General features: G+C 40.1%; 7 protein-coding genes and 4 non-coding genes across 20 annotated transcripts; 3 read left to right on the top strand and 8 right to left on the bottom strand.

Moving 5' to 3' along the window:
* Positions 1-6,792: 6,792 nt before the first annotated feature.
* LOC132218431 (leucine-rich repeat-containing protein 37A3-like) lies at positions 6,793-19,749 on the bottom strand. The gene is made up of 8 exons (XM_059669653.1): positions 19,633-19,749; positions 18,974-19,048; positions 16,203-16,318; positions 13,502-13,633; positions 13,119-13,246; positions 12,402-12,500; positions 7,798-7,835; positions 6,793-7,155 (listed from the first exon to the last, which is right to left on the bottom strand). The coding sequence occupies exons 1-8, from the start codon at positions 19,680-19,682 to the stop codon at positions 7,053-7,055; spliced, it is 741 nt and encodes a 246-aa protein (XP_059525636.1). The 5' UTR covers positions 19,683-19,749; the 3' UTR covers positions 6,793-7,052.
* A 15,974-nt stretch (positions 19,750-35,723) lies between these two features.
* Positions 35,724-37,837, bottom strand: LOC132218429 (leucine-rich repeat-containing protein 37A2-like). Its single transcript, XM_059669650.1, has one exon. It carries the CDS (start codon positions 37,023-37,025, stop codon positions 36,114-36,116), a length of 912 nt encoding a protein of 303 aa, XP_059525633.1. The 5' UTR covers positions 37,026-37,837; the 3' UTR covers positions 35,724-36,113.
* Positions 37,838-48,851: 11,014 nt separating this feature from the next.
* On the bottom strand, positions 48,852-54,621 carry SMG8 (SMG8 nonsense mediated mRNA decay factor). The gene is made up of 4 exons (XM_059669648.1): positions 52,746-54,621; positions 52,256-52,401; positions 51,129-52,001; positions 48,852-49,276 (listed from the first exon to the last, which is right to left on the bottom strand). Exons 1-4 carry the CDS (start codon positions 54,613-54,615, stop codon positions 49,079-49,081), a joined length of 3,087 nt encoding a protein of 1,028 aa, XP_059525631.1. The 5' UTR covers positions 54,616-54,621; the 3' UTR covers positions 48,852-49,078.
* A 1,928-nt stretch (positions 54,622-56,549) lies between these two features.
* Positions 56,550-56,653, top strand: LOC132219407 (U6 spliceosomal RNA). Its single transcript, XR_009449424.1, has one exon. It is a non-coding gene; the product is annotated as a U6 spliceosomal RNA (small nuclear RNA).
* A 353-nt stretch (positions 56,654-57,006) lies between these two features.
* On the bottom strand, positions 57,007-76,515 carry PRR11 (proline rich 11). Of its 2 annotated transcripts, XM_059669644.1 has the most exons (10): positions 76,260-76,515; positions 70,574-70,706; positions 68,801-68,951; positions 68,465-68,587; positions 64,153-64,410; positions 63,085-63,183; positions 62,614-62,726; positions 61,746-61,805; positions 61,561-61,657; positions 57,007-59,346 (listed from the first exon to the last, which is right to left on the bottom strand). In XM_059669644.1, the coding sequence occupies exons 2-10, from the start codon at positions 70,699-70,701 to the stop codon at positions 59,278-59,280; spliced, it is 1,098 nt and encodes a 365-aa protein (XP_059525627.1). In that variant the 5' UTR covers positions 70,702-70,706; positions 76,260-76,515; the 3' UTR covers positions 57,007-59,277. The 2 variants fall into 2 exon arrangements, with proteins under 2 accessions (XP_059525627.1, XP_059525628.1); XM_059669645.1 differs by lacking the exon at positions 68,465-68,587.
* Positions 76,516-76,702: 187 nt separating this feature from the next.
* On the top strand, positions 76,703-93,713 carry SKA2 (spindle and kinetochore associated complex subunit 2). Of its 2 annotated transcripts, none has more exons than XM_059669647.1 (4): positions 76,703-76,932; positions 86,852-86,938; positions 91,265-91,378; positions 93,045-93,713. In XM_059669647.1, exons 1-4 carry the CDS (start codon positions 76,900-76,902, stop codon positions 93,111-93,113), a joined length of 303 nt encoding a protein of 100 aa, XP_059525630.1. In that variant the 5' UTR covers positions 76,703-76,899; the 3' UTR covers positions 93,114-93,713. The 2 variants fall into 2 exon arrangements, with proteins under 2 accessions (XP_059525630.1, XP_059525629.1); XM_059669646.1 differs by having other exon boundaries at positions 91,202-91,378.
* On the bottom strand, positions 85,749-85,855 carry LOC132219411 (U6 spliceosomal RNA). The gene has a single exon (XR_009449427.1). It is a non-coding gene; the product is annotated as a U6 spliceosomal RNA (small nuclear RNA).
* Positions 93,714-98,042: 4,329 nt separating the features above from the next.
* Positions 98,043-260,694, top strand: TRIM37 (tripartite motif containing 37). Of its 6 annotated transcripts, none has more exons than XM_059669638.1 (25): positions 98,043-98,500; positions 100,572-100,673; positions 107,067-107,107; positions 108,895-109,011; positions 111,365-111,452; positions 113,768-113,890; positions 114,758-114,881; positions 115,734-115,801; positions 118,904-119,028; positions 122,964-123,014; positions 124,041-124,122; positions 125,436-125,512; positions 133,161-133,340; positions 137,033-137,147; positions 138,809-139,024; positions 141,344-141,480; positions 145,526-145,611; positions 149,416-149,610; positions 154,244-154,552; positions 156,588-156,716; positions 157,067-157,256; positions 159,919-160,037; positions 172,793-172,903; positions 174,179-174,257; positions 260,442-260,694. In XM_059669638.1, exons 1-25 carry the CDS (start codon positions 98,480-98,482, stop codon positions 260,488-260,490), a joined length of 2,934 nt encoding a protein of 977 aa, XP_059525621.1. In that variant the 5' UTR covers positions 98,043-98,479; the 3' UTR covers positions 260,491-260,694. The 6 variants fall into 6 exon arrangements, 5 of the variants coding, with proteins under 5 accessions (XP_059525621.1, XP_059525620.1, XP_059525623.1 ...); XM_059669637.1 differs by lacking the exon at positions 260,442-260,694 and adding an exon at positions 206,884-207,310; XM_059669640.1 differs by lacking the exon at positions 260,442-260,694 and adding an exon at positions 186,566-187,157.
* Positions 110,510-110,616, bottom strand: LOC132219416 (U6 spliceosomal RNA). The gene has a single exon (XR_009449431.1). It is a non-coding gene; the product is annotated as a U6 spliceosomal RNA (small nuclear RNA).
* Positions 116,321-116,430, bottom strand: LOC132219426 (U6 spliceosomal RNA). The gene has a single exon (XR_009449439.1). It is a non-coding gene; the product is annotated as a U6 spliceosomal RNA (small nuclear RNA).
* Positions 184,453-282,217, bottom strand: PPM1E (protein phosphatase, Mg2+/Mn2+ dependent 1E). Of its 3 annotated transcripts, none has more exons than XR_009449185.1 (8): positions 281,475-282,217; positions 207,488-207,606; positions 203,262-203,461; positions 199,260-199,448; positions 196,656-196,799; positions 196,343-196,436; positions 188,094-189,581; positions 184,453-187,156 (listed from the first exon to the last, which is right to left on the bottom strand). XR_009449185.1 is itself a non-coding variant. In XM_059669643.1 (7 exons), the coding sequence occupies exons 1-7, from the start codon at positions 281,963-281,965 to the stop codon at positions 188,527-188,529; spliced, it is 2,292 nt and encodes a 763-aa protein (XP_059525626.1). In that variant the 5' UTR covers positions 281,966-282,217; the 3' UTR covers positions 184,453-188,526. The 3 variants fall into 3 exon arrangements, 1 of the variants encoding a protein (XP_059525626.1); XR_009449186.1 differs by having other exon boundaries at positions 188,243-189,581; XM_059669643.1 differs by having other exon boundaries at positions 184,453-189,581.
* Positions 282,218-287,645: the final 5,428 nt, after the last annotated feature.

The following is a 287,645-nucleotide window of genomic DNA, read 5'->3' as shown; positions in this document are numbered from 1 at the left end:
CAAGACAAACACTGAACGACTCCGGAGTCTGCTTACCTCCAAGACCGATCCCAGCGCTTGAAGGGGGTCGCCTAATCCCGGACGAGCCCCCAAATGTAAGGCCCTAAGACCCCCGGAGAGTCCGGCGGAGGAGGCGACGACCCCAAGTCAAACGCAGAGACCGAAACTTGATGCAAAAGCAAGAGGTTCTTTATTACAAGCGCAGCGCAGGGGCTCTCAGGCAGGCAGACAACAACACAAGGGAAGTGCTGGCTGACTGGAGCCCCGAGCAATTGCAGAACATGAGTTTATAAAGGCAAAAACCACACGCAGGTGGCCAGGGAAACAGGGAATGGGGTTAACAGTTAACTCATAACTCATCTCTTACAGGGACAGGCCTTTGTTATTAGTTGACTCATTTCCTAGGGGGTCAGGGTGGTCTGGTATGCGCAGACCGATCCCAGGGAGCGATAAGATAGCTATGCTATGACCAAACCAGGGCACCAGAGCTTTACGGGAAGGGTCAGTTGAGACACAGGAGGGGGGAGGTCTTCTCTTTAATCTTACATTAACCAGAGCTTACTGGAAAAGTTGGTTAAGGGAAAAGGGAGGTTTCAGCGGCCTTACACAGCTAAGTCAGGGTCTGCACGTTTTGCTCCACTACTCCAGACTTGTTGATGTAGTAGCAGCATTCCTCCTGAAGGAATATACAGGTTCCTCCTTTTTCTGCAGTCAGAAGGTCTAAGGCGCACCGGTTCTGTAGGGCTACTTGGGCTACTGATGTTACTTGTTGCTGTAGGGAGGCTAAAGAGGTGGTAGAAGACTCCAGGGCTAATTGGAGCTTGTCATTGAAGTCCTGAGCAGAGACCAGACTGTTCCCAAGGGACCCCACGGCGAGGCCTACGGAGGCGGTGATACTCACCCCTAACATGACAAGGAGGAAGGCAGCCCAACGGGCCCGGGGGAGGGATGAAGGGAGCAGCCAGGCGAGCTCTGACTCTCCATACAAGGTTAGTTGAACTACTATGACCATGAAGCAAGGCCCGGGGTTAGAGGAGTTTATGCAGTTGCTTAAGGTGCTGTTGCACCAAAAGAAGGTACCCGGGCTGGCCTTGGTGAGACTGACTGCAGAGTGGTTTTGGGTACAGTCCCAAGTGACTCGTCCCCCAGTTACCGGATTACTGGTCTGGTAGCATATCCGTGGGGGCAAGGTGGGTTCTGGAGTTTCAGGCTCCTAAAGGGGAATGCCAGTCAAGGGAGGCTGACATTCACCTTGCCCCTGGGTTCCTGGGAGAGTTATGAGTGGGACGGCAGCCAGCAAAGGCCTTTCGAGAGAGAGGTGCATAGAAAGCAGTGCGGGACATTGGGCAGGGTGCGGGTCTCGTTGAGGAATAGTAGAGTGTGTTGAATAAGTTGGAGCCAAGAAGATAGGACTTCTACCCGGGGGAGTCAGGCAGCTTCCCTTTAAGGGACTGTTCGGCCTATAGGATGTTGTTGGAGACCTGGATTTGGGCCTCCTAGGCCAAGACATATTCCCGGGAGATGTAAATGGTCCCTGAAGGGGTCAACTTCCAACCATTCCAATATAGCTTTCCCATAATACCTGTAACCCATCGCTGGTCACAGGGATCCCAGACCCTGATGTTGAAGGTCCCACCCTTCCAGAAAAAGGGGCCAGCCCTGATCTCATTATAGGCATCATGGATGACACAGCCTCTCCAGCACCAACCCCCATAGGTGTTGACATCTTGATTACACCTGTCTGGGTTCCGCTGGTTGTAAGCAAAACAGACATAGGGTCCGCCACCGTTGGACACTGACTGGAGGTCGACAGTCATCAGGATCTCCGTCTGGCATCCAACCAGAGGGCAGTCCTGAGATCCTACCTGCCAAGTGACTTGTTTGCTGTCCTGGTAGTAGGTTTCATGGACCTTGAACCTCCACACATAAGCGGGTGGGGGTGGGTGTAAGTTACTCAGGGCCGGGATGAGAAGGAAAAGGGGGAGGGCAACTAAGGCAGACCTTAGTGGGGCCCAACACCTCACATTTATAGAAGTCATGCTGCTCCGGGGTCCTCTTGAGTCTGGAGAGGTGGTGCCATGACGAATCGCCAAGCAGCTTGGCCGTGGTGGGGTTGTAAGGATTACAGTGTGAGGTCCCATCCACCTAGGCTCCAAGGCTTTGGGATGTAGATTCTTAAGGAGGACCGAGTCACCAGGGTGAAGGGCTGGTCCTCGGGAGCCCTGGTCAGTCGGTTCTGGCTTGGGCAGAAACCTGTCCACATGTTCTCAGAGCAGCTGCCTGAGTAATGACAGATATGGAAGATAAGTACCCAGGGGAGGAGGATCAGTAGGGAGATGGTGGTTGAGCAAGAAGGGTCTCCCATATAGAAGTTTAAAAGGACTTAAGAAGTGGGGCTCCTTGGTGTAGCCCAGATTCTGGTCAGGGCCATGGGCAGAAGATCTGGCCAGGAGCTGCAAATTTCTAGAGAGAGTTTAATTAGATGGTCTTTAAGGAGTCCATTAATTCTCTCGATCTTACCCGATGATTGTGGTCGGTAGGGTATGTGTAGTTTCCAGGAGATGCCAAGAGAGGTGCTAACCTGCTGAACGACCCTTGATATAAAAGCTGGGCCATTGTCTGATTGGATGGAGGTGGGGAGGCTGAACCTTGGGGTTATGTGTATTGTTAGGGTCTCAGCCACCACTTCAGCAGTTTCCTTGTGGGTGGGAAAGGCCTCTACCCACCCTGTCAGGGTGTCTACCATGGTAAGCAGATACCTGGTCTTTTTGTGGGAAGGCATATGGGTGAAGTCTACCTGCCAGTCCTGCCCTGGGAGGTGTCCCCTCATTTGATGGGTGGGAAAGTTGAGGCGCATTCCTCCCTGGGGTGAGACAGTCGCACACGTGGGACAGGAGGAGCAGGCACTCGTGATCACCTCTTGCAGTGTGGGCGAGGTGAAGAGGGGTTAGAGGAACCTCCAAAGTGCCAGTGGTCCAATGTGCAAAGACCGGTGGATCTGTTGGGCAATGGCCCCTGCCTAGACCCAAGGGAGGGCGATTTTGTTATTTATAAAGATCCATCCCTCAGGACCAGGAGGGCCTCCCTGCTGCAGGAGTTTATTTTTCTCATCTTCTGTATATTCAGAGGTAATGGAGGGAAGGGAAAGGAACAGGACTGGGGCTGGGGACCCTCTACCCTGAGTTAAGCCTTTGGCCACCACATCTGCTTGGGCGTTTCCCCGCGTAACCAGCGAGGAGTCAGTGTGTGGCTTCGGCAGTGCATGATGGCTACCTGGGAGGGAAACTGTAAGGCATCAAGTAAACGTGTTATGAGTCTAATGTTGATATTAGGTGAGCCTTTAGTAGAGAGAAAGCCCCTCCCCCTCCAAATTACCGCGTGGCAATGGGCTATCAGAAAGGAATACTTGGAGCCTGTATATATGTTTACCCTCTTCCCTTTGGCCAGATGTAGGGCGCCGGTCAGTGTGGTGAGCTTGGCTTTTTGAGAGGTGGTACCCTCTGGGAGTCGGGCCGCCTCCAGGGTCCGCTGGTGTGTTACTACCGCATAGGAGGCTTTCCTACATCCCTGGGGGTCTGGGAATGAGCTACCATCCACAAACAGAGTAAGGTCAGGATTGGAGAGAGGAGAATCTGAGAGTCCTGCCCGAGGTGAGTGAGGGCCTCAACGACCTCGGGGCAGGAATGCCTTGAGGCAGGTTGGGTGGAGGCAGGGGGAAGGAGAGTGGCTAGGTTTAGGGCTGGGGACTGGGTCAGGGAGATGTCAGGATTCTTGAGGAACAGGAGATGGAGTTCCTGCATGCAAGAGGGGGCAAGGAGAGATAAGGATCGGTGGGACAGGAGATCCTGTAGTCTGTGGGTAGAGAAGACCTGTAAGGGTTGTTGGAAGCAGAATTTTGGGGCCTCCTTGGTGAGAGCGGCAGCTGCAGCCAGAGCCCGGAAGCAAGGCTGCCATCCCTAGACCATGGGGTCAAGCTGTCTAGACAGGTAGGCTACAGGGGTGAAGGCTGGCCCTAGGGGCTGGGTGAGGACCCCAATAGCCATTCCCTGTCTTTCATCAGTAAATAGTTGGAACAGCTTAGAGGTGTCCGGGAGAGAAAGGGGCAGGGGGTGATGCCAGAAGGGTATCCCAGAGCTTAGAGAAAGCCTGACGAACCAGGAGGGTGACGAGAGGGGGCCCGCTGGTGTTTCTTTAGCAGCCTGGTATAGGGGCTTAGTTTGGAGAGCAAAGTTTGGGACCCAATGGCAGAAGAATCCTACCAATCCCAAAAAGGATAAGATCTGGTCTGAAGAAGTGGGAGGCTGTAGGTCTCGTATTGCCTGTGCTCGGTCAACTGTCAGTCCTCAGAAATTGGGTATCAGACAGATCCCCAAGTAAGTGATGGTGGAGGCCGACAGTTGCGCCTTGGCAGGGGACACGTGGTATCCCTTGTCTCCTAGAAAGTTGAGGAGACTAGATGTATGCCTCTGAGACATGTCCAGGGAGGGGCTGCAGAGGAGGAGATCATCCACATACTGGAGAAGAGTGCTGGGTTCTAACAAGCATTGTTGGAGGTCTCTGGCTAGGGCCTGGCCAAACAGGTGAGGACTGTCTCTGAACCCCTGGGGCAGGACTGTCCAGGTGAGATGGTGGGATGCCTGCTCATCTGGGTCCTCCCAAGTAAATGCAAACAAATGGAAAGAGTCTGGGTCCAGAGGGGTGGTAAAGAGGGCATCCTTGAGGTCAAGGACGGAAAAGTGGATGGTACCGGACTGGATGTGTGAAAGGAGAGTGTAAGGATTAGGGACCACTGGGTGGATGGGGACCACCACTTCATTGATCAGCCGGAGGTCCTGAACCAGATGGTAGGTCCCATCTGCCTTCCTAAGTGGGAGGATGGGGGTGTTGCAGGGAGAGTCGATAGGTATGAGGAGACCCTGCCCCAGAAGCTGAGTAATGAGGGGTTTGAGCCCTCGGCAGTGAGTTAGGGAGATAGGAAACTGGGGATGGGAGGGAAACGAGGTGGGGTCCTTAAGCCTGATCTTGACCGAGGCATGGAGTCTAGCAACCACCAGGGTAGAAGTTTCCCACACTTTTGGGTAGAGAAGGGACACAGGCAGTGGGGGATCGGCATCCCCATGAAGGGAGGGGGCCAGGAGCAGAAGAAACAGGGAGGCTGAAGGGCTCCGAGTGAGCTGCAGAGTGGCCCCTAGTTTGGTGAGGATATCTCATCCTAAAAGGGGCATGAAGGCATGACTAAGAACAAGTGGGTTATAGAGCTATCATCGAGGAGACAGGAAAGGGGTCCGGTGGCCAGCGGGCAGGTGGATTTCCCATCACTACTCATGACCGAGATCATGGAAGGAAAAAGGGGCCCTGAAAAGGAGGGCAGGACAGAGAAGGTAGCCCCCGTATCAACCCGGAAGGAGCCCGGCTTACCTGCTACTTTTAGTGTTACCCTGTGCTCAGCGAGGGTGATGGGGGTCGTTGAGTCCAGGCACCTTTAGTCTTCAGCCAGTCCCAGCATGGCCAGTGGCGGGTCATGACCTGGAAGGGCGGCCCCTCAATGCTGAGACACAGAGGGCCCATCACTTTTCCAGGGTCAGTCATGTTTCCAGTGGCCGCTTTGACTGCACGCCAGGCAGGACTTGGTTGGAGCCCGGGGCCGGGGGCTCTGCTTTGCCCAGTGGCCTTCATTTCCGCATTTGAAGTATTCTCCAGGCGGCATTCATCCCCTCATTGCACCCCCACTGCGCATAGCGCCCTTGGGACAATGCGTGGCTGCTGTCGGCCACAGGGCCGCAACCAGGGCTTGGGTTTGCAGGTCTACCTTCTGTTGAAAGCAGGCCTCCAGATCTGACTCTGCCTGCTCCTCACGGGCATTAAAGACCTTAAAGGCCATGTTCACTAGATCTCAGACTGGGGTCTGAGGGCCATCCTCAGCCTTTTTAAACTTTTTCCGAATATCTGGGGCCGACTGCAAGTTGAAGTGGGTGGCTAAAACTGTCCCTCCGGCCAGGGACCCAGGGTCCAGATGAGTATACAAGGTCAGCGCCTCAGTCAGCCAATTAAGGAGGACTGCGGGGTTCTCATCTGGTCCCTGAGTGATTTCTCTGTTTGTCATAATTAACTACCTTGTGGGAGACGGCCTGTAGGCTGGCCATCAGGCATTGGAGCATCTGGTCTCGGCGTAGGCACCCGTTTTGCCCTTCGGGGGTACCTAGTTGATACTCCCAGCCCGGCTCCTGGCGAGGAATGACCTGGGTCCCCACTGGCATATTGGCATCTGTAAGGTGAACCTGATCTGCATGGTTCATTGCTGCCCCCAAGACTCTCTCCCTTTCATCTGACGTTAGGATGGGAGAAAGAATGAATGCATGAATGTCATGCCAGGTGAGGTCATAGCCCGAGAGCGGTATCGGAATTCCTTGATGAACAAGGTGGGGTTGGTGGAAAAGGACCCCAGCCGCTTCTCAATCTGGGAGAGATCCGACAGAGAGAAGGGAACATGGACTCAGTCTACTCCCTCAGATGCCACAACCTTCCGGAGGGGACAGAAGAGAGGAGGGGCCTGCAAATGTGTGTGTTTGCTGACTGGGGAAGCAGGCAGGGGTGGGGGAGGGGGAGTCACCTGGCGACTTGAGCTCCCGGCTCCTGCAATGGCCATGGCAGTGTCCCGGGAGTGGGGCGGAGGAGGGGGAAGGTCAGCAGGTATGGGAGAAGGTGTTGCCAGAGGGAGGTCGGGTAGGGAAGGGGGAGGAGAGAGTGCGGACAGTGAGGCAGAAGGAGCTTTGGGGAAAGGGCCTGGGTAGGGAGGCGGACAAGTCGGAGGGTAGGAAAGATTTTTGGGGGGTTCAGATAAGGAGGAAAGTGGAGGAGTATTGATAAGCAGAGTAGGGAGCAAAGGCACTTTTTTAATACAGCTGTTCAATGAGGGGTGGGGGGCATGAGCTTTGGGAGTATCCACCGCGAGAGGGTCTGTCACGGGTTCCAGGAAGTAGTCTGTGTCGCCATCTGTCTGGTACTCTGTCCTGTTAGAAATTCCAGGACAGGTCCATTATCGGCGTCACCATCTACCTGGTGCTCTGGCCTGTTACGGATTCCAGGAAGGGCCCAGTATCCGAGTCACCATCTGCCTTGCGGTGGCCTGCATCAGCTCCTGGGCTTCCCTCCGACCTAACAACACCAACAGTTAGAGATTCATGCCATTCTCCATGTCTCTCACACATAAAGTTCTGGTCTTATTCGGACTAATTGGGTACCTGGGTCCATATTTCCGAGCAAAATCACCACAGACCTGGGACCTTTAAAAAGATTCCTTGTATGCTGGGCTTCCAATTCTCTATGACTGTTTAAAATGCCCCTGCAATGTCTCTGGGAGACCTATATATGTGGCTTCGAATGGGATATAGGCAGGATTTTCAGTGTTGCTGACTGCATTTTTAAGCACGGGCAGCAGAAATTCAGCACTCTTTTGGGGTCACCAACCCTGCACCCAGCCCCTCTTTTTGGCCTGAGCACGCCTACCAACTCTACCATGGTAATGACAGAATGGCACACATTGCTCCTATAAAGTGACATCCCTCAGATGCTCGGTGGTTTTTGGATATGCATACCCTTGATGACCTGTGTTGTTTTCACAAGTGTCCTTACAGTGAACACAAAAGTTTAAATCTCTTGACTTTCATGATTTCGTGGGGTTTTCTGACTCAGGTGAATAATGAGCCATTTTCCGAGGTCACCTCTGGCCGCTTACAGAAAGAGGAAATTCCTCTCCTGATGAAATTCTACTTTAAAAATCACCAGACCCATATTTACCTTGAGCTTCCTCTTTTATATACCTTCCGCTGACAAATCTATTTTGGAAGAAAACAACATCATGATTATTCATCACAATGACCACTCTCTCTAAAGCTTTATTCCTTCTCTTTTAAGTGAGATGGTAAATTTTTTGAGGACAGAAACTCTGTCTAGTCCTTTGAGTCTTCCATAGTCCTAACTTAGGACCTTGCATGCAGCTGGCAAAGCATTTTATTGACTGTTTCAGATGACATTCAGCAGATAATTCCCGATAAAAACTCTTAGAAGTAGAAAAGAAAAAGTACCTACCAGAAACCTACACAGCAGGTTTGTTTTAGGTCAAGAACAAGAGTAGGATGCCTGTTATTACTGTTAATATTCATCATTGTCAAGGAGGTCCTAATCAATGTAATAAGAAAAATGAAGTACTAGGAAGAAAGAGACAAAATGTATTTGCACATGAGATGATGCACAACCTAAAAAGCCCAAGAGCATAGATTAAAATTTTATTCAGTAAGATGGCTAAATCAAGACATGCAAATCTCAATACCACAAATAACTAATTAAAAAATGAATGAAAGAGTCCATTTACAATATCAATAAAATGTATAAAAAAATAAGCTTGACAAAAAATGTGTAAGACCCATTAAAATTCTTCTGAAGGACTTTAGAAAGAATACACAAAGTGAGATACCATGTTTCTAGATGGTAGTAAAGATGCCAATTCTCGTCATAGCCGGTTTGGCTCAGTGGATAGAGCGTTGGCCTGCGGAATGAAGGGTCCCAGGTTCGATTCCGGTCAAGGGCATGTACTGTGGTTGCGGGCACATTCCCAGTGGGGGGTGTGCAGAAGGCAGCTGATCAATGTTTCTCTCTCATCAATGTTTCTGACTCTCTGTTCCTCTCCCTTCCTCTCTGTAAAAAATCAATAAAATACTTAAAAAAAAAAGATGCCAATTCTCCTTAAATTAATCTACAAATGCAATGTAATCCTATTCAAATTCCAAGATAGTTTTTAAACAAAAACTGTCCAACTGACATTTGGTAGAGAAAATATGCAATGAAATGTATGAAAAAGATCAAAAAGTAGAAGTTTAAATTCCAAAAAGGAATTTAAAATGGAACTGGAATTATATAGTGACACAGGCTCTAGCCAGTTTGGCTCAGTGGATAGAGCATTAGCCTGCAGACTGAAACGTCCTGGGTTCCATTCTGGTCAAGGGCACATACTCGGGTTGCAGGCTCCATCCCTATCAGGCGACATGCAAGAGGCAGCTGATCAATGATTCTCTCATCATTGATGTTTCTATCTTTCTCTCCTGCTCCCCTTTTCTCAGTAATCAATGTGTGTGTGTGTGTGTGTGTGTGTGTGTGTGTATGTATATATAGTGACTAGAGGTCCGCTGCACAAAAATTTGTGCACTCGTGCTGGGTCCCTCAGCCCGGCCTGTGCCCTCTCAAAGTCTGTGACCCTTTGGAGGATGACCACCTGATGGCTTAGGCCCGCTCCCTGGGGGATTGGGCCTAAGCTGGCAATCAGACATCCATCTGACAGCCCGGGAGCCCTCGGGGGATGTCCACTTGCCAGTGGGGAGCAGGCCTAAGCTGCAGTTGGACATCGTTAGCGCTGCTGAGGAGGCGGGAGATGCTCCCACCATCACCGCTGTACTGGCAGCCGTCAGCCTAGCTTGTGGCTGAGCAGAACTCCCCCTGTGCGAGTGCACTGACCACCAGGGGGCAACTCCTGCATTGAGCGTCTGCCCCCTGGTGGTCCGTGTGTGTCATATTGACCAGTCATTCCCAGTCGTTCTGCTGCTATGGTCAGTTTGCATATTACCCTTTTATTATATAGGATAGAGGCCTGGTGCATGGGTGGGGGTGGGGTGGTTTGCCCTGACGGGTGTCCTGGATTAGGGTGGGTGTCCCCATTGGGGTGCCTGGCCAGCCTGGGAGAGGGGATGATGGCTGTTTACAGGCTGGTCAAGTTCCCCCCCCACCACAGTGGGGACTCTCACCCCATGAAGGTTTGGCCAGCCTGGGTGAGGGGCTGATGGCTGTTTGTAGGCTGGCCACACCCCCTTTAGGGCAGGGGGTCCCCACTGGGGTGCCTGGCCAGTATGGATGAGGGGCTGAGGGCCTTTTTCAGGCTGGCCAAGCCCCCCTGGCGACGGAAGCTCCCAGCTCCTCCCTTTTTTTTTATTCTGAGGTTTATTTACCTTCTATAATTGAAACTTTGTAGCCTTGAGGGGAGCTCAGAGCTGGCCAAGGCACGCGGGAGGGAAGCATGGCTTCCTCCATCGCCAGGGGCAACCCTAGCCTCCTGCTCGTTCCAGCTCCGTGGCCACAGCCGGCTGAAAGCAGGTATCTGGGGTTTATTTATCTTCTATAATTGAAACTTTGTTCCTTTGAGTGGAGCTCAGAGAAGGCCGTGGCAGGCGCTAAGCTTGGCTTCCTCCATCACTGGGGCAACCAAGCCTCCTGATCACTCCAGCTCCATGGCTGCTGGCCGCCATCTTGGTTTGGTTAATTTGCATATAGTCACTTTGATTGGCTGGTGGCTTAAGGTGTAGCAAAGGTATGGTCAATTTGCATGTCTATCTTTTATTAGATTAGATACTGCTACTGGTACAAAAAAAGATAACTGGGTCACAGCACAGAGTCCACAAAAAGGAAGATTTCAGATCAGTGAAGAAATAATGCGATATTCAATAAAACATTTTAAGACAATTGGATCTTTATGTAGGGAAGAAGTTCTCAACCTGTGGGTTGCGACCCCTTTGGGTGTTGAATGACTGTTTCACTGGAGTCGCCTGAGACCATCGGAAAACACCTATATAATTAAATGTTGTTTTTGTGATTAATCACTATGCTTTAATTATGTTCAATTTGTAACAATGAAAATATATCCTGCATATCAGATATTTACATTACCATTCATACAGTAGCATAATTACAGTTATGAAGTAGCAATGAAAATAATTTTATGGTTGGGGGTCACCACAACATGAGGAACTGTATTAAAGGGTCGCGGCATGTGGAAGGTTGAGAACCACTGATGTAACGTGTATGTAGGTTCAGCACCCTGAACTTATAGAAGGGTAAATAGTTTTTTTTTTTCAATTTAAAAAAACAAGAAATGTTATAAAAAGGACTAGAAGAAAATATCAGACTACCTTCATACTGTGAGGTGACAAAGGCCTTGCTAACAACATCCACACCCCATAAACCATGAGAAGATCGGCAGATATGGTGACAGACTATCTACACACAGCCTACCCTTCACAGCCCTTGCCCTCTTCCACCCTAGATTGTCCTCTTCCTGTTGATTTATGGAACTCTTTTTATATTAAATAATTTAATCCTAGTGGCTTTCATTGAATTTCAATGTTTCAAATATTCTCCAGTGTTCTTTCTATTGTTGTCAATCCTCACCTAAGGATGTTTTTCTCATTATTTTTCAGAGAGAGTGGAAGGGAGGGGGCAGGAGGGAAGAAAGAGAGAGAGAAAAAGGAATGTAAGAGAGACACATCAACTGGTTGCCTCCTGCATGGCAGGTGCCCTGCAACCCAGGTACCCGCCCTTGTCCTAGAATCAACCTGTTTCCCTTTGGTGCTTGGACTGATGCTCTAACTACTGAGCAACAGTGGCCATGACCTGTGTTTTTGTCTTTAAGGAGACAGAACAGTGGAGTAGGAAGCACAGACTTCGCAGTCAGGCCAAACAGGGTCCTGCTTTTGCCTTTGCCACTGGGAACTTAAGTCGATCTCCATCTATGGGAAGAAGGCGGTACTATCTTCCTCACAGGATTGTGGGGATTGAATCACTCATTATCTTCATCCTGTGCTTGGCATCAAACAGTGTTAATGGTGTCACAGACAAGGTGGTCAAATCTATCAAAGTTTCTGCCTGTGTTATCAAGCTCAAAAAGCTATTTTCCACCACCAGATTATAAATATATTGCTTTTATTTTCTTCTAGTACTTATACAGGATCTATTTTTTTACATTTATGTAAATATGTTTGTTTAAGATGCGAAGTATAGATCTGCTATTATTTCCCCCTCAAACAGTAAGGTAGCTTTTCTATTCCCATTTTTTCATTTTCTTCCACAGATTAGAATATTAAAATGTGACATTTCAAAAGTATTAGGAACAAATAGATCTGAAGTCACTTGGTCTTTACACATCTCTGCTCTGCTCCATGATGTGTTCACCTAGGTATTTCTCTCTTGGGGAAGCACATTTTTAAAAACTGTTTACCATATTTTTAAGTTCTCAAGGGAGGGGAATGCCTTACTATTGCCCTAAAAAAACGGTGACACAGCTCACAAAAGGAATAGGAATAGCATGGCTGGAAGACTCGGGGTAAGCTTCATGAAGAAAGATGAACCTGAGCTGGCTTTTGGGAGTTTACAGGACTTCCCCAGGGAGAGCAAAATAAGGGAAATTTACATGAGCAAAGGCATAATAAAAAAAAGAATAAAGCATATCTCAGTGCTCATGATTAAAGAAGGGTATCAAGTAGGAGTAGCTGGGACAGGGGCTTTGATTTTCAGGTTGTGGGTTCTGAACCTCCTCTAAAGATGGAATATATATTGGAAATCTGAATTAACTATTGTCTTACCGCAATGAGACAGAAAAGTACAATAAAAAATGTTGTTACTGCAATCACAGGTGCTGCCATGATCATTTTGTTTTTATATCCTGGAACTTCTTTTCTGAGCTAGAAGAGGAAGAAGAAGGAGAAGAAGGAGGCGGAGGAGGAGCAGGAGAGGGTAAAGGAAAAGCAGGAGGGGGAGGAGAGGGAAGAGGAGGGGGAGAAAGGGGATGGGGAGAGAAAGAAGTGTGGGGAGGAGTGGGAGGAGGGAGAAGAGGAGGAGGAGGACGAGGAGGAGGAGGAGGAGAAAACAACAACATTAAAAAAAAAGTCGCAGATATGGAAAGCATAAAAATGAACTATTCTCAAGCCTACTCTAATGAATTGCTAACTATTCTTGACTACTACTCTAAAACCCCACCCTTCCACATGGTTCTTAAGGAACATGCCAAATCTTATAGGCTCTTAAAGAACATATCAAATGTAATGTGTTATGTAATCTGAACGTTAGCATTTTCTTGTACAATTTGTTTATATTGGAAGTTAGGTCCTCTTCTCATCTCTCCTAGGAACAGTGGCACAAATCTCTAAATGAGCAAAGTGGAAGTTCACTGTCTAAGCCAAAGTCACATGATGAATACACAATTCAGATGAGGTGCCCCTGGTCTTCCTACCTGGGTACTTTCATGGCATGTCCTAAACTGACTATCAGTCCAGGTCAGGTGTTTCAGGACCTGTCCTTACCTCATTAGTCACCTTCTCTTCCTGCTCCCTGAGGGTTTGCATCCTCTCATCTTCCCATTGTTCCTCATCCCACTCTGCGTTGGATATCTTTACTTCCTCCTGCTCAGTGAGCAGTCTCATCAGAAGGCCTATTCCAGAAAAGAGTTTCCTCGGTTAATTTTTGAAACTTGAAGGGTTAAGTTCAGGTTTAAGAGAAGGATTCCTTCTGTTGTTTTTCAAATGACTCAGGGGCATATCTGCATCGTGTACATTTGAAAGAGGGAGGTTAATGAATGGTAATAAAGTTGATTCTATATCTTCTAGATTTCCCTCCAAGAAATAAGGCAATTGGTAATTTAGTGCACTATTAACATCACTTCTATCATTAGAGTCTAGCTGCTCACTCATAAGGGATGAGGAAGTGTCGCTATTTTTGATAGAGGATGCCCTCTCTGGCTCAATGGTCAGATCAGTGCTGGTGTTCTGCCGGCCCTGAAATGTGTTCATAAGCGGTCCTTCTATTATGAGTTCTTCATCTGTCAAAAAAGAAGACATCACATTTGATATTGAAAGACTCATGGGACTGCTATTTGTCAGTCCAGAGCCTACATCCCAGTGCAATATATAGGGAATCAGCAAATATTTGAGTGCCATTTGGAGAGGAGAAAAATAAACCCCGACTTACATCTATGATTGTTGACACAACAAAAGGAGAAACTGTCTCTTTTTTAAAAGTGATTATTTACTTAGAACATTCCATAGCATGACATATGGTGACTATATTTAGGATTATTCCATTGGTCCCCAAGGGACAACTGCCGGTTACTGGAGGAAAGCCAGGGCTGGAAGACCCACTCAGTTAGACGCTCTGCAGATCTACTGTGACTCCTCACATTCACACACCCCATCCTGTCCTGCTTCAGATGCAGAGGGGACCTAAGCCTTCCTCTCTCCACTCTTCAGGATGCTTGTGTTCTTGCTACCATCACAAATGACCACGATTAACACCCACTGCTAATACGTCCTCATCTGGACACACCCTCCTCCACTAACCCACCGATTCCTCACTTGGGCCCTGCCTCCACATATGCCAGTCCCATGACAGACGGTTCTATACAGAAAAAACAATATGTCTACCCTCACTCTGTGCTTAAGATTCAGGTAGGCACTCGGGATGTACGTTAAGAGACTTGCCAGGTTGTGTACCACTGTGGAATCTTCTCTCTATATATGCAAGCCTAAGCAACCATCACAACCGAACAGACAACCGAACAGGCTGTGTGGGGCAACTAGGCCGGCTGGGGGGTTAGTGAGGGGCGACCAAACGACCGAGCAGCAGGCTGCATGGGGCAACCAGGCCTATGGGGGGCAGTTGTAGGCGACCAGTCCGGCAAGGGGGACAGTAAGTGGCGACCAGGCTGGCAGAGGGGCAGTTAGGGGCGACGAGGCTTGCTGGGGAAGGGCAGTTGGGGTCAACTAGGCCGGCAGGAGGGGCAGTTGGGGGTGACCAGGCTAGTAGGGGGGGCAGTTAGGGGTGATCAGGCAGGCAGGTGAGCAGTTAGGAGCCAGTGATCCCATACTGTGAGTCAGACATCCCCTGAGGGGTCCCGGATTGGAGAGTGTGCAGGCTGGGCTGAAGAGATCCCCCCGATGCAGGAATTTCATGCACTGAGCCTCTAGTGTTCAATAAATCTATGAAATAATATTTGGGGTCCAGAAAGTGAGAAACAACTTTTGTCAGTTGCCGACTTTGCTATCATTTCATGTCATTTCTTATATTTTTAGTTGTACTTGGGGAATCATCCAAAGCTTCTGACTGTGTGAAGGTCAAGTGTGCCATTGTGCAGCTGGTACACAAGAATTTTCAGAAGAATTAAAAGTATTGCTCGTGGTGATAAGGGTCAGAGAAGGAGGTAACGTCCTGGGAAAGAGGAGCATGGGCTTACAGAGAGCCCAAAACTGGGAGCTGGAGACCTGGGCTCTAGGTGACAGCTCTTAGCCCTTTCTGATCTTGTTTTTTTATTTACCTGTAAAAGAAGATTAAAATGCCTATTCTGCCCACTGTTGGGACAGAAGGGAATAATATAATTGGTAGAATCACTGTTTTGAAAAATAAGCTACACTGACTTCATGTAAGTAGCACAGCAGTATTATTTCTGATGTGCCCCAGGTCACGATGGAAACCTGTATTTAAGCTATCTGGGCATGAAAGCACATTTTGGAAGTTATCAAGTAGCTGACAATAAACCTAATGTGTAGAAAAATACTTAAAAGCACACCACTGTTTGGTGGATAGAACACCTTGTGCTTCAGAGCAAGGTCAGAGTTGCACAGTCTAAAAAGAAAGAGCCCTCCCATGCCTTAGAAGGGCTGGGTAGCAGCTTCTGGTGATGGATCCAAAAACTCTCAGGTTCCAAATAAAACTTACAAAAAACAGCACCATTTTGTACTCTTCATAAACTTGCAAAAACAAAAAAAATAAAAATGTATCTATATCTGTCTACACTGCAAAGGGCAATTGAAACCTAATGCATACAAAACAGTTTACAAACTGTGACACACCAGTGAACAAGTTCTCATTTGGAAGTAAAGCACCCAGCAGAGAGCACAACACACACGATGTGGCCATTAATGGTAATACCCTTCCCTTCACCTGACTTTTAGCAAGGAGTAGTTCTTAAAATTTTAGAGTTGAACTCTGATTAAATGAATAAAAATAATATGGTTACTTTATTTGCCTAAAAATGTATTGTCATTGATTACAAATATACTAATAAAAGGGTAATATGCTAATCAGACCGGACATCTTCCAGACAAAGCCACGGTGGGAGGGGCTGAGGTAGAGGCAGTTAGGAGTAATCAGGCCAGCAGGGGAGGGCAGTTAGGGGCGATCAGGAAGGCAGGTAGAATGGGTAGGGGCAATTAGGCAGGCAGGCAGGTGATCAGTTAGGAGCCAGTGGTTCCGGATTGCGAGAGGGGTGTCCCGGATTAGAGAGGGTGCAGACCAAGCTTAGGGACCCCCTGCCTGTGCACAATTTTGTGCAGAGGGCCTCTAGTGAAAACATAAAATTAAAAAAAGTCTATCATTGGGCAATTCAGACTCACCACAAGGTATGCTGGTCACACATTCGGTCTCACAATGCAGTTTGACTGTCTTGGCAACAGCCTCAATATCATTTTTAAATTGGCAGAGGCAGCAGGCCAAATGGTTAGGTAAGATACTATAAATGGAAACATGCAGAATTATATTAGTGACAAAGGAGTTACTTCGAAAATAGTTTTTAAAAACTTGAACATATACCTACTGTATGACCCAGCCATTCTACTTTCAGGTATTTACCAAGAGAAATAGAAATATATTTCCATAAACAGACTTGTACATAAATATTCATAATAGTTTTATTTGTAAGAGTCAAAAATTGAAACAAGTCAAATAGCCATCAATGTTGAAAAATACTGATATATCCATTATTAATGGAATACTATTCAGCAATAAAAAATGAATTATTGATATGCAAAACAACATGGACTAATCCTGTATAATAAAAGGATACTATGCAAATCGACCCAATGACCTAACCACTGGTCACTATGATGCACACTGACCACCAGGGGGTAGATGCTAAACACAGAAGCTGCCCCCTGGTGGTCAGTGCGCTGGCACAAGGGGAGTGCCTCTCAGCCAGAAGCTGGGCTCACAGCTGGTGAGTGCAATGGTGGTAGCTGCAGCCTCTCCTGCATCCATGGCAGTGCTAAGGATGTCTGAGTGCTGGCTTAGGCCCGCTTCCTACAGGGAGCCATCAGTCGGGCTTCCCCCGAGAGCTGGGCTGAGAGACCCCACTCTAGTGCACGAATTTCATGTATGAGGCCTTTAGTCTTAAAATAATCATCTGAGTAAAGGTAGCCAGTAAGAGAGGAGTAGATACTATATGATTTTCTTTATATAAACTTCTAGAAAATGCAAACTAATCTATAGCAACACAAAGCAGATCAATGGTTGCACAGAAATTGGGGAGGGCAAGGAGGAGTGGGAAGAAAAAATTATAAAAGGGACATGATACACCTTTTTCAGGTTATAGACAGTTTGATTTTGATGATGGCTTTGTGGTGTACAGGAGGCAACCAATCAACCAATTGATGTGTCTCTCTCACATTGATGTTTCTCTCTCTCTCTCTTCCTCTCTCTCCCCCTCTCTCTCTCTTCCCTCCACCCCCACTCTCTGGCTCCCTTCCATCATCACTAAAAATCAATGGGAAAAATATCTCCTGGTGAGTATTAAAAAAAACAAAAAACAGCCCAGCCTGCTGGTGTAGCTTAGAGGTTGAGCATCGAACTATGAACCAAGAGGTCACAATTGGATTCCTGGTCAGGTCACAGGCCCGGGTGCAGGCTCAATCCCCAGTAGGAGACGTGCAGGAAGCAGCTGATCAATGATTCTCTCATCATTGAGGTATCTCTCTCTCTCTCTCTCTCTCTCTCTCCCTCTGCCTCTCCCTCTCTGAAATAAAAAATATATTTTTAAAAATTTTCTCATATTCATAGATACATTTAATAGAAGACACAACCTTGAAGAAGATATTTAGTAAACACATATCTTACAGAAAGGACTTTATATAAAACACTCTTAAAATTCAATAATAAGATAAATATCCAATGAAAATGAATTTGAACAGACACTCCATTGAAAAATATATTTTCACATAGACATTCCACACCATCAGCTATTAGAAAAATGCAAATTAAAACCACATTGCAATACAAATGCATTCCTACTAGAAAGGCTAATTAAAAAAAAAAGAAATATAAAGAACAGGTGAAAATGTGGAGCAATTGCAACTCTCATCTACTGCTGGTGGGAAGGCGAGATGGTACAACCACTTTAGAACACAGTTTAGCAGTTTCTTCTTTACTAGTTAGATATGCACTCAGCATATGATGCAGCAATCCCAGCCTTAGGTATTTTACCCCAAAGCAATGAAAACGTATGTTCACACAAAAACCTGCATGTGAGTATTTTTAGCATCTTTATTCATAATAGCCAAAAAACTAGAAACAGCTCAAATATCCATTACCTGATTACTGCAGAAACAAACTGGTAACACACAATTGGAATACTATGCAATAATAAAAAAGAAATGTACAACTGATAGATGCAACAACATAGATGGATCTCAAAAGGATCATGCTACATGAAGGAAGCCAAACATAAAAAGCTACACTCGCCCTAACCGGTTTGGCTCAGTGGATAGAGCGTCGGCCTGCGGACTGAAGGGTCCCAGGTTCAATTCTGGTCAGGGGCATGTGCCTTGGTTGCAGGCACATCCCCAGTGGGGGGTGTGCAGGAGGCAGCTGATCGATGTTTCTCTATCTTCGATGTTTCTAATTCTCTGTCCCTCTCCCTTCCTCTCTGTAAAAAATCAATAAAAAATATATTTTTTTTAAAAAAGCTACACTCTACATCAAGCATGTCAATCTCACAGCCCATGGCCACATGCCTCATTTATTTGGCCCATGTTAGCCTTTTAGTTTGACACACTTGCTCTACATGATTTCATTTATAAGACACTCTGTAAAAGGCGGGACTATAACAATAAAAAATCAGACTGGTGCTTGCCAGGGGCTGGAGATGGGAGGTGTAACTGACTGCAAAGAAATATGAAGGGCCCTGTGGGGATGATAAAAGTGTTCTGGATCTCTAATGTGATGGTGGTACATTTATCAAAACTACACATTTATCAAAACTCACTAAACTGTACGCTTTTAAAGAGAGAATTATATTAAATACAAATTGTACCTCAATAAACCTGACTTAAGAAAATAAAAAAGCAAACCCATAAGAACTAAGTGAAAATAAATATAAGAAAAATCAACTTACAGTTTCTCTAATTCAGGAGCTGTCATGAGAATGTTATCAAGTGTTGTCAAAGTCACTTGTGTTGTTCCTAAGTCTCTGAAGGAGAAAGACCAAACATGCATGATATGAACCCAAAGACAAAAATTCTATTCTTAAAAAGACACTTAACAACATCTGTTTACTTAAATTCTGGCTTTTCTGTCAAGCCAGCTCCATAATTCAAGGTGCTTTAGTTTACTTTCCATACATAATCATTTTAGAGAGCTCTTCTTTGAAGAAATTTAAATGTATTGCATCATCAAATTAATGACTTCGGTGAACAGTACAATGTGTTATTTTGTTTTTGTGTTACCATCATCCTACTTCTCATTCTCTGTTGCAACTACTATGTGATCACTCTTTTAAAAAAGCACAGAATATACAACTTATTCCTGTTTTCTTTCTGAGATCCATGGTATTTCTACATGCATCTACATGTCTGAATGTGTTCTTCAACACTGCTCCCTTCCTCTGCCTTTTATAGTCTTTATCATTTTTCTGTGCCAATAAATCATTTTCAATAACCCAGTTAAAATTTAAATTATGAGTTTGTTTGTCAAAATGCAAAATTGTTCATCTTGAACAAAAGTAAGAAAGAACAGAAATCATCTCATGAGCCATGAAATTATTGCAATACTTACAAATATTTCAACGCTGGCAAATTAAAAAGATATGGATCTTGAACAGTCATCAGAGGATTATGATGGAGAATTCTGAAAAATGCAATAGAATTAAAATTGCCTGCATTTTTAATAACTGCCATTAAAGTTTATATTCATTTTGTTGGTTCACAATGTGAAGGTTGAAAACAATCATTTTCTGTCTATTCCCAGAGATCACCCTTAGAATGTGTAAAGCATTCTCTTTTGTTGTTGTTAATCTCACCCGAAGATATTTTTTCCACTTCTTTTTTTAGAGAAAGTGAGAGAGAGACACCAAAAAACAACAACACATTGATGTGAGAGAGACACATCGGTTGGTTGCCTCCACCACATGACCCAATGAGGGCCAGGAATAGAACCTACAACTCAGCTATGTGCCCTTGACCAGGTATTGAACCCCCCACCCCTTGTTGTATGGGCCAATGCTCCAACCACTGTATAACACGGGCCAGGGCTATAAAGGATTCTTAATTGGGGAACTACCCAAGTCTCTGAATGATACAGTGGAGAAGAGAAAGTAAAAAAAAAAAAAAAAAAAAGAGGAAAGAAGTGGATAGCAAAGAAAAATATACTGAAGAACCTTTCAGATTGAAAACCCTATTAGTGACTATGCTGACAGGAAGCTCCTGCTCTACAGGAAATACCATTTCTAATGTCCTCATAATTCAAGGTGCTTTTCTTTCACCTCCAGAAATTTTTTAAAATCCAGTATAAACCACCCAGTTAAGGAGAAAAATAGACCTAATTTCTTGCTTTTGGAGCCACAAATGGTATAGATGTAAGAGGAACTGGTGAAAGCCATGCTCCTATCACATACTCCCATGTGTATTCTTGCATCACAGTCTTTCTTATAATGATTGGAATCACCTATTTACTTGTCAATTTCTTGGACTATGAGTGCCTGACATTTACTAGGAATTTAATGGATGTTTGTTTAAAAAATAAATAATATTTTGATTACATATCAATCAAATAAATAAATTTCTTAATTGACACAAACTTTTATTCCCAGTGCTGAAATAAATTTTCCTCTCAATTCACTATTACCACCCCTCTGCCCGCCCCCCCTGCCCCAATACTTGAAAACAAAGAAGCCCATGCCAAAGGTCAGTTCTGGGAAAGCAGAGCATGGCATATGTCAGTTAAACAAGTCTCTTGGACTCTTTGTACCTTAGTTTCCTCATTTAAAAAAGAAAAAAAAAAGAATGGCTCTTAAGCCATTCTCCTCGAGTTCAAACTGAGCTTATACCTAGCCAACCAATCACTATATGAAGTTTTTACACATAGCTTTTTACATGTGTTCATCTTCTATTTCACTTACAACTTGTGTAACAGCTGCATTCCATGCCCGGTCTGAAATGTTCCAAAGTTCACTTTTGTAATTAAATTGCAACCAAGATTTCTATTTAAAAAAGACACAAGCAAAAGAAGAGAAAAAAATTCATTCAGGATACTTATCCTTTAGCAGAGATTCTAATTTATCCTATCTAATAAAGAGGGAATATGCTAATTGACCCTCACACTGTCGCAAAGTTGGTGGCACCCACAGCCAATAAGGAGGGAATATGTGAATTGACTGTCCCACCCTCAAAGATGGCGGTGCCCACAGCCAATAAGGAGGGAATATGCTAATTGACTGACCCACCCTCAAATATGGCAGCACCCACAGCCACAAGATGGTGGCACCCAGGCCCCTGAGCCCTGCTGGGGTGGCAGGCATGCAGCAAGGCCGGGCGCGACCCCAGGCAGGCCCAGCTGCTTCGTGTGCCTGCCTCAGGAGACCCCCCAGTCCCCTCAGCTCCCCAGCCACCCAGGGCCGGCCCGAGATATAGGCAAGCCTCAGATGGTGGCTGCCCAGCCACCCAGGGCCACCCGAGGCTTAGGTAACCAGGGCTGGCCAAGACTTGTGCTGCCGGCAGTGGCAGCAGCAGAGGTGTGATGGGGGAATCACCTTCCCCTGATCATCAGGTCCCCTCCCGCCCCTGAGGGCTCCCGGACTGTGAGGGGGGCAGGCCAGGCTGAGGGACCCTCCTCCAGTGCATGAACTTTCCATGCACCAGGCCTCTAGTATATGACAAAACAACCTCAATACTCCCTCTATACACTAAAATTCTTTTTTTTTAATATATTTTATTGATTTTTTACAGAGAGGAAGGGAGAGAGATAGAGAGTTAGAAACATCGATGAGAGAGGAACATCGATCAGCTGCCTCCTGCACATCTCCCACTGGGGATGTGCCCGCAACCCAGGTACATGCCCTTGACCGGAATCGAACCTGGGACCCTTCAGTCCGCAGGCCGACGCTCTATCCACTGAGCCAAACCAGTTTCGGCAATATACACTAAAATTCTTACTATGGGAGATATTTGCTTATGGTTTATGCTTTCATGTTTATACATGTGGTGCATTAGATACAAAAAAATGCTTCTATTAAACTGATCTATATTTCTCTGAAATAAGGTTACACAATCTCAACACTATTAACATTTTGGGCTAGCTAGATAATTCTTTATTATGGGGAACTGTCCTTTGCCTTGAACAATAATTCTGGCCTCTGCCACTAGATGCCAGTAGCAAATCTACAGTGCTGACAACTAAAACTCTCTTTGGCTATTGCCAAGTGTCACCTGGTACAAAATCACCCCGGTTGAGAACCACTGCAATAGAATGCTTCATTCTAAATGTGACAGAATTCTCACACTAATGTATGCTAGAGACAATTAGAATTTGCTATGTAACTTTAGTAACTTTCTACTAATAAAATTTTAATCTTACTTCAAAACAAATAACAAAGAGGTTTACAATTATGTTTTATAAAATTTCTAAACACAACGAAGAAGTTATATTTATAACTTACATATAGTGTAAAAGAGGTAACAATTCAAATGCATTCTTGTCAATAAATTCTATTTTATTGCAGGACAAGTCCCTAGAAAAAGTAAAAGAAAAATAGTGCTTCAATTACTAATTAGGTATCTAATTAGTAGCAATAACTGATAGAGGATAGAATATTGAATACTTCGGTTTAGTCTAAACTCTAAACCTTAGGAATTGTGATTTCAACCATCCAGTCCTTTTACGCTGCCCTCACCTCTCTTAAGAGCATCACCTACAGGATCTTCATAAATACAACACACAATTACAGATCTTGATAGATTTTGAAGGTAATTTTTCCTGAGAGCAGAAGAATTGGTTAGAGGACCATTTGTGGTCTCATAAAATTTAGATTATGAGCTCAAAGTTTATATCTTCGTGTATATTTATAAATTTCTAACATTAAAAGAAATAGTCTCACATCTACACACCTTCCTGGTTTACTGCTGTTTTTCTAGGCAAATTCAACACAGTCACCAGATTAACACTTCAGAAGTGGTTCTCAAATACCAGAAGAAATAAAAGATGCCTTTTCACATAACTTAAAAGGAAGTGACTACTCTAAATAATACAGAACTTTGAACTAATACAGAACTTTGAACTAATGATACTTTCTATTATACTAATAGAAATTCATTTCTTATTTTACATTGTTTAAATACCCATGTATTTAATGGCTTCAGCTGTACAGTGGTCGGACAACAGAACACAACATGGTGCTGGATTATTTGAAAACACCATCCCTTGTCTATAATTGACTGTCTTATTTCCATTGATTCCACTTTAGTCCCTCACTTTTCTCACTTTTCTAACTGTCTTCTGACTGGTGTTTCCATCTATAATCTCCCCCTGGCTAAACCATCCTGCACACAGTCACCAGATTAACACTCCAGAAGTGGTTCTCAAATACCAGCCAGGATCACTTGGGAACTTATTGAAGATGGAAATTTTCAATCTGACTCTGATTGACTGAATTAGTGACTGTGGGTGCAGCTTGAGTTCGAACAAACCCTCCAAGTGACTCTGTTGTAGGCTAAAGTTTCTCTTTGAGCAATGACTTGATAACGTAGTACTTGGCATTCAAAGTACTAGAAGATCTGGCTCTAATCTCCTCCTCCGCCTACGTGTACTCTACAGCTACTCAAGGTATATTTTCCCAGGCTCCTTTTGCAAGCTTAGTCTACTCAAGATGTCTGTCCATTGATCCACAAGAGCCCTTCAAGGTCCTGTTCAAACAGCATTGCTCTACTGACATCTTTGCTGATCCAATATAAACTCTTTTCCCTCTGCTGTCACCAAAACCAAATTTATATATCCATTTCTTACAAAATTTTAATAGAGTTACTTTTGCATCCTATTTCCTCTGAGTATAAACTCCTTAAAGTATGGACTGGATCTTGCTCATCAGCATTGTCTACTGACATGCGAACAGGTGCAAACTGAAATATCAAATAAACAAATAGCTGGGAAGTAGAGACAGAAAAATGACTTTTAAAACAAATGTAGTTTTATTATTTCATGGCTCCCTCTTGTGTGCCACTGCAGCACATAGTCTTCCATTTACTACTTGTGCTCTATGGTTTGAGTTGATATGGTTATTTTCCCTATGAGAGTATGAATTATCAGAAGGGTAGGAACCCTGACGTACCTATCTTGTGCCTATAGTTCTAGGTACAGTGCTTGGCATGTTCTGTTTTAGCTTGCTTATTGATTGGCATTTTTTAACGGATGGGAATACTTTATGCTAGCATGAAATAGATAGCTTACAAAGTATTTCACAGTAGAAGTAATGAATGACCTAACCCAGTGGTCGGCAAACTCATTAGACAACAGAGCCACATATCAACAGTACTTCTTCAAAATAGACTCACCAGGCCGAAAATTGACATCTGTGCATGGGCCACGAAGTTTCAATCGCACTGCACGTGTGTGCCCGCACGTGGTATTTTGTGGCAGAGCCAAACTCAAGGGGCCAAAGGCCCACATGTGGATCACGAGCCGCAGTTTGCCGACCATGGACCTAACCTATTGAGCAGTTATTTCATTTTATTTCCTCCAAACTGTATGGAAGGTTTGGAAGCGAGATAGCAAGAAGACCAATATAAAAGTGGATGTCCCTCTGAAGTTTGAAAGGTTTGATAATACAAATGACTATTTTAGTATCATGTGAGGCGCTTTATACCTACTTGCCTGAAGCCTTCCATATTTGCAGAGAGAATCCATTTGCTAAATAGCATCATTAATTAGCTTAATAAGGATTAATGACATACACAGCTCTGGGTGCCATGGACAAAGAATCAGAGTTGAGTTTTTATAGTAAAGAACATCTCCCTATTTCTAAGTAAATAGGATACTAGGCAAGCATTTCTTCCTTGACAAGGAGGCTGAAGAGATTTTTATTTTGTAATTAGTAAAGTTAGGGGCATTTCTGATATACTTACTTAGTGGAGACATTCCTAACAATACCACTTAGCCATCATTTTAAACATCTCCTTTTTGTATTGGTATAACAATTCCTGCATTGAAATCCTCAACACCAGTCTGCTCTCTTCATAATTTAATAAGTTCTTAATAATATTGTTTACATAATTCATCTGCTTAAATATTTAATGTGTAAATGTTAATCTAATTTAGATTTAATTATCAAAAAATTATGGGTTAATGGCATTCAAGTTAATATAAATGCTTTATAGTTTCTTGTCCTATAGGAGGCAATTTGAGGTTAAGCTAAATTCCTCTCATTTGACTAAATCAACATTTTAAAACCTTTTATGTAAAGGTCGACTTACTTCCTTGTAGTTTAGTGAAACAATAGAGTAACCTCTAAATGGAGGTGGAAAGCCCCCTGGCCTTTTGTATAGAATGGATAGGATTGGGACCAAATAGTATAAATACAGATGTTAGATGACAATAAAAAAAAGAATCTGGCTATGATGATCACCTGAAAAAACAAAAAACAAACAAAAAAAAAACCTTTTATGTAAAGGTCAGACAGTAAACATTTTAGGCTTTGCAGGCCACAAGGCCACACATAGTCTGTCTTGCATATTCTTCTTTGTTTGTTTTCTTTCAAAGCCCTTTAAAAGTGTAAAAATCCTTCTTAACTTATGTGCTGTAAGAAACAAACAATCTGGGGGAGAAGGGAGGCAGCCGGGGAGAGGTAATTGGAGGGAAAAGGATACTTATGTAATACTTTAAAAAATAAAGAATTTAAATTAAAAAACAGAAATGAGCAATCATAGGCCCAATTTGATTCATGGGCCCTAAACAAAATATAAATATAAGCAGAGGGTATATGAACCCTTACATAACAAGGCTCATATGTGTGCGTATCATTACTCAGACCTCATCACCACTTTTACTCCATAACTGAAGAGTTTTTCCTACCTATATTTTGTCTAGAGCAGCGGTTCTCAACCTGTGGGTCGCGAACCCTTTGGGGGTTGAACGACCCTTTCACAGATGTCGCCTAAGACCATCGGAAAACACACATATAATTACATATTGTTTTTGCGATTAATCACTATGCTTTAATTATGTTCAATTTGTAACAATGAAAATATATCCTGCATATCAGATATTTACATTATGATTCATAACAGTAGCAAAATTAAAGTTATGAAGTAGCAACGAAAATAATTTTATGGTTGGGGGTCACCACAACATGAGGAACTGTATTAAAGGGTCACGGCATTAGGAAATTGAGAACCACTGGTCTAGAGGATTGTAAAACTGAAAATGCATAGGAGATATTAAATGCTAGAGATGAGCTACACAGACTTATGGAATTGTAGAATTTTATTGCTGGAAGAAATTGTAGAAATTATTTCATTTGAACCCCTTATTTATTTTATAGATAATATAACTAAAAAAAACTCATAAGTAAATACAATTAACTTACAAATACTGGAGGGAAAGCAGGCCTTCAAATGAATCTTTACGTAATTCTCTCAAATTATTTCCACTGAGATTTCTGAAAAATGAGAAGGTTATTTCTGGATCAAAATGCAAAATAACTACAACTATTTACTGTACAGAAATATATATGGGGAAACCTGGGCAATGGTGCCATTGAAATACCCTAATTTTTATTTAATTGAAGGAAAATAATCTGGGTTTTTTAAATTCAAACCTTTCTTCTCACATCTTCTTTGTGCAAATAATGGACCTTTCTAGAATTGATTCACTTTCCCTTCCTCAGCTTTCTTTCTCTCCAAAGAACTTATCAATACTTGAAATTACAATTATCTAGTTAATACATATATATGTGTGTTTATATATACATATATTCATTTTCATATTATATACTTGTGAACCCATTGGGAACTGCTGTAATTTGTCTATTTTGTTCTTGGGCCTGTAATCCTGGTACATAAAACAGTTCCTGACATGTAGCAGATGTTCCATAAATACTTTTTCCATGATTTCAGAAAACGACAAACATCATTTTCAGTCTACTACTTTTATTTAAAACAAATCATCCATTTACTATCACTCATGAGAGTAAGCACAGCTTTACAGCCAAAGAACTGTCTGTCTTCTCCCCTACATTTCTGACTAATAATCTTTGGAGATAAGAGCCCTGTGAGAATTTCATAAAAGCTATGGACCCTTTCCCTAGAAAACTGCACTTTCTTGAATACATGCAAAAGTGTGCATGTAATTTCCATTTGCTGATTACCCCTTCAGGCCAGAGTCAGTGAATAGCATTGTATGGATTGAATTCAGGGGGCCAAACCTGAATGGGACATAAAATTACATCTCTATTTTCACAAACCTCTACCAAAAATTAGCATTGCCCTGCATTGTGAATGTAGGCAACAAACCATACTAGATTAACAGTATAGTTCTTCATTGGGTCTCCAATAAAATCACAGATGTTTTCATATATTTGTTGCAGATATCTCAAAATAACATTTATTCTCATCACTACATTGAAGTTATAATAGTTATTAGATCAACCACTATAGCTTATGTTACTTATAAGAGGAAAAGACTTGCCATGGCTGGTTTTGCTTAGTGGTTAGAGTGTTGGCCAAGAAACCAAAAGGTCATGGGTTTGATTCCCAGTCCAGGGCACATACCTTGGTGGTAGGTTCAATCCCTCGCCCCAAACCAGCAGGAGGCAGTCAATCGATATCTCTTTCTCATGTCTTTCTTTCTCTCTCTCTCTCTCTCTCTCTCTCTCTCTCTCTCTCTCTCTCTTTCCCTCTTTCCACTCTCTCTGAAAAATATTCATGGAAAAAATATCTTCGGACAAGGATTAAAGAAAAACGTAAAAAAGAGTAGTATCAATAATATTTTTATTGCTTTAATTTAAAAATATTTTTATTGACTTTACAGAGAGAGAGAGAGAGAGAGAGAGAGAGAAAGAGAGAGAGAGAGAGAGAGAGAGAGAGAGAGAGAGAGAGAAACATCAATAATGAGAGAGAATCATTGATTGGTTTCCTCCTGCACAGCCCACACTGGGGATTGAGCCCACAACCGGGCATGTGTCCTCAATGAGAATCCCATCAACACCTCCTGGTTCATAGGATGACACTCAACCACGGAGCCACGGTGGCTGGCCTATCAGTAATCTTTTTTTAAAAATATTTTGGCACTATCTGGTTTGGCTCAGTGGATAGAGCGTCCGCCAATAGACCAAAGGGTTCCAGGTTCAATCTGGTCAAGGTCACATACCTTGATGGCAGGCTCTTCCACAGCCCAAGCCTGGTCGGGACTCGTGCAGGAAGCAACCAATTGATGTGTCTCTCTCACATCGATATTTCTCTCTGTCTTTACCTCCCTCTTACACTCTCTCTAAAAATCAATGGGAAAATATTCTCGGGTGAGGATTAAAAAAGGAGGAAGAATAGGAAAATAAAAAAATATATTTGAAATCTTCATTTTATAATAGATTCCCTTTATTTTCATATATATTTTAACTTATAAATGGTTTTAAAACATAGTACTCAAGAAAATAAGCTTCTGCCCTGGCTGGTTTGGCTCAGTGGATAGACCGTCGCCCTGTGGACTGAAGGGTCCTTGGTCCGATTCTAGCCAAGGGCAGTTGCCCAGGCTGTGGGCTCGATCCTCAGCAGGGGGTGTGCAGGAGGCAGCCGATCAGTGATTCTCTCTCACCATTGATGTTTCTCTCTCGCCCTCTCCCTTCCTCTATGAAATCAATAAAGAAATATATTTTTTTAAAAAGAAAAGAAGCTTCTGCAGATCACCAAAGAGAAATTTGGGAGGAAAAATGGTAAGAAATGGTGCCCTGGGGGGTCCATTGAGGTTAGAAACCTCTTCCTTACAAGGTATAAATCTCAAGCTGACTTAGAAATCTTCAAACCTGCCTGGCCAGCATGGTTCAGTGGTTGAGTGTCAACCTGTGAAGCAGGAGGTCACGGTTTGATTCCCAGCAGAGATACATGCCCAGGTTGCGGGTTCAATCCCCAGTGTGGGGTGTGCAGGAGGCAGCCGATTCTCTCTCAGCATTTTATTTCTCTCTGTCCTTCTTCCTTTCTGAAATCAATAAAAAATATTTTTAAGAAATAAATTTTCAAAAAATATATAAAGGTATCTGAATTCACAAGTAATGAGATAAATTCAAACTTAGGTGGGACCGCCTTTATTCACCCATTAGATCAGCCAAAAAAAATGGAGACTATCTAGTGGTGGAAGGATAGAAGAAAACACATACTGTAGTTGCCCACTGATTGCAGTGTAAGTTGGCATAATTTCTTGGAGGGCAACTAAAATGTTGTATCAATAAAGTTTCACCACAACAGTTCCATTTCTAAATATCTATTCTACACAAATACCTGCCCATGATCCCAAAGATGCATGTGCCCTAGCTGGTTTGCCTCAGTGGGCAGAGCATCAGCCTGTAGACTGAAAGGTCCCAGGTTCGATTCCAATCAAGGGCACATGCCCAGGTTGCTGGCTCAATCCCCAGTAGGGGGTGTGCAGGAGGCAGACAATCAATGATTCTCTCTCATCATTGATGTTTCTATCTCTCTCCTCTCCCTTCCTCTCTGAAATGAATATATAATATGGAAAAATAAATTTAAAAAAAAGAATGTATGTTGCATCAAATACATGTAACAAGAAAACTGGACATAATCTAAACATCAATATGGAGATTATTAAACTATGGAATATTATGAAATAGTTTAAGTGAATTGGGTAACCCTCTATCAAGGAGACAACGTGTAAGATATGAGGTGAAAGAATCAAGTGGTAGGATGTTACCACTTATGTAAAAAAAAAAGATATGAAAATCACATAACATACCTATTTTACTATCTGTAAATATGTGAGTAGGCAAATGCATGGAAAAAGGTCTGTAAAGATATATAGTAAACAAAGTGTAGCAGTTACCTGAGGGTGAGGATGAGGGCACAAGCAGGATTTTCACTATACCTGCTATTTCATTTTTATATATTGAAAAAATTATCATGTATTACTTGTTATAATGGAAAATAAGTTTAAACTGACTCTGATTATAAAGAGGGCCTACCAAATTTAATTTCTCAAATAAACAAAATTGCAATCAGTAGACATTGATTTGGGATACAGAGGGGAAATACCTTTTCTCAGAGCTACTGACCTCAAAATTCTGGACCAAGAAGGATCTCACAATGCAGTTAGTTTTTAAATTCATTTTTGGAGGGAATATACTCACAGTTTCTCAACCAAAGAGTATGACTTCCATGTACATTTTCCAATGTAAGAAATAGCATTTCCTTGCAAGTTTCTATAAAGAAACACAGTTAATATCATTGAATAGGTAAGAAATGAATGAACAGAATAAGTAAAACAATCATGGTAACCTTGATATTCAAATGCAGAAAACACAAGCTTTCTAATTTCCACAACTATCCGCCTCCCAGTTTGCACAATTAATAAAGATATAATGTAAGCTCTAGTCTAGTTGGTTTGGCTCAATGGATAGAGCTTCAGCCTGCAGACTGAAGGGTCACAGGTTCAATTCTAGTCAAAGGCACATGCCTGGGTTGAAGGTCAATCCCCAGTAGGGGGAGTGTAGTAGGCAGCCGATCAGTGATTCTCTCTCATCATTGATGTTTCCATCTCTCGCCCCCTCTCCCTTCTTCCCTGAAATCAATAAAAATACATTTATAAAGGCATAATGTGGTGCCCCTGGCACAAACTGAGGCATCTCCTCAGAACCTGAACTTCTTCTCTTGGATATGTAATGCCAGTTATTTACTTTCAATGCATTTTTTCCAAAATCACTTGTTTCTAAAATGACTCCTAGAAATCAATGAGAAAAGAAGAACAAAAAAGAAAAATGGCAAAAAAAATGTATCATTTTAAGAAAAAAAATATAAAGAAACCTTATGCCATGCCACACGGAATGTTTGGCTCAGTGCCCTCTGTGGAAATCTCTCCAGGTGTTAGAAGGATAAGGGCAGTTAGAAATGAGGGGACTAAAATTAAGGCTGTTATAGACATATTTGACAGAAAAAAATAGCACAAATCACTGAGCAAGAAGTAAAGAATTAGTTCATTAGGGGGGAAATGCAAAAAGAAAAGAGTTTGGAAGGATAGATACACACCAAAATGATAACAGGAGTGGTAGAAAGAATTGGGTGGGATTTTCACATTATATCCTATATAATTCTGTGACACTAAAAAACAAACAAACCACAAACAGTGAAAATGTGTCCATGAATTACAAGTGTTTAAAAGAAGCTGTTAAATTCCTGAGGTTCAGTTTCAAACACTAATTCTGTGATGACTTTGAATCTTTAGCTTTGTCCTCTTCCCTCAGCAACAACTTACCTATTCAGTTTACATATTTTTCAGGAGGGTCAGAAAAAGTCAGATATCTGTCTGCCCCTCTGCCTAGTGGACATCTCCACTCAAGCAGAAGCCTTCTTGTGTATGCTCACCAATGAAAGATGCCCAAACTGAGCTCACCTCCTCAAACTGGCTCTCTTTCCCAACTGCTATATGCCCACCTGTCATATCACCATCATTCTCCTCATCATCCAGGACAGAAATTTTCCAGGGTCATATTTGATCTTTCTCTTTCCTGTACATCCCATCCCTCATTCCAGTCAGTTACTAAACCTTGTCAGTTCTTCCTTTATAGTGTTCCGAGGATTTTCTTTCGACTCCTATCATAACCACTCTGACTCAGCGTCTTCTCACTGGACTCCTAGAGTATTCTACTTGGTCTCTCTGAGTCAAAATTTCTTCTCTAGATTGCTCTACTTATGGAATCTAAAATAATCCTCTTATTTTACTCATATGTCTCTCTCACTTGAAAACTTTCAGTGGGTCTCCTTATCTCAGTGTAACTTCCAAACCTCTAGAGCTGATAGTCAAGGTTTTTCATAACCATATTTTTCACTGCTTCCTAAACCAATTCTTTATAACCAGACTGGTCTATTAAGTCCTGATCATTCCTGTAGCCATGCTTTTGCCCTAGACCAGCCATGGGCAAACTACGGCCTGCGGGCCAGATCCGGCCCGTTTGAAATGAATAAAACTAAAAAAAAAAAAAGACTGTACCCTTTTATGTAATGATGTTTACTTTGAATTTATATTAGTTCACACAAACACTCCATCCATGCTTTTGTTCCGGCCCTCCGGTCCAGTTTAAGAACCCATTGTGGCCCTCGAGTCAAAAAGTTTGCCCACCCCTGCCCTAGACTGTACTCACTATTTTATCAAACCATAGCCACCCTTTAAGTCCCAGCTAAACTTCTGGCTTATCCATGCAGCATTCTGACTTCCATACCCTAATAACTACAGATTCTGCTGAATTATAGCACCTCTGGCCTGTATCTCTTTTAGTACTTAATTATATATCACCTACTTTTCTTAATGCATATTCCCTTTCTTCCCACCTACCACTGTCATGTTCCATAGACAATGTCATACTACTGTGACTCCCATAGTACTTAGACCTGGGCTGGGCACAAAATGGGTGATTTATATAGAAAGCCAGGGGGCAAAGATAAGTTCTAGATATGACTGAGGAATCTACACTAATAAAAGACAAACATGGAGATATGCATTCTAGGGGAAAACCAAGATGGCGGCATAGGTAAACACCGGAGTTAGCTGCCTCGAACAACCACTTCACAAATACAACTAAAAGATGGAACGGACATCACCCAGAACCACAGGAAGACTGGCTGGGGGGAAATTCTTCAACTAGAAGGAAAGAGAACAGCATACGAGACTCAGAGGAGGCGCAGTGCGGAAAATACAAAGGTGCGGAGGTACGCGCGGAGCGGGCTGGTAGCTGAGGGCACGGTTCTCATTTTCAATTGGGAGGGAGTCTCAGATTCTGAGCTCCAGTTCTGTGCGAGTCTCTAGGGACCCAGACTCAAACGGGAGAAGCGGGACTGTCTGGCATTGGTCGGAACGCGAGGGCAGCTTTCTCTCCGAGGTTTGCAGCAGTTGCTGGGACTCTGAGAGGCAGAGCCTCTGTGGATGGGACTGAGAGCAGCCATAACTGCTGCCTACACCGGCCCTGTTGATCCCGTGAGACCCACCCCGCCCAAGCCCGGCACAGAGCCATTTGCCAGATAGCCTCAGGCAAAGGCTAGATTAGCACCTCCCTAGAGGACAAAAGTTCTCCCACTGCAGACACAGCTGATTCTCACAGCCAGTTGGCCTGGAGGTTAAATCACCCCCAGTATTACCTACAACAATCAAGGCTTAACTACAACAAGACTGCGCACAAAGACCACTAGGGGGTGCACCAAGAAAGCATAAAAAATGCGGAGACAAAGAAACAGGACAAAACTGTCAATGGAGGATATTGAGTTCAGAACCACACTTTTAAGGTCTATCAAGAACTGTCTAGAAGCTGCCGATAAAGTTATTGAGATCCTCGAGAAATCTAATGAGACCCTCGATGTTGTGATAAAGAACCAACTAGAAATTGAGCATACACGAACTGAAATAACGAATGTTGTACAGACTCCCAACAGCAGACCAGAGGAGCGCAAAAGTCAAGGCAAAGATTTGAAATGCGAAGAAGCAAAAAACACCCAACCGGAAAAGCAAAATGAAAAACGAATCCAAAAATACGAAGATAGTGTAAGGAGCCTCTGGGACAGCTTCAAGCGTACCAACATCAGAATTATAGGGGTGCCAGAAGATGAGAGAGACCAAGATATTGAAAACCTATTTGAAGAAATAATGACACAAAACTTCCCCTACCTGGTGAAAGAAATAGACTTACAAGTCCAGGAAGCGCAGAGAACCCCAAACAAAAGGAATCCAAAGAGGACCACACCAAGACACATCATCATTAAGATGCCAAGAGCAAAAGACAAAGAGAGAATCTTAAAAGCAGCAAGAGAAAGAAACTCAGTTACCTACAAGGGAATACCCATATGGCTGTCAGCTGATTTCTCAACAGAAACTATGCAGGCCAGAAGGGAGTGGCAAGAAATATTCAAAGTGATGAATGCCAAGAACCTACAACCAAGATTACTTTATCCAGCAAAGCTATCATTCAGAATAGAAGGTCAGATAAAGAGCTTCACAGATAAGGAAAAGCTAAAGGAGTTCATCACCACCAAACCAGTATTATATGAAATGCTGAAAGGTATCCTTTAAGAAGAGGAAGAAGAAGAAAAAGGTAAAGATACAAATTATGAACAACAAATATGCATCTATCAACAAGTGAATCTAAGAATCAAGTGAATAAATAATCTGATGAACAGAATGAACTGGTGATTATAATAGAATCAGGGACATACAAAGGGAATGAACTCACTATTCTTGGTGGGGAAAGGGGTGTGGGAGATGCGGGAAGAGATTGGACAAAAATTGTGCACCTAGGGATGAGGACAGTGGGGGGGGGTAAGGGCAGAGGGTGGGGTGGGAACTGGGTGGAGGGGAGCTATGGGAGGAAAAAAAGAGGAACAAATGTAATAATCTGAACAATAAAGATTTACTAAAAAAAAATAATAAAAAAAAGACAAACATGCAAATTTACTGTACCTTTGCTACACCTTAAGCCACGACCACCAGCCAATCAGAGCAACTATATGCAAATTGACCCAACCAAGATGTCGGCCGGCGGCCATGGAGCTGGAGTGATGTGATGGAGGATGCCCAGCTTCCGCAGCCAGCAGTAGCCTCAGCAAAAGGCAACAAAGTTTCAATTATAGAGGCTAAATAAATCCCAGAATAAAAAAGAAAAAAGAAAAAAAGGAGAGGCTGGGAGCTTCCATTGCCAGGGGGCTTGGCCAGCCTGAAAACGGCCCTCTACCCCTCACCCAGAATGGCGAGGCACCCCAGTGCGGACCCCCCCACCCACCCTAAAGGGGGTGTGGCCAGCCTGCAAACAGCCATCAGCCTCTCACCCAGGCTGGCCAAACCTCCATGGGGTGAGAGTCCCCACTGGGGGGGCGGCAAGACCAGCCTGAAAACAGCCATCAGCCCCTCACCCAGGCTGGCCAGGCACCCCAGCGGGACCCCCACCCTGATCCGGGACACCCTTCAGGGCAAACCAGCCAGCCCCCACCTGTGCACCAGGCCTCTATCCTATATAATAACAGGGTAATATGCAAACTGGCCCTAACAGCAGAATGACTGGGAATGACTGGTCACTAGGACATACACTGACCACCAGGAGGCAGATGCTCAATGCAGGAGCTGCCCCCTGGTAGTCAGTCGTTCCCACAGGGGGAGCGCTATTCAGCCACAAGCCAGGCTGATGGCTGCCACCACACCGGTGGTGGCAGAAGCCTCTTCCACCTCCTCAACAGCACTAAGGATGTCCAACTGCAGCTTAGGTCTCCTCCCTGCTGGTAAGTGGACATCCCCGGAGGGCTGCCAGGCTGCCAGAGGGATGTCTGACTGCCAGCTTGGGCCCAATCCCCCAGGGAGCGAGCCTAAGCCAGCAGGTGATCATCCTCCGAGGGTTCCCAGACTGCTAGAGGGCACAGGCCGGGCTGAGGTAACCCCCACCCCCCGAATGCACAAATATTTGTGCACTGGGCCTCTAGTCAAATAATAATAGCCAACACAGACATATGTTAGGAAATTGTATAAGATATATATATATATATATATATATATATATATATATATATATATATATATATATACACACATACACACACACACATACATACACACACTCTTCTAAAACTCACAACAAATCTATGTAATGGTAACTAATCTTTATTTTACAGGTGAGGAAATTGAGTCTCAACACTAATAAATGGCATACTGGGTTCAAACCCAGTCACTCTGGCTGTAGAATCTCTACTCCTAATCACTTTGTTGTATCACCACCAGTGAGTCTGGGAGAGGGCCATGTTGCTGTAAAAAGAATGGAGCAAAGGTGGGAGGACAGTAGAGGTTAAGGAATGAAGTGCTAGGGCTAAAAATTTGGAAAAATAATATGCGCAATTACAAGCAAAAGACTCATTAAGGGGGAACAATAGTATTAAGGAGAATAAAGATAAGGAATAGTTGTTAAACAAAGATAAAAACCAAGTCATTCAACACGGCTGGGGGAGATGAGGAAGGCCCAGGAAGACCTCAACGAAAAGGCTGCCATGTCAGCCAGGATGCAGAGAGCAAATGAGGAAAGGCAATTCTTACAAGATGGTGAAGGTGCCATTATAGGTGCTGGGCTCTGGTACTGGCACTCTGTTGAGCCTCCGCTTGGAGCCAAAACCAATACATGACAGTGTCCCATTACTGCAGGAACAGAGCTCACATATGTTCACGGTGGCACTCTGTTCAGTCATTAGAGGAACTGTCTCTGATGACGCTGGTGGCTGAGTTATGGTAACTTCCAGGTCAAACGATAGAACTGTGGCTGTGACTTCAGAAAAAGCTGCCTGCTGAACCTGAACAAGTTCTGGATGTTGAAGTGTCACCTCAGGGTGCTTAGCAGGAACTGTGGTAGGCTGCAGGGCTGTAGCACCAGTCTCCACCGTAGACTCTGGAGTGATAGTGAGCTCCAGGTCCACAGGTGGAAAGGTTACCTGAGGAGCCTGAACAGTCTCTGGCGGTGGAAGTGTCACCTCAGGGTGCTTTGCAGGAACTGTAGTCTGTTGCAGGGCTGTAGCACCAGTCTCCACTGTAGACTCTGGAGTGATGGTGAGCTCCAGGTCCAAAGGTGGAAAGGTTGGCTGATGAGCCTGAACAGTCTCTGGATGTGGAAGTGTCATCGCAGGGTGCTTTGGAGGAGCTACAGTCTGCTGCAGGGCTTTAGCACCAGCCTCCCAAGTAGGTTCTGGAATAACAGGGACTTCCAGTTCCAATGGTGGGAAGGTTGGCTGCTGAGCCTGATTAGGCTCTAGAAGTGGAAATGTCACCCCAGGGTTTAGTGGAGGAGCTGCAGTCTGCTGATCCCAAGACCAGGGCTTGGTGGGACCCAGGGGGATGGAGGTCAGCAGGCTAGAGTCCATGGCCAACTCCGGAATCGGAGCTGCCTGGACCTGCAGCCACAACAGCTGCCACAGGAACAGGAACCGTGGGGCCCACATGTGCAGCCCAGACATGACAGGCAGAGGTCCGGGGCACAGTGAGCCACCAAGGCAAATGGGGCAAGGAGGGTGACCCAGAAGACTGGGGCACAACACGCGATCCAAAAGAATGGAGCACAATGAGCGACCCAGACAAGTGGGATGCAAATACCATGCGTTGAGCAGGAGCCCAACAATTGGCAGCCATGTCACAATTAGCAGCCCTGTTCTGCATGTGCCCCTTAGCAACCAAGCACCCCTCCCCCACCTCAAGTTCTAACCTTTATTTAAGCAATCTTTATTATTCTTGGGCTGAAGTGACTATAGAAGAGTGAGCCTTTTCCCAAAAATCACCAGGGACCAAGTGGTTCCTTTCACCTGCAGAAAAGATAACTATCTCCCTCTGGGTCTCCCCTCTCCACTCACAGTGAGGCATGATTTGGACTGCACACTTGGGTGGCCCCAGAGCCAAGGCAGGGTGGGATGTGGGGAGGGGGTGTAAAAGAAGGTGGGGAGTTGGGGAGTATTGAAGAGCTTTCCAAGAAAGCCACAGGGCCTGGCATCTTAGGAAATTCCGAAGAGCTAGTCCAGTCTGGCAGTCTGAGCTCCTCCTCAAAGCTGAAATCTGAGAGTCTTCCTCCCAATGGCCATACTGCTTCCTGGAAAAGTAGCTGACCTACAAAATACACCAGTTAGAGTGGTGTGAAGTGGGACACACTTTACAGTTCAAAGATGTTGCCAGCCCTAACCGGTTTGGCTCAATGGATAGAGCGTCAGCCTGCGGACTGAAAGGTCCCAGGTTCGATTCCGGTCAAGGGCATGTACCTTGGTTGCGGACACATCCCCAGTAGGGGGCATGCAGGAGGCAGCTGATCAATGTTTCTCTCTCATGATGTTTCTAACTCTCTATCCCTCTCCCTTCCTCTCTGTAAAAAAATCAATAAAATATATATATTTTTTAAAATGTTGCCATTTCCTTGAAATTCTCAATATCCATGTTAGATTTTTTAAAAATTCTCACCCAAAGATATGTTTATTGATTTTAAAGAGAGACAAGAGGGTAGGGAGAGGGGGATAAAGAGAGAAAGATCAATATGAGAGAGAAATATATCGGTTGCCTACAGTACACGGCTGATATCTCATGGCATCCTCACATGGAGAGTAGACAGAGAGGAAGCAAGCTCTTCATGACCCTTACAAGGGCACTATTCCCATTCATGAGGGCTTAACTCTCATGATCTCATCTAACCCTAATTACTTGCCAAATGAAATAATACTATTGCATTGGTCCTTGGGTTTCAACATATGAATTTGGGTTGGGGGGGGACATAAATATTGGACCGTAACATTTCAATTTTGGACTTCTATACACCCAAACTGTGAGAGAATAATATTATGTTGTTTAAGCTAAGTTTGTGGTACTTGGCTACAGTAGACCTATGAAACTAATACAGACTCCAACTACCCTTCAGGAATGGTTTTTTTGTTTGATTGTTTTTTAATATATTTTATTGATTTTTTACAGAGAGGAAGGGAAAGGGATAGAGTTAGAAACATCAATGAGAGAGAAACATCGATCAGCTGCCTCCTGCACACCCTGCACTGGGGATGTGCCCACACCAAGGTACATGCCTTTGACTGCGATAGAACCTGGGACGCTTTGGTCCACAGGCCAATGCTCTATCCACTGAACTAAACCAGTCAAAGCCAGGAATGGTTTTGAACTTCAGTGATTAGTGGGTTTAGAAATCTTCTCAGGTCTCTTGATTAATATAAAGCTAACTTGAAAATGACATATACAAATATGGCTCTATTTACTTGTATTTAAAGTGTTTCTTACACGTTCCTAATCATTTCCCGAGACTATCATTGTGCATTTTAAGAGTTTTACCACAATTAGATAGTTTTCTTAGCAGTATATACAGGAATCTTCAGGATGTAAACTCTTTTATTCAAAAAATGCCAAGCAATTAAGCCTCAATTGTAAATATAAACAGTATTCTCGTCATTTAAAGGCTTTATACACAAATTCTGAGCTCTATAAACAGGAATTTTTTAATTAAATCTTTATTGTTCAGATTATTACAGGTGTTCCTCTTTTTTTCCCCCCATAGCTCTCCTCCACCCAGTTCCCACTCCACCCTCTGCCCTTACCCCTCCCCCTGTCCTCATCCATAGGTGTACGATTTTTGTCCAGTCTCTTCCTGCACCCCCATACCCCTTTCCCCCCAAGAATTGTCAGTCCACTCCCTTTCCATGCCCCTGGTTCTATTATATTCATCAGTTTACTCTGTTCATCAGATTTTTTATTCACTTGATTTTTACATTCACTTGTTGATGGATATGTATTTGCTGTTCATAATTTTTATCTTTACCTTTTTCTTCTTCTTAAAGAATACCATTCAGCATTTCGTATAATGCTGGTTTGGTGGTGATGAACTCCTTTAGCTTTTTCTTATCTGTGAAGCTCTTTATCTGACCTTTAACTGTGAATGATAGCTTTGCTGGATAAAGTAATCTTGGTTGTAGGTTCTTGCTATTCATCACTTTGAATATTTTCTTGCCACTCCCTTCTGGCCTGCATAGTTTCTGTTGAGAAATCAGCTGACAGCCGTATGGGTATTCCCTTGTAGGTAACTGAGTTTCTTTCTCTTGCTGCTTTTAAGATTCTCTCTTTGTCTTTTGCTCTTGGCATCTTAATGATGATGTGTCTTGGTGTGGTCCTCTTTGGATTCCTTTTGTTTGGGGTTCTCTGCGCTTCCTGGACTTGTAAGTCTATTTCTTTCACCAGGTAGGGGGAGTTTTCTGTCATTATTTCTTCAAATAGGTTTTCAATATCTTGCTCTCTCTCTTCTTCTGGCACCCCCATAATTCGGATGTTGGTTCGCTTGAAGTTGTCCCAGAGGCTCCTGACACTATCTTCATATTTTTGGATTCTTTTTTCTTTTTCTTTTCCAGTTGGGTATTTTTTGTTTCTTCGTATTTCAAATCTTTGACTTGATTCTTGGGATCCTCTTGTCTGCTGTTGGATCTCTGGATATTATTCTTTATTTCAGTCAGTGTATACTTAATTTCTCGTTGGTCTTTTTTCATATCCTCCAGGGTCTCACTAAATTTATTGGCAGTTTCTAGAAAATTCTTGAAAAACCTTATAACCGTGGTTTTGAACTCTATATCCAGTCATTTGCTTTCCTCCATTTCTGTCATTTGTGACCCGTTTCTTTGTCTCCGCATGTTTTATGCTTCCCTGTGTTGGTAGAGTGGCTTTGTGTGCTAGGTGTCCTATAGGGCCCAGTGGCTCAGCCTCCCCAATTACCTGAGGTGGACACTCTTGGTGCACCCCCTTGTGGGCTTTGTGCACAGTCTTGTTGTAGTTAAGCCTTGATTGTAGTTGGTATCACTGGGAGGAATTGACCTCCAGGCCAATTGGGTGTGAGAATCAGCTGTGTCTGCAGTGGGAGAACTTCTGTGCTAAAGACACCCTTCTGGGGCAAGACTTGCTTCAGTGGGGCTTTGGTGCTCACTGAGTCTGCCCCCTGAGTGTGTTCCTTATGGATCTGAGGAGTTGTAATCTGGATGGTCCCACTCTGACCACTGGGTACACTGGCTCATGGATCTAAGGAGGTGATAATTTAGCCTCTTCCTGAGGCTACCCAGCAGGAGCTACGAAGAGAACTGCAGATTCCCCTTCCTTTTTTGGGGGGTTTGGAGGTGCCCAGATGAGGCCCAGCTGTGAAGCAATCAATGCAAGCTGCTGTGGGGCCTTGGACCTTCTCTTGGAAGTTCTGGGTCTGTCTTGCCCAGCTGCAGTTAGGTAATTTTCAGATTGCAAAGGGCCAGGACATTCATATGCAAAAGCCTCTGCAGCAGCTTGGGTGGGGCAGGGTCTCGGAATCAACAGGGCGGAGCAAGCAGCTATGGCTGATCCTCAGCCCTGCCCTAAAGGGCCCCCCTGCGTCTCAGTGTCCTGGTAATTGCTGCAAGCACCTCTGAGGGAAAGCCGCCCTCAAGATCCGAGTTCTGCGTGCTGCCAGACAGACCAGTTTCTCCCCGTATGAGTTCTGGGTCCCCAGAGACTTCCCGGAACTGGAGTTCAGAGCAGTCGGGAGCTTGTGACTCCCTCCCGATTCAAAAAGACAGCCGCGTCCTCAGGGGCCAGCCCCTTTCTGCGCACGCTCGAGCCTCCGTACCTCTGCACTTTACTTCCGCAGCTCCTCTGAGTCTCAGTGTGCTTTTCTCTTTCCTTCTAGTTGTAGAATTTCCATTCAGCCAGCCTTCCTGTAGTTCTGGAAGATGTCCGTTTTGTCTTTTCGTTGTATTTTTGAAGTTGTTGTCGGAGGCAACAATTTCCAGTTTTTACCTATGCCGCCATCTTGGTTTCTCCTTAACAGGAATTCTTAATGGTTGAAACCACGTTCTTCTGAAAACGCCAACTAATGTAGCTGGAATTGTAAATATTATCAGTATTCTCATCAGTTCACAGCTTTCTACCTTAATCTCGGTGATTGAACACGGCCATAGAGATATTATGGCTATATTTACTTGTATTTCAAGTGTTTCTTACACATTCCTAATCATTTCCTGGGACTATCATTATGTATAACTTTCCTTATTTTTACAGAATGAAAGAATTATTACCTTTTTTTAAGTATATTTTTTTGTTGATTTCAGAAAGGAAGGGAGAGAGAGAAACATCAATGATGAGAGAGAATCATTGACTGACTGCTTCCTGCATGCCCCACACTGGGGATTGAGCCTGCAACCCAGGCATGTGCCCTTGACCAAAATTGAACCCGGGACCCTTCATTCCACAGGCTGACGCTTTATCCACTGAGCCAAACCAGCTAGGGCAGTCCTAGTTTTTAAAAAAATTTTATTACATGTTAATATTAAATTATATTTTTTGCTTTCAAAAATCCCCATAGTTATGTAATATAATCCTATTTGTAATGAACATTAAGTAGATCACATTTCATATATTATGAACTGATCTTAGTCCCCCTTACCCCAATAGTGTAAATACGTAAAACAGAAAGTGTGAGCCATTATATACTCTGATTTATAACTACTTACATTAGACTGAGTGTTTAATGTTCTCTGTATGTCATGTATTCTGAATGCAAATCTTAAAGTTTTTGATGCTTTAGGGCAGCAATTTTCAACCAGTGTGCCACAAGACTTTTTAAAGCATGTAACATCTGACTATTTTAGTCAGGGGCACTGATCTCTTTTCCCTTAGATTGTCAAATTTAAAAAATGACAACTGCCAATACAATAGCCATCTGGTGTTAATGGAATCAAAATTATACCTATTTTTTGTCAGGTGAACAAAAAATATATTTTTGTGTGTACCACAGAATTTTAGTAATTTATATGTGCCGTGAGATGAAAAGGGCTGAGAATCACTAGGTTAGAGTATGGTTCAACTTTCTGTAGGAGAATTTAATAATATGTTTCAAAATGTAAAATGTATGTATCTCTTGACTCATCAATCCCAGCCATACCAGTTTATTCTGTAAAGAAAATTTCACAAGTACCAATAAAAGATGTATGCACCATGGTGTCCCACCATTATTCAAAGAAGCCTTTCTTTGGAAAGAACCTAGATATCAAACAATAAAAGACAGGTTATGTAAATCATGATAAGGAAAAAGATGCAGCCATTAGTAATAGACTAATTTATTTACAGGAAAAATGTCTACTGCATATTGTTAAATTAAAAAAGTAGGTACAGCCGAAACCGGTTTGGCTCAGTGGATAGAGCGTCGGCCTGCGGACTGAAGGGTCCCTGGTTCGATTCCGGTCAAGGGCATGTACCCGGGTTGCGGGCACATCCCCAGTGGGAGATGTGCAGGAGGCAGCTGATCGATGTTTCTCTCTCATCGATGTTTCTAACTCTCTCTCTCAAAAATCAATAAAATATATTTTTTTTAAAAAAAAGATAAAAAAGTAGATACAGAACAGGATGTATTCTATGATTGCAATTATGTAAATTTGAGTACACTTATGTGCATAAAGATGTCTAGAAAGATATTTACTAAATTGTTGCAAATGCTTAGCACAGTACTAGCAGAACAAGGGAATTTCAGGTAACTTACTCTTTTATTTGTTTAAAAAAATTCTTAAGCAATAACAGACATAATGAATATGTGTTAGTTTTACAAAAACAACCAAGTTATGTTAAAAAATAAAATCAATGTTTTAAGTGGGATTATAAACCAGGTAGTCTTGGATTTACAATGAGAAAACACGTAGGATAAAATGTAGGATAAAATTCATCCACGACTCAAGTTACATATAGCATAGTAAGATAAATGAAGTAATGATCAACTAATGTAATAGAATCCTCTAAAAGTGTTTGGAATAAAAAGGAACCAGGGAACTAATTTACATTTTAGAAAATTGTCTGATACCTATTCAAATAGAAAATTTTATTACTATATCTATGGGAAGGATTTGCAGTATAGATGGTTTGAGGAAATATTTAAATTGTATTTAGAAGATGATTGGATCCGAGATGTCAGATACAAACAAGAAATAACAAGAAATAACTATCTCATATAATAAATGCTCAGTGACCGAATGGCGGAACAATGAGAATGACTAGAAAGGCCGGTCGACCAGTCGCTATGACACCACTGACCACTAGTGGGCAGACACTCAACGCAGGAGCTGCTCTCGGTAGTCAGTGCACTACCACAGCGGGAGCGCTGCTTGGCTGACTGGGATGAGTGGCTGTTCCTGCTGCAAACACTGGGTCAAAGGGCAGGAACCAGGGCTGCAATCGTAGCCTCCTCACCCCAGGCTCCTCCTCCTCGCTCCCTGCCACCTCCTCCGGACGCCCTCATGCTCATGCAGCACTGCTGCCCAGCTCACAGAGCTGACCCCGGAAGCTGGGAGGCAGGTTCATGGCCACTACAGGACTGAGGCCTACTATGCTGCCTCTCAGTGCTATTGTCCCTGGGCATGCCCCGACCGAGTACTCTGGAGAGGTGAGTGCTCTAACTCCATGGAAGATGTTGGATTAGGGAGCAGCTGCTCAGAGGGTGGGTCCACAGCCACTCAGGTGACCTGGATGAGCAGTACTCTCACAGTGGGCCACGCCCCCCACCAGTGCATGAATCCCATGCACTGGGCCTCTAGTCCCTTATATTTATAAAACAATTTAGAACTTGTAAAGGACTTCAATTAATACCATCTATAAGTGTTTGAATCATAGTTATCCTTTGAGGTAGATAAAGACATTAATATCCCTATTTTACTGATCAACAAGCCTAAGCTTTACCTTGGATCTAATGTTAGGAGATGCAGTAAACTATTTTCTCAAGACATGAATCCAGTGAGCTGCTGTGGTAACTTAGACCAATAAACGTTATTGCGTAATGAAAAATAAACATAAACAGAGTATTAGCTGGCCTTTGTGAAAAGTAGGCCGTGTTACAAAAACTGAATGCAGTTCTACTTGCCACATCTTAGCACAGGCTTAAAGTTGTGGGATACAGAACAGAAAAGGGGAAATTAAATTGCCAAAGGATTTGACAAGCTGCTTAATTTGAAGCATAAACAAACTAACAAAGGTACACCCAGTTTAAAAAGACCACAGGAAGATACAAGAGGAAAGGTACCAACCAAGTCTACAAAACTGCTATGCCATGGGTGCTTACCACACTAGTGGCATACACTAGGTACTGTTTACCTGATGACAAAACTAAGACTAAAACTAATCAAGACTTAATCACTATATCACAAACTGTTAGAATATGAGTCTCTTTTTAAAATGAATTTAAGATAAATAATTATCATCAAGAATTTATGTGCCCCTCTATTAGGAGCTTTACATATACTTCTTTAATCCTCACAACCACCGCTGTGACACACAGGAATAATTATTAACATTTTAGAAAAACTAACACTCAATAATTAAGTTAATTGTCCAATTTTTTAAATGGTAGGTTTTTTTTGTTTGTTTTTTTGCTTCACTCTATTACAGTACAGTTTTATACAGGAAAAAAATATAAAATAAGAAGGAATATACGAATGTAATGATAGTTTTAAAGATTCAGTCTTAAGAGAAACTAAGATGTTTTGAGGATATCATACCTAATTTTTTCTGACATTCAAAACTCACCCATTCACATGTCTTAAGACCAGAGTTAAAATATTCAGTTGAAGGAACTGACATGCAGTTTCATTCTTATATTTTCTAATAAGGCAGAACATAGAGTACAGCTTTGAAATCAGTCCTCAATTTAAATTCTAACTTTGCTACTCTCTAGCTATGTGATCTTGAGCAAATTACTTACCACTTCAATGTTTAATTTCCTGATCTATAAAATAAGGATAACATTTTGCTCTGTTTGAATTAGAGGCAATGTATAAAAAATACCTAGTAAAGTACCTAACAAATCTACTTAGTAGATTTGCATGAAGTAGTTATTATTATTGTGTGCCATTCAATAAAGAGTAGCTACTGTTATCTTTATAAATCAGGCTTCCCTGATTTTTCTACTTTTCTTTGTTTTCTGTTCCTTGGAAGTCTTTCTTTTTTTTTTTCTTTCCTTTTTTGTTTCCTCCTTCCTTTCTTTCCAAAGATACAGATTCACTGTTTAAGTAATAAAGGGAACCTAACTTTAAATAAAAGAGCCCTGGTGGGTTTGGCTCAGTAGATAGAGTGTTGGCCTGTGGACTGAAAGGTCCCAGGTTCGATTCTGGTCAAAGGCACATGCCCAGGTTGCAGGCTCAATTCCCAGTGGGAGGTGTAGAGGAGGCAGCCGATCAATGAATCTCTTTCATCATTGATGTTTCTATCTCTCTCCCTCTCCCTTCATCTCTGAAATCAATAAAAATATATTAAAAAATATAAAGTAAAATTAAAACACTTCATAGAAAAATAAACCAACAGGAAAAGCCATTTTAAAAGTTAGAATAATGCAATTTACTTTACAAAAAGATTTATCATATTAGTCCTTTAAATAGTAAGCACTCCATGCCATGGCCGGATAGCTCAGTTGGTTAGAGCATTATCCAGATACACCAAGGTTGGAGTCAGGGTGCGTAAGGGAAGCAATTGATCACTTTTCTCTCTCTCTTTATGCCCCTTCCTCTCTCTCTGAAATTAATAAAAACATATCAGGTGAGGATTAAAAAAGAATACAGTGTGTTGGAAGAACCAAGATGGCGGCATAGGTTAACGCCGGAGTTTGCTGCTCTGAACAACTACTTCAAAAGTGAAACTAAAAGACGGAACGGACATCACGCAGAACCACAGGAACGCTGGCTGAGTGGAAGTCCTACAACTAGGAGGAAAGAGAAACGCACACGGACACTCAGAGGAGGCGCAGTGGTGAAGTCAAATTCTGAGGTGCGGAGTGCGCGGAGCGGGCTGGCGGCGGAGGGCGCGGTTGTTGTTTTCAATCGGGAGGGAGTCGCAGACTCTGAGCTCCAGATCCGGGCGAGTCTTTAGGGACCCAGACTCAAACGGGAGAAGTGGGACTGTCTGGCTTCCGTCAGAGCGAGTACAGCTTTCTCTCCCAGCTTTGCAGCGGGTGCTGGGACTCAGAGAGGCAGAGCCCCTGGGGACAGGACTGAGAGCCGCCATAACTGCTCTCTCCTGCCCACCCTGTTGATCCTGTGCGATCTGCCCCGCCCAAGCCCTGCACAGAGGCATTTGCCGGATAGCCTCAGGCAAAGGCTAGATTAGCACCTCCCTAGAGGACAGAAGTTCTCTCACTGCTGACACAGCTGATTCTCATAGCCACTTGGCCTGGAGGTCAAACCCTCCCTGGAATTAGCTACAACAATCAAGATTTAACTATAAGACTGTGAACAAAGACCACTAGGGGGTGCACCAAGGAAGCATAACAAAATGCGGAGACAAAGAAACAGGACAAAATTGTCAATGGAAGATATAGAGTTCAGAACCACACTTTTAAGGTCTCTCAAGAACTGTTTAGAAGCTGTCGATAAACTTAATGAGATCTACACGAAAACTAATAAGACCCTCGATCTTATATTGGGGAACCAACTAGAAATTAAGCATACACGGACTGAAATAACGAATATTATACAGACGCCCGACAGCAGACCAGAGGAGCGCAAGAATCAAGTCAATGATTTGAAATGCGAGGAAGCAAAAAACATCCAACTGGAAAAGCAAAATGAAAAAAGAATCCAAAAATGCGAGGATAGTGTAAGGAGCCTCTGGGACAGCTTCAAGCGTACCAACATCAGAATTATAGGGGTGCCAGAAGATGAGAGAGAGCAAGATATTGAAAACCTATTTGAAGAAATAATGACAGAAAACTTCCCCCACCTGGTGAAAGAAATGGACTTACAAGTCCAAGAAGCGCGGAGAACCCCAAACAAAAGGAATCCAAAGAGGATCACACCAAGACACATCATAATTAAAATGCCAAGAGCAAAAGATAAAGAGAGAATCTTAAAAACAGCAAGAGAAAGAAACTCAGTTACCTACAAGGGAATACCCATACGACTGTCAGCTGATTTCTCAACAGAAACTTTGCAGGCCAGAAGGGAGTGGCAAGAAATATTCAAAGTGATGAATACCAAGAACCTACAACCAAGATTACTTTATCCAGCAAAGCTATCATTCAGAATTGAAGGTCAGATAAAGAGCTTCACAGATAAGGAAAAGCTAAAGGAGTTCATCACCACCAAACCAGGATTATATGAAATGCTGAAAGGTATCCTTTAAGAAGAGGAAGAGGAAGAAAAAGGTAAAGATACAAATTATGAACAACAAATATGCGTCTATCAACAAGTGAATCTAAGAATCAAGTGAATAAATAATGTGATGAACAGAATGAACTGTTGATTATAATAGAATCAGGGACATAGAAAGGGAATGGACTGACTATTCTTGGGGGGGAAAGGGGTGTGGGAGATGTGGGAAGAGACTGGACAAAAATCGTGCACCTATGGATGAGGACAGTGGGTGGGGAGTGAGGGCGGAGGGTGGGGCGGGAACTGGGAGGAGGGGAGTTATGGGGGGGAAAAAAAAGAGGAACAAATGTAATAATCTGAACAATAAAGATTTAATTAAAAAAAAAAAAAAAAGAATACAGTGTGTTAATATTTTGTGGTTTTTTTAAAAAAATTTTATTGTTGAAACTATTACATATGTCCCCTCTTTTCCCCCATTAACCCCCTCCAACCTGCCCTCGCCTTCACTATCTATAGTCTGGGTCCATGGGTTATACACATATGCATACAAGTTGGATCACCTCCCTCTCATCCACCCTCCCCTGTCTTCCCTCCGAGAGTGTGTGAATATTTTGGATTAAAAAGCTTTAGCTCATGCCAAACTGGTTTGGCTCAGTGGATAGAGCGTCGGCCTGCGGACTCAGGGGTCCCAGGTTCGATTCTGGCCAAGGGCATGTACCTTGGTTGCGGGCACATCCCCTCTGGAGGGCGTGCAGGAGGCAGCTGATCGATTTCTCTCATCAATGTTTCTGGATCTCTATCCCTCTCCCTTCTTCTCTGTAAAAAATCAATAACATATATTAAAAAAAAAAAAAAAAAGCTTTAGCTCAGATAGCATTCATTTACAATATGGTACTTCATCAGTCCAAGAATAAAATGGTAAGAAAAAAACAATCATTCTGTAATTATCAAGCAAATTTAACTCAGGTAAAGGAACTGTGAACCAAACAACAGGGCTTGTTTTGAAGATAATTTCAGCAGCAGCATCTTAAGAAAAATCACAGTTAAAACACAATTTTTGCAAAACAAACTTTTGGCTCAACAAGATTATGCAACATTCAGTTTTAATAAAAACATATTTAATTATGGGCAGTGAAACAGAAACAAGAGAAAACAGAAGTATCAACCATGTTTTTAAAATCCTTTTCTAGAATAACCAATGTTTATTAGGAAGTTATAGCCTCACTGACAATAAATATCAACAATATCAGGAAATAGAACAATTATTGTCCAAATACTGATCTTCTGTAACCAAAACACATTTTTGGGTTCAAGAAAACACAATATACACATACCAAAGAAAACACTCCATATACACCCCAAACAAAAACTAGCTGAAGAAAAGAATTGAACTGGTTGGAACACACTTATTGTGTTACTGCTTTAAGAACCCCACGGAGTACCTTGTAACTCATTAATTGCACGTTTTCTTTTGGAGGGAAACAAGGACCTCTCTCTGTCACATATGCATAAGGAAATCTCAAAACCCAGAGGCCATCTGGTGGGAGAGTGATTTCTTGTTTTTCTGGGTAGAATACTGGACACGGTGGTGGGCCTGGTTGAACCTGAAGAACACAGGTAATACAATTATTTTTACATTTTTCAATAAGAAACACCTGAAAATAAATGCCTAAATAAACAATAGGTTTGTAGGTAATAGTACACTCCAATATTTCACTGTTTAAACTCAAATATTATCCTGCTTTTCTACAGATTATAACTTCAAGTTCTGCCTCTGAACCAATCAATGTGACCTGATGGCATGAACAGATGAACACACAATATTAGTATTTAAACATTTTTTAATGTTATTTTATTTTATTTTGTTTTTGTTAATCCTCACTGAGGATATTTTTCCCATTGATTTTTAGAGAGAGTGGAAGGGAGAGGTGGAGATAGAGAGAACCATCGATGTGAGAGACTTATCAATTGTTTGCTTCCTGCACACACCCTGACTGGCACTGGGGATTGAGCCTGAAACTGAGATATGTGCCCTTGACAGAATCGAACCTGAGACCCTTCAGTCTGCAGGCCGATGCTCTATAGTCACTGAGCAAAACTGGCTAGGGCTGTTTTCATTGATTTTAGAGAGAGAGGGAGAGTGAGAGAGAAAAAGAACCATTGGTATGAGAAAAACATTGATTAGCACCCTAACTGGGGATCGAGCCCCAACCTGGGCATGTGCCTGACTGGGAATCAAACAGGAGACCTTTTGGTGCACAGAACGACGCTCAACCAACTGAGCCATGCCTGCCAGGGCAAAAAGTATTTAAATTAAGCCTTGTTTAATGAAATAATTACTTTGACATTATCCTGTACTTTTTAAAAATAATCAAAACAGCCCTGGACGGTTTGGCTCAGTGGATAGACTGTCAGCCTACGGATTGAAGGGTCCCAGGTTCAATTCCAGTCAAGGGCACATGCCCACGTTGTGGGCTTGATCCCCAGTAGGGGGCATGCAGGAGGCAGCCAATCAATGAATGATTCATTCTCTTCATTGATGTTTCTATCTCTCCCTCTCCCTTTCTCTCTGAAATAAATATATATTTTAAAAAAAACAACAATCAAAACAAGCATCAGGCCTTGCTGGGTAGCACAGCTGGTTAGAGCATCATCCTGATATACCAAAGTTGCAGGTTCGATCTCCAGTCAGGACACATACAAGAAGCAACCAATAAATGCATAAATAAGTGGCAAAACAAATCAACATTTCCTTATCTCTCTCTCTCTAAAATCAATCAACAATTTTTTTAAATCTTCACCTGAGGATATATATGTGTGTGTGTGTGTGTGTGTGTGTGTGTGTGTGTGTGTGTGTATATATTTCTTTTTTTACTATATTTTTATTGATTTCAGAGAGAAAGGGAGAGGAAGAGAGAGGTAGAAACATCAATGATGAGAGAGGATCATTGATCGGCTGCCTCCTTCTTGCCCCCTACTGGGGTTCAAGCCTGCAACTCGGGCATGTGCCCTTGAATGCAATTAAATCCGGAACCCTTCAGTCTGCAGGCTGATGCTCTATCCACTGAGCCAAACCAACTAGGGCTGAGGATATGTTTTTATTGATTTCAGAGAGAGGAAGAAAAAAAGAGAAACATCGATGTGAGAGAGAAACATTGATCAGCTGCCTCCTGCACATCTCCCACTGGGGATGTGCCCGCAACCAAGGTGCATGCCCTTGACCGGAATCGAACGCAGGACCCTTCAGTCCGCAGGCCGACGCTCTATCCACTGAGCCAAACCAGTTTCGGCTACAGTATGTGTCTTGAGTGGGAATTGAACCTGCAACCTTTTGATGTACAGAGGATGATGCTCCAACCAACAGAGCCACCCAGCCAGAGCTCAGTAAATAAAGTTAAAAAACAAAAAACAAGCATCAGCATTTTCTGTTTCTGAAGACAGAGTTGTATTTCTTACCTGAGGCATCAGTATTATCTGCAAAGGAGCATCAGGAACCACAACAAAAAGCCTCATAAGTTGAGCATAATGTGGTTTTAGTCCTCTACCCTGAGATGATGACAGAATATACAAGGGCATATCACTATTCAGGGCTTTTAAAGCTGATTCCTTTGGTCCACTTCCCAGTACTTTCATCACTTTGTCAGGTCCTGAGCACATAAACCTCCGACCTCGAGAGTCTTCATATTCAAAGCCCACAAATGCCCGAGCTATGTCATCTCGCCGTCTTCCTCTTCCCATTACAACTGCACTCCTTTTTCCAGGAATAGCTTTATTTGGAGCAGGCCAAGAATTTGTGTCCAAGTCTCCTTCATCTTCAGCTCTGGTCCTGATGACAATGTCCCAAGGCATAAGATAGTTTGTTCCTGGAATGAAGCCCTGTTGATCTAAACCTGTATGAAAGTTGTAAGACTTAGCAGGGCCTAGTTTAACCAAAGACCAACTCGAGAATTTGGGTAGGAGACCTTTAGGGCAATTTGAATGTAGCATGCCTGGGAGATACTCAACTGTGGATGCCTGTCGATCAATCAAGTTTGGTCTCTTCTCCGTTTTAACTTCTCCTTGACCATGGACTTCTGGATTATCTCCTCCTGCTTGTGGATCAGCTGGATAGGTACCTAAACTATCTGTGGACTGACCTAAACTCAAAGCTAAACTCAGGCTTGTGCTCTCTCCTTGGGTTTGAGGTTCTTTTTCTTTAAGTTTATCAGGATCTGTATCTGGAGGGGCAGGAGAAGATTCATTTTTAGCAGGAGCAGGATCTGGAGTACTTGGTTCAAATACTGGAAAATTAATATGATCCAATTTTCCACAACATTTTTCTTCTAGAAGCTATAAAGAAAGAAGGAGGAAAGAAAAAAACAAACAAAAAATCCTGTGAATTTTTCATTTAAAGTAAGTCTTCACTCTAAAAAGCGTAATCAACAATTAATGAGTAAGCAAGTACTTTCCTTTGTCTACATATCTCACTATAGTGACATTTACTTTTCTAGAAATTTTACTTCTGAAAATATGTATTTTTATTCAGTTGGTAGTGAATAAAAAGAAAGCAAGAAAAAGAAACAAGAAAAAAATCCAGAGTCTACCTGATAAAAGTCATAATTAGCTGCCTTGATATCAAAAGGATCATCTCGAGGTGCTTGTTTCCTTCCACAGTTACAGGCCCCAGTGGATCGAGCTCTGCTATTGTGATATAGCACAGGAGGATTTCTATCAGCCTCTGGTTTTTCTCCTGGAAAATATAAGAGTCACTATTAATTTGATACACACAAAAAGCAGAATCAAATTTATTTTGCATTCTATAACATCTAACCCCAAAAATGTTAATATGAAACTTTGTATTCTTTAACAGTTCTCATTTCCTAATACCTTAGAATTCATTTTCTAAACACAAGAAAATAATTAGTAGGCATAGCTGATTCTTTTCTTTTTACAGAAGGAAAGAAAAAATACAATGTGCCTACATTTCTGTGGGGTTCTTTTTAAACATATCAATACATAGTGAACAAACACCCTTAAAACCAGAATAAAAAGACAGCTCAAAGTTTTGATATCAAAATGCTAAGAAAACTTTACCTGATTTAGGTAATGAATGAAATTTATGTACACAATGTTGATCAGTTAAACTCCTCTCTTCACAGAGCTGATGGCCATTGCTCCAAAACTTGTAGCAGTCCTCGTGTAACTGCATGGCATATTTGTGAAAGGCCGGCCCCCTAGCATGTTGACTGTAGACTCGCAGAGCCTGGGCAAGTTGATTCTTATGAACAGTCATTGTGTAATTATGAGGCAAATTTGACTGATAGGCACTATGGGCCATGGGTAAAGCTTTTTGGCACCGGTTTTCTGAGAATTTGGTGTCAATATCCAAAAACCCTTCCAAGACTTTAATACTACTTAAAATCTTAGTTGTTAGCTCCCCAGTGGGAGACCCCAGATCCTCCTCTTTTCCATCTATAGCTACTTCATACAGTTTTGAAGCTGCGGAGATCCACTTCTGGTAAGTGGGAAGTTCAAAATGAGAAGGCTGTGGGTTCCTACCCACACTGTCATCAAAACCTTTCTTGCTCAGGACTAGCTCCACATGCTGCCACAGAAATTCCCGAAGAGTGAAATCCACTAGTTGCCCTGAAGAACTGGAACTGCTGCTATCAACGTGGAAAGAAAGTTGTTGCCGGATGTGTTGCCTCATCACCTGGTATCGCCTGGGACCAGAAAGGGGGGCAGGCACCAGCAAAGATTCAGGATCCTTCACAGTACAATGACTCCTAAGTTGGTCCAGCAACATGCCTACTGGGTCCTCCTCCTGGCTTCCTGGAACTATGTACACAAAAGCTTGGTTGGCAGGCACAGTAAAGAGGCAGTTGATACTCTGATTAGTCAATACACGACTCTTCCGAAAGATTCTATAAATCTGGTCCTCCAGGGCATGTTGCAGCCTCCTCTTGGGAGAATGCTTCTTGGGTTTGTCTGGATGTGCTGGGTCTTGGTTCCGAGGGGGCTCCACTTTGAGGGCTCCATTGAGTTGAAAGAGGAAAAGAAGTCTAGGTGGGCAAGGTCGGCAGTTCAGTTTCCAGTCTTTGCCAACTGGACAATCCTTAATGGCTGTTTTGAGGAGGGGCAGTACTTTCTGTCTTAGTCCATCCAGGGCTCTGAATACTCGATCATAAGTGATGTCAAAGGAACAAGTGGGATGGACCAAAAGCAGGATGTGACAGACGGAGAAAAGGTAGAGGAGACTGAGGCACTGCAGTTTTTCTTGATGTTTCCAGAACTCGTGTGCTTCTGCATGAGGTAAAGGGAGGCCACCTCCAGCTTCCCCACTCTGAAGGGCCTGACAAGCCCGCAGCAGCTGGGCATTGTCACAGATGGACGTGAGAAGAAGGTACAGAACTTTGCTTTCCTGATTGTAATAGGCCTGCAGAAGGCTGTAGTCCTGAGGGCCTGGCCCAGTTTGGTTACCTTCCGCGGCCGCTCCACCCCCCCGAACTGGATCCGCGGCCCCAGCCCCAGGGTCGCCCGCTCCACCGGCCTCCCCGGCGGCGACAGTCTCGGTCCTGGTTCCAGGCCCTGGGTCGCCAGGATCTTGGTGGCGAAAAAGGGGAAAGACCTGTCGGTCGCACACCGTGTTCACAAGTGAGAACTTCTCGGAATTCAGTCGCAGAGCCGTCTTGCCAAAGATTCCCACCACGCAGATCTCATCCTCTCGCCAAGGCGGCTCCGGTCCGCCCGCCGCGCTCCCTCCGCCCTCTGCAGGGGCCCCCTCCGTGCTTTCAGGGCTGTTCCAGGCGGAAGCTCCCACTAGAAGCTCTCGCAAGCTGACGGGACCCGCCATGGTGCTGAGACTCTCTCCAGTCCTTCCGGTCCGCCGGGTAAACCCAACCGACCTTCGTCCTGTCTTGAAATCCCTCCTCCGTTCCTTCAGTTCCTGCTGTCCTCTCATCATAGGTTCCGCCGCTCGCACCTCCCCTCCTAGTTTTTCTCCAAGGTTCCCCCTAGTCCTGCAAAATAGCCATTTAAGATTTTCCTCAACCCGATACTGTAGGATTTGAGATATCATATAAAAAAGACACTCAGAAGCAATTAGTTTGCATTTCAAGATATTTAAAAACACTGCAGAAGGAGTGTGCCAATGCCCCAGCCAGTTTGGCTCAGTGGATAGAGTGTAGGCCCCCAGCAGACTTCGGTCCCCAGTTCCATTCAGGTCAAAGGGCACGTACCTCCCCGGTTGCAGGCTCCATCCCAGCCCCTGTCGGGGTGCGTGCGGGAGGCAACCAATAGAGGTGACTCTCTAACTTCCTTGTTTTTTCTCTCTGTGTCTCTCCCCCTCCCTTCCATTTTCTCTAAAAATCAGTGGGGGGAAAGGATATCCTCACAGGAATGATCTCATTTATATGTGATCTTACAAGTGGAATTTTAAAAAGGAAAAAAGAAAAACACCTAACAGTGAAACAGAGAACAGATTGGGGGGCGGGAGGGCAGGAGGTGGGTGAAGGTGATCAGAAAGTACATACTGAAGCAGTAAGATAAAAAGTTCTGGGGATGTAATTATAGCATAGTGACTATAGATGATAGTACTGTACTACATATTTGAAAGTTGCTAAGGGAGAAAAGAAAAAAAGAAAGTTGCTAAGGGAGTACATCTTAAAAATTCTCATTGCAAGAAAAAAAATTGTAACTATATGAGGTAATGATGTTAACTAGATTTACTGTGGGAATAATTTTGCAATATATACATATATCAAATAATTATGTTGTGTGCCTTAAACTACTAACGTTATATGTTAGTTGTATCTCAATAAAATGGTGGGACCCTAAGTTGTGGTGGGTGGTTTCGGTGTTTTTAATATATTAGGCTATATTTGGCTTCCAGTAATTCTTCTCAACCAACTCGTAAGATTTTAGAAAGGAGTAGTGGTGGGTTTTTAAAATTTATTTTAAATTCTTTTTCTACTTGTTCCTTCCCTTCTACATATCCAGATCCTATTTTTCTTTGAAAAGCCAACTAAAATGAAAACATCCACATGTTCATCCACATAAATTACATTGTGGTCCTCAACATGGAGATTATTTGCTATGTTTAGTAAGTGACTTTGCTGACATATTATTTTAACAATTCTTTGACTTATAAATACAGGAAAAAATAGTGTATATTAACCTCACACATTGTATAGATTTCCCAAGTAAGCAAAATGTTGAAAAACCAAATAGAAAAGACTCTCTTGAAGAAAACAGGAGAAACAACTGTTACACTTTGCTGAAGGGACCACAGGTTGGTACAATCACTTGGAAATCCAGTTTGACAGTATCTACAAAATAGGCACTTTGTAGCCTAGCAGTTTCATAATAGCCAAAAACTAGAAATAACCCTGATGTTCATTAACAATAGAATGGATAACTATATTCACATATCAAAAATAATGATTTATAGCACTGCACAATGACATAATTGAATCCTTTTTTTAAAAAAAATCCACACCTGAGGATATTTTTCCATTGATTTTTGGAGTGGAAGAGAGAGGGAAAGAGAGAAATATTGATGTGATCCATTGGTTGCCTCCTGGAGGAGCCCCGACCAAGGCCCGGGCCAGGTACATGCCCTTGACCAGAATCGAAGCCGGGACTCTTCGGTCCACAGGCTGATGCTCTATCAGCTGGGGCAACACGGTTGAACCTTAAAAAAATAAATGTCGATTGAAAGAAGACAGAAGAGCCCTGGTTAGAGCGAGGGGGTAATGGTTTTGATTCCCGGTCCAGGGCATGTACCTGGGTTACAGATTCAATCCCTGGCACCATGTAGGAGGCAACCAATCTATGTGTTTCTCTAACATCAATGTTTCTCTCTCTTTCCCTCCCTTCCACTCTAAAAAATCAATGGGAGTGCTTGCTTCAGCAGCACATATACTAAAATTAGAATGATACAGAGATTAGCATGACCCCTCCGCAAGGATGACATGCAAATTCGTGAAGCATTCCATATTTTAAATAAATAAAAAATCAATGCGGGAAAAAAATCCTCTGATTGAGGATTAGTGAAAGAAGAATAATGTATGATCTTATTTACATAAGAGTTCAGAAGCAAGCAAAATAAACCACACATTTAGGGAGGCATACTTAAAAGGACTAAACAATAAATATTTATTGTAACAAGCATGTCAGTAATTAGTTTTAGAGGAAAGGGATTATAATATGGGAGGGGGGGTGGGCTTCTAAAGACATTTATAATGTCTCTTTCTTGGTTAGATGAGTGTTTGCTTTATGAATTGTTAATTTATTTACTTACATTTTATGTACCTTTCTCTATGTGCTATGGTTCTGGTGAAAACATTAAAAAAGAGAAAAACTAAAGGCTCTTTTATTGCTCTTTATTTAAAAACATAACCAGATGTACCATGGTAGTAGTTTATATTCTTTGGTTGTCATTTAGTCTCAAAATAAACATTGGGAACATATGATCAGCAACAGTTTAATGAAGCCATAACATTTACAGGATTCTCAAATGGGTACAATATAAAATCTGCCATAAAAATTTTAAATGATGCAACATAGAATACAATTTAATACTGGTATAATGGCAATAGCAGCTTTACAAATATTTATCTATAGAATTTCTATAACATGTTTTTATAAACCTGTATTCTACAAGAATGATTACATAATTTAAAATCGATATAGTACACAGTGGTTTATTAATATTAGAAACATTATGAGTGCCTAATAAAATATTTTGTACAAATGCTCAACTACTTTATTCTCAGTGATCATTCACACATAATACAAATGTAGTTAGCAGGTTTAAAAAAATGTATTGGAAGCACATACGTTTCTTAACTAATATTTGATGAATTTTTATTTATAAATGTGCTGTAAACATAAATGTGGATTTCATAAAAACAAAACAGTATCCCCAGGTCTGCTTTCCAGTCTGGTGACTTTTATAACACTATTTGGCACCTCACAGCAATATTTACCTGTGGAAATACAAGCATTTCTGGAAAATGCTAAAATACCTTTTAAGCCTAAGCTAACCAGGGAATATTTCAAGGATATCATTTATGTAGCTGAAACCCCTGGGTCCCTATCCATGAAGAACTACTAGCCGCCTTTCTGGAGCTGCAGTGGAGGTTACAGCATTAAAGACAGTCCTGCATGTTCAGTCACACTCACACTAATGAGTTTCCCTTCCTCCATGATACTTAGAGCATTAGTAATGGGGATCCTTGACAAATCTATAATAGTGATCACTGTTAAATAGATGTGTCTGACAAACTGGGGCCTCCCAGAAATACCTGGCAAATTTGTAGGAGACTGACTCTTTGGTCACCAAATAAAATAAAGGATGCCCAGTTAAATTTGAATTTCAGGTAAACAATGAATTTTTTTTGTTAGTCCTCACCCAGGATATTTTTAGAGACAGTGGAAGGAAGGGGAGAGAGAGAGAAACATCTATGTAAGAGAGACACATCGATGGGTTGCCTCCTGCATGCATCCTGACTGAGGCCGGGGATCAAACCTGCAACCCAGATACATACCCTAGACCCGTGATCCTTTGGTGCTCAGGCCAATGCTCTAACCACTGAGTACACCAACCAGAGCTGACTTTTTTTTTTTTTTTTAGTATACATATGTCCCATGCAATATTTGGGGCATAATTATACTAAACAAAGTATTCATTGTTTAATGGGACATATTTATATTGAAAAGTTATTTGTTATTTACCTGAAATTCAAATTTGATTGGTGTCATGTATTTATATTTATTAAATCTGGAAAACCTGGATTGGCAGGAAAGAACAAAAATCCAGTTAGGTGTACATTATTATTGATATTGAATCAACAGGGTATCAGGTCTTATAGTGAACCTGCTATGGACCTCAAAGAATCCTTGCTAGGGCACTGTGGACAATACAAGGTTCAGGCTGAAGTCTTCATGAAATTTATATTTAGCTGTATGCATGTAGACAGCAGACATCAAAATAATGAATATCTCAGACTTCAGTGAGCCAGACATGACTCCCTACCTAAGAGGCTAGAAATGATATATTCTAATTTTTAAGATCACATTGTTCCTTTTGCTTTCAAACCTTTTGGAAAATAGGTGGGTTTGGATGTAGGATGCTCTTATCTCTTAACTGTTTATAATGAACATAAATAAAACCGAGAGGGTCTTTCTTATTGATCAAGTTTGTAGCACTTAATGAATGCATGCGCTTTAAAAGCTGAAATACTTTTCAATTACCTGAGAATACCCAAGATGATTGGGAACTAGGTTATTGTCTTAAGGTCATAAATGCACCTAGAGAGTACAAATTAGTTATCTAGCTAAATTTAAAAAACTTCTCCAACCTAAATTGGGTAATTCCAGGATGAACATCACTTTGGAGATTGTATTTTCCATTCTGTTCTCTTATTGATCATGTAAACCAGAAAATATCCAAATACCCACTTTACTAGTATCTACAGTAAATATGGGCTCCATAATACTGTAATTCTTTAAATGGAATTATAAATTAGAATAATTATTTATACATACTACATTTTTAAAGAAGGAGTGGAGTGATTTTATGGATATTTTATGGATGATCACATGGAGTCAGGCAGAGTTGGCATCAGTTTTGTTCATCATAGTTGCTTGTAGAAAGTGGCAGAGTTTGAGTTGGGCTTCTAGGGTGAGCCAGCTATGAAAAAAAGAAAGAAAAGTCTCAATTATAATGTGAATTATGCTCCTGTAGCTAACACAGTTCTCCTTCTTCCTCATTAACAGAACCCAGATTTTGTACAAAGAAGCAATGCATCCAGATTCTAAAAAACAATTTTCCCAACTTCCCTGATATAATCAGAAGTTCCTGTTTAAAGAGATTAGGGATATCTTAGCTAGCACACCCTCTTGTCCTTTGTACTTTTTATCTTGCTTAGAATGTAGACATGAGTCTTCAGGAAGTACAGTCATTCTGCACCTTAATCAAAGCCACACATTAAGGATGGGAAAGCAGTGATGACATGGTGAAGCTGCTGTACCAATTAGACTGCCTGCTTCTCAAGGGGATAATGTAGGTAAGAAAAAAAGCCCTTCGTTGGTTATGACACTGTAGTCAGATTTCTGTTACCTGCAACCAAATGCAAGACCTAACGAATGCAGTTGCTTCAAAGGTAAAGGAAGGAAGCCCAAGGGCTGGGTAGGAGAAGTCACTCTGTGCTCAACAGTTGTTTACTAGACATCCTCCTAGCAAGTGACTTTTGAGGAGCACATTTAGGGCATAGGGACTATCTGTGATTTTTGATGTTGTTGCTAAATATGTGGATATATTATTTATTATATGTCTATTTGTTTCTACATTACCCAGCCCACTGGGACAAAAAGGATCCTAGAATTGAAGAAGGGAAGGAAGGGGCTTAGTCCTACGGCGAGGCCTCCGCCCTCTGCCCCTGTCCTTCACAATCTGTGTTATCACCAAGGAAGGTAATCCAGAGGTAGAGCCCTATTGGAGGAGAGAGGAATCTGGCCACACCTCCAAAGAAGACCATATAGTCCCAGGAGGACCCAGCTGAATTGGCAAGAGAGAAACCAAGCTGTCCTGCAAAAGGGACTGATTCTTAATGAGGACAGTGTTGGGGTGAAGTGTCAGCAGTGAAGTCTACGGTGCGTCTTTGCTGCCAGAGGGTCACAGAAATGTAAGCTTCATAGCCAAAGAGGCCAGCAGCCTTGCGTCCCCGCACGCTAGCAGGGGTGGCAGAAGGATGGCTATTCCGTACAGATCTGATCAGGGAAATGATAGGGACAAACGGGGTTTGGAAAAAAATCACACAAGGCGAACTGATGTGCTGGATTTTGGTGAGTGGGCATACATGTAGATGACAAAGAAAAAAGCTGCCAAGACCTTTTCCTATCAACTCTGCATGATCTGACTCCTAGCGACATCTCCATCCCTGTCTGTCACCACTGATAAACTTGCTCTCTCAGCAGCCATTCTGGCTACTTTTTAGTTCCTCTGAATGGCCATGATTCCTCCCACTGTGAGGCCTTCTCACATGCTGTTCTTTATGTTCGGTACTTTTTCTTCCATGACATCCATGGGAGGCCCACCCCCATACTACATAGGTACCCTTCCCAGCGAATGCCTATTCACCCTTCCAGTCTCACCTCATCACTTCCTAAGAAAATCCTTCCTAAATCATGGGCTCTACAGAACCCTATTCCTTTCCTTCACAGCACTTATTTTCGTGCACAATTATCCATATATGTGATTATTTGATAAACATCTATTTTCCCCACTAGACTGTAAGTTCCAAAACAGTAGATTTGTGTCTGTTTTGCTTATCACTATATCCCTGATACTCCAGCACAGTGCCTGGCATATGAGGTTTAATAAATAGTTAATAAAAGAATTTTAAAAACCAGACAGTCACTGGTAAAGTGAAGATGATAATCTTCACTATCTCATAGAATTTTATGAAGCCTAAATATGTGAGTGCTTTGTAAAGCATAAAGTATCATTTAAAGATGATGATGATGAGGATGATGATGATGATGATTACTAAGAAAGCTGCTTTAGCCTTAGCTGGTTTGGCTTAGTGGATAGAACATTGGCCTGCGGACTGATGGGTCCCGGGTTCAATTCTGGTCAAGGGCACATGCCTAGGTTGCAGGCACAAACCTCAGTAGTGGGTATGTAGGAGGCAGCCAATCAATGATTCTCTCTCATCATTGATGTTTCTATCTCTCTCTCTCTCACCCTTCCTCTCTGAAACCAATAAAAAATATATATTTTACATATATATATATATGTATATATATATATATATGTAAAAAAAAGAAAGCTGCCTTAGATTAAGATTCTAAATAAATGATTTTGAAGAAAAGGAACCCCAAATTTTTTTTTCTAAAGGCTTACTTGAAACTTTCTCCTTAAGGCCCGAGTCATTACTGGGGTCAGTCCAGTTCCTGTTTCCATATTTTCTTTATTAGTAAGAGGGGTCCCACCTGGGCTCCTGCAAAGGTTATAAAACTATTAGAAACTGTATTTTATGCCAATTACCATGTAGATTTAGAAAACATAAAGATAAGAGAGTGTATTACCTCTCTACATCGACTTTTCTAAGTAGTTTCCGCAGGTCTATCTGACTTTTACCAGGATTACTGATAAAATAAAGACATCAAAATTAGAACTTGCTAGATTTTATCATTTTTCCCAAAGCAAAGCAGTCATTTTTATAGGTAACATCCTAGAAATAGTAAAAAATAGCAGTGAGTATTGTTGATAGGAGCATAAGATGATATAATAATTCTTCAGAGCAATACTTCTTGCCTTAGTAATTACATGTATACAAATCCATCTTAGGGAAAACTCAGCTATGCATACAGATGATTGATAAGGATGTTCATTGAAATAAAAAAGCATAAACAACCTAAATGTCTCAAAACAGGATTTTATCTATGAAATTTATATATAATAAACAATATGTACTTAAGAAATCAAAATGATGCTTTAAATTAATTTTTTATAAGATGGGGGAAGCTCATGACACACTGAATAGGAAAAGTCGTAACTGTATCTACAATATGATTATACACAGGTATACGCACATATATTATGTTTCCTTGATTCTAAGACACACTAGTTTTCATATTTTATTATTTCTGAAATCGAACTGCTTTTAAACTTATTTTCTTGAGGTATATAAGTTACTAAAATTCTTGATAGTAATTGTTTTTCCCCCAAAATCTGTTATCTGCCTAGAAAAAGATTAGAATGATAAATAATAGTACGTTAACAGTAGGAATCTTTAATGATATATTTAGTTGGATGATTTTTGTTTTCTTCTTTAAATTTTTTTGTAGATACCATTTTTTTCTACAATGCACATATATAATTTTTAAAGTTAGAAAAAAGCAAAAAACACATTTTTTTAGTAGTGGTAGAGGATAACATGGTGCAATTTCTTACATTAGGACGTTTGTAACTCGAGTTGAGAACACGTTGGAGTTGGGCTTCAGGGTAACACGCTGCAGGTCAGAGACGGTAACTCGTGGGTTCCGTACCTCTGGTGACGGAACAAGCTTTAACTGCAAAGTGAGACATTATTACAAAGCACGTTAAAAATATTCAAAATGTAAACATGCTGAAACAATGAATATTTGAGTGCTGGATATGCATAAGATATAGCCACTACTCTACTTAAGTTTTACTCTAAAACTTCAAAGTATGTCTCTACCTCTTCAGACTAATGGTTGGCACATAAAACTGCCTAATTAAATAATTTTGGAATCTACGTATTTTGTTGCAGAGATCCACAACTACTTAAATAAGATATCAAGTACTTACATTGGGATAGCTTCTATACATAAGACTTATATTTTGTTTCCATAAAGGGGCAATCAGGCTTAAAGACTCTGTGTATGATCAATGATATCTTACCTTTTTCTTTTCATCAAAACTCTGGGTTTTCTTTAATTTCACAGTCATTAGATCTTTAACTGTTATCTGCATGGGTCCATCTTTTTTCAATGGTCCAGCCTTAAAATACATGGAAAGATTAAAATTCAATTCAGAACCATGATATCTAGTCAAATGCAAATCATAATATAGTTTTTAAAGACCTAGAGTTAAAAGTTAACCCTCATTTACCCTAGGAACCTATCAAATTCTTATCACTTAATCAAGAATAATCCTGTTTTCAGTACCCAAAGATACTAAGGCTATTGAAGGTATTCGTCAAACGGTACAACTTTGATAATAAGAGATGAGCTACTCATTCCTGAAATTATGCATCTTCCTCAGTAGTCATTACAAGATACGAGTTGAAATAGTTCCTCAAATCAAATGACGTTTACCTGAACTACGTAAAAAGATAATCCAGTTCCCATACAGCAAAAATGTATAGTCAGAGAGGTATACATTAGGGCAAATATAGTGGTAAGCTCTGGATTTAACTCAGCCATTATAAATCAAATGTATCCATAGTGAAAATTCAGCAGATTTTAAAACAGGATCATGGCTATCTTAGTGATTTACAAATATTTCAGTCCCTGTGACAGATAAGTAAACCTAATGGAGACTGGTTCTCTGGATCCACCAACTCTTTTTATGCAGAGTTCACTCACTAAGCTATCTTCTGTTCTTAATTTGGTTTCTCAGGGAGGTTTTCCTTTTGGTAAAAAGATATGCTGACATTTTTCAAGGGAAACTTACTGGTTTAGTTGGAGAAAAAAAATTAAAGATATGCTGAGAAGCCAACAGAAATCTTCTATTCTACTAAATTATATTTATTTATCCTTAAAGAAAATCACTTGTATTTCTATATCCAGCTTTTGTGAGTTCCCAGGGGACTGATTTTTTTATACACACAATAACTGACATAATTAAGATATGGAATCAAAATATAGCTTTCCTGTTAAAGTCCTTAGCCCAGCCTTAAAATGACACCTGTCTTTACGCCTCCATTACATACTGACCAAAACACACCTTTACTAGATTGTTTTTTACCTGAAGTGCTTTGGTGAGATTGGATTTTCTGAGCAGCAAAGGTGCTGTGGGTGGTGGAGGGGGAGGCAGAGGCGGAGGTGGAGGGGGTGGAGGTGGGGGTGGAGGAGGAAGATGGCCTGCTGGCTTTGGCAGTGTGGCAGGAAGTACAGCTCCGGATTCTCCAGGGGTGGTTACAGCACAGGCAGGCACTATTGTAAGTTTACCATTCATGTAACAGGGATGACCACAGCTCGGACAGGAAGAATTTTCTGAGATAGTCTGAAAGAAGACATTACATTTGGCAAAGAAACAACAGATTAATTTGGTTCTTGTAGCCGAGGATCATTCAAGTCAAAGTTATTATATAGAATACTTTCTCAGTACATCATGTTTCATAATATTTTCCCATTTATCACAAATTCATTCTTTCATTCAGTTATTCAGTTAAATCAATTATGTATCTTAGTATAATAAACAATAGATTATATGCTTAGAAAAAGATTAGAATTATAAATAATAGTATGTTAACAGTGGCAATCTTTAATGATATATTTAAATTTCATCCAGACATTTGTTTTATGTATGCAATATGTCAGGCACTATAGGCCAATGAGAGCCCTGTGTGCCACCTCATGGAGCTGACAGTCTGGTGAGGAACACAGACATTAAACACGTACGATATGCTCAAAACCAAATAAAATAATAATAAGAGTAATGAAGTGTGCTGAGAGCATAAAGAGTGAGAAGCCTGGGGAGCAACATTTAGCTATAATCTTAAGGATGAATTGAGATTTATCATGTGAAGGAAGATAAAGACTGGGGAAAGAGAATTCCTAGCAGAGGGGAAAATACTTAGCAGCCAAGAATACTATATAATAAAACGCTAATATGCAAATCGACCCAACAGCCGAATGACCGGTTGCTATGACATGCTCTGACCACCAGGGGCAGACACTCAATGCAGGAGCTGCCCCTTGGTGGTCATTGCACTCCCACAGGGGGAGTGCCACTCAGCCAGAAGCCGGGCTCACGGCTGGCGAGTGCAGTGGTGGTGGCAGGAGCCTCTCCCGCCTCTGCAGCAGTGCTAAGGACCCCTAGGGGATGTCCGACTACCTGGCCACGGAGCAAGCCTAAGCCGGCAGTTGGACACGCCCTGAAGGGTCCCGGATTGTGAGAGGGCACAGGCAGGCTGCAAGACCCTCCTCTGCCCCCCCCCCCAGTGCACAAATGCCATGCACCAGGCCTCTAGTATAGTATATTTAAGAAATTGATAAAAAGGCCAAGGGGCTGTAACAGACCATATGGACTGACTTGTGTACACTCCCCTCGCCCCCAATCATATGTTGAAGTTTTAATTCCCAGTACTCCAGAATATATTTGGAGATAGGGTCTTTAAAGAGGTGGTTAAAGTAAAATAAGGCTGTCAGGGTGGGCTTTCATCCAATTTGACTGGTGTCCTTATAAAAAAGGAAGTATGAATATATAGGACACACCTGGGATGGGCGTGCACAGTGCAAAGTCCATGTGAGGACACAGTGAGAAGGCGAGCCAAGGTGAGAGGCCTCAGAAAGAACAACAACCCAACCTTGATCTTAGACTTGTAGCCTCCAGAATTGTGAGAAAATAAATTTCTGCTGTATAAGACACTTAGTCTGTGCTACTTTGTTATGGCAGCCCTAGCAATTAATAAAATGATCCTATGAAATAAGATGGTATATTAGTTTCCTGTGGCTACTGTAACAAATTATCACTAACTTGGTGACTTAAAATAATAGAAATTCATTTATTCATTTTCTCACAGTGCTGGAGCCTACAAGTCCAAAATCAAAGTGTCAGCAGGGCTGCACTCATTCCCAAGGCTCTACGAAAGAATCCGTTCCTTGCCTCTTCCCGCTTCTGGTAGATTCCTTGGTTGAAGCTGCATCACTACAATCTCTGTCTCTGTGGTCCCACTGCTCTTCCTCTTCTGTGTATTCTGCTCTGTGTGTCTCTCGTTTTTTTAAATATATTTTATTAATTTTTTACAGAGAGGAAGGGCGAGGGATAGAGAATTAGAAACATCGATGAGAGAGAAACATCAATCAGCTGCTTCCTGCACACTCCCTACTGGGGATGTGCCCGCAACCAAGGTACATGCCCTTGACCGGAATCGCACCTGGGACCCTTCAGTCCGCAGGCCGACACTCTATCCACTGAGCCAAACCGGTTAGGGCTGTGTGTCTCTTTTATAAGGACAATTCACTTGTCGAAATGCAAAACGGTTGTTTTATTTAGACTATGAAGTTCCATTGGATGTAGTCTCTTCCCAGGTAACACAGGATGGCCTCCTTATCTCAAAATCCTTAATTCTATCAGCAAAGACCCCTTTTCCCAAATAAGCTAATATTTATAGGTTCCAGGGATTAGGATTTGGACATATCTTTTGGGGGGCCGTCACTCAGCCCACTAAAGATGGCATCATCCCCACTTAGAGATAATGAAACTGAGGCTGAGAGGTGATTTGTCTTCCCCTATCTGGCTAGTTCAGTGGTCGGCAAACTCATTAGTCAACAGAGCAAAATATCAACAGTACAACGACTGAAATTTCTTTTGAGAGCCAAATTTTTTAAACGTAAACTATACAGGTATGTACACTGTTATTATCTTAATTAGGGTACTCCTAAGGCTTAGGAAGAGCCACACTCAAGGGGCCAAAGAGCCGCATGTGGCTCGCGAGCTGCAGTTTGCCGACCATGGGGCTAGTTCATCGTGAGGTACAAATTCTGGGAGCAGGGATATAACCTCAGAGGTTTCTTTCTAAACCAATGTGTACAATGTTTATTCTTTTGAGTTTTGGACATGGAGAATAGAGGCCTTGCTCCGGAGAGTGAAGGGGGTGGATATTTATAGTTTTGGGTGTTTTTTTTTCTGCCTTTATTAGTCAAGAAAATAAAAACACCCTGAGTATTTCAAAGATGGGGAATGTAATGAAGGCAGTTGGTCCCACTGTTGCTGGAAGAGATGAGAAGCACACAGGGGGCAGTGAGGCAGCCCAGAAATATTCAAGAGCAGAAAGCTATGAACATCCTGCGAATGGAAGGACAAAGGAAAGAGCAGTAGAAGCAGATCTCTGGAGCTAGGCTAACCCAGAGAATCAAGAAATGTGGCAGACTTACCTGAGGGAGCTGGAATTTGAGAAACAGTTACAGCCATTGCTGGGGAAATCGCCCAACACAGAAAATGAAAGGGGAAAAACACCCTATCTCAGTGATGGCGAACCTCTGACACGCGAACTCATTTTTTTGGTTGATTTTTCTTTGTTAAATGGCATTTAAATATATAAAATAAACATCAAAAATATACATCTTTGTTTTACTATGGTTGCAAATATCAAAAAATTTCTGTATGTGACACGGCACCAGAGTTAAGTTAGGGTTTTTCAAAATGCTGACATGCCGAGCTCAAAAGGTTCGCCATCACTGCCCTATCTCCTCCCTCCCTCTAGTCTCTCATCCACATCTACATCTACGTTAGTCCAGCACAACCAGGAACCAGGTGACATGGAGCTTGGGGAATGTAACCTAAAGAGGCTAGCATCCCTGCAATATGGAGCAGAGCCTCAATGTTTTAAGGAACAGATCTGAGGGCAAAAAGGCCTAGGATTAGCACTCAACTGCAGTCATTCCTTTTCTAGTAAAAGCACATTGAGATTCTTATGGGAGACAACCCCTCCCCTCCTTACCAAATCCCAGATTTATTTTTTGTTTTTTTGAATATATTTTTTATTGATTTCAGAGAGGAAGGGAAAGGGAGGAGATAGAAACATCAATGATGGGAGAGAACCACTGATCCGCTGCCTCTTGCACATCCCTTACTAGGCATGAGCCTGCAACCTGGGCATGTGCCCTTGACCAGAATCAAATCTGGGACCCTTCAATCCACAGGCTGACGCTCTATCCACTGAGCCAAACCAGCTAAGGACCCAGATTTGTTTTTTATTTGATAACTGGAGGCCAGGTGCACGAAAATTTGTACACTCGGGTGAGTCCCTCAGCCCGGCCTGCACCCTCTTTCAGTCCGAGAGCCCTCAGGGGATGTCCGACTGACAGCTTAGGCCCGCTCCTCTGCAGGAGGCGACCAGCAGGCCGATCGGAGGATGGTGCCAGCCGGCGAGTGGCCGGCCCTTCTGCTCCTCTGCTGCTGACCCCCGATTGCCATCCACTCCCTCTGCCCGCTGGCACCTGACTTGGCTGGCCTGGAGCCGCCCACTTGCTGGGCGCACCCCCCCGCTGACCAGGTCGTTCCTCCATTCCATCGATTTGCAAATTAGATTTTTATTATATAGGATACTAACCTTCAGTGCTTCCTGGAGCTTGCATAATTCACTTTCCAAAATGCAAAACTGTTGTTTTAGACTTTGAAGTTCTTGGTGGCAGAAACGGGAAGGAAAGATGGTGTTTTTCAATACTTCTAAGCTCTAAAATTAAAAAATACACAAGCCTGATTCTGATGAGCAATAAGATAAAGACAAGAAAAGAGGACAAGAAAGTGGTCTTGTTTCTTATAGAAACAAAGGCAGATATGACCCCATAACTTCATCTTATCTGAGTTTAGCCTGAATGCTGTGCTGACCTGAGTGTACACACACAGCAAGTGTGTAGTGCTGGAAACAGGTATGTCAAATCCATACCTGGGCTATGCAGTTCTGGCACCAGTTGTATATAAACCGTCCTCTATTTGTCCAAAGTTTTACTGCATCTTTGATACTGGGAAATTTGAAATTCCAGGATGATCTTAGCCAGGTTCTGATAAGAGGTGTGTTTGTTGAAGAAATAACCACTCTGTGGGAAAAATAAAACCAAATAAAGCAAAAAAATCCTGAGTTGGAATCATAGCCCCTAATTAAACAACAAGCTAGTTTTATAGTAGAAGTCAGGAACAGAGACTTCCTAAAGTCAAATTCTTCAGTAATTCTAGAATTCTGGGATTCACTTATGCAACAAATATTTGTTGAGTAAATAAATAATAACAAATAAAATAAATGAAATAATAAATAAATAAGAATCAGGGATTTAGTAATGAACAAAATAGATAAAAACCCTACCCTCGTGGAGTTTACAGTTTAATGGAAGAAAGATAAAAATAAGTAAATAAATAACATATGTGGGTTGTTAGTGCATAAATGCTAAGAAGAAAAAGACAGAGAGAGGCCCTAACTGGATTGGCTCAGTGGATAGAGCGTCGGCCAGTGGACTGAATGGTCCCAGGTTCGATTCCAGCCAAGGGCATGTACCTTGGTTGCAGGCACATCTCTGGTAGGGGGTGTGCAGGAGGCAGCTGATCGATGTTTCTCTCTCATGGATGTTTCTAACTCTCCCTCTCCCTCCCTCTCTGTAAAAAAATAAATAAAATATTAAAAAAAAATAAAAAGATAGAGGGGGAATGTGAAATGTTGGGTGGAGATGAAATTTTCAATATGGTAGCCAGGGAAAGTCTCACTGAGAAGGAGACTTTTGAGGGGTGGGGGGTGGAGAACCCTAAAGGAAATAAAGAAGCTAGCAATTCAAATATCTAGAAGAAGAGCATTCCATCAGGGGCGAGTGCAAAGGCCCTGAGGTGGAAGTTCATTGCGGTGTCTGAGGAATAGTAAGGAGGCCAGGATGACTTGGGTGGAGAAATAGAAGGGAGAAGGATTAAGAAATAATGTCACAGTCAGATCATAAAGGCCTTGGGGGTCATACTATGGACTTTAATTTCTACTCAGAGGGGAAGATATTGAAAAGCTTTAAGTAAAGAAGCAATATGACACGATTTTAACAGGCTTACTGCAGAGGGCGAAAAGGCAGAAGCAGAAAGACCAGTTAGGGACTTTCTCAATATTGGGGAGAAATGGAAAAGAGAATGATATCATGGTAACTGCTTTTTGAGGGCCTGTTTGTTTTAAATTTTTTCTGTAAAGAGAGCTAAAACAACAAAATGTATAAATTGTTATTGTGACAAAGTACCCTTGAGTCCCTAGAACTTAGAGTCTCTTTCAATAACACATTTAAGCCTTGAGTCCCAGAGAATACTGACCAAACTTTACCAAAACTGAGATTTAAATTCCAATATTATACCTCGCTTTCATTGCTTGGTTATCATATTTTTGCAATTAAATTGAGTAGGAAAAGAGAAAATAGTTACTGTGCACCTCCAACACAATTCCTTGTGATCATTACTTCATTTGAACTCGTAGACTAAGTTGCCACACAAAATTCAAGGATGCTCAGTTAAAATTCAATTTCTGATAAGTTTTCGTATAAGTATATTAGAAATGTTGCATGGGACAATAGAAAAAAACTCATTGTTTATATGAAATTCAAATTTAACTGGGCATTCTGTATCTTCACTTGCTAAATCTAGTAATTTTATCTTAAACTGATGGGATTTTTAATATTTTTCTCTGTTCCACATTATGCCTTACCTTTCTGTTGAGGATGGTGGAGGGGGAGGTGTAACTAGCTTGGACTGAAAGTGAGAGAATTCTTTTTTTTTAAATAATCTTTTTGCTTTTACTTTTCGCTTCCTTCTTTGTTGCTTGAACTTGAGCATGATTTCTGTAGAGAAAAAATATATTAAAAAAATTTTTTTCTTGAAGCCCTAGTTGGTTTGGCTCAGTGGATAGAGTGTCATCCTGCAGACTGAAAGGTCCCAGGTTCGATTCCAGTCAAGGGCATGTACCTCGGTTGCAGACTGGATCCCTGGCCCTGATCAAGGTGCATGGGGGAGGCAACCAATTGATGTCTCTCTCACATTGATGTTTCTCTCTCTCTGTCTTTCCCCCTCCCTTCCACTGTCTCTAAAAATCAATGGAAAAAATATCCTCAGATGAAGATTAACAAAAAAAAAAATTTTTTTCTTGAAGAATACTATGTACGTATATAAAATGCACAAATCTTAAGTGTATCGTTTAATGAATTAAACTTAAATTAAACTTACTCTGTAACCACCACCTCGGTTAGAAAATAGATCACTACAAGCATCCCAGAAGTCTTCTAATGTAGAGAAAAATTTAAGTCCATATTTAAACTATCTCTAGAGGCTTTGGCTTTGGCATTACATTACTAATTTTGTTTTGCTTGTCTTGATTTTCTTCATTAAATTAAGTGAATTTCCCTTTATTTATAACAGAGAAAATAGCTATAGTTGGATTATGGTATGTGACTCAAAAGAATTAACTTTCTTTGCCAGTAACATTTACTTAGCATCTACTGTAATAGGTGAAGTTGGTAACAGAAGAAAGAAAATTAACTATTTACTTTTGACTGTACTTTTGTAAAGTTGGGGGCAGATTACTACTAAGAGCTAAAAAATATAAGCATATAAAAATGGTGAGGAAAAAAAGTTGTGCCAGAAGAAAAATAATCATAGTAATACTATATGTCCCACTGTTAAATATTTAATAGTGTAAATATTGAATGTTTACTCAACCAAAAATGATGATGTGGGTATATTGGGAAGAAAGCAAAGTAGGATTTAGTAGTTGTCTAAATGTATATAGTGTCTAAAAATTTTTAAAAAAGAGAGAAACAGTATTATAAGTATGTTATTTAGATGGAGGTAAATGTCAGAAAAAATTACAAGAGTGGACAGTGTTGCCTTTGGCAAGTGGGAATCAGGATTATAGGTAATTTAGAGAACTGCCATTTTTTTGTTTGTTCTAACTATAATAAGCCTTGTATTAGTAGTTGACAGTTAACCTTTAGAGTATATTATTAGCTTGAAAAATAGAATACCACCATTCTGAAACTGGGCCATCTCTTTTTAGCTCTTTCCTGGCGGTTGTTCCAGTACCCATGCATTCACATTTCTTAAGAGTCCAACAAAAGCCAATGTATGCCAGTGTGGAGATTATTTTTCAATTAAAAAAGAAATCTAGGAACTAAGAAATATTTTCTCCTCTGGCTCTGTGTGTGTGTGTGTGTGTGTGTGTGTGAGAGAGAGAGAGAGAGAGAGAGAGAGAGAGAGAGAGAGAGGCCTGGGCTCTGGGTCATTCTCACTCTAATAGTCTTCTAATTAAATACAGTAATTAGCACATGCAGACAATTTAGAGACTATGTCAAATCTGTCAATGTAGAAAGGTGCAATCTGAGATAATTCTTAGACTAATATTCCATTCAAAAATAATCACAACTCGCCCTAACAGGTTTGGCTCAGTGAATAGAGCATTGGCCTATGGACTGAAAGGTCCCAGGTTCGATTCTGGTCAAGGGCATGTACCTTGGTTGCAGGCACATCCCCAGTAGGAGGTGTGCAGGAGGCAGCTGATTGATGTTTCTCTCATCGATGCTTCTAACTCTCTATCCCTCTCCCTTCCTCTCTGTAAAAAATCAATAAAATATATCTAAAAATAATAATCACAGCTCTTCCAAAAATTAAAGATAATTAATTTCTACCTCAAACAGGACAAAGGACTCAGCAAGCTAAGGTTTGTTTTATTTTCATTGCTTTATTAAAATTACTAGGGGCCCGGTGCACGAAATTCGTGCACTGGGTGGTGGTGGGGGGGGGAGTGTCCCTCAGCCCAGCCTGCCCCCTCTCACATACTGGGAGCCCTCAGGCGTTGACCCCCATCACCCTCCAATCGCAGGATCGGCCCCTTGCCCAGGCCTGACGCCTCAAACAGAGGCGTCAGGCCTGGGCAGGGGACCCTCATTTCCCCCCATCACTGGTTCTGCCCCCAGCCCAGGATTGATGCCTCTGTCCCAGGCATCAGGCCTGGGTAGGGGACCCCCAGACCCCTCCGATTGTTGGCTCTGCCCCTTGCCCAGGCCTGATGCCTCAGCCAGAGGTGTACACCCCCATCACCCTCTGATCACCTGATCGGCCCCTTGCCCAGGCCTGACGCCTCCGCCAGAGGTGTCAGGCTTGGACAGGGGACCCCCATCTCCCCCCGATCACTGGCTCTGGCCCCCGCCCAGGCCTGAGGCCTCTGGCCCAGGAATCATGCCTGGGCAGGGGACCCCCATCTCCCTCTGATCGCTTGCTCCACCCCCCGCCCAAGCCTGATGCCTCTGACCCAGGCTTCAGGCCTGGGCAAAGGGACCATAATGTCCCCCCAATCCCCGGCTCAGCCCCCCGCCCAGGCCTGATGCCTCGGCCAGAGGAGTTGACCCTCATCACCCTCCGATCACCAATCACCGGATCGGCCCCTTGACCAGGCCTGAGGCCTCCGGCAGAGGTGTCAGGCCTGGGCAGGGGACCCCCAGCTCCCAGCGGTTGCAGGCTCCGCCCCTGCCCAGGCCTAACGCCTCTGGCTGAGGCGTCCGGCCCGGGCAGCGGGGACCGGCAGCTGCAGCGGCCCCGTGATCGTGGGCTCCGCTTTAGGCCCAGGCAAGGGACCCTTAGCTCCCGGGACTGCCAGCTTCGTCCGTGCCCAGTTCCCATCGCTGGCTCCACCCCTACTTCCTGCTATCACTGGCCAGGGCGGCAAAGGCACCTGATTCTCCAATCATAGCTGGGGGGCAGGGCAAAGGCGGCCCCAGGGCCACCTTTGCCCTGCCCCCCAACTCTTAGCTCCCCCCTGGGTTTCCGATCACTGTCAGTGGCAGGGGGCTTCTTCCTGCTTTCCCTTTCGCCTCCCTGCATTGTGCCTACATATGCAAATTAACCGCCATCTTGTTGGCAGTTAACTGCCAATCTTAGTTGGCAGTTAATTTGCATATAGCCCTGATTAGCCAATGAAAACGGTATCGTCGTACGCCAATTACCATTTTTCTCTTTTATTAGTGTTGATTACAGCCTTGGTCTGTGTGGCTCAGTTGGTTAGTTGGTTGGAGTGTTGTCCCATACACCAAAAGGTTTAGGGCTCGATCCCCAGTCAGGCATATATGGGAGGCAACCTATCGATGTTTTTCTCTCACATCGATGTCTCTCTCTCTCTCTCTCTCTCTCTCTCATCAATGAGCATATCCTTTCTACTCTGTAGAGGATAACTATCCTATTGAAAGACTATATAGCAATTTTCCTTGGGATTAAAAACACATATACCGTAACTGTCCCCTTTCCAAAAGAGTAATAAAAACAATTCTTTTTGCTGGGTTAGGTGGGATTCCAATTACTAATACTAGGTAGAATCTCATTCTTCCATGATTACTCAAAGCATTTTTCCTTTTTTTTTTTTAATTGAAAAGTATTCTTCCTTCCTTTTTACGTGCCCTGTTTTGAGAAGATTTTAAGGCCAATTACAAAGAATCTACACCACAACATAAATAAATAAATAAATAAATAAATAAATAAATAAATAAATAAATAAATTAGGTTACTCCATTGCAGAGTAGAATATATAAAGTATCTATATAATAAAAGCCTAAGCAATGGTTAGGGCGAAGGACCAGAACAACTGGTTGCTATGATGTGCACTGACCACCAGGGGGCAGATGCTTAATGCAGGAACTGCCCCCTGGTGGTTGGTGCACTCCCACAGCAGGAGCACCACTCAGCTGACTGACCGGTCCAAGTGGCCCACCAGTCTGGTGCAGCCACTCCCTCCCTCAGTAGTCCTGCAGGTCCAATCTCTAGAAAACGGGCCAGGCACCGATGGACTGGCATTGCTGGCACAATCCCGACAGTGCCTCCAGACTCCTGTAAGTAGGCCTCAGGCACCGGCTGCCTCCCATCCCTAGACGCTCCGCAAAGAAGAAATGATATAAAAGCAGCTGCCAGGTGGCTCCAGACAACCAACAGCCGGAGCGAACATCAGAGGGACGGATCCAGATCCCAGGCCGGCAAGGGCATCCCACCAACCACCCAGCGGGCTGATCATGTCCTGGCCCCCCTCCCATGCCCCTCGGGACAGGCACCAGACGCAGGGCTTACGATCAGGACTGACTGGACTCCAGCCAGCTGCAGGCACAGAGCGGCTGGGATCTGGGATGAGCGGGAGTGGCAGGCAGGAGCGCAGGCAGGGTTGGACTGCCAGTTTCAGCCAATCCCTGCAGGCCACATTGAGGGACTCCACCTGTGCACGAATTTGTACACCAGGCCTCTAGTATTATATATAAGACACACATACATATATTCATATATGAGTCATAAATATTCCTCTGACTAACTTAATTCTGTCCCTTCTCCTTACCATCCCTTCCCCTTCTGTCCTCTAACTTCAGGTGCTTTTACCATCTTTTCCCTGGGCTTTCTTCTGTTTTTGTCTTTTGCTATAACCTATTTTCATCTATTCTTTTTATTTTTAAAATTTTCAAACCTTGAGAAAAATTAAAGAATAGGGTACTAAACACTCATATCATTCACTTAGATTCATCAATTATCTGTTATCTCTTTCTGTATAGGTGTGCGTGCAATATAATGTATTTTATGTCATATATCTTCCTAAACACATTTTTATGGAAGTTTCTTACACTTTCCCATAAACAGCTTTCAGTCCATTAATCAAATTCCATTACCAACCAGTCCAATTGATTCCTCTTGAACATCCTTAGGGCTTTTCTGGTACTTTCATATATTTAATTTTACATTTTATGCTGTACAGCATTGCTTTTTAAGTTCCTGGCTCTTTTTTTTTTTCTTTAGAAATTAAAGCTCTTTAACCCTAGTCCGGCACAGTATTAGGTACATAGTATACAGGGCATACTTCTAAAGTTGACATTCTCACTGACTGTGGGATGATAGTAAGACTACATAAAGGATTATAGTAATACTACCTGTCAAGAAATTAACATTCTCGAACTTTAATGTGCATGAGAATCACTGTGTCTGTGTAAGTGAGGAATCCTGTTAAAACGCATTATTGATTCAGTAAGTTTGGATGCAGTCCAATAATCTGCATTGTGCACAAGCTCCCAAGTGATGTAGATGCCGTAGGTCCATGGACCGTACTTTGAGTAGCAAAGATGTAAAGGACTGTGCAAAGGAAGGCAGATACTTTCCTCCAAAACGTAATCTTCAGAGTGTTAATTAAATAGAAATATGATGAGGGTGGCACCAGGCGGACCCCTTCTTACCCGACTCGACCTCCTCTGCCCTGCTCCATCTCCCCTCCGAGTCCAGCCAAAGTCCCCACCTCCGTAAACCGTTAGGAACACAAGCAGCAACAGGGCCAGCCATGGAAGACGCGAGCCCGGGTGACAAAGAAAAGATATCCCTGCACTTACTAGTCTAAGAGCCGGGGATTTAGATGAAGTCCAGGCAGTGGCCTCGCCCTCGCCATGAAGAAAAATTCAAAATTAAAACCTGACGGAGAAGGGACCAATCGTAGTCTCGGTCTCCCCACGCACAGGTCTCCCAGTGACGTAGGAGCACGGCCTGGCTTGTGATTGGCTGAGACGACAACACGCTTCGGCCAATTAGAGCTGAGGCGCTTCTCGTATGAATAAGGAGAAGGCGGGAGTGAAGGGGAAGAGAGGCAGGAGTGGAAAGAAGGTGTGTCACTTCCCGTTTGCTCTTTGTGGAAGCCTTTGTGTCATTGGTTGGCTCTTCTTCCGATGGCACCAATCGCAGTCTTCTCGGCTGAGCCCTAACTATGAAATTGAAAGTAGAGATGAGGATGCAGCCAATGTAAAAATATAAGTATACAGCAACCAACCCTCCGGCGGCATTTTGTGTCTTTGCCCAACTGGAAAAGGTGTTACATGAGGAGAGGCGTTGCCTAATCGCCAATGGGCGGGCGCCGGTGAAGCGGAGCAGCCAATGAGTGCAAGATGTTGAGTGACAGCTGTCCAATAGGGACGCTCAGTGCTAGTACGGTTTGCGCCTTAAGCACCGCCGGGGCCTGAGGAATGTCAACTATTCAACATGGAGGAGGAGGTCGATAAGCTGGAATTGATGGTGAGCGTAAAGTGTGGGATATCTGCTGGGTAGTTTATTTTTTCCCCTGTGGCCTCCAAAGTGGGAAGCAATTCAGAGTCGCCGGAAACCCTGGGCGGCGGAGGCTGGACTAGACCCGAGTTCCCTCCTCCTGCACCAAAGGGAGTCGCCGCCGTCTGGTTTTTTAACCGCCGCGGGGGGAGGGGGGCGGGGGAGGAAGGGTTACATCCGGGAGACTGGTGAGGGAAATGGCGGGAGTTGCCGAGGGTGTGGGGCCGGTGGGATTGTTTGTTCCTTGCCCTCACCTTTCCGCACCTTACGGACCTGTGGCTGGTGCAGACGCTTGTATTTCTACCAAAAAGATGAGACTGGAATGGTCCCAAAACGTCCCAGAAGGGGAGAGGTCGTTCACACCCAGAAAAGAGGGATGGAGGGTGGGTTTGGGTGGGGATAAACCGAGTGCGGTGGAGGGAAACCCCTTCAGGGCTGAACAGGTTTGCATCCTCCACGGCGGGCTGCAAAGCCTGAGAAGGATGCTAGACTTGCGCGCTCCACTTCCTAGAGGCCAAGAAAGCTTCTAGACGAGTTTTTGTTTGGCCCTAAGGGGGCAGGCAGCCCTTGGATGGGGGAAGGAGCGGTGGGCGCCTGAACCGTGAGCTCCTTGCCCGGTGAGCGGGCAGGATTGGGACCAGGAAGGCACCCTGCTCTCCAGTCTCCGGGTTTCATTCATTTGTGAAAGTTGGGGGCGGGGGCAAGTCATTGGAAAGGACTCCCTCTGCTGCTTGGCCTGCGCGAGGGCGCCTCGCTGGAGAGCTGTCCCAGTTTTCTTCTATGGATCCTCTCTCTTGTCCTCTTTATTCTCTCCCTCCCGTCCCTGGACTGCCAGCTTGATCGCCCGCGCTTTTTCCTTCTCTTTTTAGTTCCGTATCTTCAGCCCTCCTTTCTCACCGGCATTACCAGCTTTTTTGAGCGGACTGGCTTCCTTTAAAACGTGCAGTTTGGAAGACACACCCATCCGTGAGCTCCCGTCGATTTTTCCGTTAAAGAAAAATAAGATTGAGAAGCCAAAATCTTTTCCACCCGCAATCCGCCCCTTCTCGCCTTGCTTTCCCCTGTCATTACTTTTTAGGTATCTTTTTTTTTTTTTTTTTTTTTTTTTGCCTGTGTTGCCCTCTCCAAGCTGAATCTTGGGTCGCTTGACCAACCGCACATGTAATGATCCTGGAAGAACCTGAATACCATCCTCGCCCCTATTCCCACCCCCCAGAACATGTGAGACTTTGATATAACTGATTTTTCTTAGATGTATTAATGAATTGTAGTGCCTCATATAAAAATTCGGTTTGAACTTTCAGTTGTTTCTAGTGTCTTGAGTTTTAAATTTTGGGGGACTGGGGAGGGTGTGTGCTGGAGATAGGAAGAGAAATGGCAGAGAAGAAGGATTTTCTGCAGCTTTCCAAAGCAGTAATAATGAACGTTTAGTTCACAGTTTTGTTATTTTTATCATTAACTCTCTTAAAAAAAAAAAACCAAACCCAACCACAAAAACATGTTAAAGAATTGTTAGTAGTTTGATTCTATTCTAGAGGCATAAATGTTTACATTGTCTTGCTCTTCTCCCCCATTCTGAATTCCCTCCATATCCACACTTCTGCCTAATTGTAAGATGCTAAGTGATATTACTTTTGCTTTTAACAGTTTTTCTCTCCTCAAGTTGGCTGTTTATTTGAGGTACCAATTAAACCTTTTCTGGATTTTGCAATATATTGAGTCAATATTCTCATAGGACTTTTTTTTTAATAAAATGAACATATTTTATTTTTAAGGAAAAAATGATTAAGTGTACATCTTGAAAAGTAGGTTTTAGAGAATTATGTGGTAGCCAGACTCTAACTTTTAGATGTTTGAATGATGGGGTAGTTTTTAAAACAATTTTTTTAAAAGAGGAAGAGAAGAAAGGAGGTCTTTCTTCTTGAATTCCTTACATCTGTGAACCAGTTATGTTTCTAAGATTCTAAAGGTAAATAATTTTTTTCTTTTTTGCTTTTGTTTATTTATTTATTTTTATTGTCTTTTTTATTTCCCTTTTCCCTAATTGACCCCCCTTCCCATTCCCACCCCGGGCAAGCCCCCACCGCCCCAGTGTCTGTGTCCATTGTTTATGCTAATATGCATGCATACCAGTCCTTTGGTTGCTCTCTAACCACCTCCCCCCCCACCCCCCACCACCAACACACACACACTTCCCTGCCATTTGTCTCTGGATCTATTCTTGTTCATCAAATTATGTTGTTCATTATATCCCACATATGAGTGAGATCATGTGATATTTATCTTTCTCCGACTGACTTATTTTGCTTAGCATAATGCTCTCCAGTTCCATCCATGCTATTGCAAATAGTAAAAGTTACTTCTTTTTTATAGCCGCATAGTATTCCATTGTGTAGATGTACCACAGTTTTCTAATCCATTCATCTGCTGATGGGCACTTAGGCTGTTTCCAAATCTTAGCTATTGCAAATTGTGCTGCTATGAACATAGGGGTGCATATATCCTTTTTGATTGGTGTTTCTGGTTTCTTGGTTTATAGTCCTAGAAGTGGGATTACTGGGTCAAATGGGAGTTCCGTTTTTAACTTTTTAAGGAAACTCCATACTGTCTTCCACAGTGGCTGCTCCAGTCTGCATTCCGACCATCAGTGCACGAGGGTTCCTTTTTCTCCACAACCTCACCAGCACTTGTTCTTTGTTGATGATAGCCATTCTGACAGGTGTGAGATGGTATCTCATTGTTGTTTTGATTTGCATCTCTCAGATGATTAGTAACTTTGAGCATGTTTTCGTATGTCTCTGTGCCTTCTGTATGTCCTTTTTGAAAAGTGTCTATTTCGATCCTTTGCCCAGGTAAATAATTTTTGATGCAATCCTTTGATTTTTAGTTGAAATATTCTAATATCTGATTTATGTGGCCCAGAATTTGAGGTTAAGACACGTTCCACCTGTCCTGGATTTTGTTCATTTCTTCGTAGGCTCAATCTAACTAAGTAGTTGAACTGGACCATTTAAGGCAGTGGTTCTCAACCTTCTGGCCCTTTAAGTACAGTTCCTCATGTTGTGACCCAACCATAAAATTATTTTCGTTGCTGCTTCATAACTGTAATGTTGCTACTGTTATGAATCATAATGTAAATATCTGATATGCAGGATGGTCTTAGGCGACCCCTGTGAAAGGGTTGTTCGACTGCCAAAGGGGTTGCAACCCACAGGTTGAGAACCGCTGATTTAAGGGAAGGTTAATGAAAATAATGGAAAGTGTTTTTTCATCAGTCAACATTATTAATTGGGAAATAAGTTTATTGTAGGGTTCTCTAACTTTTTCCTTCACTTAATGAGGGGTATTTGTCTAGTGTCTTTCTTTTGTGGTACCACTGATTGTACACAAAAGGTAGTATAGTGTGATACTATTTCTATTTCTGGGCTTACATCTGACTTTTGAATTGATTTCTTACCAGTTAGGATGTCAATTGGCTTGCATTCAAGGAAACCTGATACTTAAATATTTACATTTTGGACACCCTCCCATTCTCGCCCGCCACCTGTCCATTTTTCCATTATTATTTTCTCTTTGATTTTTATTATTTATTTTTTAATATATTTTATTGATTTTTTACAGAGAGGAAGGGAGAGGAATAGAGAGTTAGAAACATCGATGAGAGAGAAACATCAATTAGCTGCCTCCTGCACACCTCCCACTGGGGATGTGCCCGCAACCAAGGTACATGCCCTTGACCAGAATCGAACCTGGAACCTTTCAGTCCGCAGGCCAACGCTCTATCTACTGAGCCAAACCAGTTAGGGCTCTCTTTGATTTTTAAAAATATATATTTTTATTGATTTCAGAGAAAGTGGGAGATAGAAACATCAATGATGAGAGAGAATCATTGATTGGCTGCCTCCTGCACACACCCTCCTGGGGATCCAGCCCCCAATCCTGGGCATGTGCCATGACCCAGAATGGAACCATACCTACTGGTTCATAGGTTGATGCTCAACCACTGAGCTACGCCAGCTGGGCCTCTTTGATTTTTAAGTTTAAGAAAGATGTTTTGATGTTTTAGGGGTTAACTGAAAATTGAAAATGCCCTTTCATAATATTCAGCTAGGTAGGGCTAATGATGTCATGTTTAGGATACGTTGATTCCCTGGAAGTCTGTAAACTAGATAAAAAGCCCTAAGATGGTAAGCGCTTTTTGTATTATAGATTAAACTAGGGGCTTAGTGCATAAATTCATGCACCTTGAAAGGAACTGGGCCGCGAGGCTGCGGTGGGCACAGGGGTGGGTTCGGCCCATCTTCCATGTCCCCACTGGGCTCTTCTCGCTGTGGCCCCTAGTCCCCTGTCTTCTGACAGTCCCGCACCCGCCACTACTGCTCCCACATGCTGACGGTGCTGATCCCGCTTGCACCTGCTGATGGCACGGAGCCATTGGGGCCGGTGCCAGCAGTGGGTGCGAGGGGGGCCGGCGCTATCAGTGGGTGCGAGCGGCAGCTGCTGCCCCGATCACCCTAAGGAGCAGGAGGAGGTGGAGAAGCCCTCAGGGGTGATTAGGTCCGGCAGCTGCCACTTGCACCCACTGACGGCGCCAAGCAATCAGGACTGGTGCCGGGTGCTGGCAGCGGGTGCGAACGCCGGGTGGGACCGAAGGATGTGGGAGCAAAGAATTTTCAGTAACCACCAGAAACTTGCGCCTATGACAGTAACTGGTGCCCCACCTTGGCCTGGCACCCCCACTCACCTGCTCCACCATCCCACCGCAGCTGATGCCACCATGTTCCACGCTCTGCCGCCTGCTGCAGACACCTGCCATGTTCCTCGCACACCCCCTGTGGTCAGCGCACATCATAGCAACTGGTTGTTCAGTTGTTTCACCATTTGGTCTATTTGCATATTAGGGCATATTCCAGAGATAGATTGGGTATATAGAGATTGGGAAACATTATTTTACTTTTTTTTTTCTTTGATATTATTCAAAAGACTTGTTTTATATGGCAGTTAATCAATTGCTATGGAGGAGCTAACCAATATATCTCAGCAGAACAGAAATATTTTTGAACTTTGTAAAACTTAGGACATATTTACAAAATTACTTTATCTAAATGTATGTTTAAATTTCAATATTAATCATAGGTTAGTCATAAAAAACAACCTCATTTTGATGTTTAAGTGTGATTCTTTTTTTTTTAATTTTTAACATTGATAAAAATGTTCTTAGGTTTTGCATGTCTTCTGTCAAAAATGGCAATTCTTCTTTAAATTCTTTTCTCACTGAAGCTTCAACTCTTGCAAGATGCTTTTGTGTTCCTTTTCTACCTTTACTGCTAACGAATGCTCTGACTTTATTGCACTACTGTACTTGACACTAGCAGTGCAATAGTATTGTCAAAGCATCTGAAAGCAGGATGCACACCAGAATTTTGATTCTTGCCTTGCATCTTCAATATCTGTGAGTAGTTTACCGAAATCTTTGTTCCTGAAAACGTTTTTTGTATTACAAAAAATGTTATTACCAAAAGTGTTTTAAAAAGGTCATAATTTGAAAAAAAGTTTTTAACTAATTAAAAACACTGCATTATGAAATACATTAAGAGAATAATTTTTATAGCTAAAGTTGTTTAGGCTAATCTAAATGAGTAGTACTTTATAATTTGCTACTTTCTGTAACAGATTTTGATTGGCTCTGGCAAATCTTAGGTATTATTTAATTGAATTTTAAAATGAATTAGTAAGTGATTAAAGTAATGCCAGTTATATATTTCCTATGATAACTTTTCCTATATCTTAATCTGTGCATCGTGTAGTAAGTGCTCAAATTTAAAACTTAAGAATTCTTGATTTAAAGTTCTTTCTTTGTAATTGAGATATAATAAAGTATGAATCAGCACTATTTTTTTGTAATCAGTTTTATTAAGATATAGTTTACATATATTAAAACTCACCAATTTTAGGAGTACAATTTGATGAGTTTTAACAAATGTGTATACTCATGTAACCACCGTGCCCTTTTTATGCCTTTTTGCAGTCAACCTCTTCTTCCCAAATTCCCTGACAACCACTTGCCTTTTCTAGAATTTCATGTAAATGTACTTATATGCAACATACAGTCTTTGTGTGTGTGTGTGTGTGTGTCTGTCTGTCTGGTTTCTTACACTTAACATAATGCTTTTGAGATTTGACCATGTTGTATGTATTAATAGTTGGACCGTTTTTTGTCACTGAGTAACATTCCTTTGTATAGAATATCACATTATCAACTTTGGGTTGTTTCCAGCATTTACCCATTTATGAATAAAATTGTTATAAAGATTGTATTACAAGTCTTTGTGTAAACATAATGTTTTTGTTTCTCTTGAGTAGCATGATAAATATATGCTTGATCTTATAAGAAACTGTTGAAATCTCTTCCAAAGCTATGTATTAGGATTTCAGTTTCTCTACATCCTCACCAACACTTTGTATTGTCATGAGAGAGAATCATTGATTGGCTGCCTCCTGCACACTCCCAACTGGAGATCGAGCCCACAACCCAGGCATTTGCCCTTGACTGGAATCGAACTTGGGACTCTTCGGTCCGCAGTCTGATGCTCTATCCGCTGAGCCAAACCAGCTAGCGCATGTTTGATGGACCTCCAGGTATTACAGGAAGTCATAGCTGAAACTACTCTCTTAACAAGAAGACATTGTTAAATGGACTATGGGATTATGCTAATTAAACTTTAAGCAGAACTAAAGTGTTGAGTTAAAAACACACACAGAGGGCCCAACCGTTGTGGCTCAGTGGTTGAGTGTCAAGCTATGGACCATGAGGTCATGGTTCATTCCTGGTCAGGGCATATGCCCAGATTGCAGGCTCCATCCCCGGGTGAGGGGCATGCAGGAGGCTGCCCATCAGTGATTCTCTGTCATCATTTATGTTTCTATCTCCCTCTCCTTTCCCCTCTTAAATAAATACATATGCATATATATTTAAAAAACAAAACAAAAAACACATAGGTCCTGGTCCTGGCCAGGTAGTTCATTTGGTTGAGCATTGTCCTGATATGCCAAGGATGTGGGTTCGATCCCCGGTCAAGGAACATACAAGCATCAATCAGTGAATGCATAAATAAGTGGAATAACAAATCTCTCTAAAGAGTTTCTGATAAAATCAATCAATAAAATAATTTTAAAGGACTCCTCATAGGCCTAAGAGTTTCTGGTTCATAAACAATTCAGGGCTTCCAGATTAGAGATTGTTTTAAAGTTAACCCTAAAGCCACAAATGCCATAATGTTAAGAATTCTGTGGTAATTTGTTTTAAAAACTTTTATTTAAAATTATGCTTTAGAATGTCATGTAAAACCTTGTGTTATATATAAAGCTATGAAATTGTGGTCTATTTCAGTAATTAAACCAATTCAGTACTTGAATGCTTAGAGCCTTTGTTTAATTTGATTTGCCCTCTCCTCTATCCCCCTCCCCATACTCTCCATCCACATGTTATATAGGTTTGTGCACTCTGTTTATATAAAGGAAAAGATAATCCCCTACATATTCTAATATAGGAAATTATGCCAACAGTAATTTCTTTATACATACCTATACATATATAGTAATTATTAGTATGTTTATAAAGTCGTATTATCAATTAATTTACTTTTGGCATCTAATCTAACAAGTACCAGTATATAAGACATGAAAAGCCTCTTTTTGTTTTTTGGATTTTTAAAATATATATATTTTTTTATTGATTTCAGAGAAGAAGGGAGAGGGAGAGAGATAGAAACATCAATGATGAAAGAGAATCATTGATCAGCTGCCTCCTGCATGCCCCACACTGGGGATCCAGGCATGTGCCCTTGTAACCAAACAATCAATGGGTCCCTGCTGCCTGCCACTACTTGAGCCAATTAAGTGCAGAGACAGGGTTGAATCATATAAAAGCATTTATTCCAATACTACCGGCAGTATGGAGAGCAGCAGGTCATCCACAAAAATATGCTCTGCAGCCCCCCATAAGCCAGCTGCTTATATAGGGTAGGACAAAGATTACAAAACACCTCTATTTTTTTGGAAAACACTTGAAAATTTTTTAAATTAACAATGTCTACTTTTTTTGTTTGTTTGTTTTTTAGGCTCATAGCAACTCCTTTGCTGTTAAGAGATTTTTGGAAAAAATTTAAAAGCAAAACTGGCTTTCTCTCTCCTTTTATTTCCACTCCAAAAATTTTTGGTTATAAAGATAGAACTTTGGTAATTGCAAAATTTTCCATTCAAATTTAGGTCAATGATGAGAGCAATTGGTGATGGAAATTTTAGTATATCTCTTTCTGAAATTTTGTTCAATGATTACAGTTCCTGATCTTATAAGCATTTGAACTTCTGAGAGCCATTTTATCTTACTTTATATTCCAAAGTAGAGGCCTTAATCTACCTTTTGTGTAATGAAGTATCTGTAGACTGTTTCTCATTAGACCTGAGAACTACTTTTACAGTGGGTTTTTTTGGCCTTTACTCTTTCCACTAAGGGTTCAAAATTTTAAGAACCAATCTTTAGTTCAGAGCTTAAGTTCATAATAAGGTCCAAACTCTATCCCCAAAGCAGTCTCCTACGCTGTAGGCTAGGCAGTTTCCCTGTGGAAATCATGTTTTGCCTTCCATAGTAAACTCATGGATGTTTCCTTGATAAATTCAAGGCAGTACCTGCTTTAAAATAATATAAAAGATGCGGAATTTTGAAAAGTTAAGAATAATTTATAAATTAAACACATTCAGATATAAACCACTTTTTCTTTTCTTTTTTTAATATGGAATCATTCATGAATTTGTGTGTCATCTTTGAGCTGGGGCCATGCTAATCATCTTTGTATTGTTCCAATCTGTATATATAATAGAGAAATATGCTAATTAGCCGGGACACTGTAATGGGTCTACCAGACAGGAGGAGGTTGCATGTGCAGCGTCAGATGCGGGGTGGCATGGGGAGGGTCTGATCAGCAGCGGCTGCGGCTGCTTCAAGGGCCAGAGAGGGAGGGAGGGCCAGACCGGCAGCGGCTGCTGCTGGGCCCGGGGTGCGAGGCAGGGCTGGACCGGCAACTCCAGGGTGGGCGGTGCTGTGCAATTTCAAATCGTGCTCTGGGCTTCTAGTTTTACTATATGTGCTGCTGAAGCGAGCACTAAACTACTTTTTCTATTAGATATCCTTTCCAGCTTTTCTATATGTACATACACATATTTAGGTCTGTGGTAGCTTTTCCTTTTTTTTTTTTCCCTGAGAGGTGTACTACAGATGATGGTTCTATCCTAGGACCTATGTTCAATAAATTGGGTCTATTCAGACAGCTACTTTTGTGGCCTATAGTATGTAGTTTTCCTTGCATAATTTGTGACTTTAAGCTCTCTAATTTTGGTCTGTATAGCATTAATTTGTAGTTTTTTGGTTAATATGGTTGCAGATCATGGAAACTGTGAGGATCCCTGAAAATAAATTTGTTCTGTGTTTTAACTTGAAACCTCATTTCCTACGAGAGAGGGAAAACCACTGCCTAACTGATGAGGGTGTCAGTGACCCTAGGGAGTTCTTGAAGACATTGTTAGTTACTGTATTAATATATGATGGTGGTGGCTTCTTGGTATTTAAATTTTGGCTCAAAATCTAAGACACCTGCAGAGAGAAATGATTTTCAAAATGTTAACTAGTTTTAAGAAATTTTTAATATAGCCTGGTTATTATAGAGCATTTAGGTTTTTTTTATACTTTTTTATTTCCATATTTTCAAAATGAGTTGTATATCACATTATTAAAATACTAAAAAATATAAAGAGAAAAGGAAGAATAGTTGCAGGATCATGTTTATTAATATGACTTTTGGTTCACAGAATAATGATTTATGCTGATTTTTAGTTCCAGAAAGCTGATTCTGATCTGGATTACATTCAATACAGGCTGGAATATGAAATCAAGACTAATCATCCTGATTCAGCAGGCGAGGTAATCTGCAAAATCAATGTCTTTTCAACAGAATATTTTATCAAAAGACTAGGGGCCCGGTGCATGAAATTCGTGCACTGGGTGTGTGTGTGGGGGAGTGTCCCTCAGCCCAGCCTGCCCCCTCTCACATACTGGGAGCCCTCAGGCGTTGACCCCCATCACCCTCCAATCGCAGGATCGGCCCCTTGCCCAGGCCTGACGCCTCTGGCCTAGGCATCCGGCCCGGGCAGCGGGGACCCGCAGCTGCAGCGGCCCCGCGATCATGAGCTTCGCTTTAGGCCCAGGCAAGGAACCCCTAGCTCCTGGGACTGCCAGCTTCGACCGTGCCCAGCTCCCATCGCTGGCTCCACCCCTACTTCCTGCTATCACTGGCCAGGGCGGAAAAGGCACCTGATTCTCTGATCATGGCTGACAGTGATTGGAAACCCAAGCTCTTAGCTCCCCCCTGGGTTTCCAATCACTGTCAGTGGCAGGGGGCTTCTTCCTGTTTTCCCTTTCACCTCCCTGCATTGTGCCTACATATGCAAATTAACCGCCATCTTGTTGGCAGTTAACTGCCAATCTTAGTTGGCAGTTAATTTGCATATAGCCCTGATTAGCCAATGAAAAGGGTAGCTCGTACGCCAATTACCATTTTTCTCTTTTATTAGTGTTGATTTTCTGATAGTATTTCTAATAGTAGTGATTATAATAATTACAGTATTAAGTACTGACCTCATAGAATCTTTTTATGTTGGAAACTTGGTCACAGCATATTTTTATACCCATGGTCAAGGAAATTTGTGGCTATTTTATTTTTTTAACCCTTATAAAAGAATTATTGAGTCAGGAGATACGAACCATTGTGGAAGCCTTTGAAATTGTGAGAGAATATAGGTACCTCTAGAACAGTCTATCTATCTATATAAAAGCCTAAGTGACTGTTGGCGACCGAACGACTGTATAAAAGTTTAATAAATAGCCCTGACTGGTTTGGCTCGGTGGATGGAGCGTTCGCCTGCGGACTGAGGGGTTCCAGGTTCGATTCTGGTCAAGGGCACGTACCTTGGTTGCGGGCACAACCCCGGTGGGCAGTGTACAGGAGGCAGCTGATCGATGTTTCTCCTTCATCGATGTTTCTAACTCTCCTTCTCCCTTCTTCTCTGTAAAAAATCAATAAAAATATATATTTAAAAGTTTAATAAATAGAAAATATACTACAAAAAAAAGACTGATAAAATAATTCTGCAGAGAATGATCAAGACCTATGGCATGGCCATTACAAGTAGGAAAGGAACAGAAGATAGACACCATGAAAAAAGAATACTTAGTATGTTTGATATGGTCAAAGAAATAATAAATAGCATCAAATATATATTAAGATGCCTTCAGGAGTATCTATTCATTATACACCCCTTCTCACCCTTAGGGTTAGATTTTCTACCATGTTTCTAGATACTGGACATTGTATTGGATAAGAGATCTCCAATAGAAAAACTGGAAAAATACAGTAAAAAATGTATTTTATGGAATAGTGGCTATATTTTAAAAAGAATTTGAAAAACCAATGTAATGTAAGGGTGTCCCAAAATTCACGCAAGAAGTAATTTTGATAGAAAACACAGGTTTATAATCAAAAATTGTAAATTTTTTATTGATTCACAAAGTATACAGTATAGGGTTATGTATGGAATAGCATATCGGGTAAATGGCCTCCACAGCTTTGCTGGCACATACGCACTTTTTTGTTGAAATTTTCCATGACCGTTTTGCATAAATGTGGCTGAATTTCCTTGATACAGTGCTCAATTTCCTCCTTCAAGGTGTGGGTGGTCGTGGGCTTGTTGGCATAAACCTTAGACTTCAAAAAACCCCAAAGAAAAAAGTCCAATGGCGTTAAATCGCATGATCTGGGCGGTCAATTCTGATCACCAAAATGGGAAATTACACGACCAGGAAATGACTCGTGCAGTAATTGAATTGTTTCTCGGGCTGTATGGCATGTGGCACTGTCTTGTTGAAACCACATGTCATCCACATCCATATCTTGCAATTTAGGCACAAAAACTAGATTATCATATCGCAATAGCGAGCACCATTAAATTCAAATTTTGCGTGAATTTTGGGACACCCTTTATAAATACAGTTGCTTGAGCTGACATGAATTTTATATAGTGAAGTCAATGAATTAGTATTTATACATACTTAAGCCTCGTTGCAGAATGTTTAAGAATTTATAAGTGGCTCCAAGTTGTCTTATTCTTTAATGACAAATTAATATAGTTCCTTTAATCATCTTCTGAATAGTATTTAGAATTGTATTTTAGAAATATTATGTAATTAATTGTTGTGAACTATGCATCAAATATGTATCTAAAGTGACCTTATTTGCTGTTTCTTGTTGCTTTTTTTGTGAGCTATTTCTGTACATAGGCTTTATTTTTTTTTTTATTTTTTTTTACTATAGTTGATATTTCAGTATTATTTTATATTAGTTTCAAGTGTATAGCATAGTGATTAGACAATTATATAATTTACGAAGTGATTCCCCCCATTAATTCTAGTACCCACCTGACACCATACGGGTTACACTATTATTACACTACTAGAGGCCCTGTGCACAAAAATTTGTGCACTCGGGGAGGGAGGGGGGGGTCCCTCAGCCCGGCCTGTGCCCTCTCCCAGTCTGGGACCCCTCAGGAGATAACGACCTGCTGGCTTAGACCTGCTGCCGGGTGGCAGAGGGCAGGCCCAATCCCTAGGTGCAGCCCCTGGTTGGGCTCAGAGCAGGGCCATTTGGGGAGTTGGGGCACCGCCCCATGTCATGCACAGAGCAGGGAGGATCAGGAGGTTGCGATGCCACCCTCAGTCACTCTCAGGGTAGGGCCGATTGGGGGGTTGGGGCACCGCCCCCTGTCACACTCAAGGCAGGGTCGATGGGGAGGTTGCGGCGCAACCCCCTGTCACGCACAGAGCAGGGCCAATCAGGGGGTTGGGGCGCTGGCCCCTGTCACTCACAGAGCAGAGCCCATCAGAGGGGTTGGGGCGCCGCCACTCTCACACTCAGGGCAGGGCCGAAGGGGAGGTTATGGCTCTACCCCGTCACACACAGAGCAGGACCCGTTGGGGGGTTGGGGGGGGAGGGGGTTGGGGCACCACACCCTGTCACACACAGAGCAGGGCCGATCAGGGGGTTGGGGCACTGCACCCTGTCACACACAGAGCCGCAGAGCGATCAGGGGGTTGGGGAGCTCCCCCCTATCAGGCACAGAGCAGGTCTGATCAGGGGGTTGGGGCGCCTTCCCCTGTCCCGAACAGAGCAGGGCGGATAGGGAGGTTGTGGCCCCGCCCCCTGTCGCACACAGAGCCGCAGGGCGATCAGGGGGTTCAGGGGGTTTGGGCACTGCCCCCTGTCACACTGATGCCGGTGCCGGGAGGCCTCGCGGCTCCGCTGATCCCCGTGCACTGGGTGTGTGTGTGGGGGGAGTGTCCCTCAGCCCAGCCTGCCCCCTCTCACATACTGGGAGCCCTCAGGCGTTGACCCCCATCACCCTCCAATCGCAGGATCGGCCCCTTGCCCAGGCCTGATGCCTCTGGCCTAGGCGTTCGGCCCGGGCAGCGGGGACCCGCAGCTGCAGCGGCCCCACGATCCTGGACTTCGCTTTAGGCCCAGGCAAGGGACCCCTAGCTCCTGGGATTGCCAGCTTCGACCGTGCCCAGCTCCCATCACTGGCTCCACCCCTACTTCCTGCTATCACTGGCCAGGGCAGAAAAGGCACCTGATTCTCTGATCATGGCTGGGGGGCAGGGCAAAGGCGGGCTGCCTTTGCCCTGCCCCCCAGCTCTTAGCTCCCCCCTGGGTTTCCGATCACTGTCAGTGGCAGGGGGCTTCTTCCTGCTTTCCCTTTGGCCTCCCTGCATTGTGCCTGCATATGCAAATTAACCGCCATCTTGTTGGCAGTTAACTGCCATCTCATATAGCCCTGATTAGCCAATGAAAAGGGTAGCTCGTACGCCAATTACCATTTTTCTCTTTTATTAGTGTTGATTATTGACTATATTCCCTATGCTGTACTTCTGCACCTAGGCTTTAAATTTCTTTAGAATAGAATCTAGGTCTTACTTCTTTCTTCCGCTTTTCCATCCTTGTCACACAGTTGTATAATAAAATACAATGTTCGATTAAATGGACGGTAAAATGTGTTGCATAAATTTTAATTATTAAAAGAAGCTTAATTTTTCACTTCCACAATTTAATATACATTAATTTTTTTCCTGATATAGAAAAATCCAGTTACACTCTTACAGGAATTGTCAGCAGTAAAGTCCCGATATCAAACTTTGCAGGCACGCTTTAAGCCAATTGCTGATGAGCAGAAAGAGATTAAGAGCTGCATTTGTGCTACTTTCAATAAGACTATGACCATGATACAAGAACTACAAAAGCAAACAGACCTGGAGGTAATGCTTTCCATTGACATGTTGGATACTGTTCGTTGGTTGTTTCTCAGCATTTATGTTCTTCCTTCCTGCCTTACAGAGTACTGATTTTCTTGAGATGTGTGCTGTCCCTCACAGCCTCATGCCTGAGGTAAATAAAGCTGGCACTATCCTCAGCTTCAGTGTGTGCCTGATTGGCAACGGGAATGGATTTTCCTTTAAGTAAACTTAATTCAGGAATGGGTTTGTAACCCAGCTGACATGTGAAGAGGGAGCCTGGAAGTGGGAAATGAAGAAGAGTTTCCTCAGTAATGAGAGAGACTTGGCAAGAGAAAACTTTTCTTTCTTTAAAAAAAAATATATATATATATTTTTATTGATTTCAGAGAGGAAGGAAGAGGGTGAGAGAGAAATATCAATGATGAGAGAGAATCACTGATCAGCTGCCTCCTGCACACCCCCTACTGGGGATAGAGCCTGCAACCTGGGCATGTGCCCTTGACTGGAATCGAACCTGGGACCCTTCAGTTCGCAAGCTGATGCTCTATCCACTGAGCCAAACCAGTCAGGGTGAAAACTTTTTTTGTATAAACATTTTGTATAAAGGTGATGCCCAGCATCACCTCTTAAAGATAAAGCTACCATTAAGAATATCAGAGCTGTGAGATGGGAAAAACTGAGTCTTTATCTGATGAACAGACCAGCCCTAAAGTCTGTCCTATTTATTTTGCAATAATAATAACTTGTATTACTTATCCATTTTGAAATGTGTTTCTTTTACTTGCAGCTAAAAGCATCTTAATTATCCTTCAAAATTTAGCCCAAGTTTCTACTTCTGAGAAAACTTCCAGATTATTTTTGTTTACTTTCTTTATCAAAATACTTTTATATATAGCATTCAGACTTGACTTCTTTGGTTCTGTCCAATTATAGTCCTTAAATTGTTTGACATCTTGGTCTTGTTTCTTCAACTTTAAAAAAAAAAATTAAAATATATTTTTATTGATTTCAGAGAGGAAGGGAGAGAGAGAGAGAGAGAGAGACAGACAGAAACATCAATGATGACAGAGAATCATTGATCAGCTGCCTCTTGCATGACCCCTACTGGGGATTGAGCCCCCAACCTGGGCATGTGCCCTTGACTGGACTCGAACCCAGGACCCTTCAGTCGCAGGCTGAAGCTCTACCCACTGAACCAAACCAGGTAGGGCTGTTTCTTCAACTTAATTGCAAGTTTTTTGGAAGCTCAAACATCAAAGCACTTTGTTTGTAGGTAGCCAACTAATGTATTTTTTCTCCTGCTTTCTGAAATTTGTATCATATACATGGTATGAGCTTATGGAAACATTTATTGTTGTGATAAAGAAGTTAACTAGCCTGGTCGGCATGGCTCAGTGGTTGAGCATCGATCTATGAACACGGAGGTTATGGTTCGATTCCCAATCAGGGCACAAGGAGGTTATGGTTCGATTCCCAGTTGTGGGCTCGATTCCCAGTGGGGGATGTGCAAGAGGCAACCAATCAATAATTCTTTCTCATCATTGATGTTTCTCCCTCTCCCTTCCTCTCTGAGATTATATATATATGAAGTTAATTAAATTAACAGTCTTTAAAGGTGTTTTTGTTAAAATTATAGTTGAAGCTTTTAAAGGTTTTGGAAAAAAAGACTTTGTCATTTGTTTTCTAGCTGTCACCAATGACTGAAGAAGAGAAAACTGCAGTACAGCAATTAAAATCTCACATGTCAGATTTATGAAGAAATGGACTTGCAAAAGGGAACTCTGGTGGAGAAGAGATCAATTCCAGAGAGATTTAGGAAGATGTCTTGTTAGCATATGGTAACTAGAGGTGGGGTATGGTGAAAGAGAAAATTTGGCCTGGGTGACTGGATAGTGATGCCTTTCACAAGAGGGAAATATAAGGACAGATATGAATAAATTTCAGTCAAAAGGATGGAATGGGAAAGGATTTAAATATATGCACACTTAGTTTTGCAATTTCAGGCAAGAAAGTCTTAACACTATTTTGCATCTGTTTTTGTATAATCAGGATAACAAAGATGTCCTATCATAAAAGAATGATTATGTACTATCAGTCAAATGTGAATGAATGTGCATTGGAAATTAAAGATGGAAAAATATTTGTATTATATATTATATATGTATAAATTTTCTATTTTTGAAAATTTTAATTGAAGATGTGGTCACATTATTAGTGAGATTGCTAAGTGAACTATAGTGTCCCATAAAACCTAAGCTTTGTAATAAGCTGGTTTCTCTGTGACAGCCTCTTTTATTTTTGTCCTATTCCTTTTGCTTGCTAATGTTGAGCAACATGAGTTCTGCTTTCAAATGCTGTTTTAGGTTGTCTTTATTGTATTTCTTTTTAGAAAAATATTTAAAATCAATATTTTCATCATTTTGTTCTCTACTGAGCTATTTTCTTAAAAAAAAAAATAGAATATATAGCAACTTTATTTCTACTAGAGGCCCGGTGCACAACATCCGTGCACTGGGGGGGGGGGTGTCCCTCATCCCGGCCTGCGCCCTTTTGCAGTCCAGGAGCCTCAGGGGATGTCTGACTGACAGCTTAGGGCAGCTGTGGGCAAACTGCGGCCCGCGGGCCGGATCCGGCCCATTTGAAATGAATAAAACTAAAATAATAAAAAAAAAGACCGTACGCTTCTATGTAATGATGTTTACTTTGAATTTATATTAGTTCACACAAACACTCCATCCATGCTTTTGTTCCAGCCCTCCGGTCCAGTTTAAGAACCCATTGTGGCCCTCGAGTCAAAAAGTTTGCCCACCCCTGGCTTAGGGCCACTCACCAGCAGTCAGCCTGGCTTGTGGCTGAGCGGTGCTCCCCCTGTGAATGCGCACTGACCACCAGAGGGCAGCCCCTGTGTTGAGCGTCTGCCCCCTGGTGGTCAGTGTGCTTCATAGCGACCGGTCATTCCACCATTTGGCCGATTTGCATATTACCCTTTTATTATGTAGGATAATTGACATAATCTCTTCAGAAACTCCTTCTGGATACTTTGGAGTAGGTGGGAAGGGGAGTCAACCTTTTCCATTTTAAAGGCTACCTGCATTCTTCCACAGCATAACATCTGACGATTTCCCTCTTGGCTTTGCTTCTGTTGTCACATCTCCTTCTGTGACTCTCCCCTGTTGTATTTCAGTACGGCCTTTGTTCTCCTCCAGCCTATATTATTGTACTTGTTTATTCTATATGAAAGCTAAGAAATTGAAATCAGAAGAGTACTGCCAACTGCTGCTTGCTAGTTTTGTGTGTTTGTATGTATTTCCCTATTTATTTTTAAATAACTTGACAATAACGTAATTGTCCAAATTACAGGACAGATCTTGGTAAAAATGTTAATCACAGGATTATTTACAATAGTAATACATACACATCTGGCTGATGTATATCATGATGTATCTATGCAATAGGAGGTCAGACTTGCCTATAAATTATTACTGTTAATGTTCAGGGAAATGCTGAATGGGGGAATGGAAGCAGATATTGCTGTTCTGAAGTTAAAATTGGGCTCTGACATCATATCTGAGATGTAAATAGCAGGTTTTAAATTCCAGCTGTTTTACCCTGAGCAAATCACTTAACTTCTCTGTGACTGCATGGTGGAAAGTACAATGAAATGTTGTTTGGTTTTGAAGGATAAATATTGAAGGATACAGGGGGGGCCTTGACTTACAAGTTTAATTTGTTTCGAGACCGAGCTCGTTAAGGAGCTCGTTAACTCAAATTACTCTATCAACTCAATGCAAAAAATCGGCGGAGAGACAGCTGGTATCTCAAAAAACTCATTAGTCGGGACACTCGTAAGTCAAGGCCCCACTGTATTTAGTAATCCTTCAATAAATGATAGTTCCATATATGTAATAAAAATGAGGCATTGAAACGACTAGGAAAAATACATAAAATGTTAGGTCTGCAGGTTATCCTATCTAATAAAAGAGAAACATGGTAATTGGCGTCGACCACTACCCTTCCCATTGGCTAATCAGCGAGATATGCAAATTAACTGCCAACCAAGATGACGGCCGGCAGCCAGGCAGCTTAACGTGAACATGAATGAGGGTTGCTTGCTTCAGTGACAGCGGACTCCAACGTTCCCCGCCTGCCTTGCCGGCCCCTGAGCCTGCAGTTTGAAACATTGTAACAAATATAGAAGCTAAACAAAACCCCAGAAACCTGCTTTCAGCGAGCCGGGATCTCAGAGCTGGAGTTGATACAGAGTTTCGATTATAGAACACAAACAAACCAGATACCTGCTTTCAGCAGCAGAGGCCTCAGAGCTGGAGCCAGAGCTAAAGCTGGCCCAGAATAAAAAACGAAAAAAGGAGCGGTTGGGAGCTTCAGTCACCCAACAGCCTGAAAACAGCCATCATCCCCTCACCCAGACTGGCCAGGCACCCCAGTGGGGACCCCCACCCTGAAGGGTGTGTGACCAGCTGCAAACAGCCATCATCCCCTCACCCAGGCTGGCCAGGCATCCCAGTGGGGACCCCCACCCTGATCCAGGACACCCTTCAGGGCAAACCAGCCAGCCCCCACCCGTGCACCAGGCCTCTATGCTATATAGTAAAAGGGTAATATGCCTCCCAGCACTGGGATCAGCGGAGCCACGAGGCCTCCCGGCACTGGGATCAGCATGACAGGGGGCAGTGCCAAACCCCCTGATCGGCCCTGCTCTGTGTGTGACGGGGTAGAGCCATAACCTCCACGTCGGCCCTGCCCTGAGTGTGAGAGTGGCGGCGCCCCAACCCCCTGATCGGCCCTGCTCTGTGGGTGATAGAGGGCGGTGCCCCAACCGCCCCCCCCCCCATGGGCCCTGCTCTGTGTGTGACGGTGTAGAGCCATAACCTCCCCATCGGCCCTGCCCTGAGTGTGACAGTGGCAGTGCCCCAACCCCCGATCTGCCCTGCTCTGTGTGTGACAGGGGGCAGTGCCCCAACTCCCCTATCGGCCCTACTCTGTGAGTGACAGGGGGGAGCTCCCCAACCCCCTGATGGGTCCTGCTCTGTGCGTGACAGGGAGGAGCTCCCCAACCCCCCTTATGGGCCCTGCTCTGTGCATGACAGGGTACGGAGCCCCAACCCCCCTGATGGGCCCTGCTCTGTGAGTGACAGGGGGCAGCGCCCCAACCCCCTGATTGGCCCTGCTCTGTGAGTGACAGGGTGGCGCTGCAACCTCCCCATCTACCCTGCCTTGAGTGTGACAGGGGACGGTGCCCCAACCCCCCAATCGGCCCTACCCTGAGCGTGACAGGGTGGCATTGCAACCTCCTGATCTGCCCTGCTCTGTGCATGACAGGGGGCAGCGCCCCAACTCCCCAATCGGCCCTGCTCTGAGCCCAACCAGGGGCTGCACCTAGGGATTGGGCCTGCCCTCTGCCACCCAGGAGCAGGCCTAAGCCAGCAGGTCGTTATCTCCCGAGGGGTCCCAGACTGCGAGAGGGCACAGGCCGGGCTGAGGGACCCCCCCATACCCCCCCTAGTACACAAATTTTTGTGCACCGGGCCTCTAGGAGAATTATACTTTAATATAATTTTAAGAATTTGTTATGATCATGTATGTCCATTGGCCAACTTACAATAACTGACAAACAGGGTTAGGAGAGTAGCTCCAGTTAAAATTGTCCTGTCCAGTTTGAATATGTCAAGAACAGAAAACCCTCCTTTAATTTACAGTTACATTTTAGTAACAGATATTCATTTTTTTCAATGCTCAGGCAATTAATATTAATAAAGTTCCTGTACATAAATAATTTTTGGCACATAAAGTTGTTGTCCACTAATTATAATAAAATCCAAATGCTTTAATAGTCAACTTTCTAGGTTATTGTTGATTCTCTACACGTGCATTCTAGGTTGGGCTAAGTGTAATAGTTGTTTGCAACAAACTAGAAAGAAAAAATTAAATTCAAATCAAGAATTTGATGCACACCTCCTGTCTCATACCTTCAACTCCTGCAGTTTTTAAACTACGATACAGAATCGTAGAAAGCGGCCTCCAATCTAGGAAAGCTCAATACAGCTGATACCGCTTTTCACTTTGTAGTCTCATGGCAACCGCGCACCTCACGTGGCAAGAAATGCTGGTGTGGTGTGGGTCTTACGTCTACATAACCTGTGGTCCTGTTCTCCCAGCCCTGAAATGAGAAGCTATGCCGCTCTAGGCTTCACAGTCTGGAGCTTCGCTTCAGGTGGAGCGGAAATCTTAAAAACCTGAGTCTCGGCTTCCTCCCAAAGAAAAAAATCACTAGCCAGGTAACCTCTGCACCACGGTTTTGCAAAGGGGGGGGCATACACCGCCTGCAGCCAACATCACCGAGAGAGGTTGTTGAAAATGCGGATTTAGTGGGGCTCTACCCTAGAATCAGAGTCTAAATACCTAGGGGCGTGGCTTTGCAGTTTACGTTTTTCACATGCACTCCAGGTGGCTCTGCTCGTTCGCGCGCAAGTTTTGAGATCGGTGGGGCAACGCCCCGCCCCTGAAGGGGCGGGGCCCTGCCCATGCCTGCCTTATCCTGGGCTCGAGGGCGAGCTACCTTGCCGCAGGGAGCAGCCAAATCTCGTGTGCGCCTCCGCACCGCGGGAACTAGGTGCCCGCCTCTCGGCTCCGCTCCTCTAACGCTGCGTCCTGCGCGCATGCGCGCCGGCGCCTTTCTGCGCCGCCGCGCCTCCAGCTGCCCTGGTTACCGTAGGTGTTTGTGAATTCCCTGCAGCGCCTGCTTCGCTGGAGACCTGAGGCGCCAGGCTTCAGTAGCGGTTCGACACGCGCGCGCCCGCCCGCCCACCCGCCGGCGTCTCGCGGTCCCCGTTGGGCGGCTGAGCCGGGAGGGAGGATCTGCGGCCACTTCTCGCCCTCCTACTGCTCTCTAGGGCGGGCACGCGGATAAAATGGCGAAGTGGGGGTAGCTGGCGCGGAACCTGAAGCGATGGGGCGCGCTCGCGGGGCGGTCGTTGGAGCCTCCTGAGGTGGGCGCGGGGTGGTTCGCCGCGGCAGTTTGAACTGGCGACCTCGGGCCGGCGCCTAAGAGGTCAGACCACGGACTCCGCGGGTCGCTGTAGGCCCCGCCGCGAGTCGGAGGCAATGGATGAACAGAGTGTAGAGGTGAGGAGGTTTGAGGAGGTTGGTGGTTCGTGTCCCCGTGCTACCCGCTGAGTGTTTTTTTAAGCGGGTCGCCTTTCCCTAGTCCTCTCCGGTAGGGACGCCGCCGCCGCCGTGGAGAGGCGGGCCAGGGGCGAAGGACGGCGGCGGGTGCTGCAGCCCCTGGTGCCTGTGCTCCGGCCGCTCCCGCAGGCAGGCGGTGCGCATCTTGGCGTGTTCAGGTTGTCTCCGCCCGGGCACTCATCCCCACGGGGCTTTTGCAGCCTGCAGCCTGTGCAGAGCAAAACTGCAGATTCATTACGGGGACGTGCCCTGACACTCGCAACCAGTGCTGGTGATTTCTGCGCGGATCCAAATCTCCCTCCGAGTGGGTAACCTTTCTTCCTAGCGGTACATTTTTGTAGACTTCTGCCCTTCCTAGGTTGAATGAGCATATTCTCTGATTATCTTATTTGGCTGTAGTTTGCCAGAACAACCTTATTTTTATTGTACCTGGCCCTTGTAAGCTCTGGTTTAAAATTGTTGGGGTATTTACATAAAGGCTAGGGACAATTTAAAAAAAGAAGATTGGTTATTGAACATAGTTGTGTAATAATTGTCAAATACTGTATCAATTGTCGAAATACTAAAACACTGAATCCTTGCTTCGTTCTTAGTAAGGGCAGCGATGTGACAGGGCTTTTTAAACTAGTTCACCCAATGGTGTTAACGCCCCCCCCCCTCCATCCCCTCCCCGCCAGCGTCTGCACCGCCCAGGTTCTTCGGGCTTGCAGTCATGATTAGACTCGCATGTGAAAGTATTTTAAAGGCTTGGTAACTTGACCTTGGTTTTATGAGAGTTTTAATTCTCCTGCCCTATAAAAATGAACTTAAAATATCTAATAACCTACATTTAATGATATCTCTTTTTCTTGTTAGTTACTTCCTAAATTGATTCCTATGAGGCTTGTTGCCAAGATAATACTATTTCTCCTAATTTACGTGATCCTTTTTTTTTCTTCCCAAAGCATTGGGAGAACTGCCACTAAAATTCTCAATAGGGGCAGACTCTCAGGCTCAAGTAAGTAGCTACTTGGTTGCAGTATCAGGGCAGAAATTCCGGTTTCTGGATTCTGAGTTAGTTTCTTTAAGTAAATTAAAAAAAAAATTGTTTTTAATCCTCACCTGAGAATGTTTTTATTGATTTTTTAAAAATATATGTTTTTATTGATTTGAGAGAGAGGGGGGAAGGAGAGGGGAGGGAGGGAGGGAGAGAGAGAGAGAGAGAGAGAGAGAGAGAGAGAGAGAGAAAGAAAGAAACATCATTTGAGAGAGATACATCCATCAGCTGCTGCTTGCCCTCTGCTGGGGGTCTAGCCTGCAACTGGGCATGTGCCCTGACCATGAATCAAACCCGAGACCCTTTGGTGCATGGGAGGAAGCTCAACCGAGCCACACCGGCCAGGGCTTTAGTGATTGTTCCACTTACTCATACATCCATTGGTTGATTCTTGTAAGTCCCCTGACCAGACTGAACCCACAGTCTTAGCCAATCAGGATGACACTCCAACCAACTGAGCTACCTATCCAGGGCATTGATCAAAGTGCACTGCTTTTAGGATATGTAGCTCTTAAAAACTTATCATAGCAATTCATCCTCCTTGTGAAATTGCAGAGAAAGTAAAAAGTTCATATTGTTCCTTTAATCGTGTAGCTTGCCTTTTTTTTTCTTACTGTTAAACGTAAGCATTTTTTCTGTATCATTAAATAATCGAAGAAATATTTGTAGTGACTAATGTAATCTATGTTAACTGTGGTAATTAATATTTGGACCAGCCAGATTCTTGCCATTATAATTAATGTTCAGTAAAAATATTTGTGCATTTCATATCCTTTCCTTAGAATAGAACCATTGTGAAGCTTAGATGTTCTGAGGTACTCCATCTTGGCTAACAAGTCCTGACATGGAATAAACTTAAAACTGAGATGTTATCAGCCTAAAATAAATGTAAATAAGCAAATTACTTTAATCATGCTTTTTACTCTTGATTCAGTAGCCTAACCTGGTGGACCTTACATCTTTTATTATTTTCAGAGCATTGCTGAGGTTTTTCGATGTTTCATCTGTATGGAGAAATTGCGGGATGCACGCCTGTGTCCTCATTGCTCCAAGCTTTGTTGTTTCAGCTGTATCAGGGTAAGCTGTATTTTTCTTTCCACATGCATTTAGCATATGTAGGATATATTGGTAAATAAAATGGTAAAAATTAATCATTTCCTTTATCTTTTCATTTTAGATTTTGTGTCCTTTTAAAAAAATGTCTTCAATGAATGTTCCTTAATAGGGAGACCATCAGTGTATGTTGCTTAGTACTGTGGAGATGAATAATCATCAAATGATAACTGCCACGAAATGTCTGGAAACCAAAATCCACTAAAATTCTAATATATTAACATTATTTAGTCATTGCACATTTAACAAGTGCTTACAAAGGGCTGGCCTCCATTGTGTTTGAGGTTGAGGGATATGAAGATAAATGACAAAGTGCCTGCTCTGAGGGAACTTAAATTTAATAAAGAGAATGGACTTTGTGTACCGTCATAAAGAGACACTAACAGAATGTTGTGAGACCCAGAGGAAGGAGAGTTTATACTTGTTTGGCTATGTTTTCAGACTAGATCTTCAATTATCTAGCTACACTTAGTTGATTCTCTCTTACTACCTGTTTTTTTGTGTGTGTTTTTTAATTTTTTTTGTTTGTTTTCTGCTCCCTTTTTTTGTCCCTGTAATTCTCTCTCTCTCTTTTTTTTTAATCCCTTTTTGATTTTTAGCATACGTAGCTCTTTATGTTTGCCTACAATTATTGACTTTGTTTTGTCTTAAATTTTGCACACTTTTATAATCGGGTATAATTTACATACAATAAACTACACATTTAAAGTGTACAGTTTGATAAGTTTTGACACATGTATGTACCTCAGAAACCATCACCATGGTCAAGATAGTGAAAATATCTACAACCCCCCAGTTTCTTTGTGTCTCTGGGTAATGTCTCCTGCTTATCTGGTTCCCAGGCAACAATTGATCTGCTTTCTGCCACTATAGATATGTGGGGATTTTCTGGAATATTTTACAAATGGAATCTTATAATATATACTTTTATGTGTCTGTTTTTTTATTCAGCAAAATTATTTTAATGTTTACCTATGTCAAGTGTATAAATAGTGTTCCTTTTTACTGCGCAGTAATAGCATTGCATTGTATGCATATGCCATAATTTGTTTATCCATTCACATGTTTTATTGTTTTAAATGAGGTATAATTGACATTTAAAACATTATATTAATTTCAGATGTGCAACATATTTCTACATTCAACATTTGTATGTATTTGTATATATTGCAAAATGATGACTACACTAACTAGTTAACATCCATCACTATACGTAGTTACAAAATTTTTTTTTCTTATGATGAGGACTCTTAAGATCTATTCTCTTAGCAATTTACAAATATGTAGTACATATTATTAACCATACTATTAACCATAGTTATGGTTATATGTTAATAATACTATTGTTATTAACATACAGTCACCATACTGTACACATTCACTTGTTGATGGATACATGGGTTGCTTCTAGCTTTTGGCATTTACGTAGAGCTATGAGCATTTATATACAAGTGTTTGAATGAACTTCAGTTTTCATTTCTCTTGGGTAAATAATTAGGAATGGAGTATCTAGAATCTAGATCATAAGGTAGATGTTTAACAGTTTAACGTATTGTCAGACTGTCTTCTAACATATTGTCAGACTTTATCATTTTACATTCTTGCTGGTATGTATGAGAGTGCTAATTCCATATTAATGCCAACACTTGGTTTGTTCAGTCTTGAATTTTAGTAAGGGTACCTCAGCTTTCCCCTTAAGATCGGGAAAAAGACAAGGCTGCCTGCTTTCATTACTTCTGTCCATTACCTTCTCTCCCAACCCATAGTAACCACCATTCTTTAAGTTTCTATGAATGTGACTAGTTAAGTACCTCATATAAACCCAATTATACAATATATTTTTTTTAGTACTTATTTCTGGGCTCTCTATTGGTCTCTCTTTCAGTCTTCATGCCAGTACAAACCTGTTTTGATTACTATGGCTTTGTCGTAAATTGAAATCAGGAAATTCAAGATAGTTTTGGTTATTTAGGGTCCCTTGTGATTATTTTTGAATTTTAGATGGGGTTTTTCTACTTCTGAAAAAAAGCACCATTGTGATTTTGATAGGAATTGCATTGATTCTGTAGATTGCTTTTGGTAGTATTGCCATCTTAGCAGTATTAATTTTTTTAATCCATGAATATGGGATGTCTTTCTGGTTATTTAGGGCTTCTTTAATTTCTTTCAGCAATATTTTGTAGTTTTCCACATACAGTTTTTTTCAATTCCTTGGTTAAATTTATTCCTAGATGTTTTACTCTTTATGATGCTATTGTAAATGTATTGTCTCCTTAATTTTCTCCTTGGAGTCTTTGCTAGTGTATAGAAATAAAAGTGTTTTATGTGTGTTGATTTTTGTATACTGCAACTTTGGTGAATTTAGTAGCTTTAACTTAAGTTTCTTGTGAAATCTAGGATTGTCTACATATCTGATCATGTGTCATCATAAACATAATTTTATTTCTTTTCCATTTTGGATGCTTTTTGTTTCTCTTTTCTTCCTTAATTGCTCTGGCTGAAATTTTCAGTATTATGTTGAATAGAAGTGCTGAAAGCAGGCATCCTTGTCTTTTCCCTGGTCTTAACCGAAAAGTTTTCCATCTTTAACCACTGAATATGGTTTGCTGTGGGTTTTTAAAATAAGGATTTTAGCCCTAGCCGGCTTGGCTCAGTGATAGAGCGTCGGCCTGTGGACTGAAGGGTCCCAGGTTCAATTCTGGCCAAGGGCACATGCCAAGTTGCAGGCTCAATCCTCAGTAAGGGTGTGTAGGAGGCAGCTGATCGATGTTTCTCTCATCATCGATGTTTCTAACTCCATCTCTCTCTCTCTTCCTCTCTGTAAAAAATCAATAAAATATATTTAAAAAAATTATTATTAAAAAAATGTCCTCAGGTGAGGATTAACAATCACAATAAAATAAGGACTTTATCAGTTGAGAAAGTTCCCTCCTATTCCTCTTTCTTGAGTGTTTTTATCATGAAAGGATATTGGATTTAGTCAGATGCCTTTTTTCCTTTGTTTTATTAATGTGATATATTACACTAATTGATTTTTTTATGTTGAACTGTCCTGGCATTCCAGGAATAAATCACTTGGTCATGGCGTATAATCAAGAAAACTTGAGCTCAGTCACTTGTCTATTTCATGTGTTTAATAAGTGCTAGAACTAGGAATCAGACTGAGGTCTGAATACTGTCTAAAGCTTGTGTTTCCATTTAATGAGGGAGAGAAATCAGTTCTTCAGTTGATTGTGAAGGAATTACTATAAAGATGTTTCTTTAATATTTCTTGTGCATTAATATTGTTCACTGGTTTTTACCTTGAGTTTTGGTTTAGAAGAAACATTGTTTCCCCCAAAGTATGAAAATTGCCATATTTATTTTGTGATTAAGTTAGATTGTGTGATATGTACAAGGTAAAAATGCTACATATATAGAGAGAAGGGAAAGGTCACTAGCTTGGGATAGGCAGGAAAGTTTTATGGTTATAACCAATGGATACTCTTATGTGAGAGCGCATAGAGAGAGGGACTATATAAGCAAATAGACAGTCCTGATGTCAAGAGTGGTATATATTGCAACAATAGCCCTTTTGGATGGGAGAAGTATATTAAAAAAATATATTGGTCCCAACCTTTATAGAGCTTGTTGTGAAGCAGGGGAGGGGAGACTACAACCACAATGAAGGAAGAAGTATAGGTTGCTGTGGTAGAGCATGGCAGTGGTATCTAAAATAGTCTATAGAGCAAGCATGTCGAACTCTTGGCCCCGGGGCCGCATGTGGCCCACAACGAATATTTTTTGTGGCCCAGCCAATATAATGGTATGTAAGAAACATTCTAATAAAAATTTCATAACTTGATTTTTATAATATCCTGTTATACATAATTATTAATAAGGAACTACAACGTTCACTAATGGCTGATTACTATAATCCTGTTACATTCATTTCCCTTGTATGCCTTATATGCAGGCACATCATTTCTCTCTACAAATACTAGCAGCAAGTATTTTAGCAGCCAATTGCACGTCATTATTCTTGTACTGACTTGTGTGATGTGCGCAACGGGAAATATTTCGCTTTCTGAAAGCAAGAAAAATAGGTTTATTTGCATTACGCTTATTTGTGCAATTATTCAGTGTCTGGTAAATTAATGTTCAAGAAAAATTAATTTTTATTAAAATGTTCTATTTTATGTTAACACATTTATTTTAGCCTTTTGTATTCAGCATGTCTCCATCAAAATAAACCTGTGTTTCTATGAAAATTAAAGCTTTTGTTTTTTTGTGGCCCACGTAAACTTAAACCTTGTTTATTTGGCCCATGCTAGCCTTTGAGTTTGATATGCTTGCTGTAGAGCAGTGGTTCTCAACCTTCCTAATGCCACAACCCTTTAATACAGTTCCTCATGTTGTGGTGACCCCCAATTTCATTGTTACAACTTGAACATAATTAAAGCATAGTGATTAATCACAAAAACAATATGTAATTATGTGTGTTTTCTGATGGTCTTAGGCGACTCCTATGAAAGGGTCATTCGACCCCCAAAGGGGTCGTGACCCATAGGTTGAGAACCACTGCTGTAGAGTCAGAAATCTTTCTGAAGGAAGTTGCTTATAAACTGAAATCTAAAGGATGAGTAGGAATAAACCATTTGAAGAGAGGTATTGACAAATACCCTGGGCAGAGAGATACCAAATATATTTAAAGGTTTAACTTTGCTGGTTCCCCTAGGGCAGCCGTGGGCAAACTACGGCCCGTTTAAAATGAATAAAACTAAAAAAAAAAAAGACCATACCCTTTTATGTAATGATGTTTACTTTGAATTTATATTAATTCACACAAACACTCCATCCATGCTTTTGTTCCGGCCCTCTGGTCCAGTTTAAGAACCGATTGTGGCCCTCGAGTCAAAAAGTTTGCCTACCCCTGCCCTAGGTTGAGGTAGAGGACTAGGCTAGGGAGGTGTGGGCTGAAAACAGCCCTGGGGAGGTGCTATGACTTTAGTAGAGTTTTCAGCAGAAGAAACTTCACCCAAATTTTGTTTTTACCAAGGGACTGAAAAAGTAATTTTCAAGGTTATTAAGAATGGAGGAATCCTCTTCCATGTATTTTCTTCTAGCTTTATTTCTTTACTAGAGGACTGGTGCACAAATTAGTGCATGAGTGGGGTCCAGCTGGCCCACCCCGATCAGGGCCAATGGGGCTGGGCCGGCTGTGGGAAGGGGCCATGGGCGATTGGCCAGCCGGCCCCGCCCTGATGGGGGGCAGGCTGATTGGGAGCAGGGCGGGCCGGCCCCGCCTCTGGTCGAACTCCCGATTGAACTCCTGGTCCAGGGGACAATTTGCATATTAGCCTTTTATTATATAGGATTTTGCTGTGAGGTACATTTTCCCTATTGTCTAATTTTTATTGTCTTTAAGGTTTCCTTGGCAATTTTATTTCTGAGTTAATTAATTGACTTTAGGTAAAAGTTTATGCTCTTTTATAAAAGTACATAGGGATAAACAGAAATATCAGATACTGGAATACATTCATTTACCTCTGAACCAATTTACCAGACTATTAAAACAAAAATATTTAACCATAAATATTGGGTTTTTTTTGGAAAGCATTCAGAAAATCTTAGCATCTCCTTTGTATATGGTGTGATACTGCTTCCTACTCAGTAATAATTACAGTGATTAAATTAATATAATTTGAGGTTTAGTGGAGACATTTTGCTGTTAAAAGGGTTTGTAAAACCTTTTCATAATTATGAGGAAGCAAAGTTATGTAGCTGTTTAAAAGTTATTGAACTGTGGAACTCAAGATACAAAATGGTTTTGCTATATTGCTTATTCATATTTTAGGTCTAATTTATATCTATAGTGTATGTTCTTCAAAATTAATTTGCTTTTCTAAAAAGAAATGTATTAGTACCTTAAATTTCCTTGGGGATTTTATGGTTTGTTTGTTAGTTAAACTTCCTTGCAGATTGTAGGATAGGTTAGTTAGAAGTATGGTGGGTTAGTTAGAAGTAAAACCCTATGGTTTATGTTTGGAGATGGTAGTGACCATATCATTATTTTTGTGAAGATTATCCACATCTTCCCTCTGAGATCCAAATAGCCCTAGAATCACTTTCTTTCCTATGAGAGAATAGTTTCTTAACTATTTTGGGATGAGTTCTGTCCCTTTGAAAGTTTGTCCTGGTCAATATGATAATGAGAGGAAGACAGTAGGTGTCTACTATTTCTATAAGTATCTTTATAATTAATGCAGGCACTAGAAAGTTAAACTTATTAAATTTGGTATATAAGTATTCAATATGTACAAATTAAAATTATGGTGTTTCTACAATCAAAGCTAATTTATTTTTTTGCCTCCTTAGCGCTGGCTGACAGAGCAGAGAGCTCAATGTCCTCATTGCCGGTAAGTGTTTTGCTATGATTATTTGTGTATTTGGAAAATAATAAGGTAATGGAGTTGGAGTGTGCCCTAATATTAATAAGATTCTTTCTGTAATCTGCTTCATTTTGCCTCTTTGGGAATACAGCTGAAAAGAAAATAATCTCTCTAGATACAGCATAAACTAATTTATCTTAGAATTATGTAGAAAGCATTAAATTGTTTACCTTATTTTAGAAAATCATGTTTAACTTATAAAGGTTTCTGGTTTTAAAAAATCTTAATAGTGTAGGTAAATATTTCTTAAAAGTCTTCTGATTCTGTTATTCTTCACCTAGTCTTGTCATGAAATAACACTTTCAGGTGAAGTTATTGGGGTTGTTTCTAATCTTCTAAACATTTTTCTGTGTACTGATATATCTACACTAATAAAAGAGAAACATGCAAATTGGTGTCACTCTGCTATGCCCACCAGCCAATCAGAGTGACTATGCAAATTAACCCAACAAAGATGGTGGTTAATTTGCATGTGCAGGCACGGAGCGAAGACTGAAGAGGCTTGGCTTCTCTGCTGCAGAGAAGCCAAGCCTCGCTGTGACTGGACCAAAGGCCTGGGTCCTGGGTGCCGGAGGAAAACTGGTGCAAGCAGCCAAGGGAAGCAAGGCCTATTGCGTGAATCTTTGTGCAGCGGGCTTCTGGTATATAAATAAAAGGCTAATAGGCAAATTGTCCCTGCAGGAGTTTGACCAGGAGACTGGGAGTTCGATTGCTTACTATGACATGCGCTGACCACCAGGGGGCAGCGTGGAACAAAGGAAGGCCCCAGCTGGCAGCTGGGAGGCCCCAATTGGCCCTGATCGTTGGGCAGGCCTAGGGACCCTACCCGTGCATGAATTTCGTGCACCGGTCCTCTAGTGTGTGTGTGTGTGTGTGTGTGTGTGTGTGTGTGTGTTCTTACAACACAAATGATATAGTACTGTTTTGTTTTTTAAATATAAAATATAGTGTTATCTTTCTTGATGTACACATGTCATTTAAATTTAAAAATGTTTATTTATTATGTGACCATATGTTACTTATTTATGCTTATATTGAGATACATTTAGATTGTTTCCACTTTTGGTAATTTCAAATTATGATGCCAGATTGTGCTGAAGAATAGGTTTTTACCATTTTACATTCCTAAGAAAAGATACAAAAGTGCCTTTTCCTCACATTCCTGCCAATATTGTATATTACCAATCTATCTTTTTTTGTCCTCTTGCTAGATGAAAATTGTATCTCTTGTTTTTTTTAAATATCTTTTTTTTTTAAAAATATATTTTATTGATTTTTTACAGAGAGGAAGGGAGAGAGACAGAGAGTCAGAAACATCGATGAGAGAGAAACATCGATCAGCTGCCTCCTGCACATCTCCCACTGGGGATGTGCCCGCAGCCCAGGTACATGCCCTTGACCGGAATTGAACCCGGGACCCTTCAGTCCGCAGGCCGATGCTCTATCCACTGAGCCAAACCGGCTTCGGCTTAAATAACTTTTTAAAATTGATTTCAGAGAGGAAGTGAGAGGGAGAGAGAGATAGAAACATCAGTGATGAGAATCATTGATTGGCTGCCTCCTACACAGCCCCTGCTGGGTATCGAGCCCACAACCTGGGCTTGTGCCCTGACTGGGAATCAAACCATGATCTCTTGGTTCATAGGTCGACACTCAGTCACTGAGCCACGCCAGTCGGGCTAGAATGTGTTTGTCTTAGAAAATTAACTCAAATTTCTGAATTAAAAATATATATATATATATCTTCTCTCTAGTGCTCCACTCCAGATACGAGAACTAGTAAACTGTCGTTGGGCAGAAGAAGTAACACAGCAGCTTGATACTCTTCAACTCTGTAGTCTCACCAAACATGAAGAAAATGAAAAGGACAAGTATGTCCTCAATTTCTTTAAGTATTTCATATATTTTGGTACATGTTATTTTAATGAAACTATTTAAAGATATTTAATTTTTAGTTTTGTAGGCGAACACAGATAGTTTTCATTTGATGTTGTGTGGGTATCACTATTTGGAGATATCTTTCTAACTCTTGAATGGCTTCTTTTATCAGAGGCTTTCATAAAAGGAGTGGAACTGCCACAGTTGCTGGTGTGCTAATAATTTCTCTTCTTTGCCTCTTGATGCCTACTGGCTCTCCTTGGGTTTGCTGAAGTTGCCTATAGGTCATTGATTAAGAATTGTTCTGATAAATTTCCTATATTTTAAAAGATGTATCCTAAATTTGGTGGTGTGGAAATCATTCTAAATTAGCCTCCAGACAGTATCTAATCTGCTGTTTCTTCATACTTTTATTGATTTTCTATTGGATATTCATATTACTTATAAATGAGAATATAAAATGTAGACCTATTTAGGTATTTTCTCTAAGCTTAATGATGAACAGCACAAATGCAACACTGTCTCTTTTAAAGGCAAGAGGAAACTTTTTTAAAAATATATATATATTTTTTTATTTCAGAGAGGAAGGGAGAGGGAGAGAGAAACATCAATGATGAGAGAGAATCACTGATTGGCTGCCTCCCACATGCCCCCTGCTGGGAATCGAGCCAGCAACCCCAGGCCTGTGTCCTGACCAGGAATCGAACCACGACCTCCTTGTTCATAGATGGATACTCAACCACTGAGCCACGCTTGTCAGGCGGCAAGAGAAAACTTAAAAAAAAATTTATTGTGCTAAAATACACATAACATCATTACTATCTTAACCATTTTTAAGTGTACAGGTCAGTAGTGTTAAGTATGTTCACATTGTCACCCAACTAATCTCCACTAGGGCTGCCATAATAGAATAGCATAGACTGGGTGCCTTAAACAGTATTGGAGGCTGGAAGTTCAGGGTCAGGGTATTGTCATGTTTGCTTTCTGGTGAGACCTCTCTCCTTGACTTGGATATGGCTTTTTCTCTCTGTGTTCTTACATGGCCTTTTCTCTGTTTGCATACACTTTTGGCATCTTTCTTTTCTTGTCAGGACATCAGTCCTATTGGGTTAGGCCTCTGCCCTTATGACCTTATTTAACATCCTTAAAGTCTTTGTTCCAAGTACAGTTACCTTAGGGCTCTCAACATAGGAATTTGGGACGTGGCGAATGCAGTTCAGTTAATAACCATGTACATCTTCATTCCTTTGCATGTAGATCTCCAACTTAAGGGAAAATGTTTTATTTTATTTTATTTTTTAATTTTTTTCTTGATTTCAGAGAGGAAGGGAGAGAGAGAAACATGAGGCAGAATCATTGATTGGCTGCCTCCTGCATGTCCCCCATTGGTGATCAAGCCCACAATGTGCCCTCACTGGGAATTGAACCATGACCTCCTGGTTCATAGGTCAGTGCTCAACCACTGAGCAACACTGGCTGGGCTATTTTATTTAAAATATGGAATGCTTCATGAATTTGTGTGTCATCCTTGTACAAGAGCCACACTAATCTCTTCTGTATTGTTCTAATTTTAGTGTATGTGCTGCCAAAGTAAACATGGGAAAACTTTAAAATTGAGTTAATTTTTCAGAAGAACCTGGTATTACTTTGTGCAGTTAATCACGTGTCTTATTGTTAGCATTGACCACATGTAGGGAAAGTATTTGTGTGTACATACATGCTCATGTAGATACAAACACATAATCTGATTTGTCCAAAAGTGTAGTAGCAGGCTAGAATTTATTATCAATAGCAGTGGTTTTCACTTGGTGTGCCGCAAGAATTTTTTAAATGTGCAGTATCTGACTATTTAGTTAGGGGCACTGACCTCTTTTCCCCTACATTATCAAATTAAAAAATGACAACAGCTAACATAATAGTAACAATAACCGGTCAGTGTGAATAAATCAAAACTATACCTATTTTTTCTGTCAGATCAGCAAAAAAGAAATTTTTTGGTGTGCTGCAGAATTTTAGCAGTTTGTGTGCCATGAGATAGAAAGGGTTGAAAATTTCTGATCTATAGTAATATTGGGAAATGATGTTATATTTGTGCTTTATTCAAAAACTAGTCTACATTTTTCATGTGATTTCAAGTTCTTATAGATTAATGAAAACAGAATTTTAAGAAAATTGTAATTTAGCTTAATTTGCAGAAGAAACTATGGAACACATTTTATATTGTTTCCTGAGATATAATTGTTTAAAATTGACCAACCTGTTTACCCAAACTTAGGAATTTGTTAAGGTAAATATTTTTCAATTTTAGTTTAATTTATAGCTGTATTTTCTTTTCATAATATATAGATGTGAAAATCATCATGAAAAACTTAGTGTATTTTGCTGGACCTGTAAGAAGTGTATCTGCCATCAGTGTGCACTTTGGGGAGGAATGGTGAGCAGAACAAATTATTTTTGCTTAGAGACTAAAAGCACTGAAATACTTGTTTGATTTAGATAAGAAAATAATATTTTACTTTGTTTATAGAATGAAAAGTAAATTATTTTGCTTTATAGCAGAAGGTATCATTCTTTCTGTTATGTCAGAAAAACAGCCTTTGTGGGAGATTTTGATGTGGGATGTGTACCCCCTACATAAATATTTTCTTTTAATTATAAAATGTATATATTCATCTGCAAATCTTTAGTTGTAGGATCAAGGTCTTTTTAAATTATTTTATTTTATTTCATTAAAGTTCAATTGATCTCATGTCCTGGCCACAGTTTTTCAATTTTGGTTTATTTAAAATGGAACAACACTTTGTGAAAAATATGAATGTAAACTTCTAGATCTTAGGATTTGTTTTTTAGGTAATTAAATTTTTTTTATTTTTTAAATTTTTATTTTTTCCAATCTAATTCAAAATAGTTTTTTAAAGTTATCTATCTTTATCAAGTCTAAAACATTGAAGTTAGTTTTCCTATAAGTAGCTTTTTATTTTATATTTGTGTCCTGTTGTTTAATTAAAATTAAATTATATACTTACAATAATAAGTACAATAAGCATAAATAGGTTTGAGAATAAACAGTAGATTCTTGGTGGGGAAAGTTAGTCATAGTGGGAGCAGACATCTAGAGGTGTCTGTTAGCAATGAGAATTAATCATTCTTAGGTCATCAGTTTGCACATTTTTGGGAGAGAATGCCAGGCAAGTTGGTTGAGTAGAACTCAATTCAGAGTTTTCTGTAGATATTTGCTTTTTAATATATTTTTATTGATTTCAGAGAGAGAGAGAGAGATAGAAACATCAATGATGAGAGAGAATCATTGATTGGCTGCCTCCTGCACCCACCCCTACTGGGGATCAAGCCCACAACCTGAGCATGTGCCCTTGACTGGAATTGAACCTGGGGCCCTTCAGTCCACAGGTAGACGCTCTATCTGCTGAGCCAAACCAGCTAGAGAGCTTTTCTGTTGGTATTTGAATACTCTTGTGCTGACTAGAAAAAATTTATGTCCCACAACTTAGTACTTTAAATAAATGTTTCTTTGTAAGAAGCAATGGAAACAGTATTTTTCATATTTTAAGTGGACATGCAAAAATCCATGTCATTTTTTTCTTAGAGACCATGGCTGGGTGTTTTGGTTGAATAAGACAGTTCTTTTTTCTTTTTTTTTTAATGTTTTGATTTTAAAGAGAGAGGAAGGGGGAGAGAGATAGAAACATCAATAAGAGAGAAACATAGATCAGCTGCCTCCTGCATGCCCTCTCCTTTGGATCGAGCCATCCACCTGGGCATGTACCCTGACTAGGAATCGATCCAGTGGCCTTTTGATGCATGGCCCGAGGCTCAACCAATTGAGCCATACTGGCTGGGCAAATAAGACAATTCTAATAAGTACTTTTCTGTTACAGGAAATTCCTTGTAATAGAAATTTAAGTTCTATTTACCAGTCCAGAGATTGTGATGAAATACAGTACATAAATTGGATAGGAAATTGATTTTAGGCTGTTAGCTTTAAAAAGTTGTTCTTTGAATACAACTGGATTTGTAAGGCTAAATTGTATGGGCCTTCTGTCTCTGCAGTAACTTTGTGGCATGAAGAATGGGTTTATTGCTTTTGCTAATAGTGTACCATGGCTCTTTTCCTCAAATGTCTTTCTAATTTATTCATTTGTGTTAGAGACTAGGTATTCAGTGATAAACAAGATAGATATCAAATAACTAGCTATGTACTTAATTGTTGTAATAGATATTAGGAATAAGTATACAGTCTGATAAGAATGGATAACTATGAGACCTGACCCTCTAATCCTGAGCTAAGTTCCAAAGGATGAGTAGGAGTTACGAGGTGGAGAGTTTGGGAGGGAAGATGGAGAATTATTTTTGAATAAGTACGAGCTACTTTTGCAAAGGCCTGATGGGGGGACAGAAGGCTAGTGCTGATCAAGAGAAGAGTGACAAATGAGGTTGTGTCAGCTGCTTTGAGCCATGATTAAGTATCTTGGTTCTCTCTAATGAGTGAAGATTTCTAGATCAGTGTAAACATTTTGCTTAAGATCTTTATCCACAATTGAAGGATTTTTTACATGGGCCAAGTGACTTTAAGCAAGCTGTGACTTATTTTAACAAAGGCAGCCAAAAAAATAAAATTCATTTGGAAATATTTGCCAGTATATTAGTGTTCATAGAGTGTTAATAGAGGAATGTAAATGCAGATGAGATATATGAAGATGTTTTTTTTAACTGTTTTATTAATTTAAATAGCACGGTGGACATACCTTTAAACCTTTGGCGGAAATTTACGAGCAGCATGTTACTAAAGTGAATGAAGAGGTAGCTAAACTTCGTCGGCGTCTCATGGAACTAATCAGCTTAGTTCAAGAAGTGGTAAGACTACTACTAAAAGATGATTATCCTTTTGATAGTCTATACCAGCCGTGGGCAAACTACGGCCCGCGGGCCGGATCCGGCCTGTTTGAAATGAATAAAACTAAAAAAAAAAAAAAAAAAAAGACCATACCCTTTAATGTAATGATGTTTACTTTGAATTTATATTAGTTCACACAAACACTCCATCCATGCTTTTGTTCCGGCCCTCCGGTCCAGTTTAAGAACCCATTGTGGCCCTCGAGTCAAAAAGTTTGCCCACCCCTGGTCTAAACTATGTATACTATAGTCTATACTATATATTTTTCTAATATAAATCAATCAGATGTTGAAATTAAGATTTAAAATAATTTTAGGCATATATATATTTTTAAATATATTTTTTGTTGATTTCAGAGAGGAAGGGAGAGGGAAAGAGAGATAGAAACATCAAGTATGAGATTTATCAATTGGCTGCCTCCAATATGTCCCCTACTTGGTTCATAGGTTGACGCTCAACCACTGAGCCACACCAGCCCAGCTTTATTGTTTAATTTTAAGAAATATATTTCCTGATTCTTTTCAGTGTACAATGTTTTTAAGGCCATGATTTTTCTATGATATATGAATAATTAAAAAGGATTATTAGCTTATGCTTTTTTTTTCTTTATTATTTTTTTTGTTGTAATCCTCACCTGAGGATATGTTTATTGATTTTACAGAGAGGAGTGGGGGGTTGGGGGGGGGGGCAGAGAAAGAGAGAAACATCGATGTGAGAGAGAAAAAACGATTGGTTGCCTGTCATATGTGCCCCAACTGGGTAATGAACCCCAAACCTAGGTGTGTGCCCTGACTGGGATTTGAACCTGCTACCTGTTTATTTTTTAGGAAAGAAATGTAGAAGCTGTAAGAAATGCAAAAGATGAGCGTGTTCGGGAAATTAGGAATGCAGTGGAGATGATGATTGCACGGCTAGACACGCAGCTGAAGAATAAGCTTATAACACTGATGGGTGAGTGTTTTTCTATGCTGCTGGAGTAACTGGGGCTCAGGTTCAATCTGTGAAGAGAAAAGGTTGGTGAGTTCTTTATGCTAGGAAAAGATTGGTTTAAAAATAAAAATTCCTCCTATTAAGTGTTCCCCTTATCAAAAACATTACTCCAAATTAATATAACTTCTATTAGCCTCACTGGATATGCTTCCAGCTCTTCAGACTTTGTGATTTAAAAAGACAATGGTCTGATTAGGCAAGTATGCCTATCTTGTTAACTTTCTTTTTAACCTATGAAGCAGTTTCTTTCTTCCTTTTTGATAGTAATTTCTGTAATAATGATTCCTTTATTCCTGTGTTTTTCCAGTTTCTTGAGAACTTTGGGGCATTCTTTTTTTACAGGTTCTTCTTATATTCAAAGAACATAACCTTTTGCTGACAGTAAACATAAATATATGGCCCACTTACTTTTTTTTTTTATGCCACACTAAGTTTTGGGGAGGAATTATTTCAGAATTGTTGACTGAGTAAAAAGTTTACTATTCTAAATCATTATAGCCCTTTTGGAAGAAGCAATAACATTAATTTCTTTACAAAGTATATTGTCATTGTATATTTCTTAGATGAATTTAATAAAAAATCTAAATTACATTTTGTTTAAAACTGTAGTTAGGGTTGGTTCTGAAATCCTCTTGTCAGAGCTATTAGAATTTAGAATCAACCTCTTAAAGCTCTGAGAAAAATTTTTAGGATAGCTGTAATGAAGTTTTGCTTTCCTAAAATTAATTTCTTGTAATTGAATGTATTTCAGAAAGTTAATTTTATTAAAATAATAATGAGCATGAGTATTGATGTTTTGTTATTTTTAAATAGGTCAGAAGACTTCTCTAACACAAGAAACAGAGCTTTTGGAATCCTTACTTCAGGAGGTAGAGCACCAGGTAATGAAATATTAAATGTAATGAAGTCTTTACCCTTTTTTGTCCACATACTTTAAAATTCTTTTTGATAACGATTATATAAGATCAAAAGATCTTGTGATCTATGTGCTATACTAGGGATTTTTATGAAATAGGATTTAGCTGATTCTATGTTTTCTCCATCAGGTTTGGGAACTAAATAAAATTAAGATTTATTCTGTTTTGTAAGAATGGTGTATAGCATCTAAGTCTATAAAAGATTAAAGTCTCTGACTTTGTGACTTAAGTGGTGCCTTTGAGACAGAATATTATTGCCAATTACCTATATATACTATGTGATTTTTATTATAAACTTAGTGTTTTTATTTATTAAGTACATTTTAGTTAAGTATCAAAGAGCAGGCATTGTTTTAGATATTTGGAACATAGCAATGGACAAAATAGTAAAAAAATCTGTCCCCATAGAGTTTATATTTTAGTTTGCTGGTAGGTGAGTGTTAAGTATATAGTGAATGAATAAATAATTGTGTAGTGTTACATAAGTATTTGGTATAGTCTTTTTTTTTTTTTTTAACATGTCTTGTGCAGGGACTATACTAATCTTTTCTGTATTGTTCATATTTTAGTATATGTGCTGCTAAAGAGGGGACAATATTCATATGCCTTTCCTTTTTTTTGTTAATCCTTACCCGGGGGTATTTTTTCCCATTGTTTTTTAGAAAGAATAGAAGGGGAGGGGTACAGATAGAGAGAAACATCGATGTGAGACACATTGATTGGTTGCCTCCTGCATGCACCCCAACCAGGCCCGGGATTGAGCTTGCAACCAAGGTATGTGCCCTTGACGAGAATTGAATCCTTGACCCTTTAGTCTGTGGGCCGACACTCTAACCATTGAACCAGACCAGCTAGGGCTGCTTTTCCTTCTTAATTGCTGAGTAGTATTTTATTGTATGTTATATACCATGATTTGTGTTTTCATTCAGCTGTTTATGGCTGTTTGGGTTGCGCTTTTTCTTTTTCTTTATTTTTTTCTTTTGGCTTTTACAAATACAGCTACAATTGATATATGAGCAAATTGCAAAATAATTTTGCTCAAAAAAGGAGGCAGACATAAAATGAGTACGTAATGTGTATGATTACAATTACATAAAACTCCAGTAATTGGGAACTTATCTATAATGAAAGAAAGCAGATAGCAGGTTGCCTGGAGGGGGAAAGAATCAGGAGAGCTTACAAACAAGCACAAACAAATTTTGGGAGATAATGGTAAGGTTCACTATCTTGACTATGGTGATGGCTTCACAGGTATATACATTTGTCAAAACTTAATTAAATTACACACTTTAAATACATGCAGTTTATCTTACATCATTTATGTCAGTTATTCCTCAAAAAAGTGTTGTTTTTTTAAAGCACATACCTGGGTTGCTGGTTTGATCCTTTCGGGGCATGTACAGAAGGCAACCAATCGATGTTTCTCTATCACATCAATATTTCTTTCTCTTTCTCACTCCCTCTCCCCTCCCCCCTTCTATCCCCCTTACTCTTTACTCTTTCTCTAAAGCAGCAGTTCTCAACCTGTGGGTCGCGACCCCTTTGGCAGTCAAACGACCCTTTCACAGAGGTCACCTCAGACCATCCTGCATATCAGATATTTACATTACGATTCATAACAGTAGCAACATTATAGTTATGAAGTAGCAACGAAAATAATTTTATGGTTGGGTCACAACATGAGGAACTGTATTTAAAGGGCCAGAAGGTTGAGAACCACTGCAAAGTCAATAAAAACATCCTCGGGGGAGGCTTAAACAATAAAAATTTATTTTCATTGTTCTAGAGCAGCCATGGGCAAACTACGGCCCGCCGGATCCAGCCTGGAGCCGGCCTGTTCGGCTGTTCGGAGCCGAAAGAGCAGAGGGTTCTCTTGCTCTCCCGTCTGCTCCTTCACCAGCAGCAGTGTTAACATGTATTAGTTCACACAAACACTCCATCCATGCTTTTGTTCCGGCCCTCCGGTCCAGTTTAAGAACCCATTGTGGCCCTCGAGTCAAAAAGTTTGCCCACCCCTGCTCTAGAGGCTGGTTTACATCAAGATATTGGCAGGTTTGGTTTCCCCTGAGGTCCTTCAGTTTGGTTTGTGAATGGCTGCCTTCTCTCTGTTTTCTAAAGACCTTATCTCCAAACTAGAGGCCCGGTGCATGATATTCATGCAGGGTAGCATCCCTACGGTTGGCCTGCGATCAGGGCCAATCAGGGCCTCCCTTCCCAGGCTGCCAGCTGGGGCCTTCCTTTGTTCTGCACTGCCCCCTGATAGTCAGCACATGTCATAGCGAGAGATTGAACTCCCAGTCGAATCCCTGAGGGGACAATTTGCATATTAGGCTTTTATATATAGATAGATAGATATGATTACATTCTGAGGAATTTGGACTGCAACATAAGAGTTTTGGGGAGACACAGTTTAGCTCTTAATAGTTTACAAAGCTTTTTCACATTCAGCTTCATGATTGTTAAACCCAGCAAAACAATCATAGATATTATTTCAGTTTTGCAAATGAACTGACAGCATCATATAATTAGTTTGTAGCAGAATTAGAACTTCGAACTAGTTGTTTTGAATACAAAATGGGTAGTCTTAACTACCATGCTTATTTTACTAAAGTTGGATTTATCACTTTTTTACCTTTGGTTGTTTCCCAAATCGATATAGCTTAAAACTTTTTGTGTGTGCATTACATCTTAATGTTTCTCTGGTCCCTGGAATACATTTTGAGAAAACCTATTTGAAGGCTATAAACCTATAGGAGTTTGTTCATTAATATACCTAATGGCTTCACTGTAGTGCAAAGTATATTTGTAGTTTTTTAAAATTGGATTTACCCTAAGATATGAGGAGAGAAAAATGCTTTAAAATCAAATACACTTACTCCCTGACTATATTGTTTAGAATAGAAATAAATAACCTAGATTTTTTTGTGGATTTTTCATTCTAAAACCCACTTTAAGTCATTCTATTTTTTTAACCTAATTTTTTTCAGTATATAACCAAAACAATTTTTATTTGCCACTGAACAGTAATTTTGTTTATTTAGTCAGGTACTTTGTTTCCTCACACAGTTACGATCTTGTAGTAAGAGTGAGTTGATATCTAAGAGCTCAGAGATCCTCATGATGTTTCAGCAAGTTCATCGCAAGCCCATGGCATCCTTTGTTACCACTCCTGTTCCACCAGATTTTACCAGGTATGACACAGTTTTTAAATTTCATTTTCATATTAAGTTTATGTGCAAATGCACATAATCGTTTTTAAAAAACGCTGTTTTTCTTTGCTTCATTTTTTAAGGTTCTGTTTATAATGATGTGGTCTAGCGAACTTTAGTTTATGCATATAAATCTGGTTTAAAAAAATTCTTGTGGACTTATACATTTTTTAGTGAAAAGTGAGGGTGGTAGTGAATTAGGAATTGGTTTCTTCCTGGATCTTCATCTTCCATACTGTAGAGAAGAAGTAATTGATCACAGTTTATTTCATGTCTGTCCGTTCATTCCTTTTCTTACGTGAAGATATACTTGAAATAACATCCTGTTTCAGGATGATATAATGATATAATATTTTATATACTGAGAAATTATCACAATTAGTCTAGATTATAGTTTACATCCATCACCATACATAGAAAACATTTTTTTCTTAAGACCTCTCTTAGTAGGTTTCAGATATGCAATACAGTGTTATTACTATAATCACCATGCTGTAAAATATAGTTCTATAAACTTGTTTGTTTTGTAACTAGAAGTTGGTACCTTTTGACTTCTCTTTTAAAGATTCCTCATATCCATGAGATCATATAGCACTTTTCTTTCTGTCTGACTTGTTTTAGTTAGCATAATGTTCTCAAGGTCCAGCCGTGTTTTCTCATATCCATCCTTTTATTTACCTTTGAGTTTACTTATATCTTATTACACAGTGACTATAACTCATTTACATGTATGTTCTCAAAAGGAAAACACATAAAGCATGAAATGCCAAAAGATTTTAATGGTGATAAGATGTTCTCTCCAGATCCTAAAAAATCTGGAAATAATAGTTGGTTGCTTTCTATGTATCTTTTTAGTTTTTACCCTGGGCATTCTTAGAATTCTTCTGAACAGCATATTTTTTTAAGCATGTTTAAATTACCCTGTGCTGTTAAGAGCAGTGATTCTTAACACTGGTTGTATGTTAGATTCACTTGGGATTCTTTTGGAAATTTACCACTGTTGGCCCATACCCCCAGGACATTTGAAATAAAATCTCTGTGAGCGTATTAATTTGCTTGGATTGCCATAACGAAATACCACAAATGGATGGCTTATCCAGCAGAATTCTATTTGCTCAGTTCCGGGGTGAAGAAGTCTAATATCAAAGTGCTAGAAAATGTGATTTCTGGTGAGGCTCTCCTCTTGGCTGGTAGACAGCTGGCTCCTTGCTCTGTTCTCAACATGACCTTTTATCTGCATGCATAGAAAAGGTGTCTTTCTCTGGTGTCTTTTCCTCTTCTAAAGAAACGAGGCATATTGTTTGTTAATTAACAAACCCTGGTTAGGGTTAGGGTCCTGCTCTTACTATATCATTCAACCTTAAATATCTCCCTAAAGGTCTCCAAATATAGTCATGCTGGAAGTTAGGGCTTCAACATATGAATTTGGGGGGACATAATTCAGTCCATAACATTGGCTACAGGTAGGAGTTTGTAGTCTTTTTTTCTTTTTTTAACTCAGCTTATTCCTAAGATGAGAGGTTAAACCACTGCTTCAGAGAAATATATTGGTATGACAGACTTTAGTTCATCTTAAACTTTCGAGATGGCTTATGAAATACTATCAAGTATTTCTAGCATTTTGAGAACTGTGGTACATTTAAGAAACAGCCTTATGACTTGTATGCATGCATATAGGCCTAACCAATGGACACAGACACCAGGCGGGTGAGGGTTTCGGCAGAAGGCACATCAATAAAGAAGAAGCCACCAAAAAAATTTTTTTTTTTTTTTACAAATCTGATAATTAGGGAGCTTGCCATGGGTGAAGGTCCCTGTAGTACTCCCTCTCACCAGGAATGCTTATTCTTACTGGAAATTTTGTCTTATAACTGAACCATAATTTTTATTATAAACTTAGTTTATGAGTGGCAATCAGTACACAGGAAACAGGTGTGTTCATATGTTAGTGCATTGATCAGCAAAGAAAGAGGGCCAAATAAGAAAGGCCACATTTATTGACATTAAGTTACAGACCAAAGTTTAGATGTGCAAAGCAGTGGTGAATGTTCTAAGCTTTAAGATCATGGGTCTGGGTGAAATTCCATCAATTGATGATTGGTGATGGAGCCACAATGGAGAATAAAAGGTCATTAAGCAAATGCAATGTTATTTATTCAAGACTATGTGCTCAGTGCTGTTGTGGGTGCTGCAAAGGAGACATGGAAGAGGAACTAATTTACTGAGTATATATTTCAAATTAAATAGTAGAGAATTGTAACTTAAATTCCAGTATGTGTTACTCAGTTATATACTCTTCTGTCAGAAATTCTGAAAAGACTAGTGTGGTCAAAACTTTATAATCTAGAAAGAAATTATAGAAGATCTTAAAACATTTAGGATGTGATAGGAGCTGCTATATTTGGAGGATAGCAAGGAAATAATTTCAACCAGAATTTGTAGGACTATTGGTGGGGTGTTGTAGGAAATAAGACTGTATAGTTGTCCTCAGGTAGAACATAAAAGATAAGAATTTTTTGTTTAAAGTAATAAATTCAGTCATCTTAAAGACCAGAGTAGAGGAGGTAAAGAAATAAAGAAAACTGAGAAGATAAAGCTATACCTTACTTGCAAGCCGAGTGGTTAACATTGGCACAATTTCAGATAACCTCTGAAGGAGATGAAAAAAAGATGTGAGCTATTATCATAAAAAAAACAATAATGAATTTTTTTAATCTATATTTTTACTGGCAAACCACTAATTTTTTCTTAATGTATTTTTATTGATTTCAGAGAGGAAGGGAGAGGGAGGGAAAGATAGAAACATCAATGATGAGGGTCATTGATCAGCAGCCTCCTGCATGCCCTCTACTCAGCATCGAGCCTGAAACCCAGACATGTGCCCTTGACCGGAATCGAACCTGGCACTCTTCAGTCCGCAGGTTGACACTCTATCTACTGAGCCAAACCGGCTAGGGCACAAACCACAAATTTTTTTAGGCACTATAATAGTGTGAAAATGGTATGGATGGATCTTATATCTTATTTTGGTAATCACCAATTTTCATGAATTGAACTTCAATAAGTAGATCAGAAGATGTGAATGGCTTACAGTTTTATCTTATTGGTAAATTTATAGTTTTATATATTAAATGTATAACACTGTGTTACAGTACTATGTATGGCAGTGTCTGTATCATAAAAGTTTTAGTGACTGTGACTCTATGGTATTCTAATGAAAATGCTACAGACTATTCTCATGATATAAGGATATTTAGCAGCCAGGTGGTCTATTATTGTGCCTACCTTATGTGATCATAGTTCATTTCTCTTTGGAGAAGCCCTTATGACACTAAAGTTGCCTGAGGTAATCTTGCTTTGCCAAGAACTGTTAATGTGCTAGTCCATCCTAAGGCTTGCCCCTTTTGTGATTATGTATTCTTATCCTATAATATTGCATAGGTTTATTTCCTAGTAAAAATTCTCTTTAGGGTCTCTCAGTATTCCTCATAATTTGTTCTGAAGACGGAAGTTTGGGAATTTATTGTGATGTCTTTTGTTTTTGTTGTTTCTTTTGGTTTTTAAATCTGTTTATATTGGTTCTGTATTTTAGGTTTCTAGCCTAAGCATCAGTTTCTTCCTTTTCCTATTTTATGAGTACTGTTTTGTCTCTTATTTTAATACTTAATTCTATATTGCCTTGTAAAAAAAGATATTTTATAAAGTATTTGTTTAGTCCTCTATTTCATTGCAAACATTTGATGTAATTAATCTTCTGATGGTTTTATGAATTTATTTGATTTTATGTTATTTTTAATAAGGATTAAAAATTTTCTTAGGGACTTATTTTAATTTAATAAAGGGACCCTGGTTTTTAACTAAATGAAACGTTAAACTTACAGAAGCCAAATAATAATTTGCCTTTCCCTTTTTTTTAGTGAATTAGTACCATCTTATGATTCAGCTACTTTTGTTTTAGAGAATTTCAGGTAAGAGTTTTTGACAACTCTGGATTTTAGTATGTGCCAGGAAGGTGTTATTCCAGGGTAGGATAGAGACTAATGAACTGTGACACTCAGTGTTGTCTTAGCAGAAACAAATTTCCTATTAGAAGCATAATGGTCAATTGTTTGGATTGTATTATTTCTTCAGGACCAATTGCTTCTCTAGTCAGGGGAAGGGAGTCATGTCTTATACAATAGGGTCCACTTGGCCTTTGTTAAGATGGGGTGAATGGGATGATAGGGGTCAATGAGCCCATTACCCATCTTTAGAAATAAAAGTGATAATAACAAGTCCATTTGGGTCCATTTTCTCTGAATTCAAAGTGAGGACAAGAAGTCATTATTTTAAGCTTTGTAATTTACATGTTAATTTTTTTTTAGCCATTATTGTTTTTCTCTAAGATTATGAATGAAGACCATAAAAAAAAAGGTCCTAGAAATTTGTCTTCAAGGGCTGCAAACCAAGAATATAAGGTCTTGCCTGGGGAGGAAAATTCCAGGAGGTGATAACAATCAAAATAAGGCAAACTGAGAATTTATACCACTTCATATATAATTTGTTTTTCTTATGGGATAATTTTGTGGCTAAAATATAAACTTTCCAAGACTTTCCCCACATACATTAAGATTTAGCACATGCTCTTTTTGTTTTTCCATTTTAAAAAAAAAGGATAATTATACTACCAGGGATATGAGGAAGAGAGACTTTTTTTTTCTTCTTTATTGGTGAAAGATTACTTGTTGAAATGGTAATTAAATTCAGTATACTTAGTTATTTTCCCTTTTCTCTTAAATATCACAGTTTTGAGGTGACCTAAAACTGAAGATACTGCTGAATATTTCAGTATTATTAAATTTTATTTTATTTCTAAATGCAACTATATATAAATTTATCCAGTGTAATCTTGACTTGATTAGTCACCTTTTACTTTGTCCATGGCTTGAAGTAAGTAACATAAGTAAAGTGGTTGGTTTTGATCCTTTGATTTGATTGGTTTTCTTTTACTTTAGCACTTTGCGCCAGAGAGCAGATCCTGTTTACAGTCCACCTCTTCAAGTTTCAGGACTTTGTTGGAGATTAAAAGTTTACCCAGTAAGTTTTTCATATTTTTAATAATTCTTTTAAACCCAAGATCTTTCTTTCAGGGTTCTATAGTACACTGGTTCACTTTTTTGGTGGAGTAAGAAATTAAAGACAATTTTAATGTTTCTTTATAAGTTCTATTACTAATTCTACAGAAAAGTGAATTAAATATGAACAGTATGAATCCAGACATTGTTGACTCTTATTTCTTATTTGTATGAAGATTCTTGTCTTCAGAAGACATGTTTAAAATTCTTAAAAGCATTTTTAAAAATAAAATACAGAAAGCCATCAGAGCATACACGTATGCTAATTGCATACTCATTGTAAATTTCAGTATGTTCCCTTGATCTATGTATTTTCTGTAAATTGGCAGCTGGATTCAGTGGCATGATGAGATACATAGTTCATTCCTATGGCAAGAATATAAGTAGTGCTGGTTTTTTAAATCAATGATGTCTAGTCGTATCTCTTTGTGGTATTGGCAGCTATTGATGCTCATTGCCTATATCACTCAAAACAGTGATATTCTCTGCCCTGACCAGTTTGGCTCAGTGGATAGAGCATCGGCTTGCGGACTCAAGGGTCCCAGGTTCGATTTCAGTCAAGAGCGTGTACCTTGATTGCGGGCCCATCCCCAGTGGGGGGTATGCAGGAGGCAGCTGATTGATGTTTCTCATCGATGTTTCTAACTCTCTATCCCTTTCCCTTCCTTTCTGTAAAAAATCAATAAAATATATTTCAAAACAAAACAAAAACTGTGATATTCTCATTTTATGGGGGGTTTTTTGTTTTTACTTATTAGTTGTCATACTTTTATAAAGAGATACTTTCCTTTATTATTTGATTAATCAATAACAGTTCATTTAGAAGAGGCAGGATTCTTTCCTGTAATTTACCAGTTTTCCATATTCTCTGAAAGTGATTAATTAGGTTTTAAAAAATATGAACTCATGGATTTACACGTATTTAATCCCTTCAAGTTGGCTTCTGTGCCACTTTGTTGTCAATCTGAACAGGAGGGAACATTTATTATTAACAATAACATATACAGCAAACCAGCCAACAAGACACAAGAGTGCATGTTATGCCTCTATAGCTCAGAAAGTGGCTGGAAAGGCAGCCATCAGGTATTTTTCTTAATGTAAAAAAGTTTTGAATTGTTACAAAATCAAATCTTTTGGTCTTTCAGTTATTTTTCTTATTGCTTCTAGGTTTAGAAGTACTTCCCAATCCAAATATCATATATATATATATATTTTAATTGTGGCTGGAATTTGTATTTCTATAACTTCTTTCTTTTTTTCTTTTTTCTTTTTTAGGATGGAAATGGAGTTGTTCGTGGTTACTACTTATCTGTGTTTCTGGAACTCTCAGCTGGCTTGCCTGAAACTTCCAAGTAAGACATGTGATTAAATAACAAACTTTAGTGTGTGTTTACATACTGGTACATTCGTCTTTATAATTTTTTTATTAACTTTTTTGTTAATTACTGTATTATATTTATGAAAGTGTACATCCCAGGAATAGGATGATGACATAGACTGGCAGTTCTCAAATTGTGTGGCCTCAGGACTCTTTATACTCTTAAAATTTATTGGGAACCCTAATGAGTATTTTTTTTTATGGGTGTTATATCTAGTGATACTTTCTGAATTAGAAGTTAAAATAGAGGAAAAAAATACAAAAATTGTATTAATTTAAAAATAATAACCTATTGTATATTAACATAAATATTTTTTTCCTGATAAAAATATATGTATTTTGCACTTTTGGAAATCTCTTGATATATACTTAAAAAGAAGATGGCTGGATTCCCATATCTGCTTCTATATTTAATTTGGGTGCAATAAGTTCTGTTGGTTGAAATCTATATATAAAATCTAGCCTCACAGATTTTGAATATCATGCAGTTGAGAAAAGTTTTTTTTAATGAGATATGATTTAACTCCCATAAAATTTATCTTATAAATAAGTGTACAATTCAGTAGATTTTTTGTGTGTGTTATTCCCCAAGTTCTACAACACATCCCTAATATCTGATTTTATAACATTTTTATCATCCCACAAAGAAATTCTATACCCATTACCAGTCACTTCCTATTCCTCTTTCCCTGTCCTGGGCAACCACTAATCTCCTTTTTTGTTAAGGATAAACATATTTATTTTAATATTGAGGTCTAATTAACACATAACATTATATTAGTCTCAAGTGTGCAGTATAATAATTCAGTATTTTTATGCACTGAGAAATGATCAATAACAATAAGTCTTTGTTACCAAAGTTATAAAAAAATTTTTTTCTTGTGGTTAAAAAGGGAGGAACATTTGAAAAAGCAGTTTTAGATAATTGTGACTCTTCTTTGACATTACACCAAATTGAATGAGTGCTTGGTTGGTAAATGTAATTTGTAATGTGGAATCTAAAACCATATTAGTAAATTTGACTTTATTACATTAAAATCTATTGATTTGATATGAAATGTCTGCTTTCATTTATAATGGAGTAATAGAAGAGTAACCCTTTCTCTTGCGATAACCAAAAAGAAAAGAGAAAAATAAACATTTTCTAGGCATTGGACATGAGGCAACCAATGGAAGCAATTCCCAATAGATAAGAAATGGACAGATGAGTTCTATGATTACCCCAGTTTACAGCCATGAGAGAATTTTCAGGAGGGTGAACTGAGATAGTGTGGCAGACTCCCTGCATGGAGTAGACAGTGCTGAGTGTCCAGGAAGACCGATGTAGCTTGAGTGTGTTGGACAGAATACCAGAGAGGAGAGAGCTGCATAGGCAGAGAGCTCCAGAGATCTGTAAGGTGTTCCCTTCAAGTACTCAGAAGAGTACCGTTTAGGGCTCATTTGTGAGGAAGCTGAGTTTGGGGAAAAAATAATCTGAAAGGATTACAGGAAGTGGTGTCTGGTGTTCATACAGGGCCAGGATCTGTCTGTTCCCATTATGACAGTGGAGAAATTTATAATTCATGAGGCATTTGCCTCAGTAGAGGGGAACAGCTAGGTTCTAGACTGAGCACTGCTCTAGACCTACCTAAAAAATAAAAGCACGATCTCGAAGGATCATATTTTCAAATAATTGTACCCCAGAGCAAAGCTCATGAAAATTTGTAAGATCACAAAATGTCCAGCACCCCACAAAGTAAAATATTCAATATGTGCTGTTCAATCAAAGTTTAATTGGCATTCAAAGAGATGGGAAGACATAACCAATAATGAGAATACTCAATCAAAATTAAGCAAGAACTTTTTCTTTATGTGGATTATATCTATTGATATTATCTGAATTAGAAATTAAAACAAGATTTTAAAAATTTTATTAATTCACTTAAAAATTATAATTATGTGTTAACATAAAGACCATTTTCATGAATATAACTTTTTTGAAGTGAAATAATATTTGATGAGAAGCTTGTGTTTTAGATTTTTTGAAATCTTTGAATGTCTGGCTTTAAAAAAGACAACTTGGTTTTCATGTGAGAAGTAGGAAACAGGGACATTTAAGACAGTTCTAACTATTCCACTTGTTCAAAAGTTAAGTAGAGATATATAAAAGACTCAAATTGAACTTGAAAATGAACTATATTGGAAATGAAAAGTACACTGGATGGCATGAATGACAGATTAGATATTGCAAAAGAAAAGATTACTCACACTTGAAGGCATAGCAATAGAAACTGTCCAAGATGAAACATAGAAAAACAAATTCCAAAACAGAACAACCTGAAACAACTTAATGTATAGATAACTGGATTCCTTAAAGGAGGGAATCAGAAGAACAAATAAAGAAAAAATGGGGAGAACTTTCTAAACTTGATAAAAATTAAAACACACAGATTGAGGAAACTCAATGAACTACAAGCAGATGAAACATGAAGGGAACATCAAAGCACATTATAATCAAATTGCTCAAAACTATTGATAAACAGAAAATCTTAAACTAGCAGTGGAGCCCTAACCAGTTTGGCTCAGTGGACTGAAAGATCCCAGGTTTGATTCCGGTCAAGGGCATATACCTTGGTTGTGGAAACGTCCCAGTAGGAGGTGTGCCGGAGGCAGCTGATCGATGTTTCTAACTCTCTATCCCTTTCCCTTCCTCTCTGCAAAAAATCAATAAAAATATATTTAAAAAAACAAACAAAAAACTAGCAGTGGAAAAAAACCGCATTTATAGAGGCACAAAGGTAAGGTTGAAATCAAGAGTTTTCACTGGAAACAATACCAGTGGAATTATAAAGGGACGTCTTAGAAAGGCTGATGGAAAAAAAAAATTTAGGATTTTGTACCCCGCAAAAATATCTTTTAAAATATAAAGGTAAGGTAAAGACATTTTCAGGCATATTTTCAAACATGGACTATAAGAAATGTTAAAGCACCTGCTGTACATACAAGGAAAATAATACTAGTTGGACATCTGAATCTAAACAAATTAAGAACAGCAGAAATGGAAATTGCTTGGTTAAGTTAAAAATTTTTTACTATTAAGATAACTTTAAATGATAATTTACTATTTAAACAACAAATATTAACATTGTATTTTACGGTTTATAAATGTAGAAGTAAAATACATGACAACTAAAGCATAACGGACAGGATGGTAGAACATGGTTCTGATACTGTATATGCAGTGGTATAATAACAAAGCTAGACGGTGATAAGTTCTGAAAAGATACCTTATTATCTGTTAATTCTCTTAATGCTTCAGTAATCCTAGAGAAGAGTTTTGAATACTTTTTCATCAAATACTGAAATGTCATTTAATTATGCAATTAAGAGTTTAACAGTTGAGGTAGTTTAACTGTCAAAATAGGGAATAAAAATTATTGTATCATTGTCTAGTAGATTTTAATATCACCTGGGACCCTGCAGAAGTACTTTTCCATAATTTTATTATGCTTAAGTTTCTCAATACAATAGGTATGTGTTAGCATTCACATGTGTGTGGGCTTTCAGAGGAAATCTGCACTTGAGTGACATCCTGGAATTGACTCTTAACAGTATATGCTGAGTGACTTGTTTTAGAAACAGGAATTTGAGTGGTTGAAGGAAAGAGTAGAATTTTTCTGGGGGAGTAATTTTAGTCAGACTAAAATTTTAACTTAACAGTTGTTAAATTTATTCAGACTGTCAGTTTGATAGAAGGAAAGAATTTAAGTTGGAATGTTCCAATTTAAGTTTTTTGTTTTATCTAAGATTGAAGTTGAGGTGCTGTGTAATTTAACTTGGATTAATTGCCATATTTATTAGAAAAATAGGTCTATATTAGTCATGATTTTAAAGAACTAATGCAGTGAAAAAATGACTTTTTTTCAAGCATTATATGATTTTTCATACAAAGGAACTGATTTTTCAAAAACTTCTATATTGACTTTAACCTTCTACCTATCCTTTTCCTGGATGTATTTGACCATCTGCATTAATATCTTCCCGAATTTTTCAGTATTCTTGATTGTTTCTGTGTGAGTTTTGATTTTTTCACTACGCACTTTTAAAATAGTAAAAAAAACTTATTTTTTAGGTGAAATTTACATGAAATATAATTAACCATATAAAAATATGCAGTTCAGTGAAATGCAGTGCATTTACAGTGTTGTACACCTACCACCTCTCTCTAATTTCAGCATGTTTTTCTCGCCCCAGAATACCCTATACCCATTAAGTAAACACTGCCCATTCTTTCCTTCCCCCATTCCTAGACAAATACTACTTTGCTTTCTCTCTGTATTTGCCTATTCTGGATATTTCATATAAAAGTTCATATAATATTGTAACTTTTGTGTTTGGCTTAGCATAGTGTTTGCAAGGTTCACTCATGTTGTAGCATGTATCAACTTTATTCCTTTACTAGAGGCCCGGTGCATGAAATTCATGCAATCGGGGCAGGGACGGGGTGGGGGGGCTGGTCCCTCAACCTGACCTGCGTCTTACTGCAGTCCAGGCCTAAGCTGGCAGTTGGACATCCTTAGCACTACAATGGCGGCAGGAGAGCCTCCCACCACCGCCGCTGTGCTCACCATCCATGAGCCTGGCTCAGGGCTTCTAGCTGAGTGGCACTTTCCCTGTGGGAGCGCACTGACCACCAGGGGGCAGCTCCTGCATTGAGCATCTGCCCCCTGGTGGTCAGTGTGCATCATAGTGACCCATCTTTCTGCTATCCGGTTGATTTGCATATTGGCCTTTTATTATATAGGAGAATATGTTTGAATAATAACCAATGTACATATATACCTCAATTTGTTTAATCATTGGTTTGTTGATGGACATTTGGGTTGTTTTCACTTTTTGGCTATTATTCATAATTCTATAAATATTCATGTACAGGTTTCTATAGGGACATATGCATTCTTTATTTAATGTATACCTAATTGTGGAATAGTTGGTTTATATGGTAATTCTGTGTTTAACATTTTGAGGAACTGCCAGACTGTTCTCCACAATGGCTGTACCATTCCACATTCCTACTGGCAATTTACATGAATTTGTATTTCTCCACATCCTCAACAACACTTATTTTCCATTTTTAAATATATTTTATATCTATCCTAGTATGAAGTGGTATCTAATTGTGGTTTTGATTTGCATTTCCTTAATGACCAGTGAAACTGAACATCTTTTTATGTGCTTAGTGGCCTTTGTATATAACTTTTTTTGGACAAACGTCTTTTCAAGTTCATTGCTCATTTTTAAATTGGGTTGCTTGTCTTTTTGTTATTAAATTGTTATAAGTATTCTTTATCTCATATGCTAAATTTTTATCAGGTATATAATTTGACAATAGTTTCTCCCATTTTGTAGGTTATCTTTTCATTTTCTTGATAATGTCCTTTGGGGCACAAAAAGTTTTCATTTTAATGAAGTCTAAGTTATCTATGATTTCTTTTGTTGCTTATTCTTTTGGAGTCAAATCTACAAATCCATTGCCAAATTTGAATTCATAAAGATGTATCCCCATGTTTTCTTCTGAAAGTAAGTTTTACCCCTTACGTTTAGGTTGTTGATCCATTTTGAGTTAATTTTTTGTTGAAGAGACTTTTCTTTTTCTATTGAAAGATTTTGGCACCCTTGTCAAAAATCAATTGTGCATCAATATTTGAGTTTATTTCTGGACATATAGTGGTACCCTTTGTACTATGGAGCTGGCTTCATGACTTCTATAAAATGTAGACAGTCAAAAAAATATCACAGCTTTTGTACTGGTTAGTTCTTTGTGTCATCAATCTAGATAACACATTATGAGAGACACTAATATAAAAATAATTTGACAGTGCTTAAAGAAATACTAACACATAGTATTTGTAGGTAAGGAGCTGTAATTTTTTTTCTTATGTCTACTTTGCCAGCAGAAATAGCAGGTTGAGCTATTGTTTTTCTTTAAAAAATTTACCTCCAGCCTGGCTGGTGTGGGTCAGTGGTTGAGTATTGACCCATGAACCAGGAGGTCATGGTTTGATTCCTGACCAGGGCTCATGCCCAGGTTTTGGATTAGATCCCAAGTAGGGGATGTGCAGGAGGCAGCCAATCAATGATTCTCATCATTGATGTTTCTATCTCTCTCTCTCCCTCTCCCTTCCTGTCTCTGAAATCAATAAAAACACATTTAAAAATTTTTTTACCTCCACCTTGCTGTACACCTGAAACTAATACAAAGTAAATTGAATGTAAACTGTAATTGAAAAATTAAATTAAAAGCACACACACACAGGTACAAAATTTACCTCCGCCAAAAAGGAGAAGCATTTTGGTTACTACTGATGTAAGAATGTGCAAACTTGTAGAGAATTTTTATAAAAATGTATTTGAGCCAGACTGATGACATATGCTGGTGAACAGGATTTCAAATGCTCCCAAGAATAGCAGGCTTGCAGCAGCTTTTATGCATTTGAAATTAGGAGGGGAGAAAGATTGGAGAAAGCAAGGTGGGGAATGGATTAAAGGATAGTTAAGATTGTATTCAGGGGGTATTATTTCTAAGTGTATTAACCTAGATGCACAAGAACAATGGACAGGGCTGGCTTAAAACCTTGCTAAAGACATTATAGGCCTGCTACATGACTACCCACCATGACCTGGGCACTTAGGAATTTATGATCATATTACCCTGTGATGTTATTTTCCATAGAACCTCTTTTTTGTCCACATTAGTGTTGAGTCTTCCTTCTGATTATCTTTATTTCTTCACTTTTCTTTCTTTTTGTAATAATGCTTTCTTAGTAAAAATGAGTTTGGAGACTTGAAAGTTTTATACTTTATAAGATAGGGAAATCTGAATATATTGGCTTTCCCAATTTATACTTCTTTTCTTTTCTTTTTTTAAAAATATATTTTATTGATTTTTTACAGAGAAGAAGGGAGAGGGATAGAGAGTTAGAAACATCAATGAGAGAGATCGATCAGCTGCCTCCTGCACGCCCCCCACTGGGGATGTGCCCGCAACCAGGGTACATGCCCTTGACCGGAATCGAACCTGGGACCCTTGAGTCCGCAAGCCGACGCTTTATCCACTGAGCCAAACCGGTTCGGTTATACTTATTTTCTGTTAGAAGAGTTTATAGGCTTGAATTTCTGAATGCACAGTTAATTTATTGTAACTTGAATTGGAAAAATAGAGTATTTAAAATTTACTGTTTAGTTTAAAATTGCATGGTGATAAATCTCAAAGAAAATGGCAGAATTTTTACATGTGAAGAAATATAGGTAATGAATATATGAAAAAGCATATAGCTTTGCTAAAACAAACAAAAGTAACTTTGAAAGTTATATTTTATACAAATTTGTTTATTTACTGAGGTGATGTTTTATACCTGCTATATTGATAAACAATATGGGAGGAAAGAGAGACCTACTGCCAGTCATGTTGGGATAGGCCATTCATAACACTGCTGTCTTTATAAATAATACAATCCTTCTGAAAGAAATGTAATTGTATATAAAGTTTCTTCTCAGGTAATTACTTAATGACCATAATGTTTTGATGAGTCTTTTTATTCTGGTTTACCAACTATATTAATACTCAGTTTTTTTAATTTTAGATATGAATATCGTGTAGAAATGGTTCATCAGTCCTGCAATGATCCTACGAAAAACATCATTCGAGAGTTTGCATCTGACTTTGAAGTTGGAGAATGCTGGGGTTATAATAGATTTTTCCGTTTGGACTTACTTGCAAATGAAGGATACTTGAATCGACAAAATGATACAGTAATTTTAAGGTAATAGGAAACATTTGATATTGTGGTTTTTATCATGAGGGAATAATGTCACCAGAACTTTATTTTAAAAGCCTATTTAACAAAGGTGAATATTGAAATTCATACCAACTATAATCTTACTATGTTCTTAACCATTTCTTTCAGGAGTCTTGTGTAGTCAGTGAATAATTTAAGTTAGAAATGTTGACATTTAGTTAGTAATTCCATAAAAATGAAACTACTACTTCTAATAAATATAGTAAGGTTCTATTTATCCATTGAACTTATTGCAACCTCACTATCTGCAAATCAAAAACACGGTCACTTGCTTTTTTTCTTCACTTGACATTAAGGTGACAGGTTTTATAAGCTGAATTTCACAAAAATATTTTCAGTTCCTTCTAGATAACAGCAAATGAAAAGTAAGGGAATAGAGATGAATCAAACTAAGTGATACTAGTTAGTGTGTTATTTGCAAGAAAGGACAGAACATAAACACTATCATACCACAACAGCCCCATTTAATGTTGGGGTAACCCTCACAAGTCAGAAATTTTGAGCATCATTACAAGATGTTTTAATTTGATGTTACAAATGGGGACTTGCATACTTAAAAAATAGACTCTGTACTGGTTGGAGCGTCTAACCCCTGGTGGTTAGTGCACATCATAGTGACTGGTCAAACGGTTGGAGGAACAATTAGCATATAGATATGTATTTACTTTTTATTTTAACGAAAGAAAAAAAGTGTAGCTCAGCCAGTGTGGCTCATGAATCAGGAGGTCACAGCTTGATTCCCAATCAGGGAATATGCCCAAGTTTTAGCTTGATCTCCAGTAGGGGGCATGCAAGAGGCAGCTGATCAATGATTCTCATCATTGATATTTCTATCTCCCTCTCCCTTCCTCTCTGAAATCAATAACAATTTATTTTATATAAAAAAAAGAAAGTTAAGGAATTTTATCTTCTGCTTGCTTTCGTTTTGTTGTTCTTGTTGTTAATCCTCACCTGAGGATATTTTTTCCATTGCTTTTTCAGAGAGAGTGGAAGGGGTGGGGGACAAAGAGAAAGAGGAAAATGTATGTGAGAGAGTTAAATTGACTAGTTGCCTCTCGCATATGCCTCGACTGGGAGTGAACCCACAACCTAGGTACGTGCCCTTGACCAGGAATTAAATCCTTGACCCTTGGGCATGCGGGCTGATGCTCCAACCATTGAGAGACACTGGTCAGGGTTGCTTGCTTTTGTTTTGGCACTAAAAATGTTGAGGGTTGACCATGCTTTTATTAGTCATTCAAAGATCTTATTCGTGTACTAGAGGCCAGGTGCACAAATTCATGCATGGGTGAGGTCCCTCGGGGTAGCCTGTGGGGATTGGGCTCTAGCTCACACTCCTAGCCTTGTAGCCTCACCTGGCACTCCACTGTGGCTTGGCTGCTCCACCATCCCGTTGGTGGGATGATCTATTGTGGCCGGGCTGCCCACCCAGTTCCCTCAGTGCCTGGGAGCCAGGTGGTGGCCCCACCTCCTGCCACCATCGCTGTCTTTTGGGTAATCGGGCCCCTGTTCACACCCACCTTGGCCTGGTACCACCCACTCACCTCCACTATCCCGCTGCAGTCCCATTCTTGTCGGGGCCCATCGGGGCCGGTAGCTACTCCAGTGCCCGCCTGCTGCCAGCACTTCATCGCCCACGCCCACCATGTTCTGCGCCGCCCCCTGGCGGTCAGTGCATGTCATAGCGAGTGGTCGAACTCCCGGTCAAACAATTTGCATACTAGGCTTTTATTATATAGGACACTGACTAAGCATTATCCACTCAGAATGGTGGTCCAGTAAACTTTTTCCACTCTCTGCTACATGAATATCCTTACGGAAAATAGACACCTGCTGCAGACAACTATTAGATGGTCAGTAGCTTCGTACACTAGCTGTAAAATTGTAGGAAAAGAATGGGATGGTAGTTAACATAAGATTGGCAAGACTAGAAAGAGGATTTGCAAGCTTCCAAATCAGCCTTGCTTCTTGTTACTCTTTAGAAACATCTTTATATGTTACTGTAATTTTTTTCCACTGTAATTGGAGTCATATTAGGCTATATAACAAAGGTGGAAGGCTTCTTTTGCTTTAATGTAGGGGTCCTTAAACTACGGCCCGCGGGCCACATGCAAATACAAATATTGTATTTGTTCCCATTTTGTTTTTTTACTTCAAAATAAGATATGTGCAGTGTGCATAGGAATTTGTTCATAGTTTTTTTTTTAAACTATAGTCCAGCCCTCCAACGGTCTGAGGGACAGTGAACTGGCCCCCTGTTTAAAAAGTTTGAGGACCCCTGCTTTAATGCATATTAGCTTTTTAAATACAGAGATAGCTCTGAATAGATTAAGACCCTGTCATTTATTCACCATAGGCATTAATACAGATATTTGTTTTTTTTCTTAACTCTAGCTAAAATATACTATATTGTGATATATGCAGAGTTTTGATTTTGTGTTGCTCTCTGGAGGGGTTGGGAATATAATTTAGAACATGAATATAGGTTATTTATAACATGAGACTGGGGAACTGTAAAGCAGTTCTGGGCAGTTGACCTTTTAAGTCATTTTTTACTGAGGAACAGGAAATAGGGAAATTGAGATGGAAGAAGGAAGGAAAAAGGGCAGTGCCTAAAAACTACCTATTTTGCTAGGGCCTGACCTAGTCAAGAAATGTTAGCTTCCTCCTTCCTGCATAGTATGGTCCTGTTCTTGAGTCATGATCAACCTTGTATTTTAGCTAGATTATTATAATAAACTAGGGGCCCGGTGCACGAAATTCGTGCACTGGGTGTGTGTGTGGGGGGGGTGTCCCTCAGCCCAGCCTGCCCCCTCTCACATACTGGGAGCCCTCAGGCGTTGACCCCCATCACCCTCCAATCGCAGGATCGGCCCCTTGCCCAGGCCTGATGCCTCTGGCCTAGGCGTTCGGCCCGGGCAGCGGGGACCCACAGCTGCAGCGGCCCCACGATCGTGGGCTTCGCTTTAGGCCCAGGCAAGGGACCCCTAGCTCCTGGGACTGCCAGCTTCGACCGTGCCCAGCTCCCATCGCTGGCTCCACCCCTACTTCCTGCTATCACTGGCCAGGGCGGCAAAGGCGCCTGATTCTCCGATCATGGCTGCGGGGCAGGGCCCCAGGGCCGCCTTTGCCCTGTCCCCCAGCTCTTAGCTCCCCCCTGGGTTTCCGATCACTGTCAGTGGCAGGGGGCTTCTTCCTGCTTTCCCTTTTGCCTCCCTGCATTGTGCCTACGTATGCAAATTAACCGCCATCTTGTTGGCAGTTAACTGCCAATCATAGTTGGCAGTTAATTTGCATATAGCCCTGATTAGCCAATGAAAAGGGTATCGTCGTACGCCAATTACCATTTTTCTTTTTTATTAGATAGGATAATGCTTTAGTAGGTTAACCATGATATGTAATGGTATTTCTTTAGAACTCTACAGTTTAAGTTTAGACAACTGATTTATAGATGACTTTACAGAACCTTATTTTACTAGAATTTGTAAAGTACATGTATAAATGGGAAATATGAGGCGCTCTGAGTACATTTTGAATTTTGGCCTCACATGATAATGAAACTTAAAATTTTAGAATTTATAGTTATAGATTCAAGGCTTGTTTGATGATATTTTATTATTTGGATTATTTTTCATGTGCAGCTATTTTTTTTTAAGGTTTCAGGTTCGTTCACCAACTTTCTTTCAAAAATGCCGGGACCAGCATTGGTATATTACTCAATTGGAGGCTGCACAGACTAGCTATATCCAACAAATAAATAACCTTAAAGAGGTAAGGACAAAAATACATATTTTGGGTTTAGTGTTTTATCTTATTGGCCTGTTAACATTTATAATTAGATTTGGGGTACTTCTTGCTGTTTGTAATTTTGTAGAAAAGTCCAATTATTTTGTTGTCCATTCTTTTTTTATATATATATATATATATATTTTATTGATTTTTTACAGAGAGGAAGGGAGAGAGATAGAGAGTTAGAAACATCGATGAGAGAGAAACATCGATCAGCTGCCTCCTGCACATCTCCTACTGGGGATGTGCCCGCAACCCAGGTACATGCCCTTGACCGGAATCGAACCTGGGACCTTTCAGTCCGCAGGCTGACACTCTATCCACTGAGCCAAACCGGTTTCGGCTGTTGTCCATTCTTACCACCTTTGAACCTCTAAGTCTTTACTGCTCAGTAGCCACTAGCAATATATAAATATGTAAACTTAAAAAAAAATGCAGTTCCTTAGTTGCACTGGCCACATTTTCTTTTTATTATTTTTTTAATTTTTAAAAAAATGTTTTTATTGGTTTCAGAGAGGAAGGGAGAGGGAGAGAGAGATAGAAACATCAATGATGAGAGAGGATCATTGATTGGCTGCCTCCTGCACGCCCCCTACTGAGGATCGAGCCTACAACCCAGGCATGTGCCCTTGACCGGAATCTAACCTGGGACCCTTCAGTCCTCAGGCTGACACTCTATCCACTGAGCCAAACCAGCTAGGGCATGGCCACATTTTAAATGCTTATATTGGGCATTGCATACAGAAACATTTGCATCATTGCATAAAATTGTATTACAGTGCTGCTCTAGTTTGAGGTTATCTCTCTGTGTTTTTATCAGTGACTTCTGTATTTCTCTTCCCCATGCTGTCTTGAATTTAGAGGATTGAAAGCTATAGAACAACTGAAAATGGCCCCATCTTGAATTCTCACTATTGTTGAATTGAGCACTGGGGACAATCAGTTAATTAATTGTTATTTTACCATGGTAAACTAAATATGTAAGGAATGTTTCTTTCTGCCAATTGAAAATGAGATGGGGTGGAATCTTTTGAAGTGCCAAAATTGGCTAATAGATCAGGGAGTAATATATGAATAAATACATACTTTCAGAGATTTTCATGTTCTATGTACTATTTAAAACTGCCTATATTTACTTTAGAGTTTGCTCACTGTACGTGTAGCTTGGGCTGCATAGGAGAAGGATGAGAATAAATTAGGCAATTTTTCTTTCTTTTTTCCAGAGAGAATGGAGGGAAGGGAAAGGAAGGAGAGAAGCGAGAGACTTTGATGTGACAGTTTAGAATATAGGTTATTTAGAACATGACACTCTTTGGGGAACTGTAAAGCAGTCCTAGGTAGTTGACCCAGACTTTGACGGGGGCTGGGGTCTAACCTGCAACACAGGTATGTGCCCTTGACCAGGAATTGAGCTCGAGATCCTTCAGTCCTCAGGCTGACGCTATAATCACTGAGCCACACTGGCCAGGGTGGGCTTTTTTTCTTTGTCACAGATTTTTCCATAAGCAAAAGGCAGCAGGTGGTGAGAGAGATGGTGCAAGAAATGGTTTTAAGAACATATTATATATTTTTAAAATATTTTTTGCTTTTCCATAGAAACACTGCTTATAACTTGTTTATTCGTGCTGTTTTTGTCTTAAAAGAGACTTACTATTGAGTTATCTCGAACTCAGAAATCAAGAGATTTGTCACCACCAGCTAATCATCTTAGCCCCCAAAATGATGACAGTCCTGAGACACGATCTAAGAAGTCTGGGCCCTGTGCTGACATGCTTCTCCAGGATGGTCCTATTTCAGCTTCTGTAAGAGAGGCCAAAGAAGATGAAGATGAGGAGAAGATTCAGAATGAGGATTATCATGTAATACACCAGTTTTTTAGACTTATTTTGTGTTTGATAAGAGAAATTAATAAGATCATAGTTTTTATCATGTGATGTAGAGGAGTCAGTGTACTAAAAATCTTATCTGTTAGTCAAGTCAGAAGTTGCTGAATCAAAGTGTTTAAAGTTTTAAAATTAATTTATTGTAGAAAACTACATTCTACACAACAAACTGATGTACATTCTAGAAACTATAGATTGTGAATTTTTAAAATGTGTTGTATTTTTATTCACTGAAACTAGTAAATGCCTTGTCATTGCATATGTAGATAGATTCATTTAGGACTTGGGAGATAGCCAGGTTTTGTCTCAGCTAAATAATGAACAGAATGAGAATTCAAGGAGTGGTTGTTTTTATTTGAGGTAAGATAGGGATACAGAGAAAAGCTTTTTGAGAGGATGTGGAGAAAAGGGAACCCTAGTACACTGCTGACGGGAATGCAGACTGGTGTAGCCATTATGGAAAAAAGTATGGCGTTTCCTCAAAAAATTAAATGTGGAACTGCCATTTGACCCAGTGATCCCACTTTTAGGAATATCTATATCCAAAGAAACCGAAAACACCAATCAGAAAGAATGTATGCACCCCTACAGAGCAGCACAATGTACGGTAGCTAAAGTCTGGAAACAGCCTAAGTGCCCATCAGTAGATGAGTAGATAAAAAAGCTGTGGTACATTTACACCATGGAATACTGTGCAGCAATAAAAAAAAAGTATCTCTTACCCCTTGAGACAGCATGGAGGGACCTGGCAAGTGTCATGCTAAGTGAAATAAGTGAATCAGAGAAAGACAAGTATCACATGATCTCACTCATATGTGGAATCTCCGTAACAAAGTAAACTGATGAACGGAGTAGATCCAGAGACATGGAAGCCTGGGAACAGAGGGCAGAATCTTGGAGGGAAGGTCGGGGAGGGTAGGTAGGTGGGAAGTAATCAACCAAGAACCTTGTATACATATATGCATAACCCATGGCCACTGACAATGGGGAGGTGAGGGTGGGCTCAAGGGGGTCAATGAGGGAAAAAGGGGGGCCTATGTAATACATGCAACAATAAGGAATTATTTTTTTTTTTAAAAAGAAAGAATCGTTGCCCTAAGGCAAGCATGTCAAACTCACGGGGAATATTTTTTGTGGCCCAGGCAATATAACGGTATGTAAGAAACATTTTAACAAAAATTTCGTAACTTAATTTTTACAGCATTCTGTTATACATAATTATTAATGATGAACTACAACGTTCGCTAATGACTGATTACTATAATCGTGTTGCATTCATTTCCCTTACATGCCTTACACACAGGCGCGCCATTTCTCTCCACTAATGCTAGCAGCGAATATTTTAGCAGTCGATTGCCCCATCATTAGTCTTGTACTGACTTGTTTGGTGTGTGCAATGGGAAATATTTTGCTTTCTGAGAACAAGAAAAATAGGTTTATTTTGCGTTAGGCTTATTAATTTGTGCAGTTATTCAGTGTCTGGTAAGTTAATGTTCAAGAAAAAATATTTTTATTTAAATGTTTTATTATTTTATGTTAATGATTACTCATTTATTTCAGCCCTTTGTATTCAGCATGGCTCTATCGAAATAAACCTCCATTTCTATGAAAATTGAAGCTTTTGTTTTTTTGTGGCCCACATAAACTTAAACCTTGTTTATTTGGCCCTTGTTAGCCATTGAATTTGACATGCTTTCTCTAAGGTAATGGAGACATGGTTTCTGAAGGAATAATAAAGACTGATGCCAGAATTTTAAAAAAAAAAAATGAAGGAGCCATTAGGGAGACTAAAGATAAGTTTAAGGTATTGACAAATCCCAAGTATTTAAGGAAACTAATAGGGTCTGGAACTGAGCACTTGCGTTAATCTTTTGATGGGGTGAGGTAAAGATGGAGTTTACATGTAGGGCAGCTGAAAGTTGGAGTAATTTGTGTTTAATAGCCAGTGTGCTTTTCTATGCAGGTAGGTGCAGGTTTTACAATGACCTTGTGTATCATAGAGGTTAGGTAGGACTTGTGGAATGATAATTTGAAATGTTACTCTGTATGGAGCCTTACTGGAAGCTAACATGGAATACCGGAAGCATTTCCAATTACATTAAGGGCCCCGCTGAAATTGGCAGCAATAAATCAGTAGTACCAGGTAATGTGGTTGTGTGATTTTTTTTTTTTCTACGGGGCTTAGGTGATTGGGCACACGAGCAGAGAATTCTGATGATTGCATTGTTATTTGGTGCTTGCTCCATACTCAATTGTTCTTTGAGATAAAAGTCTTTATTTCTTTCCTTGTTCTAGCATGAGCTTTCAGATGGGGATCTGGATCTGGATCTTGTTGGTGAAGATGAAGTAAACCACCTCGATGGTAGCAGTTCCTCTGCCAGTTCCACAGCAACAAGTAACACGGAGGAAAATGACATTGATGAAGAAACTATGTGAGTGTTGAGCATTAACTACCATATAAAACACCTACATGATAATTGGATATTAACTAGATCTAAAAGTGGGGATATTTAGCATTTTTTCTTGATAATCTTTATAAATAAAGGATTTTAAAGGAGATAACTTGAATTAGTTTCCACTCTCTCATCTCTGGGTTCCAAACTGAGTTTTAATTTTTCTTTCTTTTTTTTTTTTTTTTTATTGCTTAAAGTAATACAAAGGGTATTACATATGTGTCCATTTCCCACCCCCCCCCCCCCGCCCTAGACAGTCCCCTAGCCTCCCCTATCCCCCAGTGTCTTATGTCCATTGGTTATGCTTATATGCATGCATACAAGTCCTTTGGTTGATCTCTTACCCCCCTACCTCCTGTCCCGCAACCCTCCCCGGCCTTCCCGCTGCAGTTTGACAATCTGTTTGAGGAATTTTTTTTATCTCACCCAAGGATATATATTTTATTGATTTGTGCGTGCATGCCAGAGAGAGAGAGAGAGAGAGAGAGAGAGAGAGAGAGAGAGAGAGAGAGAGAGAGAGAAAGAAACATCTCTCGGTTGCCTCCTGTCCCAGGGATGAAACCTGCAACCTAGGTATGTGCCTTGACCGTAAATTGAACCTGCCACCTTTTGGTGTGAGACATACTCCAGCCAACTGAGCCACCTGGCCAGAGCCTGAGTTTTAATTTTTGTTTTAACTTTTAATTTTGCCGTTATTTCATATTTAAGAAAAGTCGCAAAAAATACTGAGAATTCCCCTATTTAAAAAAACTGCCTGTATTCTTTCCTCACATGTTAATATTTTGCTTTATATTTCTCTGTCACCATATAATTTTTTGTGAGACATTTGAGATTAGGTGGGTATACTTCCCATTATGTACTTCCGGAAAACAAGTATATTTCTTATGTAACTACAGTGCAGTTATCAAAATCAAGAGACTAACATTGCTGTAATATTATAATCTGACCTTTTAAAATTTTTGCATTCAGTGATGTCCTTTGGTTTAGGATCCAGTGCAGGATCAAATGTTGCTGTGAGTTAAGTCTCTTTAGTTTGCCCCAATTTGGGTCACTTAGTCTTTTATTTCATTTTTTTTTTTTACTTTGTTTTATATGCCTTTGACACTTTTAAGAAATACATAGCAGTTATTTTGTAGAAAATCTTCAGTTTGCAATTGTCTGATGTTTCCTCACCATTAGACTGAGGTTATGCACCTGTGGGAAGAACACTACAGAGTGGTGAGGTAATGTTTTCAGTATATTGTATGAGGGGGAAGTGGAGGCGTGTCTTTAATCTGTCCCATTAGGGTTGATTAATTTAGATACTTGGTTAAGAGGGTGTCTTCCTGATTTCCCTTCTCTACAATTATGACTTTTTCTTTTTGTGAATAATAAATATCTCATGGGAACATAATTTGAGACTGTAAATAACTTTTTCTCATTGTACTTTTGTCCATTAATTTTATCTTTTTTTATTATTTTTTTTAATTAAATCTTTATTGTTCAGATTATTACATTTGTTCCTTTTTCCCCCATAACTCCCCTCCTCCCAGTTCCCGCCCCATCCTCCGCCCTCACTCCCCACCCACTGTCCTCATCCATTGGTGCACGATTTTTGTCCAGTCTCTTCCCACATCTCCCACACCCCTTTCCCCCCCAAGAATAGTCAGTCCATTCCCTTTCTATGTCCCTGATTCTATTATAATCACCAGTTCATTCTGTTCATCAGATTATTTATTCACTTGATTTTAGATTCACTTGTTGATAGATGCATATTTGTTGTTCATAATTTGTATCTTTACCTTTTTCTTCCTCTTCCTCTTCTTAAAGGATACCTTTCAGCATTTCATATAATCCTGGTTTGGTGGTGATGAACTCCTTTAGCTTTTCCTTATCTGTGAAGCTCTTTATCTGACCTTCAATTCTGAATGATAGCTTTGCTGGATAAAGTAATCTTGGTTGTAGGTTCTTGGTATTCATCAGTTTGAATATGTCTTGCCACTCCCTTCTGGCCTGCAAAGTTTCTGTTGAGAAATCAGCTGACAGTCGTATGGGTATTCCCTTGTAGGTAACTGAGTTTCTTTCTCTTGCTGTTTTTAAGATTCTCTCTTTATATTTTGCTCTTGGCATTTTAATTATGATGTGTCTTGGTGTGGTCCTCTTTGGATTCCTTTTGTTTGGGGTTCTCCGCGCTTCTTGGACCTGTAAGTCCATTTCTTTCACCAGGTGGGGGAAGTTTTCTGTCATTATTTCTTCAAATAGGTTTTCAATATCTTGCTCTCTCTCATCTTCTGGCACCCCTATAATTCTGATGTTGGTACGCTTGAAACTGTCCCAGAGGCTCCTTACACTATCCTCGCATTTTTGGATTCTTTTTTCATTTTGCTTTTCCGGTTGGATGTTTTTTGCTTCCTCGCATTTCAAATCATTGACTTGATTCTTGCGCTCCTCTGGTCTGCTGTCGGGCGTCTGTATAATATTCGTTATTTCAGTCCGTGTGTGCTTAATTTCTAGTTGGTTCCCCAATATAAGATCGAGGGTCTTATTAGTTTTCATGTAGATCTCATTAAGTTTATCGGCAGCTTCTAAACAGTTCTTGAGAGACCTTAAAAGTGTGGTTCTGAACTCTATTTCTTCCATTGACAATTTTGTCCTGTTTCTTTGTCTCCGCATTTTGTTATGCTTCCTTGGTGTCTTGTCCATTAATTTTAGCATCCATTGATGATACTAGCTTGGAAAAGATTACTGTGTTGATTGCCAGATGATGGTACCATTATTCATTCTGCACTTAGTTGGAATTTTACTTTAAGGAGGAACTTTCCCTATTAATTAATTGATTAATTTCATTAGTATGGACTCACAGATTCTTATATTAAATAATTTAACCCATTTATTATAATTTATTCCTCAGATCATCTAAGATTTAGCCAATGGGAGCCTGTTAAAGAGATAACTCCTGTGTCCTTTGAGATGTCCTCATAATTTTTAAAGCACTTTCTTATTTTCTGGCACTAAAAGACATTCCAGGTTCACCTTGTACTTTCTCTGTTCCAGCCCTGGCATCAGCCCATTTTTCAAAGGAAATACCAACAAAATAGCAAAAAGATTTGAAAAGCCCTAGCTGGTTTCGCTCAGTGGATAGAGTGTCAGCCTGCGGACTAAAGAGTCCTGGCTTATGCCTGGATTGCAGGCTCGATTTGTAGTGGGGTGCGTCCAGGAGGCAGCCGGCCAATGATTTTCTCTCATCATTGATGTTTCTATCCCTTACTCCCTCTTTCTCTCTGAAATCAATAAAAATTTATATATAAAAAAATAAAATAAGGTAATAGTGTTTTTTGGTATGATATACTTTGAGGACTTTGATAAGAGGATATTACCAGTTATTCTGAAATAATACTTTAGGAAAATATTTAATATATGCAGTAATTTGAGCATCTTTCTTTTTTAACCTTAAAATGTAGTGGTGCTTTGTTTGTTTTGTTATTCCTCACCTAAAGATATTTTTCCATTGATTTTTAGAGAGAGTGGGGGCGGGGGGGAGACAGAAAAAGAGAAACATCCATGTGAGACAGACACATGGATTAGTTGCCTCCTACACGTGGCCCTGGACCGGGATCGAGCCTGCAGCCGAGGTACATGTCCTTGACCATAGTTGAACTTGAAACCCTCAAGTCTGCAGGCCAACGCTCTATCCACTGAGCCAGACAAGCTAAGGCTAAAACGTAGTATTTTAAGCCTAAGTTACTATCATTAAGGTACATATTATTTAAAGCTATAATCTTTTGCTCTACAATGGTTCTCAGATTTTCTCTTTTAAAAATTAAATGTTTCCAAGCTATTTTGGTATTTTTTAAAGGTAGTTTGACTATTACAACTAACTATACATGCGATAATGACCAAAGTCTTTTTCTTCATTTTTGTATTTAGTAATATCTGTCTTCACAAGAGAAAGCTGTGCATTATTGTTATAAAATTCATTGAGGTGTGATAAATAATGTTAATTTTACTTAACTTTGTGGGAATAATGAATTTTGTGTATTCTTAGGTCTGGAGAAAATGATGTGGAATACAACAACATGGAATTGGAAGAGGGAGAGCTGATGGAAGATTCAGCTGCTGCAGGACCTCCAGGTACAAGGGTCAAGCCCATAAGCCATTCTGTCTTCCCTTTGTTCTTTTTTGACCATATCATATTTTAATATGTGGCAGCCCTCTAGCTCTTAAAATAATAATAATGATAACTATTTGATATGTACTCATGTACCAGGCAAATGCACTTTGTGTACCTTATCTCAGCTATATAATAAAGCCTAAGTGACCTTTACAGTGGAATGACCAGAACGGCTGGTCGCTGTGTTGCACACTGACCACCAAGGTGGCAGACACTCGGCGCAGGAGCTGACTCGTGGTAGTCAGTGTGCTCCCACGGGGTGAGTGCCGCTCAGCCAGAAGCCAGGCTCACGGCTGGCAAGTGCAGCAGCGGTGGCGGGAGCCTCTCCTGCCTCCGTGGCAGCGCTAAGGAGCAGTGAGCCAAGCAGTAAGGAGCAGTGAGCAGGCAGGTGGTAAGGACCGAGGGATCCCGGACTGTGAGAAGGATGTCCACCTGTTGGCTTAGGCCTGGTCCCCAGGGGGTGATTGGGCCTAAGCCAGCAGGCGGACATCATCCGAGGGGTCCTGGACTGTGAGAGGGCGCAGGCCGGGCTGAGGGGGACACTCCCCCAACCCCCTCCAGTGTATTAATTTCGTGCACCCGGCCCCTAGTTTACTTTAAAAAGTTTGTGAGATTGTAGGCTACTGTCTTTCAAAATAGCCTCTCATCTGGGGTCCTTGTATCAATTATTGCTTCCCTTCATTCTGTTTCCCACAGCATGAGTTCAGAATGGGTGTGATTTTTCCTTCAAATTGATATTTGATCATGTAACTTCTCTACTTAAAACCCTTTATTGGATTCCAGTTACATATGGATAAAATCCAAACTCATTAATATGGTGTAGAAGGTCCATTATGTGCTGGCTTCTGCTCATTTCTTTAGCCTGCTTACACTCCTCTGCATCATTTTTTCAGCCCATTAAATGTGCCATGGTATTTCTCACATCTTTGCTTCCAAACATGTTGTTCCTTCTACCTTCTCCTTATTTTTGCTTTTATTTCATTTCTTACTGGAAGCCCTCCTAGACTGCTTGCCCTGGGTGTCTTTTCTGCTTTCTCAAATTAACCAATTAGAATCTGTAGAACCTATTTAACCTATGTTAAACATTATTCTTATTGCTTATATAGCTATTTTGCTTTTCACCTCTGAACTCCATGAAGCAATATAATGTGTGTCAGAATTTTGTATTCCTAGCACTTTAAACAGTATAACAGGGATCATTTAATATTTTTCACATAAATATTGAGTAAATACACTTTATTACTAAGTTTTCAATGTAATTTTTAAGGTTCTAAATAGTGCATAAAAATTCAGAGGCCATCTTGGTATAAAATGGAAGATGAGTGTACTACATCAAGGTTACTGAATATTTTCAGCCTTTTCTTTTTTTAATATATTTCTTTATTGATTTTGGAGAGGAAGGAAGAGGTAGAGAAAGATAGAAACATCAATGATGAGAGAGGATCATTGATTGGCTGCCTCCTGCACACCCTAATGGGGATCGAGCCTGCAACCCAGCATGTGCCCTTGGCCAGAATCGAACCTGGACCCTTCAGTCTGCAGGCCAATGCTCTATCCACTGAACCAAAGTGGCTAGGGCTTTCAGCCTTTTTAAAATTTTTTTATTTATTTCAGAGAGGAAGGGAGAGGGATAGATAGAAACATCAATGATGAGAGAGAATCATTGATTGGCTGCTTCCTGCAAACCCCACACTGGGGATTGAGCCCACAACCCAGGCATGTGCCCTTGGCCGGAATTGAACCTGTCGGAACCCTTCATTCCACAGGCCGATGCTCTATCCACTGAGCCAAACTGGCTAGGGCAGACTTTTCTTTTTTTTTTTTAGATTAAATCTGATTTCCTTTCTTAAACTGTATTGTAGGGAAGTTCTTCTATATAACATTTTTAGACACTGAGTAAGCAGAGGTTATATTTTTTCAATTATTCATTCACCAAATATTTACTGAGCACTTAACTGAAACTGAATACTGTTTTACTTTCAGGAACTACAGTATTGAAAAAAAGATGTCCCTGTTCTCATGGACCTCATGTTCTATAATTCTGAAATTATAATTTATTAGTTCAATATATATATATTATTGAGCACCTATTATAGTTCAGACATTGAATTCTAGATGCTGAGGTTACAATAGTAAATCAAACAGCTAATTTGTATTTTGTGCTTTGGGGAATTTTATATATTTGGTAGGCATTTATTGAAATTCTTTCCTATTTCCAGATTTCTGGAAAATACAATGAAAAAGAGTTACTCTTAAGTAATTTATAATCTGAAGGTGAATAGGTATATAACTAATATATATAAGACCATGCACATACAAAAGAATTCCAAGTAATTTTTTTACATATTGCCTCTGCAAGGAGGTGAAGTGTAACTCTCCACCCTTAAATGTAAGCTATGCTTAGTGACTTGCTTCCAGGTATTACAGTGTAAAATATATTTAAATAGCTTTATTAACGGTTGATTTTTAACCAATATTTTCATAATCCAATATTGCTAGGCATTGTACTAGGCACTAGAGAAAAGTCAGGTGGTTTTCTTGGCTTAAAGCTTAGTTCAACATAGGTGATACAAATAGGACATTTGCTGGAACTCCCATTTGACCCTGTGATCCCACTTCTAGGAATATATCCCAAGAAACCAGAAACACCAATCAGAAAGGATATATGCACCCCTATGTTCATAGCAGCACAATTCACCATAGCTAAGATCTGGAAACAGCCTAAGTGCCCATCAGTAGATGAATGGATTAGAAAACTGTGGTACATCTACACGATGGAATACTATGCTGCTATAAAAAGGAAGGAACTCTTACCATTTGCAACGTCATGGATGGAACTGGAGAGCATTATGCTAAGTGAAATAAGCCAGTCAATAAAGGAAAAATACCACATGATCTCACTCATTCATGGACAATAGAGACCATTATAAACTTTTGAACAATAATAGATACAGAGGCAGAGCTGCCTCAAACAGATTGTCAAACTGCAGCGGGAAGGCCGGGGAGGGTTGGGGGGCAGGAGGTAGTGGGGTAAGAGATCAACTAAAGGACTTGTATGCATGCATATAAGCATAACCAATGGACATAAGACACTGGGTGATAGGGGAGGCTAGGGGACTGTCTAGGGCGGGGGGATAAAATGGATACATATGTAATACCCTTTGTAATACTTTAAGCAATAAAAAAAAAAAAAAAAAAAAAAAAAAAAAAAAAACAAATAGGACATTTGCTCACAGTCTGTACTATGCCATCAGTCAGTAACAAGTTCGGTCTAAAAACTTCAACTTGTGTTCCAGTACTTAAGCTAGAAAAAAAGTCTACCAAACATGTCATAGATCTGTACAGTTTGCTATCCAGAGACCTGGAGAAGATTCCTATTTTGGTGTCTAGTTCTTGGAATCTGTTATACTATGGAGATTTGTCTTTCATCCAAGACCACTGGGTTATGAGATATGTTAGCTTTTCCTAATTCTCATTCCATTAATTGTATATACTGTATACATTGTCACTTTTTTATTTCTAGGGCTCAGGATGAGTTTGAGGGTTGCTCCCGAATTCTGGATAGTAATGAGGCCAGTGCTCAGCCACTGTGCTTGTGTACACCTCTACGGCAATCTGGTTTCTTCATTGTGCTTCTTCTTATGAAAATAAAATCCTAAGAGACAAGTATCCAAACATCAAGCAGTTTACTTTTTTCTTTTACGTATACTTAAATTTGTACACATATATAGCATGCACTTTCTGTATTTTTTTTTCTTTTGCAGGTGGTAACCATGGCTATGTTGGTGCCAGTAGTAGAATGTCAAGAAGAACACACTTATGTTCTGCTACTACAAGTAATTTATTAGACATTGATCCTTTCATTTTAATGCATTTGTTGGACCTTAAGGGCCGGAACAGTATGGAAAATTTGTGGGGCTTACAACCTCGCCCACCTGCGTCACTGTTGCAGCCCACAGGTACAATATTAACAGTGATTTTCCTTTTTCGTGGTTCCCCAAAAGAACTGTTATTCCAAATACAGTATATTTCTGTAGCAAATTGATTTTTTCATGGTAAATCATAAAATGACATTTATATTAATCAAATTAATATTTTGTTACTGTTCAAAGGTATTTTGTGTGAAAATAATGTCAAAATGCCTGTAAGGAGGATTGGTTTTTTAATGGTTTGCCCTTTAAATTGTATGTAATTGACAGTTTGATCCATATGAAATACAGTTTTCCTCTTTGTGAGTGGACTTAGAGTTTTGCACAACTCACGAATACCATAACTTCCAAGTGGAACTCTGTCTAAGTTGAATATAGAAAAAGATGGTTTATCCACACTTTGATGTTCGGTAGCCTAAAAACCTAAACCAGCTAGCAGCAGTGTTTAGGTACAAAGGTTATTTGTTGAAGAGAAATTACATTTGTGTTACTGTAATACAGTGTATACACATACATATTAAAGTTTGACTTTTCCAAATGCTATGGCATGGTCATTTTGAATAGCTAAGGATTTACCTTTAAATGACACATTTTAAAAACTATTTTTGTTGGAAAGCTTTTAAAAAATATACCAAACATTTTCCCACCTTCTTAAACAACAGCACTATACAAATTAAATCCGTGGCTTAAAACAATGATTTTGATTCTTTAAAGCAGTGGAACTCATTTTTAAACAAAGTCTAAGGTAGAGCCTCCATGTAGAAATCAGAGAATTAGAGCTGTTCTACCTAGAGGGGAATGGACTCTCAGAGGTTGGATTAAGTTAGGCCCTTTCCTTTCTAAGGTATACTTCTGTAGGCTTACAACCAAGTTATAAAACAATTGTTTTTATCTATGATCCCCAAGTACATTTTGTATTATATTTGTACTTTTGTAGCACTTACCACATTGTATATGATTTTATATATTTTTCTGAGGCGTTTTTATTGTAGAAAACTGTGGGCAATATTTGCAAAGACGTAGTGAAACAGACAAGTTCTGGTTCTGGAAGTAGGAGTGTATATTGGTTTAACCTTTTTGAAGGAAAATTTCATAGTAGGTTCAGAATATTTCTTTTTTTAATATATTTTTATTGATTTCAGAAAGAGAGGGAGAGAGAGATAAATCATCAATGAGAGAGAATCATTGGTTGCCTCCTGCAAGTCTCACACTGGGGATTGAGCCTACAACCTAGGCATGTGCCCTGACCGGGAATCAAACCTGTGACCTTCTGGTTCATAGGTTGACACTCAACCATTGAACCACTGCGGCTGGGCTCAAAAATATTTCTATCTTTGAATCATGTAACTTTACTTTTAGGAGTATATTCCAAAGAAAAATCAGAGTTTGAAACTATCCAACAAATACAGGATGGGGCAGAACTAGGTTTACAGTTGTTTGTATGGAAAATAATACAATAATTCTTTTACTTATTAGCTGTGTTACCTTGAGTATTATGTTGAGTAACCTTTATGTGTCTTTCCTCATTTATAAAATGGAGGTAATAGTACTTCCCTCAGAGGATTGATATGAGAGGATTAAATGACTTAATGTTTAAAAAATATTTGATACTCACTTTATAGATGTTTGTTAAATAAATACAACAAATCATGATAGAAAATCTTCCCAGAAGTTACTTCTCTTCCCCTTCCCCCCAGTCTTTTGGTTGAGACTGAATCTTATGTCCACTATCAAAGAGGAATGAGCTTAGACCAGTCCTGGACCCATATCTACTGGAGCCAAAGCTACCTACCTTTTACTGTATGTCCTCATTTATGGCAGAAGGCTGTTGTAGCCATTTCTGCTAATAAAGGATTGTTCTTTGTCTGGTTTGAGTGCCTGTTGGCCCCATTTGGGAATGTGTTATGTGTGTGCAGGTATTGTGTTTTGTGTGTGTTTTTTTGGTTTAGTTTCATTTTGCTTTAAGTCAGCCATAATGTTCTTTGATTTCCAAAATATTTAGCTCTTTTCCTTCCTGAGAGGAAAGTATATTTTCCTTGCTCATACGTTTCATTTTAATATTTGGGTAGGGGGAAAAGTTAAAAACAGCTTCAACTACTTTCTCTGGGAAGAAAGAAAACATTGTTACTTTAGTGGCTGTAGACTCAGTGGCAGGGAACTATTCTTTTGTGATGTTCTATGGCACTTAATAACTACATATGCTTGGCTAGTACTTCGGTAAATCAACATTTTGAATTTAGTTAGAATATATATATATTTTTATATCAGATTTGGCTAAGTAGTTGGCTATGTTTTAAAATTATCCTATATAATAAAAGTCTAATATACTAAGTGTCTGGTCATTCGGTCAACCAATCAAAGGGTAATATGCTAATGATATGCTAAGGCTGCTCAACCGCTTACTATGACATGCACTAACCACTAGGGGGCATAGAGTCAACCGGTCAACCAGTCACTATGACGTGCACTGACTGCCAGGGGGCAGACGCTCTGACTGGTAGGTTAGCTTGCTGCAGGGGTCTGGTCTATCGGGACTGAGCGAGACGGGCCAGACACGCCCTGGAACCCTCCTGCGGTCCCTCCCTGGCTGGCCAACCTCCTGCATCCCTCCCCAGCCATGATTGTGCACCAGTGGGGTCCCTCGGCCTGGCCTGCGCTCTCTCGCAATCCAGGACCCTTCAGGGGATGTCGGAGAGCTGGTTTCGGCCCGATGGCAGAATGACCAGTCACTATGACCCACAGTGACCACCAGGGGGCAGAAACTCAATGCAGGAGCTGCCCCCTGGTGGTCAAGGCACTCCCACAGGGGGAGTGCTGCTCAGCCAGAAGCCAGGCCTATGGCTGGTGAGCGCAGCAGCGGTGGCAGGAGCCTCTCCCGCCTCCGTGGCAGCGCTAAGGATGTCCGACTGCCGGCTTAGGCCCGCTGTGGGAACGATCCTAAGAAGTCAGTCGGACATCACCTGAGGACTCCCGGACTGCGAGAGGGTACAGACCAGGCTCGGGGACACCCCCGCCCCCCGAGCTCACAAATTTGGTGTACCAGCCCTCTAGTGAATATAATAAAACTTCAGTGTAGAAAATTTGAGAAAAGAGAAATGTAAAGAAGAAAGGACAGGAAGTAGTGCAGCTTTTTAAACTTTAGAGTTCAATATTAGTACAGATTTGGGTGATTATAATGTGACCCAGATTCTAACTTTGAAGGTATGAATAATACTAAGATGTTTGTGACTATATTTATTTTAATTAATGGCATGTAATACATACATTTATTGTTGACACCACCTAAAGTAGCTTATTTACACATCAAATTTGCATATTTCACAATGCAAAATGATTTTTTATATATATTTTTACTAAGGGCCCAGTGCACGAAATTCGTGCACTGGGTGTGTGTGTGTGGGGGGGGTGTCCCTCAGCCCAGCCTGCCCCCTCTCACATACTGGGAGCCCTCAGGCGTTGACCCCCATCACCCTCCAGTCGCAGGATCGGCCCCTTGCCCAGCCTGATGCCTGGGCCAGAGGCGTCAGGCCTGGGCAGGGGACCCTCATTTCCCCCCATCACTGGTTCTGCCCCCAGCCCAGGCCTGATGCCTCTGGCCCAGGCGTCAGGCCTGGGCAGGGGACCCCCAGACCCCTCCGATTGCTGGCTCTGCCCCTTGCCCAGGCCTGACGCCTCCGCCAGAGGTGTCAGGCTTGGACAGGGGACCCCCATCTCCCCCCGATCACTGGCTCTGGCCCCCGCCCAGGCCTGATGCCTCGGCCAGAGGAGTTGACCCTCATCACCCTCCGATCACCAATCACCGGATCGGCCCCTTGACCAGGCCTGAGGCCTCCGGCAGAGGTGTCAGGCCTGGGCAGGGGACCCCCAGCTCCCCGCGGTTGCAGGCTCCACCCCTGCCCAGGCCTAACGCCTCTGGCCTAGGCGTCCGGCCCGGGCAGCGGGGACCCGCAGCTGCAGCGGCCCCGCGATCGTGGGCTTCGCTTTAGGTCCAGGCAAGGGACCCCTAGCTCCTGGGACTGCCAGCTTCGACCGTGCCCAGCTCCCATCGCTGGCTCCACCCCTACTTACTGCTATCACTGGCCAGGGCGGAAAAGGCACCTGATTCTCTGATCATGGCTGCGGGGCAGGGCCCCAGGGCCGCCTTTGCCCTGCCCCCCAGCTCTTAGCTCCCCCCTGGGTTTCCGATCACTGTCAGTGGCAGGGGGCTTCTTCCTGCTTTCCCTTTCGCCTCCCTGCATTGTGCCTACATATGCAAATTAACCTCCATCTTGTTGGCAGTTAACTGACAATCTTAGTTGGCAGTTAATTTGCATATAGCCCTGATTAGCCAATGAAAAGGGTATCGCCGTACGCCAATTACCATTTTTCTCTTTTATTAGTGTAGATTGATTTCAGAGAGGAAGGAAGGCGGGAGAAAGACAGAAGCATTAATGATAGAAAATCATTGATTGACTGCCTCTTGCACGCCCCCTACTGGGGATCGAGCCGGCAACCCGGTCATGTGCCCTTGGCCAGAATCGAACCTGGGACCCTTCAGTCCACAGTCAGATGCTCTATCCACTGAGCCAAACCAGCTAGGGCCAGAATGGTTTTATTAATGTTAACATCTATATTAACATGAGTTTCTCTCTCTCTCTCTCTCTTTCTCTCTCTCTCTCTCAAGTTTCATATTGTCGAAAAGATAAAGATCAAAGGAAACAGCAGGCAATGTGGCGAGTTCCCTCTGACTTAAAGATGCTAAAAAGACTGAAAACTCAAATGGCTGAAGTTCGATGTATGAAGACTGATGTAAAGAATCCACTTTCAGAAATGAAAAGCAGCAATGCTCCTTCTGGAGACATGCAGACAAGCCTTTTTTCTGCTGACCAGGCAGCTCTGGCTGCATGTGGAACTGAAAACTCTGGCAGATTACAGGATTTGGGAATGGAGCTCTTGGCAAAGTCATCAGTTGCCAGTTGCTACATACGAAACTGTAAGTGAAAATGAGCCTGTTAGTGTCTTTTCTCCACATGTCATTTGGGAAGCTAGAGGACAGGTTATTTTCAGAGTAATAATACTTTAAAATCTCTCTTACAATGAATTGAGACTTCAGATATATACCACCCTTTCTCCTATCTAAAACAGATTATATTTTTGCCCTGGCTGTTGTAGTCAATGGTTAGAGCATCAGCCTGAGCACCAAAGGGTCTCGGATTTGAAATGCAAAGTCACTGATATAGGATTTGCCCTGCATATTTGAAGGCTCGAAGGAAGACCTTATGGCTGAATATGGTGAACACAGTACGGGGGAGAATAATAGGACATAAGCAGAGAGGTAGGCAGGATCTAGCTCAGGTAGGGTTTTTGCTAAGACCTCAATAAAGAGTTTTGTGTTTTATTCTGGTTTTAGGAGGAAGTCTTTAAAGAATAGGTATCAGGGAGTATTTATTATCTGATTTACCTTTTACAAAGATTACTTTGCTTGTTGGGTGGAGAAGGAACTGAAAAGGGTTGAGAGTGGAAATGGAGTCAGTCCTTGTGGTGTCATGACAAAAGCATTTTTGGGGAGCCACATGAGGGCATGAGGTCTGGTGGTAAGATTTATTAGGGTGGAAATAGAAGGCTGCCCCAGGTTCCCAGTGCCTCATCTCTTCCTGTCATGGAAGAAGTCCAGCCAGAAGTTCTGTGCCATGCCTTAGCAATAATAGAATTTTTGTAATGTTTTTCAACTCTATTTAGAAATCCCTTTAGTTTTTTTATTCTCAAGTTTAAAATATGTTGTGTGTTCCAATGAGTAGTTTTATTTTTTTAAAATAATTTTTATTGATTTCAAAGAGGAAGGGGGAGAGAGGGAGAGATAGAGAAAGAAGGAGAGAGAAAGAAAGAAACATTAATGATGAGAATCATTGATTAGCTGCCTCCTGCACGTCCCCCACTAGGGACCAAGCCTGAAACCTGGGCATAAGCCCTGACCAGGAAATAATCCCTCCTGGTTCATAGGTTGATGCTCAACCACTGAGCTGCACTAGCCAGGCTTATTGTTTTACAATAGGAACTGTGAGTGCTCCATTCATGATGGTTTGGGGGTGTAATGGATCTTGTGCATTTTCATGTGAATTTTATAATTGGTTTGTCAGTTTCAGCCATTAGGGGAAAAGAAAGATAGCTAGAGGTTTTATTGGGATTGTGTTGAAATCTGTAGATCAAGTTTGAGAGTACTGCCATATTAACAGTATTAAGTCTCCCAATCAGTGAACACAATATTTTCCTATCTTTTTTTTTTTCTTTCAACAATGTGTGATAGTTTTCAGTGTACAAGTCTTACATTTCTTTACTTAATTTTTTCCTGTTTTCTACTTGATGCTCTTGCAAAGTGGAATTATTTTTTACATTTTAATCTCAGATTGTTGGATTAAAAAACAATTGATTATTGGTCTTATATGGTTCTACCTTGCTGAACCTGTTTATTACCTTTTAATGCATCTGTTCTCTTGAAAAATTTAATTCTTTTTATAGCTTCTTGAGTCTCTGCATGTTAGGCCATTTAGTATCAGTTTTTTCTAATTCATTTTAAGGCCATCCATTTCTGCTAATTACTGATTTAGCCATAAACATCTTAAAGCATTATAATTGTGGTTCATTTCTAGTTAAGCATTTTCTTTTCAAACCAGTAATATTTTATCATTTCCAAGTGTTTACCGATTATATTTTTATTGTTAATACTAGTTTAATTACATGGAGATTAGAGTCTATGTCTGGTATGATTTTTCTTTTGAAGTTTCTGACTTATTTTTTTAGATTTGTAAGTTAACACTGCTCCACAAGCAGCAGAGTAGGAGTGCTTTTGGAATAAAACCCCTAATAAACCAGTTGGGACCAAAGCATCCTCTGTTTTGTTTTGTTTATTTTTGACATAGTAGCTAGAATACCTTTCTTGCATGTTAAGATTAAACCTTTCTCTGACTGCCTAGGTAGTGAGTTTTGTGCTATTTTATCATATTCAGAAATGTTTTTAAATGTCTTTGCAGCCACAAATAAGAAGAGTAATTCACCCAAGCCAGCTCGGTCCAGTATAGCAGGTAGTCTATCACTTCGAAGAGCAGTAGACCCTGGGGAAAATAGCTATTCAAGGGGAGACTGTCAACCTCTGTCTGAAGGTAAATTTGAAGAGTTCAAAATGTAATTTTCATGGGTAGAAGTCTGTTATTCAAAATTGATCTTACATATAGCTTTAGACTCTACCATAATGCTGAAACGTGATTCAAAACCTCCTTGATCTCACAACAGATTAATTAGAGCCATCAGTAAAAAAAAAAATGCAGCCATTAGGTTGCATATTCTGGATGCCTTAATTTTAAACAGTTGGCATCAAAAAGATTATGATATATTTTAAAATTATTTTTGCATTTTCCTGTAGCTTAAAAATGTATGATAAGATCTGCAGTGGAAATCTGAGAGAGAACATTTTGTTTTCCTTTTATCTGAATATCCCCTTCCTTTTCTGTAGTTTCCCCAGGAAGCTCTCAGTCTGGGAGCAGGCACAGTTCTCCCCGAGCCTTGACACATGGCAGTTTTGGTGATATTCTGCCGAAATCTGAAGACCTGCAGAGTCAGGCTTTGGATTCAAATGCTATTGTGGTTGCAGTTATCAATGGCTTACCTGCTGTTGAGAAAAGGAGGAAGATGGTCACCTTGGGGTAAATTAAGTTTTTGTTTATGAAATGAAATAATAGCTTCATAACGAACAAAATAAATTTCTAGTATGTTAATTGGTTAGCAGAGAAAACGTTCATTTGTTGTATTAAAGTGCAACTTTTAAAGTATCAGAAACCTGCCCTGACCAGTGTTGCTCAGTTGCTGCCCCCATACCAAAGGGGCTCTGGTTCAATCCTTAGCCCCAGTTGGGATGCATGCTGGAGGCAACCAATCCATGTGACTTCCTCATATCAGTGTTTCTCTCACTCTCTCTCTCTCTGTCTCATTCTCTTTTCCTCTCCCTCTTTCCTACTCTCTCAAAATCAAAAAAAATATCCTTGGGTGAGGATTTAAATAAATAAAAAAGTATCTAAAACCTTACTTTTTTTTTCTTATTTTATTTTATTTTTTTTAAATATATTTTATTGATTTTTTACAGAGAGGAAGGGAGAGAGACAGAGAGCCAGAAACATCGATGAGAGAGAAACATCGATCAGCTGCCTCCTGCACATCTCCCACTGGGGATGTGCCCGCAACCCAGGCACATGCCCTTGACCGGAACCGAACCTGGGACCCCTCAGTCCGCAGGCCGACACTCTATCCACTGAGCCAAACCGGTTCCGGCTACTTTTTTTTTTTTTTTCAGATCATCAGCATAGTTGGGTTCCTTTATTGTCCTGTTACCGCTGTATTTATAGTCACTTTTTTTTTCTTAATGGGATGATATAGTACCAGAAATTTAGTTTATGTTGGAGCTCATTTTCACTGAAGTTAGGATAATAATAGTGTGAAACCTTATATGACCTCTGCCGTCTGATATTTTTTTGTGTGTGTTAGCCATTTTTTTTTTGCCATCTGTGCCACACTTTTCAAAGACATCTTTGCTGGGCTATATTGTACCTCATAGACCTTTTACACATACTTTGTGTGGAACAAAGCACTTCTGGAAATTTTATTTTAACACTTTTTTATTTCACCTTTCCTCTCCTCTTATGAAAGTGTTGTCAAAATTCATAGTTGGAATTTCCCAAAATGATAATATGTAATAGTCAGCACTTTTATCTATCTCCTAGGAAACATAAGCTCAAACCCCAGCCATGTCAATTAAACTTCCATCCCCTCAAAAGATAGAGTGATTGTCTATGAATGTACCAGATGCGCTTTACATAATATCCATCTGCTGATCTATTTTATGGATATTAAGTACATTTATAATTAAAAAATGGAATGGTTCTACTTTGGAGACTTTGAATTAAATTTAGAGAAATATTTACATCTCTTATGTACTAACTTCATACAGTTTTAAGATCTGGACAATTACCAAACCTAAAAGGATAGCTGGTAGTTTAATTTTCTGTTTTGGCTCAAGTTGAAGCAATGGAAAGGTGTTGTAATCATTGGTGATTAACTTGTCCTCTCCATTAGTTAGCCTGATTTTATACATGTTCCTTTCACTTTGAAGCTACAACTAGCTTTTACATTTTTGATGGAGATATTTATGTCTGCCTTTAAGCCATAAACATTAAATGTATATAAACGTAGACTTTTTTCTAGACTGTAAAATTCTTTATAAGTGACTGCAGCTCTTAACTATAACCCTCATTTTACAGTTAATTGTATCATCAGCTTGGGTCTTCTTTTCATTTCCTGATTTAAAGTAGTGTAAGCAAAAATTTTAAATAATAGTGGTTCAGAAAAGTAAACAAAAGAAAGACTATTAAATGAAAATTTTCCCATTTTTGTCTTCCATCTGCTTAGTTTTCCCATCGCCTGCCCACATACATTCCTGCTGTTAATTTTTTGTATATGACTAGAGGCCTGGTGCACGTACTCGTGCATGGGTGGGGTCCAGCTGGCCCGCTGTGATTGGGGCCGATCTGGCCAGGCTGACTGGGGGGAGCGGCCATGAGTGTTTGACAGTCCGGCCCTGCCCCTTGGTTTAACTCCTGGTCAAGGGGATAATTTGCATATTAGCCTTTTATTATATAGGATGTATGTGTCTTCTCAGTTTTTATGCATATTTAAGCAACTGTGAGTATATAGCTTTTTTAATACAAAAGATGCATTTGTTTTCTTAATAATATTTCTAAAAGGTTTTCCATATTGCTGAGAAAATATTATTTTGGACTTCTGTTTTTTCATTGAAATTTTTCTTGTAGATTCCATGCAGTTAAAAGAAATAATACATAGAATCCTGTATTCCTTAACCAGTTTCTCCTAATGATAACACTGTAAAACTAATACAATATCACAGCCATGATGTTGACACCGATATAGTCCATTTTATAACCTTTGTAGTGAGTCCTCTAGTGAATTTTTAAAAATAAACTTGAGCCCGGCCGATGTGGTTGAGTTTCGACCTATGAAGCAGGAGGTCATGGTTCGATTCTCAGTCAGGGCACATGCCCGGGTTGCAGGCTCGATCCCCAGTGTGGGGCGTGCAGCAGGCAGCCGATCAATGATATTCTCTCATCATTGATGTTTCTATCTCTCCCTCTCCCTTCCTCTCTGAAATCAATAAAAATATATTTTTAAAAAAAAAAACGAACTTGAAATTTACTATTAGACATGAGTGGTATATATCCTCAGTTTCAGGAGAAGAAAATATACAATTATTAGTGAGTAGTTATAGAAAAATATCAAGTTGTTTTCTTCTTCTTTGAGGGCTAATGTTAAAGGAGGTCGTCTGGAAGGAATGCAAATGACTGACTTGGAAAATAATTCTGAAACTGGGGAATTACAGGCTATACTGCCTGAAGGAGCTTCAGCTGCCCCTGAGGAAGGTAAGGAATGACAAGTCATAATTAGGCAGGAGGTGGGAATAATGACCTTTTTGGTGGTGGTGGTGGTGGTGGTGGGGATTGGTTGGTTTAACCCTTTGTATGCCATAGGCAAGTATAGACTCAATGAAATTCAAAATATCGTGGCATGTGGGGATGGTCTCCGTTTTGGATGTGTGGCAGTTAACTGGTTAATTAAAAAGTTATTGAGGCGCCCTTGCCGGTTTGGCTCAGTGCATAGAGCGGTTTGGCTCAGTGGATAGAGTGTCGGTCTGTAGACTGAAGGGTCCCAGGTTTGTAGGTTCTTGGTATTCATCACTTTGTATATTTCTTGCCACTCCCTTCTGGCCTGCATAGTTTCTGTTGAGAAATCAGCTGACAGTCGTATGGGTACTCCCTTGTAGGGAACTGACTTTCTTTCTCTTGCTGCTTTTAAGATTCTCTCTTTGTCTTTTGTTCTTGGCATTTTAATTATGATGTGTCTTGGTGTGGTCCTCTTTGGGTTCCTTTTGTTTGGGGTTCTCTGCACTTTCTGGACTTGTAAGTCTATTTCTTTTACCAGGTAGGGGAAGTTTTCTGTCATTATTTCTTCAAATAGGTTTTCAATATCTTGCCCTCTCTCTTCTTCTGGCACCCCTATAATTCAGATGTTGTTCACTTGAAGTTGTCCCAAAGGCTCCTTACACTATCTTCATATTTTTGGATTCTTTTTCTTTTTGCTTTTCCGGTTGGGTTTTTTTTGCTTCTTCGTATTTCGAATCTTTGACTTGATTCTTGTGATCCTCTAGTCTGCTGTTGGATCTCTGTATGATATTCTTTATTTCAGTCAGTGTATGCTTAATTTCTAGTTGGTCCTTTTTCATATCCTCGAGGGTCTCACTAGATTTCTTGAGGGTCTCACTAAATTTATCAGCGGTTTCTAGAAAATTCTTGAAAAACCTCTTAAGTTTGGTTTTGAACTCTATATCCAGTAGTTTGCTTTCCTCCATTTCTGTCATTTGTGACCTGTTTCTTTGTCTCCGCATTTTGGCTGCTTCATTGTGTTGATAAGGTGGCTTTCTGTGCTAGGTGTCCTATAGGGCCCAGTGGCTCAGCCTCCCCAATCACCTGAGGTGGACACTCTTGTTGCACCCCTTTGTGGGTTGTGTGCACAGTCTTGTAGTTAAGCCTTGATTGTAGTTGGTATCACTGGGAGGAATTGACCTCCAGGCCAATTGGCTGTGAGAATCAGCTGTGTCTATGGTGGGAGAACTTCTGTGCTGAAGACACCCTTATGGGGCAAGACTTGCCTCAGTGGGGCTTTGGTGCTCAGAGTCTGCCCCCTGAGTGTGTCCCTTATGGATCTGAGGAGTTGTAATCTGGATGGTCCCACTCTGACCACTGGGTACACTGGCACTTGGATCTCTAAGGAGGTGCTAATTTAGCCTCTGCCTGAAGCTACCCAGCAGGAGCTACGGAAAGATCTGTAGATTCCTCTTCCTTGTTTGGGGTTTGGAGGTGCCCAGATGAGGCCCATCTGTGAAGCAGTGCAAGCTGCTGTGGGGCCTTGGGCCTTCTTTTGGATGTTCTGGGTCTCTCTGACCCAGCTGCAGTTTGTTAGGTAATTTTAGATTGCAAAGGGCCAGGTCATTCATATGCAAAAGCCTCTGCACACAGCTTGGGTGGGGTGGGGTCTCAGGGAATCAACAGGGCAGAGCAAACAGCTATGGCTGATCCTCAGTCCTGCCCTAAGAGGCCCCGGGTCTCAGTGTCCCTCGGAAATCACTGCAAGCACCTCTGGGAGAAAGCCGCCCTCCAGTTCCGCCCGCTGCCAGACAGTCCAGTTTCTCCCCATATGAGTCTGGGTCCCTGGAGGCTCACCTGGAACTGGAGTTCAGAGCAGGAGCATGTGACTCCCTCCCGATTGAAAAAGACAACTGCATCTTCAGTTGCCAGCCCTTTCCACGTGCGCCTCTGTACCTCTGCACTTTACTTCCGCACCTCCTCTGAGTCTCAGGGTGCTTTTATCTTTCCTTCTAGTTGTAGAATTTCCACTCAGCCAGCCTTCCTGTGGTTCTGGATGATGTCCGTTTTGTCTTTTAGTTGTATTTTTTTTTTAAAATATATTTTATTGATTTTTTACAGAGAGAAAGGGAGAGAGATAGAGAGTCAGAAACATCGATGAGAGAGAAACATCGATCAGCTGCCTCCTGCACATCTCCCACTGGGGATGTGCCCGCAACCCAGGTACATGCCCTCGACCGGAATCGAACCTGGGACCTTTCAGTCCGCAGGCCGATGCTCTATCCACTGAGCCAAACCGGTTCCGGCTTTAGTTGTATTTTTGAAGTGGTTGTGTGAGGCAGCAATTTCAGGTGTTTACCTATGCCGCCATCTTGGTTTCCTCTCAATCCTTCATCTTTTAAAGTGAGTCTTGATTAATGTTTGTACTGCTTTGCTCTTGTAGAAGTATTCCATACTTTAACCATTTTTTTAAAAAAAAAAACCTGCAAATTCATTTTCAGTTACATTTCTATTATTCTACATGTTCTTTCAGGTTCCTCATTCTTTATCTAAAAGTATAGACGACATTTTGTAATTTGGAAGGTGTTTGAAACAGGGCTTATGTGTATTGCCCTTGCTGTGTTCTTTTTATGTTAGCCGAACCACGAGTCAACTTCATTAATATTTGATATTGAAAATTTTAAAAATCTCAGTAAAAATGCCACCTTCCACCTCTGCACTTATTTTAATTTCAGTGATTGATGAGTTGTAGCTAAAAGCATGCATACAGGTGCCAGCACTCTGGCTACCCTGTGAGAGGGCATGTGAGTGGTGGCATTTTCAAGGTTTTCAGTGAAAGAACATTCAACATTTTGGTCTTCCCTCTTAGTTGGTATTCCTGTGGTGTGAGCAGCATTATTTCAGTAGAAGAAATTAAATGGAAAGGATTTTAAAAGTGAAGTGTTGATTGTTAAAACATTAAGAAAGAAATATTATGATTGTTCTTTGTTTAAAGGACCTGTAGTTGTTTATTTGCCTATATTTATATATATGATTATAAACTATAGTGTCTTAAATTACTACAGCATGTACTAGAATTCCTTTTATTAATGCAGCATTTATGACAAATACTTCTAATTTGCCTGACATTGCATATGATGCTGATAATTTCTGAACCTACTAGTTCAGGGTTTCTCTACTGTGGCACTATTGACATTTTGGACCAGATGATCTTTGTTGTAGGAGGCTGCCTTGTGCATTGTAGAATGTTTAGCTGCATCCTGTTTTTACCCACTAGGTTTCAGTACTACCTCCTCCGAGTTGCAGTAACCAAAAATGTTCAGACATTGCTAGATGTCTCCATGGAAGCAGTCATCCCCAGTTGAGAGCCACTGGTTCAGTTGAATGACTCAACCAGGGATGACCACTCCTTGAGAATTACTTGCCTGCCTCACTATCATGGCTCAGTGGTTGAGTGTCGACCTATAAACTAGGAGGTCATGGTTTGATTCCCAGTCAGGGCACATGCCCAGGTTGCAGGCGCAATCCCCAGTGTGAGGCATACAGGAGACAGTCGATCAGTGATTCTCTCTCATCATGTTTCTATCTCTCCCTCTCCCTTCCATTTTGAAATCAATTAAAAATATATATTTTTTTAAATTACTTGCCAGAGTGGTTCCTGATTACAAATGGGAGCAGGTTATAGCTCTCCAGTATACTGGATATACAGGGGTTGGCAAACGTAGGTTTATAGTTGTTCAAAAAGGAAAAATAAGGAATACAAGAATCTACACTAATAAAAGGCAAACATGCAAATTGACCGTACCTTCACTATGTCTTAAGCCACGCCCACCAGCCAGTCAGAGTGACTATATGCAAATTAACCCAACCAAGATGGCAGCTGGTAGCCACAGAGCTGGAGCAAGCAGGCAGCTTGGTTGTCCCTGGCAATGGAGGAAACCAAGCTTCCCTCCCTCCCACCCTGGCCAGCTCTGAGCTCCTCTCAAGGCTACAAAGTTTCAATTATAGAAAGTAAATAAATCCCAGAATAAAAAAGAAAAAGAAAAAAAGGAGAGGCTGGAAGCTTCCGTCGCCGGGGGGATTGGCCAGCCTGAAAATAGCCATCAGTCCCTCACCCAGGCTGGCCAAACCTCCATTGAGTGAGGGTCCCCACTGGGGGAGGCTTGACCAGCCTGCAAACAGCCCTCAGCCCCTCACCGAGGCTGGCCAGGCACCCCAGTGGGGACCCCCACCATGAAGGGGGTGTGACCAGGCTGCAAACAGCCATCAGCCCCTCACCCAGGCTGACCAGGCACCCCAGTGGGGACCCCCACCCTGAAGGGGGTGTGACCAGCCTGCAAACATCCATCAGCTCCTCACCCAGGCTGGCCAGGCACCCCAACGGGACCCCCACCCTGATCCGGGACACCCTTCAGGGCAAACCAGCCAGCCCCCACCCATGCACCAGGCCTCTATCCTATATAATAAAAGGGTAATATACAAACTGAGCCTAACAGCAGAACAATTGGGAATGACTGGTCACTATGACACACACTGACCACCAGGGGCAGACTCTCAATGCAGGAGCTGCCCGCTGGTGGTCAGTGCGCTCCCATGGGGAGTTCTGCTCAGCCACAAGCCAGGCTGATGGCTGCCAGTACAGCGGTGGTGGTGGGAGCCTCCCGCCTCCTCAGCAGCACTAAGGATGTCTGACTGCAGCTTAGGCCTGCTCCCGCTGGCAAGTGGACATCCCCCGAGGGCTCCCGGGCTGCCAGAGGTATGTCTGATTTCCAGCTTAGGCCCAATCCCCCGGTGAGCGGGCCTAAGCCAGCAGGTGGTCATCCCCCGAGGGGTCCCAGACTGCGAGAGGGCACGGGCCGGGCTGAGGGGACCCCTCCCCCCCCCCAGTGCACAAATTTTTGTGCACCGGGCCTCTAGTTAATAATAATACAAGAAAATTCCATGTTTTGCATACTCACAACTGTAAATCTACTTTTCCTCACCCCTATGTGTGTGGGTGGTGGGAGGGAGGCAAGGAGAGCAATTGAAACAACTGCGTCAGTTTCAAAGAATCCGGTTAATAGCCTATCCTATATAATAAAGAGGTAATATGCAAATTAACCCTCACATCCTCACAAGATGGCTGCCTATGAATGACCAGGTCGGCAGGGGGGTTAGTGAGGGATGACCAAACGACTGGACAAGCAGGCTGCATGGGGCAACCAGGCTGGCAGGGATGGGGAGAGGCAGTTGAGGCTGACCAGGCCAGCAGGGGGAGGCACTTAGGGGCGACCAGGCTGGCAGAGGGGGGCAGTTGGGGGTGACCAGGCCAGCAGGGGGGGCCAGTTAGGGGGGACCAGGCAGGCAGGCAGGCAGGTGAGCGATTAGGAGCCAATGGTCCAGGATTGTGAGAAGGGATGTATGACCAAGGGGTCCCGGATTGGAAAGGGTGCAGGCTGACCTGAGGGGACCCCGACCCTCTCCCTCTGGGGACCCTTGCACGAATTTCGTGCACCGGGCCTTTAGTTATAATATAAAATGATGAGTGGTTTGGCTCAGTGGATAGAGTATCAGCCTGTGGACTGAAGGGTCCTGGGTTTGATTCCAGTCAAGGGCACATGCCCAGGTTGTGGGCTCGATCCCCAGTATCAGGTGTGCAGGAGGCAGCCAATCAATGATTCTCATTTATTGATGTTTCTATGTCTTTCTTCCTCTACCTTCCTCTCTGAAATCAATAAAAATATATTTAAAAAAAAAAAAAAAAAAAAGATGCCGAAACCGGTTTGGCTCAGTGGATAGAGCGTCGGCCTGCGGACTGAAAGGTCCCAGGTTCAATTCCGGTCAAGGGCATGTACCTGGGTTGTGGGCATATCCCCAGTAGGATATGTGCAGGAGGCAGCTGATCGATGTTTCTCTCTCATCGATGTTTCTAACTCTCTATCTCTCTCCCTTCCTCTCTGTAAAAAATCAAAAAAAAAAAAAATGAGTGCTGTAATAGGGTCTATAGGGAGCTTAAAGAACAAATATGTAATAATAAAAATAATTGGTAATATTTACTAAGTAGTCAGTGTTACTCAGTAACACATTTTCTTTTATGTAAGGAATCTTATGATATAAAGCACCTAAAACTCAGTAAGAAAAGTTGTTGTTAACGTGCAGATCAACAGTGCCCCAGAAGGACACCCTTGCATTTGTCAGTTTACCGCTAGTGTCTCAGGATAGGCAGTGAGAAGGAGACTGTGATGAGGCTGGGAGGAGGGAGCACAGTGGACAAAAGGAGCTCCTGTCTTTTGGAATTTGCTTTGTTTGTGAGAGGGGAATGGGGCCTTACTGCTGTGAGTATTTTATCATCGGCAGGAGCCTATTCTCAAAAAACCTTTATTTTTCACACTGGTAAACCTTGGTGGAAAGTTCAGTGTGTTTCTCTTGTATCCATGCTTAAGAACAACAAGGCTCTATTGGAGCCAAATACCTAAGAGAAAATTTTCTGTGTCAGTTCACTGTGGGTTGGCTCTCTCTTTTTTTCTTCCTCCACTGCCACCTTTTCTCCCCATCTCACTTTCTCAAGCTGTCTAAAGAAGCTTTAAAAAAAAAAAGTATTATTTGTATTTACTAGGTAAGAATTTGGGAGTACCGAAGTGGTCTCTTAAAGTTCTTGAGTGTCAGTAAAATTTGACTTTTCTTACACGTGACATGTATCAACCAGCCTTTTCTTTCTAACCTGGACCATATGAGAAAAGCTTGTAGTAATTTATGCTTAATGGCTTAATGCTGAAAAGCTTGACTCTCCCCTTCTTTCCCCCAGTTGATACCCTACAGCGGGGTTGGGGAACTTCCGCCCCACGGGCTGTATGAGGCTTGTGAAATCATTTGGTCTGGTCCTGCCAGGGCATTAGGGGTGAGTTAATTAAATGTTTGACCAAATATAGCAGGCTGATTTTTAAGTTGATTATTTTGTATGGCCCTTGAATGATGTTATAAATATCCAAATGGCCCTAGCAGAATAAGGGTGCCTCACCCCTGCTCTACAGGATACCTGTGTCTAAAACTGGAAACCGTGCTCTGCTTAAGTTCCTATAAAGTAGCACAGATAGATCCCTTTCCGTGAAGACATGGTATCAAAACACCCATTCCAGAGCAGAGCTGTGGCACACTTGGTACAGACCGCACTGGCAGCCTATCTAAGGGGAATACAAAGCGATGCTCCAAAATCAATATTTTGGAATATTGATTAAGAACCTTTAACATATTACAAAATCTCAAACTAGCTTGCTTAAACAGTATGAAAGATTTACTCTTATAATAACAAGAAGTTTCGCCTAATTCTGATAAGGCAGTTTAAGGGTTGGAAAATTTAGCCACTCACTGTCAAATTTTATTCTGCCACTCAGTGAGTTGGCTCAGCTCCCCTCAGGATGACAAGTTGGTTGCTGCAGTTCTAAGTTTTATATAGAGTCAACACATTGTGGGAGTAAGGAAGGATTATTTCTGTGTGTCTCTATCAACAAGGAAAGCCTTTCTCAGAGGACCTCAACAACATCCTAATTTCCTCTTATATCTCAATCACTGGCAAGAAAAGGAAACTTGGCAAAGTTTAAACATTTGGTTCCCTCTGTGGCCCATTTTACATGGTAATGTGAAACAATATTGGGGTTCTGTTAGAAAGGAAGAAGACGGGTGAAGCATAAGTTTTTGGTATACCAAGTGGTTAATGTATTTTCCAAGCATCAGAAATTTGAGCGCCCGTTAGAGGAGTTACAACTCGAAAGTTGGCTTTGGACAGACAGTACTGTGCATAAGGGTGCTCAAAAAGTGTGGTAGGCGCTTGATGTAGAAATACCCTATTTCAAATTTTTTCCACACTAACATCTCTAAAACATTTTATGTTTAATGGTACCTTATTATTACTATCAGTTACAGCCAGTTGCGTGAAAACCTGTTGACACCTTTCTAGTGAGATCAAGAAAGGTCCAGTACTCAAATTTCTTAGAGTAGATGAAACATCACTAGTTTGCTTTAATTATTACTGCTTAATGTAGTATATGGGGCAAGGCATAGCAGATAGCTTGAGGCCTGTTGCTGCATAGAGGCTAGTCTCATTTCAAAAAAATGAAAATATTTGAAAGTGTTTGCTCTCTCTCAGTTACTGATGGTAATAAGTTGTACAGGACCTTTTGACCTAGTAGTCCAGCTATTAAATGCTAGAGGTCAAGAGACTAATTTTAATTTGTCTTTCTCGTTATATTTACAAAGCTAGGGCACTTCCACATCTTAAGACTTGATAAGAGACCAGTAGTAGTTTTTTCATGCAGTATTTCTTGGAAAAATGTATGTTTTCCTGAATCCTGAGAAAAATGATTCAAATAAAAAAATGAAAAGTTACTCTAATTCTCCTGTTAGAATTCATCTTAACAATCAATACAGAAACATGACTGGTTTGAAGAAATCCAATTACAGCAAGTTGAAAGTAGAAACTGAAAATGTTGATACCTGGAATCAAAGGTTAAGATAAACAGGAGAACCTGGGAAAGAAGTGATCACAAGCAAATCAGTTCTGGTTAATATAGCTTTGTCATTTTATAAGTGTGCATGGCCTTGTCAGCTGCTGTGTAAATATTCATGGGTTTATACTATACAGGAATCTTATGAGTAGTGTTATAAGAAATAGGTGTTTGGGAAACAAAATAATTGTTTTAATTGGCATTTTCCACCTAAGATTCTATATGCAGTACTATAAACCTTGCTAAAAGTTCTAAACGTTACATTATTTGAATACTATCCAGGAATATTCACTGTAGCCTACGGTTCTTAGAAGTACTACAAATTAAACAGTTTTTTAAATAAAGAGTTTGAAAAATGTTGTAATGTTGTAAGTATTTAAAGAATAAGTTATGTTTTGGGGAATTCCAGAGAATTTCAGGTGGTGCATCCTGAAGGTTATTATCTATTAGAAATTCTGAAACACCAGTTCCAAGAGGTAAAATTTGTGCCTAAATTTCAAGAACTGGGTTTTATTGTTTTCAGAACAGTTCCAGGAAAGGCCACAAGGTGGTGGTGGTGTTGCTTCATGGAAGTGGTGGTTTGGTCTCTAAACAGTCACTGTTCACTTTCTAGAGCAGGAAGTAATTTTTTTCTCTCCTTTTCTTTGCTAAAGAGATTTCAGCCCAGCCAGTGTAGCTCAGTGATTAAGTGTTGTTGACCTATGAACCAGGAGGTCACGGTTGGATTCTAGGTCGGGGCACATGCTGGGGTTACGGACTTCATCCTGATGGGGGAGCACACAGGTGTCAGCTGATCGATGATTCTCTCTCATCATCGATGTTTCTCTCTCTTCCACTCTCTGAAATCAATAAAAACATTTTAAAAAATAAATCAATAAAGACATACTTTAAAAACGAGATTTCAGAGATATCCATACATTGCCTGTGTCTTCTAAATAGTTAAGGGAGAAATAATCAACACTAATAAAAGAGAAAAATGGTAATTGGCGTACGAGCTACCCTTTTCATTGGCTAATCAGGGCTATATGCAAATTAACTGCCAACTAAGATTGGCAGTTAAATGCCAACAAGATGGCAGTTAATTTGCATATGTAGGCACAATGCAGGGAGGCGAAAGGGAAAGCAGGAAGAAGCCCCCTGCCACTGACAGTGATCGGAAACCCAGGGGGGAGCTAAGAGCTGGGGGGCAGGGCAAAGGCGGCCCTGGGGCCCTGCCCCGCAGCCATGATCAGAGAATCAGGTGCCTTTTCCGCCCTGGCCAGTGATAGCAGGAAGTAGGGGTGGAGCCAGCGATGGGAGCTGGGCACGGTCGAAGCTGGCAGTCCCAGGAGCTAGGGGTCCCTTGCCTGGGCCTAAAGCGAAGCCCACGATCGTGGGGCCGCTGCAGCTGCGGGTCCCCGCTGCCCGGGCCGGACGCCTCAGCCAGAGGCGTCAGGCCTGGGCAAGGGGCCGATCCTGCGATTGGAGGGTGATGGGGGTCAACGCCTGAGGGCTCCCAGTATGTGAGAGGGGGCAGGCTTGGCTGAGGGACACTCCCCCCCGCCCCACACCCAGTGCACGAATTTCGTGCACCGGGCCCCTAGTATTATTATAATAAAAGCTTAATATGCTAATTAGACCTGCCTTCGAGCCAGGGCTGCGAGAGGGAAGTTGGTGTAGGCAGCCAGGATGAAAGCATGCCTACTCTTGCACAGATTTTGTGCATCGGGCCTCTAGTACTACATAAACTCTTCTTGAAAACAGAAGGGGAAGAGTTCACCAGTGAAGCCATCTATAGCTACAGTTTTCTTTGTTGGAAGGTGGTTTTTTGTTGTTTTTGGTTGTTTGCTTTTTACTGCAAATTGTATTTCTTTAGTAGTTAAAATACCCATTCAGCTTATCTATATTTTTATCTGAATGAACTTTGGTAGTTTGTGTCTGAATCAAAGAATTTGTCCTTTCCATCCATGTTCTTGATTTCATGCACATTAAGTTGTTTCTATTCGCTTATTCTCCTTTTAATGTCTGTAGGATCTGTAGTGATGTCCCCTCTTCTATTCCTGATACTGGATTTTGTTTGCTATTTTTAAAGTCTCTTTAGAAGCTTTTTCAATTACTTTTCTGATAATTTTATTTCTGTTCTTTATTTTTCTCCCTTTGGGTTTATGTGTTCCCTTTTCTAGTTTCTTAAAGTGGGCACTTTGATCATTAATTTGAGATCTTTTTCTCTTTTCTAATAAAAGCCGTTAATGCTGTAACTTTCCCTTTAAACACTGCTATAGCCACATTCCAGAGCTCTTGGTAGTTATATTTTAATTTTCATTCTATTCAGAATATTTTTCATTAATCCTGGGAAATTCACAGCCACTTTCTCCTAATATATTATCCCTCTTCTTTGTTATTTTTGCTATCTCTGTGGCAGTATGTTTGAAACACTCCCTTTTATCCCCTTGTTTCTTAAACCTCTGTTTTATAATTTTCATCTCATTTTTCTTTGGTGTATGGGTAATGTCCTCAGTTCTGTCTTTAAGCTTGCAACCTGTTTTCAACTTTCTAAATTCATCTATTAATATTTTAATTTTAAAATGACTATATCTTTCATTTCTAGAAGTACTTAGTAATTTAAAAAGTATCCTTTTGTTTTCCACATTAGTCTTTTACAAGTTATTTCATGATAGTGAAAGATTCATGGTATTCTGTCTGTATATCTGCTTGACTCTTCAGGTGGATTGTAATGTTGTAATCCACATTGTTTGTTTGTTTTGTAAATTTTGATTGGAACACAACTTTTTGAGACTCCCAACCCTACCCTTCAAGAATTCTTTATTTTCTTTTTTCTATGATAATTTTGTACCTGGATTGTGGAATCATTCCTCCAGAGAGGTTTTTAACAAGTTTCAAGAGTGTTCATGAGAATTTTTATATCTACTTTGAAGTTCTTTGTTAGATAATTTCAACATCTCTGTCATCTCAGCATTGATGTTTGTTGATTATCTTTTTCTGGTTCTTCATTTGCTGAGGTAATTTTGGATTGTATCCTGGGCATTTTTAATATGATTTTATGAGACTCAGAGTCTTGTTTAAATCTGCCAATTTGGTGGTACTTCAAATTCTGGTCTACACCAATATGCTTGTTTCTGTTTACTTTTCAGAGTCCTTAAATAGCGGCTTCATGCATTCTGTCCACATTTATAGTTCCATTCAGTGGGAAAGACTGGATGGGATGTGCTTACTCCCTTTACCTAGAGCCTTCCCTTCAAAGGATTTTGCATTTGCTTTGTTCAAATAACCCTAGCTGCTAGCCAATTTTTACAATTTTTATGTTAATTTCCTTATCTTTGAACCTTAACTTTAAATCCCAAACCTAAGTTGTATAAGTACACAGGCTTTAGTTTGAATTCTTATATGAACTGAGCCTAGAAAAACAGACAAAATTCCCTGCTGTCTTTCTATGCCAGTCGGCAGAGTTTTAGTCTCAGCATCGACTCCCTTCTGTGGTAGGTCCAAAGATTTTTTTTTTTCCCGATCCCCAAGGGAGTGTGAAAGACCTTCATGTTACACCCTCTGGACAACTGTGATGCTGGACCCACTGGTCTCCCTTCTCCTGTTCCTTTTGGCAGCTGTGGCTTTTTCACTTCTTTCTTTTAAATGTGGCTCTTAGTTAAAATAATATTTTAAGGTTACTTTTTTTCCACCATTTATAAGGGTGTGTAGCAGATAGATTTTCAGATTTTCTTGATCACTATCTTCTTGTAATAGAAATACTTTCTATAGACTTTTTCTCTTAAAAATCAGCTGAAGTACACAAATACAAAATTGGAGGCCCAAATGGGATAGTAACTCATTTATTGCTAGAATTACTGGAATTTTTTAAAACATGCATATACAGATAAATGTGTATTTTGTTTACGTAACATGTTTATATGTTTTAGGCTAGAAACAATTATATGTATGTCCAGTCGGGATTGAGAGTTACTATTATCGTTTATGATTCTAGAAAATACAGTGTGACTTCAGAAAAAAAATTCTCAGTATAATGACATTAATACTGGTTTCAAATTCAGGTACTGTGGAAAGGGTAATTTTAATCTTTGAGGACAAAAATAAGACCACTGCTCTAATAATTAGAACTGAGGTTTGTGTGGTTGGTTTTCCTTGTTTTGTGTGGTGTCTTATATTGTCTTGGCATTCAATGTAAAATTCAGTGGGAATCACAGTTTAGTTGTAAGATTTCCTCTGCCTTTCACATGAAGTGGCTGCTTGTCAGAGACATGTTCTTCCCTTCTTTCCTGGCAGGAATGAGTAGCGACAGTGATGTGGAATGTGACACCGAGAACGAGGAGCAGGAAGAGCACACCAGCCTGGGCGGATTCAACGACTCTTTCACAGCACAGCCCCCGGATGAAGGTGCAGAGCCTGGTGTCACTTCACAGAGATGAATAAAGCCAATTCTGCTGCTGCTGCTGCTGCTGCTGCTGCTGCTTTGCTTCTCTTCTACTTCTGCTTCTCTTTCTGTTTTAATTATTGTCATTTATGAGACAATACTAATATATATGGGGTAAACTAAATGGTGAGAACTGAAGAAAATTAGTAGGTAATATTTGGCTGGTCAGACACCTAATGGGTGCTACTTACTGAGTGAAGCAGGGGTCGGGAACCTGCTCCAGTGTAGCCTGTGGTCCTTTAAGAATAGCTTTTCTGTTGTAAAGTTATAAAACAGAGTCCATTTGTGGCCTGTGGTACCTACGTACTAGTATTTACTCTCTGCCCATTTGTAGTAGATGTTTGCCAGCCCCTAGGGAGGTTTCAGATGTTTGACTTTTTTCTTTTTAAAAATATTTATAGCCTAGAACTTTTTCTGATTTTTCTAGACATGCAGATAATGGAATCATAAGTTATTATTCCCTCTTCCCCCCAAAAATGTCTTAGGAAAAAAACTCACTGAGAGAAACACATTGTTAATATTTTTGGTTTGTTTGAGGTATTAAACATGTTTTGTGTATATACACATGTATGTATTGCAAAATGATTGCCACAGTAAGTTTAGTTAACATCTATCACCCACTGTTAATTTTATCCAGAGACCTTAATGATCAATCTGAGCATTCAGAAGAATTCCTGGGATGCGAATGTTGCCAGGCTTGTGCTAATTGTCAGCTTTATAGTTTACGTATTTCCCTCATGTCCTATCTAGTGTCTAATAGAGAGCCATGCATTTGATGATTTTTAAGTATTAAAACACTTTTAGTAGTTTTTTCTCCTTCCAAAAGAAGCAGCCAACGTTTGGCAAGTTTTTGAATGCTGGTAGGTGTTTGTTGTGATGTTTGTATGTGCAGTTGAATTGGCTTTACGATACATTTTACATTTATACAGTCTTCAGAGTGTACGTCACCACTTCCTGTTCCTTCTCCAGCTGCCCCCACAGTGTCCCTGGAGGACAAAGTGAGGCAATGCCTTTCATTTTCTAACTGTGGATATCTATTGCACCTTTCTTTTCTCCTTTATTTCCCCTTGTGTTTGCTTGCACCTGACTCAGGTCACAAATTCCCTAAAGACAGCTTTGTTCACAACCCAGCAAGTCTTTATTGCTTAAATACCATACTTGGTAAGATCATATAAAGACATGCAAAAAAATACTGGTCATTAGAAAATGTAATGTTTTTCTTTTCTTTTTTATCTTAGATACACATTCCAGTTTTCCTGATGGTGAACAAATAGGCCTTGAAGATCTCAGCTTCAATACTGAAGACAACAGTGGAAGGTAATTTTCAAACCAAGAGAACTGACTTGCAAGCTATCTTGACCCTGAAATTTGCTGTAGTTGGTGCTCAAATTGTCATCTATCAGATTTTGTCTAATTTTTTTTCATCATATCTACCTGAAATGATAATTATGAAACTGTAGAAAGTAGCACAATTCTACTAGAAGACTTTAGTACACAGGAAAAAAAGTGTGGGAAGAATTCTGTGTGATGTAGTAAATAAACATGTCGTCCTTAATTAATTTAGTAAAGTAGTATATTCTTAAAGAGCAGTTTGTCGACTACAACAGAAGAGCAAGTAACTACCGAAAAATGTCCCCAGAGACGTGCATGTGCTCAGTGATGCTCGCTACTGGTTCTGTCCTGTTTTTGGCTAGATGCTCAGTTGTGTTTAAGTGACTGGCTTTTGGGTTTTAATCAGTGTATAGTTTCATTAGTGCCTGTAGATTAGTGAACAGAAAAATTACTTCTGTGTAGATTCTGTCCCGTAGATACTTTATTATGTGAATGACTGAAGTAACACTACACTAACTAAAGTTAACTTATTTATCTTTTCGTGTGTTTATTCAAGTGCAGGCACACTGATCAATGGCTCATAATCTTTCTATTGTGTGACTTTTACAAGTGTATTTTTACTAGTAAATAAGTTAATGTGGATTGGTTATATTCCTGGTTACATGAACGCGTATAAGATCATTTAAAGTATCTCATTTTTTTTTGCCTCTAAAGTACAAGTATTTAATGTCCTCTTGTTCTCCTTTTTTTCATTAGTTGGACATTGATTTCAATGTCAGGGACATTTTAAGAAATACAAATTGCAGGTTTGCATGAAACTGTGGTATAGGTTTCTTTCATACTTGCAATGAGCCCAAAGTAGTTGCCAAACTTTTGCCATTGTGCTCCTGCATTTGTGTTTGAGCTGCTAGACTGTTGGTGAAAATTACACTGAAAGTTGACTGAGACTATTGAAAAAGCATGAATATATATACATGTGAGAGGCATCTCATCTGCTTATATTTTACTTAATATTCACTTTTCCATGTCTAATGTGTTGCCGGTTGCTATGATTCATGGTTTGCTTTTGTTCAAAACAGTTTGCTCTTTTTGTTAATAAAATGAACTTGAGAAAATATTATGCCTCTGCAATTTATTAGAAGTGGGACAGGAAGCCTCCTTTTTTATTTTTTCTATTTATATTGCCTGCATATTATAGAGGCTGTTGAGCTCTGTAGACTGTTAGTAAATGCATGGGAAGTTAAGAGACTTATTTATAATGTCCTTAATATGTATGGTTACCTTTTCTCTTTAAAAGTTAATTGAAAATATTTAAGAACTATCATCTTAGGAAAAGTAAAAATTTAGCACTTGTTTACTAACATGTTAATTGGCATGCTATTGTATAATTATTATGTAGTTTGTCATGCAGTGATCTAACATTTTCTATTAGATAGAAATGTGCTCATGGTCATTACATTTTGATGAGATCATATTTTTAATCCAGCTTTTTCTTATCTCTAACTACATTGTAATAGATGAAAATATAATGTAAGAATTTTGCACCTTTAGTGTTGAGAGCAAACCATTGTGAAAAATGAGGTTTTTTTAAAAAAATAAATCCATAAACATAAGTGATTGACACTTTGAATCTCTCACTGTTGCCTAGCCATTTCTTGACCTATGTAGTTTTGATATAGAACGGAGTGCTTTTCCATATGCCTTTGTAATTCTATTTCTTTTCAAAATATGTGAAACTGCATGTGTTTAAGAAATAAGAGAAGCCTGGGAATAGATTCTTCACTTGGGGAAATTTACTTGTAAGAGCTTCTTAGCATGAGTGATTTAGCCATGCGATTTTCTTGGGTCATTAATCTATATACGGTAGTATCCCCTTATCCACAGTTTTGTGTTCCATGATTTCAGTTACCTATGATCCAAAAATATTAAATGGAACATTCCAGATAGAAACATACATTTTAAATTGTGCGCTGTTTTGTAGCGTGATAAAATCTGGTACCATCCTGCTTTGTGTTGCACCAGCAAGAATTGAGCCCATAGGAAGACTTAAGCAAGGGGTCCCCTGAAATGAGTGGCATCAAGTAGATTCAGGAATAGGTTTGGACTGAAAAATAGAAGAATTACTGGAGAGTGTTAATATAATTATTCTATGTTATTGTTGTTAATCTCTTAATCTGCCTAATTTATAAATGAAACTTTAGCATAGATATGTACATGTAGGAACATAGTTTGTAATCATACTAGAGGCCCAGTGCACAAAATTCCTGCACGGGTGTGGTCCCTAGGCCTGGCCGACGATCGAAGTGTGAGCGTCTGGCATGGAAGGGCAAGTCCCAGCTGACCTCTGGGCCATGGGCAGCACCTGGGCTCCCATGCGCTCCCCTCCGCCTGAGTCACAGTACCCAAGTCCCCACACGGAGATGCGGTGAGCACAGCCAGGGTGCAGCATGGGCCTCTGGGCTGCCCAGTGGCGCCACATGGAAGCTAGGCAGGCAGCATGCTCCCTCAGCCTCGCAGACCAGCTCCTGCGTGAACCGGCTCCTGCGGTCCTGGCAGCTGCGGCCCAGCTCACCCGGAAGATGTGGCGCGAGTGCGGGGCGGGCTCCTCACGGGCGCCCAGCACCTGAGTGCAGTGGGGGGTGGCATGCGAGCCCTGGCGTCCTGGGGGAGGATAGGAGGGGGAGTGAGAGCAAGCTCGGGCAGACATCTCGCATTTTCACCGCACCTCTATCCCCATCACCCCCGCCCCCAGGTAGCTGGCGAGAGGTCACAGCTCGACACTGACGCCTGCCATGTTCCGCGCCTCCCCCTGGTGGTCAGCACACATAATAGCGAGCGGTTGAACTCCCGGTCTCTTGGTCGAACCACCACCAGAGGGGACAATTTGCATATTAGGCTTTTATTATATAGGAAGTGTTCTTAAATTTTGCTCTTATTTTTCATGACCTTGAGGTTTTTAAAATCATTGAATTCCCCAAATTTCATAGTGATACTTAGATCACAGTACACTTGGATCTCAAGTATTTTTTTTTTTTTTTTGGCTTTTCTTATCCTCTCAGGTTACTATGTATAAAAGCAGTCAGGAGTGCTACCCTTATTTTAGATGAATGGAGAATTAGTTGAAACCCTTTTAAATTGGTGGAGTTTGAGTTCACTATGTCAGCAAGACTATTTTTGGTTATTAATGGCTATAGGAAAATTAGGAGGTATTGTTATGCTTGCACAATAATTTTGTACGGGAAATTATTTGAACTTAATTGGTATATTATCTTCTGTGTTCAAGGAACCTAACGCATTTATAGCATATTCTGACTCCATGTTTAACAATAAAATCTATCCCTTCAAAAAAACTAAGCTTCTAAAGAAATATTAACTATCCTCCTAGTAAAAAAAAACCTCCATTTTTGTAATTAAAGTTGACAACAAGTTTCACCAAAAAAGAAAAACAAATTTGTAAGTACCTAAAGCAGGGATGGGGAACATCTGGCCCACAGGCCATATAAGGCCTGTGAAATCATTTGGTCTGACCCTGCCAAGGCATTAGAAGTGAGTTGGCCAAATATAGCAGGCTAATTTTTAAGTTGATAATTTTGTATGGCTCACGAATGATGCTGTAAATATTCAAATGGCCCTTGGCAGAAACAAGGTTCCCCACCCTTGAACTAAAAGATGAGCTCAGTCCAGCAGGGCCTCAGATAACATCATTTTGTTCGATGGCATAGGGACTAACATAGGGACTCGACTTTTGAGTATATGGTTAGCCTGTGCTAAAATTTGTTTCGTGTTTTTTTTAAAATATATTTTATTGATTTTTTGTTTTTTTGTTTTTTTTACAGAGGAAGGGAGAGGGATAGAGAGCCAGAAACATCGATGAGAGAGAAACATTGATCAGCTGCCTTCTGCACACCCCCTTCTGGGGATGTGCCCGCAACCAAGGTACATGCCCTTGACCGGAATCGAACCTGGGACCCGAGTCCACAGGCTGATGCTCCATCCACTGAGCCAAACCAGTTAGGGCAAATTTGTTTCATTTTATGTTGTTTTGCTTAATGTTGCAGAACCTACTGATGATGTTAAATAAAAACTTACTGTACTCAAAAGCATTCTCCTATGATGAAGAAAATCATGCCTGTTTTCTTGGGTTCCATCTCACCTCAACTAATGTTTGTGAATTATGAAATAGCAAGAAATATGCAGAATATATATACACATTCACACAATCCATTGAGGAAAATGTCTGGGATTCAATTAGCAAGTTTCTACCTAGCATTCTTTCAAGGGGGAGACAAACAGCTATCTTTGGGCCAAGTCCCTACCACTGTCTGTTTTTGTAAATAAAGTTTATTGGACCATAGCCACATCCATTCATCTACAGATTGTCAATAGCTGCTTTTCCCTGCGAAGACAGAGTTGAGTAGCTGCTAACAAAACCTGATTCCCAGAGTCTAAAATACTTACTTTCACCTCTTTAAGAGATAGTTTGCTGACTTCTGTTCTGTCATTAGAATTTATGGGAGTATCACTTTTTCTCAATATAGAGAAGATAGGGGAATGCTTAAGTTTAAGAAAGCATGATTTTTAAGTCAAAAAAAGATTGAACATTTAATTAGTTATTTGTGCTTAGTTTTGTGGATACAGGACGATGGCTAGGCAGCTGCTATCCCATCATTCTAGAATCATAAACCTACAGATCAAAAAATTTCTTCAAAGATGAAGTACCTGTTAGCTTTTAGTAGTGGGATCTTTGGGAAATGTGATTCCTTCCCTTGTTTCTAGCCGTGTTACATACTAAGTCTGCATCCAAGTCCCCAGTGGTGCCAGGCACCCTCATGCTTTCCCTCTTTGATGTGGTATGCCTGCTTTGGCTGTGCTAAAGTTTAGATAGCAATGAGGGAAGATACCAGTTCTTTTCCCCTCTCCCCATTGGTTGTTCTTGTTCTGGTCTGCAAAAGATCTGGTACAAATGAGATTTCTCCCATTTTCCCAGGTATAGCTGTCATCACCCACAATCGCTATAAGGAACCAATTTCTAATCCGTTGCTCCACTCTGTACCATTACAGAGTCCCCACCTTTAAAAAAAAAAAGTTCCCTCTTTTGCTGAAGAACATAATTTGTCTTAGTCTTTGCTTCCACCATCACCTTGCTCAGTATTTAATATTTTTATCTTTTCGTTCCTAGAAAATGTCTCCTTAATACTGTTTTCTTTTAGGCTTAAAGATACAGTGGTAACACTTGCATTTTGCACAAGCATATCATTTCTGTACAACTTGGACCAACTGTGTCATTGAACCCTGAAGTAACCTTTGAGGTAGATAAGTTGTGCGTCAGACCATTTTGGCAGGGAAATAGGTTCAGGGAAGTTGTGTGGTTCTCTCAAGGTTCAACACCACTGGCAAGAATGGAAGGAATTGCTAGTCTAGTACTTTTTCCAATTTACCATACTTGAACCAAACCCATCATTTTAAAACCTCATGATTAAAGACCTAAAGATTGTGACTTTTTAAAACGTTTTTAGATGACTTTAGATTTACAAGAGACATGCAAGAAACTTGAGTTCCTGTATGCCTATTACCCAGCTTCTCCTTTTGTTAACATCTTACATAACCACAGAATAGTGAACAAAACAAAGAAATTAGTCGTTTATAATACTGTTAACTAAACTACAGAATTTATTCAGATTTCTCCAGTTAATTTCACTAACACACTTCTTTCTGTTCCAGGATCCAGACCAGGATGCCACAATGCAATTAGTTGTCATGTCTCCTTCCGTCTGTGACAGTTCCTCAGTCTCTTCTTGTTTTTCATGACCTTGACATTGTTGAAGACAACCAGTTATAGTTGACCCTTGGAAAACATGGGTTTGAACTTCACAGGTCCACTTACATGCATGTTTTTTCCCCAATAAGTATATAGTTGGCCCTCTGTGTCTCTGGGTTTTACACCTGCTTATTCAGCCAAGCAAGGATCAAAAACAGTATGCTGACTGTGTGCATTGTTCTTCGACATTTTATATAAGAGACTTGAGCATCCATGGGTTTTGGTGACTGCTGGAACCAATCTCCCACAGATACCCAGGGATGAATAAAGTTTTGGAGGGAGTCAGAAGTTTCGACTGTGTGGGAGGTCACTGCCCCTAACCACTGTCTTGTTCAAGGGTCAACTGTATTTTATAGAATGTTTCTCTATTTGGATTTGTCTGATATTTTCTCATTTTCAGTTGAGCTTGTGTGTTATTGGGAAGGCTACCACAGAGGTGATATACCCTTCCAAGTGCGTCGGATCAGGGGCTGTTTGGTGCAGATGCTTATTATTGGTGATGTTAGTCTTACTTGGTTATGGTGGTGTCTGTCAAAATTCCCCCCATTAATATTTTTCCCTTTGTAATTACTAAATATTTATGGCAAATACTTCTCAGACTGTGCAAATATTTCTGTTCTTAACAGCTAATTTTAGCATCCAGTAGTGGATCTTGCCTGTGGCAGTTAATTACTGCAGTATTCTAATGGTGGTTTGATATTTCTTCTACATTTATTATTAGAATTCTTAAGGAAAAGTCCCTTCTCCATTTTTCCCCCCAGCTACTTACTTACACGAGTTTTGACTCATGGATATTTATTCTTTGAATTGTGTTCCAGTACTGTCATTATTTTGCAGTTCAGTTTGTTCCAGTTTTGGCTATTTGAAGCTCTTTTAGGTTGGCTCCTGTTGTATCCTTTTGATACGTTCCCTGTGTCTCCTTCCTTCCCTCTCTCCTTGTCCTCCCTCTCCTTCCTTCCTTCCTTCCTTCCTCCCTTCCCTTCCCTTCCCTTCCCTTCCCTTCCCTTCCCTTCCCTTCCCTTCCCTTCCCTTCCCTTCCCTTCCCTTCCCTTCCCTTCCTCCCTCTCTCCCTCTCTCCCTCCTTCCTTCCTTCCTTCCCTCCCTCCCCCCCCCCCCCCCAGGATGCTCCAGGCACACTGCCCCCTTTTTTGGACAATCGTATTTAGAAACAAAGATTTGTTGACCTATACTCTTAAGAGAAACAAATTCACCAACTGCAGTACAGTGCTTTGTACAGATTTTAGCCTTTGAGTGTGATGTCAAAACACTTTTTCCAAAGTTACTTAGATATTACGATTCAGAGTTACACTAGTTTCTTGTTTCCTAGTCTCTCCAGTGTGATTATGTGGCTCATTTTAATATTGTTAGATTCATCTGTTAATCTGCATTCTGTCTTCCCCCACACATCCTGGTTGGTTTTTTAATTTACATATATTAAATTGCCTTTGTGATATACAGTTCTGTGGCTTTTGACAAATACAGTCATGTATCTGCTACTGTACAGAACAGCTCAATACCCCCAAATTCCCTTGTGTTGGCTCTTTATAGGTAAAATCCCCCACCACCCAGCCCCTGGTAATTCTCTGTCCTTTTAGTTTTCTCTTTTCCAGACTCATATAGAATTATTGTAGCCTTTCACTTAGCAAAATGCAGTTAAGTCTCATCCATCTTCTGTAAATTGGTACTTCATTCCTTTTTATTGCCAAGTAATATTTCACTGTATAAATGTTTATTCATTTAACCGTTGAGGGACATTTGGGTTATTTCCAGTCTTGGGGTGATTATGAACTTTATAAACATTTTGTATAGGTTTTTGTGTGAACAGTGATTTCCAAAAGGTAATATATGCTTTGGAGTGGGATTGCTGGGTGTGTAATAGAGAATTTGGTTGGCTTTTGTCCCTGGTTCTTGGGATATAGCCTCTTAGTGCTTAGAATTTTCTGAGTGATAGGAGTGTGGTTCCTGATATTTTATGCTAAAGAGATGACTCAGGATGTGGCTGCCATGCCGAAAGACTAACCTTGTGATTAGAAGATCGGGGCTAAGAGTCACATGATATGAGCCTGAATAGTTCGTCCTTATTTCCAGTGAGTCAGTCATGGCTACTGAGTGAAACCCAGTAAGAACTCTGCACCCTGAAGCTATGAATGTGCTTCCCTGCTTGGCAATACTCCGTATTGTCATGTGTTGATGGTTCAGGAGGGTAACATGCCCTGATCACAAGGGAGCTTCACATTGGGACTCTCCTACACTTCACCCTATGCAGTGGTTCTCAACCTTCCTAATGCCGCGACTCTTTAATACAGTTCCTCATGTTGTGGTGACCCCCAACCATAAAATTATTTTCGTTGCTACTTCATAACTGTAATGTTGCTACTGTTATGAATCGTAATGTAAATATCTGATATGCAGGACGTATTTTCATTGTTTGCGACCCACAGGTTGAGAACCACTGCCTATTGTGTCTCTCCTTTTCCCTGGTTCTGATTTGTATCCTTATAAAAGAATTGTAGCCGAAACCGGTTTGGCTCAGTGGATAGAGCGTCGGCCTGCGGACTGAAAGGTCCCAGGTTCGATTCCAGTCAAGGGCATGTACCTTGATTGCCGGCACATCCCCAGTGGGGAGTGTGCAGGAGGCAGCTGATCGATGTTTCTAACTCTCTATCTCTCTCCTTTCCTCTCTGTGAAAACTCAATAAAATATATTTAAAAAAAAAAAAAAAAGAATTGTAAGCAACGTATTTTCCTGAGTTCTGAGAGCTGCTCAAGCCAGTTATCAAACCTAATGGGCACTGGTGGGAACTCCCAAATTTGTAGCCAACTGGTGGCCTGGGACTTCCAAACCTGGCATCTGAAGTAAGAGCAGTCTCATGGAGGACTTGGCCTTTAACCTGTGAAGTTGGTGACAGAAGTCATTTCACTGAGTCATGTGATTTTATAAGAAACTGCTAAACTTTTCCAGAAGTAGCACTGCCATTTTGCATGCCCAACAGCAACATAATGAGGGTACCAGTATCATCCCACAAACACTTGGTCCTGTCATTATTTTTATTTTGAGTTATTCTAGTATGTGTGTAGTGATACTCTAGTAAGTATGTAGTTTGCTAATATTTTGCTGAGGATTTTTGCATTATATTCACGAGGGATTATTATTGGTCTATAGTTCTGTTTTCATCTAATTTGGTATCAGATTAATGCTGTCCTAATAAAATGATCATCTCTTTTTCTGAAAGAATGTATAGAATTGGTGTTACCCTTGATCAGAATTTGCCAATGAAACCACTTGGAAGGTGTTGTGTTCCCCCCACCCTGTAGGAGTGTGTTTTTGGTATTTAACCTGCTTAGTGTTCTGAACATCTTGGGTCTATCATCATTTGGTGTCTATCATTAATTTTGGAAAATTCTCAGCCATTATTTCTTCTGCCCATTGTCTTTCTCTTCTAGGATCCTAATTATGCATATGTTAAATTGATATTGTCCCACAGCTCTTATATGTTCTTCTATGGGTTGTTTCCTTCGGAAAGAGATGTTTCTTTTGAACTAAGTAAATGGTGTATTAGGGGATTTTTTTTCAAGTATAAATAATACTTACTATCACAACATTCCTTTTCTTTTATTCCCAGCTTTAGCAAACTTCAAATATGATTCTTTCAGACCTTTGCTTTTTCTCTCAATTCTTGCTTTCTTTCATTTCCATATAAAATCACACTAAGTGCTGAATGAATTTAGGGAATTAGGGGTTCAAGTTCTTTCTGAACTTAATGGTGGGGAGAAGAGTGTAAACAGTGCAGTTTATTAATTAGATATACTCGTTTTGCATGTTTAATTCCATTCACTTAGATGCAGGTGTCTTGCTTTATTAGCTTCACTTCCACCCCCAACCTTTCTGTCTCTATCTCCTATTAACTCTCTTAACAGCAAACCTCCAGACAGAATTTCAAGTGCAATTCACCTGATTATTTTCCTTTCTTTACAGTTTAAAACAAAAGGGAAAGAATAAAGTGAAAGGGAAAAACTGGTTGGATGCAGTTTAAAGACTAAAGTAGTTGGTAGATTTGAGGAGTTAACACTTAGCCTTTGGCAGGTCCTGTTCCTCATCTATTTGAGGATACTAACCCCTCTACTTCCTCTCTCCCCCCCCCCCCCCATTTAAACTTACAGGGAAAACATATAGAAGATGAAATACATATCTTATGTATTTTCAGGGAAGGAAATAACAGTTATGGCAACTTTTTAAAAACAATATTTCTACTTTAAAGTTTAAGAAAACTACCACCTCAGGATTTTATTTTCAGTTCTGAGGGAATCAAGCTAAATTCCAGCACTAAATATATTTCCTTTGGATAAAAAGACAAATGACTAGTGGTTTTAAATTGCTGGGTTTTATTAAGATATTGGCAAAATTTCAACATACTTCTCACCTGAATGAACAGTTTTAATAAATAAAGTATGAAGGATCACTGGTGATTGCGACTGAACTCAAGAGTGAGATGTAGAGCAGGTTCTTAAGTTGATAAATTTACTTGGTAAGAAATGTTTACTTCATTTGCTTCACTCCATAGAGAATTTCTTTGCAGAGAAATGTCATGAACAAGAGGACAAAGCCTGTCTCTCACCAAAGAGCACCCAGAGTAGGTTACTGCTGATACATCATTGGGTTATCCAATACATCGGAGTTTACTAGAGTAGTTCCTTTTTCAGAACAACTACTGTGTCAGTCTGGAGTTCCCTATCTTATTTCATATTTCCTAATTAGTACAATAAATAATCTTCAAAATAGAAGATAAAATGCTGCTAGAGGAAGTAATTGTTTTTCAACACAGTACCATTTATCTGGAAAATAGTTGTGTTATAATACTGGTGGTATCTTGTTTTGAAAACATCTAAGCTATTCACAGGTCGGAATAGAAGAGTTGGTGGGTGTCACCTTTTATGGCCTTGCTTAGGTATGAATGACCATTGAGTGAACAAATTATGTTTAAACATCAAAATAATTATTTAGATCACTTTCTTACAAAGCCTTGGCCAGCCTCTGATGGGGAAGGAAGTGCTTGAACCACAGCAGTTTTATCTGTAAACACTGAACTTTCTGTATCGTTTTCATCTGCCCGTTGGATGTTGCACTTCTTACTGGCACAGTGTTCCAAAAGGGAATGTGATAAGGGAGATGCACCGTACCACCATGTGAACATTGGACCGCTATAAATGGTCAGGCTCAATACTGACATTGATGTTGCTGACACTGTCCTTGGAAAAGATGTTACTTTCAAGATCCTCTTAAATAAAACAGTAACTTTAATTTTATTAACTTAAGGACAGTGGATGGCATTTTTAGGCAAAGTAAAGGTATATACATGTGTATTTCCACTGTCCTCTAGTAGAGACCTAACTGGTACTGAGAGCCCCAGTGTTTGATGTGATAGTGCTGCTTAACATCAGCTCTCTCTCAACAGTACACATCCAGAAAGTGAACAAATTAGGGTGATTCCCTTTGAAACTCACAGTGAATGTACAGGCATTTATAATCACTTTAGTTGGTGACTTGAAGTCTGTTTCCCTAACCAATACTATACTTTCTTGTTTACACTGTTTTACTATTTCCTATTCTAACAAAACTAGCAGGCAAACAAATTGATGCAGATCATGTTAAATTCATAAAGGGATACTGCCACTCTTAAAGACTGAGTGTAGAACTCTCACCACCACTAAATTACACAGTGAGTAAAAGTACAAAACACAGAGTTCACAGACTATACCTCAGCATTAACAGTTAATATATATTATATAGATACTTTTATATCTATCTAATATTTTTACAATCACCAGATACACCATCTTAAAGTACAAGTTACAGAAATGTGTAAAAACCATTAGTTAGAGGATACTTATTGCTCACATCAGCAAGCAGCAAATAAGGGCACAGGATTTGAACCGAAGGGAACTACTTTCTATCACCAGTGGCATTAAGATATAACACTGCACTTCACAAAGAACTGCTTTTATCTGGTTTATAGAACCAAGAGCAGCATATATCAGACCAATAACCACTACTTTAATATGTATTATAGAATTTTAAAGGACTTACCTTACAAATGGTACCTAACTACTCTATAAATATGCATGTGGACAAATGAAAATTTGCTATTTTTTACAATATTGTTTCATAACTTTATCATACTAGCACTACTTTGCTTTATTTTCTAGAGGGCTACTGGTATGAAAATGGAGTTAACACTGCTTATGTAGTCAAACCTACAAGATCCAGACCCCTTAAGATGTGGTCTGTGTTCATCCCAATTTCATCCAACCATTTTCCCCCACTAAAAAAACTATCACTTGTACCTTATTTCCTCTCACCAGCTTTATTCTGATCAAAACATTAGTTATAGAAAAATCTTAATTTCTTTTTTAACTTAGCTAAATGCTGGACTATAACATACCAATATTCTGCTGCCTCTGTTTTCTTATCTCCTTAGATAATTGGATTCGAAACTGATACTGCACCTGATGGGTTGTTAACAAGATCTAGGCTTGAGAAAATGAAAGATGTGAGTGAGGTGCATGGGGGGGGTGGGGGAGGGTGTTTAAAAATATCAGGCTGGTGAGATTCTGGTCACAAGCCTCGAGAAAAGAATGACTTCAAACCAAGGGAAAACAAATACTGAAAATGTCTAATTACATTCAATTTTTTAAAATAAAATCTGTAAATTAATGATGTGATCATCACTAAAGTGAAGCCGTTTTTACCCAAAGTATCTGATTTTAAAATCCAGGGATTTTACTCCTCCATTGTGGATCTGGAGAACATAAAGTAATTGCATTATGTACAAACATGGTTAGGCATTGGGCGCTTCTCAGCAAGAGTATCCAGTATCTCACAGTATGAGTGATGAGCACTATAGCAGGTACCTCCTGTCCACTGGCTTGTCTGGTCCACAGTTGACTAGGGGAGGGTAACATGTCATGTGGAGACATTCATGAGTCTCAGAATCAGGCTGCTTCATTGAATGAATCTGATTATTACTCTATTTGCTGCCTTTAGTTGAAGATGTGCTTCTGACTTGAAACTGCAGAAATGGCAAAAAGCAGACAATTTTAAAATATAAATACATATTGAAATGAGAGATACACATTCTCTCTGCATGAAGTTGCATGTAGCAGAACTCTGGGGTGTTCTCCATTTCTAACTAAGCAGACCTTGGTCTCGGTAATCTGTACTCTCCCTTGTCCTTGGCCTCCAGGCTCGCTTAAGCAGTACTTTCAACCTCTCACACCAATTCATTCCCTTGGGGGAAACAGTTTTAGAGAAGTTAAAACTCGTTATTTTTTATTCTCCAAAACCACTTATTTTTGTTAATCCTCACCTGAGGATATTTATTGAGTTTTAGAGAGAGTAGAAGGGAGGGGAAGAGAGAGTGACACATCAATTGGTTGCCTCCCACACGCCCCCGACCAGGGCAGGAGACCGAGCCTGCAACTGAGGTACATGCCCTTGACTAGAATCAAATCTGGGACCCTTCAGTCTGTAGGCCGACGCTCTAGCCACTGAACCAAACCAGCTAGGGCACCACTTCTTATTTGATAGTGGTATATGGCTTTGCTGTCTTTGACCTTTAAAAAAAGGGGGGGGGGGTAGAAAAAATAGCAATGCTATTCTATTTTCTTTTCAAATGTACCTGACATCTCCATTAAACCAGTGTTATTCCTGAGATGAAGGTACAATGAAAAACATATTAGCATCATAGGTTGAAACCAGTTGACAGTGGTCTTCTGACAAATAATAAAAATTCCACCAAAAGCACCATAACAGGTTATGAAACTCCCAAATAGCTACAGCCCTGGGAAATAATTTAAAAAGCTTTGTCCTTTATGTTACAGAAAAGAAAAAAAAATCAGTAAATCTTTATGCTGCCTCACAAGTCTGAAAATATGACATTTTTACACTAGGTTTCTACTTTCATTGTTACCAATTAAAACCCGTATGGCTTATAGTCTTTTACTTACCAAAAAAGTGGGGAAGGTAGGGTTTTCCCTCATAGTCCCAGGTCTTTTGAGGAACAGTCCTCAACTAAATCAATTCTACATTGTTTTCCAAAGATATATTAGGCATATCAGACCATATTCCAACACTGTATCCTGACAAAAATAAGTACCTTGCAAGCTTCCACTAATGGTGTGACGCGGCAGTGGGGTGGGGTTGTATGTAGATGTGGATACATTACAGGGATCAGTTGTATAATTTTGCTAATGAAACTGCCAAAAAACTTCTTTTGATTGAAATCACTATTTTGAGTTTCCTAGAGATCTATTTACATTTAAGAATTGAGCCATTTATGATTTTATAATGAACACATATTTCAGAAATGTCTACCTTGTTTCTACTCTGATGGTGGTTTTATTGGGGGAGAGCTAGCTAGCCTACTCTAAAGACAAGGTATTATATCTTACAGCTCCAGGGAAGACCTGGGTATGGAATATCATTACTCTTTCTGAGCTTCCTCATGTTTTCATTATACTCTTTCCAACTATCTTGCCTCCATGGAAGAGAACTTCTTAACATCCTATTTCTTTTCCCACCTGAAGTAAGTGAAAACAGGCTTGTGCCTACTTTGTGGGAAGGCTCTTGAGCAGGAAGGAATGAATTAAACTTTGGATTAAACCTGAATCCATGCCACCTCTTTGAGAAGTGATAGCGTAAATGAGATAATCTAGAAACTCTATTTCCCAGGAATTTTAACTGTTCATTTTCCAACCTAGAACAGACAGGAGACACACTCTCCATTCTGTATATCTGCTGCCCTGTTGAACCCAAATTAAAGGAAGAGGGAGACTCTCCAGCACCGCTCCATTCAGACAATGATTGAACTGATTCATTCTCCATTATTAGCTCATTAATAAGATTTGCTTTCTTTGGTGCACCAGGACCAAACATCTCAACTGGTGGCAAAAACTGAGCACTGTGAAGTTTGCTTGCTTCTACTTGTGTGAGATCTAGGTAGCCTGGGTCTTCCAGCACGTTGATTTGGGACCCTGGGCTCAGGCTAGTTCTGTCAGTGAATGAATCCACACGCCCATCATAACCTAGGTCGGCTGGTGCTGAGCACTGGTGCTGAGGCCAAGGGCGTTTGCACTCTCCATGATTTTCCTTATCATCCCCACCATCTTCTTGCCCTCCTTGAAAGGAGTTCTCTGTCCAGTCTGATTCCTCACTAACATTTTCAGCTTTGTTCATGTCCCTCAGGAAAACCACAATAACTGTGATGTTATCACTTGACCCAGCATCGCGAGCTGACGCCACTAATTTGTGGGCAACCATGCTGCTATCTCCATTATTCTCCTTCAAGTGATCAGATACAACTTTCACTGCCTCATCAGGGTTCACGGTGTCATAGAAGCCATCGCAGGCCAGAATGAGGTAGTCTTCAGTTCCATCCAACACAGTAGAGGCGGAATCTGCATCCCCACAGATATATGGCTTATGTTCAGCGTCTCCTGTGGGAATTAGAACACAGGTCAGATTTTGGTTTACCTTGCTTGTAAGAATGTGGATGGCCAATGCTATGACTCTGACTACATTCTGCAATTGTGATCTGAATTACTGGAAATAATTTATAATCTAGTTTGAGAGAATACTTGAATTCTCTGTTAGTCAGATGCTGCTTATGCCTCACTCTCAGTTGTATAATTGCCATTAACTGGGCTTAATTTCTTATCTAGCTTAGACTCTGAATTTTATGTCCTAGCTATGACATAGGCTTAGCTGAGCATGGCAACAAATGTCACATCTAAATTTGTTGCTGTACTGGAAACTTGAGTCCTGCGTAGGAAAACGTTGTGGATTTAGTAGATCTTTTCTTTTACTGGTGGTTAACTTCGATCAATTGAGATTTGAGAACAGGTCCACACTGAAAAACAAACCAAAGTTCTGATCACTTCTTTTTATTAAACACTTCTTATTATATCCTTATTTAGAAATCAAGTTTCATGCTGTGAACACAAAGGAAGGCTTGAGTTACAAGGGATTTTTAAAAATCAAGTCCAACTCCCACAAGCCAGGAAAAGTCATCCCAAGCCTCAGACAAGTGAACTAGAATGTTAGGCTCAATTCCCAGTCCAATTTGCTTTCTATTTTTTAAATTCTGCTTTGTTTATTACTTCTAGGGAACAGTCAGAATGTGTATGATCATTTTTCTCATCTTCAGGGACTACCGTATTCTTGCTTTTTTCTTCAAATTCTTTCTGATCACCCCCCTTCTATCTTTATTACTATTACTCATTCTTCACACCTGTGAACAACTATACGCACCCCCAAAACCCTATTTGCTCAGCTCATCCACTTACAGAATGACATTTTAGCTGGGCCTTGAAGAAGTTATCACCGGGCAGAGAAAGGTTCTGGGTTGAGGGAACTGTTAGAGACTAATATGTAGTTGAATATAGGGTGCTGGGAGTACAGACAGACTGGAGACCTTAGGGCCACACACCAAGGTAGGTTTCCATCACAGATTATGAAGACAAGCCATCATCTATAGTGCAGTTTGGAACTTCCAGATCCAGAGCACTTCCAACTCCATTCATTGTTTTTGTTTGTTTGTTGTTTTATTTTATTACAGAGAGGAAGGGAGAGGGATAGAGAGTTAGAAACATCATGAGAGAGAAACATCGATCAGCTGCCTCCTGCACACCCCCTACTGGGGATGTGCCCGCAACCAAGGTATATGCCCTTGACCGGATTCGAACCCGGAACCCTCAGTCTGCAGGCCGACGCTCTATCCACTGAGCCAAACCGGTTAGGGCTACATTCATTGTTTACATTCATTGTTTTCCTTAGGGATTTGGAGAGAACTAGCAAAAAGGGTCCTTACCCTATTAGGTAACCAAATAGATTATTACTTACAACAAGGGATACTCATTTCTTAACATTAAAAACAAACAAACACAGAGTATTAAGCAGTAATTCTTAGATTAGGGCATCATAATGCATCGATAATACTTTTTAAAAATTTATAAAGTGCTTTTATCATTTGTAAAGCAGTGACAGACATAGCTTAGTGGTTTAAGGATGCCAGCATGAGTCACAACTGCCTGGGTCCAAATCCTAGCACTTGTTAAAAACCCTCATCAATTATTAGCCTTTCCATTGCACTAAAACTGGACATTTTGAGAAGTGGAAGATAAAATAAAGATAAATATACTTAAGTGATCTGGCTATATTGTCACTGTTTCTGGTATCTGATATAGGTTTCCCCCAACGTTTCACATTCCTTTTTAATCCTCAAGTATACCCAGAAAGCTGTATAGGAACCCTATGGAGAACTCCGCTAGCACCAACAGTGGGCCACATGCCCCACCCAGCATTTTGAAAGGGATACCCTAAAAAAATACTGAATATATTTACCTGCCTTAGTTTATCTACAAGGTAAACTATCTTTTTCATACAGTAACCAGAACTGTCTTCCTCAAGCATGGTTTTGATTTAGTCAGTTTCACTTCTATACTATGATGCCTTTTAATTAGCTAGTTTATAAAAACTAGTTAAAACTTCCAATCATGGGGTTCAGTGTCCTCCACCAATCTACTTCACAAATCTCCCCCTCTGCTACTTCACCTCATTGTATTGTTATCATTATTTTCTGAATTCCAACTCTAAAAATAAATGTGATCTGAGTCATGCTGTTCCCAAAAATCTTGTTTTAGTGTGTCAAGTAAAAGGCTACTGCAACTGTTAGTTTAGAACAGAACATACAAAGAATTTGCAAAAGAAATGCTGCCAGAATTCTGGCTTTTCACTTGCTCTACTGTTGGATGTCAAATTCATGACATTTCACCCCCAATTTGGTAGGAGGTCATGATTATCCATTTCATGGCAGAAATGGCAACATCCTTTTGTCTTCAACATCCTCTCTCCATACGCTAGGGAACATCATGCTTCAGTCAACTTTGGATCATACATTTGAAGGGCTTTAAAGCTTTTAATTTTCAAAGCTTTAAGAGTCATTTTTTCCTAAGCAGAGGTCAACTTAGGAACTCTGCTTAGGAATCCTTTTTCTTGTTCACATTTAACCCTCTATTTTATGCCATGAGCTTTCTAAATCTCTCATTTTCAACTCCCTCTTCCAATTAAACTACTGGATTGGGTAGATGGCCTAATTTCCTACTTCAAGGATAATTTGAGTTTATTAATCCTGAATTTCCTCAATTCCTCTCCACCCATTTCTTCTGTTTGTTTGTTTTTTTTTAATCTGTAGAGATTCACCCATATCAGCTACCATTTCTCAGAGTAAAAGGTGTCCATTCCCTTCTCAAAGCTAACCTGTGCATTTGGACCCTGGCTTCTCTCTCTCCCCTGTTCAATTTCTCTACTACTTGCTCTCTTCCTTAATTGTATAAACAGGGTCTGATCTAAAATCTCACCTAAAAAAACAAAAAACAAAAAAAACAATGAAAGCAACACTTTCCCAAATCAGCTTTTCCCTCAAGTCACCACACTGTCTCCCTTCGCCACCATATTGTCCAAGAAACCAAATCTGCACATGCTCCTTCATGTTACTGCTCATTTTCCCTCACCTGATTGTTTTCTGCTTTGTGTGCCTACTGACCCAACACATTTATCTCAGATGTTACCAATCATAGTAAGCCTTCATTTAATGTCATCAATAGGTTTCTGTGACTAAGTGAAATGATAAAAGGAAACCAGTTTTATCTTAGGCCAGTGGTCGGCAAACTCATTAGTCAACAGAGCCAAATATCAACAGTACAACGATTGAAATTTCTTTTGAGAGCCAAATTTTTTAAACAAACTATATAGGTAGGTACATTGTTATTACCTTAATTAGGGTACTCCTAAGCTGGCCTTTTTGCTAAAAACATCTTCAATCTGATGAGGTACGTTCGCTGAGGTCGACCCCTTCCAACTCTCCCATCTACACTCGTCTTGTATACTTGTTTCGTCTATCAGATAGACTCTTATCTCCTTTCGTTCATCCTCTCTATATGTCCAAACCATCTCAACATACCTTTCTCAATCCTCGACACTACATCTTCTTTCACTCCACAACGTTCCTAAAATTAACTTAATAAACTTTACTTTTGTAACCCGCGCGCGATATGCAGATGTGACTAGCACTAACCACTGCACAAAGAGACTGCTGACTGGCTCCCTCAACTCCTGCATGAATCGCCCGCGCCTCCCCCGCGATGCGCTGCATCTCCCGTTGCCCGACCCACTACACCCCCCACTACTTCTAATGCCACTTCTTCAAAATAGACTCGCCCAGGCCGGAAACCGACTTCTGAGCATGGGCCACGAAGTTTCAATCGCGCCTGCACGTGGTATTTTGTGGAAGAGCCACACTCAAGGGGCCAAAGAGCCGCATGTGGCTTGCGAGCCGCGGTTTGCCAACCACTGCCTTAGAATACAAAGAAGAGCAAGTTCATACAGCATCTCATTAACGTTATAACAAAATGACAGTAAACAGAACATTATGCAAGGACCTGTTGTATTCCCTATTTTCAAAATTCCAGGTCTTATTTTTTTAACCCACTTCTCACTTGACCGCTGCAGCACTTGACCCTGTTCACTACTTTCTCCTAGAAACCCTCTTCCCCTAGCGTCTGAGATACCCCACTTCTAAAACCCTCATCCCCTCTTTATTTTCTTCACTCGCTCCTCCACTTAACAATTGCACTAACAGCACAGCTGGTGTGACTCAGTGGTTGAGCGTCAGGTCACTGTGTGATTCTTGGTCAGGGCACATGCCCAGGTTGCAGGCTTGATCCCCAGTAGGGGGCATGCAGGAGGCAGCCAATCAATAATTCTTTCTCATCAATGTTTTTATCTGCCTCTCCCTTCTCACTAACAGCTCTGGCCCATGTGGCTTAGTTGTTGGGCATCTTCCTGTGCACCAAAGAGTTGCCAGTTGGAGCACGTGCCTGTGCTATGGCGGGTCCCTGGTTGGGGGTGTGCAGGAGGTAGCCGATTGCTTCACTCTCACATCGATGTTTCTCTTCCCCTCACCCTTTCTCTCTCTCTCTCAAAGTCAATTTTAGGATCTTAAATAAAAATAGCACTAACAATCACTGTTTACAACTGTGACATACAGAACTCTGAGTGTGTGCATGTATTGTGCTATTTAATACAAGAACTTCATAACTTAGGTACTGTTACTGTTCACACATTACAAAAAACAAATAGAAACAGAGAAATAAACTTCCCAAGGCCCACAGCTTGTAACGTGGCATATCCAAGATACAAACCCAGAGAGCTGACTTCATTATGTTATTCTACCTTAAGGAATGAGGCTCTCTCTTTCCATACTACAGGTTTTTCTTGGGCAATGTCATCCATACCCATAGTTTCAACTAATATATATGTTACTTCAGAGGTTGCATATATTATTGCCAAAATGGGATGAGTTCCCAAATCTCTATCTCCAATTCAGAGGAACCTAGAATATAAAATATATCCAAAATGAACTCATCATCTGCCCTGCTCCCCACCCACCAAATTGCTGCTGCTTTATTACAAATACTTTATCTTCTCAGTCACACAAGTCAGAAACCTGGAAGTTAGCTTTCCTCTTCCCCCACAAACTGTCATTTCTGTCCCATCAATTTATACCCTCCTCTGTATCCCTTTTTAGCTGCCTCATCTCTGTAAAAATGTTATCAATAGCTTCCTGAATGATCATTCATCTAGGTTTTCTACTCTAGACTGTCTTACAAACCATTACAAATATAACTACAAACCAGATCATATGGGCCCCTCTGCTTATCACCTGGTAAAGCCCAGACTACTTAGTCCCTTCACAACTTAGCACCAGCACTTCCACCTCTGCTCCAGCCTCTGTTCCTAAAACACAACGCTCTTTCAGATGCCCATGTATTTATATCCCCCTGTACCTGGGATTTCCTCCCTGAATACTATCCTCCATGCCCAACACAAAAGCCACTTCCTCTGTGAAGTCTGCTTATTCTGTCCTAGACTGTCACTTAGTCAAGGACATTCTCCCCCTGCTTTAGTTTCCCCATGTGTTATATTTTTAGAAACAAGTATCTCCCTAGTAAAGCTGGTTCTATAACAGGCATTAAAGGTACCTCTCAAACACTGACAAAGATGGGAAGATCAAGAGGAAGAGGTCTTTGGTTGGAATTGTCAAAAAATAATTCTATATAGAATGTTTTAGAAATGGGAAGTTTTCCCTATTTGGCCTTATGCCAGAGTTCCTAATAACTCCCTCAGTCATAAGATAAAGCCAACTTTCACTTTTTTAGGAGATATTTGCAGAATTTTTCTTTCTCTCTCAGCCTTCTGCTACCCACATTTGGGCCACTTCACAGCTTGCCAGTACCTTCCCAAAGAGTGGGAGGAACAACTCACATCCGTGGTGAAATTGAATCAGTCCTTTGAGATTTTTGGTAATGATAAGTAAAAGTTGGGGATTAGAGGTAAATTCCATTAATCCATGTTATCCCTATGTCAGATTACCTCATTTCTTTAGGAAGCTGTGACTAAGAACTGCAGTATATATGCACATATGCATATCCCCCATATAGGCACTCACATTGATTTATTCTTTAAAAGCAACAACAACAGAAAATAAAGCTAAGGCATGAAACCTAAAATAAACTCAGGCGTGAAAGTGAAACAAAGACAGAAAGTAGACTATAACTCAATTCTGTTGTCTTCCCCTTCTTTTGAAGAATTTGGGTCCCAGGGAGAAAATTCTTTGAAACCCCAGGATTATCTGGCAAATTATTACACTCATATAGAAAATTATTTTCATCTAAAAAGCACTATGTTTTCCCCATGGATTTGTTCTCTGTTGTTTAGTCATTTAAAAATTCATAATGAATGACATAAAGACATTAGTAAGGCAAAATATGGGGGGAGGTTTCCATTTACTAGAAAACACTGATTTAAACTAAATATGACCCAAAATGAAATGAGGATCGTGTAGATTTGTGTACCAAAGATTAAAGACTTCCTTTTAAAAAAAATAAGGGAGGATAGAAACTAATAAATTCTACATTTCTTAATACAGTTCCCTTTTAGTAATGGAATTTAAGCATATAAATGAGTAGGTTAATTAAATAATTTACAGAGCCACCATCCAACTGCTGTTTTAAATAATAAAAAGTACACTGATAATATAAATTATCATCTCTGGTTCCTTGTTGTATCAGAGTTAACATAAGACAATGAGCCAAAAGAGGGCAGTTTAGAGAAACAAAAATTAATTGGTTTTTCCTACCAATAGCTCTGGAGACGGATAGACTTCCATTCACTCGCCAGGCACCAAACCAGACTACACAACCTCCCAGGGCCTCAATTCGCTGCTTTTCATCCTAAATAGCAATGCAATGAAAAGAAGCAAATAATTAGATTCAGGATTTATTCATCTACCTTAACAGTAAACAACAGATATATTCATCAGCTTTCTGGAAAGTTTCTCTTTATTTCTCCTTTGGAAGGTGGGCATGGATGCTGAGATAATGGTGATAATTATGTTATTAAGACAATCTTAATAACCAGGAAATTGCCTTTGTGGAACAGACCATACTTACTTCTCTGTCTGGTTTGTGTGGCTTCATTAGTTCAACAGCTTGGCCCTTTCTCACAAGCATAACCTGGGAATCACCCACCCAGGCTACATGTAGCATGTTGCCTCTGATAAAAGTTACCACTCCTGTGGTCCCACATCTTAAGCTCTGAAAACAGTTTAAATAAAACCAGAGTCAGTAAAAATACATAGATATAAAATTCTAAGAACATATATGCATAACCCATTGATAAACAATAGTATAGGGAAGGCCTGGAGTAGGGTGAGGGCTGGGTGGAGGGGGGCAAAAGGGAGGCATCTCCCATAATACTGTCAACACTAAAATTTTAATAAGTAGATACCATTCTCATTGAGAAGCAAATTTAAAATTGATTCAGACCTTTCAGTTGGGAGCTAGATTATTAATAGCTTGATTTCACAAATAAATAGCAATTTCTATTTCTAAATCTGAATTTCTCATTTTGATATGCATGTATGTACTTAAATGTGCACACATATAGATCCATTTATCTGTGATATGCAAGGCAGGGATAATTATTCCATTTTATATACAGGTAAGAAAACAATGACAGGTTATGTGACTTGTCCAAGGGCAGGTAACTGATTAGTACACATAAGAGAAATGAAATTCTTTTTCCTGCTAGTCCAGTGCTGAATCCACTATAACAACTCTAAGAGTAAAGACTGCCATATTGTGGGCTCTGTTTTGTTACTGATATACTGTATGTTTAGGGGGAGAGTCCTCACTTTACAGAATAACATGTAAAGCATCTGACTGCTACACAAATGCTCCCATACTCTGGATAGTGAGATAGGAGCCGAGGGATGACATACATTCCCTGGAGTTAGTGCTAAGATGCTTACTAGGATACCTTAAAACAAATAATTTTAGAAGTGAGGACTTTGTAAACTTGTTTTTGGAACATTGCATAAAGAACTAACAGCCTGGAATTTCACTGCAATAGCTCAGTATCACTTTACTTAATGCTCTTGATACTACTATATTAATATGACATCTCCATTTGACATGAGTCACCACCAAATGAGCATGACTTTCTGTTATTAAGAACTTGTCCTAAATTAGAACCAGTGCGTCATGGGTGGTAAAAGGCCCCTTGTAGCCAATGAGAAAAACAACTCATTTTCCCTATATAGGGATAGTTTGTTATAAATCCTCACCCACCAATAAAATGTCTTCCCACACAGACTGTTCAAAAACTCAGCCCCCTGGAACACATGATAAAGACATTGCAGTGCATATGCCCTGGAGAGAACAGGAGGCAGGGCTGCTTCGCAACAGGAATAGCTGCTTTCTTCCCAGCAGTTAGCAGCACATGGAAGCACAAGGAGAAAACTTAACTGTTTGTTGGGACAAACCTAAATTACTCAAGAGAACTATTGGCAGGACTGAGATAAACTAGGGTCACTGGCAACGCAAATAAAGTGAACTTGGTCAGGAAAAAAGTCATACTTTTGAGTACACAGAGGAAAAGGGATAGAACGGAGGATGAGAAAGGCAAGTGATTCTCTTAGTTTCACGATGGTGATTACAGATCATCTCTCAGGGGCCTGGTCTTGTCCTCAGTCAGAATGATGACAAACAGCTGGACAGTGCCAGCACTCAAGAGATAGCCCACATCTCTATATGTAGACCTTAGTGGTTGCTGATGGTGGATTTACCTATTAATCTAAATCTGGGGTATAGATGGGAAATATAGACTATTTCTCTTGCCTAATAACAAATAGTTCTGAATTATTTAATTAATTTTAAGCCCCACTACTGCTGTATAGCATAACTATGAGATCAAAGAAATGGATTAAAATGATTACCCTGTTCTCTCCAAACATTTTGAAGAGTTAATGTTTAGATCATATAATACTATAATTACATTTAAAATTAAAAATTATTCTTTCTGTTGGGCCCCAGTTAGAAATGAATGTAGAATACCATAGTTAATTATGTACCAATACCCAGACTGATAATTAAATTTTTTACTTTTAGATCTTAATATAGAGCCCCTGTCATTTATTCAGAGTAAAAACCTTATGTCTGATTAACCTCAAGAAATTAGGACATGAGCTCTGACTTTTCCTGTTAAGAGAATCAGTTCAAGGATTATCTAAGGATTCACTGTCTCCAAGCAAATTTTCCCTCAACAGATACACAGCAAAACACTGCCAACCCATTTAGAACTAAATGCATGGGAGTAATCCCAGCTTCGGTTTCTTTTTTAGACCATTGTTTTAATCTCCATTTCCAGATTTTATCAGCAAAAGTCAGCTTAGAGAGATGGTCCTCATGTGAACCTGACAGGTAATAGTGAATATGAAAGACAAAACTCATCTGCCAGATCCAGCAATGGAGTGCCTTTGTAGAAAATTATAGCTTGGGAGTTTCTATACTGTACATCATAGCACCCCACTAAAACTCTTCTAAAGAGAGAATTAGAACTACAACAGAATCCAATACTGTGGCTCAAAAACAGTTTGGAAGAGAACTCTAAATAATGCCTGCCCCAAAAGGGAAAATACAAATAGCCCTTTAACCACAGATCAGTTGAGCTCAGCCAATGCAGTCATGACAAGAATTTATGAGAAAAAGGCATACCTCCCTGGCTGCTTTCTGTACAAACCGTTCATCAGTGACCCGAAAGGCCCGGCACAAGGCTTCAGCAGGATCATGGGGGAACATCTCCTGGCGTACCAAGTTAACATGCAGGTGAATGGAGGCATAAATGGCAGCATCCACTCCTCCATGGCCATCAAACACTGCAAAGTAAGCTTGTTCTTCCTGGTCCTGTCAATAGAAACAGAGGCCCCTTGCACTGTGGCCCAGATTAATGAGATTAAATGTTTCCCTTTTCTGATATGCCTGATCAACTGCTAAAACACCTGCAATACTAGGGCATATGTGTTTACACCAGAATGCTGGAACACATCATGCCCAATTAGCTCAGGCTGAAGTGCCCTCTCTCTGTGAAAGTTGTCTTGCACCATGGAAACCACCCACATGTATTTGCTTCAAAATTGCTACTACAATTTTGAGGGGAGAAGAAGGAAAAAGAAGGTATGAGGGATTGAACAAAAACTGTTCTGCATTGAGTGATGTTTCCAAAAAGAAAAGCATTTTAATCATAAAATTAGAAACTACAAACAATAGGAAATAATTGGCCTTCCAGCACAAGTCCAATTATGTTAGGTTGTTTAAAATACATAGAGATAATGAAAGCATACACATACTTTTAAACTATAATATCGCCCTCATAAATCATTCATAGTCACATTGAATCCTCACCATAAATAACACAGTCTAAACTGGTTGGCAAAACTTGAACCACACAGATGTCCAAATGCACTGTAACACTTCCTTGTCCCCTATTGGAGGATTCAGCTTCCCATTTCCTTGACACCCCCCCCCCCACCCGCCCCCAACAACTGCCAGAGGAAGGGCTTCCAAACCTGTGCTTTGTCCTGCCAAAGGAAGCCTAATCACAAGATTACATTAAAACCATTAAGTAATTTGTTTCTTCAACTCAAGTATTTAAATCTCAGATCTAGCTTGCTTAGGAGATATATAACTCACTGAACTCTGAGTCCTGGACTCTCTTTAGACAACAGTATTTAATGATTTTCATTTGTAAGTTTTTGACATTCCTTGAGCTCTAGAAGCTTGAATGAGTCTAGGTCCTGTCATTCAAACAAATATCCAAAGTAAACCATATAATTATTTTGTGCTTGTTTTCCTATCTATTAGGTAGGGGTGAGTTGCTATCTCATGGGGATTTGGAAGGACTACTAAAACAACAGGTATATTTGTACTTTGGAAAAGTTCTTTTAAAGAGTATACTACATTTATATAAGTACCACATGTAAATGTCCAGAAAGTAATGATTACACCCAAATATTATTAAGTCTGTACTTACTACAGACATTACAACTAGTTAATTTAGCAGTCTAATGAACACCACCTGCAAGGTTAACTGACTAAATCGATCTATCTAGAACAGTGGTGGTGAACCTTTTGAGCTCGGTGTGTCAGCATTTTGAAAAATCCTAACTTAACTCTGGTGCCGTGTCACATGTAGAAATTTTTTGATATTTGCAACCATCGTAAAACAAAGATTTATATTTTTGATATTTATTTTATATATTTAAATGCCATTTAACAAAGAAAAATCAACCAAAAAAATGAGTTCGCATGTCACCTCTGACACGCGTGTCATAGGTTCGCCATCACTAATCTAGAAAAACAGTCCTGTACTGAAGAGTAGTACTCATTTTTATACAACTCAATTGGCAGGATAAGGGTAAAATAGAAAAACAGCATATATAAGCAGTTTTTAAATGATGGGGAATGAGCTGCTGTGGGATTATCATGGGGGGGGGGGCAATAATTCCTTTATTGGGACTTGAAACTGCAACTAAACAATGTGAATCTGTGGAGAGATTCTTAGTATAGCATCAGAAGAAACAGAAGAAGTCTAATGGATTTCTTAAATAATTAGTATAGCTTCTTAAATTTTAAAAAATACTGATGCTTTCTCTATTATAAAGATGGTGTACATTTTTTTGGCCTGATAAAGAAGTGTAAAGAAGTAAATATCTATAATCGCACCATCCACAGGTAACCAGTCTTTTACATACATACATATATACATTTTTCAATAAAATTAGGATCATATTATACATTGAATTTTATATCCTGCATTTCCCCCATGTCATTAAGTATTCTCAAAGACATAACTTTAAATGTATGTGTACTATACATTTTATGCTTGTTTTCCTATCTATTAGGTAGGGGTGAGTTGCTATCTCATGGGGATTTGGAAGGACTACTAAAACAACAGGTATATTTGTACTTTGGAAAAGTTCTTTTAAAGAGTATACTACATTTATATAAGTACCACATGTAAATGTCCAGAAAGTAATGATTACACCCAAATATTATTAAGTCTGTACTTACTACAGACATTACAACTAGTTAATTTAGCAGTCTAATGAACACCACCTGCAAGGTTAACTGACTAAATCGATCTATCTAGAACAGTGGTGGTGAACATATCATAGTTATTCCCTATATGCAATACTTTAGATCATTTCCATTTTTTATTGACAATGTTTTATAAAAGAGTTATGTCAAACAAAACATCCTTTGGGTTATATTTGCATGGACATGGTAACACATTTGGAAACAAAGATATCACCTCATCTATCTTGTAATATAAGCACCAGTTACTAAACCACCATCACTGCTTATCAGACCTTGACAGTCGGCTTAAATTTAAATTTAACTGCTAAATAAAGGAAGTATTGTGCTTTGTAGAAATGACTACATTGTAATTTCTAAGTTATGGACTTAAGTGAAGGAAAGAGGTAAGTGACAGGCAAAGAAAACAAACCTACCTCTGTTTGCATTAACATAATATACTTAATAGAAAGAGAAGAGGAATATGACAAGAACATGGTTATTAAGTTGACAAGGCTCATATGATCCAATTTGTCAGTCACAGATTCAGGAAATGTAATTCCAGCTACTTTCCTATCAGAAACCAAGATTTAAAAAAGGAAACCACATGAAATCAGAAAACTGTCTCAGTCTCAAATTCATTCTTTTATGTTTGTGTTTTGTGTTGCGCTTCAACATAATGTGGGAACTTAATAAATACCACTTGATTATACTATCAAAATAGTTTCCTTAAAAAACACACAGCTTTATAGTGATATAACAGTTTTCTTTTTTACTTGTATGTCTATAGAATAGCTCTGGAAAGTTACACAAGAAACTGGTAATTCCCTTGCCTTCATGGAAGGGAACTGAGTGTTTGAGAGACAAAGATAAGAGAGATTTTATTTTTCTACTCTAAACCATGTGAATGCATTACCTATTCAAAATAAATTCCTTTTCTATTGTCTAATGCAAGCAAATTTGTGCCACTTTGCCTTGAATCCTATTCAGACATATCAGATACTATAAGAAGTACAGGGTAGGACAAAAGTAGGTTTGCAGTTGTTTATATGGAAAATAATAGAGTAATTAATAATACAAGAATAAACTCCCACCCAACCAGTTGAGCATAGACCTATGAACCAAGAGGTTACCGGTTCAATTCCTGGTCAGGGCACATGCCCAGGTTGCAGGTTCTATCCCTAGTAGGTGGCATACAAGTAGCAGCTGATCAATGATTCTCTCTCATCATTGATGTTTCTCTCTCTCTTCCTTTCCCTTCCTCTCTGAAATCAATTTTTAAAAATATATTTTTAAAAAAACAACTCCTGTACTCACAACTATAAACCCACTTTTTAAAATTAATTTCTGTTTATTGATTGATTGATTTTAGAGAGAAGGGATAGAAAGAAACACCGATGAGAGAGAAACTTCAATTGGCTGCCTACTGCATGCCCCCTACTGGGGATTGAGCCAGCAACCTGGGCATGTGGGTTGACTAGGAATCGAACCAGTAACCTCTTGGTTCATGGGTCAATGCTAAAACACTGAGCCACCCAGCCAGGCTATACACCTACTTTGGACCCACCCTGTATATTAGGAGTTCTGTTAGAAAACCATGACGGTGTTTTTTAAAATCTCATTGACCTCAGAAGTGCCCTTTACCTCTAGGTTGAAGAGCATATTAAAGTCAGGAATGCAGACGTGTTTGTCCTCCATTTTCCTGCGCATGTTTTTGATGGCATGGATTGATGTCTCATAATAAAGCTGGGGTCTCCGGCGGAGAGGGAAGTCTTTCACCCAGCTGCAGCAAATCTCATGTAGTTTGCTGAAGACAGAACGGGCCAATTTCACTGTCTCAATCTCTGTGAAAGAAACACAGAAACCCCAATGAAGAGCCTTGTAAAGCTGCTTTTCACTTGCCTGATTGGTAAAGACAGAAGTAGGTCACACCGGTTAAGCTCCTCCTTAATAGAAGAAATTCCTTCTTCTCAAGAGAAACGAAGTACTGCTTCTGAAAAGAGAAAATGACAACCTAACTATTAGAAAATCATCCAGCAGCTGCCACTATGATGATCCTGTTTCATGAGGAGAAAGCTCGGTTCAGGGCTGGGTCTTGGCCATGCCTGGGTTTTGTCAGCCCACACAGTGCTCTGGCCACTGCTCTCTAGTTCAGGGCAGTTTCCTGCTCAGCTGGCTGCCATGCTTATCATCTGGAAGGCCAAGCCCCCTGTGCTTAGATGAGTGAAATACGAACAGTGGCTCTCCAACTGATTAGAACAGGAAAGGCCTCTGAGCAACATTATTTATTCATAAACTACAGGGACCAGAAGAGTTTACCTTATCGTTTGTCTTTGTCTCCCCTTCCTAGCCTCTTTTCCTCTTTCCAGTTCCCCGTTTTCTCTTCTGTAACTGATTATAACTCAGAAATAAATTATTTTTGTTGATTTGTTTTGTTTTGTTAATCCTAATCCAAGGATATTTTTCCCCCCATTGATTTTTTTAGAGAGAGTGGAAGGGAGGAGGAGGAGGAGGAGGAGAGAGAGAAACATTGATGTGAAAGGGGCACATCAATTGACTGGGTCCCACATGCGCTCTGACTGGCAGCTGGGAATGGAGCCTACTCCCTTGACCAGAATTGAATCAGAGACCTTCAGTCCTCAGGCTGACACTAACCACTAGCCAAACTGGCTAGGGCTGTTGATGTCTTTTGTTATTTATTTAAAGCTTTAGGCAGTAGCTTAAATAGTTTAGCCAATAGGTTAACAACGTTTTTTATTTCTCTAAGGAAAAAATACTTACATTCTATGTGTGTAACCCTGGATAGAAAAAAAAAAAAAAGATAACAATCAAAGGATTCTCTACTCCCAGACTATTAAGTCTACTACTCAACCTATTAGCTGGTTTCTGAGACTGACTTGTATCCCTCAGTGTATGGACAGATATGAAAGAAAGCCTTTTAAGCAACACTGAATAGTACTGACCCTATTGTCTCACATCACCTCCACTCAAGTTGTCCTCTCCTCAAGCTGCAGTTATTGAAATAACCAACGGGAGATTAGGTTTTCTCAGGACAGTATTTTAGAGGTTCTACTTACATCCCAGGTCAAAAAAAAAAATTTACAATTCTCAAATTTTTGTTTTACTTTACTAAGTCACATATAGCTTGACAGCCTAAGAAAATGTGTGCCAGATGGCAAATGGCTGTGCATGCCTCTTGCCATCTACAACACAAGTCCCAAAGAGAGACTGTGTGTTCTTAGAACGTCCTGGGAACTTAGTCTCATTTTATATTCCTTGCCCAGACATTGCCTAAACCTGTGACTACAGTTACTTGTTTTCTTATTCAAGTTTCTTTTTAAAATGACTGTTCAGAAATTGACTTCAAGGTTTTTTGTTGTTTTTCTCATTAACATAATCCAGGGTGGTAAACTATGTTTTGTGGTTTTGTCCCCTTGACATTTTTATATAACTGAAAATCAAGGGTACATTTGAAAGAACAAGTAAAACCTGAGGAGGTGTATATAAGAGGGAAACTGAGGCCAAGAGAAAACACATTTTGATGGTTTTAAGCAACTCCAATCTTTTTTTTAAGCACCAGCTGCCAGACACTATCTCTTTCAGCCAGCAGTTGCCTATGTGTATCACTCCAAATATGTGTTTGGATATGCATTTGACTCAGTCACAACAGAGGATTGCAAAATGATAAATGAATTCGGAAACAAATAACTGATAATAATATAAACCATTACATCATTCTTTGGTTTATATATTACTCTTATTTTATAGACCTGGACTGTTCAATAAAATACCTTTCTAGCTGCAGTGTGGCTACTTAAAGTTTAAAATTCAGTATTTTGGTCATATTAGCTGTATTTCAAGTACTCAGTAACTGCATACACTCAGTAGCTACTGCACTGGACAACACAGGTAGAGATTATTCTGTGTTTTTTTACTTTTGACCTATTAATATATAAATTATGCTAACAGACTTCCCAATATTTTTGTTTTGTTCACTGCTATTTTGCCAGCAAAACGCTAAGTATATGGTAGGCTTTCAATAAAAGAGTCATCAAAATAACTGTTGTACTCAATGTTATCAATATTTTACTTAATTTATTTAACATTTATTATTAAGATTGATCTCATTTCTTTTTTAAATCTTGTCCTAGACAGCTTGTCTAAGTTTTGGTGTCAGTGTTATACTGTGCAAATTTTCCTTTTTATGAAATCGAATAATTCATTTTCAAAAGCATTGGAATTATGTGTCTTTGATTGTTTGAAATTGTTCACCTGGAGAATCACTTGCTCTTTGTCCTTTGGGGAAAATAGCTAGCTTCTTGACAATCTTCTCAATCTCTTTCTTCTTACGAAAAGTTTGTTAACTTGTATTTTTCCAGAAAATATCCAGATTTTCAAATGCATTCACACAGTATTTTAATAATTCTTTTAATTCCTTTTGTATTAATGATAAATTTCCCCTTTTTGTTTTTAATGTTTACATTGGGATATTTCAAATGGATTTTAGGTTGTCTGGACAGACATTACATCTACTAAATAAATTTGTACCAACAGATATGCAGGGTTGTTTAACAAACATTGTTAGGGACGATATAAACATGAAAAGAACTTTTTTTTTTTAAACCTGTTTGTGGAAACAACTAAAGAGACAAAAGGCATTTCAATGACAGCAGGCCTTATTCAATATGCTCATTTCCCACTCTGATATATGGAGAAACACAATTTGCCCTGTAGGTATTCTCCTCAGTGCGGTTCATATTGAGTGATTTGGGTTAAATAGATTAAGGGCTTGCAAACAGTCCTGAATTAGAATAGATCATGCTGAATCACAGCAGTGGCATGGAGAATACATTACTGGGTAATCTCTTGGAAAAATATACAATCAAAACGACCAAAAAAAAAAAAACGACCAGTAATATCCACCAAAAGAAAAAATGCCTTCATTTCACTTTTGCTATCCTATGGGAGAGGGAGGATGTCAGAAAATTCTTACAAAGTAGGCATGTAGGGCAGTATTTCAATCTTGCTACTTTAGGTATTCTCCTTCTGTGGGGAGCGGTATAGAACATTAGTATATAAATAATTGCTGCCTGAAATGAAAAAATAATTTAAAAGGGTGAGAAAATTGTTCAAAGCAGTAGTCCACCCCCTAACAGCTGTAAATTACTCATCAGTCTTAATGTCACTGAACTGAGCTGGAGCTGAGTCAGCCATCAGCCTGGCTGCAGTGAAGCAGAATTTAATCTCCCTTATCTTTTCATTACAGGGTTTTTACTTTATGCATCAGTACCAGAAGGAAGACCAATGCATTGTAGCAGGAATTCCATCCAACTTGATTCTGGAATAATTTGGTTCCAAGTGAACCAATTACTCTCAGTAGAAACAAGCAGAGGAATTACTTCCTTGCCAATTTTCTATCAAAATGATCTAGAGAGATAAAGGAAGAACAGGAATGTTTACTGTTATATCTGCCTCAGATTCTCTGGAACCTAGCTACTCTGATTCATTAATATATGCTTTGCTCCTTATGCACCATGTTGAAAGGCAAATGCTTGAAATAGAACAAACAGAATGAAATATTTAAATTCCTTAACAATTTGTAGTCATTCCCTAATTTTTATAAAAATCGGTATTTCTTTAGAGCTTATCTAATATGTATAAGTCTAATACATTAATAAATATACCTTCTTTAATAAATAAAACCTCATAATTTGCCTGGATAAAAGAAGTAAAATGATCCATGCTTCTACTATACAATTAACCAGTGGGTAAACATAATTAAAGTTAGTATTTGGCAGACATTTTCTGTGGATCACTACACATGAGAATATTTTAATATTTTCAAACAAATAATGCAGAATGGTACTCACCCACAGTTCCTTCTGTGCCATCCGTTTCCTTTGGGATGTAATGTGCAGAAAGATCACTCTGAAGGACTTCATCTGATGTGGCTCTGGCTAAAGCAGCAGCCAAAAAGGAAGGGCAATTACTGAAAGAAAAATAAAAGGCTATTTCACTAAGAATTAGGAAACAGGGGGTTGGGCCTAAACCGGCAGTTGGACATTCCTCTAGGAGTCCCGGATCGTAGAGGGTGCAGGCTGGGCTGAGGGGGACGATGCCCCCTCTCCCCCATGCACAAATTTCATGCACCAGGCCTCTAGTAGGATATAATTTAAAACTGGAACAAGTTTTATAAAGGAAACAAATGGGGTACAGTGAAAGAAAATAAAAGAGGGGTAACTCTTTAGAATGTTTAGGAATGCCGTGCCTTGAAGGATGAGAAAGCCTCAGTTATGTAGGGGTGGGAATTTTGGAGAGAATATTCCAGGCAGAGAAAATAACATGTGTACAAACCCTTTCTGAGAGTTTGGTATGTTTGAGGAACTGAATGAGGCCCAAAGAAGATGAAGTATAGTGCATAAGGGGAAAAATGACAGGGAATATTGTCAGAGGAACAGGCATCTTTGAACCATGGTAAGAATTTGGATTTGCCCGGACTGGTTTGGCTCAGTGGATACAGCGTCTGCCTGCAGACTAGGGGGGGGGGTCCCAGGTTTGATTCCAGTCAAGGGCATGTACGTTGGTTGTGGGCACATCCCCAGTGGGGGGTGTGCAGGAGGCAGCTGATCGATGTTTCTAGCTCTCTATCCCTCTCCCTTCCTCTCTGTAAAAATTCAATAATATATATTTTTTTAAAAAGAATTTGGATTTTACTAAAAATGTAGTGGGAAGTCACTGAATATTGTGAGCAAGAGAATGCCATTAAAATATTACTTAAAATATTATTAAAATAATACTACTTAAAATATTGCTTTGCTGTGTCAAAGGAAATTGGAAGCAAGCAAAAATGAGTGAGTAACCACTGAGGAGACAGTTGTAATCCCAGGCCAACGCTCTAACCACTGACAACCAGCGAGGACGAACCCGCAACCTTTCGGTGTATGGGACGCCGCTCCAACCAACTGAGCCATTAGGCTACAGCTGGACATTGAATTTAATACCATATAATCACTGGGTACCAAGACAACTCAAGGGGGGAAACAAGTCTTTTCAACAAATGGTGCTGGGACAACTGGATATCCATACAAAATAATCACGTTAGACTCTCTCCTTACACCATATACACAACAAGTCAAAATGGATCACAGACCTAAATGTAAGAGCTAACACTATAAAAATCTTAAAAGAAAACATAGCAGTAAAACCTCATGACCTTGAATTAGGCAATGGTTTTCCTAAATATGAAACCAAAAACACAACGAAATAGAATTAAATAGGACCGAAAATCAAGAAAGTGAAAAGATGCCCAGCCCGGTGTGGTTCAGCAGTTGAGCATGGGCCTATGAACCAGGGGGTCATGGTTCGATTCCTAGTCAGGGCTCATGCCCAGGTTGTGGGCTGGATCCCCAGTTGGGGGCATGCAGGAGGCAGCCGATCAGTGATTCTCATCATTATTGTTTCTATCTCTCCCTCTCCCTTCCTCTCTGAAATCAATAAAAAAATATTTCTAAAAAAAGAAAGTGAAAAAAAAGTGAAAAGACAACTCACAGAATGGTAGAAAATATTTGCAAATTATATCTGATGAGAGACTAGTATTTAGAACATATAAAAAACTATTTTAACGCAATAATGAAAACAACCCAATTTAAAAATGGACAAAGGATATTAATATTTTTCTAAAGATCTATAAATAGAAGGAAACCGTAAGAAAAGATACCCAAAATCATTAGTCATTAGGAAAATGCTAATCAAAACCACGAGATACCACTTCACACTGAGTAGGATGACTGTAATAAAAAAAAAGAGGCAACAAGTGCTGATGACCATGTAGAAAAATTCAAATTCTCATATATTTCTGGTGGGAATGTAAAATGGTGCAACAGCTTTGGCAGTTCCTTATAATGTTAAACACAATGCTACTACATGGCTCAGCAATTCCTATGAGTGGAATATACAAGAGAAATAAAAACATACTTCCACACAAGAACTCAGACATGAATGTTCATAGCAGCATTATTCATAATAGCAAAAAAGTAAAAACAACCAAATGTCCACCAACTGCTTATGGATAAACAAAAGGCAGTATATTCATGCAATAGAATATTATTCAGCCATAAAAGGAATGAAGTATTGATACCTGCTACAATGTGTATGAACCTTGAAAACATGGTAAGCTACAGACACCAGTCACAAAAGATCAAATATTGGATGATTCCATTTATATGAAAAGTCCAGAATAGGCAATCTATTGTAACAGAAAGTAGAGGAGAGTAGCTTAAGGCTGGGAGGTGGTGCAAACAGGGAGGAACTGCTAATGGGTAGGGGGTTTCTTTTGGGGGTGATAAAAATGTTCTGCATCTTACACTGTAGTGATGGTTAAACAATTCTGAACACACTACTAGTAAAACCACTGAATTGTACTTGTACAATTTAAGAGTGCAATTTTTACAGTATGTAAATTATATCTTTAAAAAAGTCATTGACTTTGTCAAGAACCACTGAATAAAGACAGTGACCGAAAGGGGATATGAAGACAGGGAAAGTTTGTAGTTTTAGAATGGTGCAGAATCTGACTGCATACTAAATGATTTGACCTAGTAGAGAAAGATTGATAGCTAATGCAGGAGAGAGGGAAGGAACAAAGGAGCAAAGTTCCTGAGAAGGCAAGGAGGGATGATATCCGGTTCATATACAGAAATATTGACCTTTGATAGGACGAGGCACATTTCCTTAATTGAAAAAGGAAAAAAATAGGGACAGATGCAAGCAGGTTTCCAATTTCTTGGTAGGAAAATAAGGGAGTTCACATCTAATGGTGATTCAACAATAGCTATTGAGGCTCACAATGTTCCGGGCACTGTTCTACTCCACAGGACACATAGATGCCCAAAAAGGACAAAAACCCCTGCCTTTGGAGCTTACATTCTAGGCCAGTGATGGCGAACCTTTTGAGCTCGGCGTGTCAGCATTTTGAAAAACCCTAACTTAACTCTGGTGCCGTGTCACATATAGAAATTTTTTGATATTTGCAACCATAGTAAAACAAAGACTTACATTTTTGATATTTTATACATTTAAATGCCATTTAACAAAGAAATATCAACCAAAAAAATGAGTTCGCGTGTCACCTCTGACACGCGTGTCATAGGTTCACCATCACTGTTCTAGACAATGGCTTCTCAATGAAGTATAAGGCTAGACCAGTAGTTCTCAAACTTTTGCTTGCATCAGAATCACCTGCAGGCTTGTTAAAACACAGATTGCTGGGCCCTAACCCTAGGGTTTCTGACTAAGCAGGCCTGGAGTAGGGCCTGAGAATTCTCCTTTCTAGTAAGTTCCCATATGATGTTCATGCTGCTGGTCTGGGGATCACACCAATGAGAACCATTGTGTGATGTCATCAACTGGGTGGTGAGGGTAGAAAGCACATGGGGCAGGAGGGATGAAGAGAAAATAAATATGAAATAGTCTTATCAGAGAGTAGTAGGACTGTCAAACAGTGCCAAGAGATTATTGGAAGTTTGAGACAATTTTTTAATGAAACCAGTCTTTCTGGTTGCATATGCTGGAACATGTGTAAGTAAAAAAAAAAAATTGTTTAGTTCATCAAGATTTGAGGTTTTGCAAAGTGATTCTATAAAAGTAAAGAAGAGACATGGGAACTGATTATCTTTTTAAGGACATGATTACAATGTTCGACCATGTACTATTGGCTAAGAAAGAACAGACATGAGTTGCAAATCAATGTGGTCTAAATGTAATTTTAAAACTGTAGTGGGAGTACTTGAGCACATAACCTAGGACAGAGTGTTGTAGTCTGAGAACAGAATGTTCTATATGATTTTGGAGCTGGTGTAATTTTTGTGATGACAAGTTTTAGGTGAGACCAAGAAAATCAGTGGTTTAGAAGCATATAAAATGACAATGTTTAAGGTTTATGTCCCTAAGGGGAAAGGGGACTAGAAATTCTCTTTATTTTTATCAGTATTTCTCAAATTGTAGGTTATAATCCATTAGTGAGTAATAAAATCAATTTATGAATTGTGACCAGTATTTTTTAAAAAATAGAATAGGGTATATGAAGTAAGGCTAAGTATTCTAGATATACGTGTGTGTGTGTGTGTGTGTGTGTGTGTGTGTGTGTTGAATCCTGATTTTGATGGGGGAGAAATTGAAAAAAACAACTCCAGAATAGGCAATTACTGCCTTCATAATTATGAAATAAATTGGTGGCATCTTTTGAAGTCCAAATGCTGTATAAACAGTATTACCATTTCTCCCTTCATGCTAGGTTAATTGAATTCTTCCTTATGAGTCAAAATTTCCCTTCATACACCTAAACTGTCTTCAGCACTGCTTGTTTTTACCTTTCAATCACGCTTTACTTGAAGTAACTGGAGATACCCAAATATTTTGCCTAAGGCGACTTTATACTATCAGTATTAACGTTTACTTGGTCCTTCTGTTTGTTTTAAAATTTATATTTAAAACCATCTAAAAAATCTTTATTGTTATCTTGTTTCCAAGAATTAAAAAAAAAAAAGGATATTTGGATCTAAGTTCACTAAAGGTAAAACTTTTGAGAATACAGCAAGAACTATTAGTCTCAGTAATGTCATCTGCAAATACATTTTTAGTCACAGTTAATGTAATTTCTTTTTGTCAGACAGAATGAAAATATTTTCAGTGAAGTAGGGAGGAGGATTAGCTGACTAATAGCTAGATATAAAACATCAAGCTAGACGCTTCACCCACATCCGATATTCCTACATGTCAGAAAGCTATCAGTAGAGTAATCTTATGGTTTTGACTCTGAAGTGAAAGTGATTATTTCTAAAAAGTCAGAATTGCAAAATGTATTTTAAAACATAGTCACATCACAGAATATTTGATACAACTCAAATAGAAGGTTATAATTAAAGCTTGTCATTTTAAAGAGAATTACCAGGAGTGAGTAACAAGATAATAACATAGCAAACCACCTTTTCCCATCATTTCTCATTCAGTGCTTGAAAGATCCTTATACAGAAGGTTTTAAAGTTAGGTAAATATACTGCATAGCAAATATCAGAGGAGGGCCAATACTCCTGGCAATTTGGAGGGTTGGGGTACAGATGTTATTATATTGAGAACATTGCTGAAGTAGAGTATGATTAGAAATGTCTTTTAATTTTTCCAGTGTATGTCATTTTGGGGGACTGGCTCTTTTGAAGTCAAATTAATCCCTTAAATATAGTCCAAAAACAAGCCTTTGCTATTTGTTAACATATATTATCTGAGATGCTTACCATTCCTATCTTTAAGTAATTCATGTCCTGAGAACAAAAGGAAATGTATTTCATACCAACTTGTTACTTTGTTTTAAACATCAAAGTATAGATTTTATATACTCATAGATAAAAATCTGTCTCATTTATGTCTAAGTCACATATAAACTATATGCATAAATAACTCAACAATATTGAAATATTAATAGGGGTCCATTTAGTTTTAATTTTTAGTCATATAAACATTCTACTTTATTAAAGCTATTTATGTTCACAAATACATGAATTATGTATTTGAATTTCTGTATATACTGACTTTCTCAATGTTATATATTATAAAGCAAGAGTCCAGACTCTGTTAAAATTCACAAACTGAATTCTGTAAAAAAAGCACAAGTTTTATTCTTCAGACACACAAAATCAATCTTAACTCTTCAATTTTATTTCAAAAATAACCACAGCACAAAACATGCTTGGTAGAAGATTTGAATTTTAAAAACACGACTGCATTCTAATGATCTTCAACAGTTCAGTACTTATCAATGTTTATATAAATTATTTTATTTTACTTTGTCAGTCTTTTCCCAAATTAGACATTTAAAAAGCCATATAGTATATATGGGAGCAGTATTTAAGGATAAAGCAGATGTTAAATCATTGTTATGAACTGAAAGTTTAGTCCTCCTCCCTCAAATTCATATGTTGAAATTCTAATCAACACTGGAGGTGGAACCTTTGAACGATCATTAGGTCATGAGGGTTGGGCCCTTGTGAATGGGATTAGTGCCCTTACTAAAGTGCTCTCACCCTTCCCAGCAGGACTGGCTCAGATGGTTGAGAATTGGCCTGTGCTCCAAAAGGTTGTGGGTTCGATTACTGGTCAGGGCACATACCTGGGTTGTGGGTTTGATCTCTAGTATTGATGTTCCTCTCTCACATCAATGTTTCTCTCTCTCGCTCTCTCTGAGCATGAGGATTAAATAAGTAAATAAATAAATGTACTCTTAACCTTTAAACCATGTGAGGATACAAGGTGATAGTCATCTTTGAACCACAAAGCACACACCTAAGACAGCAAATCTACTGGCATCTTGATCTTGAACATCGCAGCCTCCTGAACTGTGTGAAATAAATTTCTATTATTTATAAGCCATCCAATCTATGATTATTTGTACTGCAGGTCAAACAGACTAAGACAATCATTATGGAAACTACTCAAATCCTTATAACTAGTGGATGGAGGCATTAACTATTATAGATGGGTCTTTGTTACCTATATGTTTTTATGTTTCTTCATTTAATTATTTTTTAATTAGTTTACATAAAATATTAGTTTTAAGTGTACAACATAGCAATTAGACATTTATATACCTTACAAAGTGATCACTCAAGTCTAGTACCATCTGACACATAATAGTTATTAAAATATTATTGACTTAGATTCCCTATGTGGTACTTTACATCCCTGTGACTATTTTTATAACTGGAAATTTGTACTCCTTAATCCCTTTCACCATATTCACCTGTCACCCCAACCCCCTTCCCATCTGGCGACCATCAGTTTGTTCTCTGTATCTGTAAGTTTGTTTCTGTTTTGTTTGTTCCTTTATTAGATTCCACATTTAAGAGAAATCATATGGAATTTGTCTTTCTCTGGCTGACTTATTTCACTTAGCATAATACCCTCTAGGTCCATCCATGTTGTTGCAAATGGCAAGAGTTCATTCTTTTTTTATGGCTGAGTAATATTCCATTGTATTTATGTACCACATCTTCTTTATCCACTCATCTGTTGATGGACATTTAGGTTGTTTCCATATATTGGCTATCCTGTATAATAAAAGCCTAATTTGCTAAGTGTCTGGTCGTCCAGTCAGCTGTTCAACCAGTCAAAGCATACTATGCTAATGAATGCTAAGGCCACTCAACCAATCGCTATGACATGCACTGACCACCAGGGGGCAGTCAACCGGTTGATCAGTCGCTATGATGTGCACTGACCACCAGGGGGTAGACGCTCTGACTGGTAGGTTAGCTTGCTGCTGGGGTCCGGCCTATCGGGACTAGGCGAGATGGGTCAGACACACCCTGGAACCCTCCCACGTCCCTCCCCGGCCACGATCATACACCAGTGGGGTCCCTTGGCCTGGCCTGCGCCCTCTTGCAATCCAGGACCCCTTGGGGGATGTCAGAGAGCTGATTTCAGCCTGATGGCAGAACAACCAGTCACTATGACATGCACTGACCATCAGGGGGCAGATGCTCAATGCAGGAGCTGCCCCCTGGTGGTCAGTGTGCTCCCACAGGGGGAGTGCCACTCAGTCAGAAGTTGGGCTCAAGGCTGGGGAGCGCAGTGGCAGTGGCAGTGGCAGGAGCCTCTCCCACCTCCGTGGTAGCGCTAAGGATGTCCAACTGATGGCTTAGGCCTGCTCCCCAGGGCTCCCAGACTGCGAGAAGGCGCAGGCCAGGCTGAGGGATTTCCCCCCACCCTCGAGTGCATGAATTTTGTGCACAAGGCCTCTAGTTGTACATAAAGCTGCAATGAACATGGGGCACATAATGTCTTTTTGAGTTATTGTTTGGTATTTCTCTGGATAACTACCCAGAAGTGAAATTGTTGGGTCACATAGTAGTTCAAGTTTTAATTTTCTGAGAAATCTCCAGGTGTGAGGTGATATCTCATTATGGTTTCAATTTGTATTTCTCTAATGATTAATGACACTGAACGTCTTTTCGTGTATCTATTGGCCATCTGTACATCCTCTTTGGAGAAGTGTCTATTGAGGTCCTCAGCCAATTTTTTAATTAGATTGTTTGGCTTTATGTTAAGTTAGTTGTATGAGTTCCATGTACTTTGGATATGAACCCCTTTTCAGGTCTCACTGACAAAGATCTTCTCCCATTCAGTAGATTGTCTTTTTGTTTTGTTAATGTTTTCTTTTGCTATGAAAAAACTTTTTAGTTTGATGTAGTCCCATTTGCTTATTTTTTCTTTTGTTTTCCTTCCTAAGGAGACATTCCCAATAAATATTGCTAAGAGCAATGCCAGAGTTAACTGCCTATTTTTTCTTCTAGGAGTTTTAGTTTTAGTGTTTACATTTAAGTCTTTAACCCATTTTGAACGTATTGTTGTATATGGTTTCAAAAAGTGGTATCATTTCATTTTTTCTTGCATGCATCTGCCAAGTTTTCCCAACATAACTTATTAAAGAGACTGTCTTTACCCCATTGTATATTTTCACCTTCTTTGTCATAAATTAATTGACCATATAGGTGTGGTTTTATTTCTGGGCTTCCTATTCTGTTCCACTTACCTATGTATGTGTTTTCATGCCAGTACTATGCTCTTTTAATTAGTATAGCCTTAAAGTATAGCTTGATTTCAGGTAGCATTATACCTCCAACTTTGTTCTTCTTTCTCAATATTGCTTTGGCTGTTACCTAAAGATATTAAAGACTATTGCTTTAAAGATTATACACTGATAGCCCTAGCCGGCTTGGCTCAGTGGATAGAGGTCAGCCTGCGGACTGAAGGGTCGCGGGTTTGATTCTGGTCAAGGGCATCTGCCTGGGTTGCAGGCTCAATCCCCAGTAAGGGAGCGTGCAGGAGGCAGCTGATCAATGATTCTCTCTCATCATTGATGTTTCTATCTCTCTCTCCCTCTCCCTTCCTCTCTGAAATCAATAAAAATATATTAAAAAATAGATTTATTTTTTAAAAAAGACTTTACATAAATATATCTCAGTTACTCAGAAATCACTTTAGCTCATAATTTAAACATTGTGATTTCTCTATGTTGCTATACGATTTTTTTTTTTTTACAATGAAGAGTAATTAAGAATCACTACTGACTTTGAAGCCTGGACATACATAGTTGCACACTGAGGGAGGCCTAAAATTTCTGACAACTTACTTGTTATTCAACTAACTTGTTGGAGACAGGAGGTTATAGCAGAAATATAAGGAGTTAGAAAGCCATGTTCTAATTCTAGCTGTGTAACCTTATAAAAGATGCTTAAATGCTGGATTTCAGTTTCTTCAACTGGAAAATTAAGAAATTGTAATAAAATAACTCTAAAGTCTCAGGTCTAAAAACTAAAATTCTAATTCTATAATTTTATTTCAAATAACATTTTTAATTTCAAAGGTAGGACAAAGGCAGTTTAAAAGTATAAATTAAGACACTCCTGATCCAAACAATGTTTTCACACAGGCCAGCAGAATGGAAATAAACTCTATATATTCCTTTTGTAGACAATATGGGGTACTCTACAGACTAGGTGTATTCCTAAAAGTTGGATGTATATTTATTTTGATAAATGTAATCAATCTTTGCAGCAAATCCACTAGTTAGAAAAAAATCCTTCAGATTTTGTGTAACTTTTTTTCTTAAAGAGACATGCTTATTAAGCTTCATATAAAATAATAGTTAGCAACTGGTTATGAAACTTTATATTTATTTCAAATAAGAGAGTACTATTTCCTGCCTCTTTATAAATATTTATTTACGAGAGCTTATTATTCTATTTCCATTCTATAGGCTGATATAATCCAATATACATTTTCTTTTTAAATTTATTTTTAATTATGGTTTCTCATTAGAGAAAAGAAAAGGTGTCAGATTGTAACTGAATATGAAAGCTGGCTCTCTTTCAGCACTACTAGTATATATTGCTATCTTGATTTATAAAGCAGAAACCACAATAGATTATTCTAGCATAAAAACACATTTAATTTGCATCATTTTTCAAGTATAAAGAGTGGCTAAGTTCTGTTAGATGAATAGGATAGTATTTTATTTGGATCTTTTTCTAAGTTGACTTGTTACCTTCCACATGCATTTTAAGACAATACACATTTCAAGACTGCATACTGAATTCTTGTTATAAACCAAGCCAGGAAGCATTTTCATCACAATGCCAAACCTACACAAATCACTAAAGACATTATTAGATAAATTAGAGGTTTGAAAGTACATCCTTCCTGACACTGGCAACGTAGGCGTTGGCACAGCACCCACAGCTGTGTTTCGGCAGCCTTGGCATAACATTGCTAAGGTAATAAAAATTCTTGAAGGTGGGAAGCTCCCATCAATTAACTTTGAGAAAGATTCATCTGGAGCAGCTTCATCATAGCCCACATATTATGATGCTATCTACTCATTATGCCCTTGCTGGGGGAACAGCACTTAAATGTTGAATTTCTGATCACCTCCCCCCAAGTTAACCTAGAATGACACATTAACCTAAAAATAAAGAAGGCAAATTACCCACCTGACTTGGTATTATTTTTCTTAGTGGACTAAATGAAGTTAAATTCAAGCACTGAATTTTTTTCCTCTTTAAGCGTTTTTCTTTCTTTCCACAGCAACCTCTAGGAATGCCACCTGGGTACCCATACTTCACAGATTCTCTCAGCTTCTTTCAATTTACCAAATGACTAGTTCCTGCAGTTCTGAGTTTGAGATCCTCACAACAGAAAGCTCATTCCCTACTGCTACTATTAATGTAATTTTCACAACCACTTGTTCACATTGACCAGGCTGACATTCAAGCAAAGCCAACAGTATCCTAAGTTTTCTGTGAATAGCAATCTAAATGTTAAGCATTTATCAAAGATCAAAATACCGGTAGTGCCACAAGTCCACAAAAAATGAGAGCTTAGCAGTAATTATCTTTCTTGTCATCCTCCTCCATGACCAAAAGTAATAGCAAGTTTACTGAAACTTCTCAGCATCACATTGCTAAATCCCAGTCTATTCTCAGGTCCCGCTAACTTGGGAGCATCTGACTACTGATATTCCCTCCACTTTGATACACTTTTCTTTAGGATTCCAGAACACCATGCCTTCTGTTACTCACAGGCTTCTGTCTTCTCAGTCTTCCTCTGATGGTTCTTCCTCTTCTTCCTGCACTTGTAACTCCTCTCACTATGTTGCAACTCCTTTACTTTTTTCATAGCCTTTATCAATTTCTTGTACACTACATGAAATTACTTTGTTTATTGTTTATTTTATGTCTCCATTCTTCCTCTCTCTAGACTGCAAATGTTTTCTGTGTGCTTTTGGTCATTGAGACTTAATGACCAGATCAGTGCCTAGCACACTGATCAATAAATATTTACTGAATGAATAAACTTCTGATTTATATGTGCTTAAAGCATTCCCCAACTCCTTATAATGAATGTTTCTTAAGAGTAGAAAATCAATATATTTACAAAAGAGCATTCTACGTAACATATATTGAATTTGTATCCATGCTATAATACTTGGGTAGTATCAGTAAATGGGTGATAACCATTGGCAAACAGGAATTAAGGTCATATTTACATTTTTGTTGCCAACTCAAATAACTGGTGTATGCTGAAGTCTCACTTATATTAGAGACTTTAGTCCTTCTCAATAAAAGATAATGTATTTAAATTTCAAAAGTATTCATGGCTTAAAAATTTTTTTTAATCCATGTCCACCCAAGGACATGATTTTTTGAGAGAGAGAGAGAGGGGTGGGGGGGGGGGGGAGAGAGAGAGAGAGAGAGAGAGAGAGAGAGAGAGAGAGAGAGAGAGAGAGAAACATCTAACATCTATTGGTTGCCTTCTATACATGCCCCAACCAGAAATTGAGCCTGCAACGTTTTGGTGTATTATGGGGCTGACACTTCAACCAATGGAGCCACCTGGCCAGGGCTGTATGGTTTTTTAAATAGGAACTCTACTTCAATCAATATTTTGAAATTATTGATTAGTCTCAAGAAATTAGGGACTTTACTAAAATGATACACAATTATTCTTTGAAAGACAACTAGAAAATAGAACCCTATTTAATGGTTCTAGAAATCCATGTTACTATTTCTGGATATTAACTTAAGTCCTAACCTGTTCCATATTCATTATGAATACAATACTGATGACAATTATATGTGGGATCCCTAGGCCTGGCTGGCGATCAGGGCTGATCTTGGGGCAACAAGTGGGATGATGGGAGGGCAGGGGGGCCCCACTGGCATCCACCCTGGCTGGCCTGAGGCCTGCAAACAGCTCTTGCATTGAGCATCTCCCCCTGGTGGTCAGTGTGCGTCATAGCGACTGGTCGTTTGGTCGATTTGCATATTAGGCTTTTTTTATTTTTTTAAATATATTTTATTGATTTTTTACAGAGAGGAAGGGAGAGAGATAGAGAGTTGGAAACATTGATGAGAGAGAAACATCGATCAGCTGCCTCCTGCACATCTCCTACTGGGGATGTGCCCGCAACCCAGGTACATGCCCTTGACCGGAATCGAACCCGGGACCTTTCAGTCCGCAGGCCGATGCTCTATCCACTGAGCCAAACCGGTTTCGGCAGGCTTTTTTTTATATAGGATCTTGTTTTCAGGGAGAATGATAAGAGTAGCTACAATTTTTTTAATTTTCACTACATGCCAGCTAATGTACTAAAAATTTCACTTCTTTTGTCTCTCTTAATTCTCATAATAGCAATATGAAATAGAATGTATCTGAAATTCCTAGCTGAAGAACCTAACGATTAGATAAGTTACTAGTAGAGCCACATTTAAAACCCAGATTTATAAGTCCAGAAGGCTATATAGTAAACCTCTAACAGTATATATATGAGCATACCTTGAAAATATTGTGGGTTTAGTTCCAGACCACTGGAATAAAGTGAGCATTGAAATAAAGCAAATGGTAGGTAATCTTTTTGTAGGTGGAGAATCTTGACTTCAATTTGTAAAAAAGGCAACACTTGTGAAGCACAATAAAGTAAGGTATGCCTGTAATTGTTTATGCCAAGAACATATATGGCAATGAATTATTCAGCTTCTACTGATTGGGAAAACAGATACAAGATAATTGATAAAAGTTGTGTAGCCTGGCCAGCGTGACTCAAAGGTTGAGCGTCGACCTATGAACTAGAAAGTAATGATTTGATTCTGGTCAGGGCATATGCCTGGGTTGCAGGCCCAATTCCCAGTGTGGGGAGTGCAAGAGGCAGCCAATCAATGATTCTCATCATTGATGTTTCTCTCTCTCTCTCTCCCTTCCTTTCTAAAATAAAAAAATATATATTTTTTAAAGAAAAAAATGTTTTTTAAAAAAAGCTAGTTAACAACACAGTGACACAGGAAACATATTATCTGAACTCTGGGCCCTTACTCTAGTTTTTCCGCATATAACGTATATATTTATTCATTTATTTTAATTAAAAAGTAATACATGCCACATTCTTATTGAAAAAATTCAAAGAATAAAGTAAAAAGTAAAGGTAAAAGTTATCAGTTTACTATATATTATACCCTTCCAGACTTTTTTCTATGTATTTACAAACAGAAAAATACAGCTGTTTTTTCTATTTATTGTAACATAAATGGAATGACATATATATCATTATAAAATGTACTTTTCCCTTAGAATATGTTTTAGAGAACTTTCCATATCAACACACACACACCTAACTTGTTAGTTTAGGCTGCTACATAGCTTGTCTACCAATAAACATTTAGATTATTTTAAATTTTTTAATACCATAATGGTGCTTTAGTGAACATCTTTACATGACTTTTCGTGCACAGTGCACAAAGACATATATGCAAAGGTTTATTTCTGGGCTCTTTATTCTATTCCATTGATCTGTATGTCTTTATGCCAGCACTACCCTGTTTTAAATACTATAGCATTACATTAAATCAGCAATTGTGAGTCCTTTGGTTTTGTTCTTTTTCAAGATTGTTTTGGCTATTTGGGGTCCCTTAAGATTCCATATGAATTTTAGAATAGGTTTTTCTATTTCTGAAAAAAAACACACCAATCATTGGGATTTGGATAGGGATTGCATTGAATCTGTATTTTGCTTTGGGTAGTATTGACATCTTAAAAGTATTACATATTCCAATCAATGAACATGGGATATCTCCCCATTTATGTCTTCTTTAATTTGTTTCAGCAACTTGTAGTTCATTGTACAAGTCTTTTACCTCCTTGGTTAATTCCTAAGTATTTTATTCTTTTTCGTGCTATTGTAAATTGAATTGTTTTTGTAATTTCCTTTTCAGATTGTTCATTGTCTGTGTATGAAAATACAACTGATTTTTGTGGGTTGGCTTTGTACCCTGCTACTTTGCAAAATTCATATATTAGTTCTATCAGTTTTTTTGTTTGCTTGCTTGTTTTTTCTGGAACCTTTAGGGTTTCCTACATTTAAGCACATATCATCATCAGATAATTTTATCATTTGTTTCCAATTTGGATGCCTTTTGTTTCATTTTCTTGCCTAATTTCTTTGACTGGAACTTCCAGCACTGTGTTGAAAAGAAGTGGGAAAAGCAGGCAGTACTCTATTGCCTAGAAGTGGTGAAAGCTCTGTTCTCATTTATGGTTCACTTAGAAAGGTTGGAGTCTTAAAGATATCAACATCCCAGTTATTTAGATAACATTTAGCTCATAACTGTAGCTCATAAAAACAATGTCTTTCCTGTATTTTATTTTATTTATTTACTTACTTACTTATTCATTTATTTATTTATTTTTGGTATTTTATATTTAGATTTTGGGTTCAAGAGGCAATGAACATGGCTGAATCCAAATCTTTAAAAGTCCTTGAATAAATAGTTCTTATTTAGGTTTTTAGAAACCTGCATCTTTAAAATATGCATTATTTGTTTAAAAAAAAGGGGGGGGGGTGAAGAAAAGAAAACCAAAACTATTTCAGGGAATTTATGGTAGGTAAAAAGTGCCCCACTAACAATAAATGAAACACTATAAATCAGAATGAATACAGCATTAGATCTAGCCTTACATAAAAGAGGATTTTCTTCTACTTGACACAAATTCCAGTCATCTAAGTAATCTCTACCTGAGAAAGGAATATGCCCTTAGGAATTCTATCAGTTAAATAGTTCAATTTTTGAAGGAACTATTTTTAAATAAGCCATAGATAAGCACCAAACCCCCAATACGGTTGGCAGCTTCAGAAAAGCTTAATTACCCTCTTATTCTTTTAATCATCCAAAGAAACCAATCCAGTGACTATCATGGTATTTATTACCTGCTGTGAGCACAGTCAAGTGGATTCCCCACTGTTAAATTCAGAAAATAAAGTAGGGAAGAAGAAGAAAAAAAAGGAATGCTAACAGAGAAAATAACAAAATATAGCAACTAGGGACAAAATGAGATTCACAACCTGGTTTTTGATACTGAGAAATATCTGAAAAACTATTTTCATGAATTATATAAAGATATCTTGGAAAATGCATTTGTTCATAGTGGTAGAATAAAATTCAGAGTAAAGATAGAGGAATTTGCTACCATTTTTTTAAAATGCTATTTTTTAGTGAACCAGAGAATAAAATTACTATTGGACTTCGAAATGATCTGGTAGGGTCAATAAGTGAAAACTTAAAAAACAAAAATAAAACAAAAAGATGGGTCATAAAACATTTTTTTATTTTTTGGAGGAGAACCGTAACAGCACAAAGTATGTATTATTCATAATGAGAAGAAGAAATAATTGGCAATAGACACCATAACAGGATTCAAAATCATTTTACTTTCCAGCTATAGTTTCCCTTCTGAAGTCACCATAAAATTGATTCTGTGCTACATAAGTTAAAAGAAGAGTAGTGGTATCAAGCTGAGCGAATATGATTGCAGAGAGCTATTTTCTATTTTAAAATGGTTTTTGAAAAGATGTCTCCTTAATGGAAATGCTGAATTATAACCTTAGCAACACGTCTGGGCATCCCCTTAAGAAAAACTCATAGAAGTAAATGAATTGGAAAAAAATAGAAGAATGTATGCTGTATAAAAAAGTGCTACAGCCCTAGCTGGTTTGGCTCAGTGGACAGGTCGTTGGCCTGCGGACTGAAGGGTCCTGGGTTTGATTCTGGTCAGGGGCACATGCCCAGGTTTCAGGCTCGATCCCCAGGGCGGGTGTGGGAGGCAGCCGATCAATGATTCTCTCACATCTTTGATGTTTCTGTCTCTCTCTTCCTCTTCCTTCCTCTCTGAAATCAATAAAAATATTTTTTTAAAAGTGCTCAATCCTCGCCCTGACTGGTTTGGCTCAGTGGATAGAGCGTCCGCCTGCAGACTGAAGGGTCCCAGGTTTGATTCCGGTCAAGGGCATGTACCTTGCTTGCAGGCACATCCCCAGTAGGGGGTGTGCAGGAGGCAGCTGATCGATGTTTCTCTCTCATCGATGTTTCTCTCTATCCCTCTCCCTTCTTCTCTGTAAAAATTACAAAAAATATATATTTTTTAAAAAGTGCTCAATCTTCTAGCTAGGAAAACAAACATAAACAGTAATAATAGACGGTAATAATAAGCAACAATTAAATTATTAACTCTAGGTCTAATGGGGGAAAATCTCATGCATCAGGTATACCCTTTAATTTCCAATGAATATAGACAATTCTTTTAGTTACTCTGTTGCTAGCTAATTAATATATAGTATCACATATTTGTATGGAACTTTGTTTACAAAAGATTTCACATATATTACCTTGGCTATCTCTTATTAAACCCTGTGAGGTAGGTATAATAGACATTAAAATGTAAAAAAAAAATTGAAGGAACCATAGACGTCAACCTTCAATTTGCAGTTAGGAATTTCTCTCTATAGTATCACTAATATCTGACTACATTCGTTAGTTTCTGTTATAATTTCTTTAACGACAGGGATATGAAAAATGAACAAGGCTTAGCTGAGTATTTACTTATTTCCCGTGCCCAGCAGTCCAGGATAAGGAGGGAGTTCCCAGCTTCTGGAATACTTGGTGTAGGTCTGCTAACTGCAGCCTCTTTCTCTTCCTCCCTCTTCTCCTGCTTTCTATCTATCTGTATGCAGGTAACGCATCTTTTCTCTAAAGTCTATCAATTTAGCTCCTTCTCGATTTTCTTTTGGGTCAGAATTATGCAAAGACATAAAGGCTCAAACATACAGCGTTCTCATTTCCCCGACCTCTGACAAAACAATTCTAAATATAATAGTTTAAAGACCCGTTTAATAACCACCTTTCCCCAGAATCTAGCATACACAGGCCAAGCAGTATTGCAATAAAACACCATTTTCCTTTTTTTTTCATTGGTGGATAAGTATAAGTAGTCCAATCCCCTAAGATCTGTCCCAAGAGAGTGTCTTTTGTGATCGAGCCAGCAGCACCCATCCCTGAACAATTTAAGCAAGATTACAGACAAAGTTACACCTGGAAAAAGCACCCTAATATACAATATTTACAAGTGCGCACAACAGACAGATAACCGTTTGTGGCTGACCATGCACAGCCAGGCAGGATAACCAAGCAAGGACCTTGAGAGGCTACTTGAAACCAGCAGCTGATCAGGCTCGCCCCAGACAGGGAGCTACAGACAACTAACTTCCCCATTTTACGAAGTTACAGTACACTCAATTCTCAAGTTTTAGGTGAGACAATGGGAATTGCTGAAGACAATGGGGATTGGTGAGACAATGGGATTCGAAACAGGAAAATTCCTGGCAGCGCTCCAAGTAAGATCTAGGCCTCAGCCCTGGGAACCCTAGTCCAGGCAGCAAGCGGGATCCCCGGTACTCACTCAAGAGGACTTCCCCGCTTGTGTCCCATCTGGGTCGACAGAATATGTCACTGGACAACAAGGGGTCTGGGCTGCCTGTCCTTACTTGAGCCAATTAAGCAGAGACAAGTTGAATCATATATGAGCATTTATTCCAATAATGCCAGCAGGATGGGAGAGCAGCAGGTCATCCACAAAAATCTGCTGAGTGTTTACTTAAATAGGGTCAGGAAAACAGGGCAACAGAAAATTCTACCTCTATCAGCTATTTTCTGTTTATTGAGAATTTATCATGTGCTAGGCACATGATCCTTACAACACTTTTAAGGAGCTGCTAGTAGCTGCTTAATTGGAATATTTTGCTTGAATCTATTTTTCCCAAAACTATTTAATGACCTTTAAAATCTATTTAAATAGAGCACTTCTGAGAATACATGTTGAATAGTAGGCATAGCTAAAGATAAAACATGATTATACCCATTTTATAGATGTGGAAAATGAGTTAAGTGAATTAGTCACATTTAGTAAGTAATGGGGCAGGACCTAGAATACAGATCCTCACTCTACTAATCCAATATTAATTTCATTCCACATTGCGAAGTCTGTAAGCTACAATGCATTTTATTTTTATTATTATTATTTTGTTCTTCCTCACCCAAGGGTATTTTTCCATTGATATTTAGAGAGAGTGGAAAGGAAGGCGGGGGGGGGGGGGGGAGGCGGAGAGACACGCATCGGTTGTTTGCCTCCCACATAGGGTTCAGGGATGGAGCCTGCAACTGAGGTATGTGCCTTGACTGTGAATTGAACCCGGGACCCTTCAAGTCTGCAGGCTGACACTCTATCCACTGAGCCAAACCAGCTAAGGCTACAATGCATTTTAATAGAAACAAATATTATAAAAGTCTCTTAAATTTACAACAAAAATAAAACTATTTGGGATATAATAATAGTGTCGTATGTATTTTTTTGAACTTATTGATTTTGGCCATTGCAACTGATATACTTGTGGATTACTACAAAAACAGGCACAAAGTCCACCCTCCTCGTCTCTCATCGCCCCCACCCTCTTCTCCTCCTTTTGCTCTGTCTCTCTCCCCCCTCTCTCTTCCTCTCTCTCTCTTCACAAACACACATATTACAAAATGACAATCTTTGATGGTAAGTAGTGAATAATTGTGGGAGATAAGAAGAAATGTCAAAAATCTAGGTTTAAATTAACTTTGCCACAGATTACATATACTTATTTAATGAGTACGTTCTAGGGAAAATTAAGTGGACAAAACTTTCAAACATCAGGTCTTGTTCACAATGTTATCTCTATATCAAAAACTGTTAAATTCATCACATCATGTTAACATAACTTACCACTGGTAATACTAACCTTGATCACTTGGGTTATAAGACAGTGTTTTCAAGGTCTCTAAACTCTTTAATTTAGAAGTGAGTCACCCCTCAAGATGGGGATGGGTTAACTCCATCTCCTGGAAAAAGGCAATTCACTTCTGTGATTTCTTCTCAAAAACTATAACTCTAGTCTACTCATTTGGAAAACATGATCAGATAAACCCAAATCGAGGACCATTCTATAAAACACCTGGTCAGAGCTCCGTAAGACTGTCAAGGTCATAGGAAACAGGGAAAGAGTGAGCAACCGTCATAGACTAGAAGAGGCCATGAGACATGATGATTAAATGCAATGTGGATTCTGGATTGGTTCCTGGAACAACAAAAAGGACATCAGTGGTAAAACTATGAATCCTAATTCAGTCTGGAGTTTAGTTAATAATAATGTGCCAATGCTGGTTTCTTAGTTTTGCCAAAGGTCCCATGGTAATGTAAGACGTTAATGTTAGGGGAAACTGTGTAAGAGGTAACTGGGGAAATTATCTTACAAGCTTCCTGTAAATCTAAAATTATTCAAAACAAAAGAGTTTACTTTTTAAAAATATGTTCAAGGGTACATGCTTATAAACTCGTTCATTACCTTGCTGACATCACCTATAATTCTACTCTTTCCTCAATCCACTCCAGCCATACTAGCCCCCTGCTACTCCTCAAATATACCAATAATGCACCTACTTCAGGCCCTCTGTACTGCGCATCATTTACTCTGCCTGGAATGACCTTCCTTCAGATACTCATATGGCTCATACCCCTCACTTCCTTCATGTCTCTTTCAAATGTAACATTACTAAAGATTTTTTTACAGATTGTGTTTTTTTAAAAACAAAACAAAACACAGCTCCTTACCGTCTTTCTTATTACTTATTTCTGAATATATTGTCTGTCTCCCTCCTGTTCTCCACAGGGGCGCAGTCAATTTTGTTCACTGATTTATCGCCAGCACCTAGTATATAGTAGGCACTCATTAAGTATTTGTTGAATAAATGGATTACTTCATATTAAAAACAGATTTTAAAAATTCTTCAGGGATATTTTACAAGAACAAAATCTTAAACCAAAGGAACAAACCCCTGCTGTTGTAATTTTATATATCATTATTAACCAGTAGAAGTATTTATAAATACAACAGAACACCTTTCAAACCATCCCCTGAAATCATGTAGATTAGTGCTTATTCATCTGGTCCTAAGACCCACTCCATTCTTTAGTACACAAGAATGTGGTTAAACGTTATCCCCTATTTCTGTTACAATGAAATTAGAGGGAAGAAATGTGAGGGGATTAAGTTAATACAATCAGAGCCAAAGTGGTAAATTCAAGCCTCTTTTTTATACGTACCTTATAAAGAGTACACCCTCAAACAACTTCAGAATAGTGCTATTTTTTAAATAGGAAGGGCTCTATATCTAAAACTAATTTCTCAGATTTGGAAAGAGCATATGTCATTCAAACAATAATGGTGTCAAATCATATTATATTCTTTAATTTCTTTTTTTTATTATTATCACAACTTGCTTATTTATTTACTAGATATTGGACATTTGGGCTGCTTTCAGTGTTTGGCTATTATGAATATGAATAAACCAACTTGGAACATTCAATTCACATTCATTGCTCTTGAATAATTACCTAGGAGTGGGATTGCTAGGTTGTCTAAGTATGTTTTACTTTATAAGAACCCCTGCCCAACTTTTCCAAGTGACTATCATTTTCCCTTCCCACCAGCAGTTTATGAGAGTTTCAGTTGCTCAGCATCCTCACTAGTAGTTGTACTGAGAGTCTTTAATTTTACCCACTAAATCTTATTTGTTTTTTTTTTAATTAAATCTTTATTGTTCAGATTATTACATTTGTTCCTCTTTTTTCCCCCCCATAACTCCCCTCCTCCCAGTTCCCGCCCCACCCTCCGCCCTCACTCCCCACCCACTGTCCTCATCCATAGGTGCACGATTTTTGTCCAGTCTCTTCCCACATCTCCCACACTCCTTTCCCCCCCAAGAATTGTCAGTCCATTCCCTTTCTATGTCCCTGATTCTATTATAATCACCAGTTCATTCTGTTCATCAGATTATTTATTCACTTGATTCTTAGATTCACTTGTTGATAGATGCATATTTGTTGTTCATAATTTGTATCTTTACCTTTTTCTTCCTCTTCCTCTTCTTAAAGGATACCTTTCAGCATTTCATATAATCCTGGTTTGGTGGTGATGAACTCCTTTAGCTTTTCCTTATCTGTGAAGCTCTTTATCTGACCTTCAATTCTGAATGATAGCTTTGCTGGATAAAGTAATCTTGGTTGTAGGTTCTTGGTATTCATCACTTTGAATATTTCTTGCCACTCCCTTCTGGCCTGCAAAGTTTCTGTTGAGAAATCAGCTGACAGTCGTATGGGTATTCCCTTGTAGGTAACTGAGTTTCTTTCTCTTGCTGTTTTTAAGATTCTCTCTTTATATTTTGCTCTTGGCATTTTAATTATGATGTGTCTTGGTGTGGTCCTCTTTGGATTCCTTTTGTTTGGGGTTCTCCGCGCTTCTTGGACCTGTAAGTCCATTTCTTTCACCAGGTGGGGGAAGTTTTCTGTCATTATTTCTTCAAATAGGTTTTCAATATCTTGCTCTCTCTCAACTTCTGGCACCCCTATAATTCTGATGTTGGTACACTTGAAGCTGTCCCAGAGGCTCCTTACACTATCCTCGCATTTTTGGATTCTTTTTTCATTTTGCTTTTCCGGGTGGGTGTTTTTTGCTTCCTCGCATTTCAAATCATTGACTTGATTCTTGCGCTCCTCTGGTCTGCTGTCGGGAGTCTGTATAATATTCGTTATTTCAGTCCATGTATGCTTAATTTCTAGTTGGTTCCCCAATATAACATCAAGGGTCTCATTAGTTTTCATGTAGATCTCATTAAGTTTATCGGCTGCTTCTAAACAGTTCTTGAGAGACCTTAAAAGTGTGGTTCTGAACTCTATATCTTCCATTGACCTTCAATTGTCAATCTTCCATTGACAATTTTGTCTCCGCATTTTGTTATGCTTCCTTGGTGCACCCCCTAGTGGTCTTTGTTCGCAGTCTTATAGTTAAACCTTGATTGTTGTAGCTAATACCAGGGAGGGTTTGACCTCCAGGCCAAGTGGCTATGAGAATCAGCTGTGTCAGCAGTGAGAGAACTTCTATCCTCTAGGGAGGTGCTAATCTAGCCTTTGCCTGAGGCTATCCGGCAAATGCCTCTGTGCAGGGCTTGGGCGGGGCGGGTCGCACAGGATCAACAGGGTGGGCCGGAGAGAGCAGTTATGGCGGCTCTCAGTCCTGTCCCCAGGGGCTCTGCCTCTCTGAGTCCCAGCACCCGCTGCAAAGCTCGGAGAGAAAGCTGCACTCGCTCTGACCGAAGCCAGACAGTCCCGCTTCTCCCGTTTGAGTCTGGGTCCCTAAAGACTCGCCTGTATCTGGAGCTCAGAGTCTGCGACTCCCTCCCGATTGAAAACAACAACCGCGCCCTCCGCCGCCAGCCCGCTCCACGCACTCCGCACCTCAGAATTTGACTTCAGCACTGCGCCTCCTCTGAGTGTCCGTATGCGTTTCTCTTTCCTCCTAGTTGTAGGACTTCCACTCAGCCAGCGTTCCTGTGGTTCTGGGTGATGTCCGTTCAGTCTTTTAGTTTCACTTTTGAAGTAGTTGTTCAAAGCAGCAAACTCCGGTGTTAACCTATGCCGCCATCTTGGTTCTCCCATATTCTTTAATTTCATATTTTAGCTTGGAAGACCAAAGCCTAAGAGCTAGCTTAATTCTGAAAGTCATATTAAAATCTGTTTCTAACAGGAACGGTAGGGCATCTGAAATGGTATCTCAACCGTACCTACATCTAAGCATCACAAACTCCAGTGTTCTTGTGTCAACAAGACAACTGCTTCCACTATATCACAGCCCCACTCTCGGCCAAACTGTTATGCTTCAGGCAAGGTTACTAAAATGGTTTTCAGAAGCAAAAAGTGTTTTATTACATTCAAAACTCAGACGGTCCAACCTATGAGGAAAGGCGGGGGGTGAGTGGGAGGGGGTAAGAGATCAACCAAAGCATTTGTATGCATGCATATGAGCATAACCAATGGACACAGACGTGGGGAGGAGGGAGGGGGCATGTGCTGAGGGGTGGGGGTAGCCAGGGAGAGGTCAATGGGGGGAAAGGAAACTTATGTAATACTCTGAACAATAACAAATTTAAATTAAAAAAAAAACTCAAGGTACAGGTCAGGTAAACTCAAAGGTATCAAAATAACTGGAATTACTAACAAAGCTGTGCCTATCTCCATGTTTCTGCTGCAGTTATATTACAAGTGGATGAAAAGCCTGATGAGTCATTCATTTATTCAACTAATATTTATGAAATACCTGCAAACACATACCATAGGATCATCCCTTTTGTGCTGTGGGCCATAGAAAGACATATATATTCCAGTGTTCACCCTCAAGTAGTTTATACAGTCCATTAAGAAAATTAAAACATCATTCACTTGACTATGCTTGGCAGGTATTATGATCTCTATTTGCCAGGTGAAGAAACTGGAAGCTGAAAAAAGTTAAGAATCTTGCCCAATTACACGAAGCAAGTGGTAGAATAGTATAGTCATAATATATAGGAGATCAGAGGAGGGGAGATTACTTCTAGCAAGGGCAGAAATCTTTTTTCCTACAACTAGCTTGTGTTTTTTAACTTTGAATCTGATTTATATGCTTAATCTGTAACAGTCTTAACTCTGCCCCAAATCCAAAAGATCTTTCCCACAGGCACACCACTACCCTTCACCCAGATTAGCTGCATGTCTAAAAGAATTCAGCATGTCTTATGTCATGATTAAGAGCATTGGCCTTGAATCTGGGTTAAAATCTGTATTCTGGTATTTAGTAAGTAACTATGTGACCTTGACAAGTCACTTAAACTGAGATTTTTATTCATCTGTAAAATGAGCCTACTGCCTATTTTTCATAACTGTTATGGGAATTAAATGGCATAATTAACATGTAGTACTTAATAAACAGAGCTATATTATTAGTATTATGCCTGGCTTAGAGTGGATACTTAAAAGTGATAACATTATTTCATCTAGAGGGTTTCATGTGGTAATAATTATGTGGGGTTTTATTCTTTATCAATTAATAATTCATCCTTTCTTATCCCCCATAATTACTTTAAGAAATGTTATTGAAAACCTGTTTTATGCTCTGCCAACCCATCAAAACCTCTACTCCTGGCCACTCCATCATAGCCTTATTAAAATATGTAATGGTCTTATTTTGGTTTATATTATCTGGCTTCCTCCTTTAGAATACACCCAGTGCAAGCAGGAACTTCTTATTTGTTTGTTTTGTGGTTTTGTTTGTTAATCCTCTGAGGATATTTTTTCCATTGACTTTTAGAGAGCTTGGAAGAGGAGGAGGGAGAAGGGGGAAAAAGAGGGGGCGGGGGGGGGAGAGAGGGGGGGAGGGGAGGGGAGGGGAGGGGAGGGGAAGGGAGGGGATGGGAGGGGAGGGGAGGGGGCATTGATGTGAGAAACGCACATCGATTGGTTACCACCCACAGGGGCCCCAACTAGAACTTGGGATCACACCTGCAATCCAGTTGCATGCCCTTGACTGGGAATCAAACTTGAGACCCTTTGGTGCATAGGCCGGTGCTCTGACCACTGAGTATACCAGCCAGGGCAAGCAGGGTCTTCTTTTTCTTCACTACTTATCCCTAGTATCTAGCACTGAAATATTTGTTGACTGGCCGAATGAGTGAATGGGACATGGTGTCTTCTGAGAATGTTAAAGTTTTCTGAGAGGAATACAGTTGAATAGATCATCTTTTTTTTTCCATATTTTTTTTTTTATTGCTTAAAGTATTACAAAGGGTATTACATATGTATCCATTTTATCCCCCCGCCCTAGACAGTCCCCTAGCCTCCCCTATCCCCCAGTGTCTTATGTCCATTGGTTATGCTTATATGCATGCATACAAGTCCTTTAGTTGATCTCTTACCCCCCTACCTCCTGCCCCCCAACCCTCCCCGGCCTTCCCGCTGCAGTTTGACAATCTGTTTGAGGCAGCTCTGCCTCTGTATGAACAGATCATCTTAATATGAAATGTGAGATTGCTAACAAAGTTTCCTATAAGAAGTGATACCTCTTAGTTTTTTAAAGTATTTTTTCTTTGTTTCTTAGGCTTGCTCTTTTCCTCTAGTGCCATAAATATATTAATAAGCCAACTAATACTTATTCAACCTTTACAATGTTTCAAACACTAGTCTTAGTGCTTTTCATATTACTTATTTAATCTTCAAAAAATTCTGAGATATTATTGTGAAGGAAACTGAAGCACAAAAGTGTAAGTAACTTGCCAAAAGGTCACATGACTCAAAAATTGGGCATTTTGCTCTTAGCCACTTCAATAAGTTGTCTCTCGAAATCAATCAAAATACTTCTTTAAATGGAAGAGCACAAAAGTGGCTTTTATAACTAAGTATTCTTCTAGAAGGAAGGAATTTATATTATAAATTAAGAACCTCGCTCTTCATTCCCTAGCCGGTTTGGCTCAGTGGATAGAGCGCCAACCTGTGGACTAAAGGGTCCCAGGTTCGATTCCGGTCAAGGACACATGCCCAGGTTGTGGGCTCAATCCCCAGTGGGGAGTGTGCAGGAGGCAGCCAATCAATGATTCTCTCTCATCAGTGATGTTTCTATCTCTCTCTCTCTCCCTCTTCCTTCCTCTCTGAAATTAATAAAAATATATGTAAAAAACAGAACCTAGCTCTTCAACAAAATATTAACCAATCAAATTTTAAAAGTACAAAAGTATATAGCAAGATATAGTATTTATGTCAGGTATGTGAAGCTGATTCAAGATTTGAAACTCAATTAATGTATCCATCACATCAACAGATTAAAAGAGAAAAATCAAATTATCATATCAGTAGATACAGATAAATCATTTGATAAAACCCAGTACACATTCATGATAAGAACTCTCAATAACCTACATTTAACATCATACTTGATAGTGAAAAACTCAAAGCTTTCCCACTAAGTTCAGGCACAAGGCAAGAATGTCCACTCTCACCCTGGTCCAGTAGCTGTTGGTAGGTCCCACACACCAAAAGGTTGCAGGTTCAATTCCCAGTCAGGACACATCCCTAGGCTGAGGGTTTGATCCCTGGTTGCAGCATGTATGGGAGGCAACCAGTCAATGTTTCGCTCTCACATTTAATGTTCTCTTGCTTTCCCTTCCTCTCTCTCTAAAATCAATAAAAAAACAAATCTTTGGGTGAGAATTAAGAAAACAAACAAAAAAAGCCCAGAGGGTGAAGGGTGTAGCTCAGTAGTTGAGTGTTGACCTATGAACCAGGAGGTCATGGTTCGATTCCTGGTCAGGGCACATTCCCGAGGTGCAAGCTCCAAATCCAGTAGGGGGTGGGCAGGACACAACTGATCAATGATTCTATCTCATCATTGATGCTTCTATCTCTCTCCCTCTCCCTCCCTCTCTGAAATCAATAAAAATATATTAAAAGAAAAAAAAGAGAAATAGAGACACTAGCATTTGGGGCAATTCAAATTTTATATCTATTTGTTGAACAAGTGAGAAACACCTCAATCCCAAATTATCTTATTGTATATCAACAATATAATTTTAATTAGTTTTGACTTATGTATGGAAAAGGAAAGTTTCCTATCAGTTCAAACTGTCATGTTTTTCAAAATGAAAATATATTTACTGTGTTTGGTTAGGAAAGTATTACTATACTAATTCTAAAAATATTGTTCTACATAAAATAAAATAGATAAGATATACAAAATGTAAAATGAAGGACATAAACTTTTTGAAAAATTTAGTTGAGTTGTCAACTTTATTCTGTCTCCTAAGAATTTCATTAGTTTCTCACTGCATCTAAATTGCTTACCACTTCATCTAGTTTAAGCAGCATCGTAACTATAATCTCCCTTACCTTTCCACTAGCTACAATCGGAAGAGTGGGCACACCCATCTGTAAGCATTGCTTAAATTAATGAAGCCAAAGACATTGACCCTGTTTGTTTTGGACAAGGACAGAGGGGCTAATTATAATTAGTAGCCTTCTTATCAGACAAATGGTTACAGATACGAGTATAATAGCTTTTCCAGGGGATGACATTTTAAAATACCTCCTAGTTGTAACTGATTTTTATTATAAGACATTTGACTATTCCTGGTTGCTAGAACTATCTTTAGAACAAGCAGCCAGATTTAGGAGAAAATGTCTAATATTTATAAGAAAACCACAGAGAATATGAGAGTCAAGCAGAGAATATAAAGGAGGGTCATCTGGAAGTCAGTGGGAGATGGCATAAAAGCAGATGCAGTTTCAAAACACTATTTCACCTAACCCGCTAAGATAGGATAGTGCAGGAGTCTCCTTGTGTTCATTTTCCTCTGAGGAAACCACACCTTTCCACTGGTGTAGAAAGCAAAAGGTATGTTCTATTATTCTTGTAAGTTTCTCTGCTGATTAACAACTATCTAAAGGCACTTAAAGAAGGTAAACAGAACACTGATTTTTCTCTGCTTGGTACTCAGTTAATTTGGAAAGCCAAAATAATCTGACTTCTTCCTAATAACATCATTAACTAAAAAAGAAGTCTATTTCTTCAATTTTCACTGAAACTTATTTAAAAACCTAATATAAAATCATTTCTACTATCCTGAGTTTTGTTTTAAAAAATTGCTCCTTAGTATCAAGAAATCATCCCTCTTGGGTAAGGGGAAGAGATCAACCAAAGGACTTGTATGCACGCATATAAGCCAAACCAATGGACATGGACAACAGGGGGATGAGAGCATGAGTGGGGAGGGAGGGGGGGAGGTTAATGGGGGGGATGAGGACACATTTGTAATACCTTAACTAATAAAGAATTAAAAAAAACAAAAACAGGCAAAACTAAACTAAAAAAAAAAGAAAATAAATCATCCTTCTCTATATATTTACATTTTGTTTCAAAATACAGCATCTAAGACATATAGGTATTTTTCTTAGCTGTACAATGCTACATTATGTAACGTGTAAAGGATAAACTGTAAAGAAACTACTTGATAGCTAACTAGAGAAAAGTTTTAACAAATGGTTAGGGTAAAATGACTGATTATTCAAAATAATTCTCATGTACTCACATAAATTTTGTCACTTTCACAGTATCCATCCTATATAATAAAAGAAAAACATGTAAATTGTCCCTCCGCTATGCTCACCAGCCAATCAGGGGTGAGTATGCAAATTAACCTGACAAGGATGGCAGGTTAATTTGCATGCACAGGCGGCAGGCAGAGAGCAGAGCGGGAGACCTGGTGGAGAGTGGAGCGAGTTGGGGAACTTGACTCCCCAAGCTGCCAGACAGAAAGCAAAGAGGGAGAGCTGGTGGCTTGGAGGACTTGGCAGAGTGGGAGGCCATGGGACAGAGACAGAGCAGGAAGGAAAAACCAAGAGCGCGGGGTGCACCAGGATTTCTGGGACTAGTAGTTTTGGTGGCAGCACCAGGACCAGAAGTGGAAGCCCAGAGCGCGGGTAGCACCAGGAATGCTGGGAATTGTACTTCTGGTGGCAGACGGATCTCCTAGACCAGTGATGACGAACCTATGACACGCATGTCAGAGGTGACACGTGAACTCATTTTTTTGGTTGATTTTTCTTTGTTAAATGGCATTTAAATATATAAAATAAATATCAAAAATATAAATCTTTGTTTTACTATGGCTGCAAATATCAAAAAATTTCTATATGTGACACGGCACCAGAGTTAAGTTAGGGTTTTTCAAAATGCTGACACGCCGAGCTCAAAAGGTTCGCCATCACTGTCCTAGACACTAGAGCAAAGTGAGCCTGGAGCAAGTTACTGTTGTGGTGGGGGATGGAGGGAAAGCAAAGGTGAGAGACATAAATCAGAGTGTCTAGGAAAAATTAAAGGGAAAATATCCTAATACTTCCAGGAAATCTCCACAAACGAAGCAAAGAAAAAAAAATGCCTCTATTATTCTGTGAGCAACAAACCAAACTGAGTTGGGATCTCAGACAATTCACTCATATGACTGCAAAGACAGACAGAAACTCCCAGATTGGAGAGGGCTTCCCTGAGGGCTCCCAGATTGGAGAGGGTGCATATCAGGCTGAGGGACCCCCCACACACCCCCAGTGCATGAATGTCATGCACCGGGACTCTAGTCCTATCTAATAAAAGAGAAACATGGTAATTAGCGTACAACCGCTACCCTTCCCATTGGCTAATCAGGGCAATATGCAAATTAACTGCCAGCCAAGATGGCGGCCGGCCAGGCAGCTTGAAACTAACATGAGGCTTGCTTGCTTCAGTGACGGAGGACTCCAACATTCCCCGCCTGCCTTGCCGGCCTCTGAGCTTGCAGTTTAAGAAACATTGTAACAAATATAGAAGCTAAACAAAACCCCAGAAACCTGCTTTCAGCAAGCCCGGGATCTCAGAGCTGGAGTTATACATTGTTTTGATTATAGAACCCAAACAAACCAGATACCTGATTTCAGCAGTAGAGGCCTCAGAGCTGGAGCCAGAGCTAAAGCTGGCCCAGAATAAAAAAAAAAAGAAAAGAAAAAAAGGAGCAGTTGGGAGCTTCAATCGGCCTGAAAACAGCCCTCAGCCCCTCACCCAGACTGGCTAGGCACCCCAGTGGGGACCCCCACCCTGAAGGGTGTGTGACCAGCTGCAAACAGCCATCATCCCCTCACCCAGGCTGGCCAGGCACCCCAGTGGGGACCCCACCCTGATCCAGGACACCCTTCAGGGCAAACCAGCCAGCCCCACCCATGCACAAGGCCTCTATCCTATATAGTAAAAGGGTAATATGCCTCCCAGCACTGGGATCAGCGGAGCCGAGAGGCCTCCCGGCACCGGGATCAGCGTGACAGGGGGCAACGCCCAAACCCCCTGATCACCCTGCGGCTGTGTGTGTGACAGGGGAAGGCGCCCCAACCCCCTGATCAGCCCTGCCCTGTGCCTGATAGGGGGGAGCTCCCCAACCCCCTGATCGCCCTGCGACTCTGTGTGTGACAGGGTGCGACGCCTCAACCCCCTGATCGGCCCTGCTCTGTGTGTGACAGGGTGCGGCAACCCAACCCCGCCCCCCCCATGGGCCCTGCTCTGTGTGTGACGGGGTAGAGCCATAACCTCCACATTGGCCCTGCCCTGAGTGTGTGAGTGGCGGTGCCCCAACCACCTGATCGGCCCTGCTCTGTGGGTGACAGAGGTCGGCGCCCCAACCCCCGCCCCCCACGGGCCCTGCTCTGTGTGTGATGGGGTAGAGCCATAACCTCCCCATCGGCCCTGCCCTGAGTGTGACAGTGGCAGCACCCCAACCCCCTGATCGGCCCTGATCTGTGGGTGATAGAGAGCGGCGCCCCAACCCCCTGATCCGCCCTGCCCTGAGTGTGACAGGGGGCGGTGCCCCAACTCCCCTATCGGCCCTACTCTGTGAGTGACGGGGGGAGCTCCTCAACCCCCTGATGGGCCCTGCTCTGTGCGTGACAGGGGGTGGCGCCGCAACCTCCCCATCGACCATGCCTTGAGTGTGACAAGGGGCGGTGCCCCAACCCCCCAATCGGCCTTACCCTGAGCATGACTGAGGGTGGCATCGCAACCTCCCAATCTGCCCTGCTCTGTGCATGACAGGGGAAGGCGCCCCAACTCCCCAATCAGCCCTGCTCTGAGCCCGACCAGGGGCTGCACCTAGGGATTGGGCCTGCCCTCTGCCACCCAGGAGCAGGCCTAAGCCAGCAGGGCGTTATCTCCCGAGGGGTCCCAGACTGCGAGAGGGCACAGGCCGGGCTGAGGGACCCCCCTCCCCCCCACGTGCACAAATTTTTGTGCACCGGGCCTCTAGTATATATATAAAAAGCCAGCAACTGGAATACCGCAACAACTGGAACAACAGGTTGCTATGACACCCACTGCAGCCTGGCCAACTGGCCCAATCAGGGATGGGGCGGGACGGCTAACTGCCTGTGGTCCCTCCTCCCGGGTGGCCCCAATCACCCCCCCCATCAGGGGCAGGGCCAGCCAATCTCCCACACTCTCCACCCCCCAGCTGGCCCGGCCCCAATCACCCCCCACCCTGATCGGGGGTGGGGCTGACGGGCCAACCTTCTGCACTCCCTCCCTCCTGCCGGCCTGGCCTGATCAGCCCCTATTGGGGCGGGCCAGCCGGACCCTACCCATGCATGAATTCATGCCCTGGACCTCTGTGGGGAGCAGCTACAGGGTTAAGCCTCGGAGTGACCTGTTGGCAAAGTCACAAACAAGTCCCAGCTTAGAGGGCACAGTTCTCTTAGCATAATTAGGCTTGACCTTATAACGCTCCCTAGATCTTATCTGGGAAGCTAATGGGCTGAGGGAGGTGCAGGAAGTGGCCCCAACAAGTGAAACTCACAAGAACAGTGTAACTATGGTCAAAACAAGTGAAACTCACAAGAACAGTGTAACTATGGTAACCACTACCTTGTTTACCTCTGACTATAAAATAAAGGCTCAGCTTGCCTCTGGATCTCTCTCTGTGGCCTCAGCCAGGCACAGGAAAGATCCACGGAGACTAAAGAGAGCTATGCTGATCATCTGAATGCTGTCTCTGTGTAAATCATTCTTCGCTGACTCCATCCACACCTTTGGGAACCCCTGGCTCGCTGGGGCTGGACCCCGGCAGACCTCTAGTAGGTTTATATTAATCTTGCTGTTTAATAGAAATCATTTTTTTTAATATATTTTATTGAATTTTCACAGAGAGGAAGGGAGAGAGATAGAGAGTCAGAAACATCGATGAGAGAGAAACATCGATCAGCTGCCTCTTGCACATCTCCCACTGGGGATGTGCCCGCAACCCAGGTACATGCCCTTGACCGGAATCGAACCTGGGACCCCTCAGTCCGCAGGCCGACGCTCTATCCACTGAGCCAAACTGGTTTCGGCAATAGAAATCATTCTTTTAACTGTTTTTCTTCACTTTTTCTCTCAATATATTCCATTCTACTGAGTAAAACACCATTACTTCAATTACTGATAACATGTTTGCCAATAGTGCTTCAACAGAACTAAATTACATACAATAAAAAAGTGATTAGCAATAAGATAATGAAATATAATATGGCTTTTATTTGGAGTTCATTATGATGCTAAGAGATATTTCCTCCATGGGAGAGCCCTAAAGGAACTTAAAATTAGCTACATAAGAATTAAGGTAAATTTTACAAAATTCTATTTATATATAATAAATTTCTTTCAGGTTTATTTCTCTAAGGTCTTCAGTGTAAAATTATTGGAACAGAAGGCAAAAGGCCCCCAAACACCTTCACTTAGCGTATCTGGCCCATTCTATCTCCCTGCCTTCAACCTATTCCTTCCATTCAACCCTTTGCTCCAGCCATATAACATAACTATGTGTTACACTGTGTTATGCTAACACAAACTCACAAATGAAATTTTCTCAGCTTGGGCTATCCTTTTCTTCTTCATTTAGTCAACAACCCTTATTGGGTTTTTAAAAAATTCATTTAAAGCATTAACTGCTTCAGGAAGCATTCTTTGACACCTTCCCTTACAGTTGCATACTTTTAAAATATATATATTCTTATTTATTTTCAGAGAGGAAGGGGGAGAAAGAGAGAGAGAGAAACATCAATGATGAGAAAGAAACATTGAGGAGAACCAAGATGGTGGCATAAGGTATAGACCTGTGCGTGCTGCCTCCCACAACAACATTGAAACAACCAACTATAAGACAAAACAGCTATCATTCAGAACCATGGGAAAGCTGGCCCAGTGGAAGTTCTACAACTGGAAGGAAAGAAAGAAGAGCACTGAGACTGAGTAGGATGTGCAGAGGCGCCAAGAACAGAGGTACGGAGTCACACGCCAGGTGGGCTGCAACTGGATGCGTGGTTTTTTTCAATCGGAAGGAGTTACAAACTCTCGAATCCACTGAGCTTGTTTGGGGCGGGATTCTGAGGTCCCAGACCCCTACAGGGAGAGGTGGGATGGCCTTGCAGCGGGTTGGAGAGCGAGGGCGGCACTCGGGGACGTCACTGCTGTTTGCTCTACTCTGGTGATTCCCTGAGACCCCGCCCTACTCAATTTACATCCCCACCCAAGCTGTGCCAGTGGCACAAAAGGAACCACCTGCGCTTTTGTAGCCTAACCCAACAAACTGCAGATTTCAACTCCTCACATCCATAAGGGACACACTCAAGAAGCAGAATCAGGTTCGGAGGAAGCCGGAGCCGCACCTGGCTGGGCCGGCGACATGGAACCGCTGTACCAGCAAACACACAAGCAGGTCCACCAGATCCAGTCTCACAAGGGACGCTGGGAGACGGCAGACAAGCAGTCTGTCCACTTAGTAGAAAACGAAATCCAAGCAAGCATACCAGATATTCAGCCAGCAAGAACGCCTGGAGATTTTGTACAGCAAGGAGCCCCCCAACAAAAGACAGAATGCCAAACTTCGTGTTGACCAGTTAAAGTATGATGTCCAGCACCTGCAGACTGCTCTCAGAAACTTCCAGCATCGGCGATAGGCAAGGGAGCAGCAGGAGAGACAGCGAGAGGAGCTTCTGTCTCGCACCTTCACCACCAACGTGGGATGCGGCGCCCCCTGCGAGGCTGCGACAGCCCCTGGGAAGCCGGCGGAACCGTGTGAGCCGCCCAGATGGCTTTGTCAACGGCCCGCGAACCAGCGCACAGCCCCAAGCACAACTATCACCCTAAGGGCGAGAGGGGTGAGAGCAGCTATAGTGTTGCTTTCTCTTCACTTTTGGTAGCGAAATCCTCATTTTAAACGTAAGAGGACACATTATTTTAAAAAGCCGTTATGTGTCTCCGTACCCTTTCTGAGTAGAGCGTGAACAAATCGTGAGAGACCTTTCCGAACACAGGGACACATCACGGATGAAAATAGCTATTTTCCATGTGTATGACCTTTGACCCGGCAACAAAAAGTGTACATCTATGGATGAGGACAGTGGGGGGATAAGGGCAGAGGGTGGGGTGGGAACTGGGTGGAGGGGAGCTATGGGGGGGAAAAGGGGGGAACAACTGTAATAATCTGAACAATAAAGATTTATTAAAAAAAAAAAAAAAAAGAAACATTGATGGGTTGCCTACTGCACATCCCTCATTGGGAATCAAGCCCGCAAACTGGGCATGTACCCTAACTGGGAATCGAACTGTCACCTCCTGGTTCATGGGTCAACACTCAACCACTAAGCCACACCGGCCAGGCTCCAATTGCATACTTTCATAATAGTATCATTTTCATTTGTACTCTAATTTACTCATATTTTCACTAATCTGCAAGATCCTTGAGGGTGAAAACATAATATATTCAACTTTATTCTTTTCTCGGCTCTTAGAATAATCTAGGCCTCAATTAATGATTGTTGAGTGTTCCAGAAATTATTTCAAATTCAAGTAAAAGTCATGATAATACTATCAGATCTAGGTTATATGACTCATTATAGATCTGTGGTACTTTGCTATTCCTTAATGTCTACTGAAAATGCACAATAATAATATATTTTATTTGGAAGATATTACCATTTAAGGGGGGAAAGCCTATGTAACAGGATGTTTTACTCTGATTTTTACAGCAATAAGAGATAAATATAATATCCAAGTCACTCATTTTATCAATCCTGTTTTGTTTATAAATATAGAATCGTCTATAATAATCTAAAGCCTCTTCCTACCAGTACTCAATAAAAACTGAAAAACTTAGAAGTAGCCCTTGGCAGAGAGATGGGGTGGCATGTGTATGTCTATAGGTGTACATGTAAGAGGCAGGGTAATTTGTTAAGATCTTAATTTGCATTTTGTTCTCCATTAATTTTTTCCTTTCTCCCATTCCAAGAACGTAACCAGGTTTGGGGGCTCCAATATTTATGAAAGATTTGAATTACTGAGTAAAAAAATCGAAGTTACTTGTGGATAACTGCTTTCTAACTTTCACTTTGGGGGGTTTAAGTTAAAGGCAAAGCCTTTGAGGGCTGTCAGGGAGCCTGGGAAAGAGCCTCCTAAACCCAACTTCCCCAGACTGGAAAAGGTTCAATAATATCAGGCATATTAGAGACCTGAATCCTACTTCCTGGCTGTACTTCAAGGAAATGACAAAACTACAGAGAATGACTACATGGAGCACCTTTGGAAGCTATACTCTAGGTCCTGGGGACTCAGTCAGCAGAGACTCCTGTGTACAAGCTTGGCCAAAAAGCAGTAAAGTCATCTTACTTTAAGAAACACATGGGAGAACCAAGATGGCGGCATAGGTTAACGCCGGAGTTTGCTGCTTTGAACAACTACTTCAAAAGTGAAACCAAAAAACGGAAGGGACATCACCCAGAACCACAGGAACGCTGGCTGAGTGGAAGTCCTACAACTAGGAGGAAAGAGAAACGCACGCGGACACTCAGAGGAGGCGCGGTGCTGAGGTCAGGTTCTGAGGTGCGGAGTGCGTGGAGCGGGCGGAGGGCGCGGTTGGCGTTTTCAATCGGGAGGGAGTCACAGACTCTGAGCACCAGATACAGGCGAGTCTTTAGGGACCCAGACTCAAACGGGAGAAGCGGGACTGTCTGGCTTCGGTCAGAGTGAGTGCAGCTTTCTCTCCCAGCTTTGCAGCAGGTGCTGGGACTCAGAGAGGCAGAGCCCCTGGGGACAGGACTGAGAGCCGCCATAACTGCTCTCTCCGGCCCACCCTGTTGATCCTGTGCGACCCGCCCCGCCCAAGCCCTGCACAGAGGCATTTGCCGGATAGCCTCAGGCAAAGGCTAGATTAGCACCTCCCTAGAGGACAGAAGTTCTCTCACTGCTGACACAGCTGATTCCCATAGCCACTTGGCCTGGAGGTCAAACCCTCCCTGGAATTAGCTACAACAATCAAGATTTAACTATAAGACTGCGAACAAAGACCACTAGGGGGTGCACCAAGGAAGCATAACAAAATGCGGAGACAAAGAAACAGGACAAAATTGTCAATGGAAGATATAGAGTTCAGAACCACACTTTTAAGGTCTCTCAAGAACTGTTTAGAAGCTGCCGATAAACTTAATGAGATCTACACGAAAACTAATAAGACCCTCGATCTTATATTGGGGAACCAACTAGAAATTAAGCATACACGGACTGAAATAACGAATATTATACAGACGCCTGACAGCAGACCAGAGGAGCGCAAGAATCAAGTCAATGATTTGAAATGCGAGGAAGCAAAAAACATCCAACCGGAAAAGCAAAATGAAAAAAGAATCCAAAAATGCGAGGATAGTGTAAGGAGCCTCTGGGACAGCTTCAAGCGTACCAACATCAGAATTATAGGGGTGCCAGAAGATGAGAGAGAGCAAGATATTGAAAACCTATTTGAAGAAATAATGACAGAAAACTTCCCCCACCTGGTGAAAGAAATGGACTTACAGGTCCAAGAAGCGTGGAGAACGCCAAACAAAAGGAATCCAAAGAGGACCACACCAAGACACATCATAATTAAAATGCCAAGAGCAAAAGATAAAGAGAGAATCTTAAAAACAGCAAGAGAAAGAAACTCAGTTACCTACAAGGGAATACCCATACGACTGTCAGCTGATTTCTCAACAGAAACTTTGCAGGCCAGAAGGGAGTGGCAAGAAATATTCAAAGTGATGAATACCAAGAACACTACAACCAAGATTACTTTATCCAGCAAAGCTATCATTCAGAATTGAAGGTCAGATAAAGAGCTTCACAGATAAGGAAAAGCTAAAGGAGTTCATCACCACCAAACCAGGATTATATGAAATGCTGAACGGTACCCTTTAAGAAGAGGAAGAGGAAGAAAAAGGTAAAGATACAAATTATGAACAACAAATATGCATCTATCAACAAGTGAATCTAAGAATCAAGTGAATAAATAATCTGATGAACAGAATGAACTGTTGATCATAATAGAATCAGGGACATAGAAAGGGAATGGACTGACTATTCTTGGGGGGGAAAGGGGTGTGGGAGATGTGGGAAGAGACTGGACAAAAATCGTGCACCTATGGATGAGGACAGTGGGTGGGGAGTGAGGGCTGAGGGTGGGGCAGGAACTGGGAGGAGGGGAGTTATGGGCTGGAAAAAAAGAGGAACAAATGTAATAATCTGAACAATAAAGATTTAATTTAAAAAATTAAAAAAAAACAACACATGGATTTATTTTAATAAAGATATGTGTGACCATGATAAACTGCAAACAAGTGGGTTGGGAAAGGAAAGAAAGGAAGGAAGCCTTATTCTTCACGTGCTCCCATAATGACTGAAATGAATCCCCATCTTACCAGGTTGGGTAATTCAAAGTCAGATTTAATTTAATTTATAGGAAATAAAATAATTTCATATTTCTTGAATATATAAATCTGCGGTATAAGTAATTCAACTAAACACAATATGGATTTGTACATTTCTAATATACGTTAATATACATTTTCTTGTTCATTATGTTATTTATGCTTCACAACCCCTATAGCAGAATAACTGAAATGGTTGCATTTTGAAAGTCTAAAAAGTTTTCCTTTGGAAGCAAAACAATGATGGCTTTATGGCAGAATTGATTATTGCTGTCAATAAGAAGTTTCTCATCACAGGAAGTATAATAGTGCAAGATAAATCAATAATTTGGATTCAGGGACTGCAAACAAAAGATCTGAAGAAGTAGAAGAGGAAAAGCAACCTCATTAAGTTTTCCCTAGAAAGGCCTATACGTAGACAGAGAATGATGACTCCTTTCAGAAATGCTCCACATCTAAATGAATATATTTTTATTAAAAAACAAAACAAAAACAGTGAAGGATCTCTAGCATCCTTAAATCCACCCATATAAGTCTTAGCTGGGAAAGATAACTATCAAATTCAGGAAAGTGTCTACAATGGAAGGGAAGGGGCAGGCATAGGATTAAGGAAGGGTATGTAGGAGTCCTTCAACTTGGATCTATTGTGCTTAGTTTTAAAATAATCTTTAAACAAATATGGCCAAAAATTAAATATGACAAACAGGGCGGTAGGTGTATGGATGTTTGCTTTGTTATTTTTTCAATGCCAATCTATATTTTTGGAATATTTCAAAATTAAAATCTAGCACAAACATGTATCCTAGTTTTTACCTGACTATAAATTTCTCTTCTGCAGTTTAGAATCAGGATAGTTTGATACAGAGCAGCGCTCGCCAACTTTTCAGACCTCGTAGACCACCAGTGGTCCGCGGACGACTGGTTGGAGACCGCTGATACATAGCCTAGTGGATTACTGTGTGCAGTTAAGTCTTTGTTTGTATAGGACTTAAAAGGTAATGGGAAAACTGATTACCTGGTTCATTATTCATTCCTTTCCAAATAAAGCAACTTCATCCAAATGAAAAACCAAAAAAAAAAAAAAAATGGAAATAACGAGAGATGTTCACTGGTATAAAATATATAACTATTTCCATTTTATATAGTCTGCAATTTTGAATTAAGACAGACCCATTAAAATAAAACACATTTATCTAAATATATGCATCCAGTACAGAGGCTTGATCCATTCACTTAAAATTTAGTTTCAATCATGTAACAATCCTGTGTTAAGTACTAAGAATACAGAGATAGCTCGTGAGTGTAAACCTATGAACCAGGTCACAGGTTCAATTCTGATCAGGGCACATGTTCAGGTTGCAGGCTTGAGCCCCAGTGTGGGGCATGCAGGAGGCAGCCAATCAATGATTTCTCTCATCATTGCTGTTTTGCTGTTTCTCTCTCTCTTCTCTTCCTCCCTCTCTGAAATCTATAAAAAAAATACATTAAAAAAAAAAAAGAATACAGAGATGAATGAGAAAAGGTGCCTATTCTTAAGGAGCTCACAATTTAAAGAATCCTGACAAAGAATTAACATAAAATGTGATGTTATAAAAAGGAATGCACAAGGTGATATGAAATCATTCAATGAGTATTGGAGAGAATGATAATTCTGTCTGAAAAAGCTGGGAAAGGTTTCAGAGATAGGGTGACATGTGAGGTGGGACTTAAGTAATGAGTACAAGGTAAACAGAAAAGAGCATAATATGTTTCACCCAGAAATGAAAAAACATGTATGTATACAGTCAGTCCTCATTATTGATAATCAGTATTTGCAAATCCACCTACTCATTAAAATTTATCTGTAACCCTAAACTTAATATCACTTTCATAGTCATTCATGGACATACACAAAGTGACAAAAAAATAGGAGTTGTCTGTAGCATGCATTCCCAGCTGAGATCAAAGAAGGCAACACTCTGCCTTCTTGTTTTAGCTATCATACTGTAAACAAGTGTCCTTTTCAGTCTATTTGGTGTTTTTTTCAAATTTTTGTGCTTATTGTCGGTGATTCTGCTGCTTAAAATGGTCCCCAAGTATAGTGCTAAAGAATTATCTAGTGTTCCCAAGCACAAGAAGGTTGTAATATGCTTTATGGAGAAAATCCATATCTATATATATAAAAGCCTAATATGCAAAGTGTCCTCTCAGGAGTTCGACCAACCAGGAGTTCGATCCTCACTATGACATGCGCAGAACGAAGGAAGGCCCCAGCCGGCAGCCACTAGGGACCCTACCCGAGCACACATTTTGTGCACTGGACTTCTAGTATTTAATAGCCTCATTCAGATATGAGTTATAGTTCTGTTGGCTTTGAGTTCAATGTTAATAAATCAGCAATATACATCAAATAAGATTTTTTTAAATATATTTTATTGATTTTTTACAGAAAGGAAGGGAGAGAGATAGAGAGTCAGAAACATCGATGAGAGAGAACCATCGATCAGCTGCCTCCTGCACACTCCCACCAGGGATGTGCCCACAGCCCAGGTACATGCCCTTGACCGGAATCGAACCTGGGACCCCTCAGTCCGCAGGCCAATGCTCTATCCACTGAGCCAAACCGGTTTCTGCAAATAAGATATTTTTAAGCAGAAACACACACAAGATTGTATTGATTGATTGATGAAAATGTGACCAGATTCTTTGAAAGAATAAACAAAATTGATAAACCATTAGCCAGACTCATCAAGAAACAAGAGAGAGGACCCAAATAAATAAAATCAGAAATGAAAGTGGAGGAGTAATCACTGACACCACAGAAATACAAAGGATTGTAAGAAAATACTATGAACAACTATATGCCAAAAAGCTGGACAATGTGGATGAAATAGACAAATTCCTAGAAAAATACAATCTCCCAAAACTGAATTAGGAAGAATCAAAAAATCTGAATAGGCCAATAACAACTGATGAAATAGAAGCAGTAATCAAAAAACTCCCACTGTACAAAAGCCCAGGTTTGGACGGCTTCACAGGGGAGTTTTACCAAACATTCAAATAAAGAACTAACACCTATACTCCTCAAACTATTTCAGAAAATCCAAACTCTTTTTATGAGGCCAGCATTACCCTAATTCCAAAACCAGATAAAGACACTACAATATCCCTGATGAACACAGATGCTAAAATCCTCAACAAAATATAACCAAATCACATCCAGCAATATATTAAAAAGACCATACACCATGATCAAGTGGGATTTATTCCAGGGATGCAAGGCTGGTACAATATTCGCAAATAAATAACATGATACATCACATAAATTGAAATACAAAAATCACATGATCATATCAATAGACAAAAAAAGCATTCGACAAAATCCAACACTCATTTTTTTAATAAATCTTTATTGTTCAGATTATTACAGTTGTTCCTCTTTTTTTCCCCATAGCTCCCCTCCACCCAGTTCCCATCCCACCCTCTGCCCTTACCCCCACCCCATCTTCATCCATAGGTGTACGATTTTTGTCCAGTCTCTTCCCACAACCCCCACACCCCTTTCCCCCCCCCCCCCCGAGAATTGACAGTCCACTCCCTTTCTATGCCTCTGATTCTATTATATTCACCAGGTTACTCTGTTCAACAGATTTTTTTATTCACTTGATTTTTAGATTCACTTGTTGATAGATATGTATTTGTTGTTCATAATTTTTATCTTTACCTTTTTCTTCTTCTTCCTCTTCTTAAAGAAAACCTTTCAGCATTTCATATAATACTGGTTTGATGGTGATGAATTCCTTTAGTTGCTTCTTGTCTGCGAAGCTCTTTATCTGACCTTCAATTCTGAATGATAGCTTTGCTGGATAAAGTAATCTTGGTTGTAGGTTCTTGGTATTCACCACTTTGAATATTCCTTGCCACTCCCTTCTGGCCTGCATAGTTTCTGTTGAGAAATCAGCTGACAATCTTATGGGTACTCCCTTGTAGGTAACTGTTTTTCTCTTGCTGTTTTTAAGATTCTCTCATTGTCTTTTGCCCTTGGCATTTTAATTATGATGTGTCTTGGTGTGGTCCTCTTTGGATTCCTCTTGTTTGAGGTTCTCTGCGCTTCCTGGACTTGTAAGTCTATTTCTTTCACCAGGTAGGGGAAGTTTTGTGTCATTATTTCTTCAAACAGGTTCTCAATATCTTGCTCTCTCTCTTCTTCTGGCACCCCTATAATTCAGATGTTGGTACGCTTGAATTTGTCCCAGAGGCTCCTTACACTATCTTCATATTTTTGGATTCTTTTTTCTTTTTGCTTTTCCAGTTGGGTATTTTTTGCTTCTTCGTATTTCAAATCTTTGACTTGATTCTTGGGATCCTCTAGTCTGCTGTTGGATCTCTGTATATTATTCTTTTTTTCAGTCAGTGTATGCTTAATTTCTAGTTGGTCCTTTTTCATATCCTCGAGGGTCTCACTAAATTCATTGGCGGTTTCTAGAAAATTCTTGAAAAATCTTATAAGGGTGGTTTTGAACTCTATATCCAGTAGTTTGCTTTCCTCCATTTCTGTCATTTGTGATCTGTTTCTTTGTCTCCACATTTTGGCTGCTTCCCTGTGTTGATAGAGTGGCTTTGTGTGCTAGGTGTCCTATAGGGCCCAGTGGCTCCGCCTCCCCAATCACCTGAGGTGGACACTCTTGGTGCACCCCTTTGTGAGCTGTGTGCACAGTCTTGTAGTTAAGCCTTGATTGTTGTTGGTATCACTGGGAGGAATTGACCTCCAGGCCAATTGGCTGTGAGAATCAGCTGTGTCTACAGTGGTAGAACTTCTGTGCTGAAGACACCCTTATGGGGCAAGACTTGCTTCAGTGGGGCTTTGGTGCTTACTGAGTCTGCCCCCTAAGTGTGTCCCTGATGGATTTGAGGAGTTGTAATCTGGATGGTCCCAATCTGACCACTGGGTACATGGGCTCTTGGATCTCTAAGGAGGTGCTAATTTAGCCTCTGTCTGAGGCTACCCAGCAGGAGGTACAGAGAGATCTGTAGATTCCTCTTCCTTGTTTGGGGTTTGGAGGTGCACAGATGAGGCCCAGCTGTGAAGCAATGCAAGCTGCTGTGGGGCCTTGAGCCTTCTTTTGTATGTTCTGGGTCTCTCTGACCCAGCTGCAGTTTGTTAAGTAATTTTAGATCTCAAAGGGCCAGGCCCATTCATATGCAAAAGCCTCTGCTCAAAACTTGGTTGGGGCAGGGTCTCAGGGAATCAACAGGGCAGAGCAAACAGCTATGGATGACCCTCAGCCCTGCCTGGAGAAGCCCCAGGACTCAGTGTCCTGCGGTAATCACTGCAAGCACATCTGAGAGAAAGCCGCCCTCGAGTTCCACACGCTGCCAGATAGTCCAGTTTCTCCCCGTATGAGTCTGGGTCCCCAGAGACTCGCCCAGAACTGGAGTTCAGAGCTGTAGGGAGATTGAGACTCCCTCCGATTGAAAAAGACACCGGCGTCCTCTGTTGCCATCCCTTTCCGCACGTGCCTCTGTACCTCTGCACTTTACTTCTGCACCTCCTCAGTCTCAGTGTGGTTTTCTCTTTCCTTCTAGTTGTAGAATTTCCACTCACCCAGCCTTCCTGTGGTTCTGGATGATGTCCGTTTTGTCTTTTAGTTGTATTTTTGAAGTGGTTGTGTGAGGCAGTAATGTCCGGTGTTTACCTATGCCGCCATCTTGGTTTCTCTCCAACACTAATTTTTGATAAAAACTCAAAAAAGTGGGAATAGAGGGAGCATATTTCAACATGATAAAGGCCATATATGACAAACCTACAGCCAATATCATACTCAATGGGCAAAAACTAAAACCATTTCCTCTAAGGACAGGTACAAGACAGGGATGCCCACTTTCACCACTCCTGTTCGACATAGTACCGGAAGTGCTAGCTATAGCATTCAGACAAGAAGAAGAAATAGCCCTAGCCGGTATGGCTTCGTGGATAGAGCTTCAGCCTGCGGACTGAAGCGTCCCGGGTTTGATTCTGGTCAAGGGCACATGCCTGGATTGCAGGCTAGGTCAGACACACAGGAGGCAGCCAGTCAATGATTCTCTCATCATTGATGTTTCTCTCTCTCCCTCTCCTTTCCTCTCTGAAATCAACAAAAATATATATTTTTAAAAGAAGAAATAAAACGTATCCAAATAAGAAAAGAAGTAAAACTGTCATTATTTGCAGATGACATGATATTGTACATAGAAAACCCCCAAAGACTCCATCAAAAAACTTCTAGACTTAATAAATGAATTTGGCAATGTAGCAGGATACAAAATTAGCATTCAGAAATCTACGGCTTTTTAAATACACCAATAATGAACTCACAGAAAGAGAAACTAAAAAACAATCCCATTTATGATTGTAACAAAAAAATTAATATACCTAGGAATAAGCTTAAAGGAGGTAAAAGACCTGTACTCAGAAAACTACAGTATGTTGAAAAAAGAGACAGAGGATGACATAAACAAATGGAAGAATATACCGTGTTCATGGATTGGTAGAATCAACATCATTAAAATGTCCATACTACCCAAAGCAATCTATAGATTCAATGCAATCCCCATTAAGATACCAACAGAATAGCCCTGACTGGTTTGGCTCAGTGGATAGAGCATCGGCCTGCGGACTGAAGGATCCTGGGTTCGATTCCAGTCAAGGGCATGTACCTTGGTTGCAGGTGCATCCTCAGTAGGGGGTGTGCAGGAGGCAGCTGATGGATGTTTCTCTCTCATCGATGTTTCTAACTCTCTATCCCTCTCCCTTCCTCTCTGTAAAAAATCAATAAAATATATTTAAAAAAAAAAAGATACCAACAGAATATTTCACAGACCTAGAACAAACTCTTTAAAAATTCATATGGAATAAAAAAAGACCCCGAATAGCCACAGCAATCCTGAGAAAGAAGAACAAAATTGGAGGGATCACAATACCAGATATCAAGCTGTATTACAAAGCCACTGTTCTCAAAACTGCCTGACACTGGCACAAGAACAAACATATAGACCAATGGAACAGAACAGAGAATCCAGAAATCGAACCAAGCATCCATTATGCTCTATTAACATTTGACAAAGGAGGCAAGAGCATACAATGGAGTCAAGATAGTCTCTTTAATAAATGGTGTTGGGAAAATTGAACAGATACATGCAAAAAAAAAAATGAAATTAGACCACCAACTTACACCATACACAAAAATAAACTCAAAATGGATAGAGGACTTAAACGTAAAAAGGGGAAACCATAAAAATCTTAGAAGAATCCATAGGCAGCAAAATATCAGACATATGTCATAGCACTATTTTTACTGATACAACTCCTAAGGCAATGGAAACTAAGGAGAAAAACAAATGAAGCTACATCAAAGTAAAAAGCTTCTGCACAACAAAAGAAACCATCAACAAAACAACAAGAAAGCCCACTACATGGGAGAACATATTTGTCAATGTTATCTCAGATAAGGGTTTAATCTCCAAAATTTATAGGGAACTCATACAACTTAACAAAAGGAAGATAAACAATCCAATCAAAAAATGAGCAAAGGACTTAAATAGACACTTTTTGAAAGAGGACATTCAGAAAGCCAAGAGACATATGGAAACATGCTCAGTCACTAATCATCCGAGAGATCAAAACAACAATGAGCTGAAACCGGTTTGGCTCAGTGGATAGAGCGTCGGCCTGCGGACTGAAGGGTCCCGGGTTCGATTCCGGTGAAGGGCATGTGCCTGGGTTGCGGGTGCATCCCCAGTGGGGGATGTGCAGGAGGCGGCTGATCGATGTTTCTCTCTCATCGATGTTTCTGACTCTCTATCTCTCTCCCTTCCTCTCTGTAAAAAATCAATAAAATATATTTTTTAAAAAAAATTAAAAAAAAAAAACAGCAATGAGGTACCATCTCACACCTGTCAGAATGGCTATCCTCAACAGATCAACAAACAAGTGCTGGCAAGGATACGGAGAAAAAGGAACCCTCGTGCATTGCTGGTGGGAATGCAGACTGGTGCAACCACTGTGGAAAACAGTATGGAGTTTCCTCAAAAAATTAAAAATAGAACTCCCATTTGACCCAGTAATCCCACTTCTAGGAATACTAGTATATCCCAAGAAATCAGAAACATCATCAGAAAGGATATAGGCACCCCTATATTCATAGCAACACAATGAACAATAGCTAAGATTCGGAAACAGCCTAAATGCCCATCAGCAGATGAATGGATTAAAAAACTGTGGTACATCTATACAATGGAATACTATGCTGCTGTACTATTTGCAACAACATGGATGGACCTAGAAAGCCTATTGTGCTAAGCAAAATAAGCCAATCAGAGAGAAATAAATATAACATAATCTTATTTGTGGAATATAATGAACAACATAAACTGATGAACAAAAATAGAGCCAGAGAAAAAAATATTTTAGAATATTTTTGTGGTTCCAGATATCCACTGGGTGTCTTGGAACACATCCCATCAGATGGGGGAACTACTATTTAACACTAAATGCAAACACTGTTCTAGAACCTGACTGATGGTCACACAATCCCTTATCGAAAACTCTCGGGGTTTACACTATTAATGAATTTTTAAATCACTTGTCTACTAACCTCCAAGACCATTTTTTTCTAAAATGACAAATATAAGAAACTAAAATTGCCACTGAATTACTGAATATTCAGGCAGACTAAGGGATGTCATTGAATTGATAGTATTTAATGTTTAAAAAAATATGGATTATGGTTCTATCACTGTCAAATCCATCTATCTATCACTAATTTTATAATATAGAAGACTAGGTAGTATCTAGAGGACTGAGAAAGATTTTAAATAGGTTAGTACAAGCCCAGCACAGTGAGCATCACCCCATACACCAGTTGGTTGAGTATTGTCCCATACACCAAAATGGTTGTGGATTCGATTCCCATTCAGGGCACATAGCTAGGTTGCAGGTTTGATCCCCAGTCAGGACCTGTATGAGAGGCAGCCAATGGATGTTTCTCTCAAACATCGATGTTTTTCTTCCTCTCTCTCCCATCCTCTCTCTAAAATCAATGGAAAATATCCTTACGTGAAGATTAAATAAATAAATAAATAAATAAATACTAGTCTGCACAGTCCATTACCATTGCAAGAAAAACCTCCTCAGTATATAAAAAATATCCAGACAAATAAGTAACAAAATCTTTGTACATTAAGGATAATAGGTTACATTGACAAGTTAAAACTAATTTCTTTCTTCTAATCTAAAATGATAGCAAGCAATAATTCTTTATCACATAATAGGATTAAGTTATCTTTTTATATACATATTTTTTTTTTATTGATTTCAGAGAGGAAGGAGAGGGAGAGGTAGAAACATCAATGAGAGAGAGTCATTGATCAGCTGCCTCCTGCATGCCCTCCACTGGGGATCAAGCATGCAACCCAGGCATGTGCCCTGGCCAGGAATCAAACCGTGACCTCCTGGTTTATAGGTTGATGCTCAACCACTGAGCCACGCCAGCTGGGCAAATGTATCTTTAATGTACTCTCCTCCTTCAATATAGCTTATCTTTGAGGTTCTGCTAAATTTTAGTTGCCATAACAACCTGAGTAAACCTTTATTGCTTCAGACATCTATAGCTATTTTTAAATGCAACAGCTGGATCTGTCCAGTTAACTTTCTTTTATAAGACACTAAAGCAGTTTTCATTTGCTCTGAATAAGCTTGAGAAAAATGTCAGGGACCATTAAAAGTGAAACTATAAACATATAGAATAAATCAGAAAATGGAAAATTACTGCATTTTCATTGGAGTATTTCCTGAAGAAATATGTTAACGCAAAGCTTTCTAAATTTTCAACCATTTTCTGAATTGAAATTATACTTAGATATGTTAAATGATTTTCTTCTCTCTGTAATTGAGAAATGCAAGACAATACACAAATAAGTAAACACTAGCATTTACATAAAACAACATTTATCAGCAGTTAAGGCAACATAAATGAATTTAGAGAAACAGCGGAACTGAATCCTTTTTCTTTTCAAAATGATTGTAATGGATCCATTAAAATGACTAATAATAATTAGGCTGGAGAAATGTCTATATTCACTGATATGAGTTTTTTAGTACACATGATTTAAAAATAAAAGGTTTATACTGTAGCATGTAGCAATTGATTAGAAGCTTCTTAGAGAGGATCTGTGCCCATGTTAGAGTTTCAGAAAGTGTTAGCTAATAGATCACCCAGATTAAGACTACTATAGTTAGAACAGCCTATGTTTTTACCCACACAAAAAAAGTTTTAAATTATGTATAGCCGAAACCTGTTTGGCTCAGTGGATAGAGCGTCGGCCTGCGGACTGAAGGGTCCCAGGTTCGATTCCGGTCAAGGGCATGTACCTGGGTTGCGGGCATATCCCCAGTGGGAGATGTGCAGGAGGCAGCTGATCGATGTTTCTCTCTCATTGATGTTTCTAACTCTCTATCTCTCTCCCTTTCTCTCTGTAAAAAAATCAATAAAATATATTAAAAAAATAAATAAATAAATAAGTTATGTATAAATAAATTTATTGACTGATAATCATTACATACATTTTTAGCCTGGATTGAGATTTTCATCTATGTGCTCATCTCCTTTCAACCCCCTCTCCCTAACTATAATTCATGTTCTAAAAGCATATATACAGGGATGGACAAAAGTAGATTATAGTTGTGAGTATACAAAACACAGTTTATTCTTGTATTATTATTTATTGTAATTACTGTATTTTCCACATGAACTGTAAATCTACTTTTGCCAACTCCTGTAATATCTTGTACATCAGTATATTTGGGAATAGTCTATTAATTTGTATGAAAGTTATTATTTCACACCTTGTTTACATTTAATCTAATATATACTAAATTTTCTAATAATTGCCTTGTAGTAATTAATGTACAAAAGACAATTTCCTAAAGACAAAAGTTAAGAACCAAACAACAGGCAATCCAAATAGCAGTGGCAATGTTATTTCCAAATTTCAAAGGATTGTCTACAGATGCATAAAAACCATTCTCCTATATTCATTACTATTGTATTTTGACATAAAGCATATCCAATTATTAAATGAGGTCTTTTCCCTTTCACCTAAATCTTCAAAGAATAGCATTATCACAACCCTTAAGAAACAATTCCTGTGCCTGGAATTTCAAGTAAGTCTGTCTTTCATACAAGTGCCCACATGATTATTTTCCCATTACTTTTATATTTCCTTTCCTGCCCATTCCAAATTCCTTGAACAATTTATCAGAAATTATTACATGACAGGAATATGCCCATTTCAGCTTCTCTTCAACTGAATACAATTTTTCTTGTGTAACAGAAATGAGGATAAGAATTTACTTTTATATTTTGCATTTACAGTTTTAAAAGTGCTCACATAAAACTATATTATCTGATGGTGGACATATAATGCTTTGACATAAGAGAGATATTATTGTCAACTTGAAAACCAGGGGAAAAAAATTAGGCTAGAAGGGTTTGCTGTAGGTCAAACAAGAAGTGCAATAATAATCAGAACTCGGCTCTCCTGACAAACCCTTTTCACAACATTCTGCTGCCTCACTATTTTGTAGGTGACAAGGAGGAATAAGTGGGGCAACTGACTTTGGCAGCCTACAGTTATTACAGACCCTGGACAACACAATCAATTACAATCTACATTCTCCAACAGCAAGTCCTGGCAGTATGGCACATCTGTCTGATATCATAGCTTTCATTATCAACCATAGGCTTAAATTTATGCTTGCTATAATTATAATCCCTTCCCCCCCCGCCCCCAAAAAAGCACATCGTATTCCATAAAAGAACCATGGATTAGATACAAATTTTTGCATTTCCCAGTCATGGCCAATTAGTGTTTAAAATATGAATTATCTTAATTCAAAGAGCAAGTTTACAAATGCCTATGGACTACACCTTTAGGAATGTGAACACACTCTATTTTTAGGAAACACTTAAGCCTAGTATAAAGCCAGAACAGAAATGGGATATAAACTGGCTCCATCTTTGATATTCTTCCTGCCAGATAACAATATAACAAACATATAAGTTGTTCTAACCATAATTATTAGTTAAACCCATAATAAAATCAGAAAGCAGCTCATATTCTCTCTTCATTTGAAGACAGAGATGTGGGATTCTCTTTCCAAAAAAAATCATATTTCTCAACTGTACTTTTAAATAACACTGCTGCTCATGTTTTATAATGCCTGCTCTTATTTACATATTTATCTCATTTGGTCCCATGTTTCAGTGCCTCCTTTTTTCTATTTTCCACTATTCTGCTGCTGTTACTAGCTCGCCTCCATTATTATACTAGAGGCCTGTGCACGAATTTGTGCACGGGTGGGGTCCCGGAGGGTGGTCTGTGGGATCGGGCTGAAACTGGCAGTCCAATGCTGCCTGCTGCTCCTGCCTGCTACTCCTGCTCATCCTGGCCCCACTGCACCTGACACTGGCTCGCACCCAGTCAGTCCTGACTGGGAGACGCTCGCGCCGCTATAGCAGCGCTCACCAGCCGTGAGCCCTGCATCTGGCGCCCATCCCGAGGGAGGTGGGGAGCGGCCAGGATGCGATCAGCCCTCCCGGCAGGCAGGGAGACACCCTTGCTGACCCCGGATCCGGATCCATCCTGTTGACGTTTGCACCGGTTGTGGGGAGCCACCTGGCTGCCATTTTTGTATCCTTTCTTCCTTGCTGAGCATCTAGGGAGGAGAAGTGGCTGCAGTGCCCCAGGCCAACTTCCAGGAGGTCGGCAGCTCTGTCGAGGCCATGCTGGCAGCTCCAGTCTATTGGTGCCTGGCCTGTTCTACAGAGATTGGACTACTGAGGGAGGGAGTGGCTGCCACAGGGCTGGTGGGCCGCCAGGATGGGTTGGTCAGCTGAGTGGCACTTCCGCTGTGGGAGTGCACTGGCCACCAGGGGGCAGCTCCTGCGTTGAGCATCTGCCCCTTGGTGGTCAGTGTGCATTATAGCGATTGGTCGACCGGCTGTTCAGTCATTCGGTCGCTTAGGCTTTTATATATATAGATCTTTCTTTCCATTACTCTTCAATAAGCTTCATCTCTACCTGAGCTGTCTTTGTCTTCTGCTTGCCAGCTTCCTTCCTGACACTGCCACCTCAATTCCCAATTAAAGCCTTGCCTTCTTCAACAAGTTATGCTTTAAAATGATCTCTCTTACTTTTCCCTTGATCTCCTTTCAAAATCTCATTACCTTGATGCATCTCAGTTAGTTATTTAAAAAGCTAGTTGGCCGAACCGGTTTGGCTCAGTGGATAGAGCGTCAGCCTGCGGACTCAAGGGTCCCAGGTTCGATTCCGGTCAAGGGCATGTACCTTGGTTGCGGGCACATCCCCAGTGGGGGGTGTGCAGGAGGCAGCTGATCGATCTCTCTCATCGATGTTTCTAACTCTCTGTCCCTCTCTCTTCCTCTCTGTAAAAAATCAATAAAATATATTTAAAAAAATAATAAAAAATAAAAAGCTAGTTGATTAAAGGTGCATAACTCAATAGCTGGTGTTATTTCAGACAGAATGGGAGAGAAATTGGGAAACGACAATTTTCATACAATTCACCTCAACCACCTACTTGCTTCTAGCAACAAATAATGAAGTTAGTAAACCCAGCCCAGATAGTGTGGCTCAGTGGTTGAGCATCGACTTATGAACCAGTTCGATTCCACTCAAGGCACATGGCCAGGTTGTGTTGTCGGCTCAATTCTGGGAGCAGGGGAAGAGAGGTGTGGAGGAGGCAGCCAATCAATGATTCTCTCTCATTGATTTCTTTTCCCTCTCTCCCCCTCTCCCTTCCTCTCTGAAATCAACCATACAGATATATATAATGTTTGTTTTTTTAAGTTAGTAAGCCCAGGAAAATCCTTTCACTAATCTATCCACTCATAAAAATAAGTTCCTTTCATTATTGAAGAGAACCTCAATACTATTCTAATTTCATCACTTCTACTAGTTTCTTGAGGCCCTCATATTTGCTCTTCAATGGAAGGATTCCATTTCTATTACATTGGGAAAGTATCTGCCCTGCCCTAAGCTTAGTTAAATCAAACATCTAAAGTGTGTATATCTAAACAAAAATGTGTGATTATTCTGGTCTCTCAGTGGCATCCACTGAAAAAGGGGGTTGAATGTAGGAATCTTTTAATTAAAATCAAACAGCTTCTTCTTTTTGGTTTTGCTTCGTGGTTACAGCATTGACCCATGCATTGGAGCATTGAGGGTTCAATTCCTGATCAAGGGCACATATCTGGGTTGCAGGTTCAATCCCAGGCCCTAGGGGTGAGTGCAGTAGGCAACCAACCGATGCGTCTCTTTCTTTTTTTTAAATATATTTTATTGATTTTTTACAGAGAGGAAGGGAGAGAGATAGAGAGTTAGAAACATCAATGAGAGAGAAACATCGATCAGCCGCCTCCTGCACATCTCCTACTGGGGATGTGCCCGCAACCCAGGTACATGCCCTTGACCGGAATCGAACCTAGGACCTTTCAGTCCGCAGGCTGACGCTCTATCCACTGAGCCAAACCGGTTTCGGCAACCGATGCGTCTCTTTCACATCAATGTTTCTCTCCCTCTCCCTCTCCCTCTCCCTCTCCCTCCCTTCAACTCTCTATAAAAATAAATGGGGGAAAAATATCCTCAGGTGAGGATTAACAACAACGAGAGAAAGTCCATATTCTCCCCACCCCTTCTGGATATCTCCAGAACATGTGCTTCTTCTCAATTATTTATTTCAGAGAAAAAATAGGTAGAAGGGTAGTTTTTATTTTCCTACTGAGAATTCTGAAGTTAAGGGCAAAGGTTTAAGTAATTTACACAAGAATTCAATGTTAATAACTTTAAAAGGGAAGATGGGAAAGTGTATGTACTTCATTCATTGAGCATCCAACATATACTAGTACTAAGCTAGGATATTTCTGATCCTCATGTAATTTATTCCTTAAAACAACCTGTGTCACATAACTGCACACAGTTCAAGGGTGTACCATTCATATCCTGGTCTCTGTTGGTGGCAAGCAAACAGGCCCAACACCTATTTTTATAAGTAAAATTGTATTAGAATATAACCACACTCATTTGTTTACATATTACCTATGGCTATTTTTGTGCTACAGCAGTAAGGTTGAACAGCTATGACTGATACGTTATGGCCTGCAAAGCCTAAAATATTTATTATCTTGTCCTTTACAGGAAAAAAGAAAGCCTGCACTTGTCTAGGTCAACGCCATCCCTGGAATAATACAATACAGAGGCTACACAGCAGCCCTGAAACAATTTACTGAAGGAGGTATTAATAGGTGAGAAAACTAATACTCAGTAATATTAAGTAGTATGTCTAATGTTGTGCAGATTTTAAATGACAAAGTCAACTTTCAAATCCAGATCTTTCCACTAAATCACACAAGACCATGTCATTGGAGGCAGTAATAACACCTCCCATAGCTTTTCTTATAAGCCTTAAAATGTACATGAAAATATTTGAGAAATAGTTGCTGTTATTAATATTATTACAGAATAAAAATCAAACACTTACATAGTTTGGCCTTATATTCATTCTTCTTTTTCCTTTCACAAAATTGAGGCTTTAACCATGCATGCCTCCATATTTACCAATCCCTCAAAAAATGAGTAATTCACACTCCTATTCCCAAAATCATCACTCTATCCAAATACTCCTCCTTTTCTAGAATCAACTTAAATGCCACATTCTTAGTGACCCCTTCTCTGATTTTCTAATCAATCTTCATGCTCTTTCCTATGTTCCCCTACAGCATGTTACTGTGAAGTCTTTAGCATCTGTTTCTTTCTATTTTCTATTATTTACTGGTCTATTTCTCCCACCATATTTTACATTATTTAAGAGACTATTTCTTCTTCATTCTTATATCCAGCCCAACCTCGAGTGTCTATCAAAAGTTCCTTATATATTATAAATATACAATGAATTGTACTCCCTGACATTGTACACCTAGCTCTGCTCTATGTTCCAATCTGTTGCTTATCACACCAAGCGAGGTTGCCTCCAGATCATCTGTCTACTGCTCAAAGACAAGAGGAAAGCTATAAAACTCTTCTAAATGAAATATGCATAGAAATTTCAATTTTTAAATGTTCAGTATGATGTTCAAAACTTTAAATGTGAACTCCTCTCTATAATTCAGTAATATTTCTTGAAAAGATTAATGATTGTATTAGGTTTACCAATAGAATTTATTTCCTCATTTAATCTTTAAACCAAATTGTTCATACTCAAATCCTCTCACAATAAACACAATGTTCCAACTCAGATGTTGGCGGCAGAATGTGTTCACAAATGAACAACAACCCCTACTATCCTGGCAAGAATTAAAGGATTAGCTAAATACAGTAGTCTCCTATATCTATTTTCACTGAGATAAGGAACAATTTGTATATATTAAAAAGCCAAAGGCCCAGAAGGACATCTTAGGATTTTTCACAACTATGGAAGTCCCACTAAGTCAACTTAAATTGGGCTTTTCTCCACCATGTGCACAATTTTTCTATGATAAAGAAATTCCAAGGTATGAGAAAGGTTTTCAAGAAAAAGAAGCTTTAAAATAATTCCATTATACAAACTAGCCAAGACAAAACTATTTCGAATAAGATAGAGATTTATATGGGCCTGGTTTGACAAAAAGAGGATCGAGATACATAAACAAAATAGAAGTCTCTGCCGTTAAAGAGCTTGGGTTTTCTTTGGGGGAGAAAAAATAAACACATGAAATAACTTGAGAATAATAATGAACATCATATCTTATAAGCAGTGATTCAAAATATTCTCTCACGTCACTGCTATATCACAAATTATTATGACGACTTCCCTAAAAAAACCATGCAACATTATTTGTTCCTTAATATTGAGCCAAAGAAATTGAAGGGAAAAAGAAGGAAATTAGTTTTCATTTATCATGAATTGTATTCCACTTGCTTCTGAAAGGACCCGAGGAACCTTGAAGAGTAAATCTGTGCCATTTATTGTTAAAACAAAATATATCCCCTCAAACAAGGTAGAAAAATAATTGAATTACCTGAGATGAGCAGATTACATTTGGACTAAAAATATGAAACTTCACAATCTCCTACCATTTTCTTAGAACATAATGTAAAACTAATATCAATCATATATTTTGCTATGAATTTGGCATCATAAACATGCTGCAAAGACTATATTAGAGATCTTCATTTTTAGGGTTTAGAGCAGTGATGGTGAACCTTTTGAGCTCGGCGTGTCAGCATTTTGAAAAACCCTAACTTAACTCTGGTGCGTGTCACATATAGAAATTTTTTGATATTTGCAATCATAGTAAAACAAAGATGTATATTTTTGATATGTATTTTATATATTTAAATGCCATTTAACAAAGAAAAATCAACCAAAAAAATGAGTTAGCGTGTCACCTCTGACACGCCTGTCACAGGTTCGCCATCACTGGTTTAGAGACTAAAAAAATAAATAAAATTCTAAGACATTTGTCCTGCCTTTATCTTTAGTCCCTCGTCTTTTAATGACAAAGGATAACAATGGTAATGAATAAGGTATTATATGTATTTTTCTTCTCCAGCTAACGATATGAACTACAAAAATAAAACTGTACTATTAGAGGAACAGCAGGAATTCGTTCAATTTATACCTGCTAATAAATAAGTAGCATCTTATAGAAACTGGTAAAACAGAACACTTCATAGTCACATAGATGCCTGCAGTTTAAGATAACAGTTAACACACACACAAAAAATATTCTCCATTTTTTCCTATTAATTTTATTCTGATTGCACAGTGTATAAAAATAGTAAGAGATTTTTAAGATGTGTAAGACAATTTAAACACCAAAAATAAATTCTAAAATTTATATTTCAAAAGCCAGAATCCTATTTTATATTGCTATAGACACATTATTTGTACTACTTTTTTCCTAGTTAATGGAAAACATTTCATATCTTCCATTTTAGGCAAATAAAATAATTTACACTGGTAAAACCCCTATTAACATGTCACATAAAAATGCTAACTAAACTATGAAAATTATCTTGAGATAAATAAATGTAAATTCAAAATCACAAAACAGCCCAGCAGATGTGGCTCAGTGGTTGAACACCGACCCATGCATTGAGAGGTCACCGGTTCACTGGTCAGGGGACACATTGGGGTTGTGGGCTTGATCCCCAGCAGGGAGCATGCAGGAGGCAGCAGACCAATGCTGATGTTTCTCTCTCATTGATGTTTCTATCTCTCCCTCTCCCTTTCTTTCTCTTTCTCTCTCTCTCTCTCTCTCTCTCTCTCTCTCTCTCTCTCTCTCTCTCTCTCTCTCCCTTTCATATCAATAAAAACATATTTTTTAAATCACAAAATATGCCCTAACAGGCCTGGCTCAGTGGATAGAGCGTTGGCCTGCGGACTGAAAGGTCCCAGGTTCGATTCCTGCTAAGGGCATGTACCTTGGTTGTAAGCACATCCCCAGTAGGGGGTGTGCAAGAAGCAGCTGATCGATGTTTCTCTCTCATCGATGTTTCTAACTCTCTATCCCTCTCCCTTCCTCTCTGTGGAAAATCAATAAAATATATATTTTTTAAAAAATAAAATAAAATAAATCACAAAATATATGAAGCAAGCCACTATGATTAAGGGCCAGCAGAAGTACTAAACATGAGACTCAGACCCACAAAGACTGTGGAATTACTTGCTACAGAGTAACTTTTAAAGAAACAAGATTTTATTCAATGAGCAGACTGATTGAAAAGGAACCTAATATAATATCTAGAAACAACATATAATAATTAAAATTAGAAATTTGGTGGATAGGTTAAATATCAGGGCAGATGAACCAGAGGTGAGAATACATAGATTGAACTAGGAGATCTGAAGAATTTCCACAGATGCAAAATTTAAGACATAAAAGAGATGATGTTAACAGAAAAGGGAAGTGTAAAAATTTTTAATAAATTGAACAGAGTTCCAGAAGAAGAAAACAGAAAGAATAATCAAGAGACAATATTTAAAGAAACAATGGTTAAAGAATTTTTTGAGCTTGAAGAAAATCATAGATTCTCAGATTCAGGAAGCCCAACAAATCATGAGCAGATGTACACACACACACACACACACACACACACACACATATATATAAAAGCCCAGTGACTGGAACAGCGGAACGACCAGGATGACTGGAATGACTGGTGGCTATGATGCGTACTGCAGCAGCCAACCAGCCTGATCTGGGCCCCGATCAGCCCCTCCACAGCTGGCCCAGCACCCAATTGGCCCCCAATACCCTGATCAGGGGAGGGGCCGGCTGCCAGCAGCCAGCCGGACCCCACCTATGCACGAATTCGTTCACCGGGCCTCTAGTAGGAAATAAAAAGAAAACCACCCTAAATGTTGTTGTGAAACTGGAAAACGCCAAAGGCAAAGAAAATATTTTAGAGTCCACAAGAGAGAAAAGACAACTGATTTCTCAATAGCAACAATAAAACTCAGAAGACAAAGAAATAATAACTAAAAAAGAGCTAAAAGGAAATAACTATCAACCTGGAGTTGAAATACATAGGAAAATTATCTTTAAAGAGTGGAAGCAAACAATGACATATTTAAACAAACGAAAGACTGTCTTTAACTGAACTTCTAAAATTCTAAAGAATGTACTTTAGGAAGAAGGAAATGTCAAAAAATTAAGAAGAGAACTCCCATAAGATCCAGCAATTCCACTTCTGGGCATTTATTTAAATGAAATGAAAACATTACTCAAAAAGCTATGCATCCCCATGTCCATTGCAACATGATATACAATAGCCAAGACAAGGCAGTAACTTAAGTGTCCATTGATGGGTAATAACTAAAGAAAATGTGGTACATACCCAACGGAATATTATTCAGCCACCAAAAAAAGGACATCTTGCCATTTGTGACAATATGAAAGGCTCTTGAAGGCATTGTGCTAAGTGAAATAAGTCCAACAAATAACATTATCTCACATATATGTTCAATTTAAAAAACAAAACAAACCCATAGACTGATGGTTGCCAAAGGCAGGGGTGGGAGGTGGGCGAAATGGGTAAAGAGGGTCAAACGATACAAATTTCCAGTTATAAAACAAGTCATGGGGATGTAATGTACAGCATGGTGACAATTGTACATTTATTTTTTCCTCACTCAAGGGTATTTTTCCAGTGATTTTTAGAGAGTGGAAGAGGGAAAGACACAGAGAAATATTAATGTGAGAAAAACACATCGATTGCTTGCCTCCTGCATGTGCCCTGACCAGGACCCGGGTAGGGGAGGAGCCTGCAACCAAGTACGTGCCCTTGACCAGAATCGAACCCAGGACCCTTCGGTCCATAGATGGACGCTCCATCCACTGAGCCAAACTGGCTAGGGCTATTGTACATTTTAAAGTGGTTAAAAGAGTAGATCTAAAGAGTTCTTATCACAAGGGAAAATATTTTTAATTACATGTGCTGATGGATGTTAATCAGACTTTTTGTGTTGATCATTTTGTGATGTATATACAAACATCTAATAATTATGTTGTATATGTTATGTGTCAACTACATTTCAATTTTGTTAAAAACCTGGCTATTTCAAAATAGTGTGATACATGCTGTATAGAACACCCACAATCTTGGGTAGTATAAGTCGGGGGTCAGGGTGACAGTAGTCAGGGAAGAGATCCTAAGGATATCTAACTGAAGTCTGAGAACTGGGTTACGTGATAAATTGAGAGTATGAGATTAGATAAACTACAATACTTATTAAATACCTAAAACGGGCATCAGGGTTCTTCTGTGTCAAGTCAGGAGAAGGTAAAAGGTTAGGACCATAAGAACTATGCAAAAGATCACATCTAGAAGTCCTATAAGTAGAAAGTATAAGGATAAAGATGCCTTTTGTTCAGACAGCAGGTAGATATCAAATTAGCAAAAGCACAAGGTGATAGCTGATTCTTCTGGTTACATCTTACATTGAGACAGAAAGGTTAGCAATTGACTTTTGCAGTTTTGGGATCAGCTCAGAAAGACATAGGATGAAAGTAGGTGTAAATTTAACCTACTAGAGAGAAGAATAAGCAGTAAAGCAACTAGAAGGTAGAGTAATGAAGACTTCAACTGAGGTGGTTGCAATAAGAATGGAGAGAATCTAAGACATAATTTAAAAAGTGACAATGAAATTGAGGAATAACTGAGTGGGGGGGAGGGATGGAAAATAATGAGATGACTATTAATTTTTAGAAATTCTAGTGAAGTGCCATTTGATGAAGAAAGAGGCAGAATCTTCATTTGGGTGTACTGAATGAAAAGTGATCATGTTTTCTATATTATCTTGGAAATATGAGTTTGAGCTCCAGTAAGAGTAGAAGGCTAGAGCTGTGTGTCTATTACCATAAAAAAAAAAGAGAGAAAGGTCATTAAATTGCTTTTACTATGCCATCTTTCAGTCCAAAACAGATGTACATTGTATGGTAGGTTTAATAGTCCATTTCTGTGGTCTGTCTATGAAAATTTTCAATTTTGAGAATATGAACGCAACTTAGATGAAGCATCTGCCACCTCATTATTATGATTAATTCAGCTAATCTGGCTGGTTGGGTGAGCTCTGTCTGGGTCATTGATCAAAACTAAATATGTCAAATATTTTATCTGAAGGCAAATTCACTGAATCCACCTTAACATTTTAGTTGACAGGATTTGTCTTTCATAATAATACTTTAAAAGAATGTTCAATTTGTTCACCCTAATTCCCTGCTTCTGTCGCCAGAGATTGAGAGGCAAAGAAAGAAAGAGGACTAGGCCTAAAGTCTTCAAATTCTCCACTAATAAAGAATACATAGATTGCAATTATATTCTTGAATATGAAAAATCCTTCTCTGTCCACCTCAATAGCAGCAAGGAATTGGAGCAAAAGCAAACTGAACATTCTTTTAAATGTTACAAAGAACATGAACACTGATCAACTAACTAAAAACAAACAAATTTAGGAAATTGCCATTTTGTGAAATGGACTGCTTCAGCTACTTTTCTTCCCTCACAGTTACATCTTAAAGCTACATCTTCATGAAAGAAAACTATTCTACCAGACTGAAGAGGCTCACTCTTCTGCCTAGGCAAGCATGTCAAACTTGCCAGCCGCATGCATACCACAACCAATATTTCTGTGGCCCAGCCAATATAATGGTATGTAAGAAACGTGTTTTTTTTGTTTGTTTGTTTTAATATATTTTATTGATTTTTTACAGAGAGGAAGGGAGAGAAATAGAGAGTCAAAAACATCAATGAGAGAGAAACATCGATCAGCCGCCTCCTGCACATCCCCCACTGGGGATGTGCCCGCAACCCAGGTACATGCCCTTGACCGGAATCAAACCTGGGACCTTTCAGTCCGCAGGCCGACGCTCTATCCACTGAGCCAAACCGGTTTCGGCATAAGAAATGTTTTAATAAAAATGCTGTAACTTAATTTTTACAATATCCTGTTATGCATAATTATTAATAACGAACTACAACATTCATTAATGACTGATTACTATAATTGTGTTGCATTCATTTCCCTTACGCGCCTTACGCACAGGTGCACCATTTCTCACCACTAATACTAGCAGTGAATATTTTAGCAGCCGATTGCCACATCATTAGTCTTGTACTGATTTGTTTGGTGTGTGCAACGGGAAATATTTCACTTCCTGAGAACAAGAAAAACAGGTTATTTGCAATACGCTTATTAATTTGTGCTGTTATTCAGTGTCTGGTAAGTTAATGTTCAAGAAAAAATGTTAATTTTTATTAAAATGTTCTATTATTTTATGTTAACGATTACTTATTTTAGCCCTTTGTATTCAGCATGTCTCTATCGAAATAAACCTTTGTTTCTATGAAAACTGAAGCTTTTGTTTTTCTGCGGCCCCCATAAACTTAAACCTTGTTTATTTAGCCCATGATAGCCTTTGAGTTTTAAATGCTTGGTCTAGCAGTGGTCGGCAAACTGCGGCTCGCGAGCCACATGTGGCTCTTTGGCCCCTTGAGTGTGGCTCTTCCACAAAATACCACATGCAGGCGCGCATATACAGTGCGATTGAAACTTCGTGGCCCATGCGCAGAAGTCGGTATTTTGTGGAAGAGCCACACTCAAGGGGCCAAAGAGCCGTATGTGGCTCGAGAGCCACAGTTTGCTGACCACTGGCTCTAGGGCATACAAATAGCTCCAATTGCCTTGTTAATCTTAAGGAAATAGTATCTTTAAATAAAAATCAAGGCAGGAAAGACTTTATGCAGTTTGATGTGCTGAAAGGTTGCAAAAATAGGAATCTGGAATAAAAATTTGTATAAAGAACTGGTATTTCCATGCTTGTGCTTGAAAGGAAACTGTGTTATCTCTGAATGTGACAGAAGCCATTTTTTTTCAGACTACCAGCACTTCAAAATTACTGTTTCTTAAGTATCACTTTATTCTTATAATTGTGATTTTCCTCTTCATATTTCAGATTATAAGAATGATGAGTGCCAAAACCGGTTTGGCTCAGTGGATAGAGCGTCGGCCTGCAGACTGAAAGGTCCCAGGTTTGATTCCGGTCAAGGGCATGTACCAGGGTTGCAGGCACATCCCCAATGGGAGATGTGCAGGAGGCAGCTGATCAATGTTTCTCTCTCATTGATGTTTCTAACTCTCTATCTCTCTCCCTTCCTCTCTGTAAAAAATCAATAAAAATATATTATAAAAAAAAAGAATGATGAGTTATAGGTCATTATTTTAAATAATAAACACATTTAATAATTCTACAATTGAAATAGCTACTAACAGCTGAACACTATCAAATATACACTGAGTGGCCAGATTATTATGAGCACCTGATGTTTGTAGGCAAATTAGCCATAATTTCGCGCTGAAGTTGCTAGAGGGCCAGATCATTATAAACGTCTGAATAGCACAACATACCTAAGTATCGTTGCTGATCAAGTTCATCCTATCATGTTGATGGTGTATCCCAATGGAGATGGCTTCTTCCAACAAGACAATGCGCCATGCCACGGTGCTCATATTGTGCAGGAGTGCTTTCAAGAACATGAGGGAGACTTTACCTGTGCTGGTGGCCCCTACAATCACCAGATCTCAATCCAATTGAGCATTTGTGGGATGAAGTTAAAAGAACCATCAGGCAGCTGGTTCCACAACCATCAAATCTCACAGAACTGGACAGTGCTATTCATCAGGCATGGTGTCAGATTCCTTGCATCCACCTTTCAACATCTAGTGGAGTCAACGTCAAGAAGAATCGCTGCAGTATTGAAGGCAAAAGGTGGCCCAACAAAGTACTGATGGGGTGGTCATAATAATCTGGCCACTCAGTGTATATTATATAGGACTTATATGTCTTGAACAGAAATGCTATTGTGTATATTCTCCCCCAAATACTAAAATTTATATCTTTAAGATCTCAGGAAACTTTGATTTCTATTTGAGTATTAGAGATTTCTAATTCATTTCCCATTTTCATTTTTATTGCAGCATTTATTCATTGAGTGAAACAATTTCTGTAGTGGTTATGCATGCCCCCCAAATAAACCCTTAGAAATGTCAAACACTGTAAAAATGGGAGCAATATAAAATGAATAGTTCATGGTCCCCAAGAATAATGAATTATTAAATCTACAAAGAAACGTCAGTTTTTAGATTCTCATTTTTAAAAAACAAATTTTGGGCCAATAATGCGTTAGTATATTGAATAATGCATTAGTATACTGAATATACAAGTCATGTGCATTCAAAGAACTTCCACACAAAATAGCTAATCTAATCTTGCCTACTATACTATAGAAATCTTACCATTTAACTGTTAAGTGTTCAGTCTGGGAGCCAGTGGAGTTTTGGAGTCACACAGTTCTGTATACCATTTTAGGCATTTATTAGTTGTACAACTTTGGGCAAGTGGTCAAGTTTTTCTGATCCTTGAATCCCGTACCTAATACAATTTATGAGAAAATTAAATACAACTACACACACAAAATATTTGGCACTTTGCCTGACTCAATCAGAAGTATCAGCTGCTATTATTATATTAAATGAGCCAACAACAAACGTAACACACACTCCAGAATTCCCCAAATCAAAATTATATAATTAGTCTTTAGTTTTAAATATATGTTTAGAAGAAACACTTCCAGAAATTTACCTAAGAAAATTATTCAACAGAAGACTAATTGCATAACATGCACAAAAATTATATTATGTATAGCCTATAGATGGAAAATTTGGCAACAAAAAAAAATAATTTGGAAATCTTTTTGCGATATGGAAATTGTGTATCATATATTCAATATTAAGTGAAAAGACAAAATATAATTAGTACATTATCATTGCAACTATAAAATTTATGATAAAGACATTTTTCATTTTAATACTTTGTCAATGATTTATTAAAACTGGCATGATTTTTCTAAATATGGTCACACAAAATTTTAAAACTTATACCTACTGGCAAAATACTGCCAAAAACAAATTTTTCCAATAACAGGGATATAACTGAATTGCAGAATACTCATAAAAAGAATAGTATTAAAAAATAGTATTATTCCTACAGCCCACCTTACTTTTTAGAACCCTTTAAGAGTTAAAATCTCTTTTCAATTTTCCATTCTGAGTTTCTCTCTAATTTAAGTTTCCTAATTATAAGAGACTAGAGGCTCAGTGCATGAAATTCGTGCACAAGTAGGGTCCCTAGGCCAGGCCAGCGATCAGGGCCTATCTGTGGGGCGACCGGTAGGCAGGGCGATGGGGGGGGGGGGCACCCGCTGGCATCTGCTTTGGCTAGCAGCCTGGTGCTGCCCACTTGCCGGCCCCAACCTGGGGCAGCTCCTGTGTTGAGCATCTGCCCCCTGGTGGTCAGTGTGCATCACAGCAACCGGTCGTTCCACAGGTCATTCCACTGGTCGCTCAATGTGCATATTAGGGTTTTATTATATAGGATACTGATAGAATTCAATTAAACCTTTTAAACACGTTAATGTTTTGAACGGACAGATTTTTTTCTTAAAGAGAAACAGTTTTTAAATATATTTTTCTTGATTTCAGAGAGGAAGAGAGAGGGAGAAAGAGAATCACTGATTGGCTGCCTCCTGCATGCTCCACACTGGGGATCAAGCTCACAACCCAGGCATGTGCCCTGACCAAGAGTCGAACTGAGACCTCCTGATTCATAGGTCAACACTTAACCATTGAGTCACACCAGCCAGGCAAAGGGACAGATTTTTAAACACTACCAACATATTAAAACATAGCCTAAGGTAGTTAAATCATCTTCAGGATTTATTTATTGAAACAAAGCAATTAATGATACCTAAAATGACCAATGTGTAGAATTAAAAATGAGGAAATAACACACATCAAAAAATACTTTATTCATGTGTGCCACAGAAACATCAATAAAAATGCACTTTTTATAGAGAAGAATTTAGTAAGCTTTATCAGAAAGAATGTATATTACGAAACATCTTTCAAACATAATTTTTAAATCATTAGTATGGAAATTTATCTAGCTTTTTTACTTCATAAAAATCTGTTGTGTTCCAATACTTCAAAAATTAAAATTACTAAACTTTCACTTGATTCAATTCGTTCTAAAGATGTAAATATTTGCCTCCATACATTTTTTTATTTTTACCACAAATGATTATCTACTGCAATCATAAACACCAAAAATGGCACACAAAAATAATCTTTGGACATTCAACTCATTTTCATTAAAGAAACCGGGATATTACTATAAATAATCTTTGAAAGAATGTTTTAGTACTTTTACTAAATGTATCCTCTGAAAGATAAAGTGGATCTGATACAGAGAAACATGCTTACCCTTTCATAAATCTTCAGGAAGTAGGATTTAAGTATAGTTTAAATGAGAACACTTTAGGCAGATTAGCATCAGGTAGCATTGAGGAGAGAAATAATCAGGAAAAAAGAGAGAAAGTTTTAACAATTGTTCTAAAAGCCAAATAAGACAAATTAGAAGGCAAAAGAAAAAGCATAAGGTTCTTCAGTTTCCTGATTATGCGGCATTTTGTTTAACATTAGTGACATTTTTATGACTTATAGTTTAAAAAATTCCAGTATCTTTCCAGAGATGCAGTGAATACTAAGTCTATAGTACCCAATACTGAATGAATGAATAAATGAATGAATAACCTCTGGGGTACTTCTCTGGTCTTTCTTACAGGTTTACCCTCCTTTATTCAGAGAAATAACAGTGAGTCAAACAAGTCCCAAATGGTCTATGTTCTCTCATTTCCATGACTTTGCACATGATAGCCTCTCTGTTAGAATGATTTTCAGCTCCCTCCTCCTTTTGGCTAATTCCTATTTAGTCTTCTAAATTCAATTTTAAGTATCACCTTCCAGGATCCAACAGCCTACATTGGCACATCTCCCTCAGTGTCCCCATAAAATCCTCTGCATCGCTGTGTACTCTTATCAGTACGCATATAGAGGCAGTAAGATAAGCTTCAGAGTCAGACACATCTGAATTCAAATAATAATTCTAACACTTACTGTGTGATCTTGGATGCTGCTAAACATTAAGTTCTTGATTTTAAAACCGAAAATGACAGCATTTTGCTTAGAATATCACCTCATACATAACAGATTTAATAACTTATTATACTCGCATTGTACTGTACTTGCAGGTTAGCTTCTCTGACTTTTCCTCTAAACCACACACTTCTTGAGGAAAGGAACAAGTATTTTATTTCTGTGTAAGCGAGATGGTAGGCACTTAATAATTTTTGATGACTAAATAAATATTACTCCCAATATAGTAAAATTAATTTGCCACTTGAAATATTTTCTGTAATGAGATGGAAAACAAGTGACTAAAGAAAATAAACTCCATTAATGTCAGTTTCAAAAATGGAAACGGTCTTTATTACATTGGTTTTAGGATTTACTGTTAATTATACATGTTACGAAATACCAAATGATTTAGTATCTTACTTCAACGCAACTGATCACATCTGCCTCAGGAACTGAATACCTATAATTTTTTCACTGTATGAACTGAGTGGCCAGATTATTATGACCACCTGACGTTTGTAGGCAAATTAGCTATAATTTCCCGCTGAAATTGCTAGAGGGCCAGACCATTATAAATAGGGAAGCAGGTTGTTTACCATGACAGTAGAAGTGATTTTTTTTCTGAAGAGATGTGTAAACAATGCGATTTAACAGCCTTTGAACGTGGGATATATTTGAACGTGAGTGGCCAGATTATTATGACCACCCCATCAGTACTTTGTTGGGCCACCTTTTGCCTTCAATACTGCAGCAATTCTTCTTGACGTTGACTCCACTAGATGTTGAAAGGTGATGCAAGGAATCTGACACCATGCCTGATGAATAGCACTGTCCAGTTCTGTGAGATTTGATGGTTGTGGAACCAGCTGCCTGATGGTTCTTTTAACTTCGTCCCACAAATGCTCAATTGGATTGAGATCTGGTGATTGTAGGGGCCACCAGCACAGGTAAAGTCTCCCTCATGTTCTTGAAAGCACTCCTGCACAATATGAGCACCGTGGCATGGTGCACTGTCTTGTTGGAAGAAGCCATCTCCATTGGGATACGTCATCAACATGATAGGATGAACTTGATCAGCAACGATACTTAGGTATGTTGTGCTATTCAGACGTTGTTCCACACAAATTAAAGGGCCCAAATCATGCCAGGAAAACATGCCCCAAACCATAACACTGCCACCACCAGCTTGAAGGGTTGTATTCATGCATGTGAGGTGCATGCTTTCATGCTGTTTCTGCCAAATTCTCACTCTGCCATCTGCATGATGCAACTGGAAACGTGATTCATCGGACCACATGACCTTTTTCCAATGCTCCACTGTCCAATCCTTATGATCCTGTGCGAATTGGAGACATTTTATCTTGGTAACTGCAGACAGGTGTTTGAACAGGCCTTCGGCTTCCATATCCCATATGATGCAGTGTACAGCTAATTTGCCTACAAATGTCAGGTGGTCATAATAATCTGGCCACTCACGTTCAATTATATCCCATGTTCAAAGGCTGTTAAATCGCATTGTTTACCCATATCTTCAGAAAAAAAATCACTTCTACTGTCATGGTAAACTACCTGCTTCCCTATTTATAATGGTCTACAACTTGAGCGCGAAATTATAGCTAATATGCCTACAAACATCACGTGGTCATAATAATCTGGCCACTCAGTGTATATTAACCATAAAATTACCAAGTAACACATAAGGCTATCTTTATTTAAACAACCACTTAGAAAAGTTGCAGTAAAATAGACAACTTTTTAAAACTGAGGAAATTTTTAAACATAGCAAAACTTAATTAAAATCTTTTATACTCCTTACGGAAATGAGAAGAAATTGTTTCATGGTTTGAAAATTTTGACTTAAGAATATAAAAATATACTAGTTACTTAATGTAATATTTAATGGACCTTTTCATTATAATGTTTAATTATTTGGCTTGAGTAAGAGTATTGGTAAGGCCTCTTTCTGGGAGTGCTTTCATTTTATATTTGATCTTCAATATATTTTAATCTTTAAATTATTTTTACAAATCTGCCCTAGAAGCTGATATAATACTTGTCCTATTTCTTCTTCCTTTCCTTGATAGTCAAGGATAGTTTTACTGTAGTATTACATGTTGAACATAAACTGAGTATTTTTACATATAAAATGGAATTCTGACTCTGATGTACAACCTTTACTTTGAGCCATTTTTAAATTCATCATTCAATGGAATAAGAACTTTACAATGATAATGAATCTAAACTATGCTATAGAATATGAACCCAATGGTGGGAAACTGTATACCTTGACACTTGTAGAATACAAATGGTCATTGCTTTGTGTTAATTTATATAACCCACTGATTATTATAACCAGTATGTATTTTACTGGCTTCTAAAAAATCTCATACTGGATACATGACATTAATACAGACTCCAAACTGAGCAAAAATATTTCTCTTCATTTTATTTAATTTTTTAAAATGAAAAAGGATTTCTTTCCCAAAGAGACACTATGTTGAGTAGATGACTACTACATTAGGAGTTAAAACTGTATAGAAAACAGGTGCCCTTGATTACTTCAATAATTAATATTGAAATTAAAAAATCAAAATCTATTACAGGGTTAATAAAGTATAAAATGGAAAAAAATATCTCCAGACAAACACATTTGTAGTAAAAGCATAAAAATATAGACCAGAAGGATACAGTCTCAGAATTTTCAGATTATCTCTGGGAAGAAAGAAAAAGGAATAGGTTCAGAGAAGAGAATGACAGTAAAGTCTTTAATTCCATATGAAATTTTTATTTCCTTAAAATAATCTTAAACAATTATGATAATTTGTTAAAACTGCATGGTGGGTATATGGGTTTTGCTTTACTATTTTCCATTATTTTCTAAAGGTTTACATTATTTCATAATACCAATAAATCTTTTTATTTAATATGTATTATTTTATTTTATTTTTTATTGATTTCAGAGAGGAAGGGAGAGGGAGAGAGAGACAGAAACATCAATAATGGAAGAGAATCATTGATTGGCTGCCTCTCTCCTTCAGGCCCCATACTGGGGGATAAGCCTGCAACCTAACCCAGACATGTGCCCTAACAGGGAATCGAATCCTGACCTCCTGGTTCATAAGTTGATGCTCAACCACTTAGCTATGCCGGCTGGGCTTTATTATTTATTTGTTTGTTTGTTAAATATCGATTTGTTGTTCCATTTATTTATGCATTCATTAATTGATCCTTGAATGTGTCCTGACCAGGGATCAAACCCACAACCTTGGCGTATTGGGAAGTTTTTTCTTATATATATCTGCTTAGAGGGTAAACTAGCAAAACCTTATTAGAGGACATTTTAAAACTATGATCAAATGTCTCATAGTTGCCCTGGCCAGGTGGCTCCATTGGGTGGATGCTTCTTCCAGTACACCAAAAGGCAGGTTGTGGGTTCGATCCCAGGTCAGGGCACATAAGGGAGGCAACCAATCCATGTTTCCCCCTCTCTCTCTCTCTCAAAAACTTTTTTAAATTAGTCTCAGAGTTGAGCCTCATCTTTCTCCCCCACTGCAGTGGTTCCTCTTGAATAAAGTCTTCCTTAACATCTTTAAAAAAATATGTCAATATCCTTTAACATAGTCCAACACTAGAAACATACTCTTAAGAAAAATCAGTCCTGGCTGGTATGGCTCAGTTGCTTGAAGCATTGTCCCGTACACCAAAAAGTGGCAGGTTCGATTCCCAGTTAGGGCGCATACCCAGGCTGCAGTTGAAGGACTGAACTCAATTTTGGACAGTTTAATTTGAAAAGCATTTTAGACATCTAGGTAGACTGTTCCATTATCTGTCAAAGCAGGGATGGAGATAAAATCGGAGGACATTAGTATAACTACAATTACCAAAGCTAAGGGGGACAAGTCAGCCAGGCTTGAAAGGCCAAGGACCAATAATAAAAGAAAAGGCAATATATTAAAAACTCAGAGAACAAGTGGCAGCCTGAGAGGTAGGAGAACCTGAAAAGTACAGTTAACACTGAATGATTGGTATTTATTTTCTTCTTTTTTTGCTAATGTCATTTTCTTCTTATAATGAACATCTCTCTATATATAAAAGCCTAATATGCAAAGTGTCCCCTTAGGAGTTCGACCAGGAGACCAGGAGTTCAATCACTCGCTATGATGTGCACTGACCACCAGGGGGAGGCATGGAACGAAGGAAGGCCCCGACCAATAGCCAGCAGCTGGGGAAGGGAGGCACCAGCCAGCAGCCACTAGGGACCCTACCCGTGCACAAATTTCATGCACTGGGCCTCTAGTTACTTTAGAATAAGAAAAATATGTAGTTTTAAATTATTACTGTAACTCCCATCCATGTATTTTTCAACTTTGTGAGACAAATTTTAATGGTTTCCTGGCCTATCTCAAAGTCATGATTCACACTAGAGGCCCAGTGCACAAAATTCATGTGCTCATGGGGTGGGGGGTGTCTCTCAGCCTGGCCTGCACCCTCTCACAGTATGGGATATCTGACTGGCAGCTTACGCCCGCTCCCCGGCAGTCAGACATCCTTAGCGCTGCTGTGGAGGCATGAGAGGCTCCCGCCACTGCCGCTGGGCTCGCCAGCCATGAGCCTGGCTTCTGGCTGAGCAGCGCTCCCCCTGTGGGAGCACACTGACCATCAGGTGGCAGCTCCTGCATTGAGCGTCTGACCCCTGGTGGTCAGTGCGCATCATATTGACCGGTTGTTATGCCATTCGATCAATTTGCATATTAGCCTTTTATTGAATAGGATAATTCAATATAACTGAATTATTAGTGTCTCTAATCAATGATTTTATTTTCCAAGTCCTTTTTAAAATACACACCCCTCATTACTACTGTAAGCCATCTGGAACTACTTAACTTTGCCAGCATGGTAATTTTCAACTAGTGGCTGGGATATCTGTCTTCCCCCGCCTTGAGAAATCCACGCAGACAAATGCATAACTGAGGAAATACTGCTCTAAAAATGTAGTGACATGTACCTCTAGTAACAATTTAAGAGTGTTTCTTCCAGATTAAAATAGATTTATCCTCAGTATAATACAAAGAAATAAAATGCATAGTATTGACCCATGTAACCTATACAAGTAGCCTCATATTCACATCCACTGTAAGACCAGTTATAAAATTTGTATTTGCAAATTATTTCAAAGCTATAAAATATCTCACTTTTTTCTTTTTAAATATATTTTTATTGATTTCCGAGAGAGAGAGATAGAAACCTCAATGATGACAGAGAATCACTGATCAGTGGCTTCCTGCACGCCCCACACTGGAAATCAAGTCCCCAATCTAGGCATGTTCCCTAATCTCCTGGCTCATCGGTAGACGCTCAACCATTGTGCCATGCAGGCTGGGTGTCACTACCTCCTTTTAAAAGAGACTCTCACTGACCTCAGAAATCCTAATATCATGTCATTAGAAAATATTTCATTATTTTTCTTTCAAATGTTACATGTTGTTATCTAGTAGAGAGGTATCTAAGTACATATTTCCCATTTTTAAGACTAATGGCAAAAACGTTATCCCAAATACTGCTCTGAAAAACTCTGATGTTAGTAATTATAACTATATTTTGTCCATTTAAACCTTGATCCTTTATTTACCTCTAAGAAACTGCTTATCTCAAGCTAGTCCTGGGCTTTGAATTTACCAAAATGATGAATGATAAGTATATCTGCTGTTCTTATTCTAAAAGTCTTTTGAGAAGCAAAATGTTGAAAAAAAACCTTTACTATGTTTTTTAAAAGCAAACTTTCAACTAGTGTATACGAAAAGCAGTATTAAGATAAGCACCTTTATTTTTTTTCTTCAGAGAACCTGTGTATTTAGCAGCTACATATTGTATACTTCTAAAATACTGACAGAAAAAAACACACTAGAGATTTATGAAACTGGCATTAAACACTGTTAATTTCTTCTTACACTAGTCCCAACTATCAAATTGGTGAATATATAGTTCAGGTAACTTCACTTAAGAACTTAAGCATGCATTTGACAAGCATGATAATTTTTAAAGAATATTAAGAATTCCCAAAATAAACAGAGTAGGTGGGTATGGTATTTGAGAAAATACTTAGAAAAACAATCTTCACCTTCCCCAAACAGGCAATTCCAACAAATTCCTAATCAGAGTTATTTAAGAATATTTCTTAGGAAATTTGAGAACCCAACATTTCAAATATGCTAAGGAGTTTTTCCATTTATTTGTTGTTCCACTTATTTATGCATTCATTAGTTGATTCTTGTATGTGTCCTGACCAGGGATCAAACCCACAACCTTGGCATATTGGGAAGTTTTGTATTGAGAAATGTAGAAATTATTTGTACATAATCTGTCATTTCTGAATCTGAATCCATAGTTTTCTCATCTGTAAAATAAAGTGCTTGGGCAGAAAATGATCTACCCTTACCATGTCTTCCAATATTGATTTTTGTAACTAAGTGATATGATTTCCTTTTATAAATAAAATAAAAACAAAGCGTTAAAAGTATTTCTAAGGACTGTGGGGGAGGGGAGTTAGTTTTTGGCTTATCTGTTAAAAATCTTGAAGTTAGTTTACATAAACAAACCAGCCATTTTATATATGAATAAAAATAGGTTAATGGCCTCTGCACAAAACACAGTATAAATGACGGAATTTGATTTAAAGCAAAATATTATCTTCCAACTTTAATTTTGGTAGTTTTACTTCAAATTCAAACTTTATTCTTCATTACATAGCCATTGTATCATTTGAATACTTTTTCTAGTTTACACAGTTATCGAAACTAATCTCACTGCCCTTCGATACGGAAAAACACACATCTACTTGTCATCATCTTTATACAGATTTCATTCTTTTTAAAATATATATCTTTTTATTGATTTTCCGAGAGGAAGGGAGAGGGAAAGAGAGACAGAAACATCAATGATGAGAGAGAATCACTGATTGGCCCTTGATGGGAATCGAACCCAACCCAGGACCCCTCAAAGACCCAGGTGGACACTATCCACTGAGCCAACAGGCTAGAGCAGATTTCATTCTTTTAAAAGCCTTGAGTGACAAATGTTTATAGTTATTCTGAACTAATGACTCTCTTTTTAATGGAACTTCTCTAATGTTTCTCTCTTTAAATTCTGCAACAGCATTTGTAAAGGTAAGAACTGTCCAAATAGAATCCATCCAATTCTGAAGTAAATTCTTCCACTTTATTACACGTTTTCATTTTGTTTTTTTAAAAGAAGTTTTAAGTGTTTTTATATAGTGTTAAAAAATGACATTTCGGAAGCCCTTTTCAATGGCAAATTACAAACACTAGGAAGACTCTAAAATGTTAATACTGTTTGTAATACCACATGGGTGGTGGTATTACATGCCATTTTTTTTTTTCATTCGCCAAAAAACATTACTACTTTGGTAATTGGAGAGTATTTTAAAATTTAAATCGCTTGTAAAGTGTGGAACATCAACACAGTCCATTTCTATAGCAACATGTTAAATGTTTCTTACCTATTGATAAGCTTAAGCTTTAACAGGAAAATTCTGATCAGCTATCTGTTAGGTTGAATGAAGACAAAAGATTTACTTTCCAGGCCCTTCTCTTAACTTAGGCCTTTGAGAGGATCCAAGAAGCGAGCTTGAATTTAATTGCTTTGAATCTTGCAGTAGAAAACTTTTGGGGGGGACCAAAGTGAACACCTTTCATTACAACCATCAGCAGAATGGCAAAGGATTCCCAGGTTTACCAATGTTCCCAGAAACTTGTTAGTATTCTCCTGTCATTATTCCAGAACAATTCCATTTGGAAAGAGACGCGATTGTCAACCGTTTCTATTTCAAGCCCATAAAAACCAGAACTGGGATGAAAGGCAAAAGCCCTGACCTTTCTATTTTCGACTTTCATCTGTGTAGCTAAGCCATCTGCTGTCTCTCTCCGACCCCATCTACTTAATGGACTGAAAACACTGCACCTAATTGCAATTTTATCCAAGCAGCCTGACTTTCCCACCTGAACGAATTAGGGCTTTTTCAGGTGTCTCTCACCTGAAGGCTCGCTTGTAAAATTGTGCTTACCCTTCCCCCACGATGCCACCCACTTCCCTCAATGGTGAGTTATCAAATATCTTCAAACCCGGAGACTGGGCTCCGGCGCATTAAGGCACCTAGAGCGCTTCCCTCCACCGCGGAGCGCCCGACGGGAGAGCCCACCCCCGCCGGTCTCCTGCGGCCACGGGCCGGGGTCACCTCTCCTCCGCCTAGAACCGAGCCGCGCGTCTCCGCCGCCCAACAACCAGGCACTCGGACCGGAACGACAGACAGACCCGGGCGGGAGAGGAGCGCCCGGAGGAAGGGACCCGGGAAGAGGGCGCCCTCGGACCTCCCGAGGCACGAAGGGGACAGGGATGGTGAAGCGGACCGAGAAGTGGGAGGTCGGGGTGAACTGGGGGCGGGGGCCCGGCCCGGCGGGAGGGCGCGGGGGCCGCGGCGGGCGTGGGCAGCCCGCAGCCGCCCGCCCGAGTCAGAGCAGCGGGGGCGCTTTCGGCGACGCCAGGCGCGGGGGTGGGGGATGAAGAGCGGAAAGGAGAGCAGTTCGAGGGGCGCCGCGGCAGGGACGGGGGCCCACCCCCGCCGAGCCCCGCTACTTAACTATTTGTAGAGCTGCTGCAGGCACAGGTCCAGGCTTTCGCCCTCCACCTCCTCCCGGGTGATGCGCTCCGACAGCGGCCGCGGGAGCGGGGGCAGCGGCGGCAGCTGGGGCTGCGGTGGCGGCGGCGGCACGGCCGACTGCCCCGGGGTGGCCGCCGCCGCCTCGTCGCCCTCCGCCGCCGCCGCCGCCTCGTCCTCCACCGCCTCCTCCTCGGGCTCGGGGTCTTGGTCCTGCTCTTGCTCCCTCTCCTCCGTCGCGGCTACCGCGGCCGCCTCCTCCCCGGGCTCCTCACTCGAAGGCTCGGCCGCCTCAGCCGCTACCAGTTCGGACTCGGGCTCGGGCTCCGGCTCCGGCTCGGGCTCGGGCTCGGGCTCCGACTCGAGTTCGGGTTCCGGCTCCGGCTCGCCGCCGCCGCAGGGTCCGCGAAACTCGCCCAGGAACAGCTCGAGGAAGCGCCGGTAAGTTTTCTCCTCGGGACCGCAGCCGGCCATCGCTGCTCCAGCCCCGGCGCCGACCGGGAAGTGGGTGGGGGAAGCCCAGGAAGGGGAGGGGGGCTGCTCTTGAGCCTCGGCTCCCACAAGGGCGCTGACGGCCGCACCGGCACGGGCGATCAGCACCGGGTTGCCTGGAGAGGGCTCCCGCAGGCGTGCGCGCCGCCGAGGGCCGACGTGCGCGGCGCGGGGGCGGAGCGCGCCGCTCCGGGGATCTGGAGGGAAAGTCGGCTGCGGGCACGCGCTCGGGGTCCAGCGGAGGCCCATCCTCTAGTCTAGCCCTACAGAGAGCTCAGCCCACGCTGCCTGGAGACTGTCGCCATGGCAACCGGCGCTCATTAATTTCAGGGTCCCTCCCGTCGAGTCTCCCAAGTCGAACGGACACTTGACTTGCCCTCTCTCCAACTCCGAACGTCTTTTTTGTATGGATACCCTGGCCTCCAGTGCATCAAGAGAACTAAGGCATCTCCAAGGCTAACTGTTGGTTCCCACTTTGACTGGATTTACCTCACGGTTTCCTTATCTGTTCCTGCCTTGCCTTAGCGTCTTTATCTGTTGAAAGATGCTACCGTGTGAATAATTTGTGGGTGACATTAATAAGTAGTTTGGGGCAGTGGAGGGCATCAAACACATCCCAGTGGGAGGTTCCTTTGCGTACTTTCATTTGATTCTGTTATACTCATTTATCAAAAAGAGGAAAGCAGGAATTACGTACTTCCTTGATTCGAGCTGTCATAGCTACTAGCTATGACATTGAAATAAGAACCCAGGTTATCAGACTCCAAGGCCTGTTAGACATTTTTTCCCTCTTTCCTCTGTTTCTGAAGATTCAACAGTGCAATATGTCTATAAAGCCTCATCTGTATGCATTTTTAAATATATTTTTTATTGATTTCGGAGAGGGAGAAGGAGAGACAGAAATATCAATGACTAGAGAGACTCATCGATCGGCTGCCTCTTGGGATTGAGCCCACAACTCGGGCATGTGGCCCTGGCGGGAATCGAACCTGGGACCCTTTAGTCCACAGGCTGATGCTCCATCCACTAAGCCAAAACATCCAGGGCTCTTTATGCATCTTTTTTTTTTCACTTTATTTTTATTTTTTATTTTTTATTGCTTAAAGTATTACAAAGGGTATTACATATGTGTCCTTTTTTCCCCCCCTCTTTATGCATCTTTGAGGATTTGTAGTTTATAGGTTTTCATCCCTTTAATCCTTTCAATAATGCCTCAAGGTAGAAGACACTACCATTATGATTCCATTTTGTAGATGAAACTGAGTCTTAAAGACATTGTGACTTTGCTCAAGGTCATACACAGTGATGCAACAAGGAGTAAATCCAGATCTTTTCATTGCAAAGACATTAGTTTTCCAGCACACCCTTCTTTAGTCTCTGCATAATATATACTATACTTTATTACATAATATGTATTTTTTCCACATTTTGTTAGCTCTTCTTCCTCATCTCCCCAGTCTTTTTTCTTTTAGATTTAAACTGGAACTTTAAATGATTCCAATTTTCTTACCAAATTACTCACAAACCTATTATTTTCAAGCCTTACTGAGTGAGGGTTTGGGAAAGGGAGAGGCTGTGTTAATACAGCTGTATAGATGATAACAGCCTTTCTACATACTGCTATGTCCATATAACATATAATTCAGCAAACATATGATTCTTTTTCTACTTTGAAAAATATGTTCACCTCCATATCAAAAAAATATATTCATAAATTATCTGCCCATCGTCTCCATTGTTTCTGGGTTTCAGTTGGATTTAAGGTTTGAAATGTCATTTATAGTCAGTTAAATAGCAGAAAGAGTCTCCCTGCCAACTTTTTAAATATAATACTGTATTCTAAATCTCTGACCTCATACTGTTATTTTAAGATTGAGTGAGCTCACTAATGTACATTATGGCATCACATAAAATACACACTCTCTCCCAGCTGGAGATTAAATAATACAGGGTAAAAGTGTATAGTAAGTAATGCACATGAGTCCTCTATAACTATTTTTGTCTCAAAGGTAAATATAAAGACCCAATAAATAAGTCTATTTCCAGACAAGTTCAATGTATTTATATGTGATTTGTTTAAAAATATCACCAGTGTACAGCAACTTCTCTATGAGATGCCAAGAAGTCTTTAAACTCACTTGTCTTTATTTTCAATCCACCTGTTCATTTCCATTTCAGAATGTCTAGAAAAGACTGACAAAACATTTTAAGACTGCAAACTTAAATGTCCACAATTTTACATTCCAACAACTATTTAATATCTCAGAATCTGACATAATGACATTGAGTTCAAGAGTACAGAGCTTTCAACTGTAGCAATTCACATCAAGCTACACCTTCCTACTTTGTAATGTGGTTGCCTTCGTCATCTAGGTGACATTAATTTATGACTCAGCCCACATATCAAAGGGAAGTGTTATATGTTGGGGAAACATTACTACTAAAAGAAAAAGCCCACACCGCTATATTACAATAAATGAGAGGTGTGTTTGCTTATATTAATAAAGATATTACTTCACAAAAGATCAATCCTAGTGCATCCATTTGACAGAGTAGCTTTGCCAGAAGGTTGCTGACAGCAGTGCTGGGATTTCAGAGCAGCTGTGTAGGATGATTCTGCCTTTGTCAAAGAATCTTTTTAGTCATTATTTTGCATTGCTTTACTTTCTTTTTCAGTTCCTCACTTCTTATACTTCCCTAATTCCTTTTCTTACTATTAAAACACTGAGCTATGAAAAGCATGTTATCAAAGGTATTTCAATTTTTGAGATATTTTTCTCATAAGAATTGTTCCCTCTCTAAGCCATAGCTCTTTAGAGAAAATGTACAATGTCCTTTTATGGATAATTATGGTAATGATGACATTTATAAGTTTAAAAGGAATTGTGCTTGACAGTTCTTATCATATGACCCAGCAATTCCTCTCCCAGATATTTATCCACAAGAAGTGAAAATATGTCCACCCAACATACACATACCACAAAAAAACTTGTATGTAATGTTCACAATAGTTTTAATAGCTAATTCATTAATAGCTCAAACTTGGAAATAATCCAGATGTCCATCAGTAGGTGAATGGATAAATAGGTTGTGGCGAATTCATACAATGGAATACTACTTAGCAATAAAAAAAAATGAACTGTTGCCCTAGCTGGTTTGGCTCAGTGGATAGAGCATTGGCCTGCGGACTGAAGGTACCAGGTTTGATTCCGGTCAAGGGCACATGCCCAGGTTTCGGGCTCGGTTCCCAGTTGGGAGTATGCAGGAGGCAGCCAATCAATGATTATCCCTCTCCCTTCCCCTTCCTCTCTGAAATCAGTAAAAATATATTTTAAAAAAAGAACTATGAAAGAATAAATTTCTGTTTTTCTAAGTCCCCAGGTTGTGGGCTTTTGTGCTGGCAGCCACTGGGGGGTAGGGGGGTGAAGTCACCTCCCTGCACCCCACCTCCAAAAAAAAATAATGAACTGTTGCTCAATGAATAGAGCATTGACCTGCATGCCGAAGGATCACAGGTCCAATTCCCAGTCAAGGGCACTTACCAGGGTTGCACATTTGATCCCCAACCCCAGTCAGGGTGCATGCAGAAGGCAACCAATCGATGTGTCTCTCTCCCATCAATATTTCTCTCCCTCCTTCCCTTCTACTCTCTCTAAAAATCAATGGAAAAAATATCCTTGGGTGAGGATTAACAAAATAAAAAATGAACTACTGATAAACACAACAATATGGATGAATCTCAAAAACATGCTGAGTAAAAACCAAAAAAACTCCAAGCACAAGAGTTCATACTATATGATTCCTTTTATATGAAATTCTTGTACTGGCAATCACTATAGTGAAAAAAGGATATATATGTTATTACTTTCAATAATAAAGATAAATTTTAAAAAACTATAGTGAAAGAATGCAGATTAGTGGTTACCTGGGACTGAGCTGGGGTAGAGGGTTCATGGCAAAAGATTAAGAGGGAACTTTGTGGGATTATAATTATTCTATATTTTGACTAGGTGGTTATATAAGTGTATTCGTTTGTCAAAAATTATCAAAGTGTACATTTTAGTTAAGAGTATTATATGCAAAGTATACCTCAATAAAGGTGAAAATAATTGATTACCGTTACTCCTTGTCCTTTTTGCTTTCATATCCATTCCTTCTTCCTTGTTCTGCTCTGTATTTGCGGGGACTGACCCTTTCTGATTGTATTCACCATGTTCTTTGACAGCTGACTTTCAGCTGAGATTTGCCCAGTGGGAGACACTGGCAGGGAACTGGAAGTGGGGAGGAAAAAAGAAAAACCAAGATATTTCTTCCCTGTCCCCTATGTCAGTCCTCATTCCTGCTGAATTTCCTTTGTAGCTTTGCTTGCCCTGATCATGCCCACTGGGATTCTAGGTCTTGCCCTTGGCACCAGACCCTGAGCTCTAAAAATATCTTCTTCCATTAGGTTTCTAGCTTCCTAATCTTGCCTGCTATGGACTAAATATTTTTGTTTTCCAAAATGTCATATGTTGAAATACTAACCCCCAAGGTGATGGCATTAGAAGGTGGGACCTTGCCCTAACCGGTTTGGCCTGCGGACTGAAGGGTACCAGGTTTGATTCTGGTCAAGGGCATGTACCTGGGTTGCGGGCACATCCCCAATAGTGGGTGTGCAAGAGGCAGCTAAATCGATGTTTCTCTCTCATCAATGTTTCTAACTCTGTATCCCTCTCCCTCTCCCTTCCTCTCTGTAAAAAATCAATAAAAAAATACATTTAAAAAAAAAAAAAGGTGGGACCTTTGGGAGGTGATAAGGTCATGAAGGTGAAACCCTCATGAATGGCATTTAGTACCCTTTTAAAAAGTCCAAGATGCCGAGACCGGTTTGGCTCAGTGGATAGAGCGTTGGCCTGCGGACTGAGGGGTCCCGGGTTCGATTCCGGTCAGGGGCGTGTACCTGGGTTGCGGGCACATCCCCAGTGGGAGGTGTGCAGGAGGCGGCTGATCGATGTTTCTCTCCCATCGATGTTTCTAACTCTCTATCTCTCTCTCCCTCTCTGTAAAAAATCAATAAAATATATTAAAAAAAAAAAAGTCCAAGAGATACTCCTCTCCCCTTCTATCATGTGGACATAGTAAAAAGATGGCTGTCTGTGAATCAGACACTGAATCAGCCTTGTTTTTGGACCTTCAAGCCCCCAGAACTGTGAGAAATATTTCTGTTATTTATAAGCCACTCTATTTATGGTATTTTTGCTTTTTTTTAAAATATATTTTATTGATTTTTTAAAGAGAGGAAGGGAGAGGGATAGAGAGTTAGAAACATCGATGAGAGAGAAACATCAATCAGCTGCCTCCTGCACATCTCCCACTGGGGATGTGCCTGCAACCCAGGTACATGCCCTTGACCGGAATCGAACCTGGGACCTTTCAGTCCGCAAGCCGACGCTCTATCCACTGAGCCAAACCAGTTTCGGCTATTTATGGTATTTTTGTTATAGCAGCCCAAACCAACTAAAATACTGACTCACCTTCCCTTTGGCTTTTTACTAGTAGCTCCTCTATCACTTGTGTAACCAGTTCCCTGTTTCCTTAACTGTATTTTGATTGATAGAGTAACAAATGATACTTTAAAGGACTATAAAATGGATTAATACATAAAAGAATTATAAATAGATTA

This window comes from Myotis daubentonii, chromosome 16 (genome assembly GCF_963259705.1).
Source record: "Myotis daubentonii chromosome 16, mMyoDau2.1, whole genome shotgun sequence".
In the NCBI taxonomy this organism is placed as follows: Eukaryota; Metazoa; Chordata; class Mammalia; order Chiroptera; family Vespertilionidae; genus Myotis; species Myotis daubentonii.
This window is presented reverse-complemented; position numbering and strand designations above follow the sequence as displayed.

Coding starts and splice junctions, on each gene's coding strand:
- LOC132218431 (XM_059669653.1), bottom strand. CDS start 19,682: ATGACTGTTCAAGATCCATATCTTTTTAATTTGCCAGCGTTGAAATAT. Junction 16,319..18,973: donor GCTCCTGAATTAGAGAAACT/GTAAGTTGATTT, acceptor TTCCATTTATAG/TATCTTACCTAACCATTTGG. Junction 7,836..12,401: donor TACTTTTCTGTCTCATTGCG/GTAAGACAATAG, acceptor CTTCCAAAATAG/ATTTGTCAGCGGAAGGTATA.
- LOC132218429 (XM_059669650.1), bottom strand. CDS start 37,025: ATGTCTGGGCTGCACATGTGGGCCCCACGGTTCCTGTTCCTGTGGCAG.
- SMG8 (XM_059669648.1), bottom strand. CDS start 54,615: ATGATGAGAGGACAGCAGGAACTGAAGGAACGGAGGAGGGATTTCAAG. Junction 52,402..52,745: donor TCATTCATTACCTAAATCAG/GTAAAGTTTTCT, acceptor TATATTTTCCAG/GAGAAAAACCAGAGGCTGAT. Junction 49,277..51,128: donor AGATAATACTGATGCCTCAG/GTAAGAAATACA, acceptor TGTGTTCTTCAG/GTTCAACCAGGCCCACCACC.
- PRR11 (XM_059669644.1), bottom strand. CDS start 70,701: ATGCTCAAGTTCAAGCAACAAAGAAGGAAGCGAAAAGTAAAAGCAAAA. Junction 62,727..63,084: donor GTTTTGATGAAAAGAAAAAG/GTAAGATATCAT, acceptor TTGCAGTTAAAG/CTTGTTCCGTCACCAGAGGT. Junction 61,658..61,745: donor AGAAAAGTCGATGTAGAGAG/GTAATACACTCT, acceptor TAACCTTTGCAG/GAGCCCAGGTGGGACCCCTC.
- SKA2 (XM_059669646.1), top strand. CDS start 76,900: ATGGAGGAGGAGGTCGATAAGCTGGAATTGATG. Junction 76,933..86,851: donor TCGATAAGCTGGAATTGATG/GTGAGCGTAAAG, acceptor GCTGATTTTTAG/TTCCAGAAAGCTGATTCTGA. Junction 86,939..91,201: donor ATCCTGATTCAGCAGGCGAG/GTAATCTGCAAA, acceptor TTCCTGATATAG/AAAAATCCAGTTACACTCTT.
- TRIM37 (XM_059669638.1), top strand. CDS start 98,480: ATGGATGAACAGAGTGTAGAG. Junction 107,108..108,894: donor GCTCAATGTCCTCATTGCCG/GTAAGTGTTTTG, acceptor TCTTCTCTCTAG/TGCTCCACTCCAGATACGAG. Junction 172,904..174,178: donor AGCACAGCCCCCGGATGAAG/GTGCAGAGCCTG, acceptor TTTTTATCTTAG/ATACACATTCCAGTTTTCCT.
- PPM1E (XM_059669643.1), bottom strand. CDS start 281,965: ATGGCCGGCTGCGGTCCCGAGGAGAAAACTTACCGGCGCTTCCTCGAG. Junction 207,607..281,474: donor CTGCAGCAGCTCTACAAATA/GTTAAGTAGCGG, acceptor TTTTTCTTTCAG/TAATTGCCCTTCCTTTTTGG. Junction 203,462..207,487: donor TGGCACAGAAGGAACTGTGG/GTGAGTACCATT, acceptor TTTCTTTCACAG/AGATTGAGACAGTGAAATTG.